This window comes from Capra hircus, chromosome 19 (assembly GCF_001704415.2).
Source record: "Capra hircus breed San Clemente chromosome 19, ASM170441v1, whole genome shotgun sequence".
In the NCBI taxonomy this organism is placed as follows: domain Eukaryota; kingdom Metazoa; phylum Chordata; class Mammalia; order Artiodactyla; family Bovidae; genus Capra; species Capra hircus.
The window spans coordinates 21456742-21725000 of NC_030826.1; the positions used below are offsets into that span (position 1 = coordinate 21456742).

At 50.3% G+C, this 268259-nt stretch overlaps 3 protein-coding genes across 7 annotated transcripts in view; 2 read left to right on the plus strand and 1 right to left on the minus strand.

Annotated features, from left to right (window-relative positions):
* On the plus strand, positions 28842-217376 carry ABR (active BCR-related). 5 transcript variants are annotated; one of them, XM_018064362.1, is made up of 23 exons: positions 28842-30049; positions 116989-117173; positions 142263-142361; positions 150215-150400; positions 155889-155996; positions 158766-158826; positions 164260-164312; positions 164879-165019; positions 167157-167278; positions 168930-169095; positions 173124-173246; positions 173619-173694; positions 174165-174269; positions 174999-175073; positions 177507-177604; positions 178683-178814; positions 208198-208257; positions 208479-208588; positions 209302-209441; positions 210589-210723; positions 211740-211845; positions 213981-214128; positions 214690-217376. In XM_018064362.1, the coding sequence occupies exons 1-23, from the start codon at positions 28993-28995 to the stop codon at positions 214777-214779; spliced, it is 3576 nt and encodes a 1191-aa protein (XP_017919851.1). In that variant the 5' UTR covers positions 28842-28992; the 3' UTR covers positions 214780-217376. The 5 variants fall into 5 exon arrangements, with proteins under 5 accessions (XP_017919851.1, XP_017919854.1, XP_017919852.1 ...); XM_018064365.1 differs by lacking the exon at positions 28842-30049 and adding an exon at positions 67301-67319 and having other exon boundaries at positions 214690-215099; XM_018064363.1 differs by lacking the exon at positions 28842-30049 and adding an exon at positions 72732-73094 and having other exon boundaries at positions 214690-217354.
* On the minus strand, positions 218674-225223 carry TIMM22 (translocase of inner mitochondrial membrane 22 homolog). The gene is made up of 4 exons (XM_005693300.3): positions 224752-225223; positions 222697-222893; positions 221876-221948; positions 218674-219816 (listed from the first exon to the last, which is right to left on the minus strand). Exons 1-4 carry the CDS (start codon positions 224987-224989, stop codon positions 219740-219742), a joined length of 585 nt encoding a protein of 194 aa, XP_005693357.1. The 5' UTR covers positions 224990-225223; the 3' UTR covers positions 218674-219739.
* NXN (nucleoredoxin) overlaps positions 238900-268259 on the plus strand; it is a 159691-nt gene continuing 130331 nt past the window's right edge. The window contains exon 1 of the mRNA XM_018064367.1: positions 238900-239385. Coding sequence (XP_017919856.1) covers positions 239026-239385 — 360 coding nt within the window. The 5' untranslated portion in view covers positions 238900-239025. The remainder of the gene's footprint in view (positions 239386-268259) is intronic.

A 268259-nucleotide genomic window follows, 5' to 3' on the forward strand; every position in this document is an offset into this window, starting at 1 on the left:
TCAGCTAGTGTCAGATAATTTCTTGGTGTGTGGGAAAGGCCCACACATCAAAGTTGGGTGCAGAATTAGAGAGTTCTCTCTCTCTCTCTCGTCCCTGGTGGTTCCATCAGTAAAGAATCTGCCTGCAATGCAGGAGACCAGGGTTCGATCCCTGGGTCGGGAAGATCCCCTGGAGAAGGAAATGTCTACCCACTCCACTATTCTTGCCAGGGAAATCCCATGGACATAGGAGCATAGCAGGCTGCAGTCCGTGAGGTTTCAAAGAGTCAGACCTGATTGAGCGACTAATGCTCTCTGTCTTTGGGGTGATCGTGGGACATCCGTGTGGAAATATTCACAACAGGCAGAGGGTTCTAGAAGCGCGAAGCCCGAGGGAGAGGTGAGCGTGGAGATACAGATGGAGAGTCAGCAGCAGATGCTGGTGGCTGTTAAGGCCAGGTTGATGCCAGCGGATCATAGTGCCCAGGGGAAACGTGTCGAGAGCTGTGGTGAGTCATTAAGGTTGTGAAAGTAGTGGGTGATAAAGAGGAGTCCTCACAGGAAGCTGAAGACGGAGGTCAGAGAGGTGGGAAGGGTAACAGTGAGTGACACATTTCAAGAATGCAGCCACAGTCGTGAGCCAAAGGCTCAAGAGAAGTCAAGTAAGATGATCAGCCACTGGGTACTGGCTGGATTATGAGGTGTTTCAAGATGCCAGGAAGCAGCGATTCTCCCAGCAGTCCAGTGGTCAAAGACTCTACCTTCCACTGCAGGGGGCGCGGGTTTGACCCCTGGTTGGAGACTGAAGATTCTGCATGTCACGAGGTGTGGCCAAAAAGTAATAAAAATTTCAGAAAAAGCCACAACCAAAAAACGAATGGAACTCATTAACGAAGGAGAAAAGCAATAGATAAAGAATATGTACTTACATTTAAATATATGTACATGTATTTGCATAAAGAAATTCTTGAAGGATAAATGAGAAATTAATAATAGTGGTTTCAGAGACTGGAGTGGAGCAGAACTGGAAGGTTGGAGAACAGAGGTGGGAAATAATCACTTTATGGAACACTTGTTCATGCTTTTGCTTTAAATTCATGTATTATGGCTATGCTTGGTCTTCATTGCTCCTAGGGCTTTTCTCCAGTTGGGGCTGCTCTCGAGTTGAGGTGTGCAGGCTTCTCACCCAGGTGGCGTCCCTTGTTGCGGAGCACAGGCTCTAGGCCATGCAGGCTGCGGTAGTCGCTCCCGGGCTCTAGAGCACGGGCTCAGTAGTTGTGGTGCATGGGCTTAGTTGCTCTGCGGCATGTGGGATCTTCCCAGATCAGGGATCAAACCTGTGCCTCTTGCATTGGCAGGCAGATTCTTTACCGCTGAGCTACCAGGGAAGCCCTTGTTCATACTTAAAAAAAAAAAAAAAAAAAAAATTGGACCATGTGATTCTATTATCTTTTTTAACTTTGGTATTGGGGTATAGCTGATTAACAGTGTTGTGAGAGTTTCAGGTGAACAGTGAAGGGACTCAGCCGTCCATATACAGGAGTCCATTCTCCCCCAGCATCCCTTCCCATTCAGGCTGTCATGTAACACTGAGCAGAGTTCCGTGAGGATGGATTCTTGTATACGCATGGCTGAGTCCCTTTGCTGTTCACCTGAAACTATCACAATGGTAGCTTCCATTATCTTTTTAAAACAGACTTTATTTTTTAGAGCAGTTTGGAGTCACAGCAGCATTGAGCAGAAGGGACAGATTCCTCATATGCCCTTGCCTCCACACATGCACAGCCCCCGCCATTACCCATATGCCCTATCACAGTGGTGTGTTTGTTGCAATGGATGAACCAACACAGACACATCACTCCCGCCCAAAGTCTACAGTTTCCATTAGGGTTCTTCCTTGGCTTTGTCCATTCTGTGGGTTTGAATAAATGTATGATGACATGTACCCATCATCATGGTATCATACAGAGATGCCCTTAAAACCCTCTGTGCTCTCCCTATTCATCCTTCTTTCCCCCATCCCTTACCCCTGGCAACCAACTGTTATCTTTTTAAAACTTAGTTTTTTTATTATTAAAAAAAAATAAACTAGTATCTTCAGTCTCACTGCCTGGGTTTGGATCTCCTCACTTCCATGGCTGTGTAAGCTCTGGCAAATGGACGAACTTGTCTAAGCCTCCGTTTTCTCATCTCTAAAGTGAAGTGCTAACAGTATCTATGTTGCAAGACTGCTGAAAAATAAATAAGATAAAATTTGAGAAGCGTTCAGCAGAGCACCTGGCACTTGATAAACATACATCCAAGTACATACAGTTATCATGGTTATCCTTTGTCCTCTTGTCATCTCTGAGGAAGTCGCCTTCCATTGTCCCATTGAGTATCTCATAGCCATCCCTCCAGAGGAAATCTGATTGGGTGATGTTGTTGTTATCTGGTGCGGAGCATCCCTATTGGACAGACTCTCACAGACCCATATCATGGCTGGTCGGTCATTTTTATGTCCAGCCTATCCATAGCCACTTTGTGCTCGGACTCCATCCCCAGGCCAAACCACTGGCACCAGAAGAATAGTCCAGTCGTATGACACGAGAGGAAACAAGAATACTTCCCAAAAGAACCACTTTCCTTGGAGGAGGACTCTGGGGGTACTGGGCACTCAGAACTATTTGACTGTGCGGTACAGTTGATTGGGAAAGGAAAAGAATCCAGGAAGAGCCTGGAAGAAAAAGAGGGAAAAGCGATTTAAAACTCTATTATTATTGGTTTAGGGTTGTTGAAAGGATTCATGGAATCAATCCACATACACTCTCTAGCAAAGTGCTGGGCGTGTTGTAAGCACTCAATATGTAGTAGCACTGAGGATGTCAGTGATGATGGTGGTGGTGATGATTTTGACTGTTATCATGTCTATTTGAGGCAGAAGAACAGCTACAGGTAGAATGATGGGGAGAGGGAGCTAACGGACAAGGGTGGGACTCAAGACAGCGGGCATGAGGGTCTAAGGTTTCAAAGCAGGAGGTTTCTGGGGATGCAACAGCCCAAGCCCACGTCCTGCAGGTGGGAGTGTGGCAAGCACGCTCCTGGCAGCCCCTTCCTCCCCGTACCTACAGACAGATCCACACTGCCTGAGCTCTATTCTCCTGGGGTCTCACCCAGTGCCGTGGTTCCATGGGGAGCCCCCTGCTACTCCCTGATGCCTGCTCAGAGGTATCCAGTTCTCTCCCCTCCCAGGACTTCACAGAGGGGCCTGTGTGTGAGGTTTTTCTGCCTCAGAGAAGGAGCGCTCCAGCAGAGCCACTGGGTGGCACACACTGGGCATGAGCCACTTGGTGCAAGCTTGGGCTGCAGGGGAGGTTCCAGAACATGGAGCTATTCATAGCCTGGCACAGATGCCCAATTCCCAGCTAAGGGAGGGGGCGTGGTAGATGGGACACAATCTTGCTCTGGTCATTTATTATTTTATTAACCACTTAGGATGCTGAATGCAGTGAGCATCATCTGGTTGCGTCCCTCAGTTTTCCTGTTGGCATCTCCTTCCTGCTTGTCACTTCAGGAACAACATCCTTCCCCAGGGGCCAAAGAGGGGCCAAGGAGAAAATGAAATTGACCAAGTGACAATGAATGAGGGCAAAGAAGGGATAAATATTCATCCTGCTCCATCAGCAGTGGGAGTGGGGCCAAAAAAACACTTAGCCTCACAAATTGCTCACTTATCCTCCCCATGGCGAGTTTGCTCCAAATGGTTTGGAAAACTATTGCCGCTAATCAAAGGCATCAGGCCCGTTGCTGGAAGGGGGCCAGGATGGGCCCAGCAGGAATCTGAATTGTGCCTGGATTCATTATCTCTATCTAGTCCAGCGTTTTAGTGATAGGTCTTCTTTTTTTTTGGTTTGATTTCAAAGTGAGATAGTTAGATCATTATTTGTTAAATTATAGCTTTTAATTAGCAGCTCTATTGAAATGAAAAGCCTAAGAGAAACTCACATGCCTCTACGTTTTTGTTTGCAATTTATAATTGTCGCCAGTTTGGAAAAGATTAGTTGGGGGCGGTTAAGGTTTTTTTAAAGAAAATCCTCAAATTATATGCTTTTGGAGGAGGAGTGATGGGAGATGCCAGTAAGCTAGATACATGGACCTTACAAGTGATGCTATCTGTTATTATTATCCTGCCCAGGGTCCTGTATTTGCAGAAAAAGAGAGGGGGAAGATGTTTTACAGTCACTCATATGTTTTCCCCTAGGCTGAGCCCAAGATGGCAATTGAGGCGTTAATGGGGTAGTGAGTTTGACGGAAGAGTGTTTAGCCAAGCCCCTGGTTACAGAGGGAGTTTTGTTCACACTGGTCACAAAGAGTCCGACACAACTGAGCTACAGAACAACAACAACAACCCATTCCTGATTCCCGTGGAAGATAGGGAGGATGGGGGGCCCTTGATCAGCATTGGTAGATATTTCGCCTTGGCTGCTTGGTTTCAGCATTTGGGAGGAACGAGGAAATTTCCTTATCCCTTGTTTCAACTTTGCAACCTTCCTCTCCCCTGGGTTTGCCCTTGCTCCGCTAGTTGCAGAATGATCCTGGATCCAGCAGGGGGCGCGCCACTGCCTGATTTAGAGCTTGCCCCTCCATCTCTAGCGAAACCACACCCCCACCATCTGCACCAACTGTGTGCTTTTCTTCCCGTCTCTGTGTCGGTTTTCCTTCTCTGATAAGAGCAAGGATGTAGTTTATGATGTTTGCGCGTTGGGCCTCGGGCCGGGAGCGGCTGTCAAGGTGAGCGCCCTGGTTTTTTTCATCTTTTCACAACCAAGGAGAGCATCACCACCTACTGCATTGGGGGCTAAGGGAGCAAGAGCCCTCGCCCCCCAGAATCTGAACCGTTTCCCTCAAGACTCCTTTGTTGTGTGCTTTGCAGGTCCTACAGAGAGCAGACGGGAAGCCTCTCTAGTGGGTGGGGTGAGCCCACAGCCACTGTCCCTCCTCCGATTTCCTGTGGTGCTTGGACATCTTTGTACTATTGGGTCACAAATCGCATTAGAACAGAGACCAGGGTTGTCCTCTGATCTATTTTCCACATTTAGCACCGGGCTAACACGGGTACGTGATACATAATGAATGAATTAATTAATTAATGGAAACTGTTCTTTTCATTCTTTCTTTCTTTCATGTACTCAGTAGGCACTGTGTGCCAGGCGCTGAGGAATCAGAGATTGAAATATATAATTTCCTGTCACCAAGGAGATTATAGTCTGGAAACAGAGACAGACACACATCTTGGCAACTAGAATTTCTAGGTTCCCTTAGTTAGTGGCTAAATAACTTCATTTAGCCAGGAAGATCACGGCAGCCACATCATAAGGGTACAAACCAGTTGGAGGTGACAACATCCTTTGAATTTCAACCACTTCTTTCAAAAAAAAAAAAGAAAGAAAGAAAAATTTTGGCTGTGCCTAGCAGCTTTGGGGATCTTAATTCCCCATGCAGGGATGAACGCGAACCGCCTGCAGTGGAAGTGTTGAGTATCAACCACTGGACCACCGGAAAGACTCCAGCCACTTCTTATCTTGACATGAACTTTACTCATACTGTTTCTCGGGATTGTGCGGGTAGGGCAAGATTCCAGGTTAGATGCTCTTAGTCTCCTAGTACTTTGAAGCTCCAAATTACACTTTAAATCCCATACCTCCTATGAAATCAGGCCACCTTGCAGAGGTCACGTTAAGGCTGTCCATCAAGGTCTCTGTGAGTGATTTTCCCTCAGAAAGGGAGATGAGAAAATAACCCGTTAGTAAATAGCATTTTGTCCTAAAGGGCTTTGGGGCTTGTGTTGTTATTGAGGTTTATTGTTTGTTTATTCTGGTTTTGCTTTAGTGTGTAGATTCAATGTTCCACCTCCCCATCTTGCTTTCATCTTTATTCTTAATGATCATAATTTACTCTGCTTCTAGGAGTAATCAAAGAGGTGAAACCCTCTCCCACTGGGGGAGAACAGCACAGATATGAAGCCCAGAAATAGGAATTGTTTTCTGATGAGCAAATGTCAAATGTTATAGAAGATTAGCTTTGGGTATTGGAGGAAGGGTTATCGTTATGGCCTGAAGCAACTATATGTATCTCTACAGCTCTGATGGCCAAGAAAGGCAGAATAAATGTTTGGGAAGTGGTTTAATGCACATATTTTGATCTCTGAAAAAGCTAGAGCATGAAATAAGTAAATGAAAAGACTTATGTGCTTTTTGACTCTTGGAGCAAAACAGGAAAAAAAACCCACAAAAATTTAATCTTTATAATTTCATGGTATTGAAAATTTACTAGAATTAAATTTTTTTAGATCACACAATTACTGCAGCTCCAGCTGTGTGCACTGGTGTGAATAAAATACTGTCTATATTGTAGATTACATTTCTTCCCTCCATAGCCCCCCAGCAAGGGTCCCAATGACTGCAATTAAAATCATTGTACTACATGGTTTCACAGGGGAATTCTACCAAACCTTTCAAGAGAAGATAATCCCAGGGCTTTTGTTACATGTTACTGAAATGTTACATGTTACTGAAAAAGAATAAAAATTTCCAAAATTTTTAGAAATATGAGCACAAGTCCAGTGAAGATTTCACTAAATATATAAATATAGGTGCAACTCATTAATTAATATTAATGCAAAAAGCTCAGTTACAGTATTAATTAAAAGAATATAGCATATTAAAATTAATATATCACATGGAGTTCATCCCAAGTATTCAAGGGTGGTTTGATATATGGACTTCTACCTCCTAACCCAGAACTTCCTCTTCTGGTGGTAGTGGACTAGGTAATTTAGAAGAAAACTTTCCACAAGGAAAAATCTTGGTTAGACAAAGAATAATGAAATAATTTTTTTAAAGCATCAAAGGGTTAATGAGATAAGGATCAATTACTGAGTGAGGTCTGGGAGAGGTTGGGAATGCAGATTGGTGAGCATAGCACTTGGGGTTGCATTTTCCAGAAAATTTGCTAAAGGTCTAAAATGTGCTTTTTTGCAGTCCCTTAGTGATTGGGCTCAAAAGATGGAACCAACTTGGATAGGGACTCTGGTAAACCACTCCATCCCATAGCATTTAATTCAAATAGAATCTGGAAGCAGTGAGGGGACAGATGGATTTTTTAACATGTAGTATTGGAACTAGTGGGTAGTCAGTGGAAAACAAAATTGGATTCAGACTTCACATTACATGTGAGGATAAATTCCAATTGAAGTTTGAAGTGGAAGAAAAATGAAATCATGACAGTAATAGAAGAAAATATGAGAGGATTCTCTTGTAACTCCAAAGGAAGCAAGGTCTATCTCATATCACAAAATCCAAAAGTCACTAAAAAGAAATCGATAAATTTGGCTACATAAAAATTTTTGTGGGACTTCCTTGGCAGTCCAGTAGTTAAGACTCTACGCTTCCCTGCAGGGGACTCAGGTTCGAGGGTTTGATCCCTAGTCAGGGAAGATTTCACATGCAGCAGGTTGCAGCAAAAAATTGCAAGGCAAAACGTAAAGTCAAATGACAAATGATAAACCAGGAAAAATATGTTCAACTCAAGTTATAAGCAAAGAGTTAATTTCCATACTATTTGAAGAGATTACTAGCCTAAGAGAAAAATGGGCGAAAGATATACACAGATGGACCACAAAAAAAAAAAAAGAAAAGAGAAATGGCTCTTATTATAAGAAGATGCTCAACCCTAGTCATATGAGAAATGCAAATTAAAACCACACTGAGATTTCACTTTTCACCCATTATGCTGGTAAAAATCCATAAATTGGATATCACTGAATAGGCCAAAAAACAACCATTCTCACACATTGCCAGTAGGAAAGTAAATTGACTCCCCTATCAAGGGCAATTTGTCAATATTTATCAAAATTACAAATGTTTATATCCTCTGATCTAGTCATCACAGAATTTTTTTCCTTCAGATATCCTTACACATGTGCAAAATGATATTCATACAGGCTATCCATTATAATTATGTAATGGCAAAAGAATGGATACAGCTAAATGTTCAATAATAAGGAATAAATGATGTTTCTGCCATGTGTTAGAGTATTATACAGCTATAAAAAAGAGAGTTAAGGAAACTCCTTATGTATTTGATATTTTATGGAAAGTTCAGCAAGACGCATTCTAACAACAACAACAAAAAGGTCAGAGAAGTGTGCTACCTTTTGGGTTAAAAAAAAGGGGGAAAAAATAATGTATACCCATAGTAGCTTGATTTCCCTGGTGGTTTAGATGGTAAAGAATCTGCCTGCAATGCAGGAGACCCAGGTTTGCTCTCTGTGTTGGGAAGATCCCCTGGAGAAGGGAATGGCTACCGACTCCAGTATTCTTGCCTGGAGAATTCTATGGACAGAGGAACCTGGCAGGCTACAGTCCATGGGGTCACGAAGAGTTGAACATGACCAACAACTAACACTTTCATAGTAGCTTGTATGCATATACATATACACATAGATGGTTAAAAAAATAACTAAAACCAGGACTCACCTATTGAAGGACAAGGCACTGGATGGATGGGAAAAGGGTGGGAGGGAGCTTTTTTACTACCTGTGTTTTGTTTTATTGGATGTTTGAACCGTGTGGGTACCTTGTTTACTTACACCTTAGTTAGCTTACACTGAGGTGTAAGCTTCAGTGTTATTGCTGTTCTAACCCACTATTAAATGGATTCTATTTCCCAGCAACCAGAAGAGATTGTCCCGAGACGATCTCTCTTCTGGTCAAAGGTACTAATTTCTAATCACCAGCTGGGCTTGGGTTGGGGCTGATGAGGTTTATGAGACAAAATAGAACTAACAGGCCCCAACATAGATGTTTATCTCTAAGTTTAAGAAAACATTTTAAATTGTGTGTAAAATATACATAATATAAAATTAGCCACTTTAATCATTTTTAAATCAAAGTAGAGTTGATTTACAGTGTTGTGTTAGTTACTGCTGTATAGCAAAGTGATTCAGTTATACATATATGTACATTCTTTTGTAGATTTCTTTCCAGTTACTGTTTATCAGAGAACACTGAATATTATCCTCTCTGCTATATAGTAGGACCTTGTTGTTTATCCATCCTATATATAAAAGCTTACATCTGCTAACTCCAGCCTTCCACTCCACCCCTCCCTCAACCTCCTCCCCCTTGGCAACCAATAGACTGCTCTCTATGTCCATGATTCTGTTTCATAGACAGGTTCAGTTGTATCATATTTTAGATTCCGTATACAAGTGAGATCATATGGTATTTGTCTCTCTCTTCCTGACTTACTTCACGTAGTATGATAACCTCTAGTGGCACCCGCGTTGCTGAAAATGGCATTGGTCCATCCTTTTTCGTGGCTGAGTAGTATTCCATTGTATAGAATGCACATCTTCTTCATCCATTCATCTGTTGATGGACACTCAGGTTGCTTCCCTATCTTGGTTACTGTGAGTATTGCTGCTATGAACACAGGGGTGCACATGTCTTTTTGAATTATAGTCTTGTCTGCATTTTAACCATTTTTAAGTGTTTTCCACTTTTTTCATTGCATTTTAACCATTTTTAAGTGTATAATTCAGTGGCATCATGTACATTCAAAATGTCGTGCAACCGTCTTCACCACCCATCTCCAGAAATTTTCCATCTTCCCAAATAGAAACTCTGTACCCATTAACAATTCCTCTTCCCTCCTTGTCCCTAGCCCCTGGTAACCACTGTTCTACTTCTGTCTCTATGAACCTGACTACTCTAGGGACCTCCTAGAAGTGGAATCATACAGTATTTGCCCCTTTGTGTCTGGTTTATCTCATTTAGGGCAATATTTTGAAAGTTCATCCACGTTGTGTGTGTTAGGGTATTAGTCGCTCAGTTGAGTTTGACTCTTTGCAACCCCATGGACTGTATCCTGCCAGGCTCCTCTGTCCATGGAATTCTCCAGGCAAGAATACTGGAGTGGGTTGCTGTTCCCTTCTCCAGGGGATCTTCCTGTCCCAGGAATCGAACCCAGGTCTCTTGCATTGCAGGCAGATTCTTACCATCTGAGCCACCAGGGAAGCTCTCAAAATGCAGTTAAATCCCAGGCTTTTCCTCCTTTCTATTTGTGATCATTCATCAGAGGCAATGGTGTGGGAAAGCCACATCGATTCTCCAATCCTGCTTCAGAACAATTTGCTCCCCTTTCTAATTCTCACCTCAGCCTCTGAGCTGAGACCCAAAGCACCAGAGATGGTCAGACTGCTGCTGTCAGCCGGTAGAATTAACTGCTCACCTTCAGGGAAAGAAGATGCTCCCCCTCCAACTTTGCAGCTAATGTGAATAACGCTGCTATGAACATTGGCATACAAGTATCTGTTTGGTATTTGTTTGATATCCTTGCTTTCAGGTTTTTGGGGGGAACATATACCTGGGAGAGAAATTGTAGAAACCATGTTGTGGCATGTACCAGAATTTCATTCTTTTATGACTGAATAATATTCCTTTGTATAAATCACGTTTCAGCTCTTCATTCATCAGTTGATGGGTATTTGGGTTCTTCACACTTTGCAGCTACTGTGAATAACGCTGCTATGAACACTGGCATACAAGTATCTGTTTGATATTTGTTTGATACCCTTGCTTTCAGTTTTTGGGGGGACATATACCTGGGAGAGAAAACAAGGACAAAACCTTGTTTTGACTTTTAACCACCTGTGCTAACTAGAGAAACACTCCTCAAAGATTAAGGACTGGTTGTGAAAACTCTTGACTACAAGGAAAATCAGGAAGTTAAAATACAAACAACATAAGACAGCCAAGCACGGGCTATACATAAATACATCACAACCAAAATGAACTGGAGGCCACTGAATGCCACGAACTTTGACGTCTCCCACTTTTTCCCCTACAAATGATCCGCAGCTGTGTTTATATTTCAGGTCAGTCTTCATTTCAGGGCTGTCAGGATTTCAAAGGATGCCTGGCACTCCTCCTCTCCCTTCCCCCATGGGAAACACAGATGAGCCTTCAGCTTCTACCTGCTCACAGGTAAATTGGAACCTGAGCTGTGCCTCTTAATACCATGGGATTTTTGGCATTTAGCAAAGATGCCCTGTGGTGCCCTAATGTATCGCTTGCTGTGATACTGTGAACTCTGAAAAAGGCTGGCAAGCTTAGTGATTTGCTGATTGTGTTCTGACCTCTTCTGAGAGAGCTTCTGGGCAGGGACATCCTAAATAGCATTAAAAATGAGCCGAGGCATCCGTGGATTCGTGAAATAAGCACTCTGCCCTGCTCACTTCTCTGACATCTGTTTCTACTCATCCTGAACAGTGGGTGAGTGGCTGTTGTCAAGGCTGCTTCCTCCACTCAAAACATTTCAAAACGCTCCTACAAGGACTTCCCTGCTGATCCAGCCATTAAGACTTTGCCTTCCAATGCAGGAGAAGTGGTTCAATCCCTGGAAGGAGAGCTAAGATCCCACATTCAGAAGCAATACGGTAGCACATTCAATAAAGACTTCTAAAGTGGTCCGTATCAGGACTTCCCTGGTGGTCCAGTGGCTAAGACTCAGCGCTCCCAATGCAGGGTCCTGGGTTCAATCCCTGGTCAGGGAACTAGATCCCATAGGCCACAACTAAAAATCTCGCATGTGGCAATGAAAAGTTAAACATCCCATGTGCCACAATTAAGACCCGGCACGGCCAAATAAATAAAAATAAATATATTTTTTAAATGCTCCACGTCAACAAAAAAAAAAAGTCTTCAGAACCCTCCTAGAGTGGGTCACTTGAGAAGTCCAACACTCAGCCACTAAGAAGTATCCGTTAGGAACACAGCCACCGCACGCTCACCCTGTGTGCAACTGGCATTGTGGCTTGTTGCCAGGAAGATGGCAGAAGAGGCTCACCCTTGTCTCCAGGAAGACGGGGAGGGATCTTGATGCAAAAATATCTTGCTCTGCCTGAGGAGGAGAAAGAGTGAAGCAGTGAACCCTTGGAAATGGGAGAGCTCTTAGAGGACCCTTAGCTTAACCCAGAGCCTTTTTGTTTGCCAACTCTCTTCTGTCAATACCACCCTAATTTCTCAAGGGAGATTAATCCTTCTCTGGTTCTCAGCCATGTGGTTTAAGTACAACCAACCCCACCTCTCAGTTCCAGGGATGGATCCTGATTTAGCTTAAGACAGAGTGTCCTGACCCCTGGATTCAATGATTGGTTTAAAATGGGTAGTTCAGTTCAGTTCAGTTCAGTCACTCAGTCATGTCCAACTCTTTGAGACCCCATGAATCGCAGCATGCCAGGCCTCCCTGTCCATCACCAACTCCCAGAGTTCACTCAGACTCACGTCCATCGAATCAGTGATGCCATCCAGCCATCTCATCCTCTGTCGTCCCCTTCTCCTCCTGCCCCCAATCCCTTCCAGCATCAAAGTCTTTTCCAATGAGTCGACTCTTCGCATGAGGTGGCCAAAGTACTGGAGTTTCAGCTTTAGCATCATTCCTTCCAAAGAAATCCCAGGGTTGATCTCCTTCAGAATGGACTGGTTGGATCTCCTTGCAGTCCAAGGGACTCTCAAGAGTCTTCTCCAACACCACAGTTCAAAAGCATCAATTCTTTGGCACTCAGCCTTCTTCACAGTCCAACTCTCACATCCATACATGACCACAGGAAAAACCATAGCCTTGACTAGACGGAGATTAGTCGGCAAAGTAATGTCTCTGCTTTTGACTATGCTATCTAGGTTGGTCATAACTTTTCTTCCAAGGAGTAAGCATCTTTTAATTTTATGGCTGCAGTCACCATCTGCAGTGATTTTGGAGCCCCCCAAAATAAATCTGACACTGTTTCCACTGTTTCCCCATCTATTTCCCATGAAGTGATGGGACCAGATGCCATGATCTTCGTTTTCTGAATGTTGAACTTTAGGCCAACTTTTTCACTCTCCACTTTCACTTTCATTAAGAGGCTTTTTAGTTCCTCTTTACTTTCTGCCATAAGGGTGGTGTCATCTGCATATCTGAGGTTATTGATATTTCTCCCAGCAATCTTGATTCCAACTTGTGTTTCTTCCAGTCCAGCGTTTCTCATGATGTACTCTGCATGTAAGTTAAATAAGCAGGGTGACAATATACGACCTTGACGTATTCCTTTTCCTATTTGGAACCAGTCTGTTGTTCCATGTCCAGTTCTAACTGTTGCTTCCTGACCTGCACACAGATTTCTCAAGAGGCAGGTCAGGTGGTCTGGTATTCCCATCTCTTTCAGGATTTTCCACAGTTTATTGTGATCCACACAGTAAAATATGGCATAGTCAAATATGGGCTGCTGGCCAAAGGTTGCCCATCCTCTGTAAATGTTTTATACTTACAGAGAAGGGGAGTGGGATGGGGTAGGGGGAGCTGATATTTATAGGGTATTTACCACACACTCACTAGGCACTATACTTGCACCTTCATACATGGTAATATATATATATTTATTTATAGCCATATTGGCATAGTCAATAAAGCAGAAATAGATGTTTTTCTGGAACTCTCTTGCTTTTCCCATGATCCAGGAAAATGGGTAGTTAACTCAAGCCAATAAGATGCAAGAAAATGTTTGCTGGGGTTTCAGGGAAGGAAGAACATCCTTTTGTGTCGTGGGGGGAAGTATGCAAATAAAAAAGGATTAGCCTCAGGAATGCCTGGCAGCCGTTTTGCTACCATGAGGGAGAGCGTGCCTAAGATTAAAAGTGAGGATCTTGAGAAACCAGCAGAGAGAAGTTGGGTTCTGGGCACATTGTTTGAACCTATATCAAATCCCACCTGAAGTTAGTCCCATCTCCGAACTGTTCAGTTACATAAATTTTTGTTCAGTTAAATGACTTATTTTTTAAGCCAATTTGGGTTGGAATTTATGTTATTTGCAACATAAAGTTGTCCAGCTAATTCAAGCCTCCATAATCAATGCTACGAGAAATACAGATCTTCCAGTGAGAGAAAATTGTTAGCTGTCTCCATGACGTGTTACTGGATGTTCAGCAGAGGATAAGGATGGGGGAATGGAAAGCGTGTGAAGAGGAAGTTTGGTGTCTGCCCCAAGGAAGTGAGAGTCCCTACTGAAGACTCCTTATTCGGGGGTAGGGGGAGGAGCTTCCATGCCCCAGGTGACAGCAATAGGGCCATTCTTTTATAAATTAAAGAAAGGAGACAGTTTGTCTCGATCTGATTTCCCCCTATTATTCTCGCTTCCTCTACAAAATGAGGACGTTGGAGCTCGTGCATTCTACACATTTTTGTTTCTGCAGAAAGAGCACAGGCCTCAGAACCTCACATACATCACATACCATATCAGATCGTGCTAACAGCTGAGCGACCTCAGTCAAGTTATTTAACCTCTCTAAGCCTCAGTTTCCTCAGCTACAAAATATGGACCTTGATTATACCTTCTACACTGTGATTTCTGTGGCAACCAAATGAAATACAATGTATGGCCCTTCCCTGGCAGTCAGTGGTGGTTGGGACTCCATGCTTCCAGTGGAGGGGGTACAGTCTCCATCTTTGAGGAACTAAGATTCCACATGCCATGTGTCAAGGCCAAAAAATAAAAAATACATATATGTATATATTACCATGTATGAAGGTACAAGTATAGTGCCTAGTGTGTGGTAAATACCCTATAAATATCAGCTCCCCCTACCCCATCCCACTCCCCTTCTCTGTAAGTGTAAAACACTTACAGAGGATGGGCAACCTTTGGCCAGCAGCCCATGTCTGCTCCTGCTTTTGTACATAAAGCTTTATTGGAACACAACTGTGCTCATTCATTTACCTGTTATCTATGGCTGCTCTCTAGCCCTAAGCAGAGGGTTGAGTAGTCAGAACAGAGACTGTATGACCCACAACACCTAAAATATTTACTGTCTGGCTTTTTACAGAATAAACTTCCTGATGCAGAATGTAAGGCCCGATCTAGTTTAAGGAACCTCAGCTATTTTCTCAGCAGGGAGGAGAACTATTGGGAAGGTATAAAGAAACTTCCTGATGCCCCTTGAATCTTTCATGCTGACTCTGGGGACATGCGAGGGTGGCAGCCAGTCTCAAAGGAGAATAACCTATGGCAGGAAAACAACACCCAGGAAAATAGTCAAACATGATCTAGGATTCAACCCTTCCCCAGTACTTGAGGAAAGGGGCCCAAAAGGAAGATTGACTCTCTAGATGACACACACCCCCACCCCACCCCCCAAGAAAGTGACCAGAGATTTTAAATACCAACACAAAATAGTAAATATGACAGTAGGTCTTGGACACTGTTCTGGTGAGAAGGTAAGACTTCCTCTGGAACAGAACGGCGTCTTCTGTGGGCGTGGCATGCAGAAGAGATTATCTATGTCAGCGTTGTGTGCGTTGGTTGATCACAGGATGCTTGGGTAGCCACAGCACTGACCGTCTGGAGCTGAGCTTAATGCCCCGCACAGGTCACCTGACCCACGGTCCAGAGCGACCTTTGGCTTCCTCTGCATCTGTAGCTATCTGAGAAAATGACCCACCCCATGGGTCCATCTGTTGCTCTTAGAGATGGTGCGAGCCACCTAGCTCACCGTGATGGTCCCTGCAGACTGAGTGCAGTTTACACCCGTCTAAGCTGCATGATCATCCCCATAGAAGATACCATCACGGGTAACTCAGCTTTTCCTCCTACAGATAACATGAGGCACACATGCCACCGAACAATGTATTGTTTTTCTTTCCCTTTTAAAAACTGAAATATGACTGACATGCAATGTTCTGGTAATCTCAGGTGGTGATGTTTTTCTTAGCAAGACACACCTTGTTGGCTGAGGCCAGGGGCCTCCATTCTGTGCCCTGACTGATGAAATACCTCAAGGCACTTTATTTGGTTTGTTTTGGGTGAGTTTTTGTTTTGTTTTGTTTTTTAGCCTTTGCTCTGTGAGAGAAGCTCACCTCTGTGTATTCTTGTGTGTTCAAGGCTGGAGATCACCCTCCGGCCCCATCATCCCCACCTCCTGGAGAAACAGCTTTGATTATCTTGCTCTCCTTTGCTCTTTTCCTTTCTTCCTGTGTTGTGAACACAGAAACCGTCTGCCCACCTGATGGCAAGTCTCACCCTCTGGTGGGGATCACACAGCCCGCACTGTCCTGACCTCAGCACCTCTGGGATCTGGGCGGGGCTGTGTTAACTCTTTAGCTGCCCTTTGGTCTCCCTGTGCTCAGGAGCCAGTGAACTGCTTAGGTGTCAGTCCTCTGCCCGTGACAAGAGAGAGGCCTGCTGGTGGGGACTAGAACCACCCGCCACCAGTCCTGAGCCAGGAGCTCAGGTGGGAGCAAATATTTCTAAACTAGGAACTCTCAGTGCACGAAGAGGGAAGGGGTTGACATATCTTCCCTTCAAACCTGGAAGAGATTTCAAGTCATTTCCTCCAACTTCTGCATTTTACAGATGGGGAAACCAAGGGCCAGAGGGGATGGGGGTGGTTTCCCCAGGGCCAACAGGTGGCTCTCAACAGTGTTGCAAATCAAGTCCCAGCTTCTCTTTTTTGCATCAGATGGTAAAACACACTGTTGCTATTGAGCAGCTGCCTCCAGTGAGGGTGGGCATTTGATCTCACTTCTTTCAGAATGTGGTCTTTCTCATGAAAGGTATGTGGGCATAGGACCATGACCAACGTCTCTCCTCCCGTTTCCATCACAGAACGTCAAAGCCTTTAGGGTAGTGATTTCCAAAGCTTAGGGCTCAAACCACAGGTGGGATTTCAGTACCTACCCACTTTTTAAATTTTAAGAGTAGTGTGTTTATGTTCATGTGGGTTAGGGAAGTGTATAAGTAGACACCAAATCTGTTCATGTTCATGATGTTTGTATATGGCTACTGGGGTGGGGGCTCAGAAACTAAAAATGTATTCAGTCAATAATAGCATGGGTGATTTGTTAATTGGGGAAAAAACATACTGTATAAGCAAGTGGCTGAAATTCTGGAAATGCTGTCATGGAGAATACCAACAATTGGGAAGAGATTTAAACCAGGGATTTGCTGGTGATGAAAAAAACACACGCTCAGCTTCATTAATCACCAGAGAAATGCAGAATAAAACTAGAATGAGATACAATTTTTCTCCTTTCAGTTTGGTAAAGATCATGAATTTTGGGGACTTCCCTGGCGGGCCAGTGGTGAAAAGTCTGCACTTCCACTCCAGGGGATGTGGGTTTTGTTCCTGATCAGGGAACTAAGATCCTGCAAGCCACCTGGTGTGCCCCTCCAAAAAAAGATTATAAAGTTTGTTCTCACTTTAGCAGCACATATACTAAATTTAGAATGTTACAGTGAGGATTGGCATGGTCCCTGGGCACAGATGACATGCAAATTCATGACAAATCCCGTGGGTTGTTGTATGAAAAACTAATCAAATTAGTATTATTGAGAACAGGGCTCTTTATTGAGGAGGAAAAAGGAGAAAGAGAAAGTGAGATCACTGAGAGTAAGTAAAAATTCTGTCATCCTGAATATTAACTTCAAATCACACTATAAACTCATGACATAGTTTAAATATGTAATGAAAAGACCTATAAGTAATGACCTGTCCAAAGCAATAAACACCTCTACTACCCCGACTGAAGTCTTCAAATGCCATCTCCCACTAAGAAGAACCGGAGCGCTCTGGAGAAACAGCTGATTTTTTGTCTGGGACAGGGAATTTATCAGATAAGCCTGAAACATCTTGTAAAACAAGAAAGCAACAAAAAACTATCAGACTACTGGAATGCTGTCAAAAGGCCTCAGAAGTTAGCTTGAAGAATCTCCCTCTGGCCAAAGATGGGACGATTTGAATGTCGAGAAGGATAATAACTGCAGTAGAACAAAGTCCCTAAATACCCTTAAAATCCCTGAATTTATCATTACGCTAAAAACGCTTCAGAACAAAAGAAAACCTCATTGGTTGCCTTCGAGGATACTACTGAACCAACTCATTGTTTTTAAAAATTGGAAATAAAGGTAAAAAGTAATCATTATGTGTTTCCTGTATGAACTGTGCCTCTGGGGAAACCAATAGCTGCTGAGGGGCAACTTCTCTGCCAGGAGAAGGAATGATGGCATTGAACAGTGTTTGCAGTCGTCACGAAGGACTGCTGACGTCGCAAGAAAAGACACGATGGCACGATCGCCATCTGAGGCAAGAAGACAACGCCACTTACAAAGCAGTCCTGGTGTGGTGTAGTCGCTACGTCATGTCTGACTGTTTCCCCATGGACTGCAGCCCGCCAGGCTCTTCTCTCCATGGGATTCTCCAGGCAAGATTACTGGAGTGGGTTTTTATTTCCTTCTCCAGAGGCTCTTCCCAACCCAAGGATCGAACCCACGTCTCCTGTATCGGCAGGCAGATTTTTTATAGCTGAACCACCAGGGAAGCCTCACAGGACAGTCCTGCCCCCTTCCCAAATTAAATCTGATCAGGATTCTAGGTCTAACTACCAGTTCACAGGAGGGACATATTAAAAGATACCATGAGGTTCCCAACAGCAAAATACAGACTGGGAAACTCTACGGGATAACCCATCTAATTTCTTTAACAAATAAATCTCATGGACAGAAGAAGGAGGGGTTGAGGAGACATGGAAGGAGAACTTTTAAAAAGAGGCTTATAGACTGTAATATGGAGTGTTGTGAACCCTGATTCAAACAAATTGCCAATAAAATTATGAGATAATAGGGAAATTTAAGACTGATAGTTGATGATATTAAGAAAATTTCTTTATTGAAATATAATTAATAATGTTTTTTAATGTTTTAATTAAAATTTTCATTTCTGCTGTACAGCAAAGTGATTCAGATATGTATGTATATACATTCTTTTTCATACTTTTCCATTATGGTTTTATCACAGGATATTTGATATAGTTCCCTGCGCTATATAGTAGGACTTTGCCGTTTATCCATTCTATATATAATAGTTTGTATCTGCTAATCCCAGACTCCCAATCCACCCTTTCCCCTCTGCTCTCCCTCAGGCAACCACAAGTGTATTCTTTGTGAGTGAGTCTGCTTCTGTTACCTAGAAATTCCATCTGTAAGTGACCACACATGGTATTTGTTTTTCTCTTTCTGACTTGCTTCTCTTGGTATGATAATTCCTAGTTCTACCCACATTGCTGCATTATTTCATTCTTTTTCATGGCTGAGTAGTATTCCATCATTTGTACCACATCTTCTTTATCCATTCATCTAATATGGAATCATTGTTAGTTTATTGAGTTGTCACCTCGGGATTATGATTATTTTTGTTAAGATCCCTATAATATAAATACATACTGAATCATTTACAGGTGAAATGTTTAATGTCATGGGATTTCCTTCAGAATACTCCAGTGGTAGTAGGAAGAGGATGGAAGTTTAGATGAAATAAGATGGGCCATGAGTTCAAACTGGGTGATGGGCAATAAGAAATCCTTATAATCATCTTTTTTTTTGTATATGAAATTTTCCACAACAAAATGTTTTCTAAAAGTTGAAACATCCAATTTCAGTAAAGTAAAGTAAAGTAAGTAAAGTCACTCAGTCGTGTCTGACTCTTTGTGACCCCATGGACTGTAGCCTACCAGGCTCCACCCTCCATGGGATTCTCCAGGCAAGAGTACTGGAGTGGGTTGCCATTTCCTTCTCCAGGGGATCTTCCCAACCCAGGGATCGAACCCGGGTCTTCCGCATTCTAGGCAGACGCTTTATTTAACCTCTGAGCCACCAGGGAAGCCCAATTTCTGTAAGGGTCTAGTGAAATGGTCTCTTTCATATACTACTGATGTGAGTACAGATTGGTACAGGATTTTTAAGGACAATTTAGCAGTGTCTATCCAAATGTCCAGGGAACATGCACTCTGACTCAGGAATTTCACTTTGGAGAATGTAACCTAAAGAAATACTCAACAAGGATGTTTCCTGTGACATTGTTAGCGATTGGAAGAAAATGGCAAATAACGACAACAGCCATCAATAGCGGATATTTCAATAAACTCAAACTACTGTTAGCATTTGCAGGAGTAGGCAAACACCTGCAATGTCTGTCAACAGGAGATGTTTAAATAAATGATGGTATATCTATACAATGGATTGCCATGAAGCTATTAAAAATAATGAGGAAGGTCCATACCTGTGGCAAAATAAAAAATATATATTTATTTTTTGTCTGTGGCTCAGAGTTCCTAAAACCCTTGGAATTTATTTTCTATTGTAAGTTAGTGAGATGACTCCAGATTGGGGGCTAGATAACTTCAGGATGGGGACCCATGGCCAAAGAAACCAACCACAAGATTAGAGGCTTAGAACTTCCAGCGCCTCCCCTCCCCCACAAGGGAGGAGAGAGGACCTGGAGATTCATCACCAATGACCAGTAATTTAAACTATCATGCCTGCATAATGAAACTTCCATAAAAACCCCTAAATAGCACAATTCAGAAAGCTTCTGAGTTGGCAAGCATATCCGTATCCCAGGAGGGTGTGAGTCCCAACCCTATGGGGGTAGAGGCTGCTGTACTCAGGACTTTCCAGATCTCCCCTTATATACCTATTCACCTCACTGTTCATTTGTATCCTTTGTAATAGTACATATAATGTTTTCTTGAGTTCTGTGGGTTGTTTCAGCAAATTATCAAATCTGCAGTGGGGCATAGGAATCCCTAGATTTGTTATTCACTGGGCAGAAGTGTAGGTAGCTTGGGCACCCCATTTGTAGCTGGCATCTGAAATAGGGAGTCCCTTCCAACGTGGCTCAGATGGTAAAGAACCCACTCCAGTTTTTTGCCTGGAGAATCCCTTTGACAGAGGAGCCTGGCAGGCTACAGTCCATGAGATCACAAAGAGTCAGGCACGATTAAGCAACTAACATTTCAGTTTCATTTTCTGAAATAGGGGCAGCCTTGTGGGACTGAGCCCTTACCCTGTGGAATCTGACTTCAGGAAGTTGGTGTCAGAACTGAATTAAACTGTTCGTGTCTGAGAATTGTCAAATTGATTGGTGTCAGGAAAAAAAGTCACACAATGTGTATTGTCATAGAAAGATCTCCAAGACGTATTTGAGCTTATTTTTTTAATAGCAAATTTTAATTCATTGGGAAGAGTGCAGATTTTCTTATTGTAAAACAAAATGTTTACAAAGCCACAGTAAAAAAAAAAAAAAAAACTGGTGCTGGCATAAAAGACAGACCCATAGTCCAATGGAACAAAATACAGAGCCCAGAAATAAATCCTTACATTATGGTCAAATGATCTTTGAAAAGAGTTCCAAGGGGACTTCCCCAGTGGTCCAGTGGCTAAGACTGTGCTCATAATGCAGGGGGGCTGGGTTCTATCCCTGATCAGGGAACTACATCCCACATGCTACAACTAAGACCCAGTGCAGCCAAATTAATTAATAACTAATTTTTAAAAGACAGGTAAACCTAATTTTTACAAAAAATGGACAAAGGGCCTGAGGAGACATTTCTCCAGAGTCGGTATACAAATGGCCAACAAACATATGAAATAATTCTCAATATCACAATCATTAGAGAAACACAAATCAAAATGCCATTGAGATAGTATCTCATAACCCATTAGGATGACCACCAGAAAAACAACATACAAAAAAAAAAAAAAAAAAAACCCAAGAGAAGGAAATGGCAACCCACTCCAGTACTCTTGCCTGGAGAATCCCATGGAGGGAGGAGCCTGGTAGGCTACAGTCCGTGGGGTCACAAAGAGTCGGACACGACTGAGCGACTTAAAACAAACAAACAAACAAACAAAAAACCCCACAATTGTTGGTGAGAATGTGGTGATACAGCAACATTTCTGTGCTGCTGGTAGGAATGTAAAATGGTGCAGACACTATGTAAAGCAGTATAGAGATTCCTCAAAATGCTAAAAATAGAAATATTATGTGATCCAGCAATTCCACTTCTGGATGTATATTGAAAAGAATTGAAAGCAGGATCTCAAGAGATATTTGCACACCCATGTTCCCTGAAAGATTATTCACAATAACTGAAAGGTGAAAGCCCAAATGTCCACTGATAGATGAATGAATAAAGAAAATGTGGTATATACATACAATGGAATATTATTCAGTCTTAAAAACAGAAATCCTGTCACATGCTACCACATGGATAAACCTTGAAGATGTTATGGTGAATGAAATAAATCAATCACCGAATGGCAAATACTGTGTGGTTTCACTTATATGAGATATCTAGAGTAGTCAAAATTATGGGAACAGAAAATAGAATGGTGGTTGCGAGAGAGAGGGGAAGGGGAAATGGAGAGTTGGTCTTCCGTGGATATAGAGTTTCGATTTTGCAAGCTAAAAAGTTCTAGAGATCTGTTACACAACAATGTGAATATAGTTAACATTACTGAACTGTACACTTAAAAATCGTAATGAGAGTAATGTTATATGTTTTTATTACAATCGTTAAAAATAATAAAACACTTAAGAAAAATTTAATCAAAGAGGTATAAGACATATGTTAAAAACTATTAAACATCACTGAAAGAAATCAGTTAAGACTTACATAAATTAATTAAGACCTATCCATGGTCACAACCCACCTCCCAGTGCAGGAGACATAAGAGATGTGGGTTCAGTCCTTGGGTTGGGAAGGTCCTCTGGAGGAGGACACGGCAACCCACTCCAGTATTCTTGCCTGGAGAATCTCATGGACAGAGGAGCCTGGTGGGCTACAGTCCATAGGATTGCAAAGAGGCAGACATGACCAAACTTAGCACGCACGCATTCCATGGTCACAAATTGGAAGACTTAATATTGATGGGATGGTAATACACCCCAAATTGATCTACAGATTCAGTACAATCCCTGTTGAAAGCTCTGATTTTCTTTTGCAGAATGACAAACTGATCCTGAAATTCATATGAAAATACAAAAGGCTCAGAATAGACAAAACAATCTTGAAAAGGAAGAAAAAAGTTGGAGGATGCACACTTTTTGATTATAAAACTTACTACAAAGTTACAGTAATCAAAACAGTGTGGTAATAGTGCAAAGATAAATGGAATAGAATTGTGAGTCCAGAAATAAACCCATATGTTTATGGTCAATTGATTTTCTATTTTTCTTGAAGTATAGTTGTCTTAAAATATTATATTAGTTTTAAGTGTACAACATAGTTATTCCATACTTTTAGATTATACTTCATATTGGTTTTGGTGGTTTAGTCACTAAGTCGTGTCTGACTCTTGCAACCCCATGGACTGTAGCCTGCCAGGTTCCTCTGTCCATGGGATTTTACAGGCAAGAGTGCTGGAGTGGGTCGTCATTTCCTTCTCCAGAGGATCTTCCCAACGCAGGGATTGAACCCAGATCTCCTGCATTACAAGCAGAATCTTTACCTACTGAGCTACCAGAGAAGCCCTGGTAGCTTCATATTAAGTTGTTATAAAATACTGTAAAATACTTCATATTATTATCAAATATTGGTTCTATTCTCTGTGTTATAAATTATATCCTTGTAACTTCTTTATTTTATACCGAGTAGTTTATACCTCTTTATCCCCTTTACCTATCTTGCCCCTCCTCCTACCCCTCTTCCCCCAAACTCCCTGGTAACCACTAGTTTGTTTTCTGCATCTCTGGGTCTGTTTTTGTTTTGTTATAATCTTTTGTTTTATATTTTATTAATTCAAAAAATCTTTGGCCTCACTGTGTGGCACGTGGGATCTTGGTTTCCTGACCAGGGATCGAACCTGCACACTCTGCATTGGAAGGTGAAGTCTTAGCCATTGAACCGCCAGGGAAGTCCCATAGTCAGGAGATTATTCCAGGAAGCGAGTGAGGGAGACGGAGACAGACAAGAATGGAAATCCAATAGAGAGCCCATTATGGCTTGGTTACCACTGTGAACCAATTGTCATTCCTCTTGAAGATCTCTGAGCAACGATGCAGAGTATATGCCTCAGACAGGCTCTCCAAAGACAGGAGCCTGCGGCATTTATTAACCAACCAGTTCCCATTTCCACCAGCCATGGATGCCCTAGGGATAACTTGCCCCCTGTAGAAGCTTCCATCTGGGATGCTTGAGAAACACCCTAGGGCACAAAAGTGGAGAGTAGTAGGGGTGGGTGTTTGCGGTGAGACTCCAACAGCCATGGGAACTATCTGCTGCACCTGCTGCAGAAATCCACGATGGGCCAAAGGGAGGTTGCACAGAACACAGAAAGTGTCTTCTTAGAGGGTTACTCAGACTGGGGACCTGAATAGGTGCAGCAAGCAGAAGAAATTCAAGAAATGCGATTGGACAAGTAAGCTGGGGTCAGAGGATCCATTGTGAAGAATCTGATAAGCCAGGTTACAAAGTTTAAACTTGATTTGCCAGTCTCTGGAAGTTAATGGTGCTCAACAAATATTTATTGAATGAATGAATGCTAATGACAGATGCACCTGGGCCAAAAGCTACTGAGCCAAAGCTACTGAGATTTAGACTCTAGAAAATTAGCTGTATGACCTCTAACCTCTTTAATCTTCCATTTCTCTCTCTCACTACCTTGACAATAACACCTTCTTCACAGGGTTGTGGTGAGAAATTAAATGCAATCAAAGCCATATGGCCACTAGAAATGTGGACTCAATAAATGTCAGCCGCTCTACCCTTGCCCCCATGATGACCCAAAGCCAAGTAATAAAACTGAACTACCCACCAGCTAGAGACAATGAAGTTTGCTCCTGGGATCTGTTTACAGAAGATGAATGTTGGCATTTCTGGCTATATTGGTCCTCGTGGAAAAAAATTAGTGGTATTGGTAACCACTTCCTTTGACCAAAAGGGAATCCAACTGCTGCTTTAATTAAAGGACAGAGTTGAAACTATCCTCCCAGGGAAATTGCAAATTCAGAAATTGATGCTTATATGAACTTGTAGGGTTTTTTCCTTTGTATTTAAATATGGAAACATCCTCCAATCAATATGCTGTTGACTGGGGTTATCTGTCTCTGCTATGTTGCATTTCTCCCCCATTCTGAAAGCTTTTTTTTTTTCTGCATCATGCAGCATGCAGGATCTTAGACCAGGGATGGAATCCATACCCCCTGCAGTGAAAGCTCAGGGTCTTAACTACTGAACTGCCAGGCAAATTCCACCGTTCTGAAATCTTGTTGTTGTACAGTTGCTCACTCATGTCTGACTCTTTGCGACCCCATGGACTGCAGCACACCAGGCTTATCTATCCTTCACCATCTCCCAGAGTTTGCTCAAACTCATGTTTAGTAAGTCAGCAATGCCATCCAACCATCTCATCCTCTGTTGCCCCCTTCTCCTCTTGCCCTTAATCTTTCCCAGCATCAGGGTCTTTTCCAGTGAGTCGGCTCTTGGCATCAGGTGGCCAAATTATTGGAGCTTCAGCTTCAGCGTCAGTCCTTCCAATGAATATTCAGGGCTGATTTCCTTTAGGATGGACTGGTTAGATCTCCTTGCAGTCCAGGGGACTCTCAAGAGTCTTCACCAGCACCACAGTTCAAAAGCATCAGTTCTTCAGCACTCAGCCTTCTTTATGGTCCAACTCTCACATCCATACATGGCTACTGGAAAAACCATAGCTTTGACTAGACGGACCTTTGTTGGCAAAGCGATGTCTCTGCTTTTTAATACGCTGTCTAGATTTGTTACAGCTTTCCTTCCAAGGAACAAGCATCTTTTTAAATTTCATAGCTACAGTCACCGGTGGCAGTAATTTTGGAGCTCAAGAAAATGAAGTCTGTCACTGTTTCCATTTTTTCCCCATCTATTTGCCATGAAGTGATTGGATTGGATGCCATCATCTTAACAGAGGCCAAGATACTTGTGAACTCTGCTTGATGGAAAACCCCTGCACTGGCTGGCTGTGTCCAGTGCTTCAGTCCCTCCCAGTGGACAAAGATAGTGGTGGCCTCAAGAAGGTAGGGACAGTGTCTTCAAAGCATGAAACAAAGGTGGGAGAAAAAGCAGCAGCTTGAGGGACTAGGTGAAGCACTGAGAAATCACAGGAGCTGGACACTCAACTCATGTATTTGAAAACATATCCATTTCCCCATGACAATCGGTCACAAAGACAAATAGTAATGAGTCATACCAGTGACACACCAAATTTAAAAAAAGAAGAAAGAAAGAAAAAGGAAGAAGGGATGTTGGAAACCTGAGTAAGCACAGACTTTGTCCAGGAAGGAAATGCCAGAGTTGAGAAGTCTCAGTGGGAAGCACATTAACTCCCAGCCTGGAGTGATTCACAATTGGAGTAGGAATTGCAAGGTGAGAATCCAGTCATCTGCCTGTTCATTCATTCATTCATTTCATTCAACAATTATCAGCTATCTCTCAATCACGCTCTGCAAGAAGCAGCAAGAATACACACGTGGAAAAGACACAATCCCTGACCTTGAGAGCAGCTGTGAAAGAAAGGGAAACAAAGATGTCACTGATAATTGCCATAAAGTGGAGCAAGGGCAAAAAGATAAAGACTTGTATAAGATGAAGTGTGTGACACAAAGAGGAGGGAGAGGGACCAGAAAAGGTTTCTCAGAGATAGAGCCGTATCTTAAAGGAGAGTTGGCGTCCCCCAGGCAGCAGGTAGTTGTGCCTGTGTGGAGGGACAGGAATTCTAAGGAAGAGGAAAACGGTACATTTAAGAACACGATGTCTTTGGCACTTCCCTGGTGGTCCAGTGCCTTCCAATGCAGGGGCCCCCAGGTTCGATCCCTATTTGGAACCCTAAGAGCAACAGTGGGGCAACTAAGCCCGAGTGCCACAAATAGAAGTCCATGTGCTGCAAGTGAAGATCCCACGTGTTGCAACTAAGACCTCACACAGCCAAAAATAAAGTAAATAAATTAAAAAAAAAAAAAGAACAAGATGTCTTTGGGGACAGCATAGAGTTGATAAAGCTAAAGCCTACAAGGAAGGCAGAGAGGTGGGTAGAGACCAAAACTGGGAAGATCTCCTTTGTGGGAGAGGAGTCTGGACTGCATCCATCCTGGAGGTGTGAGGAGCCACGGAGTGGGGGTGGGGAAGGGTTTGAACAGAAGAGTGATACTATCTCGTTTGTGGTTGCATGCCTGCTCGTTTGCTTTGGTCAGGTCCAACTCTTGTGACCCCACGGACTATAGCCCACCAGGCTAATCTGTCCATGGGATTCTCCAAGCAAGAATATTGGACTAGATTGCCATGCCCTCCTCCAGGGGCTCTTCCCCATCCAGGGATCGAACCCTGGTCTCCTGCTTTGCAGGCGGATTCTTTATTGCTGACCCACCAGGGAAGCCCCATTTGTGGTTAAGAAATATCTTTCTGATACCTTTCCATTAACCAGCCTTAAGGGACAGCCTGAAAGGGATTGAAAGGTGGGAGAAGGATGGTCTGTTCAGATGGTTTATATGAGCAGCCAGTGGCGAGAACTTGGAGAGGAGGGGTCACTGAGTTTAACTCCAGTCGCCAAAGGGCACTGTGGCCAGGAAGAATTCCTAGCTGCCAAGTCACTTAAGCCTCCTACAGGATCAAATTCCTCATCCTTAAAATGAAGAAAATGTGAGTCACCAACAAGGTCCTCCCTTGCAGAGAGTATGGGACAGTTGATCAGGCCCTCTCTCCGCAGACAGTGGGACCTCACCAAGGACCCTGAGAAGGGGTGCAGCCAGGTGTGAAGAGGTGGTGAGGCGGAAGCCCTCCCTCCGCCCCAAACCCAGTGTCCGTCCAGCCCCCGGTCCCCAGCTCCTTTCTTTTTCTCTTCAGAGGAATTGTTGAGGCCACAAAGAGGAAGCAAAGTGGAGGGTCCTCTTAGACGCCCAGGTCAGCGTCTAAGCCCCTGCCAGCCCTGGTTTGATTGAGTCACAAGGAGTCACACGGGCGTATCCTCAGCTTTGAAGCCACAGGGGCCTCTAAGCAGAGCCACTTGGAGCTGTCATCCTTGCCCGTGTCTCCCCTGAAAAGCTCTAGTGAACAGTGGACAGAAAGCTTTAATGGATCTCAAACACACACACAGTCTCATCCCCAGTTTTGGATTAAGGAGCTCTGTGATTTTGGACATGTTAATTGTGTGTGTGTGTGCTTAGTCGCTCAGTCGTGTCCGACTCCTTGCGACCCCATGGACTGTAGCCCACCAAGCTCCTCTGTCCATGGGGATTCTCTAGGCAAGAATGCTGGAGTGGGTTGCCATGACCTCTCCAGGGGATCTTCCCAACTCAGGGATCGAACCCAAGTCTCCCTCATTGGAGGCGTATTCTTTATCGTCTGAAGCTCAACGCCCTCAATAAATTCCGGGGGGCGGGGGGGGGACAACCCGGCCGGTTCGCCGACGGCTCCCTTGGACACCTGCCCTCGCCGCATGGCCACATAGCCTTTCCCGCACCTTTTCCTTCTCGGTCCCAGGCGCCGCCCTGACCCAGACAGGCGAGACTGCGGAGGGCCTGCGGAGGTTGGCTGCGGCCCAGGGCGCCCCCGCGCGCTCCCTCCCCGCCGCTCGCCTCCTCGGCCGCGCGGCCCTGCGCTCAGGAGCGGAGAGCCTGTGCGGTCTGCGCCGGCGGCGGCGGGAGCTGCGCAGCGGGACTGGCCGGGAAGGTGCGAGTCGGGCCCACGGAGGCCGCCTTCAGGGTGGGCAGCTCCGCAGGCCCGCTCCGCCCGGCGCTCTCGCAGCCTCCCAGCTGCCCCCGCCGCCCAGAGGCGCCCGCGAGGCTCCGCCCCCGCCGCGGCTCTCCAGACGTCGGAGCCCGGGGGCCGCCGGGCACGGAGCCCGGGCCGCAGACCGCGGGCTCCTCTCGTCCTGCCCCCGGGGGCGGACCCAGGGCCCCGGGGCCCCCGCCTCCGCCGCCGCCGGTGGCAGCTGACGTCAGGGAGGCGAAACCCAGAAGAAGAAAAAGGCTCGAGGGCGGAAGGGGAAAAAAACTTTATCATTATTTTTTCCCTTATTTTCTATCTGGAGCAGAAGTGAAGAGCAGGCGACTGCGTCAGCGCGGAGAGAGCCGGGCGCGACCCCAACCCGCTGCGCGCGGAGGCGCTGGGCCCCGGAGGCCCGAAGGGGCGCCCGGCATGTGGGACCCCCAGGACTTTGAGCGCCACTGGCGGGCCGAGTTCCCTGGGGAGGAGGTGCCCGTTATGCAGCTGGACTCGGTGCTGGACATGGAACGCGAGCTGGAGCGCAGCAAACTCAAACTGAAGTGGCTGCAACAGGTGCTGGTCGAGGAGAAGTTCAAAGCCGTCTACCTGCAGGCGGCCCTGGAGAAGCGGGACTTCGGCTGCGGGCGCCGGGAGGGCGGACTCGGCGACTGCGGGGGGGCCTCCGCGGAGGAGCCGGCGCCGGCCCGACCGGAGCGGGAGCCGCCGCCGCGGCCGCAGCGCCAGGAGGAGGGCGCAGCGGGCGGCGGTGATGGAGACCCCCGGAGCCCCTCGCTCCCCGACCCGGCGGTGGCCGCCAAGACCGAGAGTCCGCCCTACGCGTGCCTGGACCTTCCCACGTGGCCCGGGGCGGCGGGGGCCGGGGGCGCGGTGCGCAGCCTGACCGCCGCCATCCACCAGCAGCTCCTGCAGCCTCGCCTCCTCTTCAGGCCCCGGGAGGACTGCGCGCCCCGCGGCCACCATGGCACGGCTCCCAGCGCCGGGAGAGAAGAGCGGTCCGCCGGGCTCCGCGCGGGGCGGGGCTCGGAGGAGGGCGAGGCGGACGCCGCCTCGGGCGCGGACGATGGGGGCGACAGCAGTGACCACGATTTCGAGATGGTGGATCTGAACGAGAAATTCGCCCTCAGCCAGTTGCTTGTGGCCCCTTGCCGGCCAGGGACCTGCGATGAGGCCGAAAAGCCGGCGCGGGCATACGGTTCCCATCGCTGGATGCACCTGATCCTCGGGGGCCGGCGGCAGGTGCGCGGGAGTCGGGACCTGGAGCAACTGGAGGCAGAGGCCAAGGACGGGCGGGGCTCGCCCCCAGCGGCAGAGGAGCCCCCCCGGCGTCGGGCTCGCGAGCACCTCCCCCAGTGGCGGCGCAAGAGGTTCCTAGGGCTGCCCGAGCGGGACTCGCCCAGCCACAGCTCGCCCGAGAGGGGCAGTGACTGCAGCCGCAACAGCTCCGACCACGAGGACGGCTCCTTTGCAGGTAGGCGCACCGCTGTGTGCATCCTCGCCTCTTGTATCCTGTATCTTGAATCCCCCACCCCTTCCTGGCACACCCAGATGGTCCTGTTTGGCCTCAGGCGCCTGAGCAGAAGGGAGATAAGATTTATGTGTTTACCTTGAAGGCACTTGTAGAACTTAAAAAAAAAAAAAAAGATGGTGCAAAGTGGATTTCGGTTGGGCGAGTTTAAGAAAATAAACATTACGACGATGACAGGGGATGAAAAGATTAAGCCCTCGACCACACCGTGGGAGGAATCTATCGCTTGGGACCTCAGCCTTTCTACTTCATCGCAGCATCACCGCCACCCCCACGTCCAACTCATCCTCGCAGGTCGGCTAGGTACCCCGGCGCCACAACTGAGGATATCCTTCCCTGCACAGACTCCAGCGGTTCCCATTTCCCCAGATTCCTCGATATGGAAGTCTCAAACTTCCACTTAATATTCTGAACGGCTCTCGCATCTTCTCCAGCCTATAGCTTGTGTTCTGGCCAAAATGAAGGAAGCTCTCACGGTGGGAGAGGTCCATTACCCTCACCACCCCCTTCCTTTGCTGACGTCCTCTTCCTAGAAGGCAGCGTCTGGTCTGTGAGCTTCCTAGGAGCCTGAGTGGGAAGGGGAGGGCTTAGAATCATAGAGTTTTTGAGCTGGCTGAATGGCCAGAGATCATCATGCCTACAGCCGGGCCTTCATTTGATAAAGGAGGAAACCTAAGCTCAGAAAGATTAAGTGCTTGTTGGAGCCAGCTGGGACCTCCCCTGGGGCCTCTTGTCATTTTCTTGTTTCTCTTCATATCTGCCCTCCTTTCTGAGGACAGGACCTGGGCTTAGCCATCTTGTGGTGGAATCCCCTTTCAGTGGTCATCATGGTGCCTTGCATATCAGTTCAGTTCAGTGGCTCCTGTCTCTTTGCGACTCCATGAATCACCGCACACCAGGCCTCCTTGTCCATCACGAACTCCCAGAGTTTACCCAAACTCATGTCCATTGAGTCGGTGATGCCATCCAGCCATCTCATCCTCTGTCGTCCCCTTCTCCTCCTGCCCCCAATCCCTCCCAGCATCAGGGTCTTTTGCTCAATACCTATTTATTGAATAAATGGATGATTGCATTGAATTGAATGCAGTCTTCTGGCCACCCAGCTCCCCACAGGTCAGGAATGATAAAGGGGCCCAAGAGGAAAAGACAGATAGGAATGTGGGCTGTCCTGTGACCAACCCTCTGTTGCCCCAGGGACTGTCAGAGTCTCCTCAGCCATAGGGAAAGCATAAACTGTCCTCTGGTTGGGTCAAGCCAGGAACTTAAGATGTTTTCCCTGTTCAGTGAAGGATTAAAAAAAAAGGAAATCACTGATGCTGGGATTCTTCCAAAATCTCCATTATTAGATCTTATCTGGGTGAGCTTGCATTTGAATGAAAAACTGTCCACTTTGCTAAAAGCACATTTGGAAGGGCCATCAAGTCATCCGTTGTGATCAATTACGCTTATTCATTAGCAGAGATTGGCTGCTTCTCCCATAGGCAATGCTTTTGCTGCCCATGCTAGTAACATTTTTATGTGCCCCCTTTAACTTAGAGTCTGAAGATTTCATTCTAGTGCCAAGTTCCCAATGCCCTCCATAGAGACTACCCAAGGGGCCCCGGGCCGCTTTAGAGCTGGCTGCAATCCCATCTCGCCCCGGACCCACATCAGTCACTCTGCCAGGTGTGCCTGATGAACTGCTTTTCCCCCAGGAAGTGGTTTGATTTCTGTGCTCTCCTCTGTCCTTAAGGGCACTCTAGCACATAGACCACCTTGATTCAGATTGGGAACTAATTCCCTCTGCCCTAACAATTTACAAGAGATGGTCTCTCTGGGTGGACCAATGATAAAAAAAAAAAATTTCCCTTCCTCTGAACTGAGGACTCCAGCCAGGGCACATGTCTGGCACTCGTGGCATTGGCCTATGGTGCCTGGGCTGGTTTTCAGGCTCCATTCCAGGACCCTTCTGCAGGGCAGGCTTGTGTAGGGAGCCCTTGGAAAGCTGCGTGTGGGGCCCCTGCCTCCTGTCTCCCAAACCCCCTCAGTGAGGAGGCGAATAGAGGTGGACATGCATATTCATACAGGCATGCAGCACATCCATGCACACCTATAACAGGTACACACACGTGCACAGAGTCTAGGCAGAAGAGCCTTCAGACATACAGAGGGTGCTGGAGTGGAGAGGTTAGAGGACAGGCTTTTCCAGCTGTGGGTGACAGCCAGCCCACTGGAATCAGCGTGATGGGGAGAGAAAGCGTCATAGGCCTTCTCTGGCTGCCTGCCCTTGGCCTTCCCTGCTTCACTTCTCTCCATAGCTCTTGCCAAATTACCACCTCAGAGGCTACAATTTTGCACGTGGATCTTATTCATTCTCTCTCTCGTGTAAAATGCAAGCTCCAAAGGGCAAGGATTTTTATCTTTAATCCACTGACATAGCCCCAAAGCCTAAGAGTGTCTAGCACATACTAGGTGCTCCATAAATATTTGTTAAGTGATAGTTTTTTTTTTAATGGAATGGAATAGAATGGAAAATCAGAGTGCATTGCGCACAGTAATGGTGAGTAGTAGTCTGCCTTAAAACTTTGTTTGGTTCTGTATACTTGTGAATGTATACTGGGTGCTGATGTAGAATGTATTTCATGCTAAGGGCTGGGTCTAAAGATTTGAAAATGCTGATAAAGACCATGGGCTCTGAAGCTAGACTGCTTGTATGACTTTGGGAGAAGTTGTTTGAATTTTCTGTGTTTGGTTTTCTCTTCAGTTAAATGGGACTAATAAACACAGATGACATCATACCGTTGATATGAAGAATAAATGGGATATCATTTCTAGAGGGCTTTGAACAGGGCTTGGCAATAATAAGTACCCATAGTGTTAACAAACTACAACTAACTACAGCTCTGGGTCATTTTCTTTGAGTCAGTGCTTCAGAGCTTTCCACTCTCAGATCATTCTGGATCACAGGTGGTTTGTGTTTTTGTGTTTTTTTTTTTTTTCCTAGCCAGGCTCTGACTCTTTCTAGAACCTTCCAGAAACAGGGCAGGATCCAGGGCAGGGTGGTGATCTTGGCTTATGAGGCTCTCTGGCTGGATTGGCCCTTAAGCTCCTCCCTCTCCACCAGGAATCATGCCCATTGTCACTATTCAGAGAGCCTCACCCCATCGGGTTTTATTGCACAATTCAGGCTTTGCCTTCCTCTCAGAGTTTCAAGGAGGGAGAGCACATGAGACCTCACATAAAAAGGCCCAAAGGCAGAAGACGTGCCTTCCTCCTTAGAAAAGGGTCGTTTTCTCTTAGCTGAGGGGCAGACCCCCATACCAAGACACATTTGAGTTTGTTCTACACATAATAGACAAATCAGGGTTTGAGTTAGAATTCCAGTTCTTCTCTCTTTATTTTTTAAAAGTGTTTATTTATTTGGCTGCCACAGGTCTTAGTTGCAGTGCATGGCAAAGTGGATTCTTACCCCCTGGACCATCAGGGAAATCCCTAGAATCCCAGTTCTTTTAGTATCTTCCAGTTAGCATCTTATTGCCCTGTTGGTACTGAGGCCGACGGCATGAATGAAAGTGGTGATGCGAATGGGGTGGGGGTGGGGGCTGCAGAGCTAGAATCAGCCGTGTTGGGTCACATGTGCTGTGAAGATAGATCCATGTGTGTGCCCAGGCTCAGCCCCGCAGCAGGTGTGAGGCCGTGAATGAGCTGCTGGCCTTTCTACATCTCAGTCTCTATTAACAGAAATAACAAGAATAGCTAACGCTTCCTGAGGGCTTCCTTTGTGCCCTTTCCTGTTCTAAGCATTTTACACATGTTAACTCATGTATACCACACACCAGTTTCATAAGACAGGCCCTATTACTGTTTCCATTTTATGTATGAGAAGCATGAGGCTCAGAGGGCTTAAATAAATCTGCCCAAGGTTACCCAGCTTGGGTACCCTGGTAACCCACAAGGTTACCCTAAGTGGCACTTAGGATTTGAATGCACGCAGTCTGACTTGCACGTCTGTGCCTTTAAACACCAAGCTATACTGCCTCCAATGACAGCACTTACATCTCAGGGTAGTTATGAAAATGACATACAGTAAAATACTTGAAGAGTTGACTTTATTCACACACTGACCTTTAAATGCGTATGTGTGTATATATGTGTGCTCATTATTATTGTTTTGTCACTGAAGTCCCCAACAGATCCCAGTTCATCTGCTGAGGTTAACTGTGAGGGCTGCCGCTTGCCCATGGGACTCCTTATGGACTTGGCCTCACAGGTGAGCAGTCTGCCTGCTGGATTTTAGGTCTCCCCGCCTCAGCTGGGAGCTCTTGGGCTGCCAACAACTGCCCAGCCACGTGTGGAGGCTCTGATATTTTTCACTTTCATGTTGGCATGCTTCTGTATCACCCCTGCTATCTGTCGCCCTGGGTGACATGTCCTTCTTCAAAGTTTATGTGTCCCTTCTGTAGACTATGGTGTCCCCTCTGCCGCACGTGGACCAAAGTGCCCTCTCCCAGCAAAAGCCCATATCAGGCATCCTTTTGACTGGCAGCACCATTCATCTGGTATTCTGATTGTCGTTCAGATGACAAAGTAAATATCATTAAGATTTTAAATTGGTAGCCTTTTTTTTTTTTGCTTGCATTAAACTTGGTTTAGTGGAGGACAAACAGTCTTATTTTTGCTGGCCCTCAAAAATCCTTTGTTCATTCACTCATCCATTCCACTCGACAAGGATTTATCTGGGTTTTGCTTTGTACCAGGTCTGTGTTAAGGGTCAAGACTGCAAAAATCGGTGACCTACCCTCAAGGTTCTTGTTGGCCTTTTTGCTTCTAGGGTAGAAACTTTTTTGCTTCTTCTTTTTAGATAAAAGAACAACTTTTCAGCAGGTGTGAAGTGTGTGTGAAGTCGCTCAGTCACGTCCAGCTCTTTGCGACCCCATGGACTGTAGCCTACCAGGCTCCTCTGTCCATGGGATTATCCTGAAATGAGTGACTAAGTAAGGACTGTCATTTAGAACCTCAGTGACATGCAAGGGCCTCAAATAAGAAAGGATCTTAGATTTGGTCTGAGAGTCTTCCTGTGCCTCCCCAGGCAGATGAGGATCCTCGAACCCTAAAAGTAATAACCTCAGGGTCACACGGTCATGACCCTCAAGCAGGGTCTAGGAGCCAGATCGGGGCTCTTTCCATTGTAGCCGATGGTCTTTTCTTTTTTGGAATTTTAAGCCAAGAACGCTTAAGATGTGAGTCCTGTCAAAATCATAGTAACAGGCGCAGCAGACTCTCATTTAACCTCATTTAGTGGGTGGAACGGAGAAGGCAATGGCACCCCACTCCAGTACTCTTGCCTGGAAAATCCCATGGACGGAGGAGCCTGGAAGGCTGCAGTCCATGGGGTCACTGAGGGTCGGACACAACTGAGCAACTTCACTTTCACTTTCTACTTTCATGCATTGGAGAAGGAAATGGCAACCCACTCTAGTGTTCTTGCCTGGAGAATCCCAGGGACGGGAGAGCCTGGTGGGCTGCCGTCTATGGGGTCGCACAGAGTGGGACACAACTGAAGTGACTTAGCAGCAGTAGCAGCAGCAGTGGGTGGAAGTTATTCTTCCCACTCTGTAGATGATATGCGGAGGCTGGGAGAGGTGAAGACATTTACCCAACCTCAAACAGCTTGTGGTGGAGACAGCATGGAACTTGGGTCAGTCTTACAAAGCTGACACTTTCTAGCTTCCAATATGTAAGGCTTTCCTGGGCCTGCTGTAGATTTCCAGATTTCTCTACTTGGGAGGCCCTGGCATCACATTCTGCCAGGCTACCAAGAGGGACTTGTTATTCTTAACCTTCATGGGAAATATATTTCCTACTAGGTACTCACGTTACCTAGTTTATTTGTAACCTGATGGGTTATTTTCTCTCTTCCCGTTAGTGACTGAGATTTTTGCTTCAGGAAGAATTCTTGTGTTCAGTGGCTGTGTCTGAATGTCTTAACTCAAAATTTTCAGCCTTGGATGTGATAAAGTAATTTCCCCCCCTATTCCCTGTTGTGGAGAGATATTAAAAAAACTGTTACAGATACAGGAGCTGGTAGCTGGCTACAGTTCATTTGTAACCGAAGTGACATGGACGGCATCACTGTTTGCTTGGTTTTCTAATGCATGTTCCACCATCTTAGCACTGTCTACACTTCATGAACACCAGCCAACCAGGCAGATGTGGGTGAGCTTGTTAACGATGTCTTCCTCCTCTACAAGTAGTAAGAGCCCTCAAGCCTGAAAACTTTTCCATTCCTCTGATCTGTTTTTCTTCTGATGAAGAGTCTGTTCACAAAGCAGTTGGCTCTGTATTTAACTCTGGATCTTTGTGTATGTGTGTGTGTTGTTGTTTTTAATTAATTTATTTGGCTGAGTTGGTTCTTAATTGTAGCATGCAAGATCTTTTAGTTGCAGCATGTGGGATCTAGTATCCCTCTCAGGGATCGAACCCAGGGCCCCTGCACTAGGTGCTCAGAGTCTTAACCACTGGACCACCAGGGAAGTCTCTGGATCTTTGTGTTTTGAAGTCAGGATCGTCATACCTTTTCCTGGCTTTGAAAGAATGGTACAAACACTTTCCACATCTGAAGAATGGGCTGGATGTTGCCTAGCTTGCGGGGTTGTATGGCTTCCCTTGGACAAGTTACTGACTCTCTCTAAGCCCCAATTCCTTGTCTGCCAAATGGGGGTGATAATGATGAGACTATATGATACTCTTGTCATGAAGCTACAGTCAGATAATGTGTGTAGAGCCCGTAAGCACACAACAGGGCACATAAGTGTTTAATAAACCTTAGATGGTGTTACTGGTACTGTCTTAAGTCCAGGAATTTTCAGTCGGCTGACCCAGGCCACAGCTCACACTTATATTTCTTCATGGAACAAAATTCCCCAAGCCTCTTCATCTGCTTCTTTCTCTCCTTTCTTACCTTGCTCCAGGTCCAGTGATGTTTTGCTCCTTCAGAGGGAGCAAATCTGTGGTCCCTAACCCTTCCCCAGTCACGCCCTGTCTCCACTGCAAATCCGTCCTTTGTCTCCTCCTTACTTCCTGTTCTCTACCCTCTTGGCTTCAGCCCGTGCTCATTCTTGTCAGTGTCTTTTCCAACGCTTTCCTGGCATTTGAGATGCCCTCCCTCCTTCTCTTCCCCAGTTGTGAGTCCTTCCTTTAAGGCCTGGCCTTTTCTGTGGAAACTTGTATTAGTTAAGATATGGGTTTGCTGCATTCAACAAAAGCCCCAAAAAGCAAGATAGAGGTTTATTTATCTCTCATAAAAAGGAATTCTAGAGACAGACAGTCCAGGGAGAGAATGGCGAGCCTATAATTGTCAGGAATCTATGTTTCTTTTTGCTTTTCTGTTTCAAGTTTCCTCATGGTCCAAAATAGCTACTGGACATCCATCCATCACATTCTTGTTTCAGGCATGAATTAGAAGAAAGGGAGAAAGGACATAAGAATGAGTAGCAGCTGTTGGTCTGCCTTTTAAGGCACTTTCCTAGAAGCTTCTCTCAACAGGTTTAGATTTCACTAACCATCTCTAGCTACAAGGGAGGCTGGGAAATGTAGTATTTTATCTGGGCATATGGCCACCTCAAATAAAATAGGGTCTCTGTTGCAAGGAAAAATGGAAGAATTGATATTGAGTAGGCAACTAGCAGCTTCTGGCACAAGCCTTTTCCAAGTACTCCAACCCATCTTGTGGTTCTTAGAGTGAGCCCCATACTTACACAATTGTTTTATTATTGTGCCATCTATTGATTCATTGACCCAGTGAACAAATAACAACTGAACCACTGCTCTGTGCAAGGCACGATGCCTTTTATATGTTTACTGTGAAGTGTTGCTCTCAAACTAAGAGGTTAGCTGGCTCCTCGAAAGCAGGGATCATGGCTTATCCTTCTTTTTCTCCCTCACAACAGTATCTGTCTTTCACAAGGCTGGGTGCACAGCAGGTACTCGATGAGCTATTGTTTAGTCGCTAAGTCGTGTCCGACTCTTTGCCACCCCGTGAACTGTAGCCCGCCAGTCTCCTCTGTCCATGGGATTTCCCAGGCAAGAATACTGGAGTGGGTTGCCATTTCTTTCTCCGGGGGATCTTCCCTTGATAAGTAGCCGGTTGATTTTCTAAGAGTCACAAAGGAGAAGCTCAGTGGAGACTTAAATTCCAGCGTGGTACTGTGCCCGATGATTCTGGTTATGTAAGATTTGTTTGGGGTTCAGTCTGGTTTTGAGGAACCATAGCAAGAGTGGGACCTGGGTCACCTCTAAACATCAAGGCTGGGTGTTGTGGCCACACAAACTTGACCAGGTGTTGGGGTGGAGATGGCTATTTAGGAAACGATTCTGTTTGGATTCTAAACTAGAATTATAAGCAGAAATGTCTGTGCCTGATTGACTTTCTTTACCACGGCTCTGTCTGTGTAGCTGTTTTTCCATTGCGTGAATCGCTCCTGTTATTTCTGCACTGCAGAGCTGCAGAGTAAATCTGCAGTCTTTCTGCAGTGAGCAGAGCTTTGGTTCGTGTTCCTGTCTTCCAGTTTGATCCCTGCTCTTGTCTGCCTGAGATAAGACTGTCTGAAGGGAGGTTGCCTAGAGCTTATGTCACGTCTTGCGGCTGCTGCGAAAATGATTGTTTTAAAATTTTTATTGGCACTTAGGAAGAAAGAAACTAGAAGATATTTTGCTTCTACTACCTGCAAGGCACTGTGTTAGATGCTTAACCTATGTGATCACATTTAATATTCAGAACAGTCTACTCTTCTTTTCTCACTATAAAAGAGGCAATACTATTCTGTTTCGCAGTTGAGGAAACAGACCTGTTAACTAACAAGCCCAAGTTTGCTTAGGGCTAAGTGGTGGGATTGTTTACTCTCCCATCCGAATAATTAACTAATTAATTACTTTTATTGAGAGATAATTCACATGCCATAAAATTCACCTGTTTAAAGTGGACAGTCATGTTTTGTACTATATTCACCAGGTTGTGTAATTGTCACTCTATAATTCTAGACCATTTCCACCAGTCAAGTGGGACTGTTTTGAGTCCAGGCTTCTCCTACAACTGTGCTGTTTCCTCTTCTAATTTGCCACATGCTGTGATTTAAAATAGCTAGACTGGATTTGGGGGAACATCAGGGCTAGTTTGGGTGAGATATGTACATAAAAAGAGCATCGCCTGTTAAGTCGCTTTCTTTCCATTGTAGTCCTGGTGTCCCTTTGAATTGCTGCAGAATGGGGCTGGCTTTAATTTCTCTGGGCCCCATCCCTGCTTGTGGTGCATGATCTTGGAGCAGGGGCCAGAAAATCCCTCATTCCTGCCCTGGGGATGTGATTGACATGGTGAGAGGCACTCTTATACTGAACTGTATCTTATTTGTCTCTATAGCCCCAGAATGTCATAGTTCTTGACATATAGGAGGTACTTATCATGAATATGCAGAGGTTTATTCCATTACCTCTAATCTAAATCACTGCCATAACTTATCGTTCTGCCCTTAGCCTTTCTCCTCCAGCCCCAGATATCTTCTGCATAAAGACGAAGTGATTATTCTAGCCCCTAAATCGAATGAGATTAGACAGACTGAAGTGATCATACTAGCTGTCCTGGCCCTTTAAAAGACTTTCCCCCAAGTCCTACCTAGCAACTGCTACTTCCATGCTATTGGCCCACACTGAGTAGTATGGCCTGAGCTGCCAGGAGGCTTAGAGAATCAGGAATTTTCAGTCTTCAGCGTCTATAGTAAAGAACGTTAAGGGAGAAGGGGAACTGTGAGTGGCTTTTGGAAAACCAGTACACTGTTGGCCCCACAATCCTTGCCTGAACTTGCACATTCATTTGAACAGTTATAAAATGGATTAAAACGGTTTGCCTCTCTGTTCCCCTACTGGATTTCAAGTCCCTAAATTGTGTTCGTTAGAAGATGATCATTTTAGAAAATTCTAGTATTCCTGCCTCTAACACAATGCTGGCATATTGTATTTAATGAACAATAAGAGAAAGACTGTGGCTTCCTTGGTAGCTCAGTGATAAAGCATCCACCTGCCAGTGCAGGAGACACGAGTTCAATCCGTGAGCTGGGAAGATCCCCTGGGGAAGGAGATGGCAACCCACCCAGTATTCTTGCCGGGGAAATCCCACGGACAGAGGAGTTTGGTGGGCTACAGTCCATGGGATCGTAAAAGAGTTAGACATGACTTAGCAACTAAACAACAAGAGAAAGATTGTTTATTTTTCAAGTAAGAATTTCATGGACAGGCTATTGGGGTCTTTAGCATTTAACACCTTTTTCATTTTCTCTGCCTCTTCTTATTCTTTACCTCCCTTCTCCTCTTCGGTTTTTTGGATCAGTAAGACCAGTCGGTGACATGTTCTAGAACTTATGATTCTCAAGGGCTGTGTTGTGCTCTTTTTCCTGAAGCCATTTTCAAACATCACCATTTCAAACACGCCCCAGGGAGATTTTGAAATGTGCCCTCTGGCTTGCTACCATATCCACCCTACCTATCGAGAATTTGCCATTTTGCATCCCTCTTTCTGATAGAAGTGTGTTGTTTCTTGAAGGTGGTCAGTGCAATACTTCAAATCTGCCCAACTAGGCCTTCCCCAGCTAATGAAGATTTGTGCTTGTCATTAAGACCGTAAACTAAATATTTGGATTCTCCTTTGCTGTCTAGGAACATGGTAGGTAGGATTATGTTCTTGATTCCCTTCAAAATGAGTAGGACTGTTTGCCTAGTTCTAACCAGTGAGTTTGAATGGAAATGATGTGTGCAACCTCCAAACCAGAGCATTTAATGTTGGAGTGAGACCCTTCAGAGCACTCTTTTTCACTGGCTACTGCAATGTATGCTGTTCCAAACAGTAGCAATTCCATTATCCTGGGTCTTAGAAGGAGGGTAATACAGAGCAGAGCTCCTATTCAACTCTCAGTGGCCATGTCCTGGAGTGAGAAATAAACCATTGTTATCTTAAGCTGCTGAAATGTTTGGTGCTGTTTGTTACTGCAGCACTACCTCATTTATCTTGACTGATACAAACACCTCACTTATATTCATATAGAAGAATGGCTCCCTGAGCCTCAAAAATCAAAGTAATGTCCTGAAAATCTCCAAGTTCCCTTCTCACTGAGGCCAAGTGGTAACCATAGCTGTTTATGTATTTGAGAGGGTAGGTCTCAAAAATGTGAAAAACAATGTCAGATATGGCTGAACAGTTTCACCATTGTTTCATTCCGTGATTTGTGAGAAGGATTTATAAGACTCAGGCTTTCCTGATAGCTCAGTTAGTGAAGGATCCACCTGCAATGCAGGAGCCCTGGGTTTGATCCCTGGGTTGGGAAGATCCCCTGGAGAAGGGAAAGGCTACCCACTCCAGTATTCTGGCCTGGAGAATTAGGGTCACAAAGGGACACGACTGAGCGACTTTCACTTTCACTTTATAAGACTCAGTAGCAGACTGTACTCATGACTAAGATTTTTTTTACAGAGGATTCAGAGAAAAAGCAAGAAAAAAACATGTGTGCATCAACAGATTCCAGAGAGGTTCAGCACAGGCCTTTGATGTCCCTCCTTGTCTGAGGCCATGTTGGAATATTCTAACAGCAAACTGTTAATATAAAGATGTGTGGAATAGCTTCCCTCAAAGCAGTCTGTTTGAATCTCAAGGTTTGGATTTTTTTTTAACCATAAAGAATAGATTCAGTTCAGTTCAGTTCAGTCGCTCAGTCGTGTCCGACTCTTTGCGACCCCATGAATCGCAGCACACCAGGCCTCTCTGTCCATCACCAACTCCCAGAGTTCACTCAGACTCACGTCCATCGAATCAGTGATGCCATCCAGCCATCTCATCCTGGGTTGTCCCCTTCTCCTCCTGCCCCCAATCCCTCCCAGCATCAGAGTCTTTTGCAGTGAGTCAACTCTTCGCATGAGGTGGCCAAAGTACTGGAGTTTCAGCTTTAGCATCATTCCTTCCAAAGAAATCCCAGGGCTGATCTCTTTCAGAATGGACTGGTTGGATCTCCTTGCAGTCCAAGGGACTCTCAAGAGTCTTCTCCAACACCACAGTTCAAAAGCATCAATTCTTCAGTGCTCAGCCTTCCTCACAGTCCAACTCTCACATCCATACATGACCACAGGGAAAACGAGAGCCCTCTATGCAAATTATTTTATTTGATTGACAGAATAAAACAGTTTATGGTAATAATATTTTATCCTAGTATTTACTCAAATAAACAACCCAACTTTACACCTAGAGGAGTTAGAAAAAGAAGAACAAATGAAACCTGAAGTTAATGGAAGTAAAGAAATAATAAAGATCAGAAGAGCAATAAATGAAATATAGAATTAATTCTATATGGAATTAAATTGTAGAAGTAGAAAAGATCAACAAAACTAAGAGCAGATTCTTTGAAGAGATAAACAAAACTGATAAAGCTTTAGCCAGATTCATCAAAGGAAAAAGCAGACCCAAATAAGTAAAATCAGAAATGAAGACAGAGAAGTTACAGCCAATACCAGAGAAAATCTGAAGGATCACAAGAGGTTGTTGTGAATAATTATGCACTGTCAAAATGGAAAACTTGGAAGAAATGGATGAATTCCTAGAAACATACACTATCCATGACTGAATCAGGAAGAAATACAAAATATGAGCAGACCGCTACCTGTAAAGAAATTAAATCATGATTAAAAACAACAACAACAAAAAGCTCTCAATAAACAAAAGTCCAGAACCAGGAATCTTCATAGGTGAATTCTACCAAACATTTGAGGAATTGACATGTACCCTTCTCAAAGTAAGGGCTTCCCTGGTAGCTAAGCTGATAAAGAATCTGCCTGCAACGTGGGAGACCTGGGTTTGATCCCTGGGTTGGGAAGATCCCCTGGAGAAGGGATCGGCTACCCACTCCAGTATTCTGGCCTGGAGAATTCCATGGACTATATAGTCCATGGGATCGCAAAGAGTTGGACACAACTGAGTGACTTTCACTTCACTTCTCAGAGTATTCCAAAAATTTAAGAAGCAACACTTCTGAATTCATTTGATGAGGTCAGCATCACCCTGATACAAAAACCAGATGAAGACACCATAAGAAAAAGAAAATTATAGACCAGTATTACTGATGAACATAGATGCAAAAATCCTCAACAAAATATTGGCAAATCAAATTCAACGGTACATTAGAAGGATGGTACACCATGATCAAGTGGCATTTATCCCAAGGTAGCCAGAATGATTTAATACCTGCACATCAGTCAATATAATGAACCACATTAACAAGTTAAAAAATAAAAATTATATGATCATCTCAATAGATGCAGAAAAAAGCTTTTGATAAAATTCAACATCCATTTATGGTAAAAGATGTCAATGTAGTTAGCACAGAGTGAACATACCTCAACATAGTAGAGACCATTTATGATGAACCTATAGCCAGCATTGTACTCAAAGCTGAAAAGATTTCCTCTGAGATCAGGAACAAGACAAAGCTGCCCATTCCTACCACTTTTATTCAACATAGTATTAGAAGTCATAACCATAGCAATCAGACAAGAAAAAGAAGTGAATCCAGATTGGAAAAGAAGTGAAACTGTCACTTTTTACAGATGATACGATACTATGTATAGAGAGAATCCTAAAGATACCACCAAAAAACTATGAGAATAAAAGTTTTGAGGCTTTTTATGAGGAACTGGTCACATGGGCATATTTGGCTAAACAGCCAATCATGGCAACCAGATATAGGGATCCTCGAAATGTAGCTAGATGGGCATTACCAGTCTTGATATTTGTGCACTGCTGACAAGCATGGTCCATTGCTCCAGATGCAAAACCATGAAAAGGACGCTAGAAGTTTAAAACCATGTGGACTATGCATGTGTGACCAGTCATGTCCACCATAGTGTCATTGTTCTAGTAGCATATTAACTTATTTGTGACAATGGAATGCACAGGGATTTTGCACATTTGGAATTAGCATCACACTCAGAAAAGTTCCTGAAATACAGTGCAATTTTCCAGCATCTTTGTTGATTAGATTTGGGGGGCTTTCCTCACAACCTACTCAACCACTTATACTATTATTTCCAATCATAAAGAATAGACTTTTTGAAACTATCAGGGTGTAACTTGGGAATACCTGACTATAATGATATTGTTTTGCCATTCTGAGTGTTTAGTAGAAGTATATATTACACACGTACTTTAATCAATACAGCCCCATGAGGCTAAGTATTATTATTCTTAGTCTATAATAATAATGTCTAGAAACACTGAGTCACTTACCCAATGAGTCACTCAGCTAATAAGGAACAGGGTTACGATTAGAGCCCAGCTCTTTCTGGAGTCAAAGTTAGTCTACTCCATCTCGCCACTAAATCTTAATCTTTCCAGGCTACAGCTACTCATTTCTAAAATAAGGTGATTGGACTAGATGATGTTCCAGGCCTAATTTCATGAACACTAGTAAATTAGATGGGCTGGGACTCTGTACCAATGGATTTAAGAGCTTGGCTTTGAATCAGAAGAACCTATTTTGGATCCAGGCTGTAGGCTGCTTGTTATTTTGTGCCCTTAACCAAATTACTTTATTTGTCTATGAACCTATTTTCTTTTCTGTAAAACAGAGATAATTATATCTCACCTGATGTTATAAAGATTAAATGAAATAATATACAGAAAATATGTAGCGCAGGGTTTGGCAAACAATAAGCTCTGCATAAATGTACAGTCACTGATATGGTGCTCAGGAGCACGCAGTCTAGGACCACATTGCTTGGGTTTGAATCCCAAGTTTGTCACTTAACTGCTGTGTGACTTTGAGCTAACTGAAATTTTTTGTGCCTGAGTTTCCTCATCTTGGAGAATGATAATAATATGATGAATACCTAATTAAATTGGTATGAAGGTTAAATAACCTGATATATAAAGCACTTAGCACCTGACTTGTAGTAAACAGTATATGTTGGCTAATTTTATTATTATTATTATCACAGACGTTACTAGTTTGGCCATGCGCATGAAATATGTGCATGAAATAGATGGTAAGAGGATCGTGCTCATCTTGTTGCCTGGTCATATCCTTAATTGAAACCCGAGGCTCCTGGAAATCCTGCAGTTTGAATAATCCAAGAGCTGAAGCAGTGGAGCGTCCAATTACGGATGCTTCACAGCTGTGGGCCGGGGAGGAAGGTGAGGGCTCCGCACTGGCGAGCTGAGGTTGTGGTCCTATTAGAAGAAAGCCCTGCTTTGTATGCAGCTGCCTTGCCTTCAGTTTGGCTGCATAATTGTGCCTTTTTGTTTTATTTTAAAGCATCTTGAGGGATTCAGAGCTCTTTCCCGCTGACAGTCAGCCGAGAAGGCCAGAGTGTCACGTCTCTAACGAGCCTCTCGGCTGCTCTGATGGCCCCGTGGAGGCAGCCAGGCGGGGAGCATGCACACAGGCCCGTGCCCGCAGCCACAGGCTCCCTTTGAGCCCAGGCTACCATGCCGGACTTCATTATGGGGCTCTCCATGCGCCCCCAGGACCCCCCATGCCTATCCTCATTGTCTCCGAAGGGCATGGTGTTCTTCCTGAATGCCGGGCTTGTTGGTAACCTTTGTGGACTGGCAGTGAGAAAACAGAAATTAATTATTCATATCAGCGGGCCTGAAGGAGCTGTTGTTCGCAGAGTTGACGCTTCTTCTGGCTTCCAGACTCAGAATTCCCCAGGGCCTTTGGACAAGCGGTAGACAGTGTGGTCCTTGGAGACAGCTGTTCTGAAAGCAGGAATGGCAAGTGGCTGGCCTGGTCCTGGGCCACATGCAGTGTGCTGATATGCTTTGTTTGGGCTGTAGGGGGTTAATTTTTTTTTAATTGGGAGATTTCACATAAAATTTGAATTTTCTGAGTTTACTTCAAAGATAGGAAGGTCGACAATACGTGTGAGTGGCACTTCGTAGCTGACCCCTTGAGACTGGACATGATTTCACTGATTGCCTCAGCTTCATCCAGCCACATTGTGAGAAGTGTGTATAGTATGAACAGAGCTGCCTGGCCTTGCATCCTGCCTCTGCCACTTACTACCTGTGTGACTTTAGGCAAATTACTTAACCTCTGTGGGGCTCAGTTTCCGTATCTGCTAAATGGGGGTTATGTTTGTTTACCTCCTCGCAAATCTGTGAGAACTAAGTGAGTTAGAATAAGTGCTTAGAATAGAGTGTGCTTGTTACATAATAAGAAGGACCTAGGTGTTCATATACGCTAGTGTGACACTACATACCTGCCTAGCATTTTAGACATTTGAGATGATAATCTTTGTGTCAGAGTTTTCCATAGAAGAAAAAATTGTATTTATTACCTAGTGTGCCTCTTAACTCACTAATAAGTGTTTCCTCCCTCTTCCAGTCCCCAATCTCAGCACCTTGGAATTAACATGCCCACTCTAACAAAATGCGTGCCTAGTCGCTCAGTCATGTCTGACTTTGCGACCCCATGGACTGCAGCCCACCAGGCTCTTCTGTCCATTCTCTTCCAGGCAAGAATGCTAGAGTGGGTTGCCATGTCCTCCTCCAGAGGACCTTCCCCTGGGATCAAACCCAAGTCTCCTGCATCTCCTGCATTGGTGGGTGGATTCTTTACCACTGTGCCACCTGGGAAGCCCCTCTGTAACGAAGTATCAGTGGCTTAACAGGCTAAGTGCACGTGTTCCTGGTGGGCTGGCTTGCTTCGTGGTATTGCTGAGAATCCGGGCTCCCATACCCCTGTGGATCTGCCCTCCTCTGGATCCCTGTCCTTCTCAGTCATCAGAGGGCACTTGGCAGCAAGAGAGTGAAGGCACACTTGCTTCCTAACTCTCCCAGCCCAGAACAGATACCCGTTTCTTCTGTCTGTGTTCCACTGGCAGAGATGAAGCACGTGCCCCTCTTAGATGCAGGGGCCCTGGCATGTGTAGTCCCTGACTGAGTAGCTGGTCCCCAGCAACAGCCTTACTCAGGGGAGAGGACTGGGGCAGGAATCTCTGGTGGACCCTCACATGTCTTTGCCAACAGGGTCTTATTAAATAAGCCCCCAAATCAACGTCTCCTTGGCCCTATTTTCTTCTTCCATTTCACCTATGAAATGTCTGCAAGGGTGAATGCATTGTTTTGGGGTTTTTTGATGGGGGGAAGAAAGAGAGAAACAACCTTTTTTTTTTTCATTTTATGCTTCAAATTCACACATACTATGAAAGCACTGATTTAGGAGATCAAAATTAGATTTGAGCAGTTGTATTTCACCCATGTTACTTATTTGGAAAGAAATAGAACTTAGGCATTGTGCTTACATATACATTGAAATAGCTGCCAAAATAATGGGGAAAAAAGACATTTACAATCAGAATTTTTTATTTTCAAATCTTAAGTCTCTCTTTGCTTCAAGTTAATTGTACACATTTAGCATTTAGCCTTGTTAAGGTAGGTAACTTAAAACTTAAGGCAGGACTTCCCTTGGGGCACAGTGGTAGGGAATCCACCTGCCAATGCAGTGGACATAGGTTCGATCCCTGGTCAGCGAAGATTCCACATGCTGAGGAGCAACTAAGCCCGTGCACAACTACTGAACCTGCATGCTGTAACTACTGAAGCCCACATACCTAGAGCCTGTGTTCTGCTACAAGAGGAGCTCAAGCACGGCAACAAAGAGGAGCCCCCGATTGACACAACTGGAGAAAGCCTGCGCCAGGCAACGAAGGCCTAGCACAGCCAAAAAACACAATTGAAAGGGAAAGAGAAAGAGCAATAAAATAAACAATAAAATATACTAGGATCATAAATTCTAAATATTGATGAAAGCCAAAATAAATGTTTAGGTTGGAGCAGTTCTCTAATAACTAATGGATTAGGACCAAAAAACAGAGAGAGAGGAAAAAAAAGAAGCCCCCATAGAGCGTTTCACACCTCCTCAAAATAGAATCTTACACTGATGCCTTTTTTTAAAACCAGTTTGTTTCTTTAGAGCCACAGAGCCTGTCATCTTTGAAGACACGCAGTCACTGTGGGGTTAATACAGTGTCTCTGCCAGCATAGAAGAACTTCTTCTGAGTTAGGAATGATCTTCAACCTCTGAAGCCTTAATTCAGACTAAATAATATCTGCTTAGGCACCGACAGCAGGGTCATCTTCCTGCTGTTAAGTCCCACCTTGACAGACAGCTGTCTCTAACCCTGAATCACAGCCTCTGGGTGAGTTGGTTGCAGGCACCATGTAGAAAGAAAACTCAGAATCTGCAGTTTTTCCTCTGACCACTTCCCTGTCTGATCCAACTCCTACCCTGAGCACATTACAAAATTCAGAGGTTTTAGAAACTGCAAAATGGAAATAGCCAGCTTTCTCCTTTGGTACCTGGGCTGTAGTTTTGGGAGCATGTCTTAAAGAAAGATCCATTAGAAAACACTGTGGATCTGTCTCATGGTCAGAGCGGCTGATTCTCTGCGACTCCATTCCAGAATAGGCTGGGGAATTTCACAGTCCTTTCACTGTTTGGTGAAAATAGTCTCCAAAGTCCAAACTCTGGTCCCAGACATGGCTCCTACCCTAGGACTTGCTTTTGCATCTCAATTTAAGACTTGTTCATTCTGCCTCTTATTATGGTAAGTTCAGTGACAGCCCTACCTCACTCACAAGGCTTGCTGAAGGTAGGAACTGTCTTCTAGGGGTAAACAGTGCGGGCTCTGGAGTCAGATTTACTAGCTGTGAGGATCTTTAAAAGTTATTTCACCTCTGTGCCTAGAGAGCGCTCAATAAATAACTCATATGATTATTTGTCCTCTGTTTTCCTAGCACTGGCTATCTAAATTATATCTTTTTTTTTTTTTTTTTCAAAAAAGTTGATTGTAAACTACACATAACAAAGTTTATCATCTTTCACCATTTTAAGTGTAGCGTTCAGTAGTATTAAGTACATTCATAACATTTTGCAGCCATGACCACCATGTATCTCTAATTCATTTCATCTTGTAAAACTGAAGCTCTATACCCATTAAACACTAACACTCCACCCCCTACTTTCCACTGCCTCTGGCAACCACCATTCAACTTTCTGTCTCTAGAAATTTGTCTACTCTGTGAGTACCTCCTAGAAGTGGAAACATACAGTATTTGTCTTTTTGTGACTGGCTTATTTCACTTAGCGCAGTGTCCTCAAGGTTCATCCATGCTGTAGCAGATGGCAGAATTTCCTTCCTTTTTATGGCTGAATTATATTCCAGTATACACCACAGTCTGCGTATCCATTCATCTATCAGTGGACACTTGGGTTGCCCCTGTTTTAGCTACTGTGAATAATGCTGCTGTGAAATTGGTGTACAGGTCTTTTTGAGACCCTGCTTTCAATTCTTTTGTGTGTATACTCAGAGTAGAATTTGCTGGTTCATGTCTGATGAGGCTGTTTCTGTCCATATAGCCCAAAGGTTGACATTAAATAGGAAGCCCCCCCCCAAAAAAAAAATCTCCAATTTACTTAAGAACTTTAGATGCTTCTAAGCAAAAGGTGGAGGAAAAAAAGCCCTTTTGAGTTTGTATGAGTAGATAAAGAGTTGCCAGACAGTTGATAAAATAATCCATTTGTTTTTGGAGCCAGCAGGCAGTCAGAGGGAGGAAGCAGCCTAAGGTGACCTTTGGCCTAAAGGCAAACACAGCAGCAGAAAGCTGAGTGAGAGTTGAGCGGTGGTACAGAGAAATCCATTGAGATCTGGCCAGGTGTGCTTTGGATCATGTAAGTGACCCTCTTGCTGCCCTGAGATAATGATCATGGGGTTTGAAGGTATCAGGTTTCAGGTGCGACTGCTTACTCACATTCATTCTTCCTGCCGAGCTCCAGGAAAGAAGAGTGCTGAGGGAGGGTCACATCTTTCCAGCCAGGTGACAAGCGACAGTCCCAAAGTCCCAACACAGGCAGGCTGAGTTTCTGCCTTTCCGAATTCCATTACTTTCTGTCTCTCTCAAAGAGATCAGCCTTCACTGATTTAGATTTCGGTGGCATGAAATACATGTGTGTGTGTGTGGTCTTTGGAAGCAGGGACCAATGTGGTATTAACATGGTTTTGCTGTGATGTGTAAATTTGCTGAGTTTATCAATAGCAGACCTGGTGGACTTCGATAAATGGTACTCTTTTCTGGTATTTTTTTGAAAGTCACTGTGAGAACATGGAGTACTTATAACCTCTACACCCGTCAATAAAAAGGTCAATAAAATACCTTCACTCTAATTTTCAATGTCTATGAGGTATCTAAGTCACCAAGTATTAGAGGGTTCAAAGAGAAGAATTTGGACAATATAACACTACCTACTTCAAAACAGGTTCCGAGGAGTAAAGCATTGCATGTCTGATTTTTTGGCTATGAGAGGTCAATTCTGGGCTACCATAAACTCCTATCTAGGAGAAAGGGAGACAGGCACCAATAAAGCAACTTTATGGACGCCTGGATTGTGCCAAGCAGTGAACCAGGAGGGGTTCAAGCCTCTGCTTCAAGGGCCTGCAATCTCACTGTGGGACTAGGCTGGTAAGCAGGTTTTCACCACCTAAATGTGTAGACCATAGAGATCCATGCTATGAGCTTGCCATCTTCAACTGCCTCATAAGACCCAAGGTAGGTCTTTCCAAACTGCTGGCAGCCACTGCTGTTCAAATACTAACCATATCTTCACTGGTTGACCAGTAGTCATGACAGTGGCAGCACCTGCTCCACAATCTTGAGGGCACATCCTCTGGCACTTTTGCTTCTTTCTTCAGCTCCAGTGCCCATGTGCCTAACAGCAGGAAGTCCTACCAGATCCTCAAAGCTCTCCTTTACAGAGTCAAAGAGGGAGCCGTCCTTGGTGCTGGTACACCCAAGTGGGCAGAGGACGTGGGTCTCCTTAATCAGAAGGACTTCTCACTTCACAGGCCAGCAGATGCCCCTGGGACACAGAGGTGGCGTGGGAATGCACTGACCAAGACCCCGCACAGGCTGCTGCTATTCGTGGAGAGGAGAACATCCATCCCTCCATGCTGAGCTCAGCTGGGGAGCTCCTGACGCCTTCGTCCTTCAGGTCCCAGGCAGAGCTGCTTGCCATGTGTCAGTCTGCCTGGGGAGGCCAGACGGGACAAGGTCTAGCCTCTACCACTACTTCCTTTCCCTCCCTGGGGACCCACAGGGGGTCAGGCAACTTCTCTTTTCAAACCCTCGGAACACAGGCAGGCCTCTGATGATCTCTTTCCTAGACTGTAGCAGGGAGGCCATCTCTGAAGTCAGTGGCTTCAAAGTGGTTGATCTTCTAAGAGAGGCTGCCCAAGGAATGATAAGATTATAAGGTCTGTGATTCCAAGAGCGTTTTTTTCCCCAGCACCTCTCTTACTAGAGAAAAGGCAACAGGACAGATCTCATCCTTAGCGGGGTATCCCAATTTCTGCTACTCCAAACAACGCCACAGTGGAAAACCATGTATGGTATACAGTCTGTGGGTACACCTGTGTGAATATTTCTCTAGAAAAGACAGGGAATTGCAGAGTTGAAAAATATGTGCATTTAAAATATTCATAGGTAGGACTTCCCTGCTGACCTGGTGGTTAAGAATCCACCTTCCAATGCACGGGAGGCAGGTTCAATCCGCAGTAGGGGAATTAAGATCCCTCGTGTGCATGCTCATGCCACAGAGCAACTAAGCCTACGCACCACAACTAGAGAGAAGCCAGAGGGCTGCAACTAAGACCCGAAGCAGTCAAATAAATAAATAATTTTTAAAATATTTTTCGAAGAAATAGCTTAAAATATTAAAAAATAAGTAAAACGTTCAGCTCAGTTGCGACCCCATGAATCGCAGCACACCAGGCCTCCCTGTCCATCACCAACTCCCGGAGTTCACTCAAACTCATGTCCATCGAGTCAGTGATGCCATCCAGCCATCTCATCCTCTGTCATCCCCTCCTCCTCCTGCCCCCAATCCCTCCCAGCATCAGGGTCTTTTCCAGTGAGTCAACTCTTTGCATGAGGTGGCCAAAGTATAGGAGTTTCAGCTTCAGCATCAGTCCTTCCAATGAACACCCAGGACTGATCTCCTTTAGAATGGACTGGTTGGCTCTCCTTGTAGTCCAGGGGACTCTCAAGAGTCTTCTCCAACACCACAGTTCAAAAGCATCAATTCTTCGGCGCTCAGCCTTCTTCACAGTCCAACTCTCACATCCATACATGACCACAGGAAAAACCATAGCCTTGACTAGACGGACCTTTGTTGGCAAAGTAATGTCTCTGCTTTTTAATACGCTGTCTATTCTTATTTCCTCTTCTTTGTTATATTCAAAAAAGAAAAAAAAAAGTTTTGCTCAGTGGTGTATTTCTTACAAACTCAAAATGGGTTTGAGGGAGTCCCAAGGGACGCTGGGGTCTCTCAGCTCAGCTATACTCTCCTCTGGCAGCTGTCTTCTGGGGGACCTGAGTGGGCAGGACCTAGATGTATAATTTGAATTTCAGGCCACCCACATCTGGATTGCAGATCTTCCCTTTTGCTAGGACGTGTTGATAAGCCATCCTTGAAGTGCCTCCAGGAAAAGTTTCTGGGGCTGGGGCCTCTTAACACTTTCCCCAAGTGCCCTGGGGGAATCCTGGACACCCTGAAAGTGGCTTCATCTGGGAAGAGCCGGAGGCGAGGCAGAGAAGAAGTGGGGCCGCCTGGCGTCTTGGGCAGGTGGACCTGTGCCTCCTCCCTCACTTCCACTCTGCTCCAGGGATTTCCGCAATGGGCCCAGCACCAAGGCCAGAAAATGAAAACTCTTTAACCTATGTATTTATTTTAAAGACAGAATAAAGGCTGGAGCTGGTTTCACCTCCCCCTGTCAGTTCTGCCGCTACCTGCTGTTTGGCCTAAGGCGTGTCAAGACCCACAACAAATACTACACCCTCGGTTTTGGGGAGAGCCTAGGCCTTCCTTCACCACCACCCCCCACCCCCCAGATGCTGAGGCCCCCAGAGCGTTGTGGCATCTGACTTCCTGCGATAATTCATTTGCATCGCAATTAACTGCGTAGACCTCGGAAACCCAGGCCGCCGCACCTACCCGGCTCTTCAGCTGCAGGCCACCGAGGGGTTTCTGATTTGATGTCAGATTAGTCATGCGTGCAGGCGGGGGCAGCTCTGGTTGCTGGTGAGGTTTAGCTGCTGGTGCTCAATTTCATATTTAAATACCGCAGCCCCGTCACGTGACCCGGAGCCTGCGGCCCCGCCCCTTGGAGGCTGGCGGAGAGCCCTGCTAGGGTCAGAAGCCCCTTTCGAGGGGGGCCTCCCCAGTATCCTCTCCATTAGTTCATGTGACCTAATGGAGAGGCTGGCGGTGTGGGGAGCGAAATTTACCATTGCTGCAGGGGTCTGGGGCCGCCTCCTTTAAATGAGAGAGCCATTAATCTTCAAGCCAACTGTTTCCAGCCGCTGTGTTTCTAAACCCTAAACCTAGGCAGGCTTTCATCAAGGGTCTGCGGGTTAGGAATAGATGATTATGAATCATCTTCCCTTTATAACAGGATCATCAGATTTCATGGAACATTTACAAAGGGCTACGTGAAAATACGTGAAAGCATGAGAAAGCGTTATTAAGCGCCGGTGGGCACACGGTGTGGGAGGGAGGATCTTTCAGAAGAGTGTGGGGAAGTTGGACCTCCTTGCCCACAGGGGATATACTCTTAAATGCCCTTAAATATGAACGTATGTGTGTGTGTGTGTGTGTGTGTGTGTGTGTGTTTTCCTAGTTCATTTGTGTTTGGGATTTGTGTTTGTGTACTGTTCGCTGAAGAGTATATGAAAAGGCAGGAGGGATAACCTTTCCATTTGCAGTTTAGAATGAGCCATCACACTTAAAGTTCAAGCTGAGCAGTAGACATTTTCTGTTTGATGTGAGCTATGGGGTTCTAGCATAGCTGAATCTTATTATAAGAGGTCCTTCTGGATGACATGTCCCTGTTGTAATACTCAGACATGCCACAAAATTTATAATTGTGTAGAAGTTTGTGTGGTGTGTGTGCGTTAAGGGGGAGGTAGATATGCAAATTTCAGATTTTAAGAAATTTTTTTTTGGCAGCACCATGTGGCATGTGAGATCTTAGTTCCCCGACCAGGGATTGAACCTGCGCCCCTTGCAGTGGATGCACAGAATCCTAACCATTAGACTGCCAAGGAAGTACATTGGTCAAAGATTGTGATTGAGTATTTACTTTGGGTAATACAAGGTTTATCATTTTAACATAAAATTGTTGTTGCTCAGTCATGTGTGACTCTTTGCAACCCCATGGAATTGCAGCACACCAGGCTTCCCTGTCCTTCACCATCTCCCAGAGTTTGCTCAAACACATGTCCCTTGAGTACGTGATGCTGTCTCATCCTTTGTTGCCCTCTTCTCCTTTAGCTTTCAATCTTTCCCAGGTCTTTTCCATTGAGTTGTCTCTACATCAGATGGCTGAAGCTTTAGTAGCATCAGTCCTTCCAATGAATATTCAGGATTGATTTCCTTTAGGAGTGACTGGTTGGATCTCCTTGCTGGCCAAGGGACTCTCAAGAGTTTTCTTCAACACTACAGTTGGAAAGCATCAATTCTTTGGTGCTTAGCCTTATTTATGGTCCAACTCTCACATCCGTACATGACTACTGGAAAAACCATAGCTTTGGCTATACATACTTTACTCTTTTTTTTTTTTTTTTTTCCGCTTTGAACACAATTAAACACTTCAGACCTCAATTTCCCTTTTTCTCAAAGAGGGTACTCTACCTTGGTGCCCTGGAGAAAATTCTGTTTCTCAGGAGAGCTTATAAATTGTACCCAATACAATTTTCAGTTTCCATTGCCCTTGAAATCTTTCAATAAGGACCTTTAGCAATGTGGAAGTTCCTGCTTCACTCAAGTATGACAGTCCTGACTTGAAGGCAAAGAGATTATGTTTTTCTTTTTCTTATTCTGGCTGCTATTGAATAGCAAAGTACACGGGGACACACTTAAGAAGAATAGGGTTGCTTTGACACTTAAAAATGCTAAAAAATTAACTCTGCAGTAACAATGAGACAATTACAGAGAACAAAGAGTGTGGTTTGGCTTTGGGGGCCTCAGTATCAGTCATCCTGTCTCTGCTTTAGGCTTGTAATCTTTTCAGCAGGCTGTTTCACTTTTTGCCTTGTTTTGGCTCTCAAGAGAGAGGTATAAAGTGTATGTGTGTGCATATGCAAAATTCAACCTACTTAATGTAAATAGCTATAATAACTTTGCTTGGGTGGATGGGGCCAGGCGCTGCCCTGGGGGTATTACATCTGTTAATCTCATTTGATCCTCTCAACCATGCTGTTGAGACAGCTACTATTATATTACAATAAAAGAAATTGAGGCTCAGAGAGGTTGAATTGCTTAAGGACACCAGATCTTGAACCCAGGTCCAGAACCCACATCCTGACCTTCACCATTAAGCTCTGCATCCGGAATAGAAGCAGCCCAGAGCCGACCCTTTGAAGCTGTTGCTGATGTGAGCCACTCTGGGCAATGTGGCTGCTTACACTAACCTGGTAGCAGTGCCCTGGGGAATTAGCAGGTGTCTCTACCCCCAGGCACCTAGGGTGGGCTAGCCCAGGTTCAGAGCATCAGAGAAGAGCTGCTACAAAGGCACAACCAGACATTGGCTGTGCCAATCTTGTCAAAAGGTTCCTGTTGACAGAACTGCGTTGGCAGTTCTGTCTTTGTAAAAGTAAGTATCAGTCTCCGCCTGAGAAACAGGAACCTTTTGACAAGATTGGCACAACCAACTTCTGGCCCAAGCTGTGGCATTCACCTCCAGGCTATCAATTCTGCATTGTCAGCAGTCATGCCCAGCGGATAAGGTGTCCTCCTGGGACGTGTGCCCTCAGCCCCGTTGTTTGGGTGTGTGAGTGAATTCTCCTGGGCATTGCCTCACTTCACCTGCTATGGGGGCTGGCATTGCTGCCCTAGAGGGAGTTTCACTGATTTTTTTCTTGGCAGTGTGAGGGCTTCTAAAATCAGAAATGCTTATGAGGGACTTCCCTAGTGGTCCAGTGGCTAGGACACAGAGCTCCCAATACAGGGGACCCTGGGTTCGATCCTTGGCCAGGGAACTAGATCCCATGTACCACAACTGAAAATCCTGCATGCTGCAATGAAGAGTGAAGATCCTGCAACAGAGACCCAATGCAGTCAAATAATTAATTAGCTCAAAAAGTAGAAATGCTTCTGAAGCCTGTGGCACCTTGAGAGTGTTTGTTGGAAGCAGAAAACCACCTCCCCCAATCCCTCTCCCAGAGCTTCCCCATCTGGGTGCCTAGAACTCACTGAAGGTGTGGAGAAATATTGACCTCTCAGCCTCAGGCCAAGTCATGGGGCAGAGGAATGGCCCTCTTCACCTCTGACAGCTGGCAGCTTCGTCTGCTTCCCCAGGGTGCTCTGCATGTGCCAGCATGTGGAAAAGGTGCTTCTCTGTCCTACCCTCCTCGGATGGGAACGGCCTCCACTCTGTCTGTCTCTGCCAGGGTTTAGGCTTTCGGCGGTGAACGCGTGCCTGCGTGTCTACCATTCTCCCTGCTTCTTCCTCCCCTCCTCCTCCTCGGTTTCCTTTGCCGTACGGCCGATGTCACTAGGACAGCGCCTCCGAGGCAAGTGGGTAGCCTTGGGCCACCCCAGGACTCCCAGCCCCCTACCCCGACCCCAGCAGCTCTCAGCTTCCTACTCTGCAGATGAGACTTCTGGTGTCCCTGGATGGTGCTGACCTGCAGCTGATGTTCCTCCCTCCTCCAGGGAAGCAGAGACATCTCACTTGCACTGTGAACAAACCTGGACAGTGAACTAGTGTTTCCACATGGGAGCTCATCTTTCTGTTTGGGGTCAAGGAGGCCCTGAGCAGAGTGAAGTCATAGCTTATCTAGGTAGCACCCTTGGCCTGCTGGAGCTCACAGGACAGGCAGAGAGAATGAGAGCTGGACTGGCTGAAGATCAGTGGTCGAGAAGCTCCTGCGTACGCTTTGGAGAGCTGCTTTATGACTATGTGAGTGACAGTCGCTCAGTCGTGTCCGACTCTTTGCGACCCCATGGACTGCAGCCCGCCAGACTCCTCTGTCCATGGGATTCTCCAGGCAAGAATCCTGGAGTGGGTTGTCATGCCTTCCTCCAGGAGATCTTCCTGATCCAGGGATCGAACCCACTTCTCCTGCATCGGCAAGCTGGTTCTTTACCACTAGCACCACCTAGGAAGCCTCAATATATACACTACCATGTGTGAAATAGACAGCTAGGAGGAACCTGCTGTGTAGCACGAGGAGCTCAGCTCAGTCCTCTGTGGTGACCTAGAGGGATGGAATGAGGGCTGGGAGGGAGGCTCAAGAGGGAGGGGATATATGCATACATACACCTGATTCATGTTGTTGTGCAGAAACTAATACAGCATTATAAAGTAATTGTACTTTAATTTTTCTTTTTTAAAGACCCCTTTGTGCATGTACCAGCAGGGGCTGAAAAATGCTAACGGGGTGGTACATTCACAGATCGCATTTTACTCTTTTATTGTCTAAATTTGTTTTAAAATCATGACTTTATTAATTTCACAACAGGAAAAGCAAATTGTATAAACTTACAGTTTGAAAAATAAAAAAGCCAACTGCCTATCCACTTCACACCTTCCCTGAGGTCTCTGATGACACGTGAAATGCATACAAATGAGCAAATGACAGGGTGCTAATTGCAGCGTGGTTTCTGAGAGGAACAGCTTGGGTGTTCTCACAGCAGGACCTCATCCTGGTTCCTGTTTCCCCGTTCATCCCAGCCAGCTGCAGAGCCAGAGAGAACTTGTGTTCCAAAACAAGACATCTGTGACCCTGACCACTCCCCGACAGAAACTTCCACACCTTCACCAGCTCCCTGGGAAGAACAGGCTTGCGAAGGGAGTGTCTCATCCTGTCTTGTCAGGCTCCTTTGCTGGCAAGATTAGGCAAGCCAGGTGGATGGTCAGCTGCTGTGAGTGGCCCGGGCCGTGTTCTCCCAGACAAGGCAGAACCTCTTCCCTTTTTGGTCCTGAAAGCTACGTTAGAAGTCAGCAGAAATGCTGCCCACGTGTCTTGCTGTTGGCGTTCATGGTCTTGCAGGAGCCTGCTGGCGTGTACAGCACCATGTGTGGCCCTGGGGGCCAGGAGCCTCGCCAGGGCTTCTCTGTGGCTGCTTCCTCATCTGTGGTTAGCTGCCGTGGGAGGCAAATAGGGTGTCTTTCTACAAAAGCATCCCTCTTACCTTCAGAAAAAAGCCAGCTCAGATTCCTTGTGACCCCATGAGCTGGAGACTGGCAGGCTTCTCTGTCCATGGGATTCTCCAGGCAGGAATACTGGAGTGGGTTGCCATGCCCTCCTCCACGGGGTCTTCCTGACCCAGGGATTGAACCCACATCTCTTGCATCTCCTGCCTTGGCAGGCGGATTCTTTGCTACTACTGGGCCACCTGGGAAGCCCCAGCCTACCCTTAAGGGTACCCAGAGAACTAACCTCCTGTGTGGAGGTCCTAGCCAATCAGCCCCAAAGCCTCCTGTCTCAGCAGCTTTGCTCCAACAGTGCATTTGCCCGAAGAGCCGGGAACCTGAAGGGCAGAGAGGGCCTGGAGCCACGTCCAGCTAGTGCTAAGAAGAGGCTCCATGTCCTTCCTGGACTGTAAAGAGTGGCTGCTACTGTCTTCTGCTTGGGACTGCCTAGCATACAGCCCATGGGTAGGGCCCTCCTGCAAGAGAGACTGCTGTCTAGGGAAACTGAAAACCCAGTCAAGACATCATCTGGGGCTGCACCATCTCTCCTGGGTGGTCCCAGGCCTCCTGGGACACTGGCTTCTGGGAGTGGGGAGCCACCCCTGAAGGCTCTGGGGTCCAGAAAGGGGACTGTTCCCAGCACCCCCCATCCCTCTGCTGGTGACCTACAGGCACCCCCATGTAACAAGCATGTGGCTTCTTGGAGGAAAGAAGCTTGCGTAATCAGATAGAAATAGGAACCTGGAAAAGAACTCAGTGGGGCATGGAGGGGATTGGGCAACAAGCTGTCTAAAAGACTCCGGGCCATGAGAGCAGGGTTAGGGGGAGGAGCCACGTTTCATCCAAGTCATAGCTAAGATCGAAGGATGTCTCCAGAGCTTGAGACTCCAGAGGGGTGAGGAGGCAGAGGGACAGCATCTTCCTGTCTGCCACCCGTCAGACTAGACACTGGATATGGGGCCCACCGTGGAAGGGATGCGCAGGGGCAGACAGCTGAAATCCTTCAGCAGGAAGCTGAGGCTGCTGCAGCTCCCAGTCCTCACCCTCTCCACCCAGAGCTCGAGATTAGGCCCTGTTTCCCAGTGACTCTAGAAAAGAGTCTAAGCTCCTCTTAATAACACTCCGCTGAGTGGGTAAGACTCCACACTACCAATGCAGGAGGACCCAGGTTCGATCCCTGGTCAGGCAACTGGAGCCCACATGCTGCAACTGAGACCCCGTGCAGCCAAATAAATAAATACTAGAAAAAATAATACTAATTCTCAGCTGAGCCTGGGCCAGGTAGGGCTGGGGGCTGCCTTTGTAGGGGTGATGTCTCAGAGACTTGCCAACCCCTGCAGCACTGAGGGGGCTTCCCAGGTGACGCTAGTGGTAAAGAACCCGCCTACCAAAGCAGGAGACATAAGAGACGTGGGTTTGATCTCTGGGTCAGGAAGATCCCCTGGAGGAAGGGATAGCAACCCACTCCAGGATTCTTGCCTGGAGAATCCCACGGACAGAGGAGTCTGGCAGGCTACAGTCCTTGGGGTCTCAAGAGTCCAACCCAAGAGCTGGACATGACTGAAGCAACTGAGCACGCACAAACACAGCTCTGAAAAGTGCTTCTGGCCAAGTGGCACTGCAAGGGGAACTGAATTCCTCAGAGCCTTTACCTTTTGAGGTTCTGTGGGAAGGTTTCTCAGAAGTACAGGGTCCTTCCCTAGGAAAGTGAATCTCTTTTCCCTCACCAGGTAGTGTTATCTTCCCACAGACATATACCTCTGTTCAGAGAACAAAGAAATTTCGAGAAAAGTTTTGAGTATACTGATCTTCTTTCTTTTTCAGGGCCAGGACAGTGAAGACATGAGAAGTTGGATAGCATAGGATGTATAGCTGATACCCCAGTTTTCTCCTGCTTTCCATTGAGAGGTTCCACAAAGGTTAATTGGCATTAAAATGCTCCTTACAATACTTGGCTGAACCTGAGCCAGGCACAGCTGGGGGCTGCTTACGTGAGAGACATATCCCTGAGACTTGTTGCTCCGTCGCTTAATCGTGTCTGACTCTTTGCAACCCTGTGGGCTATAGCCCACCAGGCTCCGCTGTCCATGGCGAGTCTCCAGGCAAGAATATTGGAGCGGGTTGCCATGTCCGCCTCCTAATGTATTGCAAAGTACTCTTACCCCCAGGGACACTCCAGGTACAGGCCTCATGACTAAGGAGTAGTTGAAAGACCCCAGAGCTTATCAGACTTCAGTTGAGGAAAAAGAGAATGGAAACACATCTTTGTGTTTTCTCTGTGGCTTTTTTGGGGGATGGGGTTGGGGGGTGGCGTGCAGGATCTTAGCTCCCCAACCAGGGATGAAACATGTGCCCCCTGCTGGGGAAGCACAGAGTCTTAATCACTGGACCTCTAGGGAAGTCCCTTTGTGTCCTTTTTTGTCTGGAGAATAGCTCTCAGAGCTCTGCAGATAAATCCATGTTAGCATCCAGGTGTCAAAGCTGCCTGGTATGCCCAGGAACCTGACTCCCTTGCCAGTGAAGAATCCTGTGATGTCAGAGGCTAAGATGCCCTCTGCAGCGTCAGGACTGGTGGACCAGCACAGTCGTGTGGTGGGTGTCTTAGCTCAGGCTGCTGTCAAAATACTATAAGCTGAGTGGCTTAAACAACAAGAGTTGCTTTCTCCCAGTTCTGGAGGCTGGGAAGTGCAAGCTCAAGGTGCCAGCATGATCGAGTTCTTGGTGAGGTGAGGACTCTCTCCCTGCTTGGTGACTTCTTGCTGCGTGTCCACATATCAGAGAGACCTCTGGTTTCTTCTTTTTTTAGGGTATTTCTTTCTTTTTGGGGGGCCATGCCATGCAGCATGTGGGATCTAGTTCCCCTGCCCAGGGATTGAATCCACACCCCCTGCATTGGAAGCATGAAGTCTTCACCCCTGGACCGCTGGGGAAGTCCCTTTCTGTCTTCTTTCTTTCTTTGTTTTCTTGGCTGTGCTAGGTCTTCATTGCCGTGAGCAGGCTTTCTCCAGTTGCAGCGAGCGGGAGCTTCTCTTTGTTGCAGTGCACAGGTACTAGAGCCCGTGGGCTTCAGAAGTTGCGGCTCATGGGCTTAGGTGCCCCACGGCATGTGGGATCTTCCTAGACCAGGGATCGAACCCGTGCCCCCTGCATTGGCAGGTGGATTCTTAACTACCGGACCACCAGGGAGGTCCCCCTCTCTTTCTTCTAAGGGTAATAGCAGTCCCATCATGGGGACCCTACTCTCGTGACCTCATCCAAACCTAATTACCTCTCAAAGACCTTCAAATACCTTCACATGGAGGAGTAGGGCTTCAGCCTCTGAATTTGGGGGGACGCACAAACATTCAGTCCATAAAAGCCTTTGAGAGCTTGGGCTCTGCCCCCAGACAGACCTGAGTGTGAAGTTGGCTCTACCACTTATTAGGCTTTTGAGTCTCTTCTATGAACTAGGGGCGATGATTGTGTCTGCCACATCGAAGTGTCAGAGTGATACAAAAACAAAAAGTAGAATGGTGGTGAGCAGGGCCTGGAGGATGGCGGAAATGGGGAGATGTTGGTTAAAGGGTACATACTTTCAGTTATAAGATGAATGAGTTCTGGGGACCTAACGTACGACATGGTGACTCTAGTCAACAGTACTGTACCGAATTCTTGACATGTTCTCAGAGGGACTTTCCTGGAGGTCCAGTGGCTAGGGCTCCGAGCTCCCAATGCAGGGGGCCCTGCGTTTGATCCCTGGTCAGGGAACTGGATCCCACATGCTGCAGCTAAAGATCCTGCATGCCACAGCTGAGACCCGATGCAGCCAAAGAAATAAATAATTTAAAAAACTGTTCTCAGAGAGGAGATCTTAAATGGTCTCACCACACACGCACAAGAAGTAACTATGTGTGATGGTAAACGTGTTACCTAACCTTATTGCGGTCATCATTTCACAATGCATACTTATATCAACTCATGACACTGTAGACCCTAAACTTACACAATGTCATTTACCAATTATATCTCAATAAAGCTGGAAAGAAAAGAGTAAGAGTCGCGTGCTCAACAAAGTGCCTGGAACATAAATATTGGTGAAGCCAGGGACACGTTGCCTAAAGGGCTTTCAGGAATGGATGTCTCTGCCCCCAAACTCACAGGGAAGGGAGGTGGTCCTGGGCCTTTGTGGGCATGGCAGAGGGGAGGAGGTATCCCAGACAGGCTTCTCTATAAGGACGGGCCTAAGAGAAGCTGCAGATTCTGTTGTGTCCCTGATTCATGGTGAGGTCACACATTAGATTAGCAATATATTCCCCTAGTTCCCAAAAGAACCTTCTCCCCAATCATCCATCTGGTCCCCTCCTCACCCCCTCTGTGTAATCACTTATGCTTTCCTTCCCTCTAGAATGCCCTGTCTCTGCACCCCACCATTTTTTGCCAGCAATATACGAGACATTCTTCCAGGCCCGGGGTTCAAGGAGCATTTAGTCATCAACTCAGTTCCAAGGGGTGACTCTCCCTTCCCTCCATTACATACTGTCCAGACCACTCTCTGGGCCCAGCAGATGCTGCCTTGCCTCTTGGTGGCTTCTGGGCACATCTCAAATCCACTGTCATAAGCATCCTGGGCAAAAGAACACAATCTTCTTTATATAGGGTTCAGGGAATATTCTGTGGGATAATGAGTAAGTTTTCTAGCCCTCAAAACCCATGGAACTTTCTGAAGTCTTGGGCCACTGAAGCATAGGAAAGAAAGCTTTCCTCTCTCTTCTCAGCTATTTTCTGGTTACTGTCTTTCAAAGAATCATAGACTGGGCAACCTTCATATGCATGTCATGGTGAGGCCCAGAGAGGGAAAGAATGTCCCTTAGGGTCACACAGCAGGTTTAGCGGACTTCTGATGGGGAGAGGGAGTAGAGTGTTGATGTTACTGTCATAATCCAGGGCCTTAATACACGCAGCCCTCAGATCAGCCATGCCACAGCGAGCATGTCAGTGTTACTGCTGGCACTGTTATTACGATTCTTCTGTCCTTTATTGTCAACCCCTCCTCCTCCCACCAGGTCCTTTCCTTTCATTTCAGGGGAGAGAAGTACACCGAGAGTACTAACTATGCCTTTATGAAGCAGCGGGTGAGAAGCTGGGCTGGTAGTTTAGAGGACTAACCATCTGGATTACTGACCCCAGTGGCCTAGGGTGATTTTCTGGACCATCATAGACCTCAGGCCCAACAAGTCAGAGCTGGACAAATAATTGGGTGTTGTATTTGTCCCTGTGTTGTGCTGAAGAGAAAATGAGAGGAAACCTGCTTCCCTTTTTGCAGGTGCTAGCAGACCGGCTGAGTCTGGCACATTGCCCTCCAGGGCTCTCAGGCCCGCTCAGTGGTCACCTCGGCTCAGTGCATGCAGCAGCCACAGACGGTCTGCCCAAGCTCCGTCCCTCTGTCTGTCCATCTGTCAGGCAGCCTACAGAAGCTCTCAAGCTAGGTCCTTGGGAGGACAGGGTGTCCGGAATCAGTTTCCACCATCCTTCTCCCATCACAGGGTTGAAAGCAAGATTTCCCATGTGTCCGGTTGTGTGTGTGCACGTCCAGTCACTTCGGTCATGTCTGACTCCTCAGCGACCTCATGGACTATAGTCCGCCAGGCTCCTCTGTGGATGGGATTTTCCCAGCAAGAATCCTGGAGTGAGTTGCCATGGCCTCTGTCCAGGGAATCTTCCCAACCCAGGGATCGAACTCACATCTCCTGTGTCTCCTGCACTTTGCAGGCAGATTCTTTATTACTGAGCCACCGGGTAGGAGAGGCATCAAAGTTATCGCTGGGAACCGGTGAGGGACAGCTTCAGCTGACAGCCCCGTTGGGACTGGGGAGTTGAGTCTCAGAGTCCACATCCTACCGGGAGGTGAGATAGGACAGGCACACACACCAAGAGACCGATTTTTCCCAGAGGAGGACTACAATTTGCCTCCCTCGTCTAAAAACAAAATTAAATTCAAATTGGGGGCAGGTGCAGGAGAAGGACTCTGAGAATGGAGACCAAAGTTCCCTTAGTGGGCTGAACCATTTCTCAGCTTCTATTCCATTTCCGTGTTGGTGTCTGATTGGGTGAAAAAGAGTGCAGCCTCCGTTCTGGCTGCTGAGCAAGGGAGCCCTGGGCACTGGGGAGTTTTTAGTTGGGATTTCATATGAGCAGTTCGAGAATTAACTGGAACAGCAATTCTCCTGCCCCAAATCTGACCCTAGGATCCTGTTGTTTGTCTGAGTCTTTCCGAAGAACGTGACCATTCTATTCTCGACGTGATGTTCCAAATGACCCTAACAGTTCTTTTTCAGTTGGTAGAGCTGGGTTGGCTGAAGCTTCTGTACTCACTCATTTTAGGGTCTTTGCGACCAAGAGCGTATTTGGCCATTCATCCATTCATTCATTTACTGATTCAGTCATTGAAACCACTATTTCAAGGTGCCAAGTGTACAGTGTGAACAAGAGAGATGAGGTTCCTACTTTCGCAGAGCTCTCAGTCTAACAGAAGAGATAGGTAGTAGGTGATTTACAAGAGCACTGAGTAATCAGAGATGCAGGGCTCCCTGGTCTGATAGTTAGGGAGAGCTTCCTAGTGAATAGCCCACACACCACAGTGAAGATCCAGTGCAGCCAAAAATTTTTTAAAAATTTAAAAAGACTAGAGGGAAGAGTAGGAGATACCCAGGCAGAGTCGGGTGGAACATTTTGACCAGAGATACCATCCTGTACAAAAGTTCTGAGAAAGCAAGAGAGAGCCAGGAGGAGAAGGTGGCAGATGAAGCTGAGAGGAGGTGAGGGGCCAGGCCACAGAGCCTTGTGTGCCACTACAGGGATGTGGTTTTTTTCTTCTGACAGTGATGGGAAGTGTTCTCGAGCTGCTGTGGGATGCTGGAAAACTGTTTCCTCCAACTGATCATTCTAGCTATGATGTCAGCCTCATGAGCCTGCGACTTCTCAGACCAGCAGACCCAGCTCAGATGTGACCACTGTGGGCCTTCCACTCACCACAGCAGACAGCGTTTCATTTCTTTTTTCTCCTCTCTTCCTTAGAATTTACGTCATGTGTGTTGGTTTCTCATGTCCGCTGCTGGCATCAGACTGTGAGGCTAAGCTGATCAGTCCAGGACAGGCAGCAATAAGCTTGGGGGAAGGAGAAGTTAGGACTCGCCAGGTTTCATGATCAGCATGATCAGCACCTGAAAGTGCCTTATGTAAAACATGGACGTCATGGGACAGTTTAGAGACAGTGGGCTGGGCTAGGTTGAGTCACCCATGGGGGAAGGAAGGCAGGGTATTTCCTTGAGGAAGAGAGTGGCTGATCCTCTGTAACCTCTTCTCAGAATCGATCTGATGGTTCCCAGCGGTCTGAGTCAGGCTGCTGTCCAGTCTGCCTTTCCCATCCAAGGGGCATGATGACCCAACGCACACTGGGGGCAGGTGTGTGCCTGGCTTTTGGGGTGGGACAGCCAGGGACTCTGGTATTGCTGGTGAAGGTGGCCTGGGCCATATCAGTCCCTCTCTCCACCTTGAACGTTATATAGGTATAGTGTAGGGAGGACATCAAAGGCAGAAAGATGGGGAAAAGAACAGTGTGGGTATGAGCTTGCTGAGGAACCTTAGCAAGTTTCCAAAAGCCTCTGTTCCTCCTAACCACAAAGTGTCCTTAAGTGTCCTTAACACTGTTGGTATCTGAGGACAGACATTCTTTGGGATGGTTCTGCTTATTGCAGGACATCCTAACATCTCTGGCTTTATAATGCTCCTCCACATTTTCAAATACCTCCTGGTGGGGCGGGGCATGGCATGGCATGTGTGTGCTCATTGTGTCCAACCTCTTTTTGACCCCATTGACCGTAGCCCTCTAGGCTCTTCTGTCCATGGATTTCCCAGGCAAGAATACTGGAGTGGGTTGTTATTCCTTCTCCAGGGGTTCGTCCCGACCCAGGGATCGGACCTGCATCTCTTGCGTCTCCTGCATTGGCAGGCGGATTCTTTACCTCTAATTGAGAACTACTAACTCCAGTGTTTATGGGGACAGGATACATAGAGCTTTGCCGTATGTCCTGCAGATGGCTGACAGAGAGACTGGATAAGTCCCCGCATTTCCAAATGTCTTAATGAAGCTTTTGTCCAGTGGGATGGTTTTTCTTCCCAGGCCACTCATGGGGGCTCCTGCTGTCTCCTGACCCCAAATGGAGCTTCCCCTGATTTCTGTAGCTTGTTTGCTCACAATGGTAACCTAACAGCCCTGTGAAAAATCCAGTGGATGAAACTGAGATTTTGTTGCAGACATTTCCAGCCCTCTTGGCTGGACGGTGTCCAGGGTGGCAGGACAGTCTGCTGGCTGAGGCGCTACTCCATTGGACCACCAGATGGCGCCCCGAGAGCCCCCTTGTCTGCCGCAGGACCACTGGTGGCAGAGACTGCAGAGGGAACTCATCTTAAAGAGGCCTGGTCCTTAAAGAGACAGGGCCACACACCGCGAATTTGACCTGTAATCCCGAAATGAGACTCTCCTGATGACAGGCGACACTGGCTAGGCTCTGATGCTCCTTTGTCCTCACTTTCTCGAATGTTGAGCCGCCACCTCTTGGAGCTGGTCTCCTTGACGACCTGCCCTCAGCCCCTGCGGGCCCCCCTGGACCTCACAGGGACGGGGCCAGCCTGGCTGGTGGCGTCAGAGCTCCTGGCAGAACAGCGCGGGGCTGAGAGGCATCTGCAGAACTCTGGCCGAGACAGCAAGAAGCACAGCCAGCTGCAGGGGAATAGTGGCCACGGGAGGGCAGAGGGCCAGCCTGTGAGCTTTGGCCCCAGATGGACTTGCCTCCGCTTCACTCGGGGCTGATAAGGTTGGAGCTGTTGAACTTTGTCTCTGGGTTCTGGGGACTTGGAGAATCCTTCCGTCTCTTCTGCCTGCCTCTTTCCAAATGCTGATGGGGACGCTGTGGTAAGTCATTTTAGGAAGGGGTGGCGGGGTGGGGCGCCAGACCCTACTGTTGATCTCTCAGATCAGCTCTCAGAAACCTCTGTGTTGACCCCTGGGTGGAACAAGCTGAGCCATGTCGGGTGAGGGCCACTTTAGCTAGAACTTGGTCCGAGACCCTCCCGAAATTGCAGCTTGCCTAGTATGCTCTTCCCAGGATGCTGGACTCACTGTGGCCCCAGCCATGGCAGTGGGGGTTCAACTCAGCTCCCAAGAAATGTGGGAGGACGTAGGGGGAGCCTCACCACTGCCGGGACCTGGATATCACCAGGCTTCTCTCAGCCATCCGAGGGAGGCAACAAGAAGGTGAATGGAATTTTCTAGTTTACATCTTGCCATGACTTACATCTTTCCCATGACTCAAGCTGAGATAAACTTTGGAAGAGAAAATGAAGAAGTGGGGAGGGCTTTCAGTAAATCCGTGCTCCCTGTAGATCTCCCTGCCTGCTGGAAGAGCGAGGAGGCTAGGAAGAGACGGGGAGGGGAGGAAGAGGGCAGAGGACAAAACTGTTAAGCCAGACCTGCCCACTTAGAGGTGACCCAGGAGAGGCCTGGGGAATTTTTTTCTCTTCAGGCCCAAGGGCTAAGGGTGAATCTTAGAAGAGTAAGCACTGCTTTGCTCTGCTGAGCTTAAAGGAAATGGAGCAAGGAGCCAGAAACAGGCCATCCTGGGGGCTGCTGGGCAGATAGGAAGCCTGAGGGACATCCATCTGGGTGCCTACCTACGGATGGGAAAACTGAGGCTGGCAAGGCTCAAGACTGGCCTGAAGCATAGAAGCAGTGGGGTTTGGCTGGGACTGGAGTTCAGGAAATTGTCGCTGGATTTGTTGCAGCCAGCTTGGCTCCAGGATCATCTGGCCCGATGGAGGAGATGTGGTTTTCTCTGGGAACCAGTTCTCATTTTGCTTCATCACTGGTGGCTTGGGTGGGGGGGGGGGGGTTCTGGAGTTACATTCCTCCTGTAGCTCTGATGCTTCCTCCCTGAGTTTAACTTCACTCTGTTTATTCATTTTTAGTCACTCATTGCAGCCCAACACAGAGATTACCCATGTGGACTCTGGATTCAGAATCTCGGGTCATTTCCTAGCTGGCCAATAGCATACCTTCCTGTTTCTATGCAAAGGAATGGAGAGAATGGTAGTGCCTATCTCATTGGCTTATTATGAAGACTGAGGGAGGCAGTCTATGTGATACACATGGAGCAATGCCTGGCACTTAAGAAGCACTCGATCAAAGTTCGCTGTCATTAGTTTTATTTATTCAGCATGTATTATTGAATGCCAGTCTTTTGGGCTTTTGGCAGAAAACTGATCCAGGAGCATGGTGTAGTTACGACTGCTTTGGAGGTCCACCTGAGCCTCATTCATCCACTGGCCAAGGTGCAGTGAAAAAACACAGTCCCGGGTTTTGTTTTTTTTTTTTTTTTTTTTTCCTGCTGTGCTGCACAGCCTTGGGTGATTCTAGTTCCCTGACCAGGGATCAAACCCTTGCCCCCTGCATTGGAAGCCCAGAGTTCCAAACAGTGGACCATCAGGGAAGTCCCTCATCCCAGCTTTTAAAGAGCTGATCTTCCAGGAAGAATACAAAAGAGATTTTGTCTATCAGGTCAGTTTTTTGGTTTTTAATTTGAATGCAGAGCCCACCCCCACCCCACCCCGACCACCTGTATATCCCATCTGCACACCCTGGTGTTCCCTGCAGACCTCAGAGTGGGGAGAGGTGCAAAGACATCCTTTTCATCACCAGTGACCCCGCGGGGACTCCCAGGCCTTCCTATTGTTCCTAGTGGAGCTGGGTTGCTAACAGTGAGGAGGGAAGAAAAGTGGAAATACCTAGTTTTGGTTCTAAGCATGGTGCCCTTTTTCCCACCCTGGCCAAGTGGTTGGTAGAGGCAAGAACTGGATAATGGAGAGGTGGGGTGTAGCACACCCCTGGGGGTTATGTAAGGGCAAGACTGCTGACCTCAGATGGGGTATGTCTTCTTCCCACTTGGCCCACATCATCAGCCCGGTGCTCCTGGCAACCAACTCTTAAAAGTGAAAGTGTTAGTCGCTCCAGTCATGTCTGATTCTTTGCGACTTCATGGACTGTAGCCCACCAGGCTCCTCTGTCCATGGGATTCACCAGGCAAGAATAGTGGAGTGGGTAGCCATTCACTTCTCCAGGGGATCTTCCCGACCTAGGGATCGAACCCAGGTCTCCTGCATTGCAGGCCGATTCTTTATCTTCTGAGCCTCCAAGGAAGCCCAACCAACACTTAAATCCCCCTTAAATATGCTGATGAGGCAGGAGCAGCCGCTTGCTGTGGGAGGTGAGGAGCCAAGGACAGGCTGAGTACACAGGCCAGAGGGAGGGCTGGGAAGGTGGAGTGTGTTCACCCAAAGGACTAGGCAGCAAATGGTTAGTGCAGGCTTGGAGGACGAGCTGTGATGGGTGCTGACTCAGTGCCTTGGGGTGCACGGGCAGGTCCACGCTTAGCTGAATCAGGGTAGCCTGTCCACAGGAACATCCCCCTACTCTGACAGAAGGGGGTTGCTGGCAGATCACCTCACCTTGGGCACAACGTGGGTGAGAATGGCTCTATCTCCTTCCTTCCTAGGATGTGGTACTGGGTCTCCCCCACCTCCTCTCCACTCAGTGCCAGGAATCTGGAGGTTTCTGTTCCAGTCTCATGTGACCCTGCTGCTTCCGCACACTCGTCCTATAGCCAAGGTTAGAGTCATGTCCATCGGAAGCCATCCTATGTAGCCATCAAGGATCTTGACGTAACCGCCCTTTCCTGGGACACATATGTTTGAGACAGTTGTGCAGAGGTGGAATAGGACTGGAAGAGTTTTCTAGAAGATAGTCTCTAACCCATGGTCCAGCAGAGATTTCCAGAGACCTCTGCCACCCTGCTTTCAACCCTGACAGTGGAGATAGCATGCGTGGCCCTCCGTTTATTGTCTGGATGGGTTCCTTAGCTGCTCAGGGCCTCGGTTTGCTCATCTGATAAATGGAGGGAACTGAGATAATAGTGAAGCTGTTGTGTAAGCAAAGCACTCAGATCCAAGCCAGGTCCACTGCAGGCACTTTCCCTTAATTATCAGAAGCACTCCTTCTGATTGGCCTCTAAGGTCCCACTCCCCTCCCCCTATATTGCGTTCTGCACTAGAAGGTTTAGAAGAGGATTGGACAGAATGTAGGGGGGAAAAGCAGAGCTAAGGAGAGCAACTAACATTTTAGCTTGGAAAAAAATGCTGAAAATAGCTTGTTTAAGCCTTTGTAGATAAAAATGTAAAATGTATGCAAATGTATGTGACTCACGCAGAAACATACATCCATGGCCTCCTCACAGTCAGTGCCCAGATGTCGCCATCAGGCAGTGTTCAGAGAAGGCCCAGGCTGCCTTGGGGAGGGGCGGGGGGGGTGGAGTTGTTGGGGAGGGGGGCTGTATTGCTGCTTACCTGGGCTGGTATCCTGCTTGCACCTTTCTTCTGGGTCTGTGCCTTCCAGGTGGGAAGAAGAGAGGCCCTGGGCCCCTCTCTGCTCCTCTGTCTCATCGTCCTCCCTCTGGTTCCTCCAGGAGCCCGTTTGCTTCCTCTCCCATCCCAGCTCTATTTCTGGAGCATCTCATTGGAGATGCACGCCCCCCTCTCTGCCAAGCTCCAGGTGCCTGCTTACTTGGTCCTCCCAGTCTTGTGTGCAAGTCAGAGACGGTGGGAGGTTGACAGCTGAGCAGGGAGACCCACAAGAGCCAAAGTCAGAGCCCGAGCCAGGAGGCCTGGGGTGGGGGAGAGCCCAGTGGATGCAGGGAGGGGCCAGTGTGACCTCCAGGTTGAAAACCACCCACTGTAGCCACCTGTGGATGCTTTGCACCCCCAAAGCATCTTCCCTTGCATCTTCCCCAGGGGCTCACCCCACCTCTGTGAGCCCAATGGCCCCCACCTCCCCTGGGGCAGCTCTGGTGCTACCTAAGCTGCTGAAGGGGCTGGATTCAGGCTTCCTTTCAGCATCATGCAAAAGGGTCTGCTTCTCCTTTTAAGAACAAGATCTGAAACTAATACCGTACTGCATGTTAATGATACTGCTTTTCATTTTTTTTAAAAAAAGAGTTAGATCTGTGGTTGTTTGGAATGATGAGAACAGCACTCCACCCCCCCGTAAATGCTCTGGGATGCTGACAACACTCCCCCATGTAGAGGCCAGGTGAGCTTCATCTTGTAGGCCATCTTGTAGGGGACCCATTGAACTGGGTCCCCTACAGTCACAGCTGTTAACACAGCTTGGGGATGAGGGGTGGAAGGGTTTGCTGCATCAGCAGAAACCTCACTCTCTGAGGTGAAAGCAGGGTAAGTGGCCCAGCGCAGGGGTTCCCTTGTGGGCCCACTGCCTCCCTTCCCTGGGGTTCAGGAAACAAGCTTCCGGGCCCCCTGCCCTGGACCACCCTAGCCTGACCCTCCGGCCCCTCAAGTCCCTTCTTCAGAGTCCTTTGGTCCAAGGAGGCCTGCAGCTGAGTTGCCTTGGGTCTCTTAGAACCAGCACCCAGCGGAAGGCATAAAACTCCCCCACTCCAGCTTCTTCATTGCCTGTTTTTTTTGGGGGGTGGGGGGGGCAGGGGTCTTAGGAGGAATTTTGTTTCTAAAGGTCTCTTCTCAGAGGCATCTTGAGCCCAGACTTCCCTCAACTTGTGATTATGCACCCTTGGTGTCCCTCCTTAGATGCGCTGCCGCTGGAATCCCCAGAGAAGGTTCCTGCCGGGGACCCAGCGGAGACCCTGGGGTCTCTCCTCTAACCCTGTTTGTCCTCCACGCCCCTCGACGACCTCCTCGGCCTCCTGCCTTCCTCTGCTCGCCGCCTCCCTGGTGTGAAGGGCAGGGAGCAGCCTGGCTTTTAGGTCAAGAGTGTCTAAATAGACAGGCAGTGTTAAGGTTTGGAAGGAAAGAGTCCTTGGGCAGCCAACGCTTCCCGCGGGCGGGCTCGACATTAACCCCGTCCACGCCGCTCCCCGGGCTTGCCGAGGGGAGGGGCCTGGCAGCCGCACTGGCCCCTGAAACTGCGCTTAGAGATCCTGGGGTGGCAGGTGATGTCACCCCTGCGGGCCCATAGGTCTCCCCGCAGCACCTAGTCTGCGGGTTGCCAGAATTTGGCCAAGCCCAACGAAGGGAAGGAAGAGGAGTCTGGGTCTGCGTCGCCCCCCCGGAGACCCCCGCAGACCCCCTCCTCGGTCACCCGCTGGAGTCCCTCTCCGGGTGGGGGACAGCTGCTCCCCGCACCTCTGCGGGGGGTCTGGAGGCGTGCCGCGGCGGGGGAGGGGGCGCGGGAGCCTCTCGCCGATTGGTCGCGGCTCCCGCCCCCCGCCCCTGGGCGCCGCGCAGCCCCGGGGAAGTTGCTAGTTGGCGGGCGGGCTGCGGGGCCGCAGCTCCGGGATCCGCAGCGGGGCTCGCGGCGGCCGCAGGGGCCGGAAGGGCTCCCGGGGGCGCTCGCCGGCCCTCGCCCGCCCTCCCCCTCCTCCCGGGCGACTCCGATCGCTCCTCCCTGCTACCTGTTTCCCTGCCTCCCCCTCGCCTCCACCCAGCGCTCGGCAACTTCGGCCTGCGGGGCCCGCCGCCCGCGCCCTCCCTCCTTTGTTGTGCGATGAGGGTCGGGTTTCCGATCTGACGGAGCCTTCGCCGCCGCAGCCGCGCGGAGCCGCGGGCATGGAGCCGCTGAGCCATCGGGGCCTGCCGCGCCTCTCCTGGATCGACACCCTCTACAGCAGTACGTGTGTGCGCGCGGGCCGGGGAGGCCGGGCGGGAACGCGTCCCGGAGCCCCGCGTGGAGCCCCGACGGCCCCCGGGGTTCGCGTTGCTGGGCTTGGCTGGAGCGGGCTGGGGGCTGCGGGCACGGCCGCCCAGGTGCCTGGCGGGCCGGGAGGCGGGAGGAGCGGCTTGGCGCCCCGCGATCAGTCGCTGATGGGATCCCCAGAGTGGACTTCCAGCCGGAGCGGGGGTGAAGGGGGCGCAGTGGATCGACGGGGCCAGGAGAGCTGTGTCACCCCTCTCCCACCTGTTGTGTAACCGAGCTCTCCCCAACCCTGGAGCGGAAGGGAAGAGCCCCGTAGTGTGTTGACCCCCGCTCCCCGGCTGGCTGCTCCTTCTGTGCACCCCGAAGCAGAAAGGCCATTTTGTCGAAGTCCTTGGCGCCTGGACTTGCCATCTCAGGGACACCCTGAGGCCAGGGTGTTTCGGGGTGGGGGTGGGGTCGTATGGTAAGGGAGACTGTAGCTGTCGATCTCCGCGGGGGGCCGTTTGGATGAAGGACCTGAAAACCCCCAGCTCAGCAGTCTTTCCTGCCAGGCTCATCATCATCCCCACCATCACCCTCCTTCCTCCCCTACCCCACCCCCCCAAAAAGAAAAAAAAAACAAAAACCCTTCTCCGCGTTTCCACCCTCCTCGTTCCCAAATCTGCCTCGATCATGTGATTGCTCTTGCACTGGTGCTGGGGATGTATAAGTGATCACGCCTACCTTCTGGGGGCTTACGCCCAGCCTTGAGCACCCCCTTCCCCTCACCCCCTTCCCCCCACCCCACCCTCACTCTTGCTTAGGTGGCTAAAGCACTGCATTTTGCCCACCCCTCCCTTGAGACATCGTCCCCAAGCTTTCAGTGGTATAGGAAGAGAGAGGGTTCTACTGGCTCCTGAAGAAGGTAATAAGTGGATTTTGCCCTCCCTGGTCGCTTCAGGGGAACCGGCCCACTTTCTCTTGCTAGGTCTCCCAGCCTAGGGTCCCACGGGGGAGGCAGGTGGAACCAGGTTCCCCCTTCTGGACTCTAGATGCCGCTGAACAAGGCTACATGTCAGGGTTAACCTGGTTTGAATGGTGGGGAGAGTGGACAAGTTGATCCCTTGAACCCCAAATTCTTGCCCTGGAGGCTTCTCAGTACTCATTACCCAGCCTCTGACCTCTGTATCCCCTTGGGTCCCCATCATTCCCCATAGCTTTTTCTCCCCCCTCTTCTCCTCCTCCCCCTCCATCCTTCCCCCCCCCCCAATCTGTTTTCCCTTCCTTTCCTCCCCCCAGCAGCTCTCCTTGTGATGGTTCATTCTGCTTTGGTTTTTCAACATCAAAAGAGCAAAGCTGGATCCCCTGGGTGTCAGTCCTGCACCAAGCCCAGCCACTCCATCTGCTCCTTCCCCTGCAGAGGCCAGCACCATTGGGTGAAGGTCAGAGTCCACGGCTGCTGTGTGGCATGTGTGCACACATGTGTCTGCCTGAATGGGGGCACACATCTGCTCAGAGCCCGGCTACAGATCAGCTCCTGACCCCAAAGGGAGGATTAGTGACCTCCTCTTCACTGTGCGCTTGCAAAAAACAGTCATAACAATGCCTCATATTCACATGCAGCTTATGTTCCTGAATATTTCTGGCTCTTTGCAAAACCCAGTCCTGCTTTCCCTATTTCCCAAGGCATAGAATCCTACAAAAAGCTGTCTCTGGCTTTCTCTTCATTGCCTTAAAGAAGCCTCCCCTGCCTGATCATCTATCTGGTCAATCCCAAGTTTTCCTGACATCCTCCACTCTACCCCAATACCTGTCTCCCCACCCCCCCTCCCTCCAACACATACACAACCTGGAGCAAAGCAGCAAAATTGCTTTGAAAATTTCCAATTAGAGGAAGGTGGGATTGGAAAGGGGAATTCGACTGAGGGCTTCTTTGTGGGGGGTGCCTGTTAATCAGCCCTGACTCAGGCAGTCTGGCATCTGAACTGTCTACCCTTCTGCTGCTGCCTTGGCCTCTGGGCTCCCGGGGCAGCCTGGATAGAGGGGAGGCGGGGGGGCACTGGCTTGGCAGCAGTGTGAGGAGTCCTTGCCTCCTTCTTCCAAACAGCTTATTGGAGAGCTGTAGAATGAGGCTTCCTGGGGAGGTGCTGTGCAGTCATGTTTGGGCTGTTAGCCATGAAGTTTCCTCCTGACAAGAGCCTAAATTAAAACAAATACCCGAGCTGTCATTTGCCTGGCAGCATGGTTTTGTGGCTCCCCGAGGAAGTTCCCATGCCTCTCGGGAAGCTATTTGGTTACAGGTCTCACAGTCCTGGGGTGGCAAGTCCCCACAAAAGCCAAATCCATCAGGAATCATAAAGGGGGTGTACACAGGGCACAGGGTAGCCAGGATACTTCTCAGGGACGTGAAAGTCCTGGTGGCAGTGATAGTAGCATCTCCAAGGACCTGCTGTGTGCCAGGCACTGTGCTGGGTGCTCTCCATCCAGTCTCTGCAAACCTCACAACTCTGCAAGACGGGTAGTCTTATCTCTCTTTTATGGGCTAGCTAGGCTCAAATCATTACCCTAGGTCACATGACTGATAAGTGACAAAGCTGGGATTCAGATCCTACCGTAGGATGTTGAGGAAGACTCTTGAGTGTCACCCAGATATATCTGAGCTTATTCACAGTCTTGCAGTGGGGGACATCTGTCACTCTGGTCCTCTGTCTCAGTGTTGTCCCCAGAGTGGCCCAGCAGGGTAAGGGGTCTCAGTGATTCTGAGCCTCACTTGACTCTGTGTCTCTTGGAGGAACTGGAGACTGGTCCTGAAGCCAAGGCAGGGGTGTTTGAGGCTCTGTCTGATTTCACTGAGGCTGGTGGTTCTGTATGCCTAAGGTGCCAGCCTTTGGAATTGTCAGCTCATTCTTTCAGGCTTTCGCATCTGTACACACTTCCATGGCAGCTTGATGGTCCCTTGATAAGGGGTAGACAGCAGACTCCCTCTTTCCCATATTGTTGAAGTCCTGAAGGTCTGCAGTGATGGTGCAGAGAGATGGGTTGGCTCCCAGCTGCCCGTGTGATCTGGGACGGACTGGAGCAAGGTCTTTGCCCGTGGTCAGCTAGCGTGGTGGATGAGGGTTCCTGCAACCCCACTTCCTGTCCCTGGACCATTCATTTTCCTACATTTACGTCATAGCATCAGCTGTGCCTCTCAGGGCCTTGCCTAGATTATTTCCCTGAAGCTGGTGTGTTTCTCTCTGCACGGAGCTGTTGTCTCTGTGTGTGTGTTCTCTGCCTGTGTTCTTCATTTTATCTTCTCTCTTTCACTACTCCTTCCACTAAATACTTACCACTTTCTCTTGGCTTCCTTCTGTACCATGGGATCAGATTGGATCAAATTAAGTTCTATAGAATAATGAAAAGGGGGGGTGCTCTGAAACTTTCTCTTATCCCTCTGAGTGGAGATGAAAATCTTTCACTGTATGTTCAGGATTTCTCTAAGAGAGAACTGAGGACTAATTTAAGGTACATTTAAGGTATGCCTTTGCCCTTCTAGCCTCTTTTTTGTCCCAGGAGATTTAACTCTGGCCTCAGACATGCTGACTCTATGGACCAAGCAAAAGCCTCTATTATTGGGATGTCATAGAAGGCAGAGCATGATCATCTGTTATTAGAACCTGCCTTTCGGAGCTCACTTCTGTTACCTGAAACAGCATTTCCAAGGGAAATTTCTGCCTCCGGTGATATTTTTATGCCCCTTACAGACTCGGTGCCCTGTCTAATGGGCAGGAAACCATTTGGGGCTATGAGAATACAAACCCATCTCCAGATGACCATGAACCTGTCTCAGTTTCCTACCATATTCCTATGTTAGCTGCACCAAAGACCAAGCCACTGGCCTGACAGTTGATGTGGGCTTGATCAGGGCAACTCTCTTACCCAGGCCACATAAGACTAACCCAGTGTGTGCCAGTGAACACCTGCAAATGGATGCTTTCTTGTCCCGTGGCTAAGCCCCAGTCATTTATTCCTGTCTGTCTTCACCAGCCCGTAATTGACATGACCACTGGAGTCCGATAGGTGGGCCTGGCAGAAGAATTAAGTCTCCTACTCAGAGAAATGTAGTTTTTCATCATTGTTGTGATTGCTGGTGTTACTGTTCTTTTTTTTTTTTTTTTTTGTTACTGTTCTTTAGAGAAAGGAAGAAGTGACAGGAACATTTGTGAAGAATCAGCTAGGAGGGCAGAAGATGGGAGGAGAGTAGGTAGGAGGGAAAACTTGGGTTATTCTCTGGGTCTGGGGGCGATTCTGACACCTTTGTTATGCACACTCCTCTGCAGAGTGAAGCTCTGATGTCTCACGTGGGTGCAGTGGAGATTAATTGGTTAATATTTCTTGAATGTTTTGAAGAGGAGGAGTGCTCTTTAACTGCTCAGCTGTCCAGCTCATCCCAGCTTTTGTCACTGAGCAGATCCATGAAAGGCTGCCCGAGGAGTTTGGAAGGGGCTGGGAAGGGTGCAAGGGGACAGGCAGGGGCAGAGTGTTGAACCAGGTTCTTCGCTGGTGCCTAGCCCAAGGCCTTGTGCCGTAGTAAGCCCACAGTAAGCTTTGGTTGCACGAGTGAGTATGAGAGGGAAAAGACTTCCGGGTTCTTGGCTCCTTTAACTCCTGACTCCATCCGAAACCCCAGAAACCCATTAGCTGGCCCATTCACAAGTTTCTGGCTGTGTGGATTTGGTAATTGTAGTAGCAGTGGAGTCGGAGACCCCCCAAGGGAGTCCCACGCATTACTGGGGCTTGTGATTACGTGATTGGAAGCCTTCGCTGCCAGCGTTGGTGCTGCAGCTGTTTGGCTCGGCTTGAGCCCTTTGGGGTGACAGGCAGCTTCAGGACAACTGCGTGTCATCTCCACGTCATCAGCTGCCTCGGCCAGGCCCCTGGCTCTGGTAGGCTGAGGTGATCCATGGGGCTTGGAGGACCCGCCACATTCTACCTACAGGGTCTTGGCGCTTTCCACTGAGTACCAGGGAAGAGGCCTGCAGGCTCACCTCTCTCCAGGGCTGCATAGAAGAAGCTGATTTTTCTTTTGACTTGTGGCCTTGGTCTGCCCTTGCTTTCATTCCTTAGGGCAAGATATGGCCGAGCCATGGATGCCCCTGGGGGCAGTGGGAGCATTCTGCTTGTCCCCGAAGCTGGAGGAGAACCTGATCCTGTAAATGGGGGAGAAGAAAGAAGGGCTACAGGCAAATGATAGCATGCACCTGGGTAGCAGGGTTGGGGATAGAGGCCCAAGCCTACCCCTTGCCCAGGGCGTTTGTCACAGAGCCCTCTGAGACGGGGCCAGCTGGACCTGTGACCCACTGTAGATGGGGCAACCAAATCTTTTCCCCCAGGCTCAGACTTCATTTGGGCCTCTCTTGATTTTCTACCCTTGCCCTTTATTCCTGTCTTCTCTTCCTGCCATTTCTTCCACAATGCTGGATGAAAAATGAATATGGGTTTACTGGCCACATAGAAACTGACAGGGTCAACGTGGTCTTTGGGAGACAGGGTGGGCTCCGTGATGACCTAATTGGTCACGTGCCCTTCCCCCTTTTCTCCACCCTCACCTCTGAGGTCTTCATGCCCCTCAAGACCAGTGATCCTCAACCTTTTTGGCACCCTGGGTGGGGAAGATCCCCTGGAGGAGGGCATGGCAACCCACTTCAGTATTCTTGCCTGGACAGAGGAGCGTGGTGCACTATGGACCATCACAAAGAGTCAGACACGACTGAAGCAACTTGAGCACGAACGTGAGCTGTGGATTTACTCAGGACTGCTGGGGAAGAATGTGACCATAATTACCTTCATGGGATTGAAGGGCTGATCCTATTAGTGTGCTGGGCTAACCCCTTCCTCCTGGGCATTGCCTCCTGGCCAGCTGTGAGGGTTTAATGGATCAAGATCGTGGAGACCGAAGATGTTGTATAATTAAGCCTAGTTATTTTCCGAGCTGGGGGTGGCCACTCCCCACAGCAGCAATTGATTTCCTCACTTGTGGTCACCCTATTCAGTTGCAAGTTACCCTGGGCCTAAGCTGCATACAGTCCATCGTTTTGAGTGAATGCTTCCCTTTGAAGGCACAGCTTTAGGAGAACAATCCCTTTCTGAGGGGTCTGGGTGACTGTGTGCTCTATGTGATGGTGCCTCTGGAGTTGTGGTGTGGGACCTCTTATGGACATATGTCTGAGCTCTGCAAAGCCACATGGAAACCTCATCCATGGGTCTCTCGCAACCACTGGGCCCAAGGAAAAGAAAGCCCAGTAGTCCAGCCAAGCTCATAGATTTTAGGTTTTTCTGTTTGGTTTAGGAAGAATGGAAGAAGCCATAATGTTTAACTAGTCCTACTGTGTGTCAGGTGCTGTGCTAGGTACTTTCTTACATTACCCTAACAACTCACCAAGGCACCTTTTATCATCCCCCTGGCCTATGGATGAGGACTCCGAGGCCCTGAGAGGTTAAGTTGTTGCCGAAGGTCTCCTGGTTTGAGCCAGGTCAGTTCTCAACTGTAGTTGAGTTGCAGATGGCTGCAACTCTACCTATAGCCGATTCAGCTGCCAACAGCAATAACGATCTTAGCCAACACCCATGAGGACCTACTGTGTGTCAGCACGCCCCTGGGCACTGCCCATGTGTTATCACTAATCCTCAACAGTCCCTACCTTATGAGGTAAGAAGGAATTATCACTACAGGGAGGAAACTGGGACTCAGGGAAGTTAAGTAATTAATTCAAGGTCCTAGAGTGCAAGCCAGGAGTCAAGCATAGAATTGGCCTCATTTTTTTAATAGATATTTTTATTTATTTTGGAGAAGGGAATGGCAACCCACTCCAGTACTCTTGCCTGGAGAATCCCACAGACGGGGGAGCCTGGTGGGCTGCCGTCTGTGGGGTCACACAGAGTCGGACACGACTGAAGCGACTTAGCAGCAGCATTTGTATTTATTTGGCTGCATCCGCATCTTAGTTGAAGCAGGCAGGGTCTTTAGTTGCAGCATGTGAACTCTTAGCTGTGGTATGGGGATCTAGTGGCATGTGAGACCAAACCCGGGCCCCCTTCATTGGGAGCGTGGAGTCTTAACCACTGGACCACCAGGGAAATCCCCTGGCCTGACTCTTAACCCCTCTTTCTCTGACTCCCTTGCCTTTCATGGCAGCTGGTATTTTGTGGAGATGGATTGATCTGTTCATCTCTCTAACTAGAAGGACAACTATGGAGATGGTCTTGGTCCCCCCATGGTATTTGGACAGCTCTCAGCCTTCAGGTGCCCTGTAAGTGCCCACCGGCTGGGCTGCCTCTTCCTAAAAATGGATCCCAAGGAACCCTCCCATGGGTACTTGAACCCCTTATCCCAGAGTTACCTCATCCCTGGATTCCTGGCAAGAGTTACTCTGGGTTAACCCCAAAATAAATAAAGAGGAAGGAGAGAAAATAGACTGGAGGGCAGGGACGGGCAACAGCTAAGGCCCATTTTCGAGAGCCGAGCAAGGCAAAGGACAAGTGGGTGGGGACTAGAGAAGGCAAGGACTTGGCTGAGCCCTGGTGCATTGGCTCTGATCTCAGGCCTTTTTAAATTCACCACCACAGTTTCCAAAGGGAAATGAGGTGAGCTCTCGGGCATTAATCAGGCCACCATGCACCAAGGCCCTTTTCTGAGGCCCAGGGCCAGTTGGGCCACAGATCCAGCTTCTGCATTTGAACTCACCCACGCACAGCATGCTGGTGATGGGGTGGCTCCAGCGCAGGCCCAGAGTCCCCTGCCCAGAGTTCAGGCTACAGTGGAAGGCCCCTCTTTGGCTGGAGCCAGAAAGGCTAGGACATGATCTGAGGGCTTGCTGCAAAGGTTGGTATGTGGAGAGTTTTTGGGGGTGATGATAAAGGGGGTAAAGGCCTGTCCTGAGCTGACCACCCAAGCAGGAGGATAAAAGTGGAGATGAGGGGAGGGGAGGGGCGCCTCCATTCTCTTCCTTTCCCTTCGCTGCTCAGAATGTCACAGGCCGCTTCCTTCCTTCTGAGTCTGCAGGCGTTTTTAGGAACTCCTTCTTGGTAGGGTGTAGGGACCCATAAACCACCCCCTCCCTGGCTCTTCTGTTTGTAGAGAGGCTAATGTGAAATTCCAGCTGCTCCCCGGTCTTAGGCGTTCCTGACGCCTTCCTCCCACCACCTTGAACTTGCCCCAGCCTTCTTCCTCCTGCTGCCCTGGTGTGCTCCTGCCCTCCGTGTGAGTCCGGGTTGCAAGCAGAACCAGAGGCTCCACCTTGACAAGTGCATCCTTCAAGCGCCACCCGGAGGTGACCTCTGTCCCCTCCCCCACCCAGAGCTTTCTCCCATTCTTCCGGCCCCGCCCCCAGCCTCCTTCCCCCTCTTCTTCGCTGCTCCTCTAGGGAAAAGGTATCTTCTGGGGAAAGCCAATGAAACAGGGCTGCCCAAGCCGGGGAGGGTTGAGAGGGCCTGGAGAGGGATCCTGTCCCTCCAAAAATGGCACGTTTCACTCTCGAGTGTCTCCACTCTTCGTTCTGGGTCAATTCTTGAGTCTTTCCTCACCTCAGCAGGACCGGGAAGCATCCATATAATAGCTCGTGGGAGGGGCTGTTGTTATCAGTTCTGTCGTGAGAGAGGCCCCAGAGAGCTGTGATGGGACCTGGAGATCTGCTCATGGGTGGCCTGGCCAAAGGAGTCAACTCCTCGTCTCCCCGACTCCCCTCCTCCCCAACTCCCCTCCTCTCCTCCTCCCCTCTTCCCGCTCTTCCCCACCCCCCATTGGAATTAAGTTAGCAGAGGTCAGGGGCCCCTACCAAAGGGAAATTGGGCTAGGGGTGTGTGTGTGTGTGTGTGTGTGTGGGTGTGGGTGTGTGTGTGGGTGTGTGTGGGTGTGGGTGTGGGTGTGTGGGTGTGTGTGGGTGTGGGTGTGGGGGTGTGGGGGTGTGTGTGGGTGGGGGTGTGTGGGGGTGGGGGTGTGTGGGGGTGGGGGTGTGTGGGTGTGTGTGTGGGGGGGGTGTGTGGGGGTGTGTGTGGGTGGGGGTGTGTGTGTGTGTAAGTCGCTCAGTCTTGTCCAACTCTTTTCGACCCCATGGACAATACAGCCCATGGAATTCGGATACTGGAGTGGGTCGCCTATCCCGTCTCCAGGGGATCTTCCCGACCCAGGGATCAAACGGGGTCTCCTGCATTGTAGGCAGATTCTTCACCAACTGAGCTATCAGGGAAGCCCTGGACTAGATGAGTGACTCACTAACTCTTTGGACTACCGCTCATACAGAATACAGACATTTTACATTGTGAGCCAGGGCACACACAAGCTGAGCAAGCGTTCATGGGGTAGTACTTACTGTTCTATCACGTTTGCAATGTACACATCATTTTGTGCCCTTCTAGTCTGTTCCAGTCCACTGCATTAAAAACAAACCCGAGAAGTGTTGGTCATGACCTATGATATTGATTTCATGACCTGCAATATGAAGAAAATAAGTGGACGAGATGCTCTGTAAGGAATAATGACGTATGAAACTGCTGTAATTTATATACCACTGTTGTGATTTTTGCCAGAGTCACACACTTCTGTTATTATGGACTTAACTGTTTTTCTTTCCACTTGATTCATTATTTTAAATATCATTTACCTAGAAAGAAAAAATCTGTATCTCTTTCAATAAATAGTTTCCTTGCAAATAAATAATACTCAACAGTGTTATTAGTTCTAGTTATGCACTGTTGCCCTTGGAAGGCTCTAGGTCTGAGCCTCCTGTGTCTCTGTTTAAACGGAAGGAAACAGAAGATAGATATTAAAGACATACTGGTACCAAACAGTAGCAGGAAAGATTGAAAGAAATCAGGAAGGGAGTAATTTTCTCAACATGTGCTCTGGTGTGCTTCAGTGCAGCGTGGCAAGCAAGCAGGTGCTAATTAGAGGGCTGTGGCATCTGCATCCTCTGCCTCTATCCACCTGGAGCCCTGGGCCCCATATTTCCTGAGCCGGGAGAGGGGAGGGGAGAAACTGGTTTTTCCTAGGAACAAATATGCTAGAGCAAATTCTCAAAGTCTGTTGTGCATTTTTTTAAGATTTTTTTAATATGGATTTTCTTTTTTTTTTGGTCTTTATTGAATTTGTTACTGCATTGTTTCTGTTTTGGTGTTTTTGGCTGCGAAGCCTGTGGGATCTTAGGTCCCCGACCAGGGATCGAACCTGCACCCTCTGCATTGAAAGGCGGACTCTTAACACTGGAGCACCAGGGAAAGTCCCTGTTGTGCATTTTAATAGCCTGTGTGTGCTTAGTCGCTCCGTGTCCAGCTCTTTGTGACCCCATGGATTGTAGCCCACCAGGCTCCTCTGTCCATGGGGATTCTCCAGGCGAGAATACGAGTGGGTTGTCGTACCCTCCTCCAGGGCATCTTCCCAACCCAGGGATCGAACCCAGTTCTCACACGTTGTAGGCGGATTCTTTACCATCTGAGCCACCAGGAATAATGGCCTGAGGCTCTTGTTAAGATGCAGATTCTTATTCAGTAGGTCTGGGCTGAGGCCTGAGATTCTATGTTCTAGCAAGTTCCTGGATGATGCCAGTGCTGCTGCTGACGATCTAGGGACCACAATTTGGGTAGCAGGGCCCCAGTGTTCTTTATACCGTCTCCTAGGGGACTGCCTTGTGGACCCTGATCCAAGTCAGACCCTTCTGTTTCCCAATCAAAATAATGAAGCGATTGATGGGACACCTGGTGAGCACCATACCTGAGCTGGTGCTCCCACATTCACAGTCTCATTTTGTTCTCACAGTAAACCTGTGAAAGGTTGTTACTCTCATTTTAAGGAGGAGAGGAGGGAGTGGCCATTGTGACTGGCCTCTCCTGGGGACTCTGCCGGGGCAGCGGGGACACCTGCCATGGGGAACACCCTAAGTCCCCTCTGCCTACGCTCTTCCTGAGTGACAGAAGCCCGGGCAGCTGGCCTTCATGCGTTCTTCTGTCTAGACAAAACCTTCCCTGTCCCCACCCCCCAACACCCCCTGCTCAGAGCAAACTTTGGTGTTAATGGAGCAGAAAACCTCAGTTGTTAATTTTCTAGTGCATCATTGAGAGGGTTAATAAGCAACCAGCTGGTGTGCCATCCAGCTCTGTGGAAGGGCTGTGTTTTCCTTTGCATTTGGTCTGCAGACGTTTTACAGACTCTGTGGCAACTCCTGACCTGGATGAGTCAGTGGGCATCTTGTGCCATTTTTGGGTACAGAACTTTTAGAGACCCAAAGCAGGGGCTTTTTAAAAAAAAAATTAATTTACTGTTGGCTGCACTGCTCTTGGTTGCTGTGTGCAGGCTTTCTCTAGCTGCCAGGAGCAGGGGCTACTCTCTAGTTGAGGTGTGTAGGCTTCTCACTGCAGTGGTTTCTCTTGTTGTGGAGCATGGACTCTAGGGTGTGGTCTCAGTAGTTGTGATGCATGGGCTTAGTTACCCCATAGCACGTGGGATCTTCCTGGACCAGGGATCAAACCAGTGTCCCCTGCATTACAAGGTGGACTCTTAACCACTGGACCATGGGAACTTTGGGTCCTGTCTTCTCTCCCTAGAAAGGATGGACGGGATGCAAATCTGATGAGGAGCTGTTTCTTGACTGAGGACCCATGACGGCTGGTCAGCTCCCATCACAGCCAGGCCCTAGCTGCAGACACCTGAGCAAACTCCCTCCCTGACCCTGAGATGCCACTCTCCATCCAGATGGCTGGTACTGCACTCAAGCTGGGGGCTTCCCAGGTGGTGCTAGTAGTAAAGAACCCGCCTGCCATTGCAGGAGACATAAGAGATGCTGGTTCAATCCCTGGTTTGGGAAGATTCCCTGGAGAAGGTCATGGCAACCTACTCCAGTATTCTTGCCTGGAGAATCCCATGGGCAGAGGAGCCTAGTGGGCTACAGTCCATGGGGTTGCAAAGAGTCAGACACGACTGAAGCAACTTAGCAAGCACGCATGTGCCCACCCACACTCAACCTGCTTGCATCTATCTCTCCTCTGCCCAGAAATTCTCAGTGGGGTGTTTTCTTCCCCATCCAATCCAAATGCCTTCAAGATATCCCCCGTGCTGCAGGACACCTCGCACTATCCATTCAGATTTGCCAGCATCCCAGCACACGCCCCCTGCTCTAGCCGCTAAGACCCCTCACCATTCGGCAGCCAAGCTCTGTGCTTAAGCCTCAGCCCTGGTTGCCACCACCTCCAGGAAGCCCCTCTGCCTGATTTTGCACTGGCCGCAGTGAGCATCCCAGCTCAGAACCTGAACACTGCTTGCTCAGGCCACGTCACTGAGCCCTTTTATCTATTGTTTCGTAGTGTTTACCAATGTAGGCTTTGTGCCTGTTGTCATTTCTTCTCTGCCAGACTGTAAACTCCTTAGAGGCACGAAGAATAACAAAGGCTGCCATTTATAGGGTGTCAGACAGTGTCCTTAAGCACTTGACAAACAATGTCCCATTTAATCTTCAACCCCCCTGCAGAGTTCTCAACTATTTTTATCCATTTTTCCCCCCCAAGATTCTGGAGAGGGTAAACAGTTTTCCTAAGGTCACCTAGCCTAGGAAGAGCTGAGCTGGGGTCTAAACCCAGGTCTGTGTGATGCCCTGGCTTATGCTCCTCACCAGAGATTCTCAAATGCCAGGGCCCTCAGCGTGAGAACCTGGGATTGGCCGCTGGCATCTGTGTGTTTGCACAGCTCCTCTGCACGCCCAGTCTGATTTGGGGACTGACTCTTAACCACTGCATGCACCTCCCTTTCCAACACTCAGCTGCGCCCTGAGCACTTGAGAGCTTGGAAATGCATTATAGGCGGTGAGGGGGTATGAAGAGGACGCTGTAGGGGGAGATGCTCTAGGAGAAGGATGTGTTGTTTTAATATAGGGGCCACCTAAGAGAATCACGGGGCAGGGAGGATGCAAGGAGGCAGTGGAGCTAAGCAGGGGGAAGACAGACGGGAGTTAGAAGAGGCTATTGGAGGGACCTCCCTGGTGGTCCAGTGGTTAAGAATTCGCCTTGCAATACAGGGGGCGTGGGTTCCATCCCTGGTCAGGGAACTAAGACCCCACATGGGATCCCACATGGTCGAAGCAACTAAGTTTGTGTGCCGCAGTAGAGAAAGACCATGTACTGAAATGAAGAGCCCGCACAGCCAAAATTAAAAGTAAGATAAAATGTCTCTTTTAAAAAAATAGAAAGAAAAGGCTATTGGAGAGGTCAAACCGTCGACCCTGTCTCTGCCCCAGCCGTAACTCAGGGCCTCACCTTGACCCACTAATCAGCTGGGGCATCTTGTAAGAATGCAGATCCTGGTACAGCAGGTTTGGATAGGGCCTCCTGCTTGGCATTTCTAACAAGCCCCCAGGTGATGCCCGTTCAGTAGGAAGGCCCTGGACTCCTCAAGCCCTCCTGGAGGATCTGATTCCATCACTCACTAGGCTACCATCTTCCCGCCTCCCTCCTCCCTAGAGGATAAAATCTAAACTCCTTAGCACGCATGGTGGGAGCCTTTTCAGACACTGTCTCCAGCCTTCTCTAGCCTCACCTCCTGCTCTCTTTATCACACTCCCCACCCTGCAGCCCCACTGAATTCTTCACAGCTCCCTAGACACCCACCATCCCCAGTCAGAGCTGTTACTTTGCCTGGAGGCATGCGCTTTGGCCTTTCTCAGCCAGGTGAGGGTGAAGCTGAAGGTCACCTTCCTGGGAAGTTTCAGACTGGGGAGTGGGCTCTAGACCCTGGCTCTAAGAGAAGCCCCCTGGAGGTTCCTAGAACCCTTCTTGTCCTGCTCCCAGCAAAGGTTGGCCAAGGTCCCGGACCCTGCAGAGGAATCAGGTGATTTCATTGTCCTGCTTTGAACATTTGTTGTGTCTTGTCACCTTCCACTAAAAATAGAGCTGAGAATGACTGAAGTCAGCCCAAGTCTGGTCTGGGAGAGCAGAGTGGAGCAGGTGGGACATTCTGCGGAGCCCACGAGGCCAGACCATCTGTGGGGGCTCTGGGAAGGGGGCCCTGTGACCTGGGCCGGGGCTTCCCAGACGCTGTGGTCATGCCCTGGGCTCTGAGAGGCCAGCCCATAGCTGCTTTCACTTTAAGCTTTTCTCTCCTGGCTGTGGAAATATTTCAGGACTTCCTGAGAAGTTTCCTTTGGTGCTTCCTGAGTTTTCTCCTGGGCTCTTTTGCCTCCAGATTTCAGCCCCAGCCAGGGGCAGCTCCCGGAAGAGCTGCGGGTGCCGCCCTGGCTGACCACAGCCCCTACGGGGACCGCCTCCCGAGCGCCCTCCCCTGCAGGAAGGCCCCCCAGTGCACTGGTTTTGGGGAGCAGTAGCCTCCCTCTCTCTGGAAAAAAATTTAAAAATGTCTCTTCCTGCATTCAGGCTCCTGCCTGGGGGCTGAGGAGCAGGTTCTGGATGCCGCTGGCAGGTGATGGAGGGCTGTATCTCTGATTCCTGAGCCCTTCTGAGTGCAGAGCAGCCAGAGGGAAGGGGACAGAGCCTTTGAACGCTTGCTGGGACAGTCACCTCTGGTGATTCACTTCACCTCTTTGAGCTTCCTTTTCCTCTTGTATAAAATGGGAAAAATCTTATCAACCCCACCAGTAGGGTTGCCCAATTTTTTAGCAAATACAAACACAGGATGCCCAGTTAAATTTGAAGTTTAGTTAAAACAATGAATACTTGTCTTAGCAGAAGTATGTCCTATGTAATATTTGGGACGTGCGCATACGTGCTCAGTTGTGTCCAACTGTTTGTGACCCCATGGACTGTAGCCCAGCAGGTTCCTCTGTCCATGGGATTTCTTAAGCAAGAAAACTGGAGTGGATTGCCATTTCCTTCTCCAAGGGATCTTCCTGACCCAGGGATCAAACCTGCGTGTCCTGCATTGGCAGGCAGGTTCTTTACCGCTGAGCCACCAGGGAAGCATTTGGGACATACTTACACTCAAGACTTGTTACTCGTCCAGAGTTCAAATTGTACTGGGTGTCTTGTACTTTACCTGGTGTCCCTACCTCTGGATGAGATGGTGTGTATGTAACGCTTAGGGACCCAACTAAATGTTCCTTGCTCATCTCATTACTTTCTTCTCTCCTCTGCCACCCCTGACCCGGAGAGGCTGAGCTGTTTGTTTCTTTGGAGTAGTCATAGAAATATAGAGGTTGTTTTTGTAGAGCTGACACAAAAAGTAATGAACAGCTAGTGGGAAAATGCCAGTAAAAATAGCTGTCACTTAGCGAGCACTAGCTGTGTGTCCCACGATGTTCCAAGCACTTTCTGTATGTTAACCCCCTTACTCTTCACAGAAACGCTATGAAGAAGACACTTATCTCCACTTTACAGATGAGAGCACAGAGGCAAAGAATAGATAAGTAACCTGCTCAAGGACACCCAGCTAGTAAGTGATGAGCTGGATGTGAACCCAAGCAATCTGGCCCTCATATTGTTGGTGTTAAACGGGACATTATACTGGATCTTGCCTACCGACTGCCACAGCTAAAGATGTAAAGTTCCTTTAAGGTCAAGGACATGGAAACCTACAGAGATGGTTTCCCAAAGCAGGTGATAACACAGCATGCTCCCAGAGCGGGTTGTGACTTCCCAGGTTCCCCTGAGATCCTTGGATGGAGAGAGGGTTCAGTCAGGCATGAGGAGCTCACGCTGGGGTTTATCATTTCCTCCCCCCACCACCCCTGAATGTCACAGAGGTACTGGCCATGTACCAGCCTGTCACCCCGGGGGCATGAGCTGGCCGCAGATGATAGCTCATTCCTGAGGTCCTGCAAACCCTAATCAAGTCCTTTTCAATCTTATTAATTCACAGATAACTGTGCCACAGTAGGATGTCTTCTTGAAATTCTTCATGATTCTCTAGGATAGAATGCCTTTCCTTTGATAAAGTGAATGTTAGCTTCCCTGGTGGCTTAGCGGTAAAGAATCTTCCTACCAATACAGGAGACCCTGGTCTGATCCCTGGGTCAGGAAGATCCCCTGGAAGAGGAAATGACAACCCACTCCAAGTATTCTTGCCTGGGAAATTCCATGGACAGAGGAGCCAGGAGGGCTATAGTCCATGGAGTCATAAAAGAGTCGGATATAACTGAGCGACTAAAACAACAGCAACATTCAGCAACAAAATGAAGTTACTGGGGACCAGAAAAATACCTAAGGGCTTCCCACATGGCTCAAGTGGCAAAGAATCTGCTTGCAGTGTGGGAGACCTGGGTTCAGTCCCTGGGTTGGGAAGATCCCGGGAGAAAGAAATGGCAACCCCCTCCAGTATTCTTGCCTGCAGAATCCCATGGACGGAGGAGCCTGGAGGGCCACAGTCCATAGGGTCGCACAGAGTCGGCAGCAGCAGCAGAAAAATACCCAAGTGGAGAAGGAAGACAATCCATGTGCCGCTGCCCCACCCCCGAGATGACACCTTCCTCCTTGCTCTTTCCTTTCTGGCCTTGGTCCTTGTTCAGGGTCTGGCCTTGCAGCCTGACTGTGCGTTCCCAGCAAAGACCAGGCTGCGGGCCAGAGCATGATGGAAACCTCGAATGTCCCAGCACCACCCCTGGATGCTTATGCCAAAGGGAATGGTGAATCGGAAAGAGCGTCTGGAAACCAGGAGGTGCTGTCCTGCCTTTGCTAGAGTCTTGACTGGCTCTTCACCCCCGTCCACCGCAGGAGCAGCAGTGTGGAAGTGCCTGTTGTTGAAAGGGGCTGCCTGGCCCCATCCCAGCTTATGACTGGAGATCAGTTTCCAGCATACTTTGTAGGTAGCTCTAGAGGCTCTACTTGGCCTGAAGCCCAGAATCCAAGTCTTCCCGCCTCTTTTCCCACCACAGGCCTCCCCCAGGCTCAGCTTCTCAGTGTTGTGGTCTTTCCTCACTTTCTGAGGGTTAACTCCAGTTCATTCACAGAGAAATCTGAGACCAAGAGCTTTGCCTATTGCCTCTGCTCCCAGCTCCTTCCATGTATCTGCCGTCTCCCTGTTCCCCCTGTCCCCCAGGGACTACTCACTCAGTAGGTGCTTGTTGGCAGGTTCAGAGAGGCCCTGGTTCATTCATCAGGAGATCAGTGTCCCCAGCCTGGTAACTTAACTGCTGTATTTGTCAGGGTCCAGCAGGATACAAATGGCACACTCAGCCCGAGTGGTTTGGAGAGAGCTTGGAACAGGACTACGACCAAAATGTGGGCAGAGCGAGGGGAGGGTCTGGATCCCACACCTGGAGACACAGAGGCCCCGTGGGTGGCTTCCTGGCAGGAGCTGCAACCTTCAGGGAAAGCACGCAGCCTGGGTGGCCCACAGGGAGGAGCTGCTGGGAGAGAGATCCCAGCCTGGCACCCCTCCCTTCCTTTCGGCTGGGGCAAAAAACAGGGTGGAGAGCCAAGGAGAATGGACCTGGAGGGGTGTGCTCCAGGTAGAATGATGCTCTCTGGATTTTTCCCCATTTGCAAAGGGAGGGTTAGAAATACCTACCCTAGGACTGCCCTGGTGGTCCAGTGGTTAAGAATGCACCTTCCAATGCAGGGGACGTGGGTTTGATCCCTGATCGGGGAACTAAGATCCCACAAGATACCCATCTAAGATGCCCACTAAGCCGGTGCCTGCAACTATTGAATCTGCATGCAACAAATAAGACCTAATGCAGCCAAATAAATAAATATTAAAAGAGAAAGAAATACCTGCCCCATGCACGTCCTGGGGTTGTTGTAAAGATCAGTTAACCTTCCCATTTATTTGATGCTATAGTCCTTCGGTGATATGAGCAGTTATACGCATGGGATAAAACAATACTGGGCCCTTGTAAATGAAGGTGAAGTTGCCATTTCATCTCTTCTCCATGGTCTAGACATTGCTTCCCTGTCTAAATGTCCTGTGTAAGTAGAAGTGAATTTCTTCATGGACTTACTACTGTTAAAGACAATCGCTATTGTTTTAAATAGCACTAAGGCTCGTACCTCTGCATCGGTCATCTTACGTGGGGCAAATGATTTCATGTGTGACGAGATGGAGCGCTCCTTACATGATGCCCTTTGTGTGGTGAAGAGAGTTTTGGAGTCAAAGTCTGTGGTCCCAGGTGGGGGTGCTGTCGAGGCGGCCCTTTCCATTTACCTTGAGAACTACGCCACCAGCATGGGCTCCCGGGAACAGCTCGCTATTGCGGAGTTTGCAAGATCTCTTCTTGTCATTCCTAATACTCTGGCAGTTAATGCTGCCCAAGACTCCACAGATCTGGTTGCAAAATTAAGAGCTTTTCATAATGAGGCTCAGGTTAACCCAGAACGAAAAAATCTAAAATGGATTGGTCTTGACTTGGTCAATGGTAAACCCCGTGACAACAAACAAGCAGGGGTGTTTGAACCAACCATAGTTAAAGTTAAGAGCTTGAAATTTGCAACTGAAGCTGCAATTACCATTCTTCGAATTGATGATCTTATTATATTACACCCAGAAAGCAAAGATGATAAGCATGGAGGTTATGAAGATGCTGTTCACTCTGGAGCCCTTGATGACTGAGCTGTTTTATTTGTAACAATGTTAGATGCAGCTTGCTTGTACCTCGAATATTACACATTAAAGTGCAAAAAAAAAAAAAATCAGTTAAGATAATGGACAGTGATGATGTGTGCTCATCGTATCATTTAATACCAGAGTAAGGGATAATTGTTGTTGTTGATAAACACTCACTGGGTACCCCCCACAGAACCTGTCTTACACATTCTCACTTCTTCTGGGGAGTCTCATTTCCAAGGGACATATGGGTAAAGGAATGAGAAACTGCAGAATTGCAAGAGCCTGGATTTGAATCCCAGAGCCCCTGCTTAGTGTTCACATGCACTGAGCAAGTCATCTAATGAGCTTCCCTGTGGCGAAGTATACCTCACTGGGGTTCAGAGGAGAATGGATGCTGTCATTGCTAAGCCAGTGCTCGGAGGATCTACCAGCATCCCTCATCCCTCAGCTGGGTCCAGACTGAAGGGGGTTAAGTTTGTCCCCCCAAAATGTGTCAGTCTTAATCCCTCACATTCACCCTCACTCATTATGTGAAGAAAAAAAAAAAGTAAAAATGTTAGTTGCTCAGTCGTACCTGACTCTTTTCAACCCCATGGACACCTAGCTCTTCTGTCCATGGAATTCTCAGGGCAAGAATACTGGAGTGGGTTGCCATTCCCTTCTCCATGGGATCTTCCTGACTCAGGGATCAAACCCAGGTCTCCCACAGTGCAGGTGGATTCTTTACCATCTCAGCTACCAGGGAAGCTCCCCCCGCACCCATTATAGACTAAAGTAAAACCCCTATCCTAAATTTTGTGTGAATCATTCCCTCTTTGTCTTTAGAGTTTTATTACTCAGGCATGTGTCTCTGAATGATATAAATGTAGTTTTGCCCACAATTTATATAAATAGACTAATAGTAGAAGTATTTTTCTGTGACTTGCCTTTTTCCGCTTTAAAGTATGGTTTTGAGACTGGTCTTTGTTCTTAGCTATAGCTCTAGATTATTCATTGTTAAAGCTCCATAGAATTTCCATTATAGGAATAAACTATAGCTTATCTAGTGGTAATAATGGTACACCTTCGTTTCTGGACAAAATCCTAAGTTGAAGAATCATTTTACTCTACAACACAGCTCACATACCTTATATATACGTACATATATCTATTTGAATTAGTTTCATAAAATCATCCTCTCTTAGTATGTGAGGTGCTCCTTTTCAGTCCGTTTAAAAAGTGACTGGCCAGGACTTCCCAGGTGAAGAATCTGCCTGCCAGGGCATGGGACACAGATTCAGTCCCTGGCCAGAAAGATTCCACGTGCCATGGGCAGCCAAGCCTGTGAACCCCAGCTACTGAGCCCCTGCTCTATGACAGGAGAAGCCACCATAATGAGAAGCCCATACGCCACAGTGAAGAGTAGCCCCGCGCATTGCAACTAGAGAAAGTCCACTTCCAGCAACAAAGACTCAACACAGCCAAAAATAAATAATTAAAAAAAAAATGACCTGCCAAACTGACTGTATGATCCATGAATGGGTCAACCTGCAGTGGCTGGATGATCTCCCCCAAGTGGCCAGTTTGGTGGCCACTTGCCCAGCAGAGATGCCCAGGGCATGGCCCTGCTGCTTCCCACAGGGCTATCTGCCTGCCCACTGCTTGCCACGAGACCACCGTGGTTCCCGTCCTTCCATCTGCCCAGGCTATAGGTTTCTTCCCACTCCCGTTGGGTGTGTTCTAGCTATGGCCTTGCCCTTGTAGTTGCTGCATCTCATGGACCATGGCGTGAGGGGCACCAGACCCCAGGAGCATGTTAGAATTGTGTGTGCAGTAGAAGTACTGATTTAGTCAGGTAGCAAGAGAAGGGGTGGTGTGCGGAATCAGACTGTCTGGATTCCAAGCGTAGCCATTCAGTAGCTGTGTGACCTTGGGCCAGACATGTGACCTGTGTCTCAGTTTCCTCATCTGTAAAATGGGGAGATTACAACTTAAGTACCTACTTCATAGGGTGGTGTGTGGCTCACATGAGTTAATTCATTGTGTAAGCGTGGGCTATTATTACTACAGAGCCCAGCTGGGTATCGGGGCCAAAATCTATCCATTTCTTTGTTAGCATCCCTGGGCACAAGAGCTATATTGGGAAGAGGTCAAAATACCCAGTTAAAAGGAACTTGGAGGTGGCTAGAAGGGCCACCTGGTTCTGCACTCGGGATGCGTGTATTCAGATCTCAGCTCCTCTGTTAACTAGCCATGTTAACAGAGGGTGGGAGAGCCATGGGGGGTGGGGATTGAATGCATTACTACGTGGACCAGGCATATGGTAAGTGGGTATTGTCTGCCCACCAGATAAAGCCTCCTGAGGGTGGAGGCTGAATCTGCTTTGCTTCCCAGTTGTGTCCCTACTACGTGGCACATAGTAGGTGACATCAGGTTATCTGTCAATTGAATGAAGGGAAGCTGTGTTTACCTTCCTCGGAGAAAAGTTTATTCAGCTCCTTCATCTGTTTTTTGATTAAGTTGGGTTATGTGTCTTTTGATTGTAGAATTGTAACATTTCTTTATATAATGCAGCTACAAGTCCCTTATAAAATATGTGATCTGCAGATTTCCTCCATTCCTTGGGTTGTCTTTTCACTTTTTTCTTTCTATGTTATGCGTATTTTATTTGTTTTATTTTTGGCTGCGCCACTTGGCATGCGGGAATCTAGTTCCTCTACTAGGGATTGAATCCGTGCACCAGCAAAGTCCTTCTTTTCACTTTCTTAATGGTGTCTTGTGAAGCACATGCGTGCTTAGTTGCTCAGTCACGTTTGACTCTTTTCTACCCCATGGACCATAGCCCACCAGGCTCCTTTGTCCATGGGATTGTCCAGGCAAGAATACTGAAGTGGATTGCTATTTCCTCCTCCAGGGGATCTTTCCCACCCAGGGATCGAAGCTGCTTCCCCTGGTCTCTTTCAGCTCCTGCATTGCAGGTTGATTTTTTACCACTGAGCCTCCAGGGAAGTCCCCCTGAAAAGCACAAAAGTTTTCAGTTTTGGTGGCGTCCAGTTCATCTCTGTGTTCTTTGTTGTTTGTGCCTTTGGTGTCTTATCTCAGAATCCTTAGCCAAATGCAAGGTCATGAGCTTTACCCCTGTTTTCTTCTAAGAGTTTTGCAGTTCTTCGATCCATTTTGAGTTAATTTGTGTGTGTGATATAAAGTAAGAGCCCAGCTTCATTCTTTCGTGGGTGGATATCCAGTTGCCTCAGCACCATTTGTTGAAAAAAACTATTGCATGATCTCAGCACCCTTGTCAAAAATCAGCCAACCATACATGGATGTGTTTATTTCTGGCCTCGAGTCTACTTCATTGATCTGTATATCTAGAGAGCCACCTCCATCTCTGACAGTTTACCGACTCTGCCCATCTGCTCTCAATAGTCCTGGAAGCCCCCCCACCCCAATCCCCCACAGGAAGTGCTAACGGAACATCCCACAGCCCAGTGCGATCTCCCTAGCGGCCCCTGAAATTAATCACTTTCCACATCTGTCAGGGTGACCACGGGGAGGGCCCAATGTGACCAGCCCTTAAGGGCACACGGGGGAGGGTTCCATGGAGATGTGCTTTCCCTCCCCGTGCTGGCAAGCCTGCACATCTCGTCCCAGAGCAGGGTGCAAGGTCCCAGAGCAGGGCTGTTTGTACTGAGGCCCATCTCCTGATTGGGTGGATGCCCTTGATGCGGGCCAGGTAGGAGGGAGCCTAGGGCGGGAAGTGGCCGTTGGGATGGAAGGGAGGGGAGCATTCCTGGCACTAGAGGCATCTTCTGCAGGACTGCCGCCTCAGGAGGGAGAGCCTGCATCCATGGGTAGGCACGGGGAGGCTAGAGAGGGCCACTAGTATCACCAGGCTGTGGCTTCCATCCCCGTTTCCTCTGTGTGTGTCTGTGTGTGTGTGCGTGCGTGCGTGCGTGTGTGTGTGTGTGGTGTGAGCCGGTGACTTGACCCCTGTCCTCTCTGAGGACTTGTTTCTTCTGGTTGCAAGACTTTTATGCTGTAAGAGGTCAGTGGCTCTTGGCCAGTATGTCCTTGGTGGAGTACTTTGTTATCTCACATTGACTCCAGCCAGTGAATAAGACTCCCCAGGGCAGCCGGAGACCCTTGTGGGGTGGGATGGAGAGCTGGGAGGATGGCGCTCCGTGTGACCCTGGGGATGTTCTAGCTTGCACAGAGGTCCGGGTTTATGGAACCCAGGCAGAGAACACACTTGAGCAGAGAACTGTAAAGCTGTATTAATGCCGTTGGGTTTGGCAGGGCAGGGCTGCCTGTGGGCTGAGAGAAGTGGGCATGCCTAGCTGGTGGGGTACCGGCTCAGAAGGGGGAGAGGGCGCCACATGTGGTAGAGGGGCCCAGGGTGCAGTGTGCCCCCTGCCCCTTAGGGTCTCCTGAGGCTTTGGAGATGAATCTTCCCTGAATGACAGCCACTGCAGTGACACTGTATTTGTTAGGGACCCGGGAGGAGAATCCACTCCTTTCTTCCTTAGATCCCTAGAGGCAGCGCTGGGGGAGAGCAGAGACTTCTGTAAAGTGCACCCCTCTCTTCCCTCTTCAGTTGTTCTCCCCCCTTGCCCGCCCCCGAGTGGGAGCCAAGCGGTGTGAGCTGAGTTGGAGTTGCTCACTGCCTGAGAATTGCATCAGCCCCGCCTGGCAGGCTGGAGCGGGAGCCAGTTGCTATGGTGACCACTAGGCTTCAAACCAGTGAGAAGGATGGGTTAGTCGCAGGGTGTGGTTTTCTCGCCTTGGGATGATGACTTGGGATAGGCATACGGGGTCTGAATTCCCAGCCCTTCCAGGGGAAGATGCATCATCTGCTCAGGTGGGCTTGATAGACAGCTGCTCCAGAAACTGACATTGCCCAGGTTGGGTGTGTGTGACAGAGGACACCATTGACTCCCTTCTACCTCATACTGGGGGCTGTGGGTGATTTGACCAAGTCAGCCAGCTTCTAGGGGAAGGGAGGGGAGCAGAATGCAACCTTTCACCCAGAATGGAGGGCTCCTCTGAATCCCAGCCAATGAAAGCTGCTCAGGCTGCGTCATGATTTTTTTTTTTCCTCCAAAACCACCTGGCAGAGCTCATCATCTTGCTAAAGGTAATGGCTGCTTGGCCAAGCCAGCACCATACTCTTAATACTTAGTTCAGCTTTTGCCTGCAGTGGGAAAGGAGGTAAAAAGTCCACATTCTAGCCACACTGAGCACCTTCTGTGTGCTGGGAGCCACACTACACTGTCTCATCATTTCATTGTCTCCTTACCTCTGCACTGACTAGGCTGTAGGTGATGCTGTCCCTGTTTGACAGGGGAGCAAGCCCTGTGACCTGGAGAGTTTAAGTCACTGGCCCAAAGACCTCAGCCTAAATCTTCGCACTTTATGTCCAGTGTTCTTTTGGATTCTAGATGCCCTTAGGACCAGGGATTCTTAGGATGTCCAGTAAAGAGACACGCAGTACATCTTCTAGTGGAAAAATCTTGGCCATCTCTCTCCCTAGAGAAAAACAGTTTCTAGGTGGGGAATGGTTGACTGGAGCTATTTCTGAACGGGAAGAATGAGAGATGTGGGTGTCGCCTATGGACGGAGGCAAACTCAGGAAGCAGTTGGTGAGGTCAGGGCAGGGCGTTGACAAAGTCCAGACTTGGTATGGAGACAGCCGGGGATTTCTGCCTGGGGCCCTCGAGGGGTGCGGACCAATTGCCAGATGAGTTCTGAGCAGAGAGGGGTCTGGTGGACTGGTCTGGAATAAGATGAGAAGCAGAGGACAGCTAGACCCTCAGGGAGAACCTGCCAGTCAGTGATGAGATCTGACTTGCTGAGCGCATGAGGCAGAGTACCAGCAGTTAATACCCAGAGCGGGGTGCCACTCTTTTAAGTGCACTTTAGATGTAGTTATTCATCTCATTTTCACAGAATCCCTGGGAGTCTGGGTGGTACTGTTCCATTTTGAAGATGAAATAGAGGCACAGAGAGGTTGAGCGACTTGCTTCAGGTCACACAGCAGGTTAAGAGGTAGCGGTGGGGATTCCAGCCCGAGCAGTCTGGCTCCAGAGCATGAGTTCTTGACCAAAATGTTCTACCATCTCTGCTTGTACCTTCTGGAAAGCTGATAGTGAGTTAGCTTGTGTGGCCCACCCTGAGGAGTGTGTGTGGGCATATGTGTGTGCACACACATGCGTACACACACGTGTACACCAGTATGCTGGCAATGGGAGGGAAGGCTCGTGGCTCTACTTGGGAGCTTCTGTGTATGGCGGCCCCTGGGTATTTGTTGGGGGCCCAGGGGACCTGTTCCTGTGTGTGATGCCCTTCCTCCTTCCCTGCCTCCCTGTGTGTCTCCCAGGAGGCCTGGCGCTCCGCCCTCTCCGGTGTAGAGCTGTGGAAGATATTAAACTGCAGACCTTGAGCCTGGATGGCTGGCCTAGTTGTATTCAAGGGCCCAAGGTTCCAGGAAGGAGCTCAGATCGCAGGCTGAGAGTGAAGAGCGGCCCCAGGAGAACCAGGCAGGGACAGTGGGAGCACAGTTGTTGTGGGGAGGGGCCATTCCCTTGTGCCTCTGTTGGTGCTTGGGTCACCTGTGTGCTGCCCACACAACGTGCAGCTGCTTTTAGGCCAACGGAGCTACCTACCTTCCCCAGGGGCAGGATTGTAGGGAGAAATAAGGTAATAATAAAAATAATGAAATCAACAATAACAACAGCCCACCTTATTTACTCCATGGCAGGAGAAGGAAATGGCAATCCACTCCAGTACTATTGCCTGGAAAATCCCATGGACAGAGAAGCCTGGTAGGCCACAGTTCATGAGGTCGCAAAGAGTCGGACACGACTGAGCGAATTCACTTTTCACTTTCAGGCAATGGTCTTAGCGCCTCTACTTAGACTAACTCATTTAACTGTCCAAAAGCTCTATGAAAATAGTTTTATTATTATTAGCTTCATTTTATAAAGGAGGATGGTATGGCCCAGAGAGGTTAAGCAAGTTGCCCGACGTCACACAGCTAAAACTGGGATTTGCGTTCCCAGAGCCAAGCTCCAGGTGGCACTAGCAGTAAAGAACCCACCTGCCAATGCAGGAGATGTAAGAGACACAGATTCGATCCCTGGGTAGGGAAGATACCCTGGAGGAAGGCATGGCAGCCAGCTCCAGTATTCTTGCCTGGAGAATTCCATGGACAGAGGAGCCTGGTGGGCTACAGTCCACAGGGTCAGACAGAGTCGGACACGACTGAAGCAACTTAGCACACACACGCAGCCAGGTTCCAGAGCAAGTGCTAGGAAAGCACAGGACACAACTGTGCCGTTTCATGGCTCCCAAGGCAAGCCTCCAGATCTTGTAACCCTTTTCTGCCTCCAACTCAGAATCTTGTTTTAATTTTCCTGAGAGACTGGGCTGTGCACACTGCCTGCCCGCAGGTCCTGTGGGTGAGATGTGGCCTCTGACATCAGCCAGTTTTTGTGGGAGCTGTGCCCCCTCCCCCGCCCTCCCCCTTGCTCAGATGCTCAGGCACGGAAGGGATGTTTTCAGGAACTCTCCAGGGAGCAGCGGTAATTAACAGCCCCTGCTGCTCTGGCCTCACCCCACATCTGCCTGCACACAGGTAGCTCCTGGGGTAGGGTGGGTCCCGCCAGCCCTGGAGGCCCGCTGCCTTTCTCTCTCCTATCCTCTCTGACCTGTGGTCTACAGCCACCCTTGTTATGAGGGCCAAGTTGAAACATCTCTTTTTTCCTTGCCACCACTTGCCTTTCCTAATCTCCTGTCCCCGGCCAGCCCCTGGGCCATGTCTGGTCCTGAGCTCGAATCTTGGAGGAGGCTGCCTTCCTGTGGGAGGTAAGGCATCTCTTGCTGCCAGGTGGGAGGAGGGAGCTGTGTGGATGTGAGGGGAGGACTTGGGGGTGGCAGAGGGGTAGGGGTAGAGCCGGGGTGACCTGGGGCAAGTGTCATATCTGGCTGTGACCCCTGGGGTTCTGCATGCTCCCTAAGACATTGCCACTGGCACTAGTAGGTTGAACCTGTAGCGGGCGCCTGGGTGCCGCCTGGTTGGAGAAGGAGTATTGAAATTGGAGCTGACAAATGCCTGGCAGCCCCTGCCTAGAGCAGCACCAGGCCTGTCTTGTGCCAGGAAGTTGGCAGCATAGCAGAAACAAGCTATGAAGATGGAACCTGGCTTTGTAACTCAGAAGGTGACTCAAAAGCCCTCTTTGGAAGCTGATGGGCTCCGGGCCTCGTTTAGTCCCCTTTGCTGTGCTGTGCTCTGCTTGGTTGCTCTGTCGTGTCCGACTCCTTGCGACCCCATGGACTGCAGCCCGCCAGGCTCCTCTGTCCATGGGAGTCTCCAGGCAAGAACACTGGAGTGGGTAGCCATGCCCTCCTCCAGGGCATCTTCCAAGCCAGGGATCGAACCCAGGTCTCCTCCACTGCAGGCAGATTCTTTACTGTCTTATCTACCAGGGAAGCCCAAGAATACTGGAGTGGGTAGCCTATCCCTTTGCCATGGGATCTTCCCGACCCAGGAATCGAACTGGGGTCTCCAGCATTGCAGGTGGATTCTTTACCAGCTGAGCTACCAGGGAAGCCCTCTGCTAATTCCCATGAAAGTTTCTCTGCTGTTGCTCATTCCCTATGTGCTCTTTTTTTCTTTCTTTTTTTTTAAAACAATGTTTTGTTTTTTTTTTAATTTGACTGCACTGAGTCTTAGCTGTGGCATGTGAGATCTAGTTCCCTGACTAGAGATCAAACTTGTACCCCTGCCTTGGGAGTGCAGAATCTTAGCCACTGGTCCACCAGAGAAGTCCCCCTATGTGCTTTTTTTTTGAAGTTATATTTTATTCTAGTTTTAAAGTTGCAGTAAAACACATATAAAATTTACCATCGTAATCATTTTCAGGTATGCAGTCCGGTGGCATTAAGGACATGGTTGCACAACCATCACCACCCTCCATGACCAGAACTCTTTTCATCTTGCAGAACTGAAAGGCTGCACCCAATGAACACTAACCCCCTCTTCTTTCCCCTCCCCTAGCCCCCGGCAACCATCATTCTGCTTCCTGTCTTTGGATTTGACTACTCTAAGAACATCGTATAAGTGGAATCCTACCGTCTTTTTGTGACTGCTTATTTCACTCAGTGTTATGTCCTTAAGGTTCATCCATATCATAGCACATGCTGGAATTTCCTTCGTTTTCAAGGCTGAGTAATATTCCATAGTGTATATATGCCACGATTGGTTTATCCATTCATCCATCCGTGGACGCTTGAGTTGCTTCCGCCTTTTGACGGTTGTGCAGTGAACATGGGTGTTCCCTGTCTACTTGGGGCTTGCTCAGACATCAGCAATAGGCCATCCTTGGGGTTCGGTCAGGGATGGGCCCTCTGACTCTGCCCCAGGAGAGTGGGTGGCTCACCAAGCTTGGCGCCCTGGTGTCTGCTTCAACCAAAACGAAGATGTCAGCACTCCTGGCCTCAGCCTGCTGCTTGAGGATGTTCTGGACTTCCTTCCCCTCTGCTTTTGGAAGAGGGTGCTGTGTCCCTGGTTCTCTCTTGGAGCAGGAAAAGAGCACCAGGGGCGCACCGTGGGCCCGGCACGGGTGGGCTTAGGAGGAAGGGACTGTCAGGTGCTGGGTAGGGGACATGGAACCTTTCTGAGACTGACCTCCCATGGAGGAGCTAGGGGGCAGGCTGGTAATACCAGGGAACCAGTGTGGTTCTGAAATCCCCGTGACTGAGCACAAGCAAGGTCTGCTGCTTGCTCACGCTGGTCCACGGCAAGTACGGCAGGGTCTGCTCCACAGGGTTACTCAGGGACCCAGCATGATGGAGGCTGTAGCATCTGGAACCCATGGCCTCCAAGGTCACTGCCGCAGGGAAGAAGGAGAAGGAGAATTGTGTACAAGGGCTGATCAGAGCAGGGGGAGGCGCAGGTGTCAGGGCCTGAAGGAGGTGGGCGTGTCTGTGTATGTGTGTGTGTGCATGTGTGTGTATGCATGTGGACAAAGAGCAGAAATGAGCTGGCTGGGGGAACCCCATTGCCCTTCCCCAGCTTAGCCCTCACCTGGCTTTGCACCACCCAGAGGAAAGATGACTTTGGTATTTCAGGAAGCAGCCATTGATTTGGGGAGTTACCCTCATCTCCCCTTGGTGGGTGACAAAAGGAAGCTGGAGCAGGCGAAACCCCTGGCCCTTTGAAGGGAAGAGAGAAGGACGTGAGTTTTGAGGTATTTTATGACCCTGGACGATCGTAGAGATTTTTTTAGGGTGTAGGGAGACTCTGTGGAGCACCAGCAGCTTGGACTGAATGCCAGCAAGCCGGGCAGCGACGCACAGAGGTGCAGGGTGTTTCTGAGGATGTCCAGGTGAGGGTGTGCCAGTGTGTGCAGGTTGGGAATGTCTTGGCTGATTCTGCAGAGAGGCGGGAGCCTGGAGTCGCCAGGCTCTGGGATTGAAGGGATGATGTCAAAGGCGGGGGCAGAGATTCTGATCCTGGCTGCCACCAACGTGTGAAGGCCTCTTTAAAAGCCTTACCAACCTCTCTGGACCTTGTATTAGATATTTGTCCTCTGAACTGGCCCTGCCTTCTTCTCAGCACTAGATTGAGAGTCATTTAATTTTTCATAAATACCCCCAAGGACTCATGTAACCATATATGGGAGAGGGGCCCTGAGGAGGCCAGCCCAGGCTGGTGATAAGTGGACTTGGATTCGAAGGTCATTGTCATAATGGTCTTTTGATTCTTCCTCCGGCTGCTCCCCCTGGCTGCTCCCCCTTCTCCCCCTTGGGGGCCCAGTCACATTTCCTACCAGCAAGCTGGGAGAGAGGAGGAGGAGGAGCAAAGCCTTAATAAATCAGATCAGTCCAGGATCATTACTTGTTACCAATTCATGACAGTTCAGAGGGGAAGCAGGAGGCAAGGGAAAGCTGTTAACTCTATCAAAGGTTAGAATCCCTAGAGGATTTATCTGTGACCTCCTGGCCTCAGACCCTAAGTAATAGAATTGGCTATTATGGGAAGAGATTAGAGGATTTTTAAGGGACTGTATCAGCCAGTCGACAGTTATCCAGGATCCACTGTGTGCGAATGCTGTTCTGAGTGTCATGAATAAAATGAAGTGAATAGGAGACGGCCGTCCTTGTCTTCCAGACTTCTGCCACCTAGTGGGTAAGCCGGAGTATGTGCTGTGCTGTGCTAGTCTTTCAGTTGTGTCCGACTCTGCGACCTCATGGACTGTAGCCCGCCCCGGGATTCTCCGAAGAATGCTGGAGTGGGTTGCCATGCCCTCCTCTAGGAGATCTTCCCCACCTAGGGATCGGACCCTGGTCTCCCGCATTGCAGGCAGATTCTTTACCATCTCAGCAGGCGTATACCAAAGACCAAATGAATATGAACTTGACTTTCTTAGTAGAAGAATTTTTTTTCTTCTTTTTTTGGGTCTGATTGGCTAATGTATTGTTTGTGAATATTCTCCTTGTTTGCTATCCCTCCTTGATCGTCAGGGCAGCCCTGTGGATTGGGCAGGGCAGCAGTGTCATCCTATTTTATAGTGAGGAAGGAGAGGCTGTGTGGGGCTGGGACCAGAACCCAGATCTGACTTCTGGCCCCAGTGTCCACTCATTATATCCCATTGACTGGCTGATGGTAGCACAGCTGGGGATACTGAGTCCTGCTTGGGGTCTGTTCCTGTCACTGTGTCTGGTACATAATTTAGGAGCTGTTTGTTGAACGGCTGTTGCCCATTTACACATGAAGTAGGTTTTTCTCCACTGTGGTGAGGTCATACAGTTGTTCTGCACCGTTACTCCTATATGTTTTGGTGGACATATACCTGCATTTCCTACAGAATAATTAGGAAGTTTAGGCCCCTCTACCTGAGTGGGGAATTAGGTCAAGTACAAAAAGCAATAGACTTGGTCCAAAGAGCAGGCTTGATGGTGTGGTTCAGTTGTTTCTTAGCCAGGTGGCTGTGGATGAGACCCAGAACCTCTTTGAGCCTCAGTCTTCCCCTGTGTAAAATGGGCGAGTAATATCTACTCTGACAACATCCCTGGGTTTTGAGAATGAAATGAGATCCTGGCTGTGGGCTTGATACGTACAGTTAAACATGATGCAGATAATAGCGTTTCTCATCTGTCTCTCTGAGCCTGGACACTGTGAAGCCGCTCTCCTTTTTCTGCCCAGGGCCGGCATTGGCAGGTTCCCCATCCCTCGCCTGCCTCTTCGGCCCTTGCTACGGTTGCCCCCAAACCTAGGACTCCTTTGTTTCAGGCCTTGGAGTCCTGGCTTCTCCAGGCGGCCAAGGTCTCTGCCTCCTTCCCCGGGGGAGCCGGGAGGTGGAGGAGAGGCTAGCGTCACCATGGCAACCAGAGAGGCCTAGCCGCACCCCGGCGGGGGGTCTGAGCCTGTTCTCAGCAGCGGGGGCGGAGCCAGAACCGAGCGCTCGGGCTAAGCGCCCGCGCCTCCGGGAACCAGCAACCAGCTGTCGGGGCGCTTCTGCTGTCTTCCTGTTGCTCCTTCGCGCGGCTAGTGCCCCGGCACCAGGCCTGCCTGGAGCCCTGGGGCTGAGGAGGAGGCCATCCTGCGGTCCAGGCAGCTGCTGCAGGCCGAGGCTGAGCCCCACCCCCAGTGTGAATGGGTCAGGGGCTGACCCCTGTGCCTGCCCAGGGTAAAGCCCGGTCTGTGCACCTCCTTCTCCTCTTCACCAGCAATCCTTCCAGTCCTTCAGGGCTTAAGTCAAACTGTGCCTCTTACAAGTCACCTTTCCCGTGCTTGTCAGACAGCCTGGCTGATGGCTTCCTGGGACTGTTTTCGAGTTGAGTTTCATTTGACTTTAGGGGCTGTGACCTCGGGGTCCTGGTCTGAAACTGGTGATTCTCAACCTTACAATACGTTAGAATCACCTGGGGAGATTTTAACAGCCTTGCTGCCTTGGCCACCCCTCACCAATTTAATATGGATCTCTGGGTTGGGAGCCAGACACCAGACTTCCAGGGAATTCCAATGTGTAGAAAAGGTTGGAACTGGTGTCTTGAAGTTCAGATTTTATTTATTTTTTATATATTTTTAAAATTTTGGCTGCACTGGGCAGCTTGCAGAATCTTAATTTCCTGACCACAGATCAAACCTGCACCACGGTAGTGAAAGCACCGAGTCCTAACCACTGGACTACCAGGGAATTCCCAAGTTCAAATTTCAAGTACTCCCGTGGCCTGTGACGACGCCTTGCTTGATGCTAAGCCTACTGAATGCAGGCTAACCAATGAACAGTTGGGTCTACCGATGAAGCAAAGCCTGCTGAAGCCTAGCCCAGTTGTATGTTTTCAATGCTCCGATTTGCTTTGTTTATTTTTCAAGGACTAGGAGATCCCGAAGGGCCCTTATTGCTCAGCAAGAAGACTGGGGTAGTGAGGATAACAGCTACTTTTTAATTTAGCACCTGTCATGAACCAGATGCCTTGCCTTGCATTTATTTGTTCATGTTGTTGTTGTTTAGTTGCCAAGTGGTGTCTGACTCTTTTTCACCCCCGTGGGCCACCAGGCTCCTGTGTCCGTGGGATTTCCCAGGCAAGAATACTGGAGAGGGTTACCCTTTACTTCTCCAGGGGATCTTCCTGACCCAGGGATCAAACCCACGTCTCCTGCATTGCATGCAGATCCTCACCATTGAGCCACCAGGGAAGCCCCTTATTTTTTCATGCTACGTGCTGGGTTGCTTTAGTTGTGTCCAGCTCTTTGCACCCCTATGGACTGTAGCCCACCAGGCTCCTAGCTCCATGGGATTCTCCAGGCAAGAATACTGGAGTGGGTCGCCATGCCCTCCTCCAGGGGATCTTCCTGAATCAGGGACAGAACCCGTGTCTCTTGTTTCTCCTGCATTGGCAGGCAAGTTCTTTACCACTAGTGCCACCGAGGAAGCTCTGTTTTTTTCATGGGGACCCCGCAAAAACCTCATGAGGTTTAGGCATTGCCTGGTAGCCCTATTTCACAGATGAAGAAACTGAGGCTCTGGAAAGTCAAGTAGCTTGCCCAAGGTCACATGGCTTTTAAGTGACAATACTGGGTCTGGAACCTGAGTCTGACTCAAAGCCCATGCCCTTGACCACTGTCCTGTCCTGGCTCCCGGCTCCCTCTTCCATCAATTGTGGAGCAGGAGGTGCTGAGAATGAGGCGACTTGACCTGTGGGAAAGATGCTGGTCTCAGAAGGCCTCACCTTGGTGCCTTGCCACCTCCGAGGGGACTCCCAATGGGTTATCTGGGGTCACGGGGCCCTGAAGGTGTCCAGCCCGCTCTCCTGTGCCTTCAGCGACCTCTACTGAGGGTTGTTCTGCCCAGATGCTGCCCAAGTTCTGTCACCCCCTTACCTTTAATGCCCCACAGCCAGCCTGAGACATGGCACTGTTATTCTTGCTTCAAAGAAACTGAAGCTCAGAGGGAGGCCCGAGCCGACTAGATGATGGTCCGCAGAGCAGTTTCCCGGGTTCTATGGCTGCTCAGCTCCAGACTCTGGGTCTGCCTTGACTGTCTTGGCGTCCACCAGATTGTGGGGGGAGGGCAAGGTTCATAGCCCTGTGTACCCCTCAGCTGTGTGAAGGAGATGAGGGCCACCGTGGGGGTCGGCAGCCTCAGAACCGACCCCGCTTGTCGGGGGTGTCCTGGCTTGCTGGGAAGGTGGGGGAGTTTGAGGATGTGGGGGGAGATGATCCCCTGGATGGGGGGCATGGCAACCCACTCCTCCGTCCAGGAGAACCCCATGGACAGAGGAGCCTGGCAGACTGCAGCCCATAGTGTCACAAGCCTGCCCGTGACTGGAGTGACTGAGTACGCACGCGCGGGCAGCTCTGCGTACCTCCTGGGGGAGGGGCTAACATCGGGAAACCACCTGCGCATGGTTTCACAGCAGCGTCGGCACTGGCCTGAATCCACTGCCCGGCATCCAGGGGAGGTCTGAGAAGGGGGCAGAACCATTTGCTGGGACCTAGTGACAGGAAAGGGTTTCCTTGGTGGCTCAGCGGCAAAGAATCTGCCTGCAGTGCCGGAGATGCGGGCCTGATCCCTGGGTCAAGAAGAGCCCCTGGAGGAGGAAATGACAAGCCACTCCAGTATTCTTGCCTGGAGAATCCCACGGACAGAGGAGCCTGACGGGCTACAGGCTTTGGGAGTCAGACACGACTTAGCAACTCAACAACAGTGACAGGAATGGCAGATTGGAAGGACTCTAGTGGTGCAGGAGGAGGGATTCCAGGACCTCGGCTTCAGCTTCACCAGCCTGTTCATCAGTGCCCCGAGCAGAAGGACGTGGTCCTGCCCCGTCTTTGAAGCTCTGTCCCCTCAGGGAACGGCCTCTTCCTTCCCCTCCTCTCTCAGTGCTTCAAGGCGCCCCCAGACCTTTCGCCAGCTGGCCCTCTCCCTCAGGCTTTGACACAGGTTGCCTCTTCCCCCTGTGGGCCCTGAGAGCAACCTGCCCAGGTGGTGGTTTCCCCCTTCCTGTTTGTACAGGTCGTACCTATTATAATGGTTGAAGACAGGTCCTGGAGTCACACTTGTAGTATTCAGACTGGTTCTCCATTTAACAGCCTTTAAAACTGTGGGCAACTGAATTACCCCCTTATGCTTTCACTTCCTTGATTATAAATGAGAAGCATAATGGTAATGCTTAATTTGGTTTTTAATATTTTTTTAATTAAAAAAATTTTTTTAATTTATTCAGTTATGCTGGGTCTTAGTTGCAGCATGCAGACTCTTTGTTGTGGCATGCGGGGAACCTGGGCCCCTCCATCAGGAGCTCAGCATCTTAACCACTGGACCACCAGGGAAGTCCCTTAAAAATCTTTTTTAAGTGCACCAATGTTAAGCATGGTGGTGGTGGTTTAGTTGCTAAGTCGTGTCTGACTCTTGTGACCCCATAGACTGGAGCCTGCCAGACTCCTCTGTCCCTGGGATTATCCCGGCAAGAATACTGGAGTGGGTTGCATGCCCTACTTCAGGGGATCTTCCTGACCCAGGGATCGAACCTACGTCTCCTGCATTGCAGGTGGATTCTTTACTGCTGAGCCACCAGGGAAGCCCGATGTTAAGCATAGAGTTTAATATGACCTCTTATATACCTCTACTCATGTACCCACCCAGATCAAGTTGTAGAATGCCTCCCTCGGCCCACCCCCAGGTAGCCTCTCCTGTGAACTTTCATCACCATCGCTTTGTTTTCCTGCTGCTGAACTTCATAGGAATAGACTCATGCGGTGTGTGCTCCTTTGTGTCTGGATTCTTCTGCTCAGCATATTGTTTGTAAGATTCGTCTATCACAGAGTTGCTCTGAAGGTGAAAAGAGGTGCGTGCACAGCCCAGGGCTTGACAAGGCACCGATGGCAGTGAGCATGCTAGAACCACCCTGAGAGGTCGGGAAGGGGGGTGGAGTCTGTGCCCCTGGCTCTGTTACTGCCTGACACAGCGAGTGGCGTACGGAGACTTATTTTTGGCTGCGCCAGGTATGAGTTCGGCACACGGGATCTTCGATCTTTGTTGCTGCAGCACTCGAGATCTTTAGTTGCGGCATTCGAACTCTTAATTGCAGCATATGGGATCTAGTTCCCTGACCAGGGATCGAACCTGGGCCCGCTGCTTTGGGAGCACAGAGTCTTAGCCACTGGCCCACCAGGAAAGTCTCTACATACAGAGACTTTTGATGCTCTCTGAAGACGTTTGATGCTGCTTTAGTGGGAAGCGTGGTCAGGCCTGAGCTTCCCTCTGCAGTCTCCAAAGGTTTCCCCACCCCCACTCCCATTGTCAGTTCTAAGGCAGAAAATGAGTTTATCAGCCTTTGTTCCTCCCCTGCTGGTAGGGAAGGACTATTCTGCACCTGGAACTCATCTTTATCCTGCACCCACAGATTCTTAGTGTCCAAGAGGAGATGGGAAAGATCCCTCAAGCTGTCCTCAGCATCTATTTTGGGGGTCGGGATACCAGGATAGATTCTCGGCAATGTCCATCGGTCACTGCACATTCCCAGGGGAAGGTTGTAAATAGCTTGACACCTGTGAGCCTCCAGCCATCTGGGTGCCCCTTCCTCCCCCTTGTGACTACTAGAGCTGGAGGTGGTAGAAGTGAGGGCTGTCATTTGGGTTTGAACCTACAGCCTCTGGCCACCTCTTCACATTACCCAAAAGGAGCGTGTCTGAGATGGTCTGACACTGGTTGGTTCATATTATCCTGGCATCTGGCAGAGGCTCCATCACAGGCCTGAAATAGGTAACTCTGTGATCGCATGTGGTCCCAATCTGGGTGATTCTTAGGCAATCTGGAGGTCACAGGATGCTGCCTTCATTGTAACTCGACAGAGGAACATACGCATCAGGAGAAACTGTCTAAAGTTAGCGATGCTCGGCAATAATGGGGCTGGTGAGGTCCCACTGTGGATAATGGTCCAAATCAACTGTCCCCAGTGGGTCCTGCCTAACGCTTAGCTCACAAGGCCCTCGGTGTGCTGGTCTGTGCCCACTTCTCCAGCGCTATCTGCCCCTCACTCTCTCTGCTAAGTTTTCCAGCCAGGCCAGGCTATTTATAGTCCCCCTAAGGGGCCCTGCAGTTTCACACTTTGTGCCTTTGCCAAGCCTCTTCTCGTTGCCTAGAACTCTGCTCCTGTCCCCCGTCTGCCTGGCAAGCACCCACACATCTTTCGAGATTCAATTAATTATATTAATAATAGCAGCTAAGCTTTGTTGGGTGCTTACTATGTGCTAAGTGCTTTGCCTGCGTTATCCAGCTTAATCCTCAAGGTAGCCCTGTGTGCTCCATCTCTATGCCATCCTCTTTCACAGCCATTGGTTTAACCAATATCCATTTGTAAGTGGCTGCCTCTGAGCACAGAGCAGTTAGGAAGTGATGGAGCCCGGATTGGAGCCGCAGCTGTGTGTACCCCGGGTTCTTGTTCTTAGCCACAGTGATAAACGACCTTCCTTGGAGTATCACCCAAGCGCATCCAGCCACTCCCTCATCCATCCTGTTTCTTCCTCCCACCTCTCTGCCTTGCCTGTGAGGTGCTTCTGTCATAGCATCTAGGAGGTTTTCATGCTTATTGGACTGTCTTCCTCTACTGGGCTGTAAGGATTTCACTTAAGACTGTGTTCTTTTTAACTGGCAGGAAATCCAATATATAGGGGCTTATAGTTCCTGTTTAGCAAGAAATGAGGTAGGCTGTTTCTAGTGGTGGCTCATAGCTCAGTGAAAGTGAAAGTAGCTCAGTAGCATCAGGGAAATGTCTATGTTCTTTCTTGATTATTTCCTCACAGCAGCAGTATGGCCACTGTAGCTCCAGCCATCACATCTGAGTTGAAGGTGAAAAGTCCCTTTTTAACTGTTAAAGCAAAGGCTTTGCCAGAGGCCTTCACTAGCATCTCATTGACCGGAACTATGTCAAATGACCACTCTTGGTTGTAAGAGAGACAGAGAAAGTGGATATTTCGCCTGGGACTGGGCTCATTGTCACTTCATATAAAACCAGCATAAGGGAAGGAGAGAAGCTAGATACCAAGTAGAAGCCAAGCAGTGTCTGCTTGTAGCCTAGAGAACAGAGACTATGAATTATTAATAATTTCTCCCAAATCCTCAGACTCTGAATGCTTTATTATTGTTTTGTGTTGTTGCCTTTCAGGCAACGTACAGATATAAGCATATAAACTTTTTTTTTTTTTTTCAAATACTTTGGCCATCTGATATGAAGAGCCAACTCATTGGAAGAGACCCCGATGCTGGGAAAGATCGAGGGCAGGAGGAGAACGACAGAGGAGGAGATGGTTGGGTGACATCATCGACTCAAAGGACATGAGTTTGAGCAAACTCCGGGAGATGGTGAAGGACAGGGAAGCCTGGTGTGCTGTAGTCCATGGGGTTGCAAAGAGTCAGACATGGCTGAGCAAGTGAACAACAACATACTGTACATACTATTGTTAATTTCTTTTTTTACTTAATAAGATGATGGAAATCATCCATATAATTTTTAATGACTACATAGTAGTTCATCTTGATGAAATACCATAATTTACTCAATAATTCCATATAATTAATCATTCAGCTTGTTTTTAATGTCACAGTCATAAACAGCCCTGTGATTAATAATCTTATAACTTTATTTTATGCACATTTACAATCAATTTCTTAGTACACAGTCTTAGATTATGTTGGGTTAAAATCTGTACCAGCACTTTCCGGGGCGGTCCAGTGGGTAGGAATCCATCTTCCAGTGCAGGCGACTTGGGTTCATCCCTGTTTGGAGAACTAAGATCCCACATGCCCTGGGGCAACTAAGCCCTCACACCTCAAGTAAGCCCATCCTGTATAACTGGAGAATCTCATACACTGCAATGAAGACCCAGTGCAGGGGAAAAAAAAAAAAAAAAACTATACCAACTATTAAAGCTTTTGATACCAAACTGACTCCAGAAAAGTTGTGTCAGTTGTACATATCCTCCGAGAAATTCTAAGAATGCCTGTCCCCGTACAAGTTTGGGTATTTTCCTTGCTGATTTGATAGGAAAATTGCAAAGTATAGAAGTTTGCATTTTCTTTGGTTACAATTGAGGTTACATTTAACATTATATATATATATACACACACATATTACACACTGGGCACTTATAGCTGTTTTAATTTTCTGTTCATTTCTGTAACTCATTTAGCAAGTTGAGTTTTTCTCATTGGATTGCAAAAGCACTTTCTATGTGAAGGAGACAAGGAGTTTCACAGGAGAAGGGTTCATGCTGAGCTGTGTTTGAAGGCTAAATAGGACTTCGCCGGGTGGACAAGGGGTGAAGAGGGGGTTCTAGGTGTAGGAGCAGCATGGGCAAAGGTTCAGAGGTAGGAAACAACAAGCATGTTAGGGTGCTGTTAATTTCATAGGGCTGCCAGTAGAAAAAATTAGCACAAACTTGGTGACTTAAAAACAACAGAAATTTAGTTGCTCAGAGTCTGGAGGCCAGAGTTCAAAATCAAGGTGTTGGCTGGGCCATGCTCCCTGCCAAGGCACTAAGTTGGGGAGAATCCTTGCTTGCCTCTTCCAACTGGTGGTTCCAGGCATCCCCTGACTTCTGGCTGCATAACTCCGATCTCTGCTTCTGTTTTCACATGACCTTCTTCTGTGTGTCTGTGTCTTCTCCCTGCTGTTACCTATCAGGACACATCATCTGATTCAGGTCCATCTTAGTCTAGAGGGCTTCCCTAGTGGCTCAGCGGTAAAGAATCCATCTGCAATGCAGGAGACATGGGTTCGATCCCCGGGTCAGGAAGATCCCCTGGAGGAGGGCATGGTAACCCAACTCCAGTATTCTTGCCTGGAGAATCCCATGGACAGAGGAGCCTGGCGGGCTACATTCCATAGGGTCGCAAAGAGTCAGAGATGACTAAAGCAACTTACCACGCCTGCACGCAGTTAGTCTAAGATCATCTCTTCTAGAGATCCTTAACTTGATTACATCTACAAAGAACATTTTCCCTAAATAAGGTCACATTTATGAGTGCCAAGGTTAGGATTTGGATAAGGGGCTTGCAGGGACATACCTAGAAAATGTCTGATATTACAGAACAGCAGAATATGACTCTGTAAAGGAAGAGTCAGATGGTGACCAAGAAAGGCCTTTTGCTCAGGAGTTTGGCTTGTGCCCTTGAAGTGAATGGGGAACTGTTGAATTTTGAATCATCAGATCTGTAGTCTGGCACTCACGGGGAAAGAGTGTTGGTATTGTCCTTGTAAGAGTTGATGGGGATGGGAAAAAGGATGGGGAGTGGGGATATCTCAGGGTGTAGGATATGAACAGGAAGAGGGAGGAATCTGGAATGACTCCTTGGTTTCCAACTGGAGTAATCTAGCACATTAAGTTCAGGAAAAGGTTGGGTTTGAATTTCCTGGGGGTGGAGATGTGCAGGAAACAATCAAAGAGACGGGTCTATAGCCCTGACCTCTCCCTAGAATATAAATAAAATTTGGGAGAGGGGAGTAAAAGAAGTGACAGAAGCCTGGAGAACACCAATTTCTCCCCCTCATTTTCTTGTGAAAAATTTCAAGCCTACCTAAACGTTTAAAGTAGCTTATAGTGAACCCCCCTGGACCCACCATCTGGAGTCTAAATTATCATTTTTCTCCACTTGCTTTATCACACATCTATCCATCCCTCTTGAACATCATCAATGCATCTTGTTTTGTATGTATTTCAGGGTAAGTTGCAAACATAAGGTATGTTTCACTTCGACACATTAACATGCAAATCAATCAACTAGAGTTCAATATTTAGTGAAATGCACAAATCTTAAGTGTACTGTTTGATGAAGTCGATGAAAGCATCACTGTGTACCCACATATCCCTGTCGAGATACATTTCCATCTCCTTAGAAAATTCCCCTGTGCTCCTTCCAGCCAAATCCTGTCCCCACCTGACCCCTACAAGCAACTGCTGTTTTCTTTTTTTTTTTTTTTCAAGCATAAATTAGTTTTGTCTGTTCTAGAACTTCATGTAAGTGGAGCCATACAAGATGTGTTCCTTTGTATCTGGCTTCTTTCACTTAGCATAATGCCTGTAAAGAGTCATTTCTTTGTGTCTCTGTAGCTTGTCCCTTTTATTGCTGAGCAGTATTCTATTATAAAGATGCGTGGCTGAGTCACTAAGTCATGTCTGACTCTTTGGGACCCCATGGACTGTTGCCTGCCAGGCTCCTCTGTCCATGGGATTTCCCAGTCAAGAATGTTGAAGTGGGTTGCCACCTCCTCCTCCAGAGGATCTTCCCGACCCAGGGATCAAACCCACATCTCCTGCATTGGCAGGCAGATTCTTTACTACTGAGCCATCAGGGAAGCCTGTAAAGAAGCGTAGGAATAACAGTGTGGGGGAATTCCCTGGTGGTCCAGTGTTTAGGACTCAGCACTTCCACTGCAGACGGTGTGGATTCAATCTTTGGTTGGGCAACAAAGATCCCACAAGCCAAAGGTGTGGCCAAAAAAAAAAAAAGGTATTTTTTAAGGGGTGGACAGAGAAAGAGGATTCTACCAAGGATACTAGAAGGAACAGTGAAGGCAGTAGGAAAAGCACCCAGATAGAATGTCAAGGAAAACCATCTGGATCAGTTATAATTAGGTTTGACTACATATAACATAAAAACTAAGTAACAGTGACTTAAATAACAGGCATTTTTCTTCTCTCATGTAGAAGTCCAGAGATAGACAGCCCTAGGGTGGTATGTTGGCTCCCTGTGCCATCACTGGCCCAGGCTCCTAGCTTTGTGCTCAGCTGTATTCAGCACTGGCTTCTAACCTCAGGGTCACCTCATGGTTCAGTATGGCTGCTGGAGCTCCAGCCATCCTATCTGCTTTCCAGACTGGTAACAGAAGGAGGAAGCATGGAGACAGGGGAGGAAATACATTCTAGCTGAAACAATCTCAGAAACTTTCCTCAAAGTTCCACACATATCCACTTAATACTCATTGGCCAGAACTTCATCACATACCCTGTACCACTAGGAAGAGCAGCCACTGAGCACACTGCCACTCCAAAGATAATGAGATTTCTGATACTAGGAGGGGAAATGGATATTGGCTGTCAACAGCCTCTTCTACCTTCTCTCTCTTTTATAGTATTTATTTATTTTGTACCGGATCTTAGTGATGGCACGCGGGATCTTTGATCTTCATTGCAGCTTGCAGGATCTTTAGCTGTGGCATGAGAACTCTTAGTTGTAGCATGTGGGATCTAGTTCCCTGACCAGGGATGGAACTTGGGCCCCCTGCATTGGGAGTGCAGAGTCTTAGCCACTGGACCACCAGGGAAACCCCCTTCTCCCTCTTTTGACACCTGGTGGCCTAGCCATGTCCACTCAGCCTTCCTATCTGGGGACCTACGCAGACTAAAGGCTGTGCTTGGCAGACTTACATCCTCCAAGTTCCTAGGGCTCCTTCCTTCTCGAAGGGGTAGTGTCTCTATCTTTTCTGTAGGTCTGTCTTTTCTGGTAGGAGATTCCAGGGTCTCTGGCTGGCTTCCTGGGCTGTTGGGGTCTCCTGGAGTATGAAATGAAAGGGGCAGTATCCAGGAGAATTTGGAGAGAGTTCTATGGGCATCCTTTCCACCCCTGGGCATCCCCGCTGCTGTGGCTTCCACTCTTCCCTCGCCTATTTGGTCAGCCTCCCCTGACAAGCAGGGCTTCTTCTCCAATCCTTGTACTGATGGAAAGAGATTCCTCTAGAAAGTAATGAGATTCAGAAGGGGAAAGATGGCATTTGGAGACAGACAGACTTGGGTTGAGATCCTTTCTGTGCAAAGCTCTCTGAGACTCAGAGACTCTGTCTGTGAACTGGCTGTAGTGAGAGCAGCTTCACCGACGTGGCTGGGCTGAGCTGTGGTCCACGGCCCCCACTCTGATACGGATGAATTGGGCACACATCGGGGAAGCTGGCAGCAAACTTCCCACCCGGCCATGACCCAGGCAGTTCCAGACTGTGCCGTAGAGTCCAGCCTCACCACCCTCCCTGTGGCCCCTCTGCCCTTGCCCTGGGGAAATGTCCTGAGAGTGAAGGCGCTGGTCCTGTGACCCCTGGGAACTGGTCAGTGTAGAGGAGAATCAGTGCAGCCTGCTGGAGTCTGGACTGTTGGCCAGAGCAGGGTTCACCACAGCTCACACCCCTGACCTTGACTCCAGGCATTAATAGGGCAGCCTGGAGCCTCCTGGAGGACAGACGGAGAGTTAATGTGGCGTTTCATTCCCTTGTGCTTCTCCAGAGTAAGTGGGTCTCACCAAACAACCAGGCCCCTTCACAGTGCCAGCCTCGGGCAGGCTGAATGCTGTGGCTTTTCTTCCTCCCTCTCGGCCCCTGGAAACAGCAGAATTCCTGTGTGCCCCCATCAGTGGGTCCCATTTCCCAAGTGCAGGGCACACGTATCCCAGCGGCTGGGCCGCTAGGTCCGGTGGTTCTTCACGTCGGTGCCTGTCCTGGGAAAAAAAATAATAGCTCACGGCCCTGACAGCTTAATGGGCCCTCGGCACAGGAGAGGAAGTCAGCAGGAACAGGTGCAGTGAGGCCGTGGGGGGCGGGGGGGGGCAGCCTCAGCTGCCAAAGGGACAGATTGGATTGAGTGTGGCCGTGGCCGGGCGCCCTGGTGACCTGTTGACACCATTCTCAGGCTGCCGGCTGCCCCGGGCGCCGGCATGTTGTGACAGCGGAGGAGCCAGGGCCCCCACCGAGAACTTGGCTCAAGCCTTGGACTCAAGCGGCACAGTGCATTCCTCTGCCCATTCAATCTCTGCACACGTGCCCAAGGCCCCGCCGCGTGTTGGCCGCGGGTGCTGGGCCCTCAGCGAGGGCTGACACCCAGTCCTCACCCCAGGGGTTCAGGGACAGATGGGCTGGATCACCAGGGGTGCTAGAAGGCCACACGCTGTAGGAGTTCCAAGCTGGGACGCCAGGGAGGGCACCCTGGAGGAAGTGATGTCCGAGCCGGTGATGGGACAGACCCCGCCAGGGTGGGGGTGGAGGAGAGACCCCCCCGCCACCGATGGAGTTGGATGGAGGCCTTTCTCAGGTGCTGTCCTGTCCCGGCTGCCCCGCGGACCCGGCCTGCTGTCCCGGGAGGGGGTGTCTGTGCGTGGGCTCTGGCCTCCGAGTCGTGCTGGCAGCGCCAGCAGGGTTAACGGCAGCTTGACTTCCCTACGGCCTTCTCTGCCCTCCTTCTCCGAAGGAAGCCTCCTTGGAAATTACAGAAAGTGCCGGCTTTGAGGACTCTGCTGTTCCACCAGGTTCCTGCCAGGCCCGGGCCGCCTTCTCGCCCACGTTCTGCCAGCCCTGGGCTCCGACCTGCGCGGAGCCTTGTTCCGAGGGGCGAGGGCTCCCTCGGGGGCCCTTCCTCAGCCCCCACCCCTCGAACCCTGCCCTGCTCCCCACCAGCCAGGGATGGGGCTCCGAGTACAAATGGTACCCAAGGAGGAGGGGCGCAGGAAGTGACATCGCTCGGCCCGCCCCCACCTCCCTGCTCCCTATAAAAAGCAAAATGGTGACTCAGAGGAGAGTTGGAAGCGTCCTGCCTCCTGCTCCCACTGCTAATTTTTAGACTTGGAATTAGGCAGGAGGCAAAGGAAACAGCAGCTCGAAGTACGCGACTGACATGTTATTAAGCGGGTGGCACCCGCGGAGCCGCCCCCCCTGGACTCCCCCGGGCCCCTGAACCGCAGCGCCGGGTGCCTGCCGGCGTCCCGGACCGCGCAGCCCTGCCCGGGCCGGGCGTGGATGGTGGGGCCGGGGCCATGGCAGCCGGGGGCCGCCGCCGCCGCCCACTGCGCTACCAGTCCCTGGCAGCCCTGGTGGAGGACTCTCAGTGGCCTTTCTTGTTCCTTGTCTCAGACTTCAGCTACGGGGCGGACGACTACGACGCAGAGGGGAATGAGGAGCAGAAGGGGCCCCCGGAGGGCTCGGAGACCATGCCGTACATCGACGAGTCGCCCACCATGTCGCCGCAGCTCAGCGCCCGGAGCCAGGGCGGCGGGGACAGCATCTCCCCCACCCCACCCGAGGGACTGGCACCTGGGGTAGGTACCCCTGCTTTTCCTTCCAGGTTGGGGAAGAGGAGGTTTTGGGGGAAAGGAGGGGTAGGCAGGCATGGGTGCTGTGGGACAGGCTCTGCTTAGGGTGCTCCTGGGGTGCTGGACTTGGGAAACTGGGGACTGGCCCTTCTTGGTGCCCTTGGGCATCTCATTCTGGTCCTGGGCTCTCAGACTAGCCCTCCACCATCACCCCTCGCCACCTGCTGCTCTCTGTGCCACCTGGTACCTGTCCTTGCCTCTCTACCAGCCATCTGCTTCCCCCTGCCTCCTGGGCGCCTCACGTCTTTCAACCTTCTCTCTCAGCTCCTCTCTAGCAGGATGGGGCCTCGTGGAGGGAACAGGCTCTCCTCTCTGGGCCTGGGCCGGGCACTGACTCCACACGTGACCTGAAGGCTGTAAACAGCACAAACGCTGGCTCCGCAAACCAAGGCTGGCCTTGGTGCCGGCCATGGGTGGGGGGCGGTGAGCAGCTTCTGTAGCATTCCCTGAGGACCCTGGCCCCGTCCAGCCCTCCTCTGCTGACTCTGGAAGGGAATAAGCCCTCATGGTGTCCTCCTCTCCTCTTGTCCACTGGTGAGAGCTCTGCTCCAAAGAGAAGCATTTCACGAGCAGTACTGAGGATGGGCTCTGAGACAGGGCTGGGGATAAAACATGTGGAGGTTTGCAATCTTAGTAGTTAATGCTGTTTCCGGCCACAGGGACCGGCTCTGTCTGGACCCAGTTTGTGCGCGTGTCTGATACACAAGAGAAGTGAGACAGAGGGGTTCCTGGGGCTGTTCTTCTGAAATTGGGAAGAATCAAAACCATTTCTTCTTCTGCCCGCGGAGGGGCTTGGATTGCTCGGTCCTGCTTGGTAGGGGGCCTGTCCGGCTGTGTTTTGTAGGGGGTCCCCTTTCTTCCCTCTAATACCCTTGAGGAGCAGTTGCTGAGATGCCAGGAGATACTTGTTTCTCTCCTTCAGGGCCCAGTGCTGCTCGTCCCAGCCGGAAGGCTGCCTGGACTCTACCATTTCTTGAGAAACCCCTGCTTCCCTTCCTCCCAACCTCCTCGGCCACCCTCCACCCCTGCGGAGAGCTCTCACCCCCTCTTCACACACCAGGGTGGCTGTTATAGCCTTTGGCAACAAGGGCCTTGGCAACCAGCTTCCCACTTGGGGGAAGCCACATTGTTGTCATGGCAACAGAGGCCTAGGCAGAGCTTATCAGCTGCCAGGCAGTACAAGTTTGGAAAGGGATGGTGGAGGGGGGTGGGGCAGGTGGGAGGAGGAGATGATGGGCAAGGATGTTGGTCAGGCTCAGGCCCCCCACAACCAGCATTCTGGGGTGTTGTCCTGTGGTCCCAGGGAAGGGTGGCAGGTGAGAGACAGCCATCGTGGACCTGCAGGGCAGGATGTGCTACTGATGGAGGAGAGGGTGTTCTGGGACCTGAAATGACTCCAAGCAGGGAAGGCAAGGTGAAAACTGCTTTCCAGCATTGCCTTTGGGTCTCTGACCACATCAGGGCTTAGAGACATCCTGGGGAGTATCCGTCATTGCCCCTGTGAGCGGGCACAGAAAGACTCACTGCAGGCTCAACCCAGCACCAGGAATGCTGGCTGAGAGCTGAGAACATGTGACCAGATTAGAACCTTTCCTTTCCCCTCTCTGCCTTCCTCCTTACTTCCTGTCTTCACATGACCACCTTGCAGGAATGCTTGTCCATCAACTTTTAGATGCCCTGGTGAAAGGTACTCAGGTGCTTTCTCTAGGGAAACAGATCCCAGGCATAACAGGGAGATGCCCCCGCCTGGAGCCCTGGGGCTTCCGGGCAAGGACTTCCTTTACTACAATACTGCCTATTTTGCTTGGTGACTCACAAGAGAAGAACTAGGTTTGAGGACTAAAATTCAAGAGATGCTACAGTGAAAACTGACCATAGGGCTTGGAAACCCCAGGATTAACTTTTGCACCATTGGCTAGAAGTGATACAAGATAGGGTTGGGGAGCATTAATCCAATTTGAAGATCCCAACTGAAGATTCCAACTCCATGCACCCCGCTGCCTGCCTACCTTCTCTCCTGAGTTGCCTTTCTGCCCGTTCTGCTGTGCCACTGGCCCCATCTAGTGGACACAGAAAGTATTGCTGTTTATAACGGGGCGCTGGAGAGTTGACACACTTCTTCCTGAGTACTTAGGAACTGTTTCAGCATTAAAAAAAAAGAAAGGAAAGAAAAAGAAAGCCAAGGTTTCTGCTACTTGGCTCTGCTCATGTGGCCAGGCAGGTCCCCTCCCTGCCAGGCTTCCTGTTGGGGTGTTGGGAACAAGGGGACTTTTGGACCAAATCAGATGATTGTTCTAGACATTCAGAGATATGGCCTCTGGCAGCCGGGATATTCCACAGCCAAATACGCAGCCGACTTGTTCCTGGAAGCCCAAGGAACAAGTCTTTGCCTTAGAGTTCTCCAGAGAAACAGAACCTTTAGGATACAGAAGAAGAATTGATGTATTAAAAGGAACTGGCTCACTAGATCATGGAAGCTGAGAAGTTCCAAGTTCTGCAGCCAGCAAGCCGGAGGTCCAGGTGAACTGATGGAATAATTACAGTCCAAGTCCAGGAGAGTTGATGGTGGAAGTTCTAGTCCGTATTGAGTCCAAAGGCAGGAAAAGACCTATGTTCCAGCTCGAAGACAGGCAGAGAGTTAATTCTCCCTTGTGTATGCATGCTCACTCACTCAGTCATGTCCGACTCTTTGCAAACCCATAGACTGTAGCCCACCAGACTCCTCTGTCCATGGAATTTTCCAGGCAAGAATACTGGAGTGGGTTGCCATTTCCTCTCCAGAGATCTTCCCCACCCAGGGATTGAACCTGCATCTCCTGCATTGGCAGGCAAATTCTTTCTCACTGAGCCACCTTGAAGTGAATTCTCCCTTATGTCACCCTTTTGGGCTATCCGGACCTTCAGCTGATTAGGTGAGGCCCACCCACATTGGAGAGGGCAAACTGCTTTGCTCAGTCAGCTGTTTCAGGCATTAATCTCACCCAGAAACACCCTCACAGACATACCCAGAATAATGTTTGGCCAAATGTCTGGGCACCTGTAGCCCCGTCGGTTTCGTTCATAAAACCAACCCTACAGTCAGACTCTCCCAGCAGCTCAGAGAATGGCAGGGCCATGAGCTTTGGATAGATGAACATGTGCTGCTTTCTAGCAGTGGGACCTTAAACCAGTGTCATAACCCCTCTGACCCTCAGTTTCCTCATGTCTAAATAGGACTAAATATCTGCAGGGTTGTTGAGAGGACAGACTGAGATAGCCCCGGTGAGGCCTGTAGAGCTGGGCCTGGTGCGCTGTGGGTCCTCAGTTCTTGGTGACAGCGGCCCACAAGACTCTCCTTACCAGCCTTAAGAGGGGGTAAGGACCCGGTCTAATGCATGTTTGCAGGACAACGACTCTGCTTTTGCAATCTCCTTTCTGGGGTTGGATCTGTCCTCGCATTTGCAGGAGCCCATATGAAACTGAGTCTCTGGTGTCGGCAGGACACATGCTCCTCACTCCCCAGCTCACCGCTGCAGCCTCACTGTGCTTCGTGCCTGAGACGTGCCCCAGTGTGCAGCCCAGTGAGGTGTCAAAAGTGAAGCCCAACGCCCTGCAGAGCGATCCTTTCCCCGAACCCGGGCTGAGCACAGCGCCCTCTGGTGGCTTCAGCAGAGGGCCTGCTTTCACCCTGGGAGGGAGGGGCGGGGCTTGCTCTCAGAGACAAGCCGGCTAAGTGTTTCTCCGCCTGGACCCTGGTCTTAACAGAAAAGCGTGCGCCCTGCAAACCATGGATTCCTCTGATTCCCCCCTCGGGAGGCACACTGCAGAGGGGCACAAGGCAGAGAGAATATCTGGGTGTCCTTTCAGTGCCACCACTTTCTAGCTTGTGACCTAAGGGTTGTCACTCAACCTCTCCGAGCTCCAGTTGGCTCATCTGTCAGGTGAAGACACTGAGAATTCCCTTTCTCTTGACCTCACACAGCTGTCAGGAAGCTCCCATAAGATGGTGCCAGGTGGAGCGCTTTGTAAGGTCTGTAGGTGTTAGGACTGCACCAGCTGCTGAATTGAGGGCTTCAGACTCCAGAGGGCAGGATAGTTAAAGGATGGGTGGGGGATATTTGAGATGATCACCATTGTCGTCCTTTTCATCCCTCCCCCCCCACACCCTTTCTTCCCACAGCTACTTACCCTGAGCCTTTTACATGGGTTGTCTTGTGTAAGGCTCACCACAGCCCTCTGTGGGCTTCCCTGGTGGTGCAGATGGTAAAGAATCTGCCTGCAATGTGAGCGACCCAGGTCCAGACACCTGGGTCAGGACGATCCCCTGGAGAAGGGAATGGCAACCCACTCCACTGTTCTTGCCTGGAGAATCCCATGGTCAGAGGAGCCTGGAGGGGTGCAGTCCATGGGGTCACAAAGAGCTGGACACGACTGAGCAACTAACAAAACACCACGAGGTGGTAGGTGCAATGATCATCATTTTTCCTGCTGAGGAAATGCAAGCTCAGAGAGGGGACATATTTGCCCAAGACCAGCCAGAGGAGCCAAAGGTGTATTTAAACTTGGGTCTTTCTCTTTTTTGTATTTTTGGCCCATGATGGCATGCGGGATCTTAGTTCCCTGACCAGGGATCGAACCTGCTCCCCCAGCACTGGACGCTCAGTCTTAACCACAGGACTGCCAGGAAGTCCCTAAATGTGGGTTTTTCTGACGCTGGAGTCTGTGTGGTGCTGCCAGGTCCAGTCAGACAACACCTCCCCTTGAAAATTTCCCAGCCCATGGTTGAGCCCTCTGCTGTTTGGGGAGTGTGCACAGTTACTTGCAGGGCACGTCTGCCCGTGACATCAAGAGCTCTGATCCCCAGTCATCTCTGTGGACCCTATCAGTGACTCCTGGCCACCTAGGGGTGTTCACCCAGTGTTGTGGAATAGAACCAACCAGCACCAGGATGGCTCAGGAGCAGGGAAGTTAGGTGGATGCAGTCTCAGGGGATGAAGCTGGGATGAATCGCTGCCCCCTCTTCCCTTCCTGGTCTGTTTGGAGGCTTGTAGTTCAGGATTTGAGGTTGCAGGACAAGGAACTTCCTTCTAGGTGAAAGGAGAAGCCACGTGGAGAGCCGGGAGCCTCTCAGCTGGCTTCCCAGTCTGCTCCCTTCGGATGGTGTTTGAGGCCTGGGTTGGGAGGCTTTGGGGCTGCCCCTGATCTTTACATCTCTCAGGGGTTTCCAGCTGCAGATAAAACCGGGCCTCGCTCCTCAAGTTACCAACCTCCTGCCTCTGCAGCCTCGCTCCTTGTGGCTCCTTTCTGGATCTTTGGTCCCCGCTGCAAAGAGAAGGAGCCTGTCTGGCCCTGCTACGTGCCAGGTGCTGCGCTGGGTGCCTGGCTTTGTTGCCACCCAGTCCTCCAACTGCTGGAGGAGCCCCCATTTTATAGATGAGGAATCTACGGCTCAGGCAGCTGCTTGGCTTATCCGAGTCGAGGAGGATGTAAATAGGAAGTGGGGAGACACAGTGCCTTGGTTGTGGCCCTCAGCCCCTCCACAGCTGGCCTTCCCTGGCCTCTCTGGCTCATCATCGCGTCCCCCCCACCTCTTCATATCTGGATGGAATTTGGGCTTCCCTGATTTGCCACACCTGGCCAACCTGGAGCATCCCTGCAGCGCTCACGGCCTGTCTGGGGTCTCCCTCTCCCTGCTAGTGTGCTGAGATCATGGTTCATTAACATGCTTCACACTTGCTAGTAAGGCTACTTCCAAAGCAGCCTGTATTTGGTGAAGGTCGGTTCATCTCCTGCAGATCCCAGGACGGTGGATAGGAGAATGAGCCCAGCCAGACCCATCCTCTCCCCTTGAAGCTCTGGAGTCTTTGGGGGTGGGGCAGGGAGGCCAACTGACCTGCATAATTCACACCAACAGATGTGAAATTGCCCCGAGAATGCCTTAACTTTGAGACGTTTGGCCACATAGTTGAGCCGCCAAGGGGCAGAGGCTGGATGGCCTCTGGGCTCTACCAGGGCACAGAAGGGCAAGGAATGTCCCTGCGGCAGGCTGGACTTACCCATGGACTCTTTTCCATCATCTTCACCTGGTTCCTCCCGTTTCCCAGGTGGCACTAGTGGTAAAGAATCCACCGGGAGATGCGGGTTCGATCCCTGGGTCAGGAAGATTCTCTGGAGAAGGAAATGGCAACCCACTCCAGGATTCTTGCCTGGAAAATCCCATGGACAGAAGAGCCTCGCGGGCTGTATAGTCCACGCGGGTCACAAAGAGTCAGACACAGCTGAGTGACCTAGCACGTCATGCACGCACCTGCTTCCTCCGCTAGTGGGTGCTAGCGCTTTCTTTCCACCATGATGCTCTGATGATGCCCTCGTGCAGGGGTCCCCAGTCTCCAGGATCTAATAACCTGATGACCTGTGGTGGAGCTAATGTAATAATAATTGGAATAAAGGGCATAATAAATGTAAAGTACCTGATTCATCCCCAAACCATCTCCCCCCACCTGAGTCCATGGAAAAATTATCTTCCATGAAACTGGTCCCTGGTGCCAGAAAGGTTGGGGACCACTGTTCTTGTGGACTTTCCTCCCACAGGGTTATGATCCGGTCGCTTCTATCTGGAAGGCCACACAGATTCCCCCCACATACACACCCTCCTGCCTGTGTGACAGAAAGAAGAGAAACACTTGCCTAGCAGTTACAGAAGGCTGGGCCCTGTTGGAGCACTTTATAAACACTGACTCGTTTAGTCCTCAGCACACGTTGGGAGGTAGGCACTGTGACCGCTCCACTTTCCAGATGTGAAAACTGAGGTACAGAGAGGTGACACGACCCACCTGAGGCCCCAGAGCTGATGAGTGGTGGCTGCTCATCTCCGTGCTTCTCTGCCAACTGTCCAGGACAAGCCTTGGCGCGCTCGATTGACGTCTTCCTGGCTCTGTAACTTGAAACAACCTGTAGAGTCCTAGTCCCCACAGCTGTAAATAGGGATAGATCCCTCCTATCTGGAAGGGCTGCTGGGAGGACCAAGAGACACAGCAGCTGTGGAAAGACAGTCTGCATCCCCAGGAGGACAGCTCCTCAGGTGATTGTCTTTGACCCTCTCCCGGGATGTGAACCCAGTTCTCCATGGGTCCCCAGCTCTGGCTGTCCTTGGGCCTTCCCACCCCTACTCTAGTCCTAGCAGAGGTGGCTCAGCGCCACCCCCCCTCCCCGCCCCCCGGCATGCCTGGGAAGCAGAGGCCCCTCTGGAGGGTGTCACGGTGGATGCCCGGGTCCCACAGGTACCATCCACCCAACCTGAACCTCCTGATTTATCTTCTTGGGAGACCCTTTGTCTTGCCCTGTAAACCTCCTGAGGTCAATTCTCTTCACTATGTGTTTTTCTGAGCACCTACCTTTTTTTTTTTTGGCTGCACCTTGCAGCTTACAGGATCTCAGTTCCCTGAGGTTTTGAACCCAAGCCATGGCAGTGAAAGCCCAGAGTCCTAACCACTAAGCCACCAGGGCACACCTTTATAAGCTCTTGTTCTGGGTGCTGTGGGATAAACAGGAATTGCCCCTCACCGCACCCCCCTTCACACACACACATGCACACAGTCCCTCAATTTCAAGGCTTGAGAGATGTATTAATACAGCCTCTCAAGGAAGAAGCCATGTGGCCTCAGGTGGGGGAATCAAGGAAGGCAGCATGGAGGAGGCAGCTGGTCAGGAAGGACATTCTAGATAAAGGGGGCTGTTTAAGTTCTGGAATGTGGGAAGACCTCTGGAGGTGTGAGAAGAGGGGAATGGTCTGGTGGGGCCAGAGCACTGGGTTCACTGGACGAGGTGGGAGGTGAGGCTGGGATTGGGCTAGGGCTCCCCTTTCCTGCACTCTCCACACCTCAGCACCCCTGCCAAAGGAGAGGAGAATTAGCTATTGCCTGCCAAAGACTCGACACATGCCAGACACTGCCTCTCGTGTACAAGTCCTCCCAGCAGACCTAGCTTATGTGCTATCTAATACGCAAGTCGCTCAATCGTGTCCGATGCTGTGTGACCCTGTGGGCTGTAGCCCACCAGGCTCCTCTGTCCATGGGATTTTCCAGGCGGGAATACTGGAGTGGGCTGCCATGCCCTCCTCCAGGGGACCTTCCTGACCCAGGGATCGAACCTGCATCTCTTATGTCTCCTGCATTGGCAGGCGGGCTTTTTGCCACTAGTGCCACCTGGGAAACCCTCAGCAAACCTAGAGTTGGTGTTAGAATTATCCCCATTTTACAGATGAGGAAACTGAGGCCTAGAGAGTTTGAATGACTTGCCCATGGTCACACAGCTGGTAAGAGGCAGAACAAGGATTCCAGTCTAAAATCCAGGAGAGTTTTTTAAATTTTGTTTTTGTTTTACTGTGTAAACAGTGTCATGCACTGGCTTATATCCAACATTTGTTTCATGTGATTGAACTCTATCTGATGTTTGTAGTGACTTCTGCTATAGCAGAAAAAGGGAAGTCAGAGGGAGGAGGCTGATTATCAAGAAGATGATGAACCTGATTGTATCTGTGGTGGATGCTGACCCTGTGTCTACCCGTGGCACTGGCCCCCCAGGGTCAGTTCTCATTGGCCCAGGGTCTGATGAGCTCTGGAAAACACAGGGGTGGGGCTTGAGTTCCTGCCAAGGAAGTAGGAGGGGCCAGGGATAAGCAGAGAAGAGGGAGAGGGGGATCCAAGCCAGGATCAGGCCTGGAGGCGAGACTGCGCCTGGCCCTTTCAGGGGACAGCAAACAGCAGAGGTGGTTGTTATCAACAGTGTGATCAGTTGAGTCATCAGCAAGGGCCCCACTGTCCTTGTTTGGGCTGACTTGGTGGCTTCCTGCTGGACACAGAGTGAGCAATGTGTTAGAAAGAGTAATCTGATGTCAGCGGGAGGGACACATTGAAACGCTGTCCGGTCACTCCCAGTCAGATTTTTCCATGCCTGCCCTTAGCAATGCTGTCAAGGCCATGCCTAACCTGACCACTTGACTGCTGCCCACCTCTGCAACCTCATCACCAGCCCTCCAGCTAGAACATGAGCTCCATGACAAAGCCATGGAGTTTTGTCAGTTTTGTACTGAAATGTTTGCTCATTGCAAACTCTAGTACCTAGAACTGTGCCTGGCACGTCAGAGATGCCCAGTAAGTACTGGTTGAATGAATGAAGACTGGCCACCCGGACTGAACTCATTTCATTGAGCCTCATGCTCTCCTGTCTGTCCGCGAGTCACCGCTGGCATGGCTAGTCCCTGTTCATTTTCAGGTAGGAGTTTTGTTTTTGTTTTAATCTTTTGGTTGTGCCTTGTGGCGTGCTGGATCTTAGTTCCCCAGCCGGGGATCCTGTCGCCCCTGCTGCAGTCAAAGTGTGGAGTCCTAACCACCGAACCACCAGGGAAGTCCCAGGTAGGAGTTTTAAGGCCACCTTCTCTGGAGAGCTTCCTGCGACTCCCCTTTGCCGCATCAGATGTGCGTGTCTTGTGCCCCCAGAGCTCAGTCTACTTTCCCAATTGTAGCACTTAACACACTTCTTTTTTTAACTTCTTTATTTTTTGATTATATCACTGAAAATTCTAATTTTACAGAAATGTATAATATGGAAAGTGAAAGTCTCCTTAAGTCCCCTTTTACAGAGAGAATATCTGTTAAGAGATGGTTGTGTATTTTTCCAAGTAAGATATTATATACATAAAATACGTTTTTATAGGAGCCTGGTGGGCTTCTGTCTATAGGGTCACACAGAGTCGGACACAACTGAACGACTTCCCTTTCACTTTTCACTTTCATGCATTGGAGCAGGAAATGGCAACCCACTCCAGTGTTCTTGCCTGGAGAATCCCAGGGACAGGGGAGCCTGGTGGGCTTCTGTCTATGGGGTTGCACAGAGTCGGATACGGCTGACGCAACTTAGTAGTATAAATACATTATATAATATGTATGTATTTACTTATACATTATATAATTATATATAATACATTATATATGCATTATACATATATAAACACATTCTATGTATATGTGTATATGTATATATCGTTGTTGTTTAGTCGCTAAGTCGTGTCCAACTCTGCGACCCCATGGGCTGTAGTCCGCCAGGCTCCTCTGTCCCTGGGATTTTCCAGGCAAGAATACTGGAGTAGGTTGCCATTTCTCTAATATGTGTATATGTGTGTGTGCATATATATATATATTTTAAAGTGGGATCATGCTATTGATACTTTATGCAATTTGCTCTGGTTATTTTACTTAATAAGTCTTGGACATCTTGCATGTCAGTAATTAAAGACTACCTCATTCTCCTTCACAACTGTATGTAGTGTTTCTTTTAGCGGATGTACCATAATTCACTTGGCCAGTCCCCTTCAAATGGACATTTGGACTGTTTCCAGTCTGTCACTGGTTTAACCATCATTGAAGTGAACATCTTTGTGCAGAGATCTTTGAGCCCTTGTAGAAATGTTTTTTTGCAGAAAAATCCCTTAAAGTGGAGGTGCTGAGTCAGAGGGTGTGAACATTTTAAATCACAATAGATATTTCCGAGTTATTCTTTCTGAAAGGGTTGTACCTCACCCCAATAGTTCTGAGATTGTACCCTTCCCCTGGCCCTGCCTTGGCGAGCGGTGGCCAGTCTGTCCCTGAGACAGGCAGCTCCACGGAGGTAGACAAATCCTCCTGCTGGTGGCTACGTTCTGAGTGCTACCCCAGCGCCTGGCAGGCACTGTGGGCAATGAACAGATACTTGTTGATGGAGGGGGTAAGGGAATCAGGGGATGGAGAAGAGTGTGAGAGAAGGCTGCTGGGTTTGGGGAGAGTAAACTGTTGGTGGCTTGGAAAAGTGTAGGCTTGGCGGGTGTCGGAAATCTCAATCCGTGCCCCTTGCCCATGGGGGAGCCCACGCTCCTCGCCCTCCACGGAGTGGTTCCCGCCCACCCCTCCAAGTTCATCAGCTGCCTGTTTTCTCTTCTGTCCTCCTGCTGTGTTTCCTGGGGTTCCTTGCAAACCATTTTCCTCCCTTTGCCTGGAAACCCTTCCCCTTTTCAAGATGCTGCTCAGAAACCACTCTCCTGTGAAGCTTTTCCTCTCAGGCAGGATTAGTGCCTTTGTCCTCTGTTCCTGCTGTGTTGACCAGTGAGAATACTGCCTCATCTGTTTATAGGCCCATCACCCTCTCTGAGTTGAGTTGAGAGCATTCCTCATTTTTCTTTTGCCAAGAGGATCCTCCCCAACCAGGGATTGAACCCATGGCCCCTGCAGTGGGAGCTTGGAGTCTTAACCACTGGACCACCAGGGAAGTTTGAGTTGAGAGCATTCTAATAGCAAGGGCTGTGTCCCCCAGGTTTGTGTATTTGTAATACCCAGGCCTTCTGGGTATGAATGAACTGTCAGATGGACAGACAAGATTAGGAGTCAAAGAGGAATATTATTGCAGTTGTGTAGTGTGAGATGCTGCAAACCCTGGCTGGGGTGGTGGCTTTGGAAAAGGAAAAGAAGGAAGCACTAAGTGACTTGGTAAAAAGGATGTGGGGCCTGAGGGAAGGAACAGTCACAAGATGGGGACCCTGCCAACAGAAGTCGAGAAGCCAGAAGGGGAAGCTGGGTGAAAGAGGGAGAAGGGTTGTTGGGTCTGGAGAGGTGGAGTTTGAGGGGCTGCCAGTGGGACTTCCAAGTGAGAAGGACCAGCTGACAGCTCAGATATCACACTGGGAGCAGAGCAGGACACTGGGGCTGCAGGTGGGGACGGGCTAGCAGTGACAGGGGATGAGTTCCCCAAGGGTAGAGAGCAGAGTGTGGAGGCCTGGGTCCGACTGGGTGCCTCCCATCTTCTAGGGGTTAGGAGAGAGAAGGGCCAGCCTAAACCAGAGTGGTCAGAGGCAGACCACTGCCATGGGAGCTGAGGGGTTTAAGAGTGTCCAGACTGCAGAGCAAGGAGTAGAGAAGGGGGCCTGTGACTTGGGAATGCAGCAGCTGTGAGGCCTTCGGAGCAGGCGGTTTCTCTGGAGAGGAGGATCGGGAGCTAGGCGGAGCAGGCGGAGCTGCAGAGGACACAGGGAGGAAGCCCGGTCCAGGGCTGGCTCAGGGCACAGGCCAGGGAAAGGGGGGGCACACCCCCTGGGACTTGTGAGTCATTCCCACCAGGGGCAGGACTGAGGGCCTCTGAGTGGAGTCTGTGCCCTGGGGGAAATGGAAGGGCACTCGAGTTACTCACTGGAATTTCCAGCCAACCCCAGCACTGGTGGAGTGGAGATGTTAGGATATTCAAGGAACAGCTTCTGAGAGGAGAGGTTTCAGGGAAAGAAGAAGAAAGAAGAAAGTTCGGAAGAAGTGGGTGTCGATTCTGCCCTGCTGGGGAGGAGCCTGGGGAAACAGAAGGGGATACTTCTATGAGACCCCTCAGGGCCCCGCATGTTCCTTTGGGTGGGGGAAGGCAGACAGGGGCTCCCGGGCTGTTAGGCCCTTCTCCCATGCCACCTGCTTGTCTGACCAGTGAGGGCAGCCCCATATGCCATGCACCCGGAGCCTGCAGGGGGGGAGACTGACACAGAGCCCTGGGCTGGCACACTTCTGCCCTGGGGAATGCCAGTCCTGGTTGTTCCCAAGCCCAGAAAACAGCCTAACCCGCCCAAACAGATGAGGAATTGTGGCCCTTCTGATGTGTCCCGGCTATATATAACCCAGCCAGGGCAGGGACAGGGACTGATGGAGAGGGCGGGTGTAGGGTGGGGTATGCCCGTGTGGAACCCCCTCAGCCCTGAGGCCCTAGAGAACTTACACCAAATCCCTTGGTCTGTATTTCAGCTATAGTGACAGGGAGAAATCTTTTACTGGAGAAGACAGGTTTTCAGCTGTAATAGAATGGCAGGAGCCCCACCTAGAGATCAGAACTTTCAGAGATTTTGGGGGAAGTTGGGATGACAAACCACGTCCACCTCTCTCCTTTTCCCTCCTCCTTCTTCCTCAACCCCTCTACCCAGCCTGGAGGCTCAACCAAGAACCCTATTCTCAGCTGAGATACTCAGTTGGAAGGAGAGGTGATGACCCCAGGTGGGCCCAGGGTGGCGCATGGTTGACCCCCACTTTGGAATGCATTTCCAAATGAATCCCAAAGAGCTGGACTCTTCCCTCTATGGGCATATACCTGCCACCAGCCGGAGATGCACCATTGCCTAAGGAGGTCCTGGTAGACACACAAGGCATTAGGGACAACTCAGACACTGCGTCATTAAGAACCACACTGGTTGGTCCTGGCAACTGTGTACTGAGAGTCACTTGTGAGCTAGAAGCACCAGGAAGATTTCGAGGAAATCCCCGACTAGAGACATAGTTTGGGGGCTGGTGGGAGATTGGCAGGGTAGGGGCAGGTGGGGGGTGCTTGAGAGGAGTTGGAGCTTCAGGGCTCATTACTCAGAATCTAGAGTGTTCACTTGACCTGCCTGGTTGGTGGCACTTACTGTACAGGTTTACAAAGTGGTAGACTGGTCATGTGTGAAGCTGAATTTGATTCCAAGATACCAGGAGGAAATGGGACAGAGGTAATATTCCAGGACCATCCTCCAACACCCTCTTCCCACCCCCCACCCTCACCCGCATGCGCGCGCCACACACACACACACACACACACACACACACACACTCTCTCTCTCTCTCTCTCTCTCTCACACACACACACACACACACACACACACTCTCTCTCTCTCTCTCTCTCTCTCTCTCTCTCTCCCAAACTTCTCTCAAAGAAACAACCCGTTGCAAGAAGGCAGCAGTCTTGTCTGTAAGCCCGATTCAGTGCACAGATGTTTCATTTAGACTGCACCTTGTTTCTTAAATAGAATTTACCTGCCATCGTTTATTTTTTATTTTTATTGTTTTGATGTGGACCATTTTTAAAGTCTTTGTTGAGTTTGTACAGTATTGCTTATGTTTCATATTTTGGTGTTTTTTGGCATGTGGGATCTTAGCCCCCAGGCCAGGGAACCGGCACCCTCTGCATTGGAAGGGAAAGTCTTAACCACTGGACTGCCAGGGAAGTCCCTCTGCCATCATTTTTAAATTGAGAGCTCTCACTTTGGGGGTGGGGGGTGGGGTGTTAACCGTGAGCCTGCACTGCCCCTGGCAGCCAGCAGCTGGAGCTGAGTGACACTTTCTTGAATTCACCTGGTCCCTACCTGGCTCACTTCACTAACCGATCTTACCCACACCCTCCTGGGGCCTGGAGTTTGCAACCTTTGTCCTAGATGTTGTGTTGTGAAAGAGCTTTTTCCAGCTGCCGCCCTGAAACTCCTTCCCGGCAGGAGTAGGTGGATGTATTGATGCATCTCTGGATGGGGCCGGGGGACCGGGGGACGTGCGGATGCATTCAGCTTCTGGAAGCATGGGAAGCCAGGGGAAGCAGGCTGGGATGGGCAAGGCTGGCGATGCTCGTGATCCTGGCTTCAGTGTACCCTTCCCTGCGGGGCTGGTTCTGCTGGGCTCAGAGGCCCTTCTTGAAGGAGAAGAGCCCCAAAGAGGTGTGGTGCTGCTAATCTCAGCAGCATCTATAAGGAGGAGGTGTGGTACCTCTGGCGGCCCCAAGCGGCCCCCGCTGCAACCCCTGGCTGGCACTTGTGCTTCTGCCTTAGGAAAGCAGGTCAGGCCTCCTTTGCACAAAGCCCCAACCACGGTGGCGATGGAAACTATGGTTTCTCACCAGGCCTAAAGGTGTCAGAGCCTGGGGCGGAAGTGACTAGGGGCTGGTCGGCATCCCAAGGTGACACCGAGGTTGGCCCCGGGGGCCCGCGAGGCTCGGCGGGCAGCTGCTCCTCCGCTCCGCCCCCGCCCGCCGGCCCGCCCAGCCCGCGGGGCCGGTGAGGGGCTGTAAATAAAGCCTGTCTCTGGGAAGCGGACCTCCCCTCCGCGCCCGGCCCGGCTGCGGCCTCGTCGCCCCTCCTCCGCGCTCCCGGAGCCTCCCGCCGGCCGGCTAGCCCGGCGCCCGCAGAGAGGGGAACAGCTCCACCTTGCCCGTCGAGTCGTGCATTTCCTGCCTTGAGAGCGAACGCGAGCCTCGGCGTCCAGGAGGGCGGGATCCGAGCGGCCGGCCGCGGCGGCGGGGCGCCCGGGCCGGGCTGGGAGCGGCGCGGGGAGCGGGGCCCCGCCTGCCCGGAGAGCCGGCGCGCACGGCGGGCAGGGGCGCGCGGGCCCCAGGATCGCGGCGGCGGCGGCGGCGGCTGGAGCTCCCCGCAAGAGGCGGCCGGGACCCGCGGGGCAGCCCCGCTTCCCCTTTCTCCGGGAGGGCCGGGAGCCGGCGGCCCGAGAAGGTTCATAATGGACCCTTTCATCGGCAGCCGGTGGCCGGGCGCCAGGACGGACTCCGGGGAGGCCCGTGTGCTGGTGTAGGCCTGCCCCGCGCGCTCTTCCCGTCCCCGCCGGCCCGCCCCGCTCCCTCCCGGGCGCCGGCGGCCACGGCTGCTGCCGTTGCTGCCGCCGGGACCCCGCTTCCTGTTTGCCCTCCGCGGCTCCGGCTGCCATGGAAGAGGAAGAGGAGGCGATAGGCTTTTTGGACAAGGTCCTGGAGGATGAAGATGTGTTTCTGCTGGAGGAGTGCGAGCTGGGAACCCCGACCAGCCCCAGCTCAGGGTCCCCCTTCTTGGTGACTGTGAAGGTGGGAACGTGACACGCCCTGGATGCTTGTCGGGGGAGGGGGCAGGGCTCGCAGCTCTGACTGCAGAAATGGCTGGTTTGCGCACCAGCCTCGTGGCTGAGCTGGATCACCCCAACCGGAGAGGGGGCCGGCGCCCGGTCGCCAGCCCGTCAGGGGATGAGAGGGGCTTTGCTTTGGGCAGTTGTTCCCGGGGGAGAGGTGCAGTGTCGGCCTCCTCCCCTTGGACCAGTTGTCCTCGGAGGGGAGTGGCTGCTGGCTTTCCCCAGACCAGCTTGGGGAGGGGGGGTGGCAGTGTCTTTTTCTCTGGCAGTGACATGAGTCACCTAGGGGGCACGCCAGGGGTGTGAGCCTGCTTGCCCCCCGCCCTCTCAGCCCCAGGAGCCGGTGACCTGAAACCAGAAAGCTATAATTCCTTGTTTCCATGGCAGCAGGGGGATAAGTGCACTTGGGAAGTTCAGGCCAAGGGGGCCCTTGCTCTTCCCAGCTAGGAGACTTGGAGCATCTGGGCCAGGGCTCCGGGTTTTTGGAGGGATCCAGAACCAGGGGTCACTGGGCTTCCTTGAAGGAAAAGAGTTGGATGAGCCGGAAAGGGGCGGTAACAGCCGGCTTGGAGGCTGGAGCTGGGTGGAGAAGGCACTTTACCCCGGTGGGCACTGGCAGAAGCATAACAGCCTGTGGCGCGGGGCTATGGGCCTTCTCTGCAGTGGTGCCCTTGTGTCTGGAGAAGTCGCCTTGCAGGTAGAGTAGGAGGGGCGGGGCAGCCTCAGTCCCCCTCCCTTCTCTTCACCTGCGCCCCAGGGGCTGGGCTTCCCCTTGAAAGCACACCAGTGCTGCACACCACACTATATGCTTCCTTTCCTTCACCTAGGCCCGCTTCTAAGAGCTCTGACCTCAGTGTTTTGCTCACCTCCTCCCTGTTCTGTGGCTTGAAGGGAGGGCCAGTGAGAACGTTTGGCAGGGAGTTCGCAGGCTGCAATCCAGGCTACCTAACAGAGAGTGCCTGTCTGGGGGCCCCGGCCCGTCTGCCCTGGCAGCACTTCACCCCAGAGGGCGTGGTGCACAGAGCCTTGCTGTGGTCAGGAAGCAACTGTCACTGAGCCTCCCTGGGCCCCTTTGTCCCTCCTGGAAGATGGGCATCAGAGAGCCCTGCCCCATCCGGGCTGCAGTCTGGTTCCGAGGAGGAGCTAATGGAGGTAAAAATAGACTGCAGTCCCACGGTAGATGGCTGATGTGTGGAAGGGGTGGAGCAGTAGCTGTAGGCCTGGGTGTGGGGCAGAGAGGAGCTATAATGGGAGGCTGGCAGTGGCTGATGCCCCACCCCTGGGTTGCTCATCTGGTGCTAGCCTGGCACACTGGAGTAAGTCATGTCTCTCACTGGGCCCCTGAGGCCTTGGCCTTGGGGTCTGACCAGCCATCCCAGGAGCAGGATGGGGAAAAGTTTGGCTATGAACCAAGAGCACCTGCTGGGAATTTAGTGGTGTGTGGGATGGGACCTACATGGGTTCCTAATGGTCCTTCCCTGAGATGCCCTCCCCAGCACAGATGGGACCCCACTCCTGTCCTGCCTTATGGGTCTCCTCCCTGGTTTATACTGGCCTAGCCCATATTTCATTCTGTTTGGAACTCTAGACTCTGCCTTCTTGATTCTGTTCTCCTTGAGGGCGGAGCCCTCTTGTATTCATGGTGGGCACTGCACAGAGCCTGGTGTGTGGCTGGTGTCCAGGGGATTGGTGGGATGAGTGAGGCTCGATGTCCCTGGCCTTGTAAGAAGAAAGCGTGTGGGTGTCATGGGGGCTTAGGTACACATCACACCTAAAAATGCTGTTCCTCCTGGAGCAGTGTTCCTGGACCTACCTGTTTCCAGGGAGAAGGGCCCTTTCCTGAGTTTTGGAGAATTCCAGGCCCCCTGTCTCAGCCTGAACACATCTAGGAAGCCCTTCTCCACCACCAGGCTTGGCCATCTATAGAGGGAACAGCAGGCAGAAAGCTCGCTGATTCATTCAACACACACTCAGGTTCTGTTCTAGTCAAAGCAGGGTGCCTGGCACTGGGGAGGAGAGGAGATGAGAAAGACTTGATCCTCTCTCATAAAGAGTTCAGAGCAAGGGGGCAAGTGCCCAGATAATAGGAATATAATGAGAAAGTAGGCAGAGCCAGGAGAAGGGTTCTGATAAAAGGGTACTAAATTCAGATTAGGAGAGAACGCTTCTCATTGAGTCAGGGATGTGTGTGTGTGTGTGCGCGCGCGCGTGCGCGTGCGCGGGTGGGCATGTACACCGGTGAAGTCAAGGCTCCTTTCCGGAGGGTGTGCTCCTGTCCTGGGCTTGGCACGCTCCTGCTTGGTAGACTCTTCTTGACAGCTGGTAGGAGTCCAGGCCGTTCTGTCTTTGCTGTTATTACTTTACTTCAGGAGTACTTACCTTCAACAGTGTCCCAAACACCAGTCCTGCTATACAGGTCAAATCAATCCTGTTTTCAGTGTCATTCCTGAGATGCTTCATCTTGCCCAGGGGACAGGTATGAAGATGGCCGTGGTTTTCTCCATGGAGCTTGGAGCTGGAGCTTGCAATGTGTTTCAACCCACACCTCCCTTTGGGGAGTTAAAAATCTACAAACTAAGAATAATGCATGAATACGGAGAGCAGCATCGCCTCCCCTCTGTAAGGTGTTGTGCATGTCCTCCAAATCTTGCATACGATTCTATTTAAAGGTACCTAAAGGTACCTCGGGCTGATAGAGGCCTTGCTATGTGAAAACTGCTATTTAAAGGAACTCAGTTGTCAGGAATTTTTAAATCCTTTTGTAATGCAGATTAACTCCTCAGGTGAATTCTGTGCCAATTTTTAATGGATTATCAACTGCCTGTGTTTCTGTTTCACTTGTCCAAATCTCTGCTCCCCCCGACCATGTGTAGCGATGGCCATGCCTGTGTTTCCTACTCAGGTTTTTCCCTGAAGTGTGCGCCACAGATGAGAAGATTTGAGAGATGATTTTAGGTAGCACCTAGATATAGATTTTGCACTTTAACAGTTAGGCATACATTTTAATGTATTTTAGAAAAACAATAATAGCTTGATTGGTGGTCCAGTGGTTAAGACGCCGAGCTTCCACTGCAGCTGGCGCGGTTTGGCTTGTACATTCCTGTGCTTTCAAACATAACGCTTGGGATAAGGCTGGTTTGTTTTTTTTTTTAATTTCACTTATTTATTTTTGGCTGTGCTGGGTCTTTGTTACTGCACAAGCTTTTCTCTAGTTGCAGCGAGCAGGGGCTACTCTCTAGCTGTGGTCTGTGGGCTCCTGGTTGTGGTGGCTTCTCTTGTTGGGGAGCACAAGCTCTAGAGCACACAGGCCCCAGCGGCTGTGGTTCCCAGGCTCTAGAGGCAGGCTCAGCAGCTGTTGTGTAATGGGCTTTGGTGCTCTGCAGCATGTGGAATCTTCCCGGACTGGGGACTGAACCCGTATCTCCTGCATTGGCAGGCTGATTCTTTATCTCTGAGTCACCAGGGAAGCCGAAGGCTGTGCTTTTAAGAAGCCAGTTGTTGTAAAGAACAGTATTAAGTAAGCATGCTGGTGGTATGTGAGTATGACCCAACTGCAGAGATGTGGGATGTGAACAACTGCCCCATGGAACCACTGCTGGACCCCATGGGGCCTGCCTGTGGCTCCAGACAGCCCAGAATATGGCACTCCACTTTTCAGCAGAGTCCCCCAGCAGTGGTCCCTGTCCTCTGTCCTCCATTCTGCTGAGGAACTAACTGAAAGAGAACTTCCCGGTGCCTAGGGCTGGGAAGAGGAGAGAATGGCTGAGTTCCCTGTATCGACTCAACTCAGGGAGGGGCCGGCTATGCTGAGGCTGATGCTCGGCATGGACCCAGTGCCTAGACTCAGAGGCATCGACTCTGGCCAGACAGCCCCACTGCCACCTCCATACCCCTTGCAGACTGGTGTGGCCAATGGGCTGAGTTCTGCTGCCGGCAGAGCCACTTGGCCTAAGACTTGGGAGTCGCAGGAGGTCCTGCCTGTTCAGCCCGCATTGCTGTCTTGAAGGAGATTAAGGCTCCTGGAGAGAGTGTCTTGACTTGGCCTGGAGCCAAAGCCTTGGAGGCTTTATTTAGCCCAGACTGTAAAAGACCAGGCCAGAGCCAGCTGAACCTAACTTGCAGCTACTGTCCACTTCAGAGTGACTTGACCTCTTGGATTTGGGGCCTCAGGCTGTGACAGCCTTTCAGCCCAGCAGGTTGTGTAAAATGCTGGCCATGATCGAGCCCACCATGGCTGCTGAGTTTCATAAGCTCTGCTTGGGGAGGAAGTGGGGACAGTGTCACCCAGAAGGCAGCTTCCCCGTGTGCAGGACTGGCGGGCAGCCTGGCACAGGCTCTGGGGGCCCTGAACTCCCCAGAACTCCCCCCGGTGATTCTGGGCATGTAGGTGCCTCTGGGGGACTCTTTGGGGGTCAAGACTGTCCTCTCCCCTTTTTCCCCAGTGCTGGGCACACAGTGAGGAATGAGTGAATGGATGCTGAGCTCTGGTGGCTTCTTTGTTTTGTGGCCACACCGTACGGCAGGCGGGATGTTAGTTCCCTGACCAGGGATTGAGCCCATGCACCCTGCAATGGGAGCACAGTCTTAACCACTGGACCACCAGGGAAGTCCTGAGCCCTGGTGTTTTACGGGATGAGAGTAGCCCTAGGAGGACTGAAAAAGGAATTGTGAATTTCCAGGTAATTCCAAACCAGGAACAGGTGTGGTCAGAAGAAAGCAAAGATGGAAGAGGATTGGGGTGTTAACTGAGACCAGGTTAACTGTTGGTAAAATGGTTAATTTCACATCCCTTTCCATTGCCTCCATCCCCTCACCAGCCAAAACATCAGAGTGAATACAGCCCAGAGTGGGGCTGCTTGGGAGTGACTACTTGCTGCGTTTGTGGGGATTTTTTCAAGATTGGACTCCGAGGTTGGAGTCTCATGAGGAGGGGGTCCTGCTGCATTGGGGTGTCATGGGCGCTGACCCCAGGGTCTGTGCTCGTGCCTGGGGTGGAATGTAAAGGCTTGGTGGGAGCCATGAGTCACCAGCTCTTCACCCTGGACTTGGTCCAGCCAGGCCTACAGTTAAGCTCACACTGTGCCCCCAAGTGACTTCTTGAGAGCATGTTTGCCAAGTCCTTGGGCACATCCCCTGTTGGCAGGGAACAGGAAGGGAATGGGATACAGGAGGGAAGTGCTGGCCCCTAACATAGAGGGCTAGTTTCCAGTTGTCAGGCAGAAGCAGCAGGGTCTGACCTTGACCTCTGCCTCCAGGGCCTGTGGGCCCTGCTCCAAGCTCCAGTCTCATTCCTCAGAGATGGTGCTGCTGCCTGCCTGTGATTCCCATGGCTCTAGACAGTTGGCAGTTTCTTTTCTCTGTTCCTCAGAGGGATAATGATAACACCATCCAGATTGCAGGATTCCAGAGAGTTAATCCTCGGAAAGCACTTAGAACTGTGCCTGGTACTTGTGAACCCATCAATAAGTAACTATTGTTTTCCCCTAAACCTTGGCACCCATACTGGTCTTCTAATGCTGCCGAAAGCAACTACCACACATTTGGTGGCTTAAAACCACACGGATTTATTCTCTTGCAAGTCTCAAGGGTCAGGAGTGCTGCATTCCTCCTAGAAGCTCTAGGGAAGATGACCTGTTCCTTGTCTTTACTGGCTTCTGGAGGCCCCTGCATTCCTTGGCTCGTGGTCCCATCCTTTGTCCTCACATCTTTCAGTTTCTCACTCAGTCTCTCCCTGTCCCCGCCCCACCATCTCTCCTTCTGTGAGTTAGTCGCCTCTTCTCTGACCCTGACCCTCTTGCCTCCTGCTCATAGGTCTCTTGCATGCATGCTGTGCTGTGCTAAGTGGTTTCAGTCGTGTCCAACTCTTTGCGACCCTGTGGACTGTAACCCACCAGGCTCCTCTGTCCTTGGGATTCTCCAGGCAAGAATACTGGAGTGGGTTGCGATGCCCTCCTCCAAGGGATCTTCCCGACCCAGGGATCACACTGGTGTCTCCTGTGGCTCCTGCCTTGCAGGCGGGTTCTTTACCACTGAGCCATCGGAAAGCCCCAAAAGGTCTCTTACCTGGGCTCTATCTGATAATCCCAGGATAACCTCCCCACCTAAAAATCCATAGTCACATTTGCAAATTCCCTTTTGCCACTAAGGTGACATATGGCAGGTTTTGTGGCTGAGGAGGTGGACATCTTTGGCAGGATGTCCAGTTATAAGATCAGGTTTTATTTCAGAGACTCTGGGAAAGACCGCCTCCAGCAAAACTGCTAACTGGTTTGCTGATAGCAGGTCAAGAGTTAAGTTCCTTACCTGGGGAAAGGGTAGCAAGGCCTGTGAGAACTTGCTGGGCAGCCAAGCAGCAGGGAGGAAGCAACTCTCCTGGGACCTAGGAGATTTCTGATAGCTTCAGAAATATGAAGTTTAGCATAGCTTCAGCTTATGCTTAAATGCCCAAAGAGGGAGCTGTTTGAGATTCTAGGTAAGCATCTGAAGGTTGACAAAGGAACACAAGAGTGAGGGAATCATGAGAGCAGGAGAGGAGCCCTGAATTTGGTGTTCAAGGACCTGGGAGGAGGAGGGAGTCCCAGCTCTGTCACTTTCTGGCTATGTGATTCTGGACTGGTCCCCTCCCTCTTTTTAAGTCTTATTTGTTTGTTTCCACTTGTATCATGGAAAAATATAGTACCCCCTTCGGAGAGGTATTTGAGAGGGCAATGAAGCTGAATGAGAGAGTGGAAAGAACTTACAAGGCTTAATAAGTGTCAGGTGCCCACATGTCAGGAGCATCACGTGGTGCTGGGCTTTGTGGGGGGAGGGGGCGGCGTCCGGAGGAGCAAGATCCGGGTGCTTCAGAGGCCCTGCAAAATCACCAGGCAGGTAACAAGATCAGGCACGTGTCAGGGGCATCAGACTCCCTCCTTGGGAGCCGAAGCTGCAGGGCCAGGGCCTTCAGCTGTGCCTTCAGGAGAGAAGTGCTCACGCAGGAGAAGGCATTATAGGGAGCAGGGTCGGCTAGAACCAAAGTCTGGAGGCTGGAGCACTCTGGCCTGTTGGAAAAGCAGACAGCGGTTAGAGAGATCAGAAGGGTGGGGAGAGGTGCTGGGAGCCATTGTAGGTGTTTAAGGAAAGAATAAGCTGGACCCCATCACACTTTATCGGAGAAGGCAGTGGCACCCCACTCCAGTACTCTTGCCTGGAAAATCCCATGGATGGAGGAGCCTGGTAGGCTGCAGTCCATGGAGTTGCTAAGTTGGACACGACTGAGCAACTTCACTTCCACCTTTTGCTTTCATGCATTGGAGAAGGAAATGGCAACCCACTCCAGTGTTCTTGCCTGGAGAATCCCAGGGACGGGGGAGCCTGGTGGGCTGCCGTCTATGGGGTCGCACAGAGTCGGACATGACTGAAGCGACTTAGCAATTAGCATCACACTTTATAGTCATATATTGATACTTACTCGGCTTTTGTTGCTAGTTTGCTTTATTTATTTTTGGCTGTGCTGGGTTTTCGTTGTGATAAGCAGGGGCCACTCTCTAGTTGTGGGGTGGGCTTCTCATTGCAGTGGCTTCTCTGTGGTGCAGAGCACAGGCTCTAGGTCAAGTGGGCTTCAGCAGTGGGGGCACACAGGCTCAGTAGTTGTGGGCTTAGTTGCTCCATGCCATGTGGAAGCTTCCTGGACCGGGAATCGAACCTACGTCCTCTGCACTGGCAGGCGGATTCTTATGCACTGTATCACCAGGGAAGTCCTTGGCTTTGGTTTTAACATGTTTCTCTCCCACTAGATTATAAGCCACATGAAAGTGAGGGCTATTGAATGCTTGTTTCCCATTGTGTCTACGGGATAGGTGGGCATGTGTTGCATGAATAAATAAACGAGCGAAGAACCTGCTTGAATTCCTCAGTAACCACTTTTTTGCAGTATTAAAGTCTTTGATAAGCATCAGGTATAGGCTGGCATTCTGGGAAGACTGATCTGACTCTGAGTGCAGTGGAGGCAGAAGAGAGAAGCAGAAGGCAATCCGAACCCAGTGGGGACTAGGCTGCTGTGGGCCTCAATTACAGCAGCGAAGAGGGTGGAGCAGAGGAAGGAACCCTCGTAAGAGATGAGCTAGAACACTGTGAAGGGGCTGGGGACTCCGTGTGGCAGAGGAGAGGGGAGAAGAGGCCAGGAGTGACTTGGGGATCTTAGATGACAAGAATTATATGTCTTCTCACTCAGGAAGAGTGTTCAAGCATTTTCTCTGTGCCAGGAACTGTTGGTGGCATTTAATACTGCAAAAAATGATTACTGGGGAATTTGAGTAGATTCTTCACTCATTTATCTATTCATTCAACCCACCCATCCTGTAGATACAACGGGAAACATTGGCTAGTTGGTGGCCATTCAAGGCTAAATGGGGTATGATCTCTGGCATAGAGGAGAAAGAATTCTGGAGCAAGGAGGAGGCCTGATGGGGTCAGGAGATGCAGGGGGCGGGGTGGGTACAAGGGGTAAGGTTGAAGGCCCACAGCCAGCACCTTCCATTGAGGGCTTGAGCTCCCGGGGGCAGGAAGATACAGTTAGAGGTGTAGCTGGAAAGCCGCTTGGCCGGGAGTCCCATGGCCACTTCCATCCCGTCATCTCTGACCCTACTCCTCCTCTCTGTTCATACATGTCTTCCATCGAGCACCTTCTCTGGCCCCTGCTATGCTCTCCAGGTGACCATGCCCATCTCAGTCATGACTCTGATTTCCCTTCACTGTCTCTTTCCCCTCCTCCATTAAATTGCTCCCACACATGGGCTCAGGTTCTTTTTTTACCTGGCTCACTATTAATAAGGGTGAAAGTATGTAAGTCGGTCAGTCGTGTTGGACTCTTTGTAACCCCATGGATTGTAGCCCACCAAGCCCCTCCGTCTGAGGACTTCTTCGGCAAGAATACTGGAGTGGGTAGCCGTTCCCTTCTCCAGGGGATCTTCCCCATCCAGGGGTTGAATCCAGGTCTGCTGCACTGCAGATTCTTTACCATCTGAGCCTCCAGGGAAGCCGTTATAAGGGTGCTGTGCTGAGTTACTTCAGTCGTGTCCAACACTGTGCGATCCTATGGACTGTAGCCTGCCAGGCTCCTCTCTTGGCTGTGGGTTTGAGCTCCTGGGGACAGGAAGATATAAGGGTAGATGGGTATCATATAAGGAAGCATGGGGGAAAAAAAGGATGGAAGAGAGATTAAGCAAGATGGGAGCAGTAGGAGTATGGATGATTTTTTTTTTCCTTTTATATTTCTGTGTTTTCCGTATTTTCTATAATAAGTATTTGGCTTTTGTCCCCTTACAAAAATGGTAAAGAAGAGGGGGAAAAAGGCAAGAAAACAGGCTGCTCAGATTCTGATCTGCTTTTACAGGTGGAAGCAGGGAAGGGCCTGGAGATGAGAAAGCTGGTTCTCTCGGGGTTCCTGGCCAGCGAAGAGATCTATATTAACCAGCTGGAAGCTCTGTTGCTGGTAAGTATGTATTTTAGGGTCTTTGTGCTCTGAGACTGTGTTTGGAGTTGGGAGAGAGAGAGGTGGACCAGTCCTTCCCAGGGCCGGGGTCTGTGGAACTGCTCTGCCCTGGGAACGGCTTGGCAGCCAAGGTCATTGCCAGAAGAGGCCTGTGCCTCTTGACTCCAATTCTCCATTACTTACCCTGGGAAAGGTAGAAGAAGAAGCACCACCTGGTTAGGCATGGCAAACACGCCATCACCCCTAACTATAGTGCAGACATTACTAATGGATCACAGTGCTTTGTCCAGGTGGGTTCTTAGCCTCTGCCTCCAACTGATGCTGTGGGCAGTCTTTACCAATCAATCACGCTGAGGCCTCTTTGTCATCCCTGGTCCCAGTCCTTCCTCCTCCCTGGAGTAGTGAACTATTAGCACCATCCTGAGGCCTTCTGGCAGGAAATGAGGTGGAAGGCTGTCTGTGTCGTTCTCAGAAGCACCATAGCTCTGAGGCATTAGACCGCCGCCCTCTGTGAATGTGCTTTAGTTTCTTCTCCAAGCTGGAGGCGTTGTTGCGAGAATCGGACTGGGAGGGGAATAACACAGTGTTTTCAAAGGTAGAAGTAACCACAGATGTAAGATGTTTTTGCCTCTGAAGAAAGTGCGTATTAGAGGCGTCTGGATATTATGCAGAGTAATTGTGCGTGGAAAGTTCTCTTCCCGGGGTGTTTTGCAGACTGAGATATCAGATGATACCAGAACAAGGAGGAATAAGAAATGAAGATGTAGATCAGTAGGAAGTACTGTAAGATCCGCATTTATGTACTTGCTGTGATGTGAGCTGTTGTCATTTGTTACCCCAGGAGTAACTGTTGAGGTGTGCCGCTGCTTTGTAACACAGGGGAATGAGTTGGTGGTCAGTCTTACTGGGAATCTGTTGGTCTTCACAGTTATTTCTTCAAGGGAGGAACAGTTTGGCAGGTCGATCAGGACTCTGGTCTGGGGCTGGAGCTGGGGCAAGACTTGACGCTGCCGTGAATAGTGGACTTACTGCCCTGCCTTTCAAACTACACGTCTTGATTGCTAGTGGATTGCTCAGGCAGCAAAGTGGAGTGAACCAACAGTTTAAAACGAATGAGAAAGAAAATGTCAGCATGCATCCCACGTAGTAAGAATAAGTACTGTTTCAGGCAGCTTTTGGTTTGTGTGGATATGTGTATGTATGTACTGGGCCACGTGCCTTCTGATGTGTGTTGTTGGTTTTAAAAACCACTGATGGGACTTCCCTGGCTGTTCAGTGGCTAAGACTCTGAACTTGCAATGCAAGGGACATGGGTTCAATCCCTGATTGGGGAATTATAATCTGACATGCTATCCGACACTGCCCCCCACCCAATTAAAAATATTAAATTTTTAAAAATTGAAAAAAAAACAACCCACTGGCTTTGGGTAAGCCATGGATAACCTCCTTGAGCCTCAGTTTCCTCATCTGAAGATGAGAACAATGCCATTGCCTTCTCTCTGTCCTTCATGGGGTTGAGAAGATCATTTTGAGGACCTAGTACAATGCTATGTTTCTTAGACACTCAAATATCAGTCAAAGGAAGGGGAGGGCAAGCAACCAAAATCCACCTTATAGCCTTTTTTTTTTTTGCCTCACCGTGTAGCATGCAGGACCTTCATTCCCTGACCAGCAATCAAACCCAATCCCCCAGTGAAAGTTTGGCATCTCAACCACTGGACCACTAGGGAAGTCCCAGAAATATAAGTTTATCCTTATAAACTATGAATTGCTGTGCTAAACAAAGGGGCATGGCTGTCATTACTATGAATAAAAGGATGCATATTTGAAAGAGGCTCAGAGGAACAGCTTTGAATCCCCACCTGAGCGCCTGCCAGCTCTAGACCTTCAGCAGATTAATGGACCTTTGTGCCTCATTCTGTCCACCTGCAAACTGGGTATACTCATATTCATCCTCTCTTCTTGGGGTCATTGTGAGGGGTGAGTGAGTCTGTAGGGGAAGCTCTTGGAGCCCAGGTGGGAGCATTTTCTCCCATCCTGGGAGAGAGCGCAGGTTAGAACCTGTTTCTGTCCACACACCCGTTCCCTGAAGGAAGCGGAGGTGCATGTTCCCATCGGAAGTGGGCCCCTCTTAGACTCCAGCTCGGGTTCTCATCTGTTGCTGGGCCTGATTTGAGTTCCATTTGTTTGGGTAAAGATAACAACAGATTTAGGGTCCAAGACACTCCCTCCCGGCTTGCCTTTCTAACAGCTCATGTTCTCAAGACAAAAACCGTGAGCCTGGGGCTCCCACTCCCAGGGTGTGACCCAGGGTCCCTCCACTTCCCCCCAGCTTGTTCATCCTGGGTTGGCTCTTTCTTGAGCAGAGGCAAGGGCGAGGGAGGGATGAGCTAGGCGGCCTGGGCTGTGACTGGTGGGCTCCCCCACAGCACAAGTCTCAGCTGATAAGCCTCGGTTTTAAGGACTCAAGCCCTCTTCTCTCTCCTAGAGCTGGGGCCCTTCCAGGAGCTAAGCCCTTGGCTCTTGAGAGGTGATCTGACAAAGGGGCTTGGAGAAGAAAACCTGCCTTCCCCAGCTCCCTCCTCCCCCCACGCCCAGCGCTCCTTCTTCCCACCCCGCCCCGTTCCCACAGCTCCACTCCTCTGTGTGTTTGTTCTTGGTTTAACACTTCCTGCTATGCAAACGGCTGGGTGTGTACACCCAGGACTGGGGACACACAGCAGGAGCCTCTTCGCGCTGACTGGGCTGCTGGCTGGGCATGGTTTGGTAACCTCCCAGAAACTTCCAGGTTCCTGGTGGGCTCAGGTTACAAGGAAGAGGGTCTGGGAGCCTGGGCTGAGGTGGAAGACACGCTGCGTGTCTCCAGGCGGGTTAGTAAGCTGAGTGCTGCGGATGGGCTTCCTGGGCCTTGAGCTCCTCCCACCGCTGGGCCCCTCTCTGAGACTCCCCTCTGGAGTTTGCTTTCTCTCTTATTTGTAAAATAGATTCAGGATGCTCCCCTTACCCCCAGCCTCTGGTGGCAGTTAGCAAAGTTGCATGTGGCAGCCTCCAAGCCTTTTGGAATCAGAGGTGGAGGAAGTGGGCCGATTTCTCTCCCGTTTCGAAAGGCAGAAGGCAAGTTGCTGGGGGACAGAGCGAACAAATGACAGTGTGCAGTCATGAACAAGTTCAAGCCCGCCTGGCCCACCTCCCTGAGGAGCCCTTCATGGGACACCCAGTTTGTTTCGGTGCATGCATGCTGAGTCGTGTCTGACTCTTAGTGACCCCATGGAGCGTGCTGAGTCGTGTCTGACTCTTAGCGACCCCATGGACTGTAGCCCACCACACTCTTCTGTCTGTGGAATTTTCCAGGCAAGAATACTGGAGTGGATTGCCATTTCCTTCTCTAGGACACCCAGAGCCAGCGTTTACTGATGAGATGGGGAGCCAGCACCCCATCTTCTGTTGCAGGATTCTAGAAGCAGGGCTAACTGGGTGTGCTCTGTCAGGAGAGCAGGACCGGAGCCCAGCTCAGTGTGGGGCCGCCTGTGCCTTTCAGCCAGCCCTCTCCGCCCGAGGCCTATTTTCAGAGCTTCACCAGATAAAAATAACTGCCTCCAAGGGTCTCAGGCCAGCCAGGGGCACGCATGCAGCACTTCCCCTCCCCAAAAGGCCCCCAACCATGTCCTGAGAAGCCGGCCTGACGCCCAAGAGCCGGCCCTGTCCATGTGACCCACCCTGCTGAGCGCGGGCTCTTCCCCTTTTGCAGACGGAGTGGGAGTTTAGGAGGAAGCAGAGTGGTTGTGTCTTGTCTCTTCATAGCCTCAAGTGCTTCCCCCTCAGTTTCTGAGAAATCCTGACCACCCTGCCTTCCCAGGGCTGTTCTCTCCTATTTCCTTTGTTCCCACCCTGGGTGGGATTACACCCCAGCAGGAACAGGGACTCTGGTGACTTGGCCCCTCACCTGGACCTGGGTTGTGGTGGTTGTTCCGTCGCTCAGTCGTGTCTCACTCTCTGCGACTCCATGGGGACTGCAGCACGCCAGGCTTCCCTGTCCTTCACCATCTCCCAGAGTTTGTTCAAACTCATGTCCCTTGAGTCAGTGATGCTATCCAACCATCTCATCCTCTGTCATCCCCTTCTCCTCCTGCCCCCAATCTTTCCCAGCATCAGAGTCTTTTTCTAATGAGTCGGCTCTTCGCATCAGGTGACCAAAGTATTGGAGCTTCAGCATCAGTTCTTCCAATGAATATTCAAGGTTGATTTCCTTTAGGATTGACTGGTTTGATCTCCTTGCAGTCCAAGGGACTCTCAAGAGTCTTCTGCAACACCACAGTTCAAAATCAGTTCTTCGCCATTCAGCCTTCTTTTATGATTCAGCTCTCAACATCTATACATGACTGCTGGAAAAACCATAGCTTTGACTATATGGACTTTTGTCAGCAAAGTTATGTCTCAGCTTTTTAATATGCTGTATAGGTTTCTCATAGCTTTTCTTCCAAGGAGCAAGTGTCTTTAATTTCATGGCTTCAGTCACCATCTGCAGTGATTTTGGAGCCCCCCAAAATAAAATCTGCCACTGTTTCCATTGTTTCCCCATCTATTTGCCATGAAGTGATGGGACTGGATACCATGATCTTAGCATTTTGAATGTTGAGTTTTTTTCACTCTCCTCTTTCACCTTCATCAAAAGGCTCTTTAGTTCCTCTTCGCTTTCTGCCATAAGGGTGGTGTCATCGGCATCGGTAGATAGAGGTAAAAAAGGATAAAGTCTGGGACTTTCCTGGTGGTCCAGTGGTTAAGACTTCACCTTCCAATGCAGGTGGTGGGGGTTCTGTCCCTCATCTGGGAGCTAAGATTCCCATATGCATGGGAGCCACAAAACCAAAAACATAAAACAGAAGCAATGTTTTAACAAATTCAATAAAAACTTAAAAAATGGTCCACATCAAAAAAGTTAAGGATAAACTCTGATCGGGACCATGAGCTGGATGGGGCACCTGTCTGCGGTGGGGAGAATGCTCTTCCTTTCTCTTGGCCCAGATTCCCTCTATATCCTTCCTGCCTGCAGGCTTCCTCAGGCCCCACTTCTCCACTTGCTCAGAGCTTCCCTCTGAGGCCCTGTTCCCATCACCTCCTCTGTGAAACCCTCTCCAAGCTGGGCCAGGACAACCTTGGCACCTGTTGGTTGGTATTTGCAGTCCAAGTTGAGTAATAACCGTATCTTGCTTTGTGCACAAGAACGTTTCATTTATGTTGGTTCACCTTACCCGAGTAGATTATAACGTTCTGCAGAACAAGGACTGTGAGTCATACAAATAATCTCCAAAGGGAAAATTGGACCCTGTCAATCCCTCCAGGGAAAGCCAGGTCATTTCACGGGCTTTTTAGCCGCATTCCTTCCCCCGTGTGATCCATGCCTTGCTCACCCCTCCGGCCCTGCTTTAGGGCTCTGCTTGCCACCCCCCTCGCTCGCTACAGGCAGGGCCACCAGCCTGCTTGCAGCTCCTCTCTCTTCCCAAGCTATTCCTGCCTCAGTCTGAGGCATTGAGGAAATCTGCCTATAATATTGTCCCCTTTGCCCCTGTGCTTCCATTTCAAGTCAGCATCCCCTGCTTGTCCTTCCATACGATGTCCCCTTCTTATTTCCTTCACTGCATTTATGTATGATCTCGTGTTTGATTGTGTCCTTGTGTTTTGTCTGTCTCTACTTCTCCATGCTCCCATGGGGGCAGTGACTAGTGAAACACTGAATACCCTTCCACATACCCCCGGTCTGGCCTCACGTAGGCACTTGATCCATTATTTGTGGAGTGAAGAGTAATCATGGTAGCAGCTAGCATTTATTGATTGCCTCCTATGTGCCAGGCATACGCTCAATATTTTATATAAATTATGGCTTATGGCTTTGATAATATTATCCCAGTTCCACAAATAAGGCTGCTGAGGCCCAGAGATGCTAAGTGACTTGCCCAGAGCTATCAAGTGGCAAAGCTGGGACTCTGGGCCACACTCCCTGGCCTGCACCAGGTCAAACCCCATCCAGCATTCCCAGCAAAGGGCTGGACGTGAAGGCCTTGTTGGTTCCAGCACTAGGACGGTCAGAAGGAGGACTTCTGCTTTTTCCTGCCGTCATCCTTCTGTCTGGACTTTTTAGAGCTGGGAGGACAGGGAACCAGAAGTCAGAGTGTTGTCTGGGTTTTTAAGTAGATGGGACTTCCTCATGTGGACAGATAGACGGGAAGATACAAGGAAGCCTGGCTTGGGCATCTGGTTGCTGCGGCTGGCTCGAGCTGGGATTTGGGGGGCAGGTGTCTTTTCTCGGGGTGATCCAGCAATAACTTGGGCCTCCCTCCAGTGGAGGTGTTCCTTGAATCCATCCTCTGCTTGAATGCTGCTCTTATCAGAAAGCTCACTACCTAATCCTGTGAGATCATGGAGGTGGCTTTATGAGCCCATACCTGCTCCTGCAACTTCTCCTTTCTGCTCCTGGGTCTCCAGAATGACCCAGATTAAGTCAAAAGCCTCTCTCCACCCAGCCCTTTATCTACACAGTAGAGGAAGAACACCCACCATGTCTGACTCAGGCTCCTCTCTCCCAGGTAAACCTTCCGCCCCCCACACCCTTCCCCCTTGTGCCTTCTCTGTGGGAAAGGTTTCCAGACCCTGTCCCCCAAGGTGGACAGTCTGGGCATCTCTGGGGACTTTAGGGCTGAATGAAGATCAACCATGGAGGAGTTCCTTACCCTTCAGTATCACTTTTTGTTTGTTTCAACTGTGCATTTTAATACCTATTTTTCCCTGATTAGAAAATAAATATTTACTCATTGGAGGTAATTTAGGAAATACAGGGACTTCCCTGGTAGTCCAGAAGTTAAGACTCCATGCTTCCAAAACAAAGACTCCATGCTTCCGGTGCAAGGGGCATGGGTTCAATCCTTGTCGGGGAACTAAGATCCCACATGCTTCATGGCAGAGCTAAAAAAAAATAAAACAAAAATATCAAAATCACATTGAAGAAAACATATCCAAGACTCCTTTTCCCTTAATGCTGGGCTTAAAATGATTTCAGCTCTTGGCAAGTGTTGGGAATGGTCTTGAGTTTCTGTCTGTCACCTCACCCTCTCCACCAGCAGGCCTGGGAGCATCTTGGTGTAGACAGTTAGAGATGACAGATGGTCTTGCATGTCAGCCTTGGCACTGAGAAACCGGTCTGAGGCTACAGCCAGGCTCCGTGAGAAGGATGGTTGTGATCACTTAGTAATGTCTGCCACGGGTCTGGGAGGTGGGACAGTGGTGTGGCTGCCACCTGCTCACCCTCTGTATACTGAGTGATGGGAACTTAAGATGTCAGTGCAGCTGAGATCGGTTTGGTCCCTTAGAAACTCTGTCTCCCAAGTCCTAGAATCATATTCTGTTTCTTGAAAGGAAACAGCTAAGGGATTGAGTTCTCAGTCAACCCTCCTTCCCACTGAAGCACAACAAAGGGATTTATGACTTCGAGCATGAGGCCATTGTGGAAGAAAGCTTTGGATCCTGTTAGACCCTCAAGCAAACCCGCAGCAGGCTGGGAACCTGAGGCCCCTCGAGGGACAAGGGGTGGGAGGAGTGTGTCTAGGCACTACCCCTTGGGCCTGGCAGAGCTGCTGGGCCAGGCTCTGGCTGTCAGATGCCCTCTTCTTGCAGTTGCACGTGGCTTGCTGGGGCCTGTGACATCTGCTGCTAGGTCCAGACCGAACTTTGAGTGCCCAGCCCTCAGTGGCCTTGTCTGGGGAGAACTTGGCCAGCAGGAAGGCCTAACCTGGGCCCTGAGCCTGCTGACCCTCCAGTTTACTTGCCTCTCACCTCTGCTCTTTCTTCCTTCTCTCTTCTAGCCCATGAAACCTCTGAAGGCCACTGCCACCACCTCCCAGCCCGTACTCACCATCCAGCAGATCGAGACCATCTTCTACAAGATCCAGGACATTTACGAGATCCACAAGGAGTTCTACGACAACCTCTGCCCCAAGGTGCAACAATGGGACAGCCAGGTCACTATGGGCCACCTCTTCCAGAAGCTGGTGAGTCTCCCATTGATGGAAGGCACTTACCTGGGGCCTCAGTGGAGCCGCTGGTGTTGAGAGAGAATTGATCGGCCCCAGACCTCCTTGGCCTTCTTGAAGGCCTGGGTCATTCTGAGTCTTGGAGAAAAGCCTAGGCTTTTGCCTTGTGGGGAACCTGCCTCGTACCTGGGCGCTCGGCCCTCCCCGGGGAAGCCCTTGAGTTCTTCTAGGGCTGCCGGAGACAGGCCATATGCATGGGTGCCCCTGGCAGGGGGCTTCAGGGCTGGACTGAAGCCTCTGCTGATGGAGGGGCAAGTGCCGGGTGGAGGGGCAGGCATCACTCCCCTGAGACCTCAGACGTTCTCCTCACTTCCTTGGTGCCTCTGAAGAGTTGGGGTGGAGGGAGACAGTGTCAGCTAACGATCCTTTGCTGAGGACCCTGGACAGAAAGCACTAAGAGCCCAGCCCCTCACCATGGCAGGGCAGGGAGAGGGAAGGAGGAGGCAGAAGTATCGTGTGGCCTTGCCTGAGGGCTTCTGTGACACCGTCTGCTCCAGCTCAGTGTCTGTCTCTGCCCATGTCCCCCAGTCAGACCCATGGGCCCCCCATAACTTTCGCCAGCCTAGCAGGCAGGATGGAGCACAGGAGTCGTGGTTCTGTCCTCTGGGTGTAAGTGGTGGGGGGCAGGGAGCAGGGGTAGGACCTCTCTGCAGGGGTGGGACCTGTTGAGTGGACAAGGCCTCTGCTTTTCTTACCCAGAGAAGACTCTTGCTTGGATGCTCCAGGGCCACAAGCTCAGCATGCTCAAAACTGAACTCATTGGCTCTGAGGCTCTTTGCAGTCTTCCCTGCCCCTGTCTCAGTGGGTGTGGCCACATCCCGTGGATGGATATCCGTCACTCCTTAGGACTCATCCTTGGCACCTCCCCTCCCTGCATCCCTTGGAGTCCACTTCTTTAAAGCTCACAGCCACCCGCTGGTGCCCTCATCTGGACCACTGCTGTGGCCTCAGGAGTGCATTCTGCCCCAGGCCTGCCTCAACCTGCAACAGGAGAATGTTTCCTAAACTCCTGCCTGGACCTCACTTCCTCCCTGCTCACATCCCTTTAGGGGGCTCCCCCTTACCCACTGAATAAAGACCAGCCTCTGAGGTCTGGTTTATGAGACACTTTGCATGCTGGCCTCAATCCACCCTGGCCTCTGGCTATTGCCTCCCCGACCCAGACCCTGAAGCCTCTGGTCTCTCAGTTCACACCGCAGATAACACTTGACCTCTCTGTACTTGCGGCTCTAGCCTCAGATGTCCTTCTCTGTCTGGTCTGGCATCGCTGGTCAGTTTCCAGTTTAGAAGTGACCTCTGTGGAGGACCCTTCTGCAGCCCCTTGAATGCCGCTGCTGTACTTATACCCTCCGTGAACACTAAACTGCCTGACTCCCCAGAATATGCTCCAGGGGGACAGACTGTGTTTTCTTCAGCTTGGACTCTGAGAACCAGTCTAGCACTCAATACGTGAATGAGCGAGTGAGCCGATGAATGAGTGGGTGAGTTGAGTACACCTTGTTCTTGGCCCCTGGGGCCAGGTAGAAGTTGGAAGGGCATTCAGGAGACATCGCAGGACCTGAGGTCCATGTCCTGAGGGTCACACAGAGATAAACGCAGTTTCTAGGGTCACAGCTGAGTTGGAATCCAGGCTCTGCCACAGGTTAGATGTAAACGTGTGACATTGGGCAGCTTAGCCAGTTTCTCCTGACTCAGCTTCCTCATCTGTAAAAATGAGGATAATAATAGTGTTTACCTTGTTGGATTGTGAGGACTGAATGAGTTAATACCTGAAAAGTTCTTGGAACAGGACCTGGAGTGTAGTAAATTAGGAAATACTTAATACTTAGTCATTATCATTACTGTTATTACTATTATTACTGCTGTTATTACTATTGTTAGGAAGAGGCATCCGCAAAAGCCGTTCTTGCCAGGGAACCCCACACTTCCGGTTCTGGCAGCCTCAGAGTACTGGCCCCCATTCAGGGATGATTAACACCCAGTCATCAGTGCCCACCTGGTCCAGGAGCCTGTGCTGACTGGCTTGAGGGGGAGCCTCTCCTAGCCCTCAGGAGGGCAGAAGAGAGCAAACCCAGAGAGGGCTGGGGGGAAGGGGAGGGAAGGGCAGGGGTATGGGAGGAGTGAGTAGCCAGGAGCATAGTGGAATGCCTGCCTGATTTATCTTTGTCACTTAGACACTGCTGTCACCAGTGTTCCCCCTTCTGGTTTGAGCTCCACTGGCTTGGCCATGAATTTGCTACCCCAGCCCCCAACCCCCACTTCACTTCCCCTGCCTCATGAACTGACATCTGAAGCCCCTGAGGCTACAGGCTTGGGAGAAGGCCGGGGCAGGCCAGGCATCTGGAGGCAGTTTCTTTCCAGCTGGTCTCTGGGTATTTGATTATCCATTACCGAGAGAGGGGAATTAGCATCTCTGTTATTTGTTTTATGAGATCACCCCCATGCCAAGCTGCTGTTTCCAAAGCAACCTCCACTTCCCAGGGAATGGCCCAGGCGGGCCAGGCATCGGGCCCGGCAGACTCAGGGGCTCCATGGAGATGGTGGTGCCTGGATGGCCGGTGACCCCTGCACACAGGCCTTCTGCCCAGGGGGCTCCTGCTTGCAGCCTCTTTCCGGCTACACCCTTGGCAGTGGGTTAGGAAGGTAGCATTCCACCCTGAGCCCCCAGCCTGTATCCCTCTCATGGAAAGGTGACAAGGAGGATGTGTACCTGGAAGGATATCAGTAATCCTGGTTTAGGAAGCAACTGTCTAGCACGCCCCTGTAGCCTAGGACACCAGGGGCCAGGACACTCCCTGGAAGAGGAAGCAAACTCCATCCCTTCCCACCCCTGCCCATTTCTGAAAAGTCTGGCCCAGCTGGGGCTGAGACCTGCACGGCTCTGGCCCTGGCTTCTTAAGCATCTCGGGTCTCACTTTTTCCTCTGGCTTTCCTGGGCCCCACCTGCCAGCTTCCTTGAGCTGTCTCTGCCCTGGAGGGCTCCAGGTCCCCTAGCCCACCTCTTTGGGTCCTTGAGGAGTGCAGCTATTCTGCAGAAAGCAGAGTCTGTCTGGGCAGGGCTCAGGGGCAGCACACTTCCTCCCCTACCCACCCCCATCCCCGCACCTTGGTGGGTAGAAGGCCCCAGCAGCTGAATTTCCTTGCTACTTCATTGACGAACAACTTAACCAGAAACTCTAGAGAATAATGTAGCAAACAGCAATACACTCACCTCCCAGAATTAATAGACATGAAGCTCTGAAGATTTCATAGTAGTAGTGTTAGTCACTCAGTCGTGTCCGACTCTTTGCAACCATGGAGTGTAGCTCACCACGTTCTTCTGTCCATGGAATTCTCCAGGCAAGAATACTGGAGTGGGTTGCCATTCCCTCCTCTAGGGGATCTTCCTGACCCAGGGATTGAACATGGGTCTCCTGCGTTGCCGGCAGATTCTTTACGGTTTGAGCTACAGCAACTCTCTGAAGATATGGCGAAAGACTTTTTAATCAAGAAGCGAAAGCATTGCAGATGGGGATGAAGTTCGTCTCTCTCTCTGCCACCCTTTCCTCTTGCCCTTGCTCTCAATCTAGAAGCAGCTACTGGCATGAATTTGGTGTGTAGTCTTTTAGGCTGCAGTTTGTGGTTTTTGCTACGTATCGGTATCTTCTTAAAGCATTGCAGTTACTTTTAAGGTCTAGAAAAGTGTATATATATGTATCATATTCTGCCATTCGATTGGCACTCATTTTGAAACTTGTCATCGTTGCTACACAGAGATCTAGTTCATTCATTTTAACTGCACAGTGTGTATGGGCTCCTTTCTTTGTGAGCGTTGGTCTGCAGTCTTTTCACAAAAGAAAAAATGAAGTGGGTAAAATACCTGTGTTTACATTTCCTTGTGCACACACACATGCAAGTTTCTCCAGAGCAGTGCTTTCTAGTAAAAATAATAGTGTGAGCCACATATATAATGTAAATTTTTCTAGCGGCAGCCACACTCAGTAGAAATAAACAGGCGAAATTAATGTGAAGAATATATTCTATTTAGCTTGATAGAGTCAAAATATGATCATTTCCGTATGCAGTCAAGATTAAGGAATTAGATAATTTACATTCTCTTTTGCATGCGAAGCCTGTGAAACCCAGTATGTGTTTTGCACTGACAGCCCACCTCCATCTGGACTAGCCACGTTTCAGGTGCTCAGTATCCATGCGCAGGGCTTCCCTGGTGGCTCAGATGGTAACGTATCTGCCTGCAGTGCAGGAGACCCGGGTTCAATCCCTTGGTCAGGAAGATCCTCTGGAGAAGGAAATGGCTACCCACTCCAGTATTCTTGCCTGGGAAATTCCATGGACAGAGGAGCCTGGCGGGCTACAAGTCCACGGGGTTGCAAAGAGTCAGACACGACTAAATGACTGACACGTGTAGCAAGTGGCTCCCGTATTGGACAGCATAGCCCTGGGGTATGTATGTAGAAGAGGATATGCTCAGTAGTAGGCTGAACCGTACGTATTTTCAACTTTATTAGTTATTGACAAATTACTTTCCAAATAATTATACCAATTTGCACCACCCACAGGCAGTCTTTAAAAGTTCCTGTTTTCCTACATTCTTTCTGACTCTTAATATCATTAGACTTTTAAATTTTGACCAGATTGATGGGGATGAAATAGTATCTCATTGTGGTTCAATTTGAATTTCCACCCTTTGCTCCTGTAAGAGGAAACACACATGCACAGCACAGAGAAGGCTTTCCATAAATACATCTGCAGAATTGAATTAATGAAACTCGATTTCCCCTTTTGCAGTAAGGGCTGATGGCATCTGTTTTGCCTCCCTGAGAAGACGAGGCTCTGTGTGGTCCTAAGCCGGGGAAAGCTTTGTGTTAGGTGCAGACTGACAGGCAGATGTGTAGAGAAGAAGGACCTCTGGCTCCTCGAAGGCTGAGGAGGTGGGGACAGGGACCTGGAGGCCAAGGGAAGTGGGGACTGTGCCTTTAAATGCAGTTCCCCACTCTCAGCACGGGGAGTGGAGCCCTGAGCAAGCCACATGTGCCCACCCCTCTCCCTGTTTCCCCCGGCTTCAGCTAATTCCAGGATGTGAAAGACGTGTGAGGCATTAAGGGGCTTCAAACTGTGCAAGACTTTGATGATGCTAAATAAAGCCAAATGCTGCTATGAGCTGAGTTTTAGCAAGCCAACAAAGGCCCTGCCCTGCTCCCGCCAACCCCCCAAACCCTCTTGTTAACCCTATTGGCTGAGCCAGTTTCCATGGAAACTGTGGAGTTCAAAGGGATACCGTAGTATGTTCATTCCTGCCTCTTCTCTCTGCTCCCAGCTAGCCATTTGGACTGAGTTAGAGGTTCTGAGTGCTAAGGGAGCTCCAGGTGCTCTGGTTATGCTTTCATCCATTCATTAATCCTTTCTCCCCATCCCACTCCTGCCCTCCTCTCTCTTCTCCCTGCAGGCCAGCCAGCTTGGTGTGTACAAAGCATTTGTGGATAACTATAAAGTCGCTCTGGAGACAGCTGAGAAGTGCAGCCAGTCTAACAACCAGTTCCAGAAGATCTCCGAGGTGGGCAGCTCCCTGCACTGCCACCCCTACGACTCAGGGTTTTGAGGGGCTGGTCAGAGCCTTCCAGACTTAGAGCCTCTCCTCTTCTGCTTGGCCATGAGAAAAATAGTTCCCCTGATGGGTAACAGCCTGACATTTGCTTGTTTGCCCTTGACATTTTCCTTCTTAATATAAGAATATCGATTTCTATATGATTTTGTTATTTTGTTTTAGGTTTTTCTGTGTTAGAACAGGGGAAGCAAAAAGAAAAAAGGCAGAATTCCCCCACACTGGGGTAACCTTAAGCAAATCAGTTCCTTCTCTTGGGTGTACTTCCTCTGCTGTATCCTATCTGGATTGGTCCAGCTTACCCCAAGTCTGCTTGACAAGAACCACCTGCAGACTGAAATGCAGATCTTCAGGCACCTTCCCTGGAGCTTCAATTCAGAAGGTTTGGGGTGGGGCCCAGGAGTCTGTATTTTTTTTTAAACAAGCTTGCCCAGGTGATTTTTATAATCAGAGATGCTTGAAGGAGTCTAGACTAGGTGATCCTTTAAGATCCTTAATCTCACCGAGAGAGGACAAGGGCCCCTTATCTGGAGAAGAAGCTCTAGACCCTCTGGCTGGGAATATGCCTGTCTGTCTCTGGGGAGAGTCCAGCCCCGCCTCCATCTTCCTCTACAAGGCAAAGATGTGACATCATCTGCCGTCAACACTTGTGTCCAGGAAGTGTCCTAGAATTCTTCAGGAGCACAGGCCAGCTCACCCCTTGAGCCAAAAAGATCTCAGGGATACCCCCCAGCCTAAGGCACTGGCTTTACAATCAAAGTCCCCAGCTCCAAGCTCAGGGTAAGAGAATGTCTGGTTCCAAGGAGAGGGAGCTCTTTCTGCAGTTTTGGAAGTCCTGCTGTATAGGCCTCTCTCGATCCTTTGCTTTCTCAGCTCCAGTGCTAGAAAAGTTGGTGAGATGCAGGATAGTTTTCGGGAAGCTACTAGGGTGATAAGGGTTATACCCAAGTTTGAAATCAGCCGAGAGGGAACACACGTGTTGGGCAGATGGAGATGAAAGTGTGAGCTTGATTACCCATCAAAGCTGGATTGGAATAACGTGGATGTGATCTGTAGCCACACTGGGTTTGCTAACACTTCCCTTCCACGTGCAAACACATTTCACGGGGGCAGACAGGAGAGCTGAGCTCCTTTTCATCCCCCAAACCCAGGGATCAGGTGAGTCACCCTCTGCCTGGAAGGATGGCGTGGAGCGAGGGGTAGGAAGGTCCCAGTACGTGGAGCAGTGAGGCTGGAGAAAGGGTGGTCCCTGTCTGTGTTCGAGTGGCCCTGCCAAGGCTGCCTGGGTGCCTGGGTCATGTATTGTCTAGAGAGTGGGAGAGGGTCTCCTCTTAGCCTGGGCTGGCTGCCTGTTCTCTGTTCCCTACCCCAGCAGCAGGAGAAACCCCTGTGCTCATCGCCAAGCCTGCCTCAAAGCCAGCAGCCCCACAAGGGCAGAGCGAGGCGCGTGGCCGGCTGCCAGTGGCTTCTCACCCTGACTCACGCGCGGTTGCAATTGCTCCCTACTAGCGCTGCCACTTCATTACTGCAATTAGGCCCTTCTCCTCTGCCGCGGAGTGATTTTGTACCTCTAGGCTGCACTGGAAGCGGGCATGGAGAAAAATTCCCTAAAGCTGGGAATCTAGACACCAGCCAGAGACACAGCCTTGAGAAGCTGAGGAACCTCACTTTTTCCCACCCCCATGCCCCAGGCTCATCCCTGGGGGTTTTCCTCTGTCTAGAAACAGCTTGAGGCAGGAGTAGCAAGTGTCGAGCGCCCGCTGCTTGGGCATTTCCTCCCAGGCAGAGCAGACAGCATCACCTGGTCCCTGACCTTGGCCTCACCTCACCCCCGCCTTCCTGCTGACAGTCCCCTGGGAGCCCCCACTCCATGTACTCAGTCTTCCAAGGGGAGATTGCGTTACAACTCCAGTTACAGGCCCCACTGGTCCACTGGCAAAGGGCCGGAGCTGGAACCTCTGTCCTGAAGGCAGATGAAAGAGGTTAGGATCAGATAAGCCATCCCTGTTGCCAGCACCCCCTGTCACTTTGTGTGGCATCCCGAGGGGTGTTGCTATTTCCTTCCTGGCAGTTTGTGGGCTCAGATGTCCAGCCCAGGCACAGTAGGTGGGGAGTGCAGCTGGGGCTGGTGGCTGGGTGAGTCCCTCTCGATATGGGTGAAGTAGAGGTCGGACTGCCCTGCACCTCTTGGCCCCAGGCGCACCACTTCCCTGCTGCCCCCATAAAGGCATGTGGGACCCCTGTCTCCTTCTCTCCAGGGCTGCTCATGCCCAAAGACCAGCTGGTATGCTGGTGCTTGTCCACTAAAATCCTGTGCGCCCTGAGCTGCTGTGCAGCAGTGGCTGCTGCTGGGGGTGGGGAAAGGGTGGTCCCATTCTTGCTCATCCTCTGAAGGCCCCCCCTAAAGCTGAGGAGGGGCTTTAGGGGACAGGCCTGAGGAGTACCAGCTGCAATCACAGTCCTCTCTGGTCCCCAGAGTCCCTCCTTGTCTGCATCAGCCGCTGGAACCCAGGAGGCTCCAGGAGTTGACGGGCGTGGCCCAGGGGCTCTGGGGTCAGAGAGGCAGAACAGAGCCCCCGTGTCTGTCAGTCTTTGTCCCTTTGCTGCTGTTTGCACCCCTGGGTCTCGGAGCCCTGCTTCCTGCCATGTTCACCATGGGGAATGGGGAGGCCCGGGCTGGGGCTGGGCCCGGTAGAGTGATTCCTCTCCTCTGTTTGGCAGGAACTCAAGGTGAAAGGTCCCAAGGACTCCAGGGACAGCCACACGTCAGTCACTATGGAAGGTACTACGGGGAAGGGGCTGGATTAACAGTCACCTTCCTTTGTCTGGCTTTGTGCCCGGCTTGTAGGTGTGTGCACACGTACTCGCATGCGCGCGCGTGTGTGTGAGTGTGTGTGTGTGAGCGCGTGCACGCGAGGAGGAATCCAGCCTCTGTCCCCAGGCAGCTGGCCAGCTACAAACGTGCTCCTCCTTAGGATGCCAGCAGGCGCCTCGCTCCCCTCCTCCTCCCCGCTCCACGCGCGCCGCCCTCCCTCCCCTCCCTCTGGCTAGAGGCGCACTCAGAAGCGGCTGCTTGGTTCTGGAGGCTGTGCAGCCGCAGCCGAGAAGGTGGCTTAGTGGCCGGGCCGCTGAGGGGAGCCGGGGAGCCCGGAGCGATGGCTGCACGCTCCCGCCACGGGGACGCAGGCTGCCATGGAAATACTTCTCATCATTCGCTTCTGCTGTAACTGCACCTATGGTAACCCAGGCCCCCTCTCGCGGGAGGTGGGGGTGTCCTCCCACCTCTGGGGGCCGGATGGAGGAGGTGGATAGAGGGGGCGGAAACGTGGCTGGCAAGGTTTGGGGGGTGCAGCAGGGCAGGGAAGGGGAACAAGTGGCTGGACTTGCATTAACCCCCAGGCGGCCAGCTTCCAACCTGGAGTTGAAGTCTGGGGGCCGCTCCAGGCAGAGGGGCTTGAAAATGGGAGGACTGGGCTGAAGGTGCCAGGCTCCTCCGAGGATCTGAGGGGAATTCGCAGCTAAGCTCCAGAGGCTGGGAGCAACTTCCTGGAGAGGCTGTCAAGGAGAAAAAGTGGCAAGGCTGCAGCCACAGGGGTGGCCAGCCCGGGGCTGGAGAGGGGTCGGCAGGGGCTGATCGGAGAGGGCCAGATGGTCCAGATGGCAGCGCCTCGGGCCCGGAGGGTGCCAGCTCCGGCTGGAGGGAGAAGTTGGGAGTCTCTTTGTTTCGGGCGAGAGGAGAGGGTGGTGAGCCGCCAGGGTATTGTGTGCTCGGAGCGCACACGCTGCCTTGGCCCTCTCCTCTGTGAACAGGCGACGGGAGAACGTGGAAAGAAGGAATTGGGTAGCCCCCAGTGGGTTCGTTCCTAACCGCTGGAGACCCTCGAGCTGAGGTCTTGTCACTTAGTGCAGAAGGTCGGCAGTGAGTGCTGGTGGGAGAGGGGGGCGTGGCAGGTTGCTGCTTTGTGAAGGTCACACCCCCACCGTACAATGGGTGGGGGGCCGGGGGCCAGACGGAGCATCCTCTGCAGCTCCCTCGGGGACAGGGGTCCCGAGACAGGTGGGTGCTGCCACCCAGGTTCTCAGCTCAGAGGAGGCTGGCACCAGCCTAGGCGAAGAGGTAGGTGTCCGGAAGCCGGCAGGCCCTGCCTTCCAGGGCAAGAGGTACCTTCGGGATGACCCAGGCTGCTTTGGCAGGGGCATAAGGGTCAAGTGATGCCCCCGGCCTGCTGCTCTGGGCCCCTAGGGCGGGCAGCTGCTTTCAGGACCGTCATCCCTCCCACCAGGCAGGCGTTTTGTCTCGGCTTCTCTCAGTCACTTTGCTTTCATGTCTCCGTGGTAACCTGGAGCTCCTTGTTGAAGGCTGAACAGAGGGGGGCGGCAGCTTGCCGGAGGAGCGATGCTGAGGTTTTCCGGGCTCTTCCCTGTGACCTCTGCACGATCAGCTGCCCCCTCCCCTTCTTAGATGTCCTGTATAGAAGACTGCTCATGATGGAGAGACCCTGAGGTCGCCCCTCTCTGGCTGTCCCAGCTGGACAGCGCGGGGAGCACTAGTCAGCGGGCAGAGGCTGCCCTGGGCCCCACCCCTCAGCTCAGATCCTGACAGTCTGGACTTGAAGCTGGCCTGGTTGAAGATCGGAGGGGAAATGCCCTTCTCCATTTGGCCCAGGAGTTGGTCAAGTCTCCACTCTGCCTCTCTGAAGAGGAAACATTCGGCCCTTTGCTTCCTCTTTCTTTCCCAAAAAGGAAGCTTAGTTTTAGTGAAACAGGCCCGGGACCTGAAGTTCAGGGTTTCTTCCGCCCCTGAGATGAAGTCAGCTTCAAAGTGTGAGGGGTCAGGTGCGAAGGGGCCCTTACTGACCACACTGTTTGAACCTTCTCAGCCCCTCCAAAGGGTGCTGGTCTGAGGTCCCAGGGAGGCTGAGTGACTTAGGGCTCACTCTGGGCTTGCCTTGTGGTAGCTCAGTCAGTAAAGACTCCACCTGCAATGCAGGAGACCTGGGTTTGATTCCTGGGTCAGGACGATCCCCTGGAGAAGGAAATGACAACCCACTCTCCAGTATTCATGCCTGAGAAATCCCATGGACAGAGGAGCGTGGCGGACTACAATCCATGGGGTTGCAAGAGTCGGACAGGACCTAGCAATTAAACCACCACCACTGCAGTTGTCTGCCTTAGTGGTTATGAACCGAATGTCCACCCTCCAGGGCTCCATGCCAAACATGGTTGGTGGGGTGGGAGGCAAAGGAAGTCTGACTCAGGCCCCTAAGGAGGGGGCTCACCTTGCCAATAAGAGAGGCCAGCTCATCCACTCCTTGATGAATCTTTCCCAGAACCCTCTCAAGGACCACTGGGCTTCTGCTGGTGCTGCCCTCCCCCATGGAGGAGGACGGTTCAAAATTAGGGAGTACTGGTAGACCTACATTCAAAACCCAGCTGTCTCTTACAGCTTTGTGATTGTGAGCAAGTTACATAAAACTTCTCTGTACTTTGGAGAATTTTCTGCATATGTAAAATAGGACTAGTGATCATTGCTTTCCTTTTTTTTAAAAAAAAAAAAAGTGTATTTATTCCTTTGTTTGTTTATTTGGCTATGCCTGGTCTTAGTTGTGGCACATAGGATCTTTCGTTGCAGTATGTGGGGTCTAGTTCCCTGACCAAGGGTAGAACCCGGGGCCACATGTATTGGGAGCGTGGAGTCTTAGCCACTGGACCACCAGGACAGTCCCTTCCTTTTTTAATTAAAAGGAAATAGCATATGTAAAACAGTGCCATTGGACACAGAGTAAAGTGCTCAGCAAGCTAGAGAGAGACCCACCTTGCACAGGTCATGGCTTGTCTTTTAGGCACTGTGAATGTTGGTTGTGAAAGCCCTGATTGGGGAAGGCTTTGAGGAGGAGGGGGAGAGACGGGCATTGCAACTTGGTGAACGGTGTGGCCCCAGAAATGAGAACCACATGCTGAGGAGCAGGGTCTAGAAGGGGAGAAGCAGAGGCAGGGAGCAGGTGTGTATGGGCGGGAGAAGGTGGGCTGTGCACTCTGCATCCTCAGGGGAAGCAGGTGTGGGGCGTGGGGAGCACACCTATCACGGCCGCCCTGGTTCCCTCCATGTCTGACCGCGGCCCCGGGGCCCTGTCCTTGCTTTTGGCCTCTCCCCACCTTCCTCCCAGCTGCCCCTCCCCAACCTGGGGCTGATACATTAGGACTCAGTCCATGGCCACAATCAAGTGGACTCTTGAGGTGACTCGAGGCATATTAATAACCCCTCTGAAACCCAACCCGCCATTTGTGCAGACCTCTGAGCTTAGTCAGAAACCTCTTCCTCCTGGGACCCAGCAGAGGGATGGAGGGGGCTGACACTGCAGTATCAACTTTCTCTGGGTGGGAACTCGAGGGCCCACTCTGGCTGGTGTCTGCTGAACTTGCATTTTCTCTGGCTCTCTGGGGTTCTCAGAGAGTGATTTTCCCCTGCCCTGCAGATGGGCTGAGCCACAGGTGGGTACCCTAGACCAGGGGTCCCCAACCTCCGGGATCTCAAGCCTGATGATCTGAGGTGGAGCTGATATAATAATAAGAATAAATCAGAGTACACAATAAATGCAGTGCACTTGAATCACCCTGAAACCATGCCCCTCTTCCTGATCCATGGAAAAATTGTCTTCCAGCAAACCAGTCCCTGGTGCCAAAAAGGTTGGGGACCACTGCCCTAGACAGCCTCAGAACTTGCCCCTCCTGGGCTGGTGACTAATCTGTAACCTCATTGTCCTAGGATAGGCCAACCTGATCTTGTCCATTCTAGCTCCCATAGCCCCTTGGACGGGGAGGGGTTCTAGAAGTTGCTAGATTAAGAAAGGGCTGCAAATAAATCATGGGAGGTGTGTTTGCATGAAGCAGTGGTTTTCAACCCTTATGACATCTCAGAATCCACAAAGGAGCTTTGTAAAAATGCTGATGCCTAGGTTCTGCCCAGCAGAGCCTGATGTTTAGCTGATGGGAGAGGGAGAAAGAGGCATCTGAATCTTTTGAGAGTTCCCCACTGATTCTAACAGGCAGCCAAGCAAAGCTAGCAGATGAGGCTCAGGGCACACCGCTGAGACTGCATCTTCTCCGTAGCCAGCAGATTGTTTCCCAAAGTGACCATTTAGCAATGCGCAGGGTATTAATATCCAGGGCTTTGGGGAACTCTTCGGTTTGGGGGCTGGCTGGGACATGAGTGTCAGCCCTGGTACCTGTCACAGCCCGATCCCATGGGATACCCACTCTGGTCCTGCTCGCCAGACCAGCATCCTGCCTCTTACTGCTCCTACAGCAGGAGGGCAGAGGTCATGACCCCGTGGGCAAAGGTGCAGGACCAGAGCTGAACCACCCAGGCTGGGAGGGGCAGGGCGCAGCTGCCACAGGAGTTTTGTTCGGAAGTGTTGGTCGGCCAGCTGCCGCCTTCACCTGTTCCCTTGAATCCTGGCAATCCTCATTTGGTGTCCTGGTCGCCGAAGGGTGTGGCCCGTGGTGTGTGTGGGGGTCCTGCTGAGCTTGCATTTTCCCAGCCTCTTCAGGGGCTCTCTAACTCGAGGCCCCACCTGAATTCCTTTCGGAAATCTTTACCCCATCAGCTGCCACTTGAGAACGGAGCCTCTCCACGGCCGTCAGGCATGCCTCCCTGGTCCTCAGCCAGGAGGGCGTTGAGGGCATGGACAGGGGTCTTCCTCGTGGAGATGAGGTCAACTGCGTGGGTCAGAACAAAGCATGGCGTTCCCAGCTGGCGGGGCCAGGCCTTGGACCAGAGGGATATGAGAATGATGGGATATGGGGACACGTGTCTCCTTCCTGCAGTCTGGGGTCCTGGGTGTGACCCCTGTTGTCCCAGAGCTGTTAGGGGTAAGGCTGTGTAATTTCAGCAGAGGGTCCAGAGGAGCATCTGTGTCTGCTAGGAGCCTGGTCAGGTTGGGACAGGCCTGGGGGACAAATAGCCCTTCAAGAAATCATGTCCAGTGGGAGACAAGAGGAGGTGGGTGGGAGGGGGCTGAGGTCACCAGAGAGTTGTGTGTCCGTCTTTTAGGGTGAGAATGGAGGTGTGGTTGCTGTGGAATCCACTTTGGCCTCCTGTGAGTGGATGTCCATGCAGGGGAGAGAGGCGGCTCAGGGCACAGGCTGGCCCCTCAGGTCTCAAACTGCTCTCTGTCTTTCATCTGACCTGTCCCTGTTCCTGCTTCCCCAACAGCTCTGCTCTACAAGCCCATTGACCGAGTCACCAGGAGCACCCTGGTCCTACACGTGAGTGTCTCCCCGCCGAGTGGCCAGGGAGGGCTTAGGAGTCGGGGGGACCGAGCCCAGGGTGAACAAGCGCTGGTCATTGCCAACAGCCCGTGCGGGGAGTTGGGCAGAGGGTCCCTGGGCCCTGACTGCACCTGCCTGGCCTGTGGTGGCCATGCTGATGGGCCCAGGGCCTAAAAATAACTTGGCCACTAAGCTTGACTTTTGGCCAAATGCTCCCTGGGAGGCAGGCACTTCCTGCCTCCTCATTCCTTGCCTGGTCTCCAGTGTCCTTGGAGCAGCTGTAGGGTAAGTGGGGGGTGTCTCTCCCAGCTGCCTGGTGAGAGGAGACTCCACCTGGTCTGCACGGCCGGGGACAAGAATAATGACTGCAGCAGTAATAAAGGGGCACCACTGCCCTGCTGCTCTAACCCTAATTCTTCGTTCAGCGTTTGCAGGCACGACCAAGTTAGAGTAAGGGTCCCTAGTTGCCCCCCCTTGGAATTCTTTCCCCACTGTCTTCTCCCCACTGTCTTCTTGCTAAGCCCCACCCCGCTCCCCCCATCTCACCACCCCATCCTTCCCAGGACCTGCTGAAGCACACACCTGTGGACCACCCAGACTACCCGCTGCTACAGGATGCCCTCCGCATCTCCCAGAACTTCCTGTCCAGCATCAATGAGGACATCGACCCCCGCCGGACTGCAGTCACAACCCCCAAGGGGGAGGTGAGCTCAGGACCCAGTGGGGCTTGGCCCCCAGGGTAAGGAGGGTGCCCAGCACCAGCTCGCCCATCCCTGCTCTCCTGCTCACGTGGGCACCACTGCCCGATGCCCGGTGGCTCTCCAACCCTGACCCCCCAGTCCCAGCCAAGGACAGGCCTTCAGGTCCTGGGCCAACAGCTCAAAGTCCAGCATCTCATTACTCTTCATCATGGCCCACGGAGGCCGATGAGGAAACTGGGGCCTGGAGAGTCTCTCCAGATCTCCCACACAAGGTCTCTTGGCTATCAGTGTCGGAACTGGATCCTTTAGCTCAGGGTCCCTGACCTCTGGGCTGTGGACTGGTACCTCCTATCAGATCAGCAGCATCACTGGACTAGAAATAAAGAGCACAGTAAATGTAACGTGCCTGAGTCATCCCGAAACCATCCCCCTCACCCTCGGTTTGTGGAAAGTTGTCTTCCACGAAATCAGTCCCTGGTGCCGAAAAGATTGGGGACCGCAGCTGTAGCTGGGGTATTCTGTCAGCAAGCCTCAGGCGCTGACCCCCACACCAGGGCTCTGTATGTCTTGTTCTTGAATGCAACCGCCTCCTCTGGGCAGCATGATGTCCTCAGGGTCCCCTGGAAGATAATGGCTCAGGCTGAGGTAGCTTGGAGAGTCAGGGAGAGGGGGCTGAAGCTGCCAGGTGACTGAACTGTCCCAGGTGGGCGCCTGGATGTGGCTAGCAGCTCCAGTTCCCTGGGGGCCCTTTTTGCTGGAGGAGTAGGGGGTGCCTCAGTGAGAAGAAGCAATTTGAAGAATCAGAGGGACAGTTAGCCCCGTGGGTCAGCAGCCTGACCCACATATGGAGCTTCCTATCCAGAAGAGGTAATTAAGTGGTGTTCAGGAGTGAAGGCTGGCTGCCTTTCTGCTCCTTTGTAGTGTTTATGAGGTTCCAGTGTCTCCTGGGGAGGGAAGTAACGAGGGACAGGTTCTGGGGATTGGCTAATGGGACCAGCGCGCTGTCCCTGCGTGCAGCTCCCAGCCCCGGTTTGCAGACCCTGGAATGTCACCAGCTGGTTTGACTCTGGGGATGTCTGAGAGATCTCCAGAGGCCCTCGAGCACAACCAGTTTGGGATCGTTTTAATAGTGTGCTCTCTACGTGCTCACCTACATACACAACATATATAGGTCACACAGAGAAGTCTGAGACAGACCGTGACAGCCCCACGGAGGCCCGCTGGCTCAGGGTGGCGGGGAGGAGGCTCTGGAAGTTATGCGTGGAGCGAAATGCTCCGGAGCAGCCAAAGCCCAGGGTAGAGACAGCTGCAGGATCCCCAGGACACTACGACAGCCCCACAGCGGGAAGGCCAGGGTTCCCCATCCAGCCGCCTGAGGGGAGTTGCAGAAGCCACTCCGAGGCCATGTAAACAGGCCTGAGTGGTTCTGCAGGTGAAGTTCAGCTGAAACAAGATCAACATCTTGTGCAGAGTTAGGGAGGCATTTCTAGGGTGGAGATGGGTGGGGTATTTATGACCCAGGGTGGGTCCATCCAGGGGTGAGCTGTTGAGGGCTGCAGAGAAGTGGAAAGCTGCCACTTGTGGGCCATATATTACATGCCAGGCACTATACCGACTGTTCTACATATACCATGACTCCTGTGCTATGGAGGCCAATGTCATTATCTCCATTTTACAGATGCTAAGACTGAGGCTCAGAGAAGTCAGGGAACTTACCCCCAAGATCTCAGCCAGGAAGTGGCAGAGTCTGGATTCAAGCCCGTGTTAGATTAGGTGTTAGGTATGAGCTCAGTCATGTCTGACTCTGCAACCCTATGGACTGTAGCCCGCCAGGTTTCTCTGTCCATGGAATTTTCCAGGCAAGAATACTAGAGCTGGTTGCCATTTCCCACTCCAGGGGATCTTCCTGACCCAGGGATCAAACCTGCGTCTTTTGCGTCTCCTGCACTGGCAGGTGGATTCTTTACCATGACGCCACCTGGGAATTCCAAAGCCAGTGCTGCTAACCGCAAGGCACTAGGGTCCCTCCCTGGAGCCCCGCCCCCACCCCCACCCCCACCCCCACAGCTGGATGGGTGCAGGCTGGGCCCTGGGCTGACTCCCCCTGAGCAGGCGGGGCTGGGTGTGCCATCTCTCTCAGACGCGGCAGCTGGTGAAGGACGGCTTCCTAGTGGAAGTGTCAGAGGGCTCCCGGAAGCTGCGGCACGTCTTCCTCTTCACCGACGTCCTCCTGTGCGCCAAGCTAAAGAAGACATCAGCGGGGTGAGTGTGCAGGAGGGTTGGTGGGCGGGGGGAACTAGACCCCGCCCCCTGGAGAAGCCCGTCAGCAGCCTGGGGCTCTCTGCATTTTTTCCCCCTTTTTAAAAACGTATTAATTAATTTTATTTTGCTTCATAGGATTTTTCTAAAAATAAATCATGGTTTTAATTATAAATATAATACAACCAAATTACAGGGAAATAAACCCTGTCACCCACCCGAACATAAGCATCAGTCTCCTGCTGCTATATTTCCTTCCAGTTTTTTTTTAAATGTTCTTATTTTTTTCATATACTTGTAATCAGAGTGAATACCCAATTTGGGGCTCTGCTTTTTCCATTTCACGTCATAAGCATTTTCCCTGTTGCTGCCTAATCTTCATAATCATCATTTTACTTTCCTGCATGATGTTACAAGTGGATATGCCGTAATTTACTTAAGCATTCTCCTTTTATTAGACAGCTCTAAATTTTTGCTAACTGCAATTCAGTGAATATTCATTAAATCTGATTCTACCGTTTATTGAGTGCTTGTGCCATGCCAGGTGCCACAGCAAATGCTTTGAATATATTATTTCTAGTCTCCCCAGTGACTTCATAAAGTAGGTATTATTATCCCCATCTCACAGATGAGAAATAAGGCTTAGAAAAGTGAAATAAGTTGCCCAAGGTCATAGAACTAAAGTAGAGGAGACAGGATTTGAGCCTTAATCTGACTTGAAAGCTTCTTTTGAGCTCCATCTCTGTACCCAGTGATTAGTGTCTCTGTCACAAGCAGAAAAGGCTCTTCCATATGTATCCCTAGGTCTTCCACCCTTATTTTCTTACCACCTACAGTGTGCTGAGGGAGGCAAGCCACAGGCTTAATATTGCAGGGAAGTACAAAACAAAGTCCTGGGGAAAGTGAGAGGAGACGTTATTATTATGAGCTTCAGTAGAGGGGATGACGTTTGAGATGATTCTAAAGTAGAGGTGACAGTCGTAAGCATACATGCCTCTGCCTGAAGTCCTTTGCCCACGGCAGACATTACTAGTGGACCACAGCACTATTTCTCGTTGGACTTGGATATAGCTTTATAATCCTCAACTCATTATCCCATGTGACTTCTATTGATAAGAGGTGGCATTCAAAATTAATCTGTATTGTATCTCTAGCTAAGAAGATAAAGAATGTAAGTTATGTATAGAGAACCTGGAAGGGAAGGAAGAGTTGGATGGGGAACAGGAGAGACCACTCTTGCTGAGACACTAGAGGTGCGGGCTGCTTAAGAATGTCAGTCGTCCTGGGCCAGAAGAATGGCAGGCCCGAGGTCCAGAGCCCTTACCGCTGCCTGACCCTGCTGCTGCTGTTGCTGCTGCTAAGTCGCATCATTCGTATCCGACTCTGTGCGACCCCAGAGACGGCAGCCCACCAGGCTCCCTTGTCCCTGGGATTCTCCAGGCAAGAACACTGGAGTGGGTTGCCATTGCCTGACCCTAGAGCCTGACTATCATTATTCCACAAATGTTTCCTGATCAGGCTCCTCAGGGCAGGGATCATTCTTGCCTGTGACAAGTTCTCAGTCAATCCCTCTCAGGTGGTTTTTGGTTCCAGCAATTCAGGCCTGAAGATCCAGTTCCTCTGTGGCTCACATCCCCCTCTGACTTGTTTGCAGGAAGCACCAGCAATATGACTGCAAATGGTACATCCCCCTGGCTGACCTAGTGTTTCCATCCCCTGAGGAGTCTGAAGCCAGTCCCCAGGTGCACCCTTTCCCAGACCACGAGCTGGAGGACATGAAAATGAAGATCTCTGCCCTTAAGAGTGAAATCCAGAAGGAGGTGAGCAGAGCCTGGCATCAGCTGGGGCTGAGAAGTTGGCCGTTTTCCTTGTGGACCTTGGAATTGGGTGTGCCAGGGAAATGGAGGAAGGAGAAGTGATAAAATTTGGGAGTCTGACAAGGGAGGCAGGATGTAAGAGGAGGAAGGCCTTTCTTTACAATCTTCAAGATAACATGTCTGACCACAACAGATGAGCACTGGGCAGATAGAGGGTGGGCCAAGGAGTCAGTGCTCAGAATTTTGTGGGGTTAGTTATGGGAAGTTTCCTGGGGAACAGTGTATGCCAAACACTGCAAAAGCAAGAGGAGAGAAAGTCCTTCTTAAGGAAAAGCAGGATGTATGAGAAAGGAAGAGCCTGAGAGTCTCCTCAGAAATTGACGGATCAAGTAGGCAGATAAGCGAACAGAGGCGGCCTTGAAGATCACTTGGTCTAAAAATGCACAGAAAAAAAAAAATAAAAATAAAAATGCACAGAAGCTTGTATCCTGATAGAGAACTGAGATTCTGTCAAACACACATGGAACATTTACAGACAATTTATCATGTATTGCGCTGCGTTTTGTTGTTGTTCAGTTGCTAAGTTCATGTCCAACTCTTTGTGATCCCGTGGACTGCAGCCCACCTGGCTTCCCTGTCCTTCACTGTCTCCCTGAGTTTGCTCAAATTCATGTCCATTGAATCAGTGATGCCGTCCAACCATCGCATCTTCTGTTTCCCGCTTCTCCTGCCCTCAGTTTTTCTCAGCACCAGGGTCTTTTCCAATGAGTTGGCTCTTCCATCTGATGGCCAAAGTATTGGAACTTCATCAGTCCTTCTAATGAATATTCAGGGTTGATTTCCTTTCAGATGGACTGGTTTAGTCTCCTTGCAGTCCAAGGGACTCTCAAGAGTCTTCTCTGGCACCACAATTCAGAAGTGTCAGTTCTTTGGAATAGGAAATCTCAAATTAAAAAAAAAAACTGTACTGGTCATGTTGACAAACTACATTAGAAATCAACAACTAGAATATAGTTAAATATATACCTGGGAAGTTAAGACTTTCCAGGTAAAGAGGAAATCAAAAGGGAAACTGGAAGTTATTTAGACCTGCATGAAAGTGAGAGCACTCCATATTAAAACCCAGGGGATACAGCCAAAGCGCTCTTTAGAGGAAAATGTATGGCCTTAAATTCATTATATTTGAAAACAGTGGCTAGAGGAAAACACCCAGAAGGAGCCTTCCCCAAGAATGGAAAGAAGAGCATGGCGGGGTTTGGTTAGTTGGCCTGGTCGCTCCTCTTCACCCATCCAGGCTTGGCTTAGGCCTCGAGTCCCCAGATGAGCCTTCCCTGTTGTCTCCCCACTGTTGGGGTCTCGGTTGGGTGCCTGGCTTCCTGGTTCCTGATGTTTACCTCTTTGCTTGGCTTTATTGGCACTGAGTTGTTATTGCACACTCTGCTTTCTCTCCTCCCCACTGGAAGTTCAGCTCTAGGGAGGGGACTGTTTTCTTCAGTTCTGTGTGCTAATGCTCAGTTGCTAGCCTGCCAGGCTCCTCTGTCCATGGGACTCTCCAGGCAAGAATACTGGAGTGGGTTGCCATTTCCTACTCCAGGGGATCTTCCAGACCCAGGAATCGAACCAACGTCTCTTGCATCCCCTGCATTGGCAGGCACATGCTTTATCACTGTGCCACTTGGAAAGTCCCCTATGTCCTACTACTTAACATGTAATAAATAGGTGCTTTATGAACAGTTGTTGAAAGACACATGACCAGATGGCTTCTAAGGATTCTTTCAACCCAGATATCTTTTTCTGAACAGAGGAGCGGAAAACCACAGTTAATAACCCAGGGATGTTTGGTCATGGGAATGTCCTACCCTTGTGGCTTAGCTGGTAAAGAATCCTCCTGCAATGCGGGAGACCTGGGTTTGATCCCTGGGTTGGGAAGATCCCCTGGAGAAGGGAAAGGATACCCGCTCCAGTATCCTGACCTGGAGAATTCCATGGACTGTATAAGTCCATGGGGTTGCAAAGAATCGGACGCGACTAAGCAGCTTTCACTTTAACACAGTGTCCTAGGACTAGGGTACACCTGCCCAGAGGGAGCCCCCTGACCAGCACAAGTGTCCTCCTAAACAGCCAGCCCACCCTGCCTCAGGGGAGCCTATTTTCTCAGTTGGGTCTGCCAGCATCTGCACATCAGGGGCATCCTGCATGCGTGTCCCTTACCCGGTCCTGGGAGCTGCAGGGTCTGGGCCCTCCGTCCCGCCCCAGGTGTGCAGACGTGGCCTTCTGCTTCATTGAATCCGTGCTTACTGACTTCTGCTGGCTGCAGGGCTGCGCCAGATGCTCACAGACCTCCTTATCCAGTGGAGAAGGCACACATTCTTCTGTGTGACCACAGCATGTGACACAGCGTGATGAGAGTCACTGGGGACGCACGGTGTTCTCTGAGTCACACAAGCAGCAGCAATGTATTCTTTTAATAATATTTTCAAGCCTAATTTTTTCGCTAATCCCTAGTGTCACACTGACTTATTATAACAAGAAATACAATATCAGAGTGTGTAGAATAGAACTTCTTACCGTCCCCTCATCATTCCTAGTTTGAGATATATTCTTCTAGACGCGCCTGTGATCACACGTGTGTGTCTGTATTTTTTAATGAGATTAGACTACATGTGCCGTTTTGCAGTTTCATCTGTCAGATCCTTTTTCACAACTGCATCCTGTTGTCACTCGACAGCACAACGTATTTGGGTCTTTAGATGGTTTCTCGTTCTTTTCTCGGCACTTCTGTTTCTTTCCGGTAGATCCCCTACAAGTGGGATGTCTGGGGCAAAGGGCTTGCGTGTTTCATCGCCAGGTTTCCGTCTGCAGAGTTTGCATCCGATCATGTTCCCTCCAGCAGTGTGTTATCTCTGTTCCCCCACAGTGTCACAGCACCGGCTGTGAGCAGTTGTCACAATTCTGCCAGTCTGGTGGGTTTAAAAAAAAAAAAAGGCAGAGATGAATTCTAGCTGTAGAGCTTGAGGATGGCATTGGCATTGAGATGTGAAGCATAATAGTGGTTCATAAAAGGGAAGGGATCCTTGATACGATACGAACTGGAAAAATTGGAGCCAGCTGAGACGGGGAGCAGCTTATTAGAGAACAGGGAATAATAGCGTGAGACTGGGGTGGAAGATGCAGGGGACATGTGGCGGGCGTGGAAGCTAGAACCCAGCCCTGGGGAGGCCCCGTGGGGCCAGAGGTAGTGGGGGCTTTATTGCTGAAAGGTGTCTGCTGCTTTTAAGCAGGGTGTCTCGGTGGTACCCAGAATTTAATTTATGGAGTTGACTGAGTGATAGCCTAGAGATGTTGATGCCACTGGAAGATTTTTATTCCTTTGATTTATTTTATTACTTAGAGTTTCCAGGAGTAGGTGGCGTGCCACACCATGCAGGGCTATGTGGGAAAGCATGGGGTTTGGTCAAAAGACAGAAGGAGGGACTTCCCTGGGGGTCCAGTGGTTAAAACTCCGTGCTTCCAATGCAGGGGTACAGGTTCCATCCCTGGTCTGGGGACTAAGATCCCACATGCCATGCTGCGTGGGCAAAAAAAAAAAAAAAAAAGGGCAGAAGGAGCATGGCACATGCATGGCCCAGAGCCTAGACTGTGTTTTCCACAAGAAACAGCCTAGGACTGGCAAATCTGAATAAGTCAGCAGGCTCTGGGCTAGAGTGGTGGTGTCTAGTTGCCCTGGGTTACTTAGGGCAGAAGAAATCCTGGCTTGTGTTAAAGGAAAGGGTAAGGGTCTGTGGACTCCAGACTGACTGGTTTGCACATGAAAGATGCACTCGCAGGGAAGTCATTTACTGGCCTAGGAATTAGCGTGTCCTGCGAGGAGCATTTTTTTCTGTGGCTGACTGGCCTTCCCAAGACATCAAATTGTCATAAAATATAGGAAAAAAAAAAAACTATACAGAGGAATGCTGTATGTAGAACTACAGGGTGACAAGTGGAGTCCGAGTGCAAGGAGAACCGCCTGTGCCCTCTGTCCCCTGCAGAAAGCCAACAAAGGACAGAGCCGGGCCATCGAACGCCTGAAGAAGAAGATGTTTGAGAATGAGTTCTTACTGCTGCTCAATTCCCCCACAATCCCGTTTCGGATCCACAATCGGAATGGAAAGGTCAGGAAGGACGGGGCTAGGACAGACAGCCCCCTTCCTCCAGGGCTGCCCACTCGCTATGGCTTCTGGCCCTGAACCAGACCTGTGGAAATCAGGGTTTCAGGTGCCCCCCAACCCCCATTCCCAACAAGGCTGCATGGCCCCTGCCCTGGACTGCCTCTCCCCACGCGTGGAGAGCCGGTGCCCTCTGCTGGCCATCACTGGCACTGCCACTCCCATCACCAGGCTTCCTGGGGGAAGGCCTTCCTCCCACCTGCCTTCTCCAAGCGTACGGGTGCCTGGGTCCAAAGGAGCTTTATTGGGGGCCCCAGAATCCAAAAATGTCCTAGGCCTGACTGATCATTCTAGTGAATTCTCATCTCCTCTCTTCAGAGCTACCTGTTCCTACTGTCCTCAGACTATGAGAGGTCAGAGTGGAGAGAAGCAATCCAGAAGCTACAGAAGAAAGGTAACGCCCCACCTGTGCTCCACACTGCCCTGCTGGTGTCCATGGCAAGAGAGGGCCTTCTGCATTTCCAAGCACTTCGATGTCCACTGGCTCCTCTTTAGCCCTCCTAGTTACTCTGGAAAATGCCAGGGCAGGTGGTTCTTAACTGATGTTACTGATCAATTGAGACCCAAAGAATTTAGGTGATTTGCTTAAGAATGTATAGTGAATTGTCAGCAGGACTGGACCCAGAGCCCAAAGTCTGTCTTTCTGTCATGTACATAATTCATGAGCCTCTCCAATTAGACCCTGCGCTTCTTATCCCTCTGGCAGCACCCCTGACTCTCCCCAGCTGAGTGTCTACTCCCCCTTCCAATGACCAACTCTGCCCTTAGAGCTAATCTTTTTTTCCTGCAGTAGCCCTCAAAGAAGAGCAGTGGGTCCTAGTGGACCTGTGACGACATTCCGCTCTCTCTTGGCTCCTCCTACAGATCTTCAGGCCTTTGTCCTGAGCTCGGTGGAACTCCAGGTGCTCACAGGATCCTGTTTCAAACTTAGGACTGTACACAACATTCCTGTCACCAGCAATAAAGACGGTAAGATCTGGAATCTGAGATTGCTCAATCAGCAGGTCCAAGCCCCCGGGGTATTGCCAGGGCCTTCTACAAACACCTACCCAGTCACTTGGCTACCAGTAGCTGACCTCTGCTCCGCTGGGCTGGGAAGACTCAGTTGCCAGATACACAGGGAGTTTGAACAGATGTTTTTCTCTGCTGAGTCCCTGGATGGCGCCCAGCTCCTCCCTGGCGACCTCTGGCTGAAGAGAAGAATCTGGTGTCCTGGTGCACTGGGATTGTGATGTTAATATGTTCATGGAAGCAGAAGGCTTAAGCCTGGGGCAGGGTGGTGGTGGAGCGCAAGGTTAGGTGGGTTAGTGTGTGAGATATGAGGCTGGACCCACTCTTTGGCACAGAGTGACTTATGTTGGTTAATTTCCACTTTGGAAGGCAAGACTGAGGAGGGCAGCAGTGGGATAGGCAGGATTCATAGGAAGAGGGAAAGTGCCCCCAGGGATCGGGACTTAGTCCTGGCCCAGGAGGAAGGTGTGGACTGGCCGCCCAGGCAGAGTGGGGGGGAGTGCAGCAGCTCGCACTCTGGGGAGTAATGGACTGTGGACGCTTCTTCCTCTGGCCACCAGGTGGTGCTGTCGGACAAAGGCGCAGACTTGCTCCCATCCTTTGTGTAACCAACCAGCCAGGGGTGAGGCAGGGGAGGAAGCAGGCCTCTCATCACCCTCTTCCCTGGGGGGCTTTTCTCTCTTGCAGACGACGAGTCTCCAGGGCTCTATGGCTTCCTCCATGTCATCGTCCATTCTGCCAAGGGGTTCAAGCAGTCAGCCAGTAAGTACCCATGACCGCCTGCCCCAGGAAGAAGCTTCATTGTTCTTCCTTTCACAGAAAGTCCCTGTGGACCCATTGCGTGGGGCCTCCCACCTGCTCTGCCTTGGTCTGCCCAGGCTGGGGCCCTGCCAGCTGCTTTGAGGTGCGGGGCATTCCCCCAAAGGCCAAGAGCTAGCTCCTCTTGGCAGGGATTCATCCCTGCTCTCTGTCTCCAAAGTCTGCTCTGCCCTAAGCCCTTCTCTCCCCAGGTATTAGAAATATGGGGTTCCAATCTCACATCCACAGATCACAAGCTGTGTGACCTTGGACAAATCTCTTAACCTCTCTGAGCCTTCTCTTTTTTCTAGAAAAAAGGCAATCGTGCTTGTTAATACTTACCCAAGAGCCGGCTTAAACATGACATTTATGTGTAGGGCCAGCGCCCTGCTACCACACATGCTTTTTCCTTCTTTATCACCATCTGCTGTGTCCGTGGAGTTCTTAGTGTTTTACAAGATACAGTTACATTTTTATCTAACTTTTCTCCCTGTAGGAATTTGTGAGTTAGATGGCTAATAGTTTCTTCCCATTTGCCAGATGAGAAAACTGAGTCACAGAGAAATAAAAGGACTTAATATTATATAGGATCAGAAACCTGACTCCTCTCACTCCCTTCTCTTCCCCTCTGCCTGTCTTCCTGCAGCGCACCACGCAGCGGGTATGCCATTGACTTGCAAACGGTCAATCAATTAACATTCTCTGTGACACCTGGATTCCCGCAGCAGCTCTGCCTCCCTTCTCTGTGTTCCCATCACCCTGGGGCAGCACCTGTCATACTTTTTTTGCCACTTAAAATGTACTTCATGCACTGTGAGTTCTGAGAGGACAGGAGCCACGTCTCCTCCATCGCTGAGTGAACAGGAGCTCAAAATGCTGAACGAAGTAGTTTATTTCCAGACACCTATTGTGCTGCCGGGTCCCTTACTAGGTGCTAGAGAAAATGCAGATGTGGCCAGTGAGCTGACAGTGGTTGGCACATTCAGAACTTTTCCAGGTGCATTATCTGCTCGGAGCCTCCTGGCACCCTTTCTAGGTCGCTGATGCCGTTCCCACTTGTCACACAAAGAAGCTGAGGCCAGAAAGCTCCAGGGACTTTCCCAGGGCAGCTCAGCAGGGCACACAGGTGATGGAGTTGAATCCATGCTTTCTGACACCAAGGCCCACGCTTTCCCCTCTAGAGCAGCATTTCTCTCAGTGTGGCCAGGACCCCCTCACGCATCACTCGAGCTGTGCTGGTGGAACAGCACCAGCTTCCTGGATGCCCCCAGACCCACAGAATCTGCTGATGGGGGCATTGCCTGGGAATATTCCTCATCAGTCAGCTCCGTGGGGCTGCTCCACATACCAAGTCTGCAGCCCACTGAGCTGGACAGGGGCCCTCTTGTCTCCATGGTGACCAGATGTCTCCCCCTTCCTGTCTCTCTGCCTCCTGCCGGCTGGGATGGGCCTCAGGAGCAGACCCATTAGGGTGGGCGGCCCACTCCCCCAGAGCAGGGGTCCAACCTCTCAGAGTGGGTTGGGGCGCTCAGACATGGGGTGAGTTACGGCTCCAGAGTCACCCTTCACTTCCAGCCAGTCCTCACATCCTCCCTCCGCCAGCCCCCTGACCTGCTCGGACATTCCTTCTGACTCAGGCTTTGTGAATCTTCAGTCATGGCTGCTTGTCCTAGTAAACTGATCAGGTCCGCACAGTCCGGCCTGGCCTGCAGGCACCATCGTCTTGCCTGATCTCCAGGGGAGAGCAGTCAGGCACAGAGAGCATTTGCACAGAGCTAGGATTTGACCCAGACAGGCCGACTCCAAAGCCCTCCCTTTTATCCCAGAACTAGTCCCTGATGGGGGATTCCCTCACAGGGAAGCCAGTGAAGGGACGCTTCATACGCATCCATCTTTCAGCTGCCCAGACGCGCTCTCTGCTCTGATGGGGGCCCATTAGGCCTTCTGCTTCATTCGCCTGTTCACCTGCGCCCTGCTCAGATACCTGCTGTGCTCAGATACCTGGTTACATCCAGTCTGCATCACACACAGTGAGGGACAGCTCTCCCCAGTCTTAGCTCTGCAGGAGAGTCCTGATGGAGAACAGCCCAGCTGGGTAGCTTCTGGGGCCTGGGAGGGGCATGTACATCCACCCTCTGACCTCCGCCCCCTGCCCCTGATTCACACTAGAGGACTGGCTGTGGTTCCCCAAAGTCACCCCCCAGCACACACCATTACCCTGGGAAACAACCTAGGCAGCGCCCAGGGAGGGACAGGCTGCGGGGCCTGAGGCTGGGCGGGCATGTGTGGATTTGCAGAGCGCCCATGGGGACCCTGGGAAGACTGATGCATGATCCCCCTTCCCTCCTGGGTTCCTGAGCCGCGGGCCTCATTCGGTGTCTCTGCCTGTCCCCACAGACCTGTACTGTACCCTGGAGGTGGATTCCTTTGGCTACTTTGTCAGCAAAGCCAAAACCAGGGTGTTCCGGGACACAACAGAGCCCAAGTGGGACGAGGTGAGTGGTCCCCACAGGGACCCCGGGCTCATCCCCCACCATGCCCACCCTGCTCCCAGTGCTCTTGCCCTATCGTCTGGGGATGGCCAAGCCTGCTGCTGGGCCAGCTCCATCCCTCTGACCCCTCTGCCCTCCCCTCCCTGCTCATCTGGCTTCTGATCGTGGGTTTGTGTCTAGACACAGGGTCAGACTTCATTTTGGGGGGCTCCAAAATCACTGCAGATGGTGACTGCAGCCATGAAATTAAAAGACGCTTACTCCTTGGAAGAAAAGTTATGACCAACCTAGATAGTATATTCAAAAGCAGAGACATTACTTTGCCGACTAAGGTCCGTCTAGTCAAGGCTATGGTTTTTCCTGTGGTCACGTATGGATGTGAGAGTTGGACTATGAAGAAAGCTGAGCGCTGAAGAATTGATGCTTTTGAACTGTGGTGTTGGAGAAGACTCTTGAGAATCCCTTGGACTGCAAGGAGATCCAACCAGTCCATTCTGAAGGAGATCAGCCCTGGGATTTCTTTGGAAGGAATGATGCTAAAGCTGAAACTCTAGTACTCTGGCCACCTCATGCGAAGAGTTGACTCATTGGAAAAGACTCTGATGCTGGGAGGGACTGGGGGCAGGAGGAGAAGGGGACAACAGAGGATGAGATGGCTGGATGGCATCACGGACTCGATGGACATGAGTCTGAGTGAACTCTGGGAATTGGTGATGGACAGGGAGGCCTGGCGTGCTGCAATTCATGGGGTCGCAAAGAGTCGGAGACAACTGAGCGACTGAACTGAACTGAACAGGGTTATAGTTTGGGGTCTCCCATCCAAGTACTAATCAGGCCCGACCCTGCTTAGCTTCCAAGATCAGATGAGATACGGTGCGTACAGTTCAGGTTCTGTACTCCCCTTCCTCATTGATTCCCAGGCCTCCGGAGCTCCAGGGAATGAGGAAGCTGCTCCGGACCTCATGATGTGGTCCTCTCGGGCCTGCCTCACCCCCTCTCACCCTTGCAAAGGTGGGTCCCACCCCTGCTGGGAGCCCAGGTCAGCTGCAGGCGTTCAGCATCCTGTCTCGTCTTTCCCCAGGAGTTCGAGATTGAGCTGGAGGGCTCTCAGTCCCTAAGGATCCTGTGCTACGAGAAGTGCTATGACAAGACCAAGGTCAACAAGGACAACAACGAGATCGTGGATAAGATCATGGGCAAAGGGCAGATTCAGGTGAGAGGCAGGCGCAGCCAGGGCACCAAGGCAAGGGTGCCTGGGAGGCAGTGCCAGCTGGGAAGGTGTCCTTCTCTTCTACCTTCTCGGTCAGGGTGATTGGCCTCTGTGACTTGGGATCACAGCTATCTTGAGCAAAGTTCCCCGAGGTTGTCATTCTCCCGCTGCTGGAGATGGTGTCGTATTCTAGCCCCAGAGGCCCGTGTGTGCCTGGTTCCTTGGACTTCCACATCTGGTGCACTTGGGTCATCCACACTCCTGCAGGGTAGCCTGGAAGGATGACAGTGCCATTGTTTACACATCCCGTCTGTAGCCTTCTGATGGCTTTTTTCCAGAAATACTGTGTTAAGGATTCTGAGGTTGTATTGTGAACGCTGTATTAGATTAGCGGTGTCTGCCATGGAAGGAGTGAGAGCCCAAGCATGTGCTGCTTTCCTGGAAGGGTTGGGGATGTAGCTGGGCTGCTAGGGACTGGCCTCTGACCCCACTGCAAGGTGTGCTGGGCTTGACTCGCCTGTGCCAGGAGTTTGTTGGCTTAGGGTGGGTCCTGCAGTCCAGGCAGGGGCAGGTCCTGAGTCCAGATGAGAGGTATATGCGCCGCCGCAGCTTAAATGTACATAGGGAAAAGGGCTTTGTTTGCAGCCTGTGTTTTTGGAAATTCTGTTAAAGATTGTTGCTGTTCACTTAACCTGTCAAAGGGATGTAGGCTTGGAGGCGTGACATTTGGTGTGGAGCCATCCACATTCCATCTGACACCTTATGTGGCCTTGTGCTTATCACACAAGTGGCCTGGTTTGGGTGTGCATTCTTTGACCGTGCAATCAAGGGAATCCGTAACTGACACGCCCTGGGATTGAGCTGTGGGCATTGGGTGCTCTGGGCTTCTTAGCAGCTGTGCCAGGTGTCATCTGGGTGCGGGAGCTGAAGCTGAATGATGCTTCTTCCCAGGAATCGTTTGTTCTCTGATGCACTGTTGAGGCCGCAGAGGTTGGTATCTGACTCTTGGCTGGGTATCCTCAGTGGCAGAGTCCCCTTGGGGACTCGTGTGGTCCCCCTACCCTGTCTCAGGTGCCTGTGTTTGAACAAGGAAGATGGCAGTATTCGGTGGGGGCCCGGCCATCTGCCTCATGACACCCCATGTTCCTGAGCATATCCCTTCTTAATGCTGGGGACCTGCACCTCACTCTTCAGCACCGTCGCCAGGGAGACGGTGCTGCCAGGCAACCAGGAGCCGGTCCTTCATTATTTAGGGAACAGGAGCTGATGGGAGCAAGCTCTAGATTTAGTCCCAGGAAGCAACTTCCTGCAGAATAAGGACTGGGAGCCCCATGTCCATGTCCCTGGGCTGCCCATCTGGCCCCAGGAGATGCCTAGCCAAAAAGCATGACGGGTGCCCACGCCCTCCAGGCCATTAGTAACTATGGAAGGGTTAAAACGGTGTTCCGAGCAGCCAGCTCAGGGGGCACCATGGACGCCGACCTCCAGGGCTCTGCAAACCCGGATTCCAGGGCTCGATGGCATCGTCCCCACCTGGACTCGCAGTCCTGTTGCTTCCCTCCCTCTCACTGCTGTCAGCTGCATGGGCCCCAGGGGAAACACACCATAAATCATTACATCTTGGAGACAGGAGCAGATGGAGGTTGTGGGGGAAGGGGAAGAAGCCAGGTTATGTTTGGCAAAGCCGAGAGCGCAGTCTGGTAAGGAAAATGTTTCTGTGTTTAAGCTTCGAGGAATGTTAAATGCCTGGGAGTTGATATTAAAAGAAACACAAACCTTCCTGCTGCCAGCTGACCTGGGCCTGTGAGCGGCCAGTTCAGAGCCAGCGTCCTCTCTGGAGGGCTTTGAAGTTGCCCAGCCCTCAGCCCCCTGAGGCCCAGCCCTTGGTCTTCAGCCATGGAGCCGTCTTGCCCGCCTTCTTCCTATGGATGGGGTGCGGAGAGGGGGTGATCTGTCCCCACCAGGGGTGCGCCGTGCGTGTGAAGTCCACTCACTCTTCTGAGGATGCCTGGGCTGGGTTGGAGAGGCTTCATTGAGCCATTTCCACGTGGCCAGGCCCCGCGGGGCCACGGAATGGTCTGTTCCCACAGCTCGCTCCCACCTCCCTTTCCCTCTGGTGTCCAAGGAAGGGAGTTGGCACCAGCCTCTGGCACTTGGTTCCGTGCCCCTTCAGCAGGCGCCGAGGATGTTAGTGCCATCCTAGTGAGGTGGCCTCACAGTAGGGGCCGAGGCCTTGGGGCCATTCAGGTAGCCTGAAGGAAGGGCAGGGGGAGAAGGCCCACCCCCTGCGGCCCCCACTTCTTCCTAAGGCCCTCCTTGCTCAGCCCATCCAGGGAACAGCCAGAGACCCCAGGCATTTCCTCCCAAGTGAGCCTCCCTCTCTGGTTGGCGGTGGGGGCAGGGACCCCAGGGCGGCAGGCTGGGGGCGAGGAAAGGGCGGCCTGTAGTGAAGGACAAACGGCAGCGCTAATCACCAGTGTGTGTGTCCAGCATTTGCACTCTTGGAGGCTTGTTTCCAAATGTTCTCATGTGGTCCTTGTAACAGCTCTTCCAGGAAAAGGACAGTCGCATCCGCCCCATTTACAGACAAGGACAGACAATGTGGCCCTGGCGTCTCCACTGGCAGTGCAGGAAAGGCCCCGCTCTCTACACTGTGTCCCCGTGGGCCGGGCCTTCATCAGGGAGTCCCCTAGCCTGGGTGAAGGGCACTGCGTGGCTCGTGGCCTGGGGAAGGAGCCGGGGTGACTTCCCCTCCCCACATCCTGCTCTGGCCTCTGTGTGTGCCCAGTCATTCAGTCGTGTCCGACTCTTTGCAACCCTCTCTGGGCTGTAGCCTTCCCGGCTCCTCTGTCCATGGGATTTTCCAGGCAAGAATACTGGAGTGGGTTGCCATTTCCTTCTCCAGGGGATCATCCCGACCCAAGGATTGAGCTCATGTCTCTTGTGTCTCCTGCATTGGCAAGTGGGTTCTTTACCACTGCGCCACCTGGGAAGCCCGCTCTGTGGCACACGGTGAACAAAGGGCTTCCTTTGTCTGGAGTCCTCTTACCTCCCAGCAAGGGACATGTATTGCTGCCTGGTGTACCTGGAAGGAAGCAGAATGAGTGTTCATGGAAAAGAGCAGGGGAGGGGGACTTCCTCTGCTGCTGCTGCGTGCCTGGTACTGACTGGCTGCTCTGAGGTGTGGGGGCCCAGCCTCAAGGAATCTACTGGCCCATTGGAAAGACAAGTGTATCACTATATGCCACGCCGCTCGGCCACAAAGCAAGACGCCAGTGACGATGATGGGGAGGGTGATGATGTTGATGATGGGGTGGGGCTTGGGAATAAGAGCCCTACCATCAGAGAGCCCTCCCATCAGAGAGCTTTCTCTGACCCGCACACTGGGCTAATACAGCGGTTACCCCCGGGGACCTTCATAGTCTCCAACGGGGTAGGAAAGTAATGAGTTTATAATTTTCTTGGTTTTCCTTTGTGGCTGCACCAGGTCTTTGTTGCAGTCTGCCGGCTTGTCTGCTAGCAGCCTGTGGGATCTAAGTTCCCCGACCGGGGGTTGAACCTGTGTCCTTGGCATTGGGATCTCCGAGTCTTATCCACTGGACCACCAGGGAAGTCCCCTTCACAATTTTAAAGTTGAGAAAGCTGAGGCACAAAAGGGTTAAGAAACCTGCCGAAGGCCAGGCAGCCAAGTAGGAGAGTCGGAACTCTCCAGGGCCCCTGCCTGGCCCTCCCCAGGGCTCTCTGTTCCCCCACTGTTCCCTGCATAATAAGACACAAACTTATGCCCCAGGAATTCAAATGAGGAGTGATCCTGGTGGGTAGGAGTTAGGGAGGCTTCCAGGAGGAGGTGGAATGAGAGAGGTTTGAGAGCTGGGTTTTTTTAATTCCCAAAGCTGTGTTTATATTAAAAGGAAAATTGCCATAATAATAATGAGGCTTGAAACACGATCACAAACCGTCCTGACTCCCACTCCTCTGAACCAGCCATTTTATTTTGTGCCTTTTCCCTTCCTTGGGAATGTAGATTTTTATGTAGTTTTAATGATAAGTGCATATTTTGTCTTGTTTTTTCTATTTCCACGTAACATTATCATAAATCTCCTTTTTTCTAGGGCTGAAGATAGTCTTTATAATTGCCTTGTTTGGGGGTTACATTGTCAAAAGTACTTTATAAAAAATCATTTTACATAATGGCCAGCCCATTAATTGCCATTTTAAGGCTCTGTTATTCTAGCAAGGTGGGCAGGCTCTGGATCAGCAGAAAGGAGTGGGGATTCCGGGGGAAGGGCCCACGTGGCCCAGAGCAGGGAGGCAGGAATGCACAGGGAGTGTCCCAGGAAATTAAGGAGCCCGCCTGCCCTGCGCTGAAGTTATGGTGAGCAGTGCCAGTAAGAGGGCGGTTGAAGGAATGAATAAAAGAGGAGGAATTCATAGTGTTTATGTCAGCAGGAATCCTGGAGGGTGTTTTTTCAATTCTGATTTGCGGGGAGCAGGAAGCTGAGACCAGAGAGGGTGAGTGACATAGCTGCAGTCACACAGCTCGTTGGTGGTTGAGCAGGGGCCCCAGGTTTGGGATCCTGGTCCCAGTTCGGTCTTGCTTGATCGGCTGGTGGCCAAATGAGGGAAATGAAAAAAAGCCCCTGGATGGGGCAGCGGCAGACTGGGATGTCAGCCCATGACTCTCAGGGGTCTGCCCTTTGTCGCTGCAACTTTGGTAGAAGATCCCCGCTGCCTGGAGCGTCTCTGAGCCCCGCCTTCCTTCCCTAGACTGCCTCCTTGCTGCCATGCCCCAACCCAGCCCAGGAACCCCTCAGCCAGGAGGCCCCCCTTCCTCCGCCTTGGCTGCCTGGCCCCAGGAGACTCCTGCGTGTTTATCCCTGTCTATTTCCAGCCCTGCCGCTCCGGGCTCCAGATGTGCTGTCTCAACTGGGACCTGCTCGCTGGCCCGTGAGCTTATTCCCAGGATCCAGCCCTTGTTGACCGGCCGGGCCAGAGGGGAGAGTTCTCCCAAAGGATCTCACAGCTCAGTTCCTGCCACTGACTTCAGACCGGAGAGGGGTCATGCTCTGCTCCCCCATTCCCAGTTCAGCCAGAAGCCTTCAGTTCTACTCTCCCTGGTGGGAGGCAGCTACACTCCTGTGAGCCGGCTGGGGGCCGCCCTCCCCGGACATAGGAGAACTCAAGACCCCAGCGTGAGCCAGGGGCAGGGCTCCAGGCCCAGAAGGAAGCCCCAGCTGTCCTGATGCCTGGAGGGATAACTCCCCACCTCCCCTCCACTGCCCCCTACTCCCCCATCCCTGATTGCAACATTCAGGCCTGGTGAGAGCCTCCACCCTCTCGTCTTCCTCCCATCTGGAGCTTGAAGCCTGTGTCTGAAGCGGGAAAGGAGAGTAATTTCTTTGACATTCTTGACCTGGCTACTTGGAAACTTGTGAGGGGTTAGTTATTAGAAGTGAGGAGCTCATGAAGGCCAGTCCCCTGCCTTCAGAATTAAGAGTATTCTCAGAGACAACATCTAGACCCACTTTTTGGTTCAACAGTGATAAAATATATATATACTATGAAATTTTCCATTTTAATAATTTTTAGGTGTACACTTGAGAGATGTTAAGTCCATCCGCATTGTTGCGTAGCCATCATCACCATCCGTCTCTGGAACTTTTTCATCTTCCCAAACGGAAGCTCCATACCCATTACACAGAAGCTTTCCATTCCTCTTCCCCAGCCCCTGGCAACCAGCGTTCTGTCTTCTCTGAATTTGACTGTTCCAGGTATCTCATGTAAATGGAATCCTGCAACGCTTTTCCTTGTGTGACCAGCTTACTTCATACAGCCCAGTGTCTTTAAGTTTGGTCTACATAGTTTGATAGAACAACAGACTTTCCTTCCTTTTTAAGGCTGAACAACGCTATATGTGTAAACTGGATTTTGCTTATCCATTCATCCATCGATGGACGTTTGGGCTGTTTCCACCTTAGACTTTACTTTTAAAAAAAATTAATTTGGCTGCATCGGGTCTTAGTGTAAGGTCTTCACTGCGTTATGTGGGATCTTTCGTTGCCACTCTCAGGCTCCATGGTTAGGGCACAAGCCTCGTGGCATGTGGGATCTTAGTTCCCCAACCAGGGATCAAACCTGCGTCCCCTGCATTGCAGAGCAGATTCTTAACCACTGGACCACCAAGGAAGTCCCCGACTCTCTTACATTTAAGTAGGAAAGAGCATAGTTTCTGAGGATGGAGTTTCTCCGCTCCTTCCCTCCAGGCCCAGGGTCACCATGTCCCTCCTCCACCCATAGTTGCTCATCTCTCTCCGGATATAATAGGAGAGCAGGCCTCCACACCCCCAGGACACAACTGGTCATCATTAGCTTTTTTTTAAAAAAAAAAAGCATCATTTTTTAAGTTGAACTATAGCTGATCTACAATGTTGTGTTAATTTCTGCTGTGTGGCATAGTTCCATGATGGTTTATCATAGGCTATTGAACATAGTTCTCTGTGCTATCCAGTAGGACCTTCTTATTTATCCATTCTATATATAAAAGTTTATATTGCTCATCATTAGCGTCTTCTAGTTAAAGAAAAGAGCTGCCCCACCGCTTTCTCCCCCGCCGCCCCACCCCCACCCTGGCTAGGCCCTGTCTCCTCCGGTCTCCTTTCCTTACCTGGCTGCCCTCCCTTTGGTCAGTGGTTTAGAAAGATTGAGTGTGGAGTGCGGTTTACCCTGACAGTGTAGGAAGAACCCTGGACTGAGAGTCAGAAAAAGCATCCAGGTCCCTTGACCTCTGGGGGCCGCAGTTTCTTCATCTGTTAAATGGGGACAGTTACCCCCATGCTGCCTCTGTCACAGGCTTGACATGAGGCTCAAAGGATGGAAGGTCACTGAAAGAGCTGTCAGTGCACATCCACGCTTTCGCTAGTTTATCCGTGCATTTCTGCTTGTTGAGCTCCCTCTAAGTGGCAGGCACTGTGCAATGGATGCAAAGAATGAACGGGACCTCCCCACGTAGCGAAGAGAGCAGAAGAGAACTGGGATCATTCAGTCAGCGTTGAAGGGGCTTTGAGGCCAGATGGATCTGGGCTTCAGTCTAGCTTTCATTATTAGTTGGGAGAACAGGTTAGTTGACCTCGAGCCTCAGGTTCCTCACCTGTAAAATGGGCTGTCAGGAGAACTGAATGGGAAAGTGCGTGAGGCTCTTTGCGGGGCCTGGCACAGAGCCTGTCTAGTGACGTCAGCCTTTTGCCTGAGCCAAGCAGGACCAGGTCCACGTCCTCCACCTTCCTGTGGGGATTCTGCGTGTAGCTTGTCAAAGCCTTCTTGCCTCCAAAGGCTGTCATCTGCAAGTGGCCCCTGTGTTTGGGCCTCAGGCTGGCCGAGGCCACGTCTGTTTTCTTAGGCTGGTGGATCCAGATGGGCTTTGGTGACCCAACCTCCGAGGGGGTGGGGGGTCAAGGTGGGGGTCCTCACTGCCTGACAGCCTGAAGTTTCCCTCCTGCGCCCCTACCCCAGGCTAATTAGTTCCAGGCTTGTCCCCGTGGAGCCGTGCTCACCTTGGCTTGGTGTGGTCAGGCCCAGAGCGAGTGATGAGCTGGGAATAAGGGGTCATTGTTGGAGGGAGCTGCGTCTGATTTCAATTGCTCTGCAGGGCATACACGAGTTGGGAGTGAGCATGGGTCAGGAGCCTGCTGGGGCGGCAGTCCAGGGCTGCTCAAGCCCAGTTCCTTCCCTCTGGTCCCCCAGGGGTCTGTTGTCCCCATTTGACTCTTCCCAAGGGTCTAGCGTGCCAGCTCTATTGCCTGGGGAGCTGGGCTCTGGGGTGCTAGCTGGGTTGACCTGGAGCCCCTTCTGCTCTGGTACCGCAAGATGCTTGGGTCCCTCCCTGGGTGGAATGACCAGAGGGGTGTTACTGTGGGTCCTTGGCACCTTCTCCCAGGCATCCTTCAGGGCACACCTGCCACAGTTGAGCCCTGTCCCCGAGAGTGTCTGGTCTTGACTAGGATGGGGGGCAGCTGAGAGAAAACCTTGCCTGCAGGGGCAGTCAGAGCTTTCATCCCAGCCCTGAATGCCCAGCCTGGCACCTCGCAGGCTAGGCAGCTCCCTGTCCTGGGACCCCACAGTGGTCGTGCCGGGTGTGGCTTTCCAGGCTCTCCCCTGGAAGATGGGCCTCTCCCTGCCCCCAGAGTGGGCTGGGTGTGCGAGTCCTGGGGACCGTTTGCATCTAGAGTCCGTGTTTTAGATCCCTGCTGCCAGCTGCTCTCAGCAGGTCCCCAGGGGGCCCCTCCCTTGGCTGCCATCATCACCCTGTGCCAGCCCGGAGGCACCAGGACTGTTCCTCTCCCTGCTTCTAACACCCTCCCCTCCTCCTCCCAGGGCCCAGGTGATTAGAGCTGTTTCGGATCCATTCTCTGTTCAGTGCCTCACCTGCCATCTTCACAGCAGGTCTGGACGGCTTGGTTGTACTTGGAGCGGGCAGTGGGGTGGGGGAGAGCCAGGGCCAGGATCCCATGAGAGGGCCCGTCCTGCTCTCCACAGGCCTCCCCAAACTTGCAGACCACCTCTCTTCTGGCCCGTGCTCAGCCACCTTCGTCTCCCGGGTGTTCCTGATCTGGGGAGCCTGGGCTCTGCCAAGTGGGTTCTGGAGACAGGTAGCATTGGGCAGGAAGCAGATGGAGGCTCAGGTCTCCTCTCTCCCTCCTGCCCCGCATGGGAATGCCCCCTTGGCAGGCGGATGTGGTGCCCACTCCCCCCCACACCTGGCAGGGGTGAGAGGCAGCAGAGAAACTGATCCAGAGAGGACTTGGGAACTGATTCTGGCAGGCCCTGAAAACAAACAATCCCACCTCTTAGCAAACCAAGGGAGGGTGTTATCCCCTAGACTCAGAGGTGAAAGACTCAGGGTTTATCCCCCTCTACCACCTAATAGCAAAATGACCTCTCCGAGTGCTTCCTCTTGGACCTGTGTGAGGCCTAGGTGAGTCCTTGGCGGTGACAGCGCCTGGCTTACTGCATGCTCCTAGTAACCGCTAACCTCCCTGCAGGCGGAAGCTGTGACTCCGTCCTCCTAGGATGGTCCTGCTTTTGATTTGATTCAAAACCTTTGAGAAAAGGATTTAGTGGGGGAATTGCCAAGGACTCCCCAAGTGAGGGCTGAGGCTGGACATGACTGCAGATCGGGGCACCTTAGGTGGTCTCTGCTGGCCTCCCTCACTGCAGGTGCTGCAGAGCCCACCTCCACCCCTCACTCAGCCCAGCCTGGCCGTGGCAGGAGCTGTGTGGGCAGTGGTAGCTCTCTGTGAGGGTCTGACCCCTGGGCACAGCCCATTCCGTGTGGGCTGACACAGGGGAAGCTGGGCATAGCCTCTCACACTCTTGGAGGCAAGAGCTGAGCTGCGCTGGCTTCTGGGTGGAGGTGACCCAGAAAACACCAGCTAGACTGACTCCATGAGATAAGTGTTAACCCTATTGTAAGGCCGCCGAAGAGAACCCACACCAGCAAAGCAGAGACCCAGAGTTTTGTCAAAGCAGAGAGAAAAGTAGAGCTAACACATGAGTTTCAGATCCAGCACTCTGACCCAGAAGTTTCCTTAAAAAGCCCTTAATCTCCCGTCTTCCAGATCTACCCACCCTGGAGGGGAGCAAGGGGCAGTGGCCATGGTAGAGGAATAGCAGTTCTCATGGGAACGGTCCATCTGCTTAAAGAAGGACCAGAGGCTTCAAGGTCTGCAGGCTTGGGGGCTACTGGGGTGACCTGAAATGCCCCCAAGGCAGGGAGTGGTGGACAAAGGCGGTGGGAGAGGCAAGTCCTGTCTTCCCGTTTCAGCCAGGGGCTCCCTGCTTCTGCCTTTAATTGATGGGGGCAGGGAGACTGGCATTAGATTTCATTTGGAAAGAAAGCAGGGTGTGTCCTCTGCTTTAAAAAAAAAATCATCACTGACCACTTGTCCAGTCCGGGCTCCTGTTTGACAGGTGTGAAAACTACGTCTGGAGAGAGGGAATGGCTGCCACAGTGACCGGGCAGGATTCACTCCCTGGTTCCCTGGCTCCTCGGACTGTCTTCTGCTTGTTTGGAGCTCAATGTTGGGTGGGAAAAAAGAGTTGCTTCATATTAGGGAAAGAGGAAAAAGCATGGAGGCTCAGGGGCCCCTGAGCTCCTTTCAAACCCTCCTGCCTGAGGCTGTTATTATGTTTTCAGTACACGGCCTGGGAGGCCCCATGGAGTGCTCTGCCCACCCGCTGCTGTGTGGGAGCCCCCCTGGTCAGGCACGTCCTTCCTGGGAGCAGGAGCAGGCAGGTGGCCTGCTGGTGTCAGTCTGGCTGTGAGTTACATCATGACTTGTGCTGTAAGGAATGGATCGGATGTGTGGTGGGCGTGCTCTGCCCACTCTGTCCTGGGTGGGTTTTGTTTGAGGTAAGCAGGATGTTCCCAAAGGCTCAAGTGGATTTTCCATCCTTTTCCGTGACCAAATGTGCCGTGAGAATCACTCGGGGTTGCCAGGGACGCGCCAACAGGACAGTCTGGCAGTGGACAAACTCTGTGGTTCTCTCATCCTCTCCTGGAGCCCCCAGACATCCCAGAGACACACCAGCCTGGGGTGGCTGGGCAGAGTGCATGGGGAGCTGCGCCTGATTTGCACTGGCTTGTTTCGGCTGGGCCTTGGGAGACAGGAAGTACACCTTGAGGTTAGGCTGTGGAGCAATTGCCTTCGAATCCTGGTGGCCCCCTGTCCCAACACCTTACACCTCGGGTCAGAAGCTGCTCCCCACGCCCGCCCTGGGTGGCCGTCTAAAGCCACCAGTAGTAGCCAGTTATCCACAGAGTCGAGGCACCAGAGCTCAGAGACCTGCAACGCCGTGCACGCTGTTAGCAGGCAGGACTCAGGATCGGAAGTCCTGGCCTGGATGCCTGGGAGAGTCCTCAGTTGCTGACACTTATCTCCTCGGAGGGCAGGTCAGTGGTGGGGCAGCCAGGGCTTGGTTTGGAGTGTCACAGCTCCAAGTGAGCTGCGTCCTGGGTCCTCCCCACCTGGCATGTGGTGGGTGTCTATTCAGTGCTGAGTGGCTGGGTAAATGAGTGAAAATGTCGCTTCTAGGCTCAGCTCTGCCACTGGCTACTTGGAGACTTTGAGCAAAGTGTTCCCATCTCCAGTCCTAACGCAGGCCTGGAACATAGCAGATACTCGGAAAGGATGGAGAAACGGAAATGTGTCTCACTTTCTCCTTCTCTGGTGATCTCTGCCCTTCCAGTCCACAGTCTGGGTCAGGATGGGTACAGAACAGGGTGAGAACACCCCTGAGGAATGCAGGGACCCCCGAGCTATTCATCTTAAGGGGACTCTCTGCCTCCCTTTCTCCTAGTTCTCCTGTGGTGTGCCACCCCCCCTGCCAACTCACACACCCTCTGCATGGGCTCCTGGGTGCTGCGTGCCCTGCTGGTTCTCTCTCTGGCTGGACTTCCCTCCCGGTCCTCAACCTCAGCGCCAGCCCGGGCTCATCTCGGGCTCCAGCGCCAGCACTTGGCCTCTCCAGGTGACCCCTGGGGGCTCTCCCCTGCCCCCACTCCCAGGCTGTCCATGCTGGGGTGCCAGTGGACTTGGTCTAGCTGGCCGCTCACGAACCCCCTTTCCTGCCCTCGAGTCGTTCGGCTGGAGGACAGGGACTGGGAACCAGGGATCCAGCCTGCCCTGAGGGGAAGATGAAAGCCGTTCCAGTGGGGAAAAGGAGGTCACTCAAGAGAAGCCGCAGCAGCTCCGCAAGGTTCTGAGAAAGAACCTTCCTCCTCGTGTTCACAGGCTGGAGGACGTGCCTGGAGCCATCCCTGCCCCTCGCTGTCACCAAGGCAGCCTGGTGGCAGCCCCTGCCCCGCCTGCCCACACAGCTCAGCTGCTGCTATTCCCCAGTGACCTTTTTTTCTTCAGCGATGCCGCTGCTGATCACTTCAGCCCGATTTTCGCCTCCGTCACTGCTGTGCTGGGTGGCCGGTCCCAGCCACCCCAGGTGTCTCCCCCTCCCTCGGGGTAACCCGAGGTCCTGCCCGCACTTCCCTGGGGACGGCCCCTCTCATTCCTCCGGCGAGCCTGGGGAGGGGGGTGAGGAAGGATGGGACGGTCTACTAGGAATGTTTTTAATTCCAAAGGCAGCGACATCTGTTCGTGTGGGCCTTCCCACCCAGGCTCTGTTTATCCAGACAGGGGGCCCTTGCTCATCCTCAGAGGCCGGTTCTGCCAGGTGTGGTGGGATGGACAGAGGGGGAGGGGGTGCTGTCACTTCCTGGGTGGCCGAGACACCCTGAGCCCAGCCCACCCAGCGAAGCTGAGGAAGGTTCTGTGGTGCGCTGGAGGGACCAGAACTCAGACGACCACTTTTGAGGAATTTCTCAGGAACATTTGTCTTGCACAGCCCCCCCATCCCCCCACCCCACAGCCTGCTCCTCGACCACTGCTTCCAGGAAGGAGTGAGTCAAGCTTGGGGAAGAGAAGGCAAATCTGTGCTGTCCCTGGAGAACCCCCAGCCCACCGGGAGGAAAGAAAGATGAGCATCTCAAGGGAAGAGCCTCCCAACAGCTACCCATCTGCTAAGGTGCTTATGTCACCATGGAGACCAGTTGGCCATCTTTCATCCAATCAGAGCTCACTTTACCCAGACAAGTGTTGAGCCTAGAGTTCCTAAGACAGACAAGTATAAGGCTTTGGGGACAGGATCTGCACCGTCCCCCTTCTCCCACACACCTGCTGGGGGACACGCCTTGCACAGCATCCCCCTAGCTGCACCCTGTGGCATGTGACCCAGATAGAGGGCAGAGAACCTTAGAAAGCCAGTGAGGGGCCAATTCTGAAGTTAACAGCTGGCAGTGCCCAGCACGGACCACGTGTCTGCAGCAGGTGAGCATGGTCAGCAATTATAATGGCACCTTACCAGCCAGTTACACAACCAGCTGAGGGGTGCAGAACAAAGCCAGGGAGGGTGACCTTTTTTTCTTCTGGCTCAGGCCAACCCCTCCTCCTCCAGAAAGCCTTCCCTGATGCCCTCTGGCTAGAATTTTTCTCTCCTTTCTCTCAACTTCCATGGCACTTGATCTGTGCTTTCCTTGTGGCCCAAGACGGGGTTTATGAGGGCAGAAAGACAGTGCTTTGTCCATCTGGAAATGACACGTGGTAGTTGTACAGCTGATACATGCTAAATGTATGAATGCCTCTCTGTCTCCCATTTGGAGGTGTTTAAGCCTTCATCTCCTCTCCTCTCTTGGGCTGTCAACTTTTTCAAGCACAGGCTTTTTATTTTGGCTGTGCTGGGTCTATGTTGCTGCACTTGGGCTTTCTCTAGTTGTGGCGATCGGGGGCTACTCTTTGTTGCAGTGATCAGGCTTCTCAAAGATGGATCATCTTGTTGGAGAGCATGGGCTCTAGGCGCTCGGGCTTCAGTAGTTGCAGCACACCGGGGCTCTGCTGCTCGTGGGATCTTCCCAGACTAGGGATCGAACCTAAGTATCCTGCATCGCCAGGGAAGTCCCAAGCACAGGCTTTTGGTTCATCTTTGTGATTTCGAGTCAGGCACATAGCCAGGCTCTAAGTCAGTGCCTCTTGAATGAAATGACTAGGATGGAGAGGTGAAGACCCCAGGAATGAGTGAAGCCTTGGAGGAGGTGGGTTTTGTGCAGCTGGTGGGGGAGGAGGGGAAGCTGCTGGCCCCTCAAGGGGCTAGAGGAACACTCTCTTCTGAGGTAGCACCCAGGTTCCCTGGGGGAGCAAGTCAAGAGTAGGTCAGGCCCCAGGGAACATAGGCACATCCTTGCCTCAGTGGGCCTCTTCCCCTCCCCCTCAGGGGTTACTGGGAAAACTGTGGCCCCACTGAGCTGCACCAGTGTGAGCAACTTGGGCTCAAGTAGGGGAAGAGGGTCTGTGCAGCCTTGGCAGCTCAGCCTTGTCTGTGCTGTGCAGAAGAGGGTGTGAATAGTGAGCCCTGGTGGCTGATCCAGCCCCCCTGCAGGGACAGCCAGAGCCCAGCAGAGTCCCAGGACCCTGCCTCCACCACCAGGGCACAAGGCAGTGCAGGGCCAGCCCCCGGCACACTGGAGCATCATCCCGATGACGAGGGCCTAGCCAGACCTCTTTCATGGCCCGGCCTGGTCTGGGAAAGTGCTTAGCTTCTCTGTACCCTTAGTTTCCTCAAATGGAAAATGAGGGTGCCAGGACATACTTCCTAAGGTCAGGGGAGCTGTGAAGGGTTAGCGTGTGAAGAACACATGGAGGGTTAGCAAGGTACCTGTCGCCTAGTAAACTCAGTGAGGGTCACTTTGTCATGACCAGGTCTTGGTTACCTCTGCGATGAAGCCCCTGCTTTTTCCAAAAGCGCCACGGGCTCCAATGTTAACCCAAAGACCTGCGTGCTGGTTGAGATTCAGTGGGTGTATTCTAGATGCCAAGGGGCTGATTCTGGGCCCCTGCCTACCTGCTCTGGGGGCCTAACCCAGCTCTTTCCTCCCCCCTTCCCCCCACCCCCTGAATCCAGAGAACCAGCCACCCTTCAGTGGTGGTGAGCCCCAGGGTCTTTGGGGGAGACCTGTCACTTACCAGCTGAGTTTCCATGACCTCAAGCAAGAATTTCACCTCCCTGAGCCCCAGTCCTCACAACTCTAAACGGTAACACCAACGTCACAAAAGTCATGAGGCTTCCACCTAAGCGGATATTTGAACGCCCTTTGCACGGGACTCAGCTTATGGTTGGCACTGCTGGTTTCCTTCCTCTGCCGAGTCAAGCTCTGGAGGGTGTGACGTCCCGATGCCTGTGGGTTGTTTGGACCCTAATCATCTTGGATCCAGGCCTTTTGCTAAATGAACACTGATCAACGGTCAGTGGACTTTCTCCACCCCTAGCAGCACAGCCCCTTTTGTGGCTTTTCTGGTGAAGGGCACCAGCCATGGTTAAAAAGCACCGTGAAAGAAGCACCTCTTGCTGGACATCCGTGACCAGTGTCATCCTTGGATTTTTTCGCTCAGGTCCCCAGAGAAGACTTGTAGTAGCCAATTCCTTCGGGGCTGCGAATGCGCAGGAAGCTGCCCAGCTAGGGGGTCTTCATTATTCTTTACACAGGAGGAGGTTCGTGAGTGCCAGTCCATGTGGGTCTGGCCCCATCCCTGAATTGGCATTGCTGGAGGCGTCTGGAACCAGAGTTGGGGGAGGGAAAGCAGAGCTCCAGGGCAGTCCCAGTTCTTTGCTCCGGGACAAGGGCAGCTGTTGATGGCTCCTGGCGCTGCAGACCCTCTCTGGCTTCCCCTAGCCTCCGTCTCAAACAACTCAGCCCCAGGGAGCCGCCGTCTGGTGGGGAAGGGGTTAACCCGGGCTCTAGGGGAGAAGGGACTGGCTGCTTTCGCTGCTTGTCAAACTTTATTTAGTAGGGGCTGAAGGGAGGGCCTGGGGTGGGTGAGGAGGAGGCCCGGCCTGCCAAGAGTTAAAAGCGGGAGGTTGGGTGTTTTGGAGGGGGCAGCCTCCCGCGCCTCCTTTGAGTCACTTCCTCCGGTGGGGGCGGTGGGGGCGGGGGCTCCCCGGCGGCCTCGGGCGCTGCCTGCGCGGAGAGCTCGGGCGCTGGCAGCCCGCTCGCCTGGCCGGAGCCTGGCCGGACCGCAATCCGAGCGTCTGCGGGGAGGGAGGACTCAGAGGGAGCGGAAAGGGGCGCCCCGCACCATGCGCTTCCCTGCCCGGCTCGAGTAACTGCGCCCGCCTGCCCGCCTCCAGCGGCTCCGGACCCCCGCCCCGGCCGCCTGCGCTCCAGTCCCCGGAGCGGAGCTGGCCCCGCAGGCTGGGTCGCCCGTCGTCGGGCCGGCTCTGCCACCACCACCGGCATGACCGACATCCTGCCCCAGCCCGACTGCAGCCTGAAGGCAGTGTGCGAGCCCCTGGAGCGCTGCTGCCTGGATCCGCTGGAGGAGCCGGGGAGCAAGCGGCCCCCCAACACGGGCGCGCGGCTCTGGGGCCGTGTGCGCAGCAAGCTTCTCCGCCAAAAGGTGCGCGAGGGTGTCGGAGCGGGTGGACAGAGAGGGACTGAGGTCGGTGGGGGGTGCTGGGCCCCTGGGCATCCCCTTCTGGGAGCTCATTGCGCCTCCTGCCTGCCCGTGGGGTCCCAGGACAGAGGCTGGCGTGAGCTGTGGGTTGGCTCTAAGTGGCCTCAATATGAGTAATGCCGTTGCTACCCCTACCCCTACATTCTCTGCATCTGTCCGTCTTAGGAAAAGGGGGGCGCCTGTCTCCTGTGGGAGAGTACTGCCTGACTCCTTTCTGAGTCTCTATGGGCTCAGAAATATGAACTGGCAGAGGCAAGGGGCCCCTGAGTCTCAGTTTCCCATACTGCGTCCAGCCCAGACCCAATCCCCTGTGTCCAGAATGCGGTTGGCCGCACCTTTGCTGAGAGGCAACCTCAGAAACGCCAGTGTGAGGTTTCTTTGTGTAAGGCTGTGGGGAGGTCCTGGTGCTGCTGGGTCTGGGGGCTCTAGGCTGCCTCTTCAGGGACCACCCAGAGGCCTGCTGGCCCAGTGCCAGCCAGGCACCAGGCAACCCAATCAGTGTGCCAGGGGTTTCCTGACCCAGCGGGCAGCTCAGACCAAGCCATGCCAGGGCAGACTGCCCGTCCTGCCTGTCGCCTCAGACCTTGGGTGGGGATGAAAATCCGAGATAGAAGCTGACTGTCCTGCAGCTGGGCAGGCTGCCGCGGGGCTGGCTTTGGGCCCTGGCATGGGGCATCTGAGCAAGAGCCAGACCAGCGCCAAGCACACACTGAAGCGCTTGATAACTGTAGACCAAATCAGGCGCCTCGGCAAGTGTCACAGGGTGCCTGTCCTTCAAGGCAGTGATAAGGGAGGCTTGGGCTGGTCTGTGTGACTTGGTGGGGATTTGCACATCCTCCTGTGGCTCCGAAGGAGGACCCTCTGCACAGATCCTCACTGCCAGGCAGCGTAGAGGCTCCTGGCACCTGTAAGAGAAAGTGATCTTGGGGCCTGTTGGCTCCTTGCCTAGTTTCATCCCCTGCCAGGGGGGTATACGTGACCTCCCAGAGGTGACATAAGTCCTGGAAAGTGCTGGGCAGCAACTTGAGCTGGCCCGCAACTGGCCCCTGTGTCACCTTCAGCCTCTCCAGGGACCAGACTTGCAGAGCCCTGCTGGCCTCAGCGGCTCCCAGAGCCCCTCTGTGCTGAGACAGCTGTCTGTGCCCGGCAGCTCGGAGCCATCCCCTGCCTGGACCCCCTTCTCACCCCCTGCTGAGGCCAGCAGACACCAGCCCTAAGCTCATTGTCCATTTCCAGACCTAGAGGTTGGCAAGAAAAGGATCCTGCAGTTTCCTGGCCCAGTGCCAGCCAGAGGCTTTCTGGTTTACCTGCCCCCTTTTTTTTTTGCGGGGGGCGGGGAGGAGGGGAGAGAGACTAGCAGGTAGAGGGCAGTTTGCCAACCCCAAAACTCCAGACTTTGAGTTCTTCCCTTGTGCATTAGTGAGTAACAAAACGAAAAAGTCACTTGAGGAATTCTTCAGCCAGCTTCGCCTCTTTTGGTATCTGATAGCTCCATGGGCAGAGGGTGGTGGGCCAGCCAAACTGGGCTGCCAAGCTGATCGGTGTCCGCACAACTGCAGGGTGGCTGTGGCTCTGGGATGCTCCGAGGGGCAGATGACTCAGTTCCCTAGCCCCTGCTGTGCGACAGTGTCAGTATCACGGACGCAAGGGTCTGTACCGTGGGTGAGAGGGGCATCCATTCACCCTGCTGTGCCTGGGGCTGGTAGATGAGCAGGCAGGTGGAACCAGACCTGCTGCCCACCTCCTTTCTTTTCACAGCTGCATTAACCTATTTTTTTTTTTTTTTTCAGTGCAGTAGGCTCACTGCCAGCTGAGGGGGCTGGACTCAGACAGCAGCTTAGGTGGGTGGGGGAAGGGAGCCAGGTACTGCCCAGCCCGGCAGGAGGGGGTCTCCTCATTAACTCCTCATCCAGCTTTTTGCCACAAGGATGTGATACTGTGGATGCCTGAGACACCTGTGGCCCTCCTGCTGCCTCTTAACTAAAAGATTCAGGAAGGCTGGAGGGAGGTGCAAGTGACTCATCTGGGGACTCAGCGCTGGGGCTGAAGAATCTGTTTGAATGGAAAAAGCTCAGTGTTATCAACCTATAGAGCCTCTGGCCCCAGGAGTCTGCAGTTGCTGGAAGAGGGGAGGCAGGGACCGCTGGCGGACTCTCCTTTGGGTCCTGGGTGGGGGCTGTGGTTAAGGTTGTGTTTGTCCCGGAGGGGAGTCCTGGGGCTGAAGCCTTACACTAGCCTCTGACTTGGCAGTCGGCTTGTTGTGCAAGCGCTTAGCAGAGGAGACACGTGGCATTTGAGTTTGTGGGTTCTGCCAGTGCTCTCTGCATTTAACTTCACATTTCTACTTTCCTTTTCCTTTTTTTTTCCCTTGGCTTTAAGTCACGCTCAGGGAGACCAGGCTCAGTGCCTGATCTTCCTCCCATTCTGCTTCTTTCTAGATCCTTAGATTGCACTTTGGAGGGAGAAGGGCTGAAAGAGGAATCCCATCCTGTCCCCAAAAGTGTCCACAGGTTTTAATGGAGTCATTTGTGGGAGCCAGAGAGGCTAGTAGAGCCCCACGGAGGCAGTGGCCAGGCCAGAACTTTTTGTCTCAGGAGTGGGGGGTGTGGGTGGGCAGGAATCTGAGCCTCTACTGTCGCCCTACAGCCCAAGTGAAGACATCTAGACCCATACCAGGCCAGATACTGGCTGGAGGTGGAGGCTTAGGCTGATCTAGGAGGATCCAGGGGAGTGGGGGAGAACTGAGGATGGTTCCTGATGGTCCTACCTCTGCTTCAAGGGTCTGGGAATTACCCACTCCAAAGAGCTTCTCTTGGGAAGGCAGAGGCCAGCAAGGTGAACTGAGATGTTTCCTGCTGAGCTCCAGGATAGGGCCACCTGTTCTAAGATGGGGTTTGCTCCCCTCTATTGCTCAGGAGAGTCAGAGGTGCTACCCAAGAAAGGATGGGGGGTGGGGTTTGGCCCACTCATCTGGGGAACCTTAGGGTTCAAGAAGGTCCCTTTCTTCATCATCTTGAATGCATCCACTGGTCAGCTCCTGGCACCTCCCAGAGTCTGTCGTTTAACCTGACAGTTTCCTTACAGGTAGCATCAGGTATGCAAGCCACGTGCATGTCCCCAAGGCTCTGTCTGCCATTTACTGGCTGTTCCAGGCATGGAGAGTACAAGGGTGTTGGGGTAGAGAGATGTCTCAGGCTCATTTACTCTTACTCCATCATCATTTCCTTCAGCATCTGGCTGTGGGCATCAAAAAAGATGCTAAAACCTTAGGCAACAAGATCTCTCTCCTGCCCTGGCTGCCCAACTCCCTGCCCCCTTCCCCCATCCAGCACCCACCGCACACACCTTATCCACACACCTTATCTGTTGGACGGAAGGTACCTGCATCCTGTCTTCACCGTTTACACGCCCATTCACACCCCTGTAGTCATCCCTCAGCTGCAGGAAAGGGGCAGTAGCACTTCTCTCGAGGGCTGGAGACCCCCCGAGGGCAGCCCATTTCCTCCCGGTCTGGGCCTCTGTGTGCGCCCAGGATGGTGTCCACCCTGGTTGGTTTGGGGGTTTGAAAAGCAGAGTAGCAAGATCTTCCTGTGCTCCTGCAGCCATTGTTAACACATATTCCCCCGAGGGAGAGGACCTTACTCCTGGGGCTTCACAGGTGGTCTCCGGACCCCCGCTGCTCGCACTTCTCCCCTAAGCTGGCTCCCGAGAGTCCTGTTTGAATCCACAGAGCAGGAGTACTCCATTCTGAGAATCTGATAACTAGGCCCAAAGCCAGACATATGCACAAACTCTGCTGTTTCAGGCTTCCCTGGTGGCTCAGATGGTGAAGAATCTGCCTGCAGTGTAGGAGACCTGGGTTTGATCCCTGGGTGCGGAAGAACCCCCGGAGAAGGAAATGGCAGCCCACTTCAGTATTCTTGCCTGGAGAATCCCATGGACAGAGGAGTCTGGTGGGCTACAGTCCAGGGGGTCGCACAGAGTCGGACACGACTGAGCGACCCCCACTATCGTGTGCTGTTTCTTAGAAGGTCACAGGTCCCAGAGTAGGAGCCCCTGCTCTTAGTGCACTTGGCAAGCTGCTGTCTCTTGGCTCCTGGGGAGGTTAGAAGGGGCGCCAGCCCTCTCCAGCATCTACAGTCCGCAGGTGGCTTGGCCAGGCAGCCATGCCGGGCTTGGTGCCCCTGGCTTTTGGATGGCCTCAGCCCAGCGGGAGCTGAGCCTGCCAGTGCTGCCCAAGCCCTGTGGTGCAGAACTATCCAGAGGTTGTGAAGCTCCAGGAGAGCAGATATTTTGGGAAGAGCCCAGAAACTTCTGCAGGTGTCCATTTGGGGGAGTTGCCAGGTGCGGGTCAGGGCACACAAGTCTGGCCAGGCCCAGTCCTCTGCTGAGTGGCCTTGCCATCTGCCCAGATTATCGGGAACTAATCAGCAGGTGCTGTTTGGGCTTCCTTTTCCCTATCAAGTCGCACTGGGAGTTGTGTTCTGATGTCTTCCTAGCACCCAAAGGAACACACATCCCCATATTTGGAACCCACTCGCCCCAATCCCCAGGAGAAAGCCAGAGTCAGGTCTGGATCCTAGTGAGCCTTAGACTAAGGCCCCATTGTCCCTGCCCAGGTGGGCATAGAGAGGTGGGAAGTGACCGTGGAGTGCTAGGGGAACTCTGCTGCAGAGAGGCCGGGAGGGCCCTACAGTCCCTCAGCACTCAGTTGTGTCCGGCTCTTTGCGACCCCATGGACTGTAGCCTGCCAGGCTCCTCTGTCCCTGGGATTTTCCAGGCAAGAGCGCTGGGGTGGGTTGCCATTGCCTTCTCCAGGGAGCCCCACAGTGGTTTCCCTGATTCTGCTTTGGCTAAGAGAGCGTGGAACTCATGCCTGAGCCAGAAGCTGGAACCCCCTCTCTCCTGGACGGTGACCAGAGCCAGGGTCCCATGGCAGCTACAGCTCCTCTTCCCCTTGAATGCCTGAGTGTCCCCTCTGTGCTCTGGCCCCCTCCTTGGAGCAGCCCCACCTCCAACCAGGAGGCCAGAGAAGGAAAGGCATCGGGCCGCTAGGAGTCACGAGGCCTTGTTTTTCTAAACCTGAGTCTACTGTCTTGACTTGCTGTGTGACCTTGGGCAAATCTCTTCACCTCTCTGGTTCTCTGGCCTCAGTATAATGAAGGATCTGAACAGAATGATCTCCTAGATCCAGTTCATATGATGATTTTGGCCACGTCTCAAGATTCCTATGCCTAAGCCTTAAACTCTCAGCACGCTGGGAAAGTCCGGGTGGAAGAGGTCGCAGGGCTACCCCTGGGCCACAGCCAGCCATTCACTGACCACAGGAGGAGAGAGGTGAGCAGGAGTATGGGGCTTCTCAAGCCCTGTCCCGAAGGAGCACTAGCTGAAGGACATTGCTTCCTCCAGCCTATACACCCCGATTCGTTCATTTGGCCTTGGAATATTGATGGGGCACCCTCACGTACTGGGCACTGCAGAGGCAGCCCAGGGCAGAGGCCTTGCTCTGATGGAACTTTCTGTCCATGGGATTAGTCAGGCAATAGATGACATCATTTCATGCTGCACAAGTACTCTGAGGAAGATAAAATTGGGTAATAGATCAGAGAGCAAAGTGGAGGGGAGAGGCCTCACTTGAAAAAATAATTTTGAACTAAGACTTAAATGACACAGATTCTTGAAAGATCTGGGAAGGGCGCCTTCCAGGCAGAGGTGAAAACCCTGAACCGGGGCAACCATGGTATGTTCGGAGGTAGAGAGAGGCTGCATGGAGCATAGGAAACGACCTTGGACAGAGTGGGCAGCAGCCTTGGAGGAGTTGAGCTTTTAATCTAAGTGCAGTGGGAAGCCGCCAGGGAGGTTAAGCCCAATTTTAGAGATGCAGACACGTTTTGAGCATGTACTGAGTTCCAGACATCGTTCTTATCTTTTGATGTGACTTAGGTGGTAATTCCCAAGATGCTGATAGGCTTGGAGAGTGACATGATGAGGTCCCATGAGTGGCTTAGTGCAGGAAGTGCTTTCGCCTCTCATGCCCTTGTGCAGCCCAGGGCTCATTTAAGTTTTCGGCTGTTTCTTCCTTGTCCTGGTGGTTGGTCACAGAGCCCCGTCAGGATCAAGGCTGCGTGCCCTGGATGGGGAGCTTTTGGAGGTGTGGAGCCCCACCTCGCAAGCTGAGCCTAGAAATGGGCCTGCAAGTGGGGAGGACCTGGGGAGAATCCACAAGAGGCCCCTCAGAGCGAGCACAGCCCGGGGGATTGCTGTGCCTTGTTCCCACCAGCAGGCTCTGTGCCCGGACAGTGTTCCTGGTGGGGCAGGGAGGATGAGGTCAGTTTCAGAGAAGGACTTTTCATAATTCTTACCAAACCACTCTGAGTCCAGAGGGAGGCCCCTGAGCCCACAGTCCCAGAAGCCCTTGGCCTCTCTGTGGCCACAGCATGACACTCCCCGGATGTACCTCAGGGAGCCTCTCACTTAGGACTCTGACCTCTAAGGTGGCCCCTTCCCTTTGGGGACAGAGCTGCTGGGGGCTGCCTCTGTGTCGCCTTAGCCCTGTGTGTGCATGCTCAGCTGCTTCAGTTGTGTCCTTACTCTTGTTGACCCCCTGGACTGCAGCCCCCCAGGCTCCTCTGTCCATAGGATTCTCCAGGCAAGAATACTGGAGTAGGTTGCCATGCTCTCCTCCAGAGGATCGATCTTCCCAGCCCAGGGATGGAACTCTTATCTCTTATGTTTCCTGCATTGGCAGGCGGGTTCTTACCACTGAGAAGCCCTGATTTAGCCCTGACCAGTTCCTTTTCCTAAGAGTGACCCAGCTGGTGTCCCTGAGCTGGGGTTGGGGGGCGGGGGCAGCTTCCTGGCTGTGACTGTGGGCCTGATTCTGGGGTGAAGTCTGCAGGCAGAGCAGGCAGTGGTGGGCGGGCACGGAGCTCTGAGGAGGCTGGGGCCCCAGGGCTCGGGGAGAGATGTGCCTACTCCAAGTTTCGGCCTGAGGGCTTGATGGCATCGCAGGGCAGGCTGAGCCCTGGAATGCGGGTCACCGAGGGTGCTACAGGGCTAACCTGGCTTCAGTAAAAGCCCCATTCAGAGCTGCTGACCCCTTCATACGTGGGCCTCTGGGAACTTCAAAGTTCTGGGGGGAGGGGAGGCGAGCAGAGGCCATGTAGCCTCAAGCCGGTGCCACAAGCCGTCATGTAGCTCACCCTGCAGGTTGGGGTGGAGGGGGGACAGAGCTTGCTTGGCCTTATGGTGGGGGGCCCCGCCTCTGGGAAAACAGGGTGAGTTTACTGAGCCTGACCCTGGTCTCCCCCTAACACGGCAGGGTGCAGGCCCGACGCCCCCCCCCCGCTCTGCCCTGCCTCTCTGCAAGTGTCTCTCGGATGGCCACGTTGACAGAAGCCTCCAGTGCCCTCTTGGGGGGTGAGGGGGCGGGGAGGCAGGCTCTTGGCAGCACCGTTGTCCACCCGTTGCCAGCCCATGCCGCTCACGCCTGTGGTTTGCCCCAATGACAGGCTGGCTTCAGTGTCCCAGGGGGACCAGCCCAGAGCATGTGGATGCACTTGGGGGAGGGCAGCGGAAGGCCAGCCAGGACCGCCGCTGTGGCCACTGACCCGGGAGCCCCAGGAAACATGTGCCCATCGGACAACACACCTGGCTCAGGGCCTGGTCTTCACGACCCGGCGCTCAACCTCCGTTCCCCAAAGCACAGCCACACACCTCTGCCTTCTGTGTTTTAAGTTATTTATTCCTTCTGACTGCACTGGGTTTTCGCTGCTGCGTGTGGGCCTTCTTAGGTGTGGCGAGCGGGGGCTCCTCCGTATCGCGGTGCATCCGCGCCTCGCCGTGGCTTCTCTTGCCGTGGAGCACGGCGCTAGGTGGGCAGGCTCAGTAGCTGTGGCACGTGGCCTTCGTTGTCTCATGGCATACGTGGAATCTTCCTAGACCAGGGATCGAACCCGTGCCCCTGCATTGGCAGGCGGATTCTTAACCCCTGGACTGGAGGGAAAGTCCCACCTCTGCTTTCTATTCAGTGTCCTGTTCACCTGTGAGGGGGACAGCTTCGGCTGTACTGGGTCACTGCACTTCATTTTCAGTAGCCCTAAAAACAACTCTGGGCTTCGAGTGAAGTCCACGCCACCGCCCAGGACAGGGCCCGGATGCCAGGCCCAGGGTGCAGAGGGCAGAGCAGTGTGCTCAGTGAAAGAAAGGGTGGGAGAGGGCCCAGGGAGGCGGGCTCCTCAGGACCTGAGGCGCTCAGTGCCAAGGGGCTATGGGGAGGGAGGTGGGGGCCCCTGTCACCTGCAAGCCCCCCACATAAGCTGCCAAAGTAACCACCGCTGCTCTGCGCCCCCCCTCTGCTGGGATTGCAGCTGCCAGTTCTGACGGCTCACCGCGCCCCCCCCCCCGCCCCCTCCTCATGGATTAAAGGCGCCCACGTGAGGCCCGGGATGGGAGCGGGGAAGGGGTGGCAGCAGAAATCACCAGGAGAGAGTTGAGCAAGCTGCATGGTGGAGGGAGTGTGGGATGGTGGGGGGACAGTGCCCACTGTCAGAAGGAGTCTGACTCGAGAGAGCAGGAAGGGGGCCCCCAAATTTGCCGATGCCTCCCAGGCACTGGGAGATGGTCGTGAACAGCCCTTGAACCAGAGAGAGGGAGGGCTTTGGGGGGGTCTCCTGTCCCAGGCTGGGGAGAAACGGGCAGGAGGAAGGGCTTAGACCTCTCACAGGGGACCCCTGAGGGCGTTTCTGAAATGAAGATGGCACCCACCATCCAGGGAGGGTTTGGGTGCCCACAGGGCGGCCTCCTCTGAGCCCCCTGCCAGGCTGGGGAGCCCATTTCCTGTCCTGAATGTGAGGCTGCTGAGCCCAAGAGAGGGGAAGGCGGCCTCCCAGCCACCTGCCAGTTCTCTGGGAGACTCTGCGGACGCCTTGCCTGGGATGTGGCCTTCCCTTGGGGGATGGTGGTTCTTTCGGGGACATCAGTCCCAGAGGGCAGCAGGTTCTCCTTGGGAGAGGTCTGAACGTGCAGCCAAGACCTCACCAGGTCTAAAGGCAAAGGCAGAAAGGACACGGTCGAGCCGCTCCCAGAGGCTGTGTTCGGCCACTCATTGGTAACGTGCTCCAGGATGTTCTAGGACCTGCTTCTGTCTCCTGCCTGTGCTCCCTGGGGGTGGGCCCGTGGCATTTTTGTGGCCTGTGTGGTGAAGGAGGCACTCTTCGATGGGGGATCTCCCCACCTGTCTCACTCCCGCAGGTGATCTAGTCTCCCCCTGCTACCTGGTCCCCAGGTGAGGGGACAGCACCTGTCTGCTGGGACTGGATGGTGAGCCATCAGACGTTCCTGTCCACTGACATCCAGGAGGCTGGCTCCTCCGCCTCCAGCACTAATCTAATCAGGAAATAGCAAAGTCCACTTTTCCCAGGGGTTATAAATAACCACAGCAGTTCAGACAGCATCATTTCTCTGGAAAATGTGCCATGTCCGTCTCTACTCTGCACCCTCCCTTCTCTGTATTTAAATGACATCCTGAAATAGACTTGATTTCTGGAGTTGTGCTGGCCTTCCAGGAGACAGGGCTGCGTTGTCGGGGTGCTGAGGGGCTGGGTCGGCCTCCCCCACGCGGGTGCCAGGGCCGCACCTGCAGAGGGAAGTCGAGAATAGGGTGGTGATGAGACTCACGGTAAAACGTGACGGTGCCACCTTACCCAGACCTGGCCTGGGACAGACTGCAGCAACAGCAAATGGTCCAGGGGACGGGGTGGTAGTGTGGCAGGGAGGCAGAGGGGAGTGAACATTCCTGAGGCCTGGAGTTAATCTAGGGAGGCTCTCTGGAAGAAACAGGGCTGGGACTGAGCCTTCACATCAGGCTTGTGAAGGTCCTGTCTCAGATGCTTCCAGGAACACGTGGGGTTGGCTACTTGGCATTTGGAACAGAAGCAAGGGGGAGGGAAGGAATGAAAGAATCGTACTGGAGACGACCTGCCAGCCCCTAGGTCAGCCTGTGGTGCCAGACGGTGGAGGCCTCATGTCTCCCTTCCAGATAAACACTGATCACAGCAGCTGCCAGAGGCGAGGGCGCCAGGCTGGGTGCTGTACATGAGATCTTGCGGATCTAGCCAAGCTGAGTCAGGGAGACTTGAATTTGTACCCCAGCTCTCACTTCCTAGACATGTGGCAGTGAGCAAACTCCTCATTCTTTTTAAGCCTCAGTGTTCTCATCTGTAGAATGGAGACAGCTAGGAGGACTTACACCTCATGGGCCATGTTATGATGATTGATTGAGATGCTGTAGGTAAGGGGTTTGTTCTGGAGCCAGACTTAGAGGAAATGCTTACATGTCCGGTCAGTGTTACTGTTTTCCACAGCAACATTGAGGCAGGTGTGGACCCCCCACTGTGGAGAAACTGAGGTTCCAGGAGGTTAAGTGACCCGCCCAGATTCACACAGTTGAGTAGAAGAGTGGACATTTGGACCCAGATCAGTCTGATTCTGTCCTTGCACTTTCCCCACCTGGGCTGTGTCCACATGCCACTTCAGGACCAACCCAGGGGGAGCTAGGGCAGAGGAGGGCCCTAGGGGCCAGGACCATGGAATTGACCTGAGGTTTACGCTGATGCCAAGAGAGACCTACATGAGAAGGGAGTGGTCGTTCCAGAGTTGTGTGTCCCAAGGGCAGCAGCCGCCTCCGCCGGCAGAGGGCAATGGAGATCTCTCTGCTCCAGGTGGCCACTGCTGGAGGTCAGGGCTGGGGACGCCCTGAGGCTCTGTGTCCAAGACCTGGCATTCTGGAGGCGATGAAGCTGTCGGGGGCAGCCTGTGCCCCAGGCCTTGGGACATAAAGGTTAGGGGAGGGAGGTTCCAGGGGCCTTCCAGAATAGAGGGCTGGGGCAGCAGCCAGCCGGCGGGCCCGCACGCTCCCTTTGCACGTTTGAGGAGATGCTCGATCCTCTCCACGTGGCTTTCCCTCTGTCCCTGTTCCCCATTTCCTCCCTTCTCCAGGCAGGGGACTGCTAGCCGGAGGCAGGGCCTGGGCTCAGATGCAGGCCCCCAGCCCCCACTGCAGGCTTAGCTGCCCCCGTGCCCAGCAGGTATGTGGTGACAGAAGATGGGGAGAAGACTTACCAGGTACCTCGAGCTTTTAGAAGCCCCAGGGCCCAGGCCACGCTGGGCGGACCCAGACTCTAGTGAGGGGCCTGTTAGAACAGAAGTGTTCAGACTACACTCTACAGGCCCTGGGGGTGGGAGTCGTCCAGCGGTACGAGGTCAGGAGCATTCTAAGAGAATCAGCTTGCAGATTCTCAGCTCCCATAAGTGCTGCTGCCCCAAAAGTGAGTGGACGTTTGGGCCCAGATCAGTCTGGGTGCTGTTGCCTCGCCAGCGAATGGCCTTACCCCACCCCTTGCTCTGCAGAGGAGCCCGAGGCCCCCTAGAGACCCCTGCCCAGGGCTCCCAGGGCCCCTCGGTGGCAACAGGAGGGCCCCTTAAAATGTTGATGTGGGAATTGAGAAAGTAGAAGACTCAAAAGGCTAGGTTTCTGAGCCTTTCAAAATCACGTGGTTTCCAGTGTTTTGTTTCCACAAAAGTGGCAGAATTGTCAGCTGAGAGACCATTTAAAATAAATATTGATAATATGCAATTTAAAGCAAACACCCAGGAAAGAGGTTAAAGAAATGCAAACCTTGCTATAATAAAACTATTTTCAAAAACGAAAGAAAAAAAAGGACTTCCCTGGTGGTCCAGGAATTAAGACTGTGCTTCCACAGCGGGAGGTGTGGGTTCAGTCCCTGGTCCGGGAACTAGGATCCTGCATGTTGTACAATGCGGCCAAAACCCCAAAAAACTATTTTGAGCCCCATCTGTTTTATGTGAGCAGATGTTTCATCTTTTATATCTTTAAAAACCAAACCAAAAAAATAAAAGTATTGAACTGAAACCCCATTTCACCCTAGCAAAAAATAATATTCATGTACATACATGAACTAAAACAGAAAAAGCCCTCTACCCAATCTCATTAAGAGATGTAGTTCCACCAAAATGGTACTTTGCTGCTGAATGTTTATTAAAATTTGTAATATGTTGGTTAAATTTTTTATTACATACTGCTAATCATTGTACTAGTGAATCCAGAATATGTTTTGAACATTTGGAGACTTGTGGTCTCAGGAAATTTTTCATTTCTATTTACACAGATGTTTTCATTGAAGCAAAATATAATAGGGTGAAGAATAAAAGACTTAAAAAAAAAAAAAAACGAGGACATAATTCTTTGGGTGAAATAGACTAGAAACACAAAATCAAGGAGAAAAAGGAATGTTACAGGTTTCTACAAGGGAAAGAAGAACTTGTTTATATGTTTTTGAAATGGATGATGGTGGGTATCAAATCTCTATGGAATTTGGATTCCACTGAATACATTTAAGAGAATGATGTAACAGTTTTGTTTCAAGGATGTAAATATTTACATTATTCTGGAAATTATGTTCTTTGCAGCTATTTAAACTTGACTTGGAAATGTTCAGATATTGACTTAAAAATGTGCCAGGGAGTACATTGTTTTTCCAAGTCACTTTATGGACGCACAAGGAAAACCAGTTTGAAGGCCCCTGAACCAGAGTAACGGGCCCTGTTTGGTCACCTGTGAGGGATACCTCTGGGCCTCCCCTGCCGTCTCCACCTTCCTGGGGCTCCTGCCCAGTTTGAGGGCCCCCTCTACAGCCTATTTGCTTCCTGGGAGACTAGCCACTTACCTGTTATCTCAATGAGTCTTCACAATAATCCAGCAAGGCAGGGTCTTTACTGGCAATGAACAAACCAAACAAATGAGGTTTAGCAAGGTAGAAACTTCCTAAGGTCACCGGCCAAAAGTGGCTGAGCTGGGATTCAGACCCAGGGCTCTTCTTTACTTCTGCGTGGCACGGCCTCCTGTTTGCCACCTCCAGGTACGTGGGCTGTGCCCGCAGTGTACCTGACTCCAATTCCGGCAGTTGAGCAAGTTGCTGATAGACTGTGAGCCTTAGTTTGTGCATCCGTGAAATGGGGTGATAGTACACCTCTCAGAAGGCAGGTCAGGAGTGGATGAGAGGGGATGGACGAATGCGTCCAAGAGCGCACCCCGCCTCCCTCCCAGAGTGGGGGAATCCTTCACTAACTGGGGCAGTAAGGACCTGGGGCCTGGAGCCCCTGAAGGACTGATGTTGCGATGAGCATCAGCCCCCAGTTCCATCTTCCTGAACTTTTAGCCAGCGTCTGAGCCTGAGCAGCAGGGGGTGGGGGGCTCTGGTTTGGTCTCTGCTGTCACCTCTCTCTCTCACCTTCTCTTTCTTTCTCTGCAGCTGGATCCACAAACTGTAGAAACCAAGAACTGGCACACCGATGTGATTGAGATGAATGGGGTGAGCCGGGAGAGGCCGGAAGTGTCTGCACAGTGGGTGGGCAGCCAGGCCTCCCCCAACCCACCCAGCCCCTCCCCCCTCCTCTGCCTGCACCCTTCCCATTCCCACCCTGTGAGTGTTTCAGGGAGCCCCCAGGTGCAGTCCTGGGGGGCCCCTGTGTTGGGGGGCACTCCTTGGGCACTCATGCCCTGAGGGGTTGTGCCTGCCTTGCCCCCAACCAGATCAAAGTGGAATTCTCCATGAAATTCACCAGCCGAGACATGAGCCTGAAGAGGACCCCCTCCAAAAAGCAGAGCGGCGTCTTCGGTGTGAAGATCAGCGTGGTAACCAAGTAGGTGCTGCGTCTGGGGTCCCTGCCAGCCCTGCCCTCCAGGGCCCCCGCCTTCCAGGCCCCCCACCCATGTCTGGCACCCCAGCAGTCACCCTCCAGTTCAATACTCACAACAGCCACTTAGATGGGCAAAAGTGGCCGGCAGAGATGTGTTCCCTGCCTCACACAATGCTTTAGAAATAAATGAGCCAGCACTTAACATTGGGAGATTGCACGTGAAAATCCCAGATCCTCAGCATCCTGTAATAAATGGGGAGATGTGACAGCTGTATGTCTGTGTCTTGGTGTGGCAGCGGCCGGCTGGAATCCAGAAGTGGCTGCCCCCCAGGAGAAGGCATCCTTCGGCCCCCTCCCCTCCCCTTGTCTCCCCCTTGGCCCACCCTGTTCTGTAGGTGACCCACTGGGTCCCCCATAGCATTTCAGTGTGAGCCCTCTGTTCTGAGGAAAGCTCTTACTTCGGGCTTTGATTTCCTAAAACTTCCCGCCTTTGTCCCCTGCTGTCCCTCAGCACCCAGGCCTGGGGTGGGCTGTGGCGGCGGGTGGGGGCTGGTAGCATGGCCTCTTTCTTAGCCCTTTCCTTGTCCCCCATCTCCTGATCCCAGAGGCCAAAACGCTCCAAGGCCACGGTTTGCAGAGAGGGAGGGGCTACATGTAGGGATCACTGGGGATCCCCTTGCCCCTCCCTTCCCTCACATCCTCTACCCCAACCCCAGGCGGGAGCGCTCCAAGGTGCCCTACATCGTGCGGCAGTGTGTGGAGGAGGTGGAGAAGCGGGGCATCGAGGAGGTTGGCATCTACCGGATATCAGGGGTGGCCACAGACATCCAGGCACTGAAGGCCGTCTTCGATGCCAGTGAGTCTGGGAAGCCCAGCTGGGCAGCTGTGGGATGGGGGTGGGGGTGGGGGTCGCTCCAGCAGGCTCCTAGGGCTGGTGGGAGAGCGTAACGGAAGCAGGAGGCTTCTCCATGGAAAGACCCTGACCAGCTGATGGCAGAGGAGCCTTGGACTGTGCGCTCCAGCCTGGCACGGCATGGGGTGGACCATTGCCGAGTCCTTGTGATGTGGGCCTGCCCTGCATTTTCTTACGTAATCCGTTGCCCTCCAGCCTTGCCTCCGTTGCTACAGATAAGGAAACAGAGCCTCAGAAAGGCCAAGTACCCTGCCTAGGATTACTCAGTTCATAAGCTTTGAGCCTGATTTAAACTCGGATCTCGCTGACTCCAGAGTCTGTGTTCCTGGCTTTGTTGCTGGCCTCCCAGGCTGCAGGGAAACTAAAGAGCTTTGAGCCGGGCCGGCTGGCTCTGGCACCCCCACCTTCTCCGGTTCCCCAGTGCCCTTTGGGAGGGGCGCTGCTGCCTTTCACTTTGACTGAGCCCCTCGGTGGGAGGGTCTGACCTTTCTGGTTCTTAACCCCATCTTGCCGTTCAGGGTGCAGCAACAGCATTGCTAGCAGTCAGGACCCCTGAACTGGCTGGGCAGTGCTGATCCTATGGGAGCTGAGAGGGGGTCTGGTGGGTGTCCCCAGGCAGCTGCCAAGCAGACATGTTCAGGGAACCTGGGGGTGGGTGGGGGGAGCTGGGGACAGGCTGGCACATGGCTCCTCTATGCCACCCGGAAGCCAAGGCTTTGTCAGAACATGATTTTAGGTATAAAAATGTGCAGTGCCTTCCAGAGAGGGGCTTAGCGGCAGGGAGACTGCAGCTGGAAGGGGGGCATGTGACACGTGGTGTGAACGTGGCTCCAGGACTCTGGATGATGAACTGTGCTCCCCTCCCCTTCTCCCCCATGGAGCTGAGTCATGGACCACCTGTGGGCACGACCTACATCCCGCCTTTGCTGGGGAGACCAGACCAGAGACAGTGGGCTGGGGGTGCATGCCCCGAGCAGGCCGTCTCAGGGTGGATGGGGGGACAGATCGGGGCTCCCTGCCCCGCTGAGGGCTGCATGGGGGTGCGAGGGGGCTCAGCTAGCACAGCCCCTGCCCTCCCACCCCCCGACAGATAACAAGGACATCCTGCTGATGCTGAGTGACATGGACATCAATGCCATTGCCGGCACCCTCAAGCTCTACTTCCGGGAGCTGCCCGAGCCCCTCCTCACAGACCGACTGTATCCCGCCTTCATGGAGGGCATCGGTGAGCAGCGGTGGGAGTCTGAGGGCTGGTCTGAGCCAGGCCTCCCTGACCAGCAGAGAGAATGAGATATCTGTGCCCACCTGCCCACCCCCCACCTGGCGTGCCCATCTGCTCTGTGCCTTGGGCCCACATGGCCTGATGGTGCTCCAGAGGCTGGACCCACTCTCCCCCTGCCTGTCTCTCTTGCCCCTCAGGGCTGCCCTCTGTGCTTCCTCCTTGAACACTGACCTCCTTATTTAGAAACTCCAGGACCAGGCAAATCTGCCCCGAGGGTGTGGGGTCCAGGACCAAGGAGAAGCGAGCCTGGAGTGCACTTGGCCTGGCTGGTACCAAGCCTTCCAGAAGGAGTGCGCTCTCTTCTCTGACCGATGCCCAGGGTTGGGAGGACGCTGAGGGCCCCGCCTGGCAGGACTGTGGCCTCCCCTCAACCTGGGCCAGATCCAGGCCTGGGTGCATCCCTCCTGCCTCAACTTCTCCTGGTCCAGTCAGTGGAATGAGGAGCCCGCGGAAGGAGGGCCGCTGCCAGGCTCTGGCATCAGAAGTGCTTGAGAGAACATTTAGGGAGTTAATTCCCTGGTGGTCCAGTGGTTAGGGCTCTGTGCCCTTCACTGTCCAGGGCCTGGTTTCCATCCCTGGTTGGAGAACCAAGATCCTGCAAGCCGAGTGGCGCAGCCGAAAAAAAAAGAACATTCACACCAGTGGCATCCTTGTATCCTTACAGACCAGGGATAGAGTGGCTCCAGCCCCAAAGGCCCACAGCCTGCAGGGAAGAAGGGTGTCTGCTCCCCACCTGCCCGCCTCCTGGCTGGGTTCCAGGTCCTGAGTGGGGCCTCCTGCAGAAACCTGTTAATAGCCCACCCTTGGCAAAACACCAGCCCCATCCCTGCTGGGTCTGCCCCCTTGGCCCCTTACAGCTCAGGCTTCCCCCCAGGCTCCCGCAGCCTCCTGACCCCAGGGTGCCGGCCAAGGGCTCCCCGCCCGGAGCCCAGCCCCACCCTCGCCCTCGTGTCCCGCAGCCCTGTCAGACCCTGCTGCCAAGGAGAACTGCATGATGCACCTGCTCCGCTCCCTGCCCGACCCCAACCTCATCACCTTCCTCTTCCTGCTGGAACACTTGAAAAGGTAACGGGCAGGGGCCCTGCCCAGTCCGCCGGGGGGCCGGGGGGCCGGGGGGCGGGGGGGCGGGCTCCAGCTGGGCGGGACACATGCCCTGGAAAACCACACCCTAGGCGCCTCCTCGTGGGTGCTGGTCTCTGCTGGGCCACCGCAGCCAGGTGAGAGTTTGCCCTTCAGATTCTTGGCATTCAGATTCTTCTGTTTGGAGAAATATTGGGATCCCAGGGGCCACCTCAAATATTGGCCATAGAACCTTTGGAGAGGCGGGGCTAGAGCCAAGGACTGTAGGTGGAGCTTCCAGTCAGCGGGCCACTCAGTCCACTTGGCATTTTTTAAACGGAGTAGGAGAGACAGCCCCAGGGTGCACCGCAGACGGCAAGCATGCGTATGGTTCTGTTCAGTTACTCCTATTGCATGTGCTGGGTGATCGTGTAAAACGTGTCTGTTATTATGGGTCACAGTCCAAAAAGTCTGAAGCCCACTGGTCTTGACCCACACCTCATCAAACAGGTAGGGAATCTGAGTCCCCAGCTCGATGGGGACTTGCTTGGGTTTACCAGTAGCTCTGCCCTTGGGGTCCACATCTCCCAGATCCTAAACTATGGTCCATCCCACCTTCCGCTCTGCGCCTTCCACAGTCCGGTCAAATCAAGAGCTGCTAAAGCTGACACCTGCACCTAAGTTAGGAACGGAAGCTAGCCCTGACTATGACCTCATCACTCACTTTGGAGCCCAGGACTGGTCCCAGGTGTGAGTGGGGAGATGTTCCCAGGCGTCCCTGAAATCCACTTGCCATCCAGGACCAGGGCACCTCTGGTGAGGGGCTCTGAGCCCTCAGGCCCCCAGTGGCGGCTCGGCCAGGCCAGGCCAGGCTCTGGAGGGCCAGCGGAGACCTGGGAACGCCTGGGCTGCTGTCTTGTTTTTCCCATTATGAGACATTTTCCCTCTGGTTTGGCTGGGACCAAGGTCCCAACCAATCCCCAAATAGTTTGGCGAGTACTGTGGAGAGGACACACAGAGGAGTGGGGAGGAAAATTCATTAGGTTTTCCACCCTGGGAACCGGGCACAGTCTGTTCCCACATCTGGGCGCCTGGCCTGTGTATGTGTGTGTGTGGTGAGGGGTAGGGCCAGCTGCACAGCTGCCTCCTGGCGTGGCACTGTTTGCTCGTTTCCAAGGCGCTCAGCAGGCGCATCCACGGCTCCTGCCTGGAGGGTTGGGTGATGCTGCAGTGGGAGCTGGGGTCAGAGGCGCTGCTTGGGGCAGCTGGGTCTCAGCCCCAAAACATTGCCTGGGACCAGGGGGAGGCGCAGGGTCTCTCTCTCATGTGTTGGGTGGTACCGAGCCTGCTGGACACCAGCCCCAGATGGCAGCCCCTGCTGTCACTCAGGGGAAGTAAGCTACAGAGCATCTGGCTGATCAGGCAAGAGATGCAGAGGAAGATCCAGAAGGAGGCAGCTCTGGGGTCCCAAGAGGCAGACCCTTCTGGAAAAGCTTGGGAGGACAGCCCCTGGGCTCCATCTGTGACAGGGATGTTCCTGCCACAGCACAGCAGGCAGAGCCTCTGGCCTTTGGCCCCCGCCCGCTGGGACTCCTCCTCTGGGCCCCTCTCCACGGCTGGGCTGATCGTGGACAGCGCACAGGGTGGGGAGGAGCATGGGCTCAGGAAGCAGACCTCTTGGGTTCGGATCCCTGCTCTGCCACCTGCTGGGTCACCTTGGGCAGGCCATTTGACCTCTCTGCACTCTGGTTTCTTCATCTCTACAGGGGGGATGAAACTGTTACCTACCCAGAGACTTGCTTGTGATGAGCATGAGTTATTACAGGGAAAGTTCTTGAACCTGTAATAGTCTCTCTGAGGCAAGGGAGAGTTGGAGTGGGTCCTTCTGGCTCTTGCAGTTTACCATCAGTTCAGGGGGTGGCCCAGGAGCTGGGAATCTGTCAGTGGAATGTACTGGAACATAGCTGGGAACTTGGGCCCTTGGCTGAGTCCCCTCCTCACGGAGCGGTCTCTACCCTCAGGAGAGGGCGGGCTAGTGACCCCCTTGGGGAATCCTCCCAGGAGCGGTATTAGCCAAGGGTCTGGAGCTCCATGTGGCGGCCAGACGTGACTTGTGTTTCCGCCCCTCCCGTCCCTTTCAGGGTTGCTGAGAAGGAGCCCATCAACAAAATGTCCCTTCACAACCTGGCTACCGTGTTTGGCCCCACGTTACTGAGACCCTCCGAAGTGGAGAGCAAAGCACACCTCACGTCGGCCGCCGACATCTGGTCTCATGATGTCATGGCGCAGGTACCTCCACGCTGCCCAGGCCTGCAGCAGGTGCAGGGGTCGCACGAGCCGCCCTGAGGGGTGGACTCCTACCCGCCTCCCATCCTGAGCAGCGGGGCTGACGGGTCTGTAGGATGCCACCAAGGAGTCAGGGCTCTGGATGGTCCTGCTAAAAAGTAGGCGTCTAGACCAAGAGCCCACCAAAGGCTGGGTGTCCCAGATACTGGTTGCAGTCCCAGGAGCTGCCTGAGCCTCGGGAAGCAAACCTAGGGGTGTCAGGAAAATCTGGGGCCTTGCCCTCATGTGTGGAAGTTGGCGGGGTGCGGTGGGAGGAGCCCGGTGAGACCCAGGGCAGGGTCTGGTCTGAACAGGACTGAGGTTGGGGAAGTGGCCCCGGGCACCCTGCCCTCTGCCCTGTAGCACCCCCTACTGCCGCAAACGGGCAGCCACACCTAGGCTTCCAGGGAAGGGGAAGTGGCTGGAGCCAGCCAACGGGGAAGCGGGGAGCCACAGGAGCCCAGCGGGTCGGAGGAGGCCCTCAGGGTGAGGACCCCAGCCTCAGTCTCCCCTGTCTCCCCACAGGTCCAGGTCCTCCTCTACTACCTGCAGCACCCTCCCATCTCCTTCGCAGAACTGAAGCGGAACACACTGTACTTCTCCACCGACGTGTAGCCCAAGGTGGGAGCGGCTGTGGGGGGCGGCCCTGAGCCAGCCTCTCCAGCCAGGGACCCAACCCAGACTTGAAGGACTGCAATAGCGAACTCCCAAACCCAGCGCTCCGCACTCCAAGGGACACAGATTTCCAAGAACTGGAAGACATGTATCTTTTGTGCCACCTTGTACAAAGCCAGCCGACCCGGCCCCAGCCCCACCACGCACCCCGGCTCTGCCCTCGTTCCTCTAGTCGTGTCTAATGCTCCGTGCTGTTTGGGAATTGTTTTACGTCTATTTGTCATGCAGAAAAGGTAGTGACCAACCCGGTGTGGGCACACAGGCAGCCTGCTTTGTTCTTTCATTTCCTCCAACACTTTCTTTGCTCCTGAGTCCGGTCCAAGGGCTTTCATTTTGCGCTCTGTAACTGCTGCCAGCTTCGCCTCTCTTGGCCCTGCTCCCAGATCAGTCTCCTGGCGGCCTCCCCTCGGTCTTCCTCCTCCCCGTCCTCCCTGCCCGGCCCCCGCCCCCCGACTCCCCAAGCCTGCCTGCATGCATTTTCAGCTTTGGGTTTTGATCCATCACCTCGAAAGTTCTGAGGCGGCCCTGGGCAGCGGTGGCGGGGGGTGGCCGGTCCGATGCTGCCGCCCCCCACCCTCTCCTTGTCCCCTCACCTGTGGAGACAGTCCTGTCTGCCTTGCCGCCTGTGCAAATGTTGGACAAGGAGACGAGACAGACTCGCACTGATCCTCGGCTCAGCACAGGCCGGAGAGCGGATTGCTGGGATTTTTTCCACCTGAGAACCTCTGTTCTGTCTCCAGTCCCCGTGAGGCACCTTTGCCTGTTTCTTCTCCTGCTTTTCCATTTCTTTTCTCCTGCTGTTCTATTTTGAGTGTAGAGACTCACCAGAGACCTGCTGTCAAGGCAGCCAGAGGGTCAGGAAAGAATCGGGGGAGGTGGGAGAGTCAGGTTGCCAAGGAGATAGAGCAAGTGGGCTGCTGAGAGAGTGCCAGGGAGCACTGGGCATCCTGGGCTGGGAGCAAGGAGTTGTGGTGGCTTTTCTGGTGGAGCCAGGCTTCTGGGAGGGCAACCATGAGGGCTGAAGCAGGCGTCTCGAAACAGGCAGGCTCCGTCCGAGAGGGCTAGCCCTTCCTGGTGCCTCCCGTACCTCGTGGTACCTTTGCCTTAGACATTACACTTTCTCCACAGCCAAGCACTGCCATGGGGCAGCCCCCACGGCCACGTGCGCCCCAGGGCCTGGGAAAGTCAGGCGCGGTCCAGCAGTAGCCAGCCGTCATGGTGCTGCCTCCCGTCCCTGGCTTCTGAACGCAGCCTTGTGGGTGAACTCGGGGGAACTCTTAGGAGTTGGGGTTGTGCCAGGTACCTGCCTCTCTCGGGACTGGGTTTTGCAGGGGACCCTGGTGGTGGGTGCTCGACTCATCTGCAGGGTCTGATCCCCATGTTGAAGGCTGCTGCTCAGTACTGGAAAGGAGAGAGAAGTGCCCCCAGCGTGCAGTTTCTTCTCTCCTGAACAGCGCTGCTGGCCTCCAGCAGTTCACCTGGGAGGACAGACACTCCTGGCGGCAGGGGCTGGAGCTACAGGACACGGCTCCCTGGCTCTCCTGTGGCAGAGACTAGATTCCAAGCCCTGGGGGTTGGAGAGACAAGCTCCCCATAGCTTGAGCTCAGGGCGGTTTTAAAGAAGGGTTTGGGGCCCTGAAGCCTTAGCACCGGTTCAGTGAGAGGAAGGGCCCCTTCTTGTCTCGTTTACACCTGTGGCCCCGGCGTGGGCAGAACGGTACACATTCTGTGCATGTCGGAGGATAGATGCCCAAGAGGAGAGCGGTACTGACGCCCTGGCTGCCTGCTAAGCAGCTGAGCAAGGAGCCCCACTCCCTAAGATAAGGGGCTTGGGCCACAGGTGGAGAAAGAATGCTGCAGTCTGAACATCCCCCGTGTCTGACCATCCCTGGAGCCTGCTTGGCACTCTGGAGCCGGCAGGTGGCCTGGAAGGTTCTTGCTTCCACGGCCACTAACTGGAATGAATTGGAGCCCCACCTAGAGCTATTTACAGCCCCTAAAGGGCGCCTCCCACCTTCCCCAAACCAGGGACGTGTGCCTCTCAGCGTCAGGTAGCTACTGCAGCCCCCAACCTCTTGGGTGATGAGAACAGGAGGAAGGCTGGAAGGGCTGAGAAATGGAAAAGGCTCAGCATATTTATCAACTCGACCCCCAGAACTGGGAGGAGTGGGTACCAGACCTGGACTAAGCTGCGCTGAGGGAACAGCCCGTGGGTTCTCCTGAGCAACAGGGACTGTACAGAACCCCAGCCACTGCCCAGCAGGGCAGGCTGTGCCAACAGGAGCCCACAGACAGGCTACAGGAGTCCACACGCCTGTCCTTGCTGGCGATGGCTGCGGGCTGCCGGTATTGTGCTGTTACAGGTATGATGGGACCCTTCATTAATATCTGACTTTCTTAAGTTGGTAAGGATATATTTTTCTTTGGTCTATGTTCTGTTTCAACTTATGTAGATTATTATAAATTGATGTAAGCCACGTGAGAGGAAAATGTTAATAAAAAAAAAACCTGCAAAGCCCCAACATTTGCAAACAACTCAGCCCTGTGGTGTGGACATTTATGTTCCCAGGAGTCCAGGGAAGACCACCAATCTAAACATTTAACTCTTCCAGCTGCATCCAGATGTGCGTTTCCAAGAATCTCCTTACTAGTGAACTCCCCCTGGTGCGTCCCTTCAGCCTGTGGGGACCATGGCAGTTTTGGAGATGAGCCCACGCCCCCCACTTGCTCTTTCACAAATGCCCACGGCTGTCACCAGCCAGTTCTTTTCATGAAATACAAGTGCCCCACCAGAGACCTGGCCATCAGTATGCCTCAGAGATGGCAGGAAGTTGTCTCTTCAGGTGGAGGTTTATTTTATGCCAGCATCTCTCTATAATTTCCTTGGAAGTTGTAGGTCTTTGGGGCAGCCTGCTAGCCTAATCTCTCTTTGGGGAGGCTGGATCCCCTAGAGGGCCCAGCTTTCCTCAGGAGAGCTAGTGGGGTTCATGTCGGCTCCCACCAGCCTCGGCCATTGGACACTGTTTATTCTGGAGATCGGGAACAGATGTCTCTGAAAATTGGTGTTTGGTTTATGAGCTCATACTGCCTCCTTAGCCATCGAAAACAGGAAACTATTCATCTCCTCTCCTGACTGAATAGTCGGTGTGGACAATGCTTGGCTTACTGAACTGATGGCTACTGATGCCCAGGACTCATCATTGCCAAGGCAGTCGCGAGGGCAGCACTGCTTGTTCTTGGTGTTTGACCCCAGGCGCTAGACTGGATGGTAGAGGCCAGGCTTCTGGCACTGTTGACAGGTGGCAGGTAAGAGCGTCTGCGCTTGCTCTAACTGCTTACAGGTGACTTGTTCAGGGACAGTGGAGGACCCACTCCAACATTTGTTCTCAGACCTGTGAGGACTGTCCAGGCAGCCTAGCAGCAGGGAAGCCTCTGAACCGAGACTGGGACAGGCATTCTATAGCACGCCCCCCAAGAAGGGCATGAGCCTTGGGCGCTAGCTCAGGCTCATTCCCAAGGCAACAGCAGACAAGGCCAGAGGAAGGTGTTACCAGCTGGGCTTGACATCATCACTCATGTACGCACGCACACACACACACTCAGAATGTCTGGATGGTTCAGCTGAGTCTGAATTCTGGGTAAGGGTGGGCAAGCTTTAGAAGACGGCCCACAGTGGGGGAGACAGCCAAAAAAGGCAAAGGAATGACTCTAGTGGAATAAAGGAGACACTTCCACTGGCTGAAGGCGGCTGGAATTACAGGCCCCCACCATGCTACCTGCTTGTCCTAAGTTCATCTTCATCCCACCACCAAGGCACCAGAGTAACACAGCATCTGCAGCAGATCCCGATTGTAAAAGGGTGTTTTTTTGTGTATAGCACACAATTAGGCTGAGCTGCTACTGTCAGAGAAAGGCTACCAAGTCAAGTCAAAAACTCTGTTTAAGTAAGTAATGAACCCCTGACATCAGAGGAACAGGATGGTGGAGAGCAGCTCCTGAACACGGAGTGGTTGTAACCAGCGGCTGCTGGGACTGGGTCATCAGGATGACCACAGCAATACAACCCTCGCACTGTCCTTGATGTGGGCCTGGGCCCATGGTCACGGCAGAACACGCACGTGTGCCTCAAACCGCAGGCATTCCCACCAGCCAGCCCTAGGGTTTCGCAGAAGAGGCCAGCAGGGTTGTGCATGGAATGTCACTGCGTCCTAGGACACGCTTAGGCCTGGCTTCTTCAGGGCAAGGCTGGGCCACTGCAGCAATCTCAGTGAGGATAACGCTGCTCTGCAGACCCCGGGAGTCAAGCGTTCCCAGACTTCTCAGGAGCTGGCTCATGCTTTCTCTTTGGAATTCAATCTTTGGGCCACCTGGTACCATTTTGGGGAGTTGTGGAATTTGAAAATAAAAATAAGCCAAACTTTTGAACTGTAATATAAATACATACACACATATATCTATATAACAAGGATAGCAGAACCCTGAACAAAATGACATGACCGGCCGGACGGCATGGCTCCGCTCGGCCCTGCCCTGAGGTCTGAGATGGATGCCTGCAGGCATGGGTCAAGTCCCCTCCATCCCCACAGCACCACAGGCTGCGGGCTGCCCCTCTGTGGGACTCAGTTCCTACAGGTCAGCACACTGACTCCTTGACTGCCCAAAAGAGAGAATCTGGCATGGCATCTACCCCGCACAGCCTGGCTCGAGTCCAGGTGCAGAGAGTGTGGCTGCTCAGAGGTAGCCGACTGCAGCCAGGCAGCTCCCTCACGACACCAACTACGGGAGAGAAAACAAATGTCTTCAGTCTCTGCAGCAAGTGCCCTGGAGTGGTACAGAAGCTGCCCTCCACAGAGCAGCCTTGATCCTGGGCTGCCATCGTCCTTGCCGGACACCACTGTTCTCACCGTAGGTAATAGTCAATCGCAGCGGAGAAAGCAGCAAACCCTCCACAGCCGATGACCCCAGCCTTCAAGCCAGCTGTAAAGCAAACACAGATGACATTACCTGTGGTGACAGACACTGGGTCAAGCTGCACTCAGGAAGTTTGGGTACTTAGGGATGTAAAGAAGCTGGTGAACATGTTCTCCATCGTTCAACGTAGCAGAGAGCTGGAAGACTTCAGTGAGGCTCTGCACACGAGCTGATCCAGTGTGCTTTTATCTAACTGTATGTTCATTTAACTTTTCTCATTCCAAAGAACCGCTACTTCTAGTCTCGTGAAAATAGCTCCTCACAGGCAGGAAACTGGTTAACAGAACCAGCCCTGGAATCAAGTGAAAGCATATGGCCTGTTACTCTGATTTGTTTATGGAATAAATTCCTGGGAAGGTGATCAAAGCTCCCAGAGGGAGCTGAGCCTCTCAAAGGCCCTGACAAAGCTGAGAGACGGTAAGACCAAAGGAGAAGTTACTCCATAAATCACAAATGGCTGTGTGAGGAGGAGAATCAGGTCTTTAATGACAGAAAATCATCTGCCTCTCAGAAAATGAGAAAACAGCCTTTTTTGCTTTGGGTAAGTCTAGGCACAGCAGATGGAGAGTGGCCCAGTGACAGACACTGTTAGGGAAGTTAAGTCACTGACACCCTGCTCCGCACTCTTGATAGATACGCCGACAGGGAGAAGTGGCAGGGAACCAGTTTCTTGGTTGCTTACAGTAGATAATCCAACATTTCTAGGATACCTATATTTGGCTTTCAAAGGGTAGAGATCTAAGAACCCTAAACTGCAAAACCATTACCGTGAGAACTTAGACACAGAATTAAAATGACGACTGCACAGTATGAAGAAAGATGTCTGTTTGAAATGATGGAGCTGAAAGTTAAGCAGAGCTTGCTCTTTGGACAAATGGGCTTCCCAGGGCTGAATGGGGTCCAGCTATGCTTCTGTACTATCCTGCATAGCAACACATTCCAGAGATTACTTATTATTATGTTCTTCCCATATGTTCAATATGGGGGCAGTTCTTTTTTTGGGGGGGGGGCAGTTCTTTATTCTAAGATAGAGATAGTTCTCCATGGGTTTCACCTGGGGCTATCTGTCCCTTAGCGTTTCTCCTGATGTACTCTGCATATAAGTTAAATAAGCAGGGTGACAATATACAGCCTTGACGTACTCCTTTTCCTATTTGGAACCAGTCTGTTGTTCCATGTCCAGTTCTAACTGTTGCTTCCTGACCTGCATACAGGTTTCTCAAGAGACAGGTCAGATCGTCTGGTATTCCCATCTCTTTCAGAATTTTCCAGTTTATTGTGATCCACACAGTCAAAGGCTTTGGCATAGTCAATAAAGCAGAAATAGATGTTTTTCTGGAACTCTCTTGCTTTTTCAATGATCCAGCAGATGTTGGCAATTTGATCTCTGTTCCTCTGCCTTTTCTAAAGAAGATCCAACCAGTCCATCCTAAAGGAGATCAGTCCTGGGTGTTCACTGGAAGGACTGATGCTGAAGCTGAAACTCCAATACTTTGGCCACCTCATGCGAAGAGTTGACTCATTGGAGAAGACCCTGATGCTGGGAGGGATTGGGGGCGGGAGGAGGAGGGGACAACAGAGGATGAGATGGCTGGGTGGCATCACCGACTCGATGGACATGGGTTTGGGTGAACTCTGGGAGTTGGTGATGGACAGGGGATACTGGCGTGCTGCGATTCATGGGGTTGCAAAGAGTCGGACACGACTGAGCAACTGAACTCACTGATTTATCCCCCAAGGTACACTGGAAACACTTCTACTTGTCACCACTAGGGGGTGCTACTGGCACCTAGTGGGGAGAGGCCAGGAACAGCACTCCCCTCCACTCAGCAAACACTCCTCTGGTCCAAAATGTTAATAATGCCAAGGATCAGAAACCCTGATTTAGATACTAGAAGTTTCCAAAATTGAGTAACACAGAAAATGTGATTTACTTGTCAGGAAAGGAGAATATCAAGTTCCACATATGCCTTGAGCTGTCCTTTGAACACTCGTGTTTGGAAATCTCAACTTCAGCATGTTGTCCAAGGCCACAAAGAAAAGCATGTGAGAACTGTTAACTAACCTCTGAAACCAATGGCTCCTCCAGTGATGCAGCCACTAATGACACTGTTCTTCCAATCTGATTTTCCCCGGTACTGTGGGTGGAGAAGAGCAGTTCAGAGCCAAAGAAACAAGTCAGACAAGAAAACTAAGGAAAAAAAGACAGGGTTTCTAGCTGGCTAATTTAGTCCCTCCCCAAAGGAAACCTTTTTTTCCTTTCAAAAGTATAAGTCCTAAAATTTGAACGTGTTCACAAATGCTTCCTGCACATGGTACCAAAGCGCTGAGCCAAATGTCACATTTGAGAAGTAATCAGAATCTCTTCTCAGGTTGCCCAATAAGTCTCTTGTTTAAAATTATTAACCAGGAATTCTCTGGTGATCCAATCATTAGGACTCCATGCTTGCTTCCACTGCAAGGGGCCCAGGTTCCACCCCTGGTTGGGGAACTAAGATACTATAAGCTGCAAGGTGCAGCCAAAAACAATAATAAAAAAATTAATTAACCAACTTCTGGCCTATAAAAAAAATAAAAAATAAGGCAAGCCCAAATCATAAATTCAGAAGAAGTTTACATTGCTGCTGCTAAGTCGCTTCAGTCATGTCCGACTCTGTGCGACCCCATAGACGGCAGCCCACCAGGCTCCTCTGTCCCTGGGATTCTCTAGGCAAGAACACTGGAGTGGGTTGCCATGTCCTTCTCCAATAAGGGACTATTTAATGGAAACTGAATCTAGCAAGTACTGGACACTTGTGACCTGCTTTCTAGTAGCACTGGGTATTTCTCTTGAAAACTCACAGGATAGAAACAGGCAAGGCTTTCTCAGAAGGCAGGAACACTTACAGATTCTACTAAACATTCAGTGCAAGAAAACATGGCGCCCACAATGGCAAAATTTTTGGCATAGGACATTCCTCTCTGGCCCATGTCTTTAAGGACTTCTCTGGCCGTCGGCGTGCGGTAAGGATCCTTGGGGTCAAAGCCCACGTTGGTATCAATGCCAGCGGTGAACACCCCAAATGCACCTCCCAAGACAAATCCTAAAAATGAACAGAGATGAAGATTTCCTTGGCACGTTTTTCAGATCACTGTAATAGGGTCATACTTAAATTGCACCTTTTGGATGGCCGCCAGTGAAGAGGATACCCGGTCCCCTTCTTGCCTCAGAAGCTCTCCACTGGCCTGGTTTCCACATTACAAAACGCAAGATCGATCTAGTTGGCAGCTTCTTCTCTGACTTTTTCTGTTTCTTCCTCCTTTCATTTTCTAACATTCTTCAATATTCCGTCTTTAACCATCTTTCTCTCTCTGCACTCTCACACATAAACTGTCAAGTTCAGGTATCAACTTTAGAAATCACTCCCTTGACAATGGTGACATTCATAAAAGTCATTTGGTAAGTAACATGTACCAATTACTGACACTTTATTGCCTATTGTCCCAGCCTTACTTGTTCCTTGCAGTAATCCTGTGAGGTAGATACTATTTTCCATTCCTTTCTGTAGTCGAAGAAACTGAGGCTCAGAGAGGTAAACTAACTTCCCTAAGGTCACAAAGTTCCCAAATGGCAAACGCCATGCTGTGGTCCACAGCTGACCTTCCTGAGCCTGCTGGACATTTCCACATGGACGTCCTCTTGCCACCTCAAGGTCAGTATGTGTTCAATGAAATCATGGGCACCTCCCCTCCAGACCTCCCTGCTTATGGCTCCTGTTCTCCAGTCATTCCCATGCCAAACTTCAGGCACACTTAAGGCTGTTTCTCTGCTTCCTCCTGTGACACTAGGTCCACAATTAGCCTAGGGCCTTCATCACCTCCCCCCTGAAACAGTACAAAGACTCACTCATTATTTCAACAGATATGTAAGAGATCTAGGGTCAGACACAATGATGAACAAAGACCCAGTCCATGTCTCACTGAGCTTCAGTCCAGCAAATTTCCTACATGGTCTCCCTGCCTACTGACTCCTTCCTTTTGCACACTCCACCATGAGTCTTCAAGCTCTTGGTAACTCTAAAAACCCATCAATGACTGTCCTAATGCCTACTGGCAAAAAGCTCAACCTGCACCACTCCACCCCAACTTGAAAAGCCATTTCTCTTTGTCTAACCTCATTCTTTTAATCCTTCAAGACACAGGCTCCAGTCTCACCTCTTGTGGCCTTCTCCCAACCAAAAAGATCTTTCTTCTTTCTGCTCAATTTCACGTTTCCACCCTCACTATATTCGTTTCTTAATTTCCTTTCATTCTCAATGAGACTTCAACTCACCTGCAAATGTAGTCAGCCTCTTAGCACACAGGAGGGACACCTACATTCTCAAATCCTCAAAGGATTAAAAAACAAAACAAAAACATGCCAAGTCCAGACTTCTTTCCCCCTCGTTCCAGCTGTCCAGTCACATTGGGCTCACTGGCCTTTCTGTTTTTTCTAGCCTGAAGTCACTTCCGGCCAGACCTTTACAAGTGCTGCGCCCCAGGTCTGCAGCACTGTCCTCCTTCTCAACACTTTACTTTCTGTGTATATTAAAATATTAGCTTCATGAGAACAAGGCTCTCGTCTCTCATTCTGTCTTTCCACTGCCTGGCACGTGACAACTGCTCAGTAATAATTTGCTGAAAAGTAATTATTTTAAAGCGAACGAATGAACGAATGAATGAAGTCAACCATTTTATAATCCCCAGGTCCCGACCCAGAACCGATTCCCTGGTCGAATTTCCAGAGGAGAAAGACAACCTCGGGGTCTCGGGAGGAGCTGCTCAAGTTCACTGACAGGTGGGGTGGGTCAAGGTCGCGCGGCCCAGGGCCCCCTCGTCTCCTAGGTGCGTGGTCTTCTGAGCAGTGGATCCCGCTGCCGCCCAAGCCCTCAGCCTCCCAAGGGGCCCCCGGCCCCGCCTCACCTCCCACGCAGGCCAGCGCAGCCTTGAAGGCACAGCTTTCCATCGCCCTCTCGATCATCTTCTGCTCCTCACTCTTGGCTGGACTCGGGATCCCGCCCAGGCTCCCAGGCTCCAGGAGCCGGGGCTGACGCTTGTCGCCCACCAAGTACTGCAGAAGAAGGCTGTACTGCAGCGGAGGTTCGGGGGAAGCCGCCGCCTCAGGTGCGGAGCCCCCAGCCCTGGGGGCGGTCGCCGCCATGACTGTGGCTGCCCAGGAAACCTGGCGTTCTTCTTCCCGCAGCAGATTCCACAAGCTTCCCGTCGGGCCTTGCGCGCCCAGCCACCGTGCCGCAGCGTCAGATTCGCCACACCGAGCGAGCTCGAGGGAGCCGCGGAAGTCAAGTCAGTTCGTGCACCCCCGGAGGAAGAGCTATGTTCTCCCGAAGCCTCCTGTGAATACTGAGTCAGGCTTGTGAGGCATTCCTAACGACACTGACAAGAGATTTCGAATCACCAGACAGCGCCCTCTACGCGGCTGCAGCGCGGGGCGTACTGGAATTTGTAGTTCTGAGACACTTACACCCCAGACATTTCCCAGGAAGCCTTGCGCGGGCACGCGCGTCTCCGCCACCTCTCGAGCTCCTGACGGGCGGGAGGGCAGGGAGGCTGCAGCGCGCCGGGGCACCAGCAGGGGGTGCGCGCGCCTCGCCACTGTCTGCTGCTGCTGCTGCTGCTAAGTCGCTTAAGTCGTGTCCGACTCTCTGCGACCCCAGAGATGGCAGCCCACCAGGCTCTCCCGTCCCTGGGATTCTCCAGGCAAGAACACTGGAGTGGGTTGCCATTTCCTTCTCCAATGCGTGAAAGTGAAGTCGCTCAGTCGTGTCCGACCCTCAGCGACCGCATGGACTGTCTTTCCAGCCCTAGAGTGTGTTGTGAGATGCGAATGGGATGAGGTGCTTTGCAAATTAACGTGATATGAATGTATGGCATAAATGTTTTGTTCAGTAATTGAGCCGTTGAGGGGAGAGAGAAGGGGCCCAAAAAATGAATGAATGAGTGAAGTTTAAGACAAAAAAAAAAAGGAAATCCCCTGGCTATCCACTGCTTAGGACTCTGTGTTTCACTTCCGAGGGCCCTGGTTCCAGCCCTGATGGGGGAATTAAAAATCCGTCAAGCCGCGCAGCCAAAAAAAAAAAAAAAAAAAAAAAAATTAGTGAAGCTAGCCGAGTTTAAGCACGAGGTGGCTATGGCCAGATGGAGAGCGAGGGAGTCCGAGGCTGCTACTCCCTCCAGCCAGTTGTCGTCAATGGAGTTGACGATGTGGGACTAGCATTGCGGTGAAAGCCACTTCGATTATGCTGAATCACCTAAAGTGTTTACTAGCTTGCAAACTCAGAACCTGGAGGTTAACTGAGAGATAGCACCGTGTATGAACCCAGGAAACCTTTCACAGTAGTTTCTATGGTACCAAAATGGATCCCAAACTATTGTATTGATCCAGACTTGCAGCATATCTGGTTGCATCAGCTAAGAGAAACATAAATGGAAACAGGAGATGGGGAGGGTAGCCAGCCAACAGAGGCTGAGAGACCCCCTGGGCAGCCAGAGTTGTTTGTGTCACCAGGCAGAACCTACAGTTCACCCTGCTTCAGCTCCCACCAGACCATGAGCCCACTCATCCTAACTGGTAGCTTCCCAGTTGTTGAGTCCAGATCTCATTGCACTCGCCGGCTCAGCTGCGTTTGCTGCTGTTGACGCATCATTGCTTTGAAGATTCTTCAGTTTCTGTGGAGCTCCTCTCTCCTAGTTTTGCCAAAGCCTCTCCAGCTTGTCAGTCTTCTGTGCTGACACCTCTCCACCTGACCGTTTCCTGTTGGTCCCCTTGGGGCTTCATCCTTTATCCTCATTCCTCCTGGGCAGCTCATCCACGCTCCTGACTTCTACTACCACCTGTACTGCAGGGTGCATGCACGCGCGTGTGCTAAGTCGCTTTAGTCATGTCTGACTCTTTGCGACCCCCTATACCGTAGCCCACCAGGCTCCTCTGCTCATGGGATTCTCCAGGCAAGAATACTGAAGTGGGTTGCCATGTCCTCCTCCAGGGGATCTTCCCAACCCAGGGACTGAATTGGTGTCTCTTCTGCATTGTCAGGCAGGTTCTTTACCACTAGTGCCATCTGGTAAGCCCCTGTACTGCAGCGGTGACTCCCAAATCTTCATCTCCAGCTCCGAGCCTTCTCATCAGCACGGGAACCAGACACTCCCTACAGGCATCTTTAACTCAGCCCACCCTGCCAACCACCCATTCCTTCCAGAAGAGTGAGAGGCCCAGGGTTCTGATTCACGCAGAGGTCTTAAGAGCCAAAGTTGGATCTGAGAGAAGTTGGAACAGACCCCTAGGCAAGTCTCAGGCAAGGTGGCCTTGGAAAGCAAGGAACGATCTAAACAATTAATCCATGGGATGAGTTAGAGAGCGAGAATCAGTCCCACAATGAAGAGTCTACATCAGAGTGCAGGTGAGATCGAAGTCAGCAAGTGGAATCAAAGTCACCTGCTTGCCGCAACTAGAAAAAGCCTGCATGCAGCAACAAAGACACTTGCAGGCAAAGATAAAAAAATTTTTTTAAAGCTGTGGTACCATGGTGAGGCAGGGAGAAGCCTGGAACATGTTCCAGCCTGTTTTCTGGAACATGATGGCCTGGATCGCAGAACGAGACACAGATACCCGGATCCGCTACTTCTCTTCCCCTACCCATCTCCTTCCATAGGTGGAATGGGTTTCACCTGATGGAAAGCTTGAACCTCTTCAAGCATATTCCACAAGTAAGAAGTGGTTTCCCATGTCTGTTTCCCTGGCCTGAACCTTTGCCTGTCTAGGGACTTTATCTGGCCACAGCCTCACGGGAGTCCAGTCGCTCTCACGTTACAGGTTGTCTGTTCTGGCCATGGGGATACAGGGTTAAGGCAGCATCTCACTGGGTCAGAGAGAACAGGAGACACTTCATGATAAATGAGATTCACAGAGAAGTCAGAATGCCCTGAATTGATGACCCATCACTTGGACTGATGGGTAGTGGCACAGATGAGGTCGCTCAGTCGTGTCCGACTCTGCAACCCCATGGACTGTAGCCTACCAGGCTCCTCCCTCCATGGGATTCTCCAGGCAAGAGTACTGGCACAGATGGGGAGGTGCCGCACTGGAGTAGGGCCTGATCATCTCTCGCTCTGGGAGTCTGGGAGAGCCTGCTGCCCTGTGATTGCCTCGGCATGTCAAGAGCCCGGGAGTAAAAGAAATAGCACAAGTGGGTTGGAAAGAGGAGGTCTGAGTTGAAAGGCGCAGTGTGTCCTGTGTGGATTTGAGTTGTATGTGAATTTGGTAACAGCGATTAGTCTGAATAGTCCCGTTGCTGATAGGTCTGGCCACATAGGTAGCCAACTGAGTCACACTGAATGGTGGGTACTGGATAAGTGACTTTGTATTTAAAGGCCTTGATCCATGTCCTTCAAAATCAGAGGACAGCTAGGAACTAAGCATTTGGAAATATGGCAGCTGAGAAACTCATGGAAGAAGATACTGACAAGAAGTGGCTGGATCCTGGCTGGAGCAGATGCTCAGAAACCCCGAGAAGGTGACAGTATCCACCAGCATCCCCAGGATGGCTTCGTCTTCATGTGAGGAATGTAGGTCAGAGAAGATATCCAAGGATATTTGAGAATCAAGACTTGGTATGATCCTGGACCCAGTGCAACCAAACATAAATAATAAAATAATAAATGCGTTTTCAAAAAAGACTTGGTACAATTCTGGCACCACCTGTCACATGTGGTCACATAAGGCAGTGGGTGAGCTTTAACAGAGGGCCACCTGAAGCCTGGCACACCTGTTTGGCTAGAGTTTCTGGTTAGGAAGGAATGATGGTGAGACACCGCACCTGAGCAGAGGCTGCCCCTACCTGGGTGTATTGCCATATTGCTTCACTCAACGGGCACAAAACCATCAGTGATCCCTTTACCCACTCGCCACCATCCCCAAAGCCAAAGTTTTCCATGTCCCGATAGATGAATGAGAAAGCCTGGAGTGCTCTGGGTTGAAGAAGGAACTGTCCTAGGAGGGGCACAGCAGGCATGCAGCTTTGTTGCGGCCTGGGTCCAGGCAGGGCAGGTATTATTTTCAATTGTCAATAACATTTAGCCACAGCCCAGTCATTTGTGAGCTCTGTTGATCTGCAAGGAACACTGGCAGGTAGGCCTCTGAGCATACAGAAGAATAAGAGCCTGTCATTGAATGCATTGCTTGGGCGTCAGTGCCCTGTATGGACAAGAAGAAGCTGTAGGATTGAGAGCTGGACCGGGACTCAGGATGCTGAGGCCAGCCTGGGTTTTAGAGGGAAACTTCCATCCCTCCATCCAAGAGAAGAGACTTTGGCCCCAAATGGGCTCTGTGAGCACTCAGGAGGCAGCACCAGTGTGAGGTTGGCAGGAAATGATTTGGACTGTAAACTGGGAGCGAAAGGACAGAAGCCTCTCACCCCAGTAGGAGGCCTCAGAAAGCAAAGATCAAAATAAAGAAATAAACACACTAAAACTCGAAAAAGAAAAAAGAGCAAAGAGCAGCCTGAACCCATCAGGGCGGCAGTTAGCCAGGAAAAAAAACCTCAAACTATCAGATTTCCAAATCAGGCTCCCCAGGGTCAAGGAAGCAGATCTGAGAGGCAGAAGAGAGGGTTCATCTAAGAGGGTGTGGCTTTTATCGTGCACCCACAGGCAGATCCTGTTATAGGGCTACAGGTTTCAGGTGGACCTGAGTTAGAACTTATTTTCCTCCTCAAACCTGCTCATCTTGAGCTTCCCACCGGTGTGAATGGTGCTTCCATGTGCTCCATTAGTCTTAGATTCCATTCCTCCTGCATCTCCTATACACCTTTTAAATGTTTTTTAAACCCATCCTTCCTTTTTAGACTCAATGCTCTGATTTGCTGCTGCTGCTGCTAAGTCGCTTCAGTTGTGTCCGACTCTGAGCCCACCAGGCTCCCCCGTCCCTGGGATTCTCCAGGCAAGAACACTGGAGTGGGTTGCCATTTCCTTCAATGCATGAAAGTGAAAAGTGAAAGTGATGTCGCTCAGTCGAGTCCGACTCTTAGCGACCCCATGGACTGCAGCCTACCAGGCTCCTCTGTCCATGGGGTTTTCCAGGCAAGCATTTTCCAAATGCTCTGATTTAGCCTCTAGTCAATTTTCTTTTTATGAAATAATTAATAATTTTCTGGATGCACTGGATCTTCATTGCTGTGTGTAAGTTTTCTCTAGTTGCCGTAAACAGGGGCTACTTTCTAGCTTCGGTGTCCAGGCTTCTCATTGCTGCAGCAGCTTCTCTTGTTGTAGAACATGGGCTCTAGGTGTTCAGGCTTCAGTTATTGTGATCCAGAGGCTTAGTTGCTCTGAGGCATGTGGGATCTTCCCTGAGCAGGGATCGAACTCGCGTCCCCAGCTTTGCAAGGCAGATTCTTTAACCCCTGGAGCACCAGGGAAGCCCTCTAGTCAATTCTCACCTAATAACTGACTCTTCATTGTTGGGCATGCCTCCTCCCTTGTTCTTCTCCAAACCATCCACAGGATGGTCTTTCAGCACCAAAGCGTGATCATATGTCCGGCGTATGTCCTGCTCAGAATTCTCTGTGTCAGGGTAAAGTCTAAATTGGATGTGTTGCTTCTACAGCTTGTGCCCAGGAAGACATATGCTTCTGTCCAAGCTTAGTGCTTTCTCGAACATTTCCATTTCCAGTGGTCTGCTTTCTATAATCTGTTTTGGATCTGGAAGTGGTGGCTCAGAATCATTCTCAATAACGTGTGGTCTTTAGTGAGGTGAGTTTGGACTTTAGGACTCCTTGTCATTTCTTTGATTTGTGCCCAGCTCTCAGTCAAGTGTAAATATATACAGTATTCTTGCCTGGAGAATTCCATGGACAGAGGAGCCTGGTGGGCTTTAATCCATGGGGTTGCAAAGAGTCAGACACAATTGAAGTGACTTAGCATAGCACAATACATACATATACATATATATGTATATGTTTATATGTATATATATATATATATATATATATATATATATATATATATGTAGGAAGTCCCTGGTAGCTGAGTTGGTAAAGAATCTGCATGCAGTGCAGGAAACCTGGGTTTGATCCCTGGGTCAGGAAGATCCCCTAGAGAAGGAAGTGGCAACCCACTCCAGTGTTCTTGCTTGGAGAATCCTATGGACAGAGAAGCCTGGCAGGCTACAGTCTGTGGGGTTGCAAGAGTTGGACGTGACTTAGCGACTATACCACCACCATATATTTAAATTTTATTTCTAATTGTATAATTGCTTCACCATATTATGGTGGTTTCTGCCACACGTCAGCATGAATCATCCATAGGTATACATGTCACCTCCCTCTTGAACCCCCCTCCCACCTCTCTCCCTATCCCACCCCTCTAGGTTGTCATAGAGCACCCACCAGCTTTGGGTTCCCTGTGACATACAGCAAATTCCCGCTATCCATTTTACACATGTATGTTTCATATATGTCATATATGTTTCATATATGGTAATGTGTATGTTTCAATGCTACTGTCTCAAATCATCCCACCTTCTTCCTCCCCAACTGTCCAAAAGTCTGTCCTCTTTGTCACCGTCTCTATCAACCTTAGATAGGTTCATCAGTACCATCTTTTGAGATTTTTTATATATGCATTAATATATGATATTTGTCTTTCTCTTTCTGACTTACTTCACTCTATTATAGGCTCTAGGTTCATTACCTCATTAGAACCAACTCAAAAAGCTGTAGAAATACAGCGAGTAATATTCCATTGTGTATCTGTACCACACTTCTTTATCTTCTTCATCTGTCGATGGACATCTAGGTTTCTTCCATGTCCTAGCTATTGTATGTAGTGCTGCAGTGAACAATGGGATACGTGTGTCTTTTTCAATTATAGTTTCTTCAAGGTAAATGCCCAGTAGTGGGATTGCTGGCTCATATGATAGTTTTACTGTTAGTTTTTTAGGAAATTGCTGTACTGTTCTCCATCTTAAAAAAGAAAAAACAAAAAAAACTTATTTAGGCTATACTGGGTCTTAGTTGTGGCATACAGGATTTTCAATCCTCACTGTGGTACAGAGGATACTTTTTAGTTGGGGCAATGCAGGATCTTTTAATTGCATTATGTGGAATCTTCAGTTGTGGCATGTGAGATCTATTCCTTCAACCCGGGATTGAACCCAGTCCCCTTGTATTGGGAGTGCAGCGTCTTAGCCACCAGACCACTAAGGAAGTCCCAGAAAATGTTTATTATTATTTCTTAATTCTTTATGCCTTTTACTTCCAACATAGCCATGGTGACAATGGAGGTGTCCTGTACTGTCTCTAGTGCCAAATCCTTAGACTCCAGCCTGATTCTGAAGGGTGGGCTTAACATTCTGGAGCAGATTTCTTCCACAGCATAATTGTTTGGAGGTTTTATTGATTCACCCAGACTCAACAATCAGACTTGCTTACTATCTCTTCTGCTGTTGCTTTGGCTTTGCTTGTGAAAAGCTGAATTGGAAATTTGGCCTATAGCCTGGCAGTCTGGTGGATGGTTAGAGCCGACTCCAGAATACTTGTGTAATGAATCACACACACTGCTATATCTGCAGTAGGGTCACATCGATGACAAGTTGTAATCCTGAGATTTGCTCTGAAAAGTGTTGGAGGCAAACATAAATATGCATAATGTGTTTGTAGCACTTCGCATTTCTGACTCAGACAAGAATTACAAGGCTTGAAAAACGAGAGACCAGACTCCTGCTTTGCTGAGGGATAAAATGAAATCTAGAAAGAACTATGATGGTGAATTCCTAAAATTACATATCAAGTGGGTGCCAGAAAGAGAAGGAGCACACTACTGTTGTAACCAAGGAGGACAACACCCCTCTTTCCCTTCCCTCATCTTTTTTCTTTTTTTAATATTTATTTGGCTGCACTGGATCTATGTTTCAGTCCATGGCATCGCTGATCTTCATTGTGGCATGCAGGATCTTTTTTAGTTGTGGCACATGAAGTCTAGTTCCGAGACCAGGAATGGAAGCATGGAGTATTATCTGTGCATTGGAAGCATGGAGTGTTATACACTGGGCCACCAGGGAAGCTCCTCCCTTCCCTCGTCTTGATCTTTGTCAAACCTTGCCTCCATATTTTGCTTCTTTCACCTCTCTGTCAAACAATTTCCCTTATCAGTACATCTGCCACCAAAGACCAGGTTTTAAAAAAGGAAAAGATAACGGAGATGCCAAAAACTGTACTAGAGAATTAATTTACAGGTAAAATCATTTTACAGGGAACTTCCAATTAAATGGAATACATTTTTTAAGGAATTCCCTGTTGGTTCAGTGGTTGACTCTAGGCTTTTGCTGCCAAGGGCCCAGATTCAATCCCTGGTTAGGGAATTAAGATTCTGTAAGCCTTGCAGTATGCCCCCCGTCTCCCCGAAAAGGAATGCTTTGCTTGAACCAGTTTTTACTCAAATTTTGTTGACTCAATTATTTCTTGAAGTGGACTTGGAAAACTTTTATAATCAAAGTGTTCATTGTGTGCTAATAGCTTTGTTTTAATGGCATCTGAATTTTGTGTGTTTGTGAAACACTTTGTCTCTTATTCTGAGATGTCCTGATATTTTTTAAATATTCCTTTCTCCACTTGCAGCATCTTAACCTCGAATAGGTTCTTATTTGAAAATTCAAAATATACTTTCTTTTTGGACTAGAATAATACCTTCCAGAATTTTCTCCCATTTATTCCAAAGTTCTTCAATTTCCTTCCCTAAGCAACCTGTTACTATTTTTAACTGTCCTTCCAGATATATTTCATCCCTATATAAACTTTACATTTATGTATATATATACATTTTTTCCTCCACTTAAAAATTTACAAGTGGTTGCTTAATATTTTCTACATATTCTGCACCTTGCTTTCTCTTGTGTTACATCTTAGAGAGATGTCATACCAGTGTATGTGATGGTGAATTTTGTGTGTCAACTTGACTAGGCTACAGCATGCCCTGGTATTTGGAGACAGTATATTTCTCATTTAGGTTTCCTTTTCTGGCCCGTTTTTTAAAACTTTTTACTTTGTATTGGAGTTTAGACATTTAACACAGTGGCAAAGAATCTGCCTGCAATGCAGGAGACTCAGGAGATGCTGATTCGATTCCTGGATCAGTAAGATCCCCTGGAGGAGGGCATGGCAACCCACTCCAATATTCTTGCCTGGAGAATCCCATGGACAGAGGAGCCTGGCAGGCTACAGGGGTTACAAAGATTCAAACATGACTGAAGTGACGGAGCATGCACGCATAGCCGTTAACAATGCTGTGATGGTTTCAGGTGAACAGTGAAGGGACTCAGCCATGCATATACATGGGTATCTGGTCTCCTCGAGACTCCCCTCCTATCAGGGCTGCCACACAACATGGGGCACTCTGGCTCATTGTTACAAACATATGTGTTTATTTGGCTGTGTTGAGTCTTGGTTGTGGCACTCAGGATCTTTGTTGCATTATGCAGATCTTTTTTGGGGGGCTCCAGTGCAGCAGTTGCGATGTGTGGGCTCTGGAGCATGCAGTCCCAGTAGTTGCAGCTTACCAATTTAGTTGCTCCGTGGCATGTGGGATCATGATCTTGGTATTATCTTTATTTGGAGAGAAAGTATAGTTTAAGGAGATGCATATGGGTGCCAAGTTGACAAGGGGTAGGCTTGTGATTTCTGCTTTATTGTCTATGCCAAAGCCTTTGACTGTGTGGATCACAATAAACTGTGGAAAATTCTGAGAGAGATGGGAATACCAGACCACCCAACCTGCCTCTTGAGAAACCTGTATGCAGGTCAGGAAGCAACAGTTAGAACCGGACATGGAACAACAGACTGGTTCCAAATAGAAAAAGGAATACGTCAAGGCTGTATATTGTCACCCTGCTTATTTAGCTTATATGCAGAGTACATCATGAGAAACGCTGGGCTGGAGGAAGCACAAGCTGGAATCAAGATTGCCGGGAGAAATATCAATAACCTCAGATATGCAGATGACACCACCCTTATGGCAGAAAGTGAAGAACTAAAAAGCCTCTTGATGAGAGTGAAAAAGTTGGCTTAAAGCTCAACATTCAGAAAACGAAGACCATGACATCTGGTCCCATCACTTCATGGCAAATAGATGGGGAAACAATGGAAACAGTGTCAGACTTTATTTTTGGGGGGCTCCAAAATCACTGCAGATGGTGACTTCAGCCATGAAATTAAAAGACGCTTACTCCTTGGAAGAAAAGTTATGACCAACCTAGATAGCATATTAAAAAGCAGAGACATTACTTTGCCAACAAAGGTCCGTCTAGTCAAGGCTATGGTTTTTCCAGTGGTCATGTATGGATGTGAGAGTTGGACTGTGAAGAAAGCTGAGCGCTGAAGAATTGATGCTTTTGAACTGTGGTGTTGGAGAAGGCTCTTGAGAATCCCTTGGACTGCAAGGAGATCCAACCAGTCCATCTTAAAGGAGATCAATCCTGGGTGTTCTTTGCAAGGACTGATGCTGAAGCTGAAACTCCAATACTTGGGCCACCTCACGCGAAGAGTTGACTCATTGGAAAAGACCCTGATGCTGGGAAAGATTGAAGGCAGGAGGAGAAGGGGATGACAGAGGATGAGACGGCTGGATGGCATCACTGACTTGATGGGCATGAGCTTGAGTGAACTCCGGGAGTTGGTGATGGACAGGGAGGCCTGGCGTGCTGCAATTCATGGGGTCGCAAAGAGTTGGACATGACTGAGGGACTGAACTGAACTGAACTGAACTGACGCTTGTGATACTTAATTTTACGTGTCAGATTGACTGGGGTATGGATATTTGGTTAAACACTATTATAGGTATGTCTGTGGGGGTGTTTCTGGATGAGATCAGCACATGAAATAGTAGGCTGAGTAAAGCAGGTTGCCCTCTCCAATGTGGGCGGGCTTCATCCAATCAGTTGAAGGCCCAGATAGAAGAAAATGTAAGGGAGAATTCACTTTCTCTACCTACCTTCGAACTGGGACATAGGTCTCCTGCTGCCTTTGGACTCAATAGGGACTAGAACTTACACCATCAGCTCTTCTGATTCTCTGGCCTTTGGACTCAGACTAGAATTAACTGTACCATCAGTTTTCCTGGGCCTCTGGATGGCTGACTGTTGACTTTGGGACTTCTCAGCCTCCACGATCATGTGAACCAATTTCTTGTAGCAAATCTCTGTGTTGGTTCTCTTTCTCTGGCGAACATAGACTGATACAGTGTATACAGAAATCTTCTTAATTCTTTTCAGTGACTAGATTGTATTCCAGATGATGAATGTGCCATCTTTTATTCCTCCTCATTGATACATAATTAGGCTCTTTCCAGTTTTCCAGTCTTTTTTTAAGTTCACCAATGTATCAGTAACTATCTGTACATATACATCTTTTTTTTTTTGACCTGGCGCATGTGGCAATGAGATCTTAATTATCTGACCAGGGATCGAACCTGTGTCCCTGCAGTGGAGGCACAGTGTCTTAACCACTGGACTGCCAGAGATGTCCCAACACAGATGCATTTTTGTGCACGTATGCTTCTAGTCCTGAAGACCAAGGAATGTGATTCATGAATCTTACAGATTAAAAATATGTATTTGTTCAGTGCATGCTTTGTCTGATATCACATGCCTTAGAATGCAATTTCTCAAAAGGAAAACTCTGTAATGTGTATGTGATATAAATGTCAGGCATGTTGTGGTTCCTTAACACATATTTTAAAACAATAATAGTTTGCAGAATAGCCAGTAAATTCATGTGACATAATTAGCTAAATACCAGTAGGGGTATTTTCTTTAAGTGGGTCTCTTGAACTGCAGATTCAGAGAGCGTGCTTTTGACAAGCCCAGAGAGTCCTTCAGGCTTCTTCTTATAACAAACACCCACTCAAACTATGATTTTGGAATCATTTCCATTGCAAATCCCCTCTTTCCACACCCCTTTAAAAGGCAGCTGCAATATTTGGCATGTAACCAGGGCCTGCTGCACCAACAATTCTCTAAATTTTATTTATATTTCATGCACAGTATGTTCAAACTCTCACTTTCCCAGGTGCCAGATGCTGGTTTGGACACACTCCAGTGGAAAGTGCTTTCCTGTAAAATAATAAAAGGAAAATGCTGAACAAACCACCTTTTTATACAGACTTGCACCTAGTATACCAGAGTTAAGTACTATAATAATGACTTCACTATTTCCCCCCATTTGCAATCCCCCAAATTCCCTCCTCACCTCCCTCCGCAACAAATACTTTGTCTCTAGGCATCAATAAGATGCTTATGGTCCTCTTACATCTCTTCAGCGTTCACTTGAAAGCATCAGGGTATAGAAGTCTGTCTTACATGCTCTGGATCGCATCTGATGCAACCCACCCACGGACATTTCCAGAATTTCAAAAAGATATCTAACAAATTAATGTCTGTTATGTTAATGGCTTTTATATGTTTTCACTAAAAAGTGATGCTTTCCATGTGTTGGTAATAATACTGTCTCTGCAGTCACACAGAATTTTGCCAGGACACTCAGAATGAACTCAGAATTCACCTTTGTCATAGGGTTCTCGCCTGCCTAAAGGCAATCCTCAATCCAAAGAGCCTACTTATGAACTGAGCAGCAGTGTTAGGTGGATACTGAGAAAGTGGCTATCATTCAAGAGATTGCCAGTCCACCCGTGGTATCCACCTCCACCTCTTTCACCAGTTTCTGTGGTAACATTTCACTGAGCTGAGAACCAGTAGAATTCCTTGTTCTATTCCAGAAAAACTGGGAACCTTAGGCATTAAAATTTATGTTTGTGCCAAAAAGCTTGTGGTTATGTTATGAGGTTTAAATGAACTCTTGTAAAGCGGGTTATGATTTGTGTGTGTGTGTGTGTGTGTGTGTGTGTGTGTGTGTGTGTGTGGAAAGTAGCTATAAAATACAAATATTCTGCCTGGTTGCTGGTATCCCTGTCTTTTCTTGATCCTTCCACTAGATGGCGGTGGATGCCCAAGAAATAACTTGCAAAGGGCCGGGGGAGGGCGGTGAGAGGGGTGTTCTTTTCTTTCACTGGGTTGTTGGTGGTTGAGCTGGCACGTTCTTGTTCCTCCGTTGCTAGTGGGCATGGTATAATTTTTCTTTTTTCGTGTATGTGTTGGGGGGAGGCCGGAAGACTTGCCACAGACCACCTGTTTAATCCAGGTTCAGTTTAAGCATAGGGTAGCATCTCGCCAGCTGGCAAAAAAAAAAAAAAAAAAAAAAAAATCCATAGAATTTCTCTCAACTATCAACAGACTTGGGTAGAAGCTATGGAACCGTTTCAGGAGAGCAGCCAGCATCGATTTAGAGATGCCGCGGCATCTGTTGCCTATATTTGTGGAGATGGAAGAAAGCCACTCGCTGGTGAGGAATGACCGCGGCGACCTGGGGACTGAAATCCACACTGCGACCTGCGATCAACCCACAAGTACTTATGGATTCCCTCCCATGTGCCCATCACTGGATCAGAAGCTACGCAAGAAACAAGAGGTGGCGTGCTTCCGGCCTCTTGTGGTAGAGAACACAAAACGTACATAGAGAGATCAGCAAGACCTAGCCGGACCAAGTTAACATTGTGTGAAGACGGTTAAGCCCTACAAGTATTATGAGATCAGTGGGGGTACAAACGGCCAGCGGGATAGGCTGTGGGTAGGGAGAGTGCAGGGAAGAAGAACAAGGAGGGATAAGAGAACTCGGGTGGGAATCTTTGGAGAATTCCGGAGAGAATTTGGAATTCGGGAGCGAAGAGGAAATGGGAGGGAAGGGAGAGGCCAAGCCCGGCCTGCGCGGACTGCAGCTTCGGAAAGCCTGGCTCAGCGGCCCCTTCTGCTTGCTTCACTTAGGTCCCAGGCATTTCCGACAGACCGGAGAGTCTCGGGTCAGCCTTCTCGCCGGGGCTATCTCGGGAGCACTTCGGCTACGCGGCGGGAGCCCGCGCCGCCGGCCGCAGCCAGTACTCGGGAGGCAAGCTCGGCTACTAAGGGGGCGTGGCGTGGTGAGGGGGCGTGCCGTGGGCGTACCGTGGGCGTGGCTCCCCTCCCGCCTGTGCCCGCCGACGCCGCAGCAGCTGCCGCCTCCGCCCGCCGCGCGGACCGAGGGAGCGGTGTTGCCGCCGCCTGCCCGCCCGGGTGCCTGCGAGCCCGGGCTGCGGTGGGCCAGGATGTCGGGCTTCCTGGAGGAGCTGCTGGGCGAGAAGCTAGTGACTGGCGGCGGCGAGGAGGTGGACGTGCACTCGCTGGCTGCCCGCGGCATCTCGCTGCTCGGGCTCTACTTCGGCTGCAGCCTGAGCGCCCCCTGCGCGCAGCTCAGCGCCAGTCTGGCCGCCTTCTACGGCCGCCTGCGGGGGGACGCGGCGGCGGGGCCGGGGCCGGGGCCGGGGGCCGGGGCGTCGGCGGAGCCCGAGCCGCGGCGCCGCCTGGAGATCGTCTTCGTGTCCTCGGATCAGGACCAGCGGCAATGGCAGGACTTCGTGCGGGACATGCCGTGGCTGGCGCTACCCTACAAGGAGAAGCACAGGAAGGTGAGCGGCGCCGGCCTCGTCGCGCGTTCCCGGGAGCTGGTCCTCGCGGCCCCCGGCGCCCCCGCTGCCCCCTCCTGTAGTGCACGCGCTTCCCCTGCCGCTCCTCAGCGTCCCCTGCCTCTGCCCGCCCCGCGTCCCGGGACCCTGCTGGATCGGGGTTCCCGCGGCGGCAACTCGGTGTCGATGCCAGGCCGCGCCCGCTGGGGAAGTTTGAAACCCCTCGGCCCCCGGGACCCTGACTCATGTCCTGGGGAGTCGAGGGCCGGGTCCCCACATGTTGGGAGCCTCCCGTAGCGGGTGGCTGCGGTCGGGGATCCGGACTCGGTGACCCCCAGCCCCGGGCTGAGGCGCGGGGAGGGGGCCCCTTCCTTCCCTCAGCCCTCGACTCCCCGCGGCTACCTGTGGTGGGGGGGAGGGCGCCGGCCCCCTACCCATAATGCCCGAACCAGGAAGTTTCCTCTCTCTCCGAGAGAAATCTGCTTTCCTGAGGCTACCTCCTGCTGTGGCCGAGGGCGGGTCCCCCGGAGCCCTGGGGTGGGGGTGTCGGCCGCTGACCGTGGCTTTGGGCGAGAAGGGAGCTTGGTCGTCTCCCCTTGCCCTCCCTCCGCTCCCCCTTTTCCCCCCTCGGACTGAACTAGAGGCCACCAGGGAGTCTTTCATTGTCTGGCTGTCCAGCCAGCCATCCCTCCTGAAACCTCCCGGGCACTGGACCAGACCCGACCATGTGGCTATTAGTGGCTTGGTTGGTGGGCCACTGGTGTCTTGGCATCGAATTAAACGCTGAACCGATTCCTTAAGTGCAGACTGACCAGAAGAATGAGAATGGGGGAAATTTACACTCCTCTGTCAACTTCTCAACCCCTCCTCTCCCCCGAGTTTGCTGCTGAAATTAGCTTGGATTTTTGAGTGTGTCTGTTGGATGAAGATGTCTGTTTTAATAAAACGAATTCAGGAAATTTTGCCATGAATCGAAACAGAAAAAGTTTTGGAGCGCTCTTGCTTAATTAGTATGCCTGCTGCAACGTGTGAATCCAGCGGGGTTCTTTCCTGAGGAGAATCTCTGTTTATGGAGTGGACAGAAGGGCTCTGCTGGGAGCGTTTAGATTCCACTCCGGAGGATGGTAAGGGCATGCCATGTGTTTCTTTAATGCCTGTAGAATCTTGTTGAGAAGCATGATTTAGATTTAGTGAGAGTAAAAGGCTTATACTGTGGCCCCATACGTCTCAAGTAAATCATCCACAGAAGCAATGTTTGAAACACAGTTTAACAAATAGAGTTTGTAAATTTAGCATTGGAAAAACATGGTCTCACAAACCACACAGAGGCAACGCTTTGCGTTTTCACCACTTTTTAGATGATCTTGCCCATATTTGACTTATCTGCTTGGTACAGTGCAGGAATAGGAATAGCCAGTCCTTTTTTGCTTTAAAGCATGGGAATCCTTTGTTTTCCTCAGTGGTAGTTTTTATGATCCTTTTGGGGAGGAGTAATGTCCAGAAAGTGATTTATCAAGAAATGTTTTCATTATTATGGCCTAGATCTATTGTAGACCAAAGTCTGTGTAAAGTACTGTCCTTATTGGGCATTACAAATTATTTCTAGCTTTTGCAAATACAGAATGATGGTAAAATGTTACAGACTTAAGGCCTATTGTTATGTTTTCCCCCGTAAGTGATGGAAATACATTTTCTGGATAGTAAAAAAAGGAGCAAATTGAGATGTTATGAAAATGCCTAAACCTTTTTTTTTTTTTTCAAAAAGAATATTTAACGTGACAAAAGACTCTGATGCTGGGAAAGATTGGAGGTGGGAGGAGAAGGGGATGACAGAGGATGACAGGAGGCTTGGCATGCTGCAGTCCCAGGGGTCGCAAAGAGTTGGACATGACTGGACGACTGAAGAACAACAATAGCGACAACAAGCCATGCCTGCTTCACTATGTCTGACCAAGTCCTTTTGCGTACACACACAAAAAGTGGTTTGTGACCCCGGCCTGGACCTGTTCCTTCCACCAAGATGAGGGCAGACCCTGATTTGAAAATGCACTTCAGTTTGCTGGCACATGCCCTCACCATGGTGTGTTAGCATCTTACCAACTTATTTTTTGCTCGGAGTTTTTCTGACTCACATTCTATAGTTCAAAACCAGTCCCGTTTTTTGAGAAGGTAGTTTCTGCCCCTGGATTTTCGTGAATAGGCAACTTAAGATTTGATCCTAGTAACATTCTCTTTCATGGTGACATACCAGGTAAAAAGGCCCTATCCGGCTGGGTTTCTTATGGAAAACATACTCTTGGAAATTATAACAGCTGTGTACTTACTTTGGAAGAAATTATTCTCTCCCTTGAAACCAAAGAGATGTAAAAGCATTCCTTTTCTGTAACTTTGAGTTTTTGTCTCTCTTGTTTGAAATCGGGGTGCTGAGAAATCTGTGTGCTTGTGATGCCAATTCTGTGATAATAGTGAAAAACCCAGGACACCCCCAGTTCAGGGTACTGACTCAGTGGACACTTACCTTCTTGTTGATGGACCCTGTCCCTGTTGTTTCACCCAACGATAAAAATAGCATTAAAGGAAAGGATTTTGTTTTTACATTGAAGGGAAACCAAAGTTCCAGATTACTAATTTTTTTCAAGTTCTCATTAACATTTATTCTTAAAAGCATTCGTATACTTCCCATTGGGATAACAAAGGATATGGTTCTAATTAGTTATTGGCTGGCATTTCTCTAAAGAAAATTGAAAAATTATGGTGGGGAAAGAAAATGCTGTGTGGTATTTTTTTCTTCTTTTATTAATTTCCCCCTTATTTAGTAAGAAAGTCCAGGGATAACCATATATGTTAAAACTGCATTTTGCCTGGCTTCTCTCACCTTGATTGAAACTGTGAGAGAATACCAGCTAATAGGATTCCCGCATCTTTGAAAAAAAAAAAATTCTTTATGTAACATTGTTCTGTTTCTGCTTGCTTTCGTGGTCAGTGCAAAGGTAATTGAAGCTTCATTTTTTGGCTTCCCAGCACACATATAAATAGCTGTGTAGAAATTATTAGATGATAATAGAACTTTGAGTGCTTTCATAAGAGTTCTGTTGTCAGGAAACATATAATCCTAAAGTTAAGGCAGTTAGATTTGTTTTAATAAGTAGGTTAGTTTTTTGTTTTGTTAATAGACGTTTTCCAGATTTCTGGAGAGAAAATGTGATGAATAGTTGGAAAATGGTGAACATTTGGACTTTGGGGATTTGATCTACTCCTTTGCATGTGTGCTAAGTCATGTCCGGCTCTTTGTGACCCCATGGACTATAACCTGCCAGGCTCCTCTGTCCATGGGATTTCCCAGGCAAGAATATTGGAGTGCCATTTCCTTCTCCAGGGGATCATCCCAACCCTCCCGACCCAGGGATGGAACCTAAGTCTCAGGGATGAAACCTGAGTCTCCTACATTGGCAGGTGGATTCTTTACCACTGAGCCACCAGAGAAGCCCATTTATGCCTGGGCTGGATGCCTGATGGAAAACATTTGATCAGGGTGTGCGCCCTGATGTGAAAAGATGCAGTACCACTGGTCTTGCTCTGGACAGGTTTGCTGGGCCCTGGCTTGGTCCTAGAACTTCCTGCCCCACAGAAAGCGGACAAGAAAGTTGGAGCAGGGGAGTGTCAGAGTCGGGGGTTCTGGTCTAGCATCTCTGGTCCACCCTCTTCAGCCAGGGCAAGTGGTATCTTCCTGTACCCTGTGTCGGTTGTTTGCTCTGGGTGATTGTGGTTCAGACTGAGTCAGAGACTTGGCTTAGAATTCACCTCAATCCCTTGGCTTTTAGGATGGGCCAAGATTTGGTACCATTCCTGACAGTCTTACAGCTCCATCTCTCCGAACTCTTCTTCCCTCTAATCAAACACCCTAAGCCACCAAGAGAATGATTTCTGCAACACTGACACACCACTCTGCAGGTGATAAAAGATGGTAAAAAGGCACGGCTGTGAACACTGGACTTTTCTGCCTTCTTCATAAGGAGTCTGGACCAGCCAGGACAGCTCCCTCTGTTGACTGTGTTTCCAGGATCCATCTCATAAAAGACAACAGTCTGATTAAAATAATAGGAGCACTTTTCCTTGAGAGGCTTTTTCCTCATTCCATTATCTGTAAAGAATTTTTAAATCTTGTTTTTCTACTTTGCTTAATGAAGCTATCTAGTGTAGTGGCTGAAAATACAGACTCTTGTCCATCTGCCTGAATTTAGATCCTTCCTCTGCCGTTCATTAGCTATGTGATCTTGTGCAAGTTACGCTACCTCTCTGTGCTTCAAGTTCCTTACCGGTAAAATGAAGATGACAACAGGACCCGCCTTACAGGATTATTGTAAAGATTATACAAGATAATATACACGTGCCTGGTGTATCATGCATGCTCAGTAAGTGCTAGCAATGATTATTTGTTAATAAATGGCCGTGAACTTTTTAGTCACTCATTTTATATGTGAGCCTTTGGTATATATCACATTACATACTCACAAAACTGTGATGAGGTGTGTTTCTAACTTTTCAAATAAATGACTTTTATAAGCATACAAGGATCCGATCAAGAATCACTCTCAAAGAGATTACAATCAAGGAGAAAGATATAGAAAAATGAAAAAAAAGCAAACAAATGTTAGAAACAACGTCCCTGAAAGTACTGATTGTGCTGATATTTTACTGAGCTTCGTACTTGTATTTGCCAGTGAAACTTGAGACAGCCAGGCAGGGAAGCCAGGCATGATAAAGGATAAGAGCTTTCAGATGATGGGGCACCCTTCTTGAGAGAGATTAATTATGCACTTGGATGGTCGTTTTTGTGGTTTGCCAAAGCCATTAGGCGTGTCTTCTGCGGATCCTGGCTGCTCAAATCTGGGCGGCATGGGGGCGGCAGGATTACTGCTCTTTCACGTGGGAAATGGATGGTGCCCGGTCCCGGAGCTGTAGAAACCTCACTCCCTAACTCGGAGCCGCCTCCCTTCCCAGCTCTGGAATGTTGTAGGATAGGTTTGTTCAGACCTGTCGCCATTTGGGGTTTAGTACTCATCTTTTAGTTAGTGGCTCAGGCCTGACCCACTGGCTGTCCACAGCTCTTGCTGATCGATTCCTCTTCTGATACAGGTTGGGAGTGAACCAGAGCACAGAGGAAAGCAGTGGGTTTTGAGGTTAGAATCATTGATTTAATTTACTCATTTCTTCCCCCCCATCCCACCCCCTTTTTATCACTGTGCCTTGTGGTTTGAGGCCTTGTTTTAATATCTGAGCAAATTGGAGAAAGAAGGCTTTGTATTGTATACAGCTGGGGTGGGGGGTGAGCAAGTCCCTCAGTCGGGGGGGGGGGGCGGGCAGGGAGGGCCGTGGAAGCGGCGGTTCTTCTTTATTTCCTATGAGGACCTGGGGCCCCAGGGCTGGCCCCATTCTGAACTAGTTTGGGCTCCTTACTGTTGATCTTGTTTCGGGGGGAAACGGAGAGGAGGCTTGGCATAGGATGTGTTCTTTCTTCACGTTCTGAATTCCCAACGGTGCTCAGTGTTAACCACCAGGGTGCTTAGGTTTCTGTATTTCATTAACTTACCATTATGCTTATTCAAAGGCACTCAAAGAAAATGGCTTTGAGTTTAGAATCTTTCTGCTGATCCTGACTTTGACAACGCTCTTGCATACTGTTCCTTTACGTCTTGCCATTATTTAAAAAGTGACTAAGAGGTTTTGAGTCTCAGGAGTCATCCTTGATTTCTCCTGTACCGCTCCCATCGAAAAAGGCTCCGAGCCTTGTCGATTCGGTCACAGCTCTCAGCTCTGACCCTTTCTTTCCTTCCCTTGCTTGAGTTCACTTTTCACCTGGTCCACAGCAGCCTCCTCCATGGGCTCTTTGCACATAGATTGGTCTCTGTCCTATTCAACAAGATGAGACAAGATCACAGGCTTATATGTTGCTGGAATGTCGACCTGCTATAAACCATTCTAGGTACACACTCTCCGCTGCTGTACCTGCCCTGTCGTGAACCAGTCACAAAGAACTGATGGATAAGTACTGGGCTACAGATCCAGTGCTGCTCTTGACTGTTTCCAGAATGGAAAGACAAGTTCAAAAACACAACTCTGATTTTGTCATTCTGCTGAAGAATTCTTCAGTAGTTCTTCATAGCTTCTGGGGTCAAGTCCAAACTCTGGAACATGGTCCCCACCTCTTCTGCCTCATCTCCCACCTGGGTAATATCTTCTCTCACGTGGCTGAGTTTAGATCTCTCTAAAATCAGCCCTGGTTTCCTTGCTCTAATTAACTTTCCTGTGTCTTTCTGCTCTAGGTGGGATGCTTTTGTGAGCATCCGTAGATGGAGTACATGGTTAACCTCATTAGTACATGGTTAGCCTCATGTGTGTGTGTTTGGGGTTTTTTAAAATTTGACTCTAGAGCTTCTTCCTTTTAAAAATGTATTTATTTATTTGTGGCTGCGCGGGCTGCACATGGGCTTTCTCTAGTTGTGGCGAGCAGGGGCTCCTGCTCTGTTGAGGTGTGTGGGCTTCTCATTATGGTGGCTTCCCTTGTGGCGGAGTATAGGCTCTAAGTGCACAGGCTTCAGTAGTTACAGTTCGTGGGCTCTAGAGCGTGGGCTCAGTAGTTACGGCCCACAGGCTCAGTTGCCCCATTGCATGTGGAATCTTCTCGGACTAGGGATCAAACCCATGTCCCCTGCATTGGCCACTGAACCCCCAAGGAAGTCCAACTGTAAGCTTCTTGAGGACAGAAACCATTCAAAGGAAGGGAAAGATGATCAGTGTTTTGGTTCTGAGGATTGAATAATATGGTCACAGAAAGTAATAATATGGTCGCATGCAACTTTGAGATTGGTAACTTGAAAACAGTATTTTCCACATTGTGTGAGTTGAATGTGCAGTTTCATGAGTACTTAGCTTGATTTTAACATTTAATATTAGAGTTAGGCCCTAACTGAATTGCATAATTGTATATACCCACAGTATGTGGGTGTTTTTGTTTTTGTTTCTTAATGAATGCTTTCAAGAGCACTTCCACAAGCAAGTAGATGTGTAACTCCATTGCCCTATAATTCTGTGCTCAAAAATAGAAAAAGACAAGCCTCTCCTTTTTTGAGATGTCTTCCCAGGTGGCACAGTGGCAAAGAATCTGCCTGCCAAAGCAGGAGAAGCGGGTTCAATCCTGGGTTGGAAAGATCCCCTGGAGTGGGAAATGGCAACTTACTCCAGTATTCTTGACTGAAAAATGCCATGGACAGAGGAGCCTAGTGGGCTACAGTTCGTGGAGTCGCAAAGAGTTGTACAGGACTGAGCGTGCACGCATGCACAAAAATCTCAGTCTGTTAAAACAGTCTCCTGTCTGCAGGCCTATCCTTCCAACGTTTTATATTTCCTAAATAATTTGTGTTTCTCTAGCGTCTTTCTTCCAAGGAACTCAAACTATATGCGTGTTATTTTTGCAGCAACTAGTCATCAGTAGGTATTAAGCATTTTAGTTTTTCAGAGTATGTTTGAGTTAGAGAACTGATGCAAAGAGAACCGATTATTATTAATAGATCAGGGTCACAGTGTTGAGGATGAAAGTGCACAGCTGAACTCTCTTAAATTCAACTCGGTCCTTTCTGTTCAAGAAATTGAATCTTAAAAAGTGTGTACATCAAACATTCTCCAGGGAAGAGGAGGGAGCCTAAACTGCTCTTTCAACACATCACTTTCCGAGTGGATTCACTCTAGATATGCATGATAGACCCTGAAATAAGATAGAGGTGGTTTAACGGCTTAAAACGTTTGCTGTTGCCAGGAAGACAGGAGAGTTAGAACTCTTTTTCTGTTGCTGCCTTTCCATGGTGGTGGTTTCTAAGGGCCTTTTAATGATCTGGCTTTTTTTAGATCAGCCAGTGAAGTGCCCCCAACTCCCCTTCATCCTATGCAAAGCCTTGGGGCTGCTTTCGTGCTTTTGTTCAAAGACAAAATTGAACTTCAGGTATCCTGCAGAGATCCTAGGACTAAATCAGTCCTCCCTTTTATGAGGTTTTTCAGAAACTGTGGTTCTAACTTCTAGTGAAATCTCAAACATGTGCTTTATGCTTTATGACAAGTAAGAAGTATAGTAATTGAAAGTTGCTTGAGTGCTGTTACTCTGGAGTGAAAGCCTGTAATGGAAACTTTTGTTCTGTGGCATCTGTGATTAAATGCAAGCATAAATTTTGTGCTGCTTGCTGGTCATATAACTCTTGGACCAGATACACAATGGATTTTTGTATGAGCTACACCTCAGAAAAACCCTTTTTAAAAAGTTTAAGCTTAAAGTTCAGCATTCCTTTCTAGTACATCCGTTACTCACTCCCCATTAGATTATTTTGAGACATCAGTTAACAGGTAATTCAAGTAATATTTCCACAGTTAATAATGCTTTTATCTTGGAGCATTGTTGAGTAGTCATAAAATAGGGTGTGGTCAGTTCTGCTGTTCTAGGGATAGAGTTTCCTGCTTTGTTTTCCTAGGAGAAGTTTATCCAGCTGAATCAGTTTTTTTTTTTTTTTTGGTCCTTTTTGGTCAATATCCCTGGAATAAAAATCTGAATGGATTGAGTGTGTTTAAAATCAGAAGACGCTGCCTTCCCGCCCCCCTCCCGCAACCCCTCATACATGATCAGGTCAAGACAGTTTTCTTTTGATCGTGGTGGCTTACAGCACAGCTGCCTCATCTGTTACTCATTTTTGGGGGGATTTGACGTGAAAAATAAAGATTGGGCAGAACAACGTGCACTAGGCAAAAATTACAGGGTAGACTTCTGAGCTCTGAATGGCAGAGTCTGAGGGCAGTGTTTGTTGACCTTTGGGCACGAGTTTGACTGCAACTTAAAAAAGTGTTTAAACCCACAGACCTTCAAAAATACCCCCATTATAAGTGGATATTTAAAATCTGTTGCACAATGAATAAAAGAATGGACTCTGGATGGAGTTTCTTAAATTTGAATCTCATCTCTATCACCCTCTAGCAATGTGGCTTTGGTGCAAATTACCTAACTCTGTGTCTCTTACTTTCCTGGTCAGTAAAACGGAGATGATCATATCGACTTTATAGGGTTGTGTTGTTAAGGATTAAATGAGTTAATATTTGAAAATTGTTTCGAACAGTACCTGGTACATCGTCAGAGTCCCTGAAATGTGTACCCCAGGTGTTCGGTTATGCCATTCCATTTTTTTCTTAAAAATAGTTACTCAGATTACAGGAGAGAAGGATCCTCAGCCTTTTTTGTTTCTTTGTATTTCTTTACTTTCAACACCTGGCTGTTTGCTTCTAATAACCTATCATGTAATCTGGTTTCTCTTCAGTTTCTAACTAGGACTATAATCATTCTTTGTCAGTTGTTGACGTGATGACATATCCTTGTCTTTGAATGTGGGTATGATTCTAGACTATCTCTTTGACTAATTGCATCCTCAGTTTTACTGAGTGGATTCTATTTTCACTTTTGAGCTGGCAGAGGAGAGGGGAGAGATCTTGGTCTCTGCCTATTCCCCCTGCCATTTATTTATTTGTTAACCTTTTACTATGGAAAACTTCTAACATCACACAGATGGGTATGATAGTACAGGGACCGCCCCCTGGCTTGCACACCCCGCACCCACATACAATAATCAACTCACAGACACCAGCTCCCCTCACCCCAACTGGATTATTTTGAAGCCACTCCCAGACATCCTATCATTCCCTTCTTAAACATTTCACTAGGTAACTCTTAAAAAAAATAACCACAATATCATATCATATCTTAAAAATCTAGTAATTCCTTCATATCAGCATACATCCAGCCAGTAATTCAATTTCTCGTGAGGTTTCTGGTTTTTTTTTTTTTAAACAGTTGTTTTGTTTGAGTCCAAATAAGGTCTACACATTGCCCATTTGCCTATGTTCCAAATACTTTTTCCTCTCTCCCTGACCATTTTTCAGTTGTTCCCTTTCATTTAAACTTGCTCTGACTCCGGGTCTATGCACTTGCCACATCCTTTACCTTTTCTTAGCTATATTTCCCTCTTTGTCTAGGTCTGTGGAATGTTAACTCCTGGGTTGAAAGGGTCCTAGTCGCCTGTATCTGAGAGGCCCAGGCGTAGGTCAGCTTGTAGACACAGGTGGCTCCGAGTCTGTCCTCAGGACCACTTGCTGGTGGTTTACTTGCTAAGTCGTGTCCGACTCTTGGAATCATGGACTGTAGCCTGCCAGGCTGTTCTGTCCATGAGATTTCCCAGGCAGGGATACTGGAGTGGTTTGCCTTGCCCTTCTCCATCTCTGTGTAGGCCCTGACCTCCTCCGGGGTGTTCCTCACAGTGATATGAGGGCCCCCAGCAGCTCTGGGCTTGCTTCCTAGCCTCTCAGAACTCTTGTAGGTGGAGGCCAGCTTGGTCCTCTCAGGACCAGTCACCATGGCCAGGGTGTGTAATACGCTGGCCAAACCTAAGTCACAGCTGCGCCTGTGTAGTAAGAGCATGGGGCTCAAGAACTAGGAGACTGAGCCTCGGGAAATGGGGGACTCATGCAGGAGAATTGAGGGTGTGTAACTAGAGGGAGAGGCCAAGTATGCTGGGCCAACAGCATCATGCATGCCCAGTAGAGTCAGTACACCAGCCCCACGAGAGGGTGCCCAGCACGCGGTCATCTAGCCTCTGCTAGAGCCTGTCCAGTGACTGCAACATGCCCCCTTCTGAGAAGCCCTGAGGTGTCAGAAAGGATTCTGACATCCGCCATCATCTCCCTGGGGACTTTAAAGAACTGCAAACAACTCCTCTCTCTTTCACAGGAAAGATCCCCTTGGTCCTTTGACCATTTCTTAGATAATGAGTATTCCAGTTTCTGCACCATCCTGGTCTTTCATATCCCAGCTCTCTCCAAGTTTGTCTAGGACCTCACTTAAAGAGTAGTCCCACACCAAGAGCACAGACTCCAGTTCGGTCTGCACCAAGCACAAGGGTAAGCTTAGCACCTCCTTTGTTCTAGATCTTATCTAGTCTTATATTATCATAGTCTGAGATTGCATTCTTGTTTCTGATAATCACATCACACAGTGTTGATTCACAGACCTCCTTTTAACAAAACTTGAAAAGTCCTTTTCACCAATCTTAATATCTGAACAGAAAAGAACAGAGTCCCAAGTATTGTGTCTGTCACCTTAAAAAGTCAGTTTATTTATGTTTGATGAGTTTTTGCAGGCTGTTGGAATCTTTCTTATGTCCTTGCGGTTATTCACAATGATCATTGCTCTTTCTGGCCTTTGAACTATCGGATCCCTTTCTAGACCTTATCTATGTCTGGTGATGGAGTCCCAGAGCACAGGGACCCCCTCCAGGCTAATAGCAGCCTGCTGGCAGCGGTTCGACCCACTTCAAATCCAGCCAGTTCTAAATCAAGCCTAATTGTATCTCTATTCAGACCACATTTCTCCATCTGGTTAACATGTTTATCCTAGGAGACCTTAACAAACAGCTTGCTATCACTTAGGTATTTGTTGTTTCCCTTCCAAGGAAAGACGGTCTGAAATGCCTTGTGTTCTGTAAGCCCATGCTCACTTCTAAATCGATCACTTCTTTTCCTAAGTGTTTAGTAACTGTGATAACCTGTACGGTTTTATTTAAGGGTCACTGTCAACTTCGCCAACCTGTAGGTTGCATAATCTCCCCCTTTCTGCCCTTTTGAAAATTGATAGGCCTTCCATCTTTTGATTGCAGTTAGCTGATACATTGGCCACATTTTTTCCCCCTTTAATGTAATCCATACCTTATAGGGGAGAAGGCAATGGCAACCCACTCCAATACTCTTGCCTGGAAAATCCCATGGACGGAGGAGCCTGGTAGTTTGCAGTCCATGGGGTTGCTAAGAGTCAGGCATGACTGAGCGACTTCACTTTCACTTTTCACTTTCATGCATTGGAGAAGAAAATGGCAATCCACTCCAGTATTCTTGCCTGGAGAATCCCAGGGATGGGGGAGCCTGGTGGGCTGCTGTATATGGGAATGCAAAGAGTAGAACACGACTGAAGTGACTTAGCAGCATACCTTATAGGAGGACTTGCAAGATCAGCTAGGCAAGTCATGGAGTGATGGAACATTTCTTTCCTGTGGAGGCTAAGTCGCTTCAGTCGTGTCCGACTCTGTGCGACCCCATAGATGGCAGCCCACCAGGCTCCCCTATCCCTGGGATTCTCCAGGCAAGAACACTGGAGTGGGTTGCCATTTCTTTCTCCAATGCATGAAAGTGAAAAGTGAAAGTGAAGTCGCTCAGTCATGTCTCACTCCCAGCGACCCCATGGACTGCAACCTACCAGGCTCCTCCGTCCATGGGATTTTCCAGGCAAGAGTACTGGAGTGGGGTGCCATTGCCTTTCCTGTGGAGGACCCTGTAGGAATAGCTGTGGCCAGACAATCCCAACAGTCAGTATATAGTTACTACTGCTAAGTTGCTTCAGTCGTGTCGGACTCTGTGTGACCCCATAGACGGCAGCCCACCAGGCTCCCCCGTCCCTGGGAGTCTCCAGGCAAGAACACTGGAGTGGATTAGTATATAGTTGGGAGCACTCAATTCATCCAGAAGGCCCAAGTCCTGTGCTTTCTGAAGGTAGTGTTTCTATACTGATTGCTTTGTCCCGATCCCAACACCCTCCCCCCAACCCCCACTCCTCACCGTCTGATTAGGACACTAATAGAGCCTGAGGGAGTCTTTTCATAAAGCCACTTCTCCCCTTCAGGCGCAGGCAGGATGAGAATCTGCTGGCTAATTAATTAAGTGTGGCATTTGGTTTCAAAATGAGCAAGAGACAATAACTAGTGACAAAGCAACCCAGCATCCTTGTGTTGAAAGATTTTTTTTTTAATATTTGACTTTTTAGGATGATAATTTGAACAGTTTACCTTGCTTTAAAATGGATTTGCTTTCTTGCCCAAGTATATTTGCACACTTAAAATTACACATGAGTCTGTAACATGTTTTGCAAGCTTAGCACCTAAGAATTCTGACATTTCACGAAGTGTTAGGCACAAAGATGAATTGGAATTAAATGCCTGAGACACTTTCCTGGTGGAAGTGACTTGCCTAAATTTGCAGAAGGTCGCTGGCTTCAGCCCTTGGCTGTATTGTTTTAAGCTTTTACAAATGTTCTTAAGAGTAAAATACTACTTAATACCACTTGAATGTCTTCTCTTTCATTTGGATTTGTGGGAAGTATTAATTGGCAGGGGCTGTGGTGTAGAACACTATAATTTTGAAGCACTTTTTGAAGCACTGCTTTCCTGTGAAGGCTCAATTAATGACTTTTTTCCCTGAGATCATCTGAGTCTGCTCTTCAGTTGATGCAGCCACAGAGGCAGTAGTTACCAGGTGAATCCCAATCCCTGGACCAGGACACGGTGCTCTTCCATGTATGGGAGTGTGCTACACGTGCAGCAGAGATCATGGCTTCACTGCTGCTTGCAATAAAAAGCCATTTATATTCCTTCATTCAGTATATACTTAAACACTATTTTTCCACTTACTAACTTTTCGTCATGCCCAAGAGAAAGCCAGTGTTTCATTGGTGAGCCGTAAAAATGACTCTTTCCAGAGATAACCCACTGCTAATAGTATCTTGTATATCCTGCCAAAAAAAGAGTAGGTATAGACTGCCTATAAAAGTGTAGCTGTTTAGATTTTTTTTTTTAATACAGACTTTAGCATTTGAAATGATCAATATTCTGAAGAAGATAGTGCCTTCACATGTTGGAAGAAATTTCAAGAAAAACGAAAGGCATGCGGGGAAAAGGAAGTGTTATGATGGGCCGTCATTTGCTTTCCCCGAAGCAGCCACCACTGCCAGCTTCTTGTGTGTCTCTTCAAAGGTATTTTGGGAAAAGGTTGCTCAAGAAACTAAAAGTGGGATTACCTTATGACTTGGCAGTCCTACTCCTGGGTAGATATCCAAAAGAAAGCAAGAGCACTAATGCAAAAAGACATATGCACCCCAGTGTTCATAGCGCCATCATTCACGATAGCCAGTCTGTGGAAGCGGCCTCAGTGTCCGTCCACAGATGAATGGATAAAGAGGGTGTGGCACGTGCACACAGCAGGATACTACTCAGCCGGAGAGAAGAATGAAACTGTGCCGCTTGCAGGAGCATGGATGGCTTTGGAGGGCATGATGCCAAGGGAAGAAACATGAGTACTACATGATATCAGTTATATGTGGAATCTAAAACCGTACGACAAACTAGTAAATATGACAAAAAAAGCAGACTCAGAGAGAACAAACTTGTGGTTACCAGAGAGGAAAGGCAATTTAGGGGTCGAAGATTAAGAGGTAAAAACTACTAAGTATAAAATAAGCTACATGGGTATATTGTACAACATGAAGAATGTAGCTAATATTTTATAATAACTATAAATGGGGTGAAAGTTAAAGTTGTTCAGTCGTGTCCAACTCTTTGCAACCCCATTGACTATCAAGTCCATGGAATTCTCCAGGCCAGAATACTGAAGTGGGTAGCCTTTCCCTTCTCCAGGGTATCTTCCCAACCCAGGGATTGAACCTAGGTCTCCTGCATTGCAGGCGGATTCTTTACCAGCTGAGTCACAAGGGAAGCCCAAGAATACTGGAGAGGGTAGCCTATCCTTCTCCAGTGGAAATTCCCGACCCAGGGATTGAACCAGGGTCTCTTGCATTGCAGGTGGGTTCTTTACTAACTGAGCTATGAAAGAAGCCCATAAATGGAGTTTAGTTCAGTTCAGTTGATCAGTCGTGTCCGACCCTTCACGACCCCATGGACTATAGCACACAAGGCCTCCCTGTCCATCAACAACTCCTGGAGTTTACTCAAACTCATGTCCATTGAGTGGGTGATGCCATCAAACCATCTCATCCTCTGTCATCCCCTTCTCCTCCTGCCTTCAGTCTTTCCCAGCATAAGGGTCTTTTCAAATGAGTCAGTTCTTCACATCAGGTGGCCAAAGTATTGGAGTTTCAGCTTCATCATCAGTCCTTCCAATGAATATTCAGGACTGATTTCCTTTAGGATGAACTGCTTGGATCTCCTTGCTATACAAGGGACTCTCAAGAGTCTTCTCCAACACCACGGTTCAAAAGCATCAACTCTTCAGCACTCAGCTTTCTTTATAGTCCAACTCTCACATCCATACATGACTACTGGAAAAACCATAGCTTTGACTAGATGGACCTTTGTTGGCAAAGTAATGTCTATGGTTTCTAATGTGCTGTCTAGGTTGGTCATAACTTTTCTTCCAAAGAGCAAGCATCTTTTAATTTCATGGCTGCAATCACCATCTGCAGTGATTTTGGAGCCCCCTAAAATAAAGTCTGTCACTGCTTCCACTGTTTCCCCATCTATTTGCCATGAAATAATGGGACCAGATGCCATGATCTTGGTTTTCTGAATGTTGAGTTTTAAGTCAACTTTTTCACCCTCCTCTTTCACTTTCATCAGGAGGTTCTTTAGTTCTTCTTCGCTTTCTGCCATAAGGGTGGTATCATCTGCATATCTGAGGTTATTGATATTTCTCCCGGCAATCTTGATTCCAGCTTGTGCTTCCTCCAGCCCAGCGTTTCTCATGATGTACTCTGCATATAAGCTAAATAAGCAGGGTGACAATATACAGCCTTGACGTACCCCTTTTCCTATTTGGAACCAGTCTGTTGTTCCATATCCAGTTCTAACTGTTGCTTCCTGACCTGCATACAGATTTCTCAAGAGGCAGGTCAGGTGGTCTGGTATGCCTGTCTCTTGAAGAATTTTCCACAGTTTGTTGTGATGCACACAGTCAAAGGCTTTGGCTTAGCCAATAAAGCATAAGTAAATGTTTTTCTGGAACTCTCTTGCTTTTTCGATGATCCAACAGGTGTTGGCAATTTGATCTCTGGTTCCTTTGCCTTTTCTAAATCCAGTGTGAACATCTGGAAGTTCACGGTTCACATACTGTTGAAGCCTGGCTTGAAGAATTTTGAGCATTACTTTACTAGCATGTGAGATGAGTGCAATTGTACAGTAGTTTAAGCATTCTTTGGCATTGCCTTTCTTTGGGATTGGAATGAAAACTGACCTTTTCCAGTCCCGTGGCCACTGCTGAGTTTTCCAAATTTGCTGGCGTATTGAGTGCAGCACTTTCATAGCATCATCTTTCAGGATTTGAAATAGCTCAACTGGAATTCCATCACCTCCACTAGCTTTGTTCATAGTGATGCTTCGTAAGGCCCACTTGACTTCAGATTCCAGAATGTCTGGCTCTAGATGAGTGATCACACCATCATGATTATCTGGGTCATGAAGATCTTTTTTGTATATTTCTTCTGTGTATTCTTGCCACCTTTTCTTAATATCTTCTGCTTCTGTTAGGGCCATACCATTTCTGTCCTTTATTGTTCGCTTGGTATCTCTAATTTTCTTGAAGAGATCTCTAGTCTTTCCCATCCTATTGTTTTCCTCTATTTCTTTGCATTGATCACTGAGGAAGGCTTTCTTAACTCTCCTTGCTATTCTTTGGAACTCTGCATTCACACGGGTATATCTTTCCTTTTCTCCTTTGCCTTTCACATCTCTTCTTTTCTCAGCTATTTGTAAGGCTCCACAGACAACCATTTTGCCTTTTTGCATTTCTTTTTCTTTTGGATTGTCTTGATCCCTGCCTCCTGTCCAATGTCACGAACCTCCATCCATAGTGCTTTAGGCACTCTATCAGATCTAATCCCTTGAATCAATTTCTCACTTCCACTGTAAAATTATAAGGGATTTGGTTTAGGTCATACCTGAATAGTCTAGTGGTTTTCCCTACTTTTTTCAATTTAAGTCTAAATTTGGCAATAAGAAGATCATGATCTGAGGCACAGTAAGCTCCCTGTCTTGTTTTTGCTGACTGTATACAGCTTCTTCATCTTAGGTTGCAAATAATATAATCAATCTGATTTTGGTATTGACCATCTGGTGATGTCCACGTGTAGAATCTTCTTTTGTGTTGTTGGAAGAGGGTGTTTGCTATGACCAATGCGTTTTCTTGGCAAAATTCTGTTAGTCTTTGACCTGCTTTGTTTTGTACTCTAAGGCCAAATTTGCGTGTTACTCCAGGTATCTCTTGACTTCCTACTTTTGCATTCCAGTCCCCTATAGTGAAAAGGATGTCTCTTTTAGGTGTTAGTTCTAAAAGGTCTTGTAGTTCTTCATAGAACTGTTCAACTTAAGCTTCTTCAGCATTACCGGTCGGGGCATAGACTTGGATTACTGTGATATTGATTGGTTCGCCTTGGAAATGAACAGAGATCATTCTGTCATTTTAAAAAAATTACTTTATTTATTTTAGTTGGAGGCTAATTACTTTACAATATTGTAGTGGTTTTTGCCGTACATTGACATGAATCAGCCATGAGTGTACATGTGTTCCCCATCCTGAACCCCCCTCCCTATTCTGTCGTTTTTGAGACTGCATCCAGATACTGCATTTTGGACTCTTTTGTTGACTATGATGGCTACTCCATTTCTTCTAAGGGATTCTTGCCCACAGTAGTAGATATAATGATCATCTGAGTTAAATTCACTCATTCCAGTCCATTTTCATTCTGATTCCTAAAATGTTGATGTTCACTCTTGCCATCTCCTGTTTGACCACTTCCAATTTGCCTTGATTCATGGACCTAACATTCCAGGTTCCTATACAATATTACTCTTTACAGCATCAGACTTTACTTCCATCACCCGTCACATCCACAACTGGGCGTTGTTTTTGCTTTGGCTCCGTCTATTTATTCTTTCTGGAATTATTTCTCCACTCTTTTCCAGTAGCATATTGCGTACCTACCGACCTGGGGAGTTAATTTTTCAGTGTCCTATCTTTTTGCCTTTTCATACTGTTCATATTGAGCTATGAAGGAAACCCATAAATGCAATAAAACCTTTTTAAAATTATTAATCACTGTATTGCATGCTTGTAATTATGTAATATGGCACAGCAACTATACTTCAATAAAAGGAAAAATTATATTTCATATATACATAAGTAAGTACAAAATGACACTGACACAACCCTGACACACACACAAGCGTTTAAACCAAGCTTTTTCGAGACCTCCTTGGCAGTCCAGTGGTGAAGACTCTGTTCCCAAAGCAGGGAGCATAGGTTCAGTCCCTGGTTGGAGAACTACGATCTTGCATGCTGCACACTTTGGCCAAAACATTTAAAAAAATAAAACCAAACCTTTTATGTAGATCTTTATCATATTCTTGGCTGCCCTGACAGGTGCTAGTTTTTTCTGTCTCAGGTGTGCAAAGACTAGGAATGTCGTTTCATAGCCCTATAATACCTTGGTATCTTGTCTGCCTTAATATTGAACCCAACAAAAATGGAGACAAGTATCAGACCACCCTTTCCACAGAAGGAAAATGACTTAGCCTGACATGCTTATTGGGTACATTGGGCTAAGGAGAACTTAAACGCGTTTTCTGTGTCTGAGAGGGGCCCCCCTTGAGGACTAACATAAAACAATGAGAAGACAGTGTCTGTGAAATTCCTACTGCTGTGCCCTACGGTTTGGATAAATTCAGAGTTTTGTTTTCTGTTTCTCCTTCCAATAGTATTCAGATTTGTACAGGGACAAAGGGCTTCCCCAGGCCAGTCAATTGTATTATGCTGTGCCTTTTGTGGGGACTGGTATTAGGCAGCTTGTATTCAGTATAACTTTTTGTTAATTAAAATATGCTGTACTTTTAGAAAGTCTATCACCTCCCTTAAGTTATGGAATAAAGGGGCATGACTACTATTTTCATTATAGAAGGATCTCCATTTATTAGGCCAAATTGTTTTAGATTATGCACTCCTAAGAGGTGTTCGAAGTGTGATTTCTGCTGCTTAGCAAACTCCCCTACAGCATCGTAGGACTGCATCTGTTGCTTTGAGAAATAAACACAAATATTACACCTAAAGTCTTCTTTCGCAGATCACACACACACATTCCCTTTCCCCTGAATATTCCTTATTCTCTTCTGTAGGAGGCAGCTGAGAATACTTATTACTCATTTGGTGGTAGATTCATGTAGGCACGTGGCTTATGAAAAAATCGAAGGGTTGCTATGGGAATGAAATAGGTTTATTAAATAGATAGATAATAGAAATTGTGGAAAGCAAACTTCACAAAGATCTGGTGAACCTTTAGAGGGACCTTGACTTAAGAATGGAAAGGGAATTAGTGTCTGTTTAGAATATTTTCTCAGTCATTAGTCATAAATGCAGACTAAATGTGTCAGAACAAAACTAACGATCATGCCTCATCTTACCTACCTTCTTGAAGGTCTTCTTTAAAGCTGTATGTAATAGTCAGTCGGAAATGTCCTCAGTGTTCATCCCTGGGTGGTTGAGTAAATTATAGTGCTCAGCCTCATGTTGAACATGATTCAGTGGCCTTTGTGGGAACACAGAGCTATACTTTGTATACTGTATTCAAAAAAGCAAGATCCCAAATTACACAGATACCATGATTGCAACACTGTTTGAACAGTTGTATAAGAAGAATGACTGAAGCAAATACCCCAAATCGCTTAATGTTGTCTTAGGGTGGTGGCACCTATGGTGTTGGGTCACTGATCTTCAGGGGTTCTGAATGTAATCATTTTTTTGGTAATGAAAACTTAAGTACTGTGAAGAAAATAACAGGACTCTTGCCTGAAAGAACGTGTATCCAGTTTTTGAACGCTTCATCTGAGTGCAGTATTTTTCCTCCCAGCACTGGATCTAGCTAGCAGAGGCCTCTTGAGAAGGATGGGTAACTTGCTCATTGTTTCTTTTCAAGCCAAGAGACATGTGGGGAGAGAATCAGCTTGCCACCACCTACTTCAGGAAAGCTTTCTGGAAAGAATAAACTCAAAAGTGACCTTTTCAAAAGAGGGGGAGGGTAGTCCAGTGAGTTAAGAAAGAAAGATATTCTGGATATAAATAACCATGTGGGAATGAAGCAGGGGGGAAAGCTGAGAAGGAGAAAGTTCACTTGATCCGGCTTGAAAAGTGAGTATGGAGTGGAGAGAGACGACGCGTGTTGCAAACCTGATGAGTGACAGAGGTTTCCCATGCTCGGTGCGGAACATTCTAACCTTTTCTTAGGGAAACAAAAGCCCCTTTGGCAGATGGTCAGGAAAATACACCGTAGGTGATGCTGATTTGGAGGTGCAATTCTGGGGGTGCAGTTTTGGAGATGCGACTCCGGGCAGCCGACAGCAGTGGTCTGTTTGCAAGGTGATGGTGGCCTCTCTCAGGGGGCTTGGGATGAGAAAGGTCTGGATTCCAGACGTGCCGCATAGTAAGAAACAGATGATTTTTGTACAAAGAGGCCAAAGTGGGACTAAGGAACCTCTTCCTGGGCCAGGTTGCAGAAATGTGTTTTGTATACGCTTCTATAGATCATAAAGAAGAAACTCTGGGTTAAGGGCTTCTGTTTGTTAAATAAAGGGAAGGAAATACCTCTGGGGATTTTCCACTCCTGGACAGCAATGAGGAGCAGCGGGGAGCAATGACAGGGACTCAGACATTCCCAAACTGGACTTCTTACTTCATGTGTGCTCATATTACAGAAATCAAGTTTACGCTCTTCATTGCTTTGTATTGGCACTGCTCAGCCTTGGTCAGTCACGTGTGTTTTGAGTATCTCATTTACCTGGGGGGCAGTGTCAGGATGCTGAGAAATTAATGACAAAACCCCTGCTCTCAAAGACATTGATAATTTAGTTGGGGAGACATGACGTAATATATATGAGATTCACGTACGTGTATATGAATGATCTATATGGTATAAACAGATTCAGAGTCTATAGGATGACATCTGGTGTGTTCTAATGGGGGTGGGTGCCACCCAGAGCTCTGAGAACTGAATGTCTCATGACCTCATCAGACAACAGCCAGAGAGGCCAACCCCTGTCGTGGACGATCTAGTTCAGATTCATTTCTCCTTATTTTCTCCCTTTGAGACCTTGGGCAAATTACTTTACTCTTTCTGAGCCTCAGTGTCCCCATCTGCAAAATGGAAATGATAGTAGTACCTACTGGTAGGATTGCCTTTGAAGTTTGCAGTGGCTCGTAATATAAAAAGCCTCAGCCTAGGATGAGGCACTGGTCATCCCTCAGGACGGGGTGACTGTTCTCTAATGCCAGACCAGAAGGTTTCTGAGGGACCCTTGTGCTCTTTATCACTGTGTCTTTCGTACATAGTACATACGGTAGATCTGATGAATGCATATTTAGCACAAATATTTATTGAAAGAATGAACAGTTGGCAGATAGAAAGTGGAATGAAATTCCAGACATAAAGGTGAGTCTCAAAGTTAAAGGCATCCATTTTTTTGTATATTTGTGCTGCAATCACAATTAAACAAAAGCCCTTGTTACATCACATTGGCCAGTGTGATCATTGAGGGTTAAACTGGAAAGGATGTTGGGGATTGAGTAGCAGTAGCCCCCTTCTTTTACTGATGAGGAAACTGAGGCCCAGAAAGGAAGCAGCCACATGGCTGACCAGCCTCTGGGCTCCAGCCTCTAGGGTCCTCATTGCTGGGTCAGTAGTGTTCCTTGGCATTCTTCCTGGTGGCCCTAAAAAAAATAGACTAACTCGTGCCTGTAAACTGTTGCCAAATTTTGCTCAGAGAACAGAGATAAGCATCCTGAAAAGAGGGAAATGCCACAGTCCTAGTTTTCCCGAGTAATTTGTGTATCTTGGCCTCTAGTACATGGGACGATTTTCCGGGTCCCAGGAGCCTGTTCCTGAGAGCAGAGCCGTTTTCCTGTGGGAGGGCTGGGGTCAGGTCCAGGGTGCCAGCCAGACCGCCTCGGTGAAAAGCCTCAAGTGGCTGAAAAAACAAGCATGTTACCCCACTGAACAACAGCTCTTAAGGAGGGGATTACCAGGGCTGAAACGTGAAATGTAACGAAAGGATTTAAAAAGAGCCAGGTGCTTCAAGTCCTGCCTCTGGGCTGGTGAGGCTCCAAAGTGTTAAAGAGAAATTCCATTCGGATGAGTCTGCTGCCACAGTATTTGTTCGTGCTGGGCCAGCAGGGAAGGGAGAGGGGGCAGCTCTCTGGGGCCTGTTCAAGCAGTCAGGGCCCTTCCTGGGTGGAGGGATGGTCCAGGTCTGAACCCTTGGCGCCGGGCCTGGGTCCTGGGTCACGGGAATTCGCCCTGTGCTCCCAGGAGGTCATTCCAACCTGAGCAGGAAGATGGAAGCCACCATGGAGACAGGCACAACTCTGGACACATACTTGGCTTCGGCCTCGAGCACTTGGAAAGGGGGCCTCTGGGCCAGATCAGCTATTTGACTGTTTTCCTAGAGAGAGAATTGAGATGTTCAGAAAATGGTCTCTGAAGTCAGTTCTTATTAATGCATCATCTTGGTGTGCTTTAAAATACTGTCAGAGGGACTTCGCTGGCAGTCCAGTGGTTAAGACTTACAAAATACTGTCAGAAACCCAGGTCCCCTTGAAGCTGTGGTTGGCAGTGTGCTATGTACCAGGAGGTGAGCCATGGAGGCTGTGGCGACTCAGCACACGGTCACGCCCTCCATGGTGACCATATGCAGAGCTGGTTTTAAGTGTGTTTCTGTTTGAAGACACTTTATTCAATACATATTGTTGGCTCAGTAATGCTGAACTTATGACCCAGCTCTATAGCCCTTATCTGAAGGAAGTTTATCTAACACACGTTTTCTTCTTAAGAAACATCATAGCTTTCTTGCATCTGGGAACACTAGATAGCCCTTCAGCACGATACTTGGGGGGCCATTTCAAATAGTGAAATGACCAAAAAAAAAAAACCGAGCACAAAAATGCAAAAAATGTGGCACCAAACAGACTGCGAAAAGGACGCTTGTTTATAGTAGGAGCAGAGTGAGGCCTTGCTTGACTTCAGCTGGGAACACGTGTGGTGGGTGGGTGACTCGTATTTTTCACCACCCTGTGCACATCTGAGAATGACCACGGAAGTGTCACCAGACTGATTGGGGGGTTACAAATAAATTTTAGCAAATGGGCAAATTCACAAATATGGAACTCATGAATCATGAAGATTGAGTGCACCCCTTTCTCCCAAATATTATGCTGAATGTGCACCTATTATGCTAACCTCCACCTTTTTAATTGTGTTATTTAAAAAATTAGGAGGTACAAATTTGCAAAAGGAAGAATACTAAATTTCACCAGCCAGGAGACTTCCTTGGTGGTCCAGTGGTTATGACTCCATGCTCCCATGCAGGGGACGGGTTCAATCCCTGGTCGGGGATCTAGATCCCACATGCTGTGCAGTGGGGCCAAAACATTAAAAAAAAATAAATAAATTCCACCAACCAGAGATCACCACTGTTTACATTTTAGTGCCTGTGTCTTTCTGGTGTTTTTTTCTTTGCAACTATGTACCCATCATCTGTACTCTTATTTTGTATGTGTATAGACATAAATGTGTGTGTTTAAAGCAAAAGTAGTATCATACCATGCTTACTTTATGGTTCCTTGCTGGAGTCTAGAATTTGAGGCGGAGTAATGGTGGTCCAGTGGTTAGAACTTGGTGCTTCCCATGCAGGGGTCTTGCCAGTCTCCTTGCCTGGGAACTAAGATCCCACAAGCCTCGTGGTACAGCTAAGAAAAAAATAGGGGAGGCAGGTGTGGACTGTGTCCTGTTGGGGACCACTCTTGGGTTCTAAGCAGTGACAGCCCATAATCAGATTAGATGTGTAGCCATGGTAGTCATGCAGACAGTGGACTTGAGGGAAAGAAACCAGAGTCAGCTGTTCAGTGTGGTGGCTGCTAGTTACATGTGGCTGTGAGCACTCTGAATGCAGCCGGTGCTTGTTGAGATGTGCTGAGTTAAATATACACTGGATATAAAAAAATGTGGTACCAAAAAAGTGTAAATTATCTCTTTAATAACTTTTTATGCCAATGGCGTGTTGAAATGATCATCTTTTAGATTTATTGGGTTAAGTAAAATATATTATTGAAACTAATTTCACTTTTTAAAAAAATTTGGCTACACTGGGTCTCATTTACAGCATGCAGGATCTTCAATCTTCATTGCAGTTTGAGGGGTCTTTAGTTGTGGCATGCAAACTCTTGGTCGCAGCATGTCAGATCTAGTTCCCTGCCCAGGGATCTAGCCTGAGCCTCCTGCATTGAGAACGAGGAGTTCTAGCCACTGGACCACCATGGAAGTCCCTCACTTTTTTTCTTGTTTCTTCTCTACTTTTTAATATGGCTACTAAGTTTCTTTAAATGACGTATATTTGTATATGTCTATTGGACAGCACTGAACCTGAGGGGGAAGGATGATGAGGGCCACCCACACGCCAGGGTCATGGGGATGGGGATGGGGATGAGGAGGAGCAGTGGATTTGAGAAACCTTAAGAAATATAGTCAATGGCTGTGTCTTGGCTTTGGAGGGTGCTACAGACTGAATAGTTGTGTCCCTCCCAAATCCATGTGTTGATTTTATTTGGAGGTGAGACTTTGGGGTGGTAATTCGGTTCAGGTGAGGTCATGAGAGTGGAGCTCCTGTCCTGGGATGCGTTCCCTGATAAGGGAAAGGGTTCAGAGCTCGCTCCCGAAGCCCCCAGTGTACAGACACCGCAAGAAAGCCACTGTCTGCAAACCAGAAAGAGAGCTCTCCTCAAATGCTGAATCTGCCAGCCTCTTGAGTTTGGAACTTCCAGCCTCCAAAACTGTGAGAAATAAATGTCTGCTATCTAAGCTGTCTGGTCTCTGGCATTTGTTATGGCCAGGGTGAGACAGGAAGGAGTTAATGTCACCAGCAGAGGCAGGGAAAGTGGGGGCTGGGGGAGAAAAAGCAGTAGAGAAGCTCAGCTGTCTGGCTACTTGATTCCGGCTCTGTGGAGAGGAAGGTCTCTGCCTGGGAAGGATCTTTGAGTCATCAGCAAAGAGAGCCGTGAGAGGGACTGAGAGCCCCAGAGAGCCTGTGGGGAGAGAAAAATCAGTGGTGGGGGAGAGCCAGTGGCGATCTGGGGCCAGGACAGCACCAGAACAGAGGGGTACAGATGGGGGCAGGGTGCTCACAGAGGCCAAGGGAAGGTTCGTCAGAGAGAGGGTGAGTGATGCTGAGAACACGAAATGTCAGAAAAGCTTGAAAAGTACCTCATGGATCTATCTGTTTAGGAAGGGTACTATAAATCTTCATTGAGCCATTTCTATGTGTGCGTGCATGCTCAGTCGCTGAGTTGTGTCTGACTTTCTGCAACCCCATGGACTACAGCCTGCCAGGCTTCTTTGTCGGTGGGGTTTTCCTGGCAAGAATACTGGAGTGGGGTCCCCTGGAATAGGAGCTGAACGGGATCTTCCCGACCTGCACATCTCCTGCACTGGCAGGCAAAATTCTTTACTGCTGAGCCACTGGGGAAACCCAAGCCATTTCTTTATTTTATTGTGATTAATAGTAATACTTCACTTTTGAGAGCATTTACTTTGTGCCAGGCACAGCACACAGCGCTGCAGGCTTTGAACAATGAATTCCTAAGTTATTATCCCTGTCGTACAGAAGAGGATACCGGGGCCTGTGGTCAATGGTGCCTGCCAGGCTCCAGCCTTGATTTGTCTGACTGCAGCCCCCACAGTGTCACCTAAACTTTTTTTGCACCTCCCTTGCAACTCACTTGCCCTGGCCAGGAAGTGTCCCTCCTGCCTCAGACATGAGTCTCTTAGGCCACATGGAAACGTTCGCCTCCCTTTAGTTCTGGCCTTGTAGGGGCCATGACCATGGCCGGAGAGTGGGGGGATTTCTGCATTCCAGCGTGCTGAGGTCAGCGCATGCATGCAGGCACCCAGTGGTACTGATTTCTAGGGCCGGAGCTTTGCTCTGGAGATAGCCTGGCCCCTATTGTCTGAGTGGATGAGCCTCCACATCCAGATACCCATTGTTTTTCTGCTTCCCATCATTTCTGCCCTAATGGCTGTTCCACGGAAGAATTCAGTAAAGAATCCACAGGATGGACAGGATGCAGGGCAGAGTCCTTCCATCCCTCTGGGCCAGGACTTGCTGCACGGTGAGGAATGCCGCCCCCACCCCCAGCCCTGCCCAGGCTCATGCCTGAGGTTTTACTGCTTTCGTTCACTTCCATACATGGAAGCAGGGTTGCCAGCCTCTGCTGGGAGTGCGCCCGAAGCAGGAGGTTTACCTCCCCACAGCTGACAGACAGCCCCCTGGTTCACATGTAAAAAATGTATTTATTGAAAAAGACCCTGGATTTAACCATACGTGTCTGCCAAAAGAGAGCTCGGGCATCTCTACAGAGAAGAATTGTAAAAATTGCAGTCTGGTTCCTGAGTGCTGGCTCTACTGATAGGAATGATAAGGTTTTAAATCTTCAAATAAATAAAGAAGCTTTTGGAAGAGAGGCAGAGATCCATTTTATAAATATAGATATGCAGGTCTTTGTTAACATATATGAGCATACATACACTTTTGTCACTGATTGGAGGAAAGCAAAGAAAATCTTGGACCAAACCAAGAGGGAGTAGTGCTCAAAAACAACCCAAACCCGGGCTGTCCATCATGGCCAAGCAGCCAACTGATATATATCAATTTTAAAGAACTTTGGTTCTCTTCAGTTCAGTCGCTCAGTTGTGTCTGACTCTGCAACCTCATGGACTGTGGCACGCTAGGCCTCCCTGTCCATCACCATCTCCCAGAGCTTGCTCAAACTCATGTCCATTGAGTCGGTGATGCCATCCAACCGTCTCACCCTCTATTGTCCCTGTCTCCTCCTGCCTTCAGTCTTTCCCAGCATTAGGGTCTTTTCTAATGAGTTGGCTCTTTGCATCAGATGGCCAAAGTGTTGGAGTTTCAGCTTCAGCATCAGTCCTTCCAATGAATATTGAGGACTGATTTCTTTTGGAATTGACTAGTTTGATCTCCTTGCAGTCCAAGGGACTCAAGAGTCTTCTCCAACACCACAGTTCAAAAGCATCAATTCTTTGGCGCTCAGCTTTCTTTATGGTCCAGCTCTCACATCCATACAGGACTACTGGAAAAACCGTGAAAGTCGCTCAGTTGTGTCCGACTCTTTGCAACCCCCATGGAATTCTCTAGGCCAGAATACTGGAGTGGGTAGCTTTTCCCTTCTCCAGGGGATCGTCCTGACCCAGGAATCGAACCGGGGTCTCCTGCATTGCAGGCGGATTCTTTACCAACTGAGCTATCAGGGAAAAACCATAGCTTTGACTAGAGGGACGTTTGTTGGCAAAATAATGTCTCAGCATTTTAATATATTGTCTAGGTTGGTCATAACTTTTCTTGCAAGGAGCAAGCGTCTTTTACTTTCAGGCTCTCTTGAGGAAATGCTTTTTATATGCTTAGTACTAGGGTCCTGGATCATTTGCTTTTGTTGCATAAATGATCAAGGGTCGGCATAAAAGTTAGACTTCTAGAAAGTAACAGTGGGTTCTAAAAGTAGTTTGGGGAAATGATGCATGTGCATTTCTTACAGAGCTGTCTCTACTGGTTCTCTTGAGCCAAATTTACCATATCATCTGGTTCTTTTCCCTGCTACCATTCTGGGTACAGTTGTTTGGATATATTTTACTGGATTTTCTTTGTAGTCTGCCTCCCCTCTCTGAGATCTGCTGTAGTGGCATCTGAATTATTTGAAAGCTGTAATTCAAGATTGTAAAATTCTGGAAGCACGGGACAGAGTCTGCTTTTGTTTTGGGGGACTTGATGAAGGGGCGAAAAGATTGCTCCTGGCCTGATGGTTTGCTCACCTGACCCTTCCCCCAAACACTAGATGCTCTTCCGGCCTTAGATAAGATCTTTTTTTTTTTTTTTTAAAGCTCCTAGTTCTTTCTTATCATGATTTATTTTGAGCTTAAAAGAGCAAACCTTAAACTTCTTGATCTCTGTCCTTGCTCCCTTCCCCCACCGGATCCCTTTCTCTAATTGTATGAAAAGATTTTGAAATTCTTCCTTGATTCTTTCCTGCCTCAAGGGGAAGGGGTGAATCGGCACCAGCTTTATTGCTCCGGTCCGTGATGTTGATCTGAATTCCTTCTCTTGCTTTTTCACGAGTTGAAAGATTTCCTGCTGTGACTGATGGATGTGTATTCGGAGGGCATTGAATTTGAAAGGTGGATGGGACTGCCTTCTGAGTTAAAGGGCTCCTTTTAAGCAACATTTTCTCCTCTCTTCTGTTTAAAAAAAGTGATTTCTCAAGCATCAGGCTGTCATCAACCCCACTAATTGTTTAGCCTCCAAGCTGGGCCAGTAGTTGGGGCAAATCACTTCTGGCTGTAGAGCTGTTTAGCCCAAGCATTATCCTCCCAGAAGCTGTTCACCAAATGGCTGTTATCACAGGGTGTCGAGCCTGCACACGGGGTGAAGGATGGATAATGTCTGCCTGCACCAGCCCCGGCTGCTGCTCCCAGGCTGGAGCTCAGGCTAAGTCCCAGGCCTCCCCGGGGGGTGGAGGGTCCTCACTTCGCTGCTCTTTCCAGATTGAGGAAGGGAGGTGTGATAAAGGAGGCCAGTGAAGGGAAGAGGAGGCTCAGTCTCTGCTCTTCCTGTTCTCTTGGGTGATTCCACATTATTGTAGGGAATACAGGCCTCAGCCTCAAAGTGCAGTGGGGAGAGAAGACAGGGAATGGCGTTGGCATCCCAGCTTTGTTAGGTTTCCCTCAAGTGCCTGCTCCAAGTGCAACATCATGGGGTGATCTTCAACCTTGGCTGATAAATCAGAGTCACTGGGGAGCTTTTAAAAATGCAGATTCCCGGGTCTTGTTCCCTGCTCTGTCCCCAGCATAGAGTACATGCCTGGTACATAAAACATGTCCTGTGTAAAATAACTGAAGTTCCTGAGAAACCCATTCT

Coding starts and splice junctions, on each gene's coding strand:
- TIMM22 (XM_005693300.3), bottom strand. CDS start 224,989: ATGGCGGCGACCGCCCCCAGGGCTGGGGGCTCCGCACCTGAGGCGGCG. Junction 222,894..224,751: donor TGCGCTGGCCTGCGTGGGAG/GTGAGGCGGGGC, acceptor GTTCATTTTTAG/GATTTGTCTTGGGAGGTGCA. Junction 221,949..222,696: donor CTGAATGTTTAGTAGAATCT/GTAAGTGTTCCT, acceptor CTCCACCCACAG/TACCGGGGAAAATCAGATTG.
- ABR (XM_018064362.1), top strand. CDS start 28,993: ATGTGGGACCCCCAGGACTTTGAGCGCCACTGGCGGGCCGAGTTCCCT. Junction 208,589..209,301: donor AAGATCAGCGTGGTAACCAA/GTAGGTGCTGCG, acceptor CCCCAACCCCAG/GCGGGAGCGCTCCAAGGTGC. Junction 210,724..211,739: donor CGCCTTCATGGAGGGCATCG/GTGAGCAGCGGT, acceptor CGTGTCCCGCAG/CCCTGTCAGACCCTGCTGCC.